General features: G+C 39.6%; 8 protein-coding genes, 2 long non-coding RNA genes and 2 pseudogenes across 86 annotated transcripts in view; 6 read left to right on the forward strand and 6 right to left on the reverse strand.

Annotated features, from left to right (window-relative positions):
- Akr1e2 (aldo-keto reductase family 1, member E2) overlaps window positions 1-2,220 on the forward strand; it is a 14,486-nt gene extending 12,266 nt beyond the window's left edge. For both annotated transcript variants that reach the window (NM_001008342.1, XM_087590766.1), the window contains 2 exon segments: window positions 1,462-1,544; window positions 1,805-2,220. In NM_001008342.1, the coding sequence (NP_001008343.1) occupies window positions 1,462-1,544; window positions 1,805-1,847 (126 nt within the window). In that variant the 3' untranslated portion in view covers window positions 1,848-2,220.
- A 6,979-nt stretch (window positions 2,221-9,199) lies between these two features.
- On the reverse strand, window positions 9,200-9,612 carry LOC148000263 (serine/arginine-rich splicing factor 3 pseudogene; annotated as a pseudogene).
- Window positions 9,613-11,599: 1,987 nt separating this feature from the next.
- Window positions 11,600-59,859, reverse strand: Akr1c2 (aldo-keto reductase family 1, member C2). Of its 10 annotated transcripts, none has more exons than XM_087590210.1 (11): window positions 52,851-52,936; window positions 44,761-44,821; window positions 27,394-27,606; window positions 25,118-25,285; window positions 24,122-24,238; window positions 23,328-23,405; window positions 22,984-23,106; window positions 18,783-18,892; window positions 18,347-18,512; window positions 14,966-15,048; window positions 11,600-11,884 (listed from the first exon to the last, which is right to left on the reverse strand). In XM_087590210.1, the coding sequence occupies exons 3-11, from the start codon at window positions 27,475-27,477 to the stop codon at window positions 11,842-11,844; spliced, it is 972 nt and encodes a 323-aa protein (XP_087446336.1). In that variant the 5' UTR covers window positions 27,478-27,606; window positions 44,761-44,821; window positions 52,851-52,936; the 3' UTR covers window positions 11,600-11,841.
- Window positions 59,860-62,352: 2,493 nt separating this feature from the next.
- Akr1c1 (aldo-keto reductase family 1, member C1) lies at window positions 62,353-81,285 on the reverse strand. Of its 5 annotated transcripts, none has more exons than XR_015640828.1 (10): window positions 81,144-81,277; window positions 78,499-78,666; window positions 75,229-75,345; window positions 73,948-74,025; window positions 73,507-73,629; window positions 71,486-71,595; window positions 71,056-71,221; window positions 65,222-65,304; window positions 63,374-63,451; window positions 62,353-62,596 (listed from the first exon to the last, which is right to left on the reverse strand). XR_015640828.1 is itself a non-coding variant. In XM_087590768.1 (10 exons), exons 1-9 carry the CDS (start codon window positions 81,225-81,227, stop codon window positions 62,738-62,740), a joined length of 948 nt encoding a protein of 315 aa, XP_087446894.1. In that variant the 5' UTR covers window positions 81,228-81,285; the 3' UTR covers window positions 62,353-62,596; window positions 62,698-62,737.
- Window positions 81,286-90,681: 9,396 nt separating this feature from the next.
- On the forward strand, window positions 90,682-124,230 carry Akr1c3l1 (aldo-keto reductase family 1 member C3-like 1). 11 transcript variants are annotated; one of them, XM_087591361.1, is made up of 9 exons: window positions 90,712-90,773; window positions 94,647-94,814; window positions 104,699-104,815; window positions 104,981-105,058; window positions 115,615-115,737; window positions 116,528-116,637; window positions 117,998-118,163; window positions 122,379-122,461; window positions 123,968-124,228. In XM_087591361.1, exons 5-9 carry the CDS (start codon window positions 115,618-115,620, stop codon window positions 124,008-124,010), a joined length of 522 nt encoding a protein of 173 aa, XP_087447487.1. In that variant the 5' UTR covers window positions 90,712-90,773; window positions 94,647-94,814; window positions 104,699-104,815; window positions 104,981-105,058; window positions 115,615-115,617; the 3' UTR covers window positions 124,011-124,228. The 11 variants fall into 11 exon arrangements, with proteins under 11 accessions (XP_087447486.1, XP_087447487.1, XP_087447488.1 ...); NM_001164396.2 differs by lacking the exon at window positions 90,712-90,773 and adding an exon at window positions 91,497-91,606 and having other exon boundaries at window positions 123,968-124,230; XM_087591360.1 differs by lacking the exon at window positions 104,699-104,815 and having other exon boundaries at window positions 90,682-90,773.
- Window positions 124,231-175,617: 51,387 nt separating this feature from the next.
- Window positions 175,618-186,142, forward strand: Akr1c12l1 (aldo-keto reductase family 1, member C12-like 1). The gene is given in 9 exon segments (NM_001135744.1): window positions 175,618-175,728; window positions 177,041-177,208; window positions 177,606-177,722; window positions 178,999-179,076; window positions 179,571-179,693; window positions 180,371-180,480; window positions 181,064-181,229; window positions 183,938-184,020; window positions 185,884-186,142. Coding segments are annotated over 9 exon segments (972 nt in total). The 5' UTR covers window positions 175,618-175,644; the 3' UTR covers window positions 185,927-186,142.
- Window positions 186,143-192,778: 6,636 nt separating this feature from the next.
- Window positions 192,779-202,690, reverse strand: Vdac1-ps6 (voltage-dependent anion channel 1, pseudogene 6; annotated as a pseudogene).
- A 321-nt stretch (window positions 202,691-203,011) lies between these two features.
- On the forward strand, window positions 203,012-235,635 carry Akr1c13 (aldo-keto reductase family 1, member C13). 2 transcript variants are annotated; one of them, XM_087591142.1, is made up of 11 exons: window positions 203,012-203,153; window positions 204,543-204,610; window positions 206,847-206,956; window positions 226,813-226,980; window positions 227,378-227,494; window positions 228,809-228,886; window positions 229,379-229,501; window positions 230,161-230,270; window positions 230,855-231,020; window positions 233,372-233,454; window positions 235,378-235,635. In XM_087591142.1, the coding sequence occupies exons 1-11, from the start codon at window positions 203,104-203,106 to the stop codon at window positions 235,418-235,420; spliced, it is 1,116 nt and encodes a 371-aa protein (XP_087447268.1). In that variant the 5' UTR covers window positions 203,012-203,103; the 3' UTR covers window positions 235,421-235,635. The 2 variants fall into 2 exon arrangements, with proteins under 2 accessions (XP_087447268.1, NP_001163813.1); NM_001170342.1 differs by lacking the exons at window positions 203,012-203,153; window positions 204,543-204,610; window positions 206,847-206,956 and adding an exon at window positions 222,756-222,878.
- LOC134482872 (uncharacterized) lies at window positions 219,738-271,757 on the reverse strand. 50 transcript variants are annotated; one of them, XR_015641766.1, is made up of 8 exons: window positions 271,327-271,630; window positions 270,423-270,972; window positions 236,408-236,527; window positions 233,813-233,837; window positions 232,369-232,463; window positions 230,434-230,526; window positions 229,684-229,759; window positions 219,738-220,195 (listed from the first exon to the last, which is right to left on the reverse strand). It is a non-coding gene; the product is annotated as an uncharacterized LOC134482872 (long non-coding RNA). The 50 variants fall into 50 exon arrangements; XR_015641760.1 differs by lacking the exon at window positions 233,813-233,837 and adding an exon at window positions 235,447-235,564; XR_015641773.1 differs by lacking the exon at window positions 233,813-233,837 and adding an exon at window positions 235,447-235,564 and having other exon boundaries at window positions 270,423-270,564; window positions 271,327-271,624.
- Window positions 242,018-263,095, forward strand: Akr1c19 (aldo-keto reductase family 1, member C19). Of its 2 annotated transcripts, none has more exon segments than NM_001100576.1 (10): window positions 242,018-242,129; window positions 247,376-247,497; window positions 249,627-249,794; window positions 250,570-250,686; window positions 251,947-252,024; window positions 252,700-252,822; window positions 254,154-254,263; window positions 254,517-254,682; window positions 261,685-261,767; window positions 262,820-263,095. In NM_001100576.1, coding segments are annotated over 9 exon segments (972 nt in total). In that variant the 5' UTR covers window positions 242,018-242,129; window positions 247,376-247,413; the 3' UTR covers window positions 262,863-263,095.
- On the forward strand, window positions 270,585-276,460 carry LOC148000264 (uncharacterized). 2 transcript variants are annotated; one of them, XR_015641796.1, is made up of 3 exons: window positions 270,619-270,946; window positions 274,333-274,411; window positions 275,665-276,460. It is a non-coding gene; the product is annotated as an uncharacterized LOC148000264 (long non-coding RNA). The 2 variants fall into 2 exon arrangements; XR_015641795.1 differs by lacking the exon at window positions 274,333-274,411 and having other exon boundaries at window positions 270,585-270,960.
- Window positions 276,461-283,424: 6,964 nt separating this feature from the next.
- Akr1c12 (aldo-keto reductase family 1, member C12) overlaps window positions 283,425-288,358 on the reverse strand; it is a 16,085-nt gene continuing 11,151 nt past the window's right edge. The window contains exons 8-9 of the mRNA NM_001014240.3: window positions 285,651-285,733; window positions 283,425-283,683 (exon numbers count right to left, since the gene is read on the reverse strand). Of these exons, the coding sequence (NP_001014262.3) occupies window positions 283,641-283,683; window positions 285,651-285,733 (126 nt within the window). The 3' untranslated portion in view covers window positions 283,425-283,640. The remainder of the gene's footprint in view (window positions 283,684-285,650; window positions 285,734-288,358) is intronic.

Raw genomic sequence — 288,358 nt, forward strand, 5'->3', positions numbered from 1 at the left:
TCCTGATTAGAACTCTTCAGATCCTGACTTAGTGAGGGCTGGCTAACTTCCTAAGAAACATACAACCCCTACACCTTTATGGCTGGCCTTCATCTGGCGGAGGTGCATTCCTCTGTAAACTGTGCTGGTGGTCAGACTTTCACATAGAGTCAGGACAGGCCCTTACTATTTCGTGTCCCCTCCTCACCCATTCCCCTAGGGGTGGATGTTGCTATGCCATACTGACCCTCAAGAGAAGCTAGATATGCCCAATGTGTGCTCAGGAGGAAGGAATACAGGGTTGGTGAACATCTAGCCAGTCTGGGTCACATGGGGTATGCCCACTGATCTCTTGAGGGGAGAAGCTCTGGGTGTTGTGTTCCTCATTTGCCTAATGGCATTTAAGTTAGTGAATGCACTGAATATCTTACTTAGCTAGAACATGTACAAAATATGAATTGGGAGCAGCCTTTTCAAAGACAGTCTCTTAATACTCAACCAAGAATCACAGCAGAAATGGGGACCTGATACTGGGGACAGAGAATAGGTCCGTGTATGAGAGGCTGGAGAGGGTGCCAGTAAGATTTGGAAGAGCAGGGGATTATGTACATAAGCTTAACCAGAAGAAAAGTCTCAAGGATAGTAAACTGTGAGTTTGTCCTCTGAGTGGGCCAGAGGCTTTCAATGCAAGACCTAGGTCTGTGTTCTCTGTGACAGCTCAGAGTACCCATTCAGTATGTCTACACCACAATGACACCAGCCTTACTTTTACTGTCTGTCTCTTTACTTCTCCCCCTTGATCCAAATGACTGCCTCTGAGGCCACCTTTCTTCAACTCCTAACATACTATGTGTCTGTGGCTGGTATTGAGAATTACCATCTTCCTAGCTTCTGCCACTCGGGGCATGGCAAAGCCACTAGGTATTCTTTGGTTCATACTCCGTGGATATAGACCCTCAGCCACAGTGGGCTGTAGTCACTGTGAGAAACTGTTATTGGAGACTTTGATGTTAGTCCTTAAGTGTGTCAGGAGGCAAAGGAGAGGAGAGTTAAGAATTCTACTTGAAAGTGAAGTTCCTCAAAAAGTTCCCGTGAGATTTTGATGCTGCTAGAGTCAGTACCAGCTGGCTTCCTAGTTTATTGGGTGGGAGAAACAACAGTTTTTCTTTTTAAGAGGAAGACGTAGATCAGTGGAAAAAACACTTTGCTTTTTTTGACTCTTCCCCTGTGTTCCACCTTCCCATAAGATAAAAACAATATATAGCTCATCTTTCCAAGGTTTCTTACAATTAGTTGAGGCTAAGTCAGTGTCGGTCAAGGAATGAAAATCAAAGTGCATTTTGGGAGGTTCGCCTGTGCTTCGGGAGAAGACCTAGGTGTCTAATGCAGAACTTCTTTCACATCTTGGTGTCAAGGAAAGAGGGATGCCAGTTAAGTGGAGTTTATTCTGAATTCCCTATGGTCGCCTGATTTTGTTTCTAGGTATTTGATTTTGAATTAACTGAAAAAGATATGGAGGAACTTCTCAGCCTCGACAAGAACCTCCGCTTGGCCACCTTCCCCTCGTAAGTCTGTCTCCTTCACTTCCTTTTAAAGAGAAAGGGAGCTACACACAAGCAGGATGACTAGATCTTGAATAGGTATTTACTTTTATATTTCAAGCTCAATTAAACTGTATCATGACTCTTCCCCATCTAAGGCTGGGCCAGTGAATAAAGACAACGACATTTATACACTAGATAGGCACAATTCTTCCACTTAAAATGTTTTCTTTAAGAATGCCCATTCTCTGTTTCTCTCTTTGATTTTTGATTCTGTTTTCCAGAACTGAAAATCATAAGGACTATCCTTTCCACATAGAGTACTAAAGACAGCCTCACTCTCCGTCATTTCTGCCCAGTGGAAACAGATCTCCAGGGTCAGCAGCACTGATCCACCTCTGCAGAGGCTGTGTGGTCCCTGCGTGGCCACAGCAACAGACGCAGCCACAGCCAAGAATGACAACAGAGTCGGAACAAGGAAAACTCTGCCTAGAACAGAACCAGTTCGGAGAAAAATAAAGATCTAGGGATGAGAAAGGGAGGTACCACAAGGCGTGTGGCTGCTTCCAAGTTGTTATGGAAAGCCAAGCGCCAAGAATAATGTAATTTATGTCAGTTAGCCCTAGTCCTTGTGGCTTCTATTCTAGGAAGCGAGATGCTGATTGCTCATGAATTAAAGTTACCTTCACATTTTAAAAAAGCCTGCTTGACAGACGTGTTTGTGTAACATGTAAGATGTGATAAGTTAGTATGATTAATATCTATGAGTTGGCTTCAATAACCACCAGCCTGAGGCCAATTTTGTACTCTGCCCTCCCAGAATTTCCTAGATGATTTTAAAGGAAAATCTTTCTTCACTTAAGAGAACAAAAGGCAAGCAAGCTGAGACCCCAGCTCAGACAAAATGTGTTTTTACTGTTCTTACTTAAAAACTTTTGAGAGAAAGAATGAATGTGTGAGCACCTTCACATATTTTTGGAGGTGAGCGTGTGTGTGTAAATGCCTATGGAGGCTCACTTCTAAAAAGAAGGGAAGGAATCTCCTTGTCTGGATCCCAGAAAGAGATTTGCTACAAAAGACATTTGCTTCTAAGGCAAGAACCTCATGTGAAGCTTGCCAGGACAGTGTGGATGGAATTGGAGTTGGATGTCCTGGTAGGCTATCTATAAAGGCCACTAAAAATTAAGCTGACCCTGAGTCCTCCTCAGCCCCACTACAGCAAATGTTTATTCTTCCCATATTCATAACTTCTCATCATTTATTAATTTTGTGACTTTATGAAATTTAGTTAGCTCTTAAACTTTGAATTTTTTGTAAAAATGGTACCATACACATAAAGCACTTGACGTAATTAACAGGTAAATCCTCTATGTGGGCGTGTGTGAGTGTACCGGGAAGTTACATATTGTTGAATCTCCAAGAGTCTAGTCTTGACATTCCCAGCCATAATATTTTGCACAGCTCTGGTTACTTATACAGAAAACACTACCAATTTAGAAAGTTTTTCTTAATCATACTTCACATTGTGTGATGTTGTGGTAAACAAAAAATAGACCCACCAACCCATGCTATTGCTGACACAGGCGGGCCACATGGCACCTGTGGGGTATTCTCAATCAGCAAAATGTCTCTACCCAATGCTGTTTCCAATTTCCATCCCACACTGCCGCAGGCTACTCTCTGGACCCTGCAGCAATCCGGCCACTGGCTAACCCCAGAAGCAACCACTCTTCTAGTTCCCATGTTGTGGGTTGCCTCCACACCAGCCCCATTCAGCCATCCACCCCTCATGGATTATGATGTCACAATTCCCAGTATCCCAGTGGGATCAAAACTCTAGAGCTTGTAATTTATCAATTAGATTCAATTAAATTTATATCAGTAAATTCTCACCTCACAAAACGTCCACACAATAAACTCAGAGCCAAATAATATTTATATAAAATGGCCACCAAGATAAGAAAAATTGTCCTGTAATACTCCATCCCTTATGAATATGAATATGAAGATATTCATAACTACCTGGGGTTATTTAAAGCCTCATCAATCTAAGTCATCCTTCTCCTCTATCTTCGTTCTTTTCTTTTTCTTTCCCATCTATCCTGCCTTACAAAACTCTCTTCCCACATTTGATTTTCACTGCTCAATCACAGGCCTTGCTTTATCTTGTGCCTGCCCTCAGCTGCATATAAACAACAACCATAGTGTGAATCATTACTTGCTACCCTACGGCCATGCAAATGAGGATAGAATTCCACAAGAGTGATGGTCCAGAACTTGTTTCTGTTTGTATTAGGAGAACATAAAGTATCACCATTCTCCCCAAGCCAACTGGTTGGATTAAAGAAAATGTGGGAGCCGCAGGCCTCTGTGTAAAGACACTGACAATCCCTTGAGTACATGCGTTCAAGTTAACTATTTTAACAAGCATACATAAATATTAAATTCAGGCCACAGCCATGTCTACCACAGGAAGGTCTAAAACCCTTCTTTGCTAAGAAAGTATGTGACGTGTCATATCAAATGTTTGTCTTCCTGCTGTTTTCCAAATCGCAGAGAACCTAAAACTTGATGGCTATATAGAAACAATGATTTTCAACTTGACTTCTGAAAGCAAATTTGTAAGTCTTTCCTTCCCTTTCGTGAGAGGAGAAATGGAGGTCGTTATGCTTTAGGAGGGTCAGTCTTCATTCTTAATAGTTTCCCACACTATATGCACCTCAGCTAATCCTCATAAGCCCTGAAAAATGTATTGTTTTTAGAAAGGCACTGGTTTACTTGAACAGAAAAGAGTGATATTGCCCAGAAAACCAATGGGGGAACTAACAAGACTCAGAATAGTGTTCCTGCCACTGGGCTGTAATTGCTCTCAGTAGTAAAACTACCTTCTGTCCAATGCTTCAGAACATTAGATGTTGATTCATGGGATATAAGCGGTCTTATTTATAACTTGTGTCAACTTGACACAAGCTAAAATCATTCATATGTGCACATATCAGTTTGGCCTGTGAGAGATTGTCTTTACTGTTAATTGATGTAGGATGAAATAGCCCACTGTGAGTGTTACCATTCCCTAGGCAGGCATCATGGATACTATATAGAGGAAAAAGCTAGCTGAAAACACACAAGTAAGCAAAGATCCATGTGAAGTGGAAACTTAAGGGTTCTTTGGAAAGTCGGTTGCATCCTCATTTGCTGGGGCAAACAAGTGAAGAAACATTTAGCTAAAGTAGACACAGATAAAAAACTAAGGCAGACTCGTGAAGGAACATTTAGCTGAAGCAGATACAGATCAAAGGATGTTCTCCTAATGCAAGCATGTGAAAAGACATGTGATGAAGGGTTTTTTGCTAACAACATGCTTATATTGTATAGTTGAACTGCATTTGTTAGGACTCTACAGGGAGAAATGCACAAAAAAAAAAAAAAAGAAAAAGAAAAAACAAACAAACAAAAAACAAAAACCTCTCTGGTAGTGTGCTGCAGTTTCTTGCCACTTCTGTGAACTTGAGCTCATTGGCAGAGTGATGTCAGCTGAGACAGATGCAAATGCTGAGGCAAGACACAACAAGGAGGACACATGATGTTTGGAGGGTGTAAATAGGATTGAAGGACAGTGACAGAAGCTGAGGGAGGCTTACTTATAGAGGTAGCTATGGAATGCTTTTGGGTCTCTCATCTCTACTGATCTTCACTTCCCTGAGAGAGGCACAGCTGAGAACATCTCCTGAAATCTGTCCCTCCTGGTCCCTCCTGCTGACTTGAGCCAAGGCTGAGTCCTGGTTGTCTGTCGCGCCCACCTCGGCCGGCAAGGAAGACGCGACATGGTTGGATTCTTCTCAACAGCCTTTACTGCAGGACACCTTCATTCTTGATACGGGGAGGCGGCGGCAGTAGCAGCCAGCCCTAAGTGTTACAGCTCCAAGTGTTACCGCTCCAAGTGTTACAGCTCCAAGTGTTACCGCTCCAAGTGTTACAGCTCCAAGTGTTACAGCTTCAAATATTACGGTGCCGAGTGGCAAAGCCGCTCACCTTATATACACAACAGTATGCTAATTATCTTTCAGGGATTGGTGGGGCACGAGTCACCCCACTACTTGTCCTCCAGGGATTGGTGCGGCATGAACTTTCATTAGCATAGTACCGCCCCAGCCAGGCTGACGTCAGGTGCAAAACCCCACGCATGCGCAGTACTGTTGTTAGGAGGGTGCCAGATTCACCTCATTATCATACAGCTGCCCTGACAGGGGACAAGCCTGCGCAAGTGCGGTAAGTTATTCACAGTCGGATGGGGCTGGCTGTCGGCGCCATCTTTACTTCGCCGTGCCACTCCCTACAGTTGTCTCCACTAGGTAGTGCCATGGCTGCTGGTTCATGGTTGCTATCCCGATTCTGCTATACCATACTGGACTGCTGGTGTATCCATGGAGTGTTTGAGAGTGGATTGAGCTTCCACTGCTAACCTGTGTACTGAACTGCCAATTTCTAGGCAACATAGGAGGGAGTTGGGCTAAAGAACCTTTCTAAACAGGTCCACATCCGCTGTATCTTTTTTTCCCACTACCTCTGGTGGACTAAAAGGGAAGTTAAAGTGAAAGGTAAAATTTTAAAATTGGCCCATAGACAAAAGTTGAAGCCAAAAGAAAGAAAAATAGTCAAGCCCTGGAATTGCCTGTTCCAGGAACTAGCTTTCATCCAGTTTTCTTCCTTGTTACACAGCTCCTATCTGATCCCTGGGGAATTGTGCCATCCATATTGGGATGGGTCTTCTCCCACCAATTACAAATCAAGGCAGTCCCCCAAAGATGGGCTCACAGGCAAATCTGATACAGGTGATCTCTCAACTGAGGCTCTTTTCTCAGGCTAGGTTGTGATGTGGCAAGCACTGGCTATGAGCAAAATTGCCCCCCCCTAGACAAAAGTTGAAGCCAAAAGGAAGCAAAATAGTTGGGCCCTGGAACTGCCTGTTCCAGGAACTAGGTGACCTCAGAAAGAGTAATTGCACAACTGTTTCAGTCACTTCTTCCAGGAACTAGCTAAATTGTACCAGCTGGTTCAGATAATAGCAGGATTAAACAATCATGAGAAACAGGAGCTTCTTCCTTGTGATTCGGTATGGTTTTTCCTTTAAATACCCCTTCTCCCAGCCATTCGAGATCAAACTCCTCTATCCCTGTGTGGGATACAAGTCTTGACCCCAGCGTGCTGGTTTCTTTCATCCCTCTCAATAAACCTCTTGTTAATTGCATCAAGATCAGTCTCTCGTGAGTTCTTGGGGGTCGTGTCATCCTGAGACTTGAGTGAGGGTCTCCCCACTTTGGAGGTCTTTCAAAAGCATTTAAGAACATCATGAAAAATAAGGTTTGAACAAATTAAAGTTACATCCATGTGTTTATTTTCTCTCTGCTCTTGACTGGATATGATATAACTACTTAAATTCCTACTTTGACTTCCCCTCAGTATTGCCCTATAACCTGGAATTGTAAGCCAAATAAACCCTTCTATCCCTATCCCTAAGTTGTTTGTGTCATGGAATTTTGTCATAGTAACAAAAACGAAACTAGGATACATGTTGTAATTTCATATTTTACCCAATGTTAAATGTACTCTTCATATTTTCAGTATTTTCTAAAGTCTCTTTTAACCTTAAATTAGTAAGTGCTAAATTGTTGCTTCTGACAGAATTACCGAGTTAAGTTGCATTTAAGAATGTGCTGTAACAGTTCCATCACTAGCATTGTTTGTGTGTTTCTGTTCAAAAAATATGTTTTTAAAAACACACTAGATTGATTGACATTGAACTCAGCCAATAGGTAAAAACTCCTGTTTATCTAACACACTTGTTTGTCCATACAACATATGGCAGCCTCTTGGCTTTGGAACACAGGTCAACAGGCACTGTTATTTGGCAGTTTTAAACTGGGGATCAACAACAAGAGCCACAAAAATAAGAGAACAACACTAAACAGACCAACAGACTGTGTAAAGGAATTTGCTCATAGCCAGGGTTTGCCACATCACAACCTAGCCTGAGAAAAGAGCCTCAGTTGAGAGATCACCTGTATCAGATTTGCCTGTGAATCCATCTTTGGGGAACTGCCTTGATTTGTAATTGGTGGGAGAAGACCCATCCCAATACGGATGGCACAATTCCCCAGGGATCAGATAGGAGCTGTGTAACAAGGAAGAAAACTGGATGAAAGCTAGACACAGACCTCCAGCTTACACGCACTTGTTTCTCTCTGTTCTTGGTGGGATTTTCTGTGAGGAGCTGTCTGAGATCCTGCACTGCTTGCATCCCAAGTCGGAGCCACTGAAATGAAAAGGAACATAGCTGAGGAGCCAAAACATGATGTCATTGGAACATGGAAAGACAGCAGCTCCATAAAAGTTGTTGTTGTTGTTGTTGTTGTTGTTGTTGTTGTCGTTGTTCTCCTCCTCCTCCTGTCTTCTTCTTCTCCTTCTTCTTCTCCTCCTCCTCCTCCTCCTCCTCCTCCTCCTCCTCCTTCTTCTTCTTCTTCTCCTCCTCCTCCTCCTCCTCCTCCTCCTTCCTCCTCCTCCTCTTCTTCTTCTTCTTCTTCTTCTTCTTCTTCTTCTTCTTCTTCTTCTTCTTCTTCTTCTTCTTCTTCTCCTCCTCCTCCTCCTCCTCCTCCTCCTCCTCCTTCCTCCTCCTCTTCTTCTTCTTCTTCTTCTTCTTCTTCTTCTTCTTCTTCTTCTTCTTCTTCTTCTTCCTCCTCCTCTTCTTCTCCTTCCTCTTCTTCTTCCTCTTCTTCTTCCTCTTCTTCTTCTTCCTCTTCCTCCTCCTCCTCCTCCTCCTTCCTCCTCTTCTTCCTCTTCTTCTTCCTCTTCTTCTTCTTCTTCTTCTTCTTCTTCTTCTTCTTCTTCCTCTTCTTCTTCCTCTTCTTCTTCCTCTTCTTCTTCCTCTTCTTCTTCCTCTTCTTCTTCCTCTTCTTCTTCCTCTTCTTCTTCCTCTTCTTCTTCCTCTTCTTCTTCTTGCTAAAACTTTAATCCCAAGGATTCCCACAAACATATTACAAATGACAGCATGAAAAAGCAAATCTTGCTCAGTAACTGAAAAGGTCAGCTTTACAGTGCACCCTCAAACTGATAGGGCACTGGTAGATACCTAAGTTTTACATTTCCAAATAAAAACATTACAACAGCTCTGCATCTGTATGATGCTACCTTGAAGTGACCACTTTGAAAACCGTTAGAGTGTGGTTCCCACCCTTTATCTTCTGGCTTGTGTTCACAGCAGCTTTACAGACTGATATCCATTTCACTCACAGTGCCACCGTGTCTCAGCTATTAGAGGCACTACAGTTATTTTCAATCCCACCCGTTGCTTGATGTCATTAGTACATCACACTTAAAACTGGGCAGGACCTAGGTTTATTTCAGTCTATGAAAAACTAAAATTCAAAGAAAATTCAATCTTGCTTAAGGGAGCATTGTAAAGTAACAATTCTTGATATCACATACTTCACAGGATCCATTTAAAACCACAGAGAATCACATCGCTTTGTGTGTCACTGTTCCAAGAAACAAAACAAACTTGAACAGCTAAAACATTTTTAAAACGTACCAAGCTTATGAAGTCTCAAACAAAACTTTAATTTCCTATACCTACTCCTGTCAAATGAAGTTATTTCCTGTACACCACTTTTGCAAACTAGTCTTTATTTCTTTTCATTTGACATAGATCGTTGATGTGATCTAAAGAAGTATAGAGATGGCTTGTGATTTCTCTCAGGAGACAGAGACCTTTATCTTATCCTGTCTCTAGAAAGTGGCCTGCTCAGGCTTTGGGAAAAGCATCTCCTAGGGGATCTGTGTGGAAGTGGAGGACTCTTCCTGCAGTAAACATCTCAAGGAGGACAACCCTAAGAGAGAGGTGAGTCACAATTCTGACTTCTCTTTTCACCATTCGACAGTTCCAATTTTATGTGGCAGCTAGATGGTGTTCCTCCACCCACACACTCCAGAGTGGTCCATAATAGCCAAAGACCTGTTCTAATTCAGTCTTGTCACCACTGTTTCCGAGATTACCTAAATAAACCTTACAGTCCAAGGGACAGGAATCACGATGCATTTGGAGATCCTGAATTCAAAAGGCTCAAGTTCAAATCCTAGCAGTCTGACAGACCCACCAGCTTCCCTCTGGCTCTGCTCTCACAGATGTTCTCAGTCCTGCAGCATCCATGAAATGGCCTTTATGAAAGTCCTTTAATGATCACAAAAACACATGCATTTGGATTGCAGGGTTTTTCCAGTATAGAGTCTCTGAATGAGGATGTTAAAGGATTTCCCCAGCCCTGACACCAGGTGCCACATAGAGAACAATTATTTTTTTCAACTTTTTTCCTTCTGGTGAATTTAAAAAATTTTCCATAATATATCCTGATTACAGTTTCCTTTCCCTTTATTCCTCCAAGTTAATCCCATCTAATCCAAATCCACCAGGGATTGAGAGGGATGTACATGGATCTTGCTGGTAAGGGAAAATAGAATAGAATAGAAACCTTGTAGGTGGACTAGGAGTGGGTGGGGATGGGAAGAACAGAGAATCAGATGTGAGCTGGGGAAGCATAATACGGAGAGAGACAATTGGAACTGTGTACATTTGGAGAGCCATATGTGAGCTTGGTGGAATGGAAACTCCCTGGAATCTACAAGGGCGAACCTAGAGAAGAATCCTAGTAAAGTGAGATATGGAGCCTGAACCAGGCATCTTCTCTAACCAGGCGAGTCTTCCAGTGGTGTGATTTGTACATCAACTGAGCTACAAATCCTTTGACCTATAAGATGTCCTGCCTGCAAGACATGCTCAGATGAAGGTGGGGCAGAACTTGTGGGAGTGGCCAACCAATGGCTGGCCTGTCTTGACACCAACTCCACAAGAGAAGGCTTACATTTGACACTGCCTAGATGGCCAGGAACTAGAGGCTGGATAACCCAGAAACCTAAGATAGAACAAACCGTGACTGCTATGGTTTAAAAAAAAAAGCCATGAAATTGTTCCTGATGATATTCTGCTATACTCATAGACCACCATCTAATATAATCATCATCAGAGAGGTTTCATTCAGCAACCGATTGGAGCAGATACAGAGACCCACAGCCAAACATTAAGTGGAGGTTAGGAAACCCTGTGGAAGAGGGGGAGGAAGAATTGTAAAGCCAGAGGAGTTGAGGGCCCTGGAGAACCATACCCACATGATCAACTAAAAAAGGCTCATAGGGGCTCACAGAGACTGAAGCAATAATAGGAAAGCCTGTATGGATCTGAGATAGCTCCTCTGAATATATGTTATGATTGTGTAGCTTGGTGTGCTGGTGAGACTCCTAACAGTGGAGTGGGGTGTGTCTCTGACTCTTTTGAGATCCTTTCCCTCCTACCGAGTTGCCTTGTCCAGACTTGATATGAGAGTCCGTGCCTCGTCTTACTCTAACATGTTATACCATGTTTGGATGATGTCACTGGGAAGCCTGTTCTTTTCTGAAAGGAAATGAAGGATCAGTGGATCTGGGGAAGAGGGAATCTGGGGAAGAGGAGGTATGGGGGCGGGAGTGGAAAGTGTAGAGAGAGGAAAAACTTCAGTGGTGCTGTGGTATATAAGGAAAGAATAAATAAATAAATAAATAAATAAATAAATAAATAAATAAATAAATAAAAGTTATCTCCAGGAATAATGTTTTGCTTCTTATTGGAATCTCATGAACTCTGCCAGCTGATTCATCTCTCACCCAACTCTGACAACCCTTGTGAGTTAAATCTCATTCTATAAATGTTAGAACTTCTATGCCTGAAATGCTTAATGTAGCTCAGGGTTCATTGTTCACTCTCCTCAGTCTTCCTTACTACATGGTACACTTTTTCCAACCTTGAGCTGAAGAAACCTAGACTAATAAATAAAGGCTAACATTCATCCTCAAAGGACCAAAGCTCTACCATTCTTGTGGAAGAGCTGTTTCTAAAGTGACTGTTACCTTCTGCCATACCGTAAACAGGGACTCTAGCCAACTTAATTTGGGGTCATCAAGTGTCAGAGGAAGACAAAGCATTTAAACAATACAGTGCCATTGATAACTACTGAAGAATGTGTCTTTTTTTTTTTAATTTGTTTTCAGAGTGGTATTTTTTATTTTTATTTTTATTTTTATTTATTTATTTTTTTTGTCTTAGCTGAAGAGTAGCTCCAGGAAGTTCTCAACTGCAACAAAGCAGAAGTGACAAGTCTGTAGACAAGTGACAAGTCTCAGCAGCAGCTGAGCAGTGTTCCAACCATAGGTCTTTCGGGAGACATCTTCCCTGAAGATGTTAGTATTCATCCAAAAACGGAAAATTAGGGTGGCCTTCAAATCTGCAACGACAAAGAATGCATACATAATGCAGTGGGTCGTTCCATGTCTACAGGAGTGATTTCTATGAAGCTGATTTTCATGTAAAAGTATAAAAGTTTCTTTCCCTAAGGCATACAATCTTCCTTCCTTCCTTTCAAAAGCATTGCTTTCTACTTGAAAGGAAAACAATAGATAATTGATTCAGATTATTGTTATTCTCCTTTCTCTAGTACTCAACAAATAGAAAATAATCAAATGTTCAAACATGTATCTATCAAAAACAAACAAAAGAACAAACAAACAAACACAAAGAAGAAAAGCTGGAGAAATGTCTCAGTCTTTAAAATCACTGGCTGCTCCTCCAGAGGACCCAGGTGCTATTCATGACACCTACATGGTGGCTCACAACGACCTGCAACTACAGTTATAGGGGATACTATGCCCTCTTCTAACCTATATGGGGCCTGGAATACATGTGGTACACAGACATACATATAGACAAAACCCATACAATTAAAAAGCATTTAAATAATAATTTAAAAATAATGTATTTTAAATACAAAGATTGTCAATCCTTTATGTTAAAAATCCTCAAGGAAAGCAAACATTGTTCTAAACAAGAAACCAAGGACTAATTGAAAATGGTAGGATGGCTCGGTTGGGGAAGGCTCTACCTACCAATTGACAACCTGAGTTTGATTCCTAGGACCTATATATTAGAAGAGAAGCTTCTGTGGCAAGTAGTCATCTGATCTCCATGACATGTGCCCACACACATACATATACACATAGGTACATATAAATAAATGTACCAAATTAAAAATATTAGGAGGAGATATAGTTATTGATATTTAATTTCTTTTGTTTTCAGTTGCATTTGTTTTTATGATCTTAAGTCTTTAATTAATGTTTAATTAATGTTTAATTAACATTTAATTAATGTTTTTATGATCATTGAGTCTAAGGACTGTAGAAAGATCATTAAAGAATCTGGTTCATTTCGGCTTAGAATTTTTGTAAGGATCCTAAGTATATGAGTGAGTGGTTCTCTGACTCTTGTGCCTGCTCTTAGGGTTCTTTTCTTTCTGTTGGGTTTTCTTGTCCCACATCAGTGTGGTGTTTTATTTTTATCTTATTACATTCTATTTTGGAAAGCAAAATAAAGATAACTTACTTTGTCCTATTATAACCTATTTTGAAATGATTGGTTGTTATCTCTTAGAAACCTTTTTTTTTTGTAATAAGAGACAGACAGGTCATGGATCTGGAGAGGAAGGGAACTGATGAAGAACTGGGAGGAATATAGAGAGGGCAAAGTGTAATCAGGATGTAGTGTATGACAAAAGAATACAATAACAAGAAAACAGGTGAAAATATTTTAAAATTAAATGAAAATAATGAAGTCCATTGTCATAGTAATACCATATAATCAGACAAAAATAAATGTGTATGTTATATTTACAATTAAATATCTCTAAATAATTATGAGTCTAAATAAATTCTTCTAAATCAATAAGAGTCAGATGGAATAATACCATATTACATAAATACCAGTATTTTGGAGTATGCACTGCCCAGTTTTTGTGTGTTTAGTGGATTTGTAACTTAACACTTCATTTTCTAAAGTAGTGCTGTAAATATAATGTCTAATATACTGCCATTTAATTTCAATTTCAAAATTATCACTCATTAGCTACTTGCCAAATAAAGTATAGTGGCTTTGATTCAGACATAGAAACAGTATTTGTTCACAACAAAAATCTCACATCCAATGAGTTAATCACCAGGCCAAGTCACACAAATTTTAAGGAGTTAAAAGATTATTTCCTGAGAATAATACAAATAACATCTCTGTCTCTTTGAAATATGTACAACTTTATTGATATTTCTGTATACTGTTAAAAATAAAAACATACTAGAAATTTTTATTAAATGCTATTTTGCATTATGCTTATAATTTTGTATATTATTTTTTATTTTGAATTAATTTTTCCACTGCTTTCCCTCATTCATAATACATCTTGTCTTGAATTCTATTGCCTTATATGTAGAATGAATGATATAGCTTCTTGGGCTTTAAATTCTCTACAGCAGTTTCCATATAGTATCATTTTTTTAAATATGTGTGTGTCCCTGTACATGTGTGAGAAGGTTTATTCATGATTACAGATGCATATGCACATAGACACATATGCCCATGAATGCAGAGGACCTAGGAACATTTAGGTGTAATACTCAAGAATGTATTCACCTCTTTTTTGGGGCAGGGTCCTTCACTGACCTTGTACTCACAGTTAACATAGAAGGGCTGACCTGCAAGCCCAACAGATCCACATGTTTTCACCTTCAGGACACTTGGATTACCAGAGCACACTACTGCACCCAGGTTTTAATCATATTTTCAAGGCAAGTGCTTTACTGGACTGAGCCATCTTTCAACATATCCCTGGGTCTTCAATGTCTTCTCAATAATTTCTTAGTACTCTACATTGACCTCTTAATATTTCAGAAAATCTACCATACCAAATGTACTATTGAACACATCAAGCCAGCAGCTCTCCAACCTCAATATTTAGTTCCCAAACAAAAAACACATCAGGAAAGAAGTCGTTTTTCAAACTATTAAAACCATTGGATTTCCTGACTGCAGTTAAAAATTTCATATGCAGATGATGACATAGACTCCAAAGTTGCGGGTCATATATTTAGGAAGATCAAGTGCTAGAGGAAAATACATGGTGGCACGATATTGAAATTAGAAGTTTTCAATGGGCTCCTTGATATGTCTGCTGTGCATATTCACAGGACATGCAGATTCAGGCCACCACAGGGAAGATGAAAATTCAATAGTGCTGTGGACTTATCCAGCCTGCTCCTCAAAACAGTATCAACCTTCAGGAAACAACAGATAAAGATGACCCTGTGTCTTCTCACCCTGCTTCTATAAGACCAGAACTCAGAACAGACTAGAAAGAATTCCAGAAATTCCTTTTCCTGATCCAGGCTCTGATTTCCTCTACCTGATTTGCATTTATTGTGATAATTTTACAAGCATTCCTCCTGAAAATAAATGGAGTAAACATGTTATTAAAGTCACTTACATTCCACCAGCTATGTACCGCAAATTTCTGTTCAGGTCATCAAGGACTTTCATATCTTCTGGACTCAGCTGGAATTCAAAAACCTACCACACAGATAGAAAATATTTTTACAATTTACATATTTAGACTGCATGTTTGCCAAGCTGCACATTATAAATGCACCAACTGAACTAGGAAGAAGGGTGCATGACAAAATGCTTGAAAATTTCTCAGCTCTCATAAAATACAAAGATTAAGCAAAACACTCAAGTGAGAAATTAAACACCAAGGACAGCATCATTCAAAATTCTTCCACATATTGAATCCATCCACAATAAACAGACAAGGGAGATTTGAATGAAATATGAGGAGGAAAGAAATCTGGCACATTCAGAAAAGAAAAAGATACTTAGAAGATCTAAACCAGAAACAAAATTGTCTAAATGTGTGATACAGTTCAGTAATTATCATGTATATAGTTTTATTTTCATGTCTGATCAAAGAACACTCAAAATAGGAAAATGTTATTTTAAGCATCACTTACACCGACATTCTACTAATATTAATGTTATTCAAAGTAATTAAGAACTGGCTTCCATGGATATTTATTTAATATACTTTAGGAAGTTTGATCAACTGGATAATTTATAATTACTAACACATTGAAATAAATGGGCCCATATGTCACTAGTATTGATCTTAAAATCAATTCAAAGAATAAAAATAGCAATCATATACCAACTTACCCATTTAGTTGACAGACACAGATGCAAAATCACCTGAATATTTGAAAGTTATTAAAACAAAAGTGGGATATCAAGAAAAATTACAGAATTATCCTTTTTATGTATAAATGAGACAGAATAGAAGCAGAATACCTAATATGAAAATTACAAAAGGTAAAGAACTCAGGAAGTTAGATTACAACAAACCAAATAACCCAATTTTAAGATTGGGCACAGAACTAAAGAGAGAATTCTCAACAAAAGAATCTAGAATTATATGAGAATCACTTCAAGAAATGTTCAACATCCCTAGTCATCAGAAAAATGAAAATCAATCTGACCCTGAGATTCTACCTCCCAACCAGAATGGCTAAGATCAAAAACCCAGGTGACAGCACATGCTGGTGAGGAGGTAAAGAAACAGGAGCACTCCCCCATTTCGGGTGGGCTTGTCCAACTACTCTGAAAATCAATCTAGCATTTTCTCAGAAAATTGTAAACAGTCACATAAGACCTGGTGATACCACTCTAGGGCATATACTCAAACGATGTTCTGCCACACCACTGGGACAAGTACTCCACTATGTTTATAGTGGATTTATTTGTAATTTCAAAAAACTACAAACAATCCAGATGTCCCTCAACTAAATAATGTATATAAAATGTGGTTCATTTAAAAAATAGAATATTACTTAGCTATTAAAGACAAAGACATCATGAATTTTGCAGGAAAATGGATACAACTAGAAAGTATCATCCTGAGTCAGATGACTCAGATCCCAAAGAATATGTATGGTATAAACTGACTGATAAGTGGATTTAAGCCATAAAGTACAGAATACTCATGATACACCCCACAGACCCAAAGAAGTTAAAAAATAAGGAAGGTCCAAGAGTGGATGTTTAAATCCCACTTAGAAGGGGCAAAAAAGAAATAGTCATGGGAGGCAGAGGGAAGGGAGAAACCTGGGTGGGAGACGGGAGAGATAGGGAAATAGGGAAGAAGGAAGAGACAGAAGAGAGGGCCAGAGGGGCACAAGAATGAATGAAAATCTGCAGCTGCCAAAGATAAAGGGTAGGGTTATCTTTAGGAAGTCCCTGAGACCTGGGATTGGAGAAACTCCCAGGAGTCAAATGGGGGGAACCTTAACTGAGATGCCTAATAATGGGGACATGGAACCTAAACAGACCACCTTGTATAGCCACGTAAGCTTTCTAGTAGAGGGTTAAGGACAACAACTCGCCCATAAAATTTTGACCTAAAATTTGTTCTGTCCAAAAGAAAGACAAGGACAAAGATAGAGCAGGGATTGAAGAAATGGTCAACCAATAACTGACCCAACTTGAAACCCATCCCATGGGCAAGCACCAATCCCTGACACTGTTTATGATATTCCATTAGACAGGAGCCTAGCATAACTGTTCTCTGAGAGGTTCTACCCAACAGCTGGCTGAAACAGAACCAGATACGCATAGCCAAACACTGGACAGATGTCAGGAACCCGTTAGGGAGTGTTAGAGAAAGGATTGAAGGCCCTGAAGGGAATGGGAACCTCAAAGGAAGACCAACAGTGTCAACTAAACTTGACCCCTGGGAGCTCTCAGAGACTGGGTCACCAACCAAAGAGCATACACAGGATGGATGAAGGCCGCTGGTACATGCGTATATGTAGCAGAGGGCTGCCTTGCCTTAACTCAGCAAGAGAGGGAGCAGCTATCCTACAGAGACTTGATGCATCAAGGTTGGGTGACACTCAGGGGGCCCACCCTTTTCAGAGGTGAAGAAAAGGGAGGATGGGGTGAAGGAGTGTTGGGAGTGATGCCCTTGGAGCCCTCCATTATTATCATTATTATGGTTACAACTAAGTATGACTGGGTTCTTGGAAAATCCCCATCCAGCTGCAGAAGACTAATATAAAACATAATAATATGATAAAGCTGTGACCTTGCTGAGAAATACATCTGACGTCAAGAATGTGATGATCTGTAACCTTTCTGAAAGACCAACATCCTGCTGACTAATAGATATGACAAACCTGTGACTTTTCTGACAACCTGTCAACAACAGCCAACTCCCTGACTATCTGAATATTGTGTCCTTGGTCTGTGTAAATGTTTCTTACATCCCTCCTCCCTCTTTACCCATGTTATGGTATAAATTCAGCCTTGGGGAAAAATAAAGTTTTCGCCTTGATCAGACTCTTGTCTTGGTGTCCTTCTTCGCATCCCTTGTCCCCCATTCTCTTCCAGGCACCCCCAGACCCATCATTTACAAAGGAGTCTGTCAAGCACAGGATGGGGAATCTTTGGGGATATAAATAAATAACTAAATAAATAAATCTAAAAAAGTACAAAATAATTTGTAGACTGAAAATTATCTAGTCCAGTGCCTCATTTCCAAATACAAAGCATTGCTTCACTCACATAGGGTTACTAAGTGCACTGCCAATGCAATGCTGAGACTAAAATCTACGTTCAGTCCAATTCTAATCACCATTGTAGCAAAAACATGGTGCTACCACAGAATAGGACATAAATATTCAGGTGTATATAAAACACGTAAGCATGGGAAAGTAAAGTAGGAGAACTCAGCTCATGCAAGGCTCCTGCTTTGCCAAAGAAGTCCATATGGTGAATTGACATGAACAATTTTGAAGCCCACAGTCTCACTCATCACCTTCATGTTCTCTTTGATCCGCTCTTCTTTGAGACTGGTGTTAAGTACCACAATCCCACGCTGCAACTGATGGCGAAGGGCAATCAAGGCTGGAGTTTGATTGTATTTTTTTGCCATGGAACTAAGAACTGGTTCATTCAAGAGAACAGGGGAGTTCTGGTCTACCCTGAAATGAAATGGAAGGAGGCTAAATTTTTCAAGCTATAGCATAGAAAGAATTTCCACTAAGGTGGAAATAACCACTAAGGTGTCCATAGGGAACAGGGTTCCCCAAGTGTGTACCTGGACATGTGCAACATCATTATCATCTTTTATTTTTTCCAAAATGCAAATTCTCTCGACTTGAAAATCACTTGAATATAGACTTTGAATTGCAAGACTAAAGATATGCTAAAAATGACTATTAATTTGTGATTAATTGTAATAAACTTGTTACCATCCGTTATATCGTTGTGTTCCCAGAACTCCATAGGCAACCAGTATAATGCCATTTGTCTTGCAGAAATCCAGCAGTTTCATTTGGTTGAGATAAAGATGGCATTCTACCTAAAGATGAATGAAGAGAGTATATTATGTGAAATTGCACATTAATATAAAGAACATATTAAAATACAATAAACTGAATTTTAAAAGCCTATGCAACAAAGTGTGAACTAAATATAACAACAGCAAGACTTAAGTACCCCTACTCATTCTAATGAAAAACTTTAATTAATTGCAGTAAATCATTAACAATGAAATGAAAATAGAGGTTCCTGAGCAGTAGAAGGGGGTTGAGGGTGGGTTGGGAAGAATAAAATAAAGGATGAGGGAGGGGCTTTGACTATAGAATATATTTGAACTTTCAAAAAAACACATACAATCTTTAAGTGTTTAAAAGAAAATATTGGATATTTGTCTTAGGGTTGTCATGCTTGAACAAACACCATGACCAAGGCAATTCTTATAAAGACAACATTTCATTGGAGCTGGCTTGTAGGTTCAGTGATTCAGTCCATTATCATGAAAGTGGGAACATAGCAGCATCTAGGCAGGCATGGTGCATGAGAAGATGAGAGTGCTTCATCTTCATCTGAAGGCTGCTAGCTTCAGAAAACCAGCTCCCAGAGAGCTAGGATAAGGGTCTTAAAGCCCACACTCACAGTAACACAGATACTCCAACAAGGCCACACCTTCTAATATTGCCATTCCCTGGGCTGAGCATATAGAAACCATATTGATGGTTGTAATTTCAGAATTTTGGAGGCTGAGTGATATATCCTGTACTTTGAATCTATTCATTCTCACCTATTCCCATTCAATTCTCCAGATTTAAAAAAATAATAATGTCTATGTTCTAGGGAACAGTTTTTTAAAAAAATAATAATTTTGAGATGACCCAGATTTGCATTAAACCTTACATGCAAATAGCCTTTTCCTGTATGAGGAGTCATAACAGGTTCTAGATGTGGAACAGAGAATGAATTTACTAAGTTTTGACTATTAAATAGCATGAACTTGATCAAACACTAATAGAGAAAAATCTATAGACTGAAACAGCCAGATGGGTTGGGACATATTTTTAGCAAGAACTGAAAAGAAAAATATCAATTCAAATAAGTGAAGTAATTCAAAATCAATAATTTTATTATAATATGCACACAAAAGGGATAATTGAACATAGAAAAGGTAAAAGAAATATATATGTCATTATCAATTGTCGTTGCTATAGGAATTCCTTTTTTGAGACATTGACCGCAGGTTATAAACTTTACTTACTATGTAAATTTTATGCGGTATACAATCAAATCAGAAACAACTCAGAAAAAATGGGAGAATTAATAATGTCAAGCTTCATACCTTTCTTGGGAATATTCCCAAAAGATGCCCCAACATATAACAAAGACAGATGATCCACTATGCTCATAGCAGCCTTATTTATAATAGCCAGAAGCTGGAAAGAACCCAGATGCCCTTCAACAGAGGAATGGATATAGAAAATGTGGTACATCTACACAATGGAATATTACCCAGCTATCAAAAACAATGACTTTATGAAATTCATAGGCAAATGTATGGAACTCGAAAATATCACCATGAGTGAGGTAACCCAATCACAGAAAAACACACATGGTATGCACTCACTGATAAGTGGCTATTAGCCCAAATACTCGAATTACCCTAGATGCACAGAACACATGAAACTCAAGAAGGATGACCAAAATGCGAACGCTTCACTCCTTCTTTAAATGGAGAACAAGAATACCCTTGGGAGGGAATAGGGAGGCAAAGTTGAGAACAGAGGCAGAAAGAAAACCCATTCAGAGCCTACCCCCATGTGGCCCATACATATACAGCCACGCAATTAGATAAGATGGATGAAGCAAAGAAGTGCAGGCTGACAAAGAAGTGCAACCGGATGTAGATCTCTCCTGAGAGACAAAGCCAGAATACAGCAAATACATAGGCTAATGCCAGCAACAAACCACTGAACTGAGAACGGGACCCCCGTTGAAGGAATAGAGAAAGGACTGAAAGAGCTTGAAGGGGCTTGAGACCCCATATGAACAACAATGCCAAGCAACCAGAGCTTCCAGGGACTAAGCCACTACCCAGAGACTATACATGGACTGACCCAGCGCTCCACCTCTTTGGTAGCAATGAATATCCTAGTAAGAGCACCAGTGGAAGGGGAAACCCTTGCTCCTGCCAAGACTGAACTCCCAGTGAATGTGATTGTTGGGGGGAGGGCGGTAATGGGTGGAGGATAGATAGGGGAACACCCATAGAGAAGGAGAGGGTAGGGGTTAGAGGGATGTTGGCCTGGAAACCGGGAAGGGGAATAGCAATTGAAATATAAATAAGAAATACCCAAGTTAATAAAGATAAAGAAAAGAAAAAAGAAAGAAGTGACACGTTAAGGTAAAAAAAATATTGTCAAGCGTCAACAAAATGACTAACTCAGTCAAAATTTTTGATAGATCTCAAATATTATGTGAAAGTTAATCATAAAGTATGAATCCCTATTTTGTAAATATGTTGAGCAGAGGTCACCATAATTTCAATGGAGGAAAACATGCTAACAAAACGAAAGCATCTTAGACCAGCATTACTTCACAGTCAAATGGCACATCACTAACAGTTGGACAATATATCAGTATGTGATACTTTATTGATTCCCATGTGAATATCAGAACATGAAAAGAATTTTTTCTGGAAAATGCTTAAAATTGGTGTAATGAGCCATTCAAACTTAACATATAATTATACAAGCTTGGAGTGGTAGAAAATATTTTTTCATTAAAGCATAAATACCTGAATCTGCAGAATTTTAAATGTTCTTCTTAGATGTCTTTTCGAAAAGGGGGGATGAAGATGAAAAGGTAAAGTATGGGAAAATATTTGGAAAAGAAGTGTGAATAACAATTTTACCTCAGCGAGAGAAGAACTACCTCAGATCATTTGGCAGACATGGAAATTTAATTGTGAATTGATTAATTCATAGCAGAAGGTGGGGTGGAGAGATTGCTCAGTAGTTAGAGTAATTACTACACAAGACATAGGCCTGGAGTTCAGACTCCAAGAACCTACATAAATCTATGATCTGAAGTGCAGTCTGCCCATATTTCTATACATTCGTGGAAGAAACACAGGATCCAAGAAGCAACCCAGTAAAACTAACCTTATTCAAAATGGGTTTGAATAAGAGACCATGCTTCTTAGAACAAGTCCCAGAAAGATACATATGACATCAACCTTAGACCTCCACATATACATCTATACACATTATATATACACTATAAGCACATATATAAGATTAAAAACCATATAGAATAGGATGCTATAAATTGTACATTTCCATAGTACAAATACAACCATAAAAGAATATGTATCCTCATCCCTAGGAGAAGTTTTAGCATATACCACCACTTCCCATATCTGACTTTTACTTGTCTACTGAAAGTCATTATAAATACCTAAAAGAATGGAGCCGGAATACAAAGAAATTATTTTAAAACTCATTTGACTCCATGAATCAGGAGAGTGTATTGAAATATGATCAGGAACAAAGTCAACTGAAGTGTTGTTCAATGCTTCTGAGTATTTAATTTTACAAGCTCAAAATAATATCACAACAAAAAAATAAACTTCTTTCCTCTCACCTGGATGAGAATTGTAGTCTGCTTCATTTAATTTTAATGTTGCTTAAGTTGTGGCCCATAATCAACAAAGCAAATGAGCCTTACAGAATCCTGCCACATGTTATTGCCACAGAATCCTTGTTTCCTGGTAATCTCGAACTTTCTCAATCCTTCCTGGGTATTGTTCCTTAATAGCTCCCTCTCCCTGTTAATCATTGCCCAATCTTAATACATTGAGTATAAGTTCACCTTCCCCTTTGGAATGTGATTATAGACTATGGTCTACCTTGATCATTCTTACCTCTCTACAGTCTATCAAGAAAAGGATTAACAAATATTTTCCTCTACGACTATCAATCAACCCACAATCAGATATCATAAAGGCCCTATCAATAACACTCTGCTATTGGATTGTACTTTCCCACAAATCTAAGATGAATGCTAGAAGAATATCTATCAACCAACGCCAAGAAATGATTCATGGCAAATGAAAAAGAAGAGGCTGAGGATCCCCACCTGGTTGCACACAGGCTTGTATTTGAGCCCCGGCTTGTTCAGGATCTTCTCCAGCTGCCTGCGGTTAAAGTTGGACACCCCGATGGACTTGGCCAGTCCTGCATCCTTACACTTCTCCATGGCCTGGGAAGAAAAAATAGTCACAAAATACTTTCTAGATTGAATACTTATTAGATTTTTACTATATTAAAGCCATGAATGTGACTTCAGATCTTACACTAAAGAGTCCTTGGAAATAGCTTCAGTTCTTAGGACAGAAGGTACACTCTACTCTCATAAATAAAATTGGGTCCTGACTTTTCTCTGTATGCACTACCCCTGGCCTATCTAATTCTAGTACTCACCTCCCAGGTAGCACAGAGATCTACTGTGTCAAATAGTAACTTTCCATGTTCATCTACTGGAAAATTTTCATCTCCTGGCTAGAATAGAAGCAAATGTTAAAATAACCTCTCAACAAATGCCTTTTCCAACCAATAGAAATGCTTGTAGGTAAAGGGAGCGCTGAGAGCTAAGCCTCCATATGATAGATGGGTCATATTTAATGTAATAATATTTATAATATATTTGAGTTTTATGAAACAGCCTTCAGTGGTAGGAGTCTATTTTCTTACGTGTATTATATGTTTTTATAAACACTGCATCTCTGGGTCATTATGTAATGTGCTTGTTGACTCTTATGATCGTGTATAGCTGAAAAACTTGGTGGATAACCAATATGAGGTCTCTTCCCTGGGAAGAGTATCTAACTTGCTTTCAGCATTCCTTAATTGCCTATAGAGAGATTTTGTTTGTTTGTTTGTTTGTTTGTTTGTTGTCGAACATTATTCACCATTAGACTTTCCCCCTTCCACCTTAACATGTCTACTGGTCCTTGTTCATATCTTCTCTTATCAGCACATTGGTGAAATTTCATGGGTATAGCTTCTCTGACATCTCTAGAATATGTAATCTCACAGCAAACTTTCTACTCTCCTGGACCATAAATATCATTCTTTCCTCTCCTTTACTGTGATTCCTGAGCCTCAGGAGGATTTGTATTTTAGATGAATAGAAGCTGTAGGTACCACATCACTAAGTTGTCATAATTCCAAACTATACTCTACAGGAAATATTTCTGGAAATTCAAGCAACATACTTTCAAGGCCATCGGAAAATGTATGAGATACAGGTCCACATAGTCCAACTGAAGTTTCTTCAGTGAACATTCCAAGGAAGATCTCACCAGTTCTGGGTGAAGGCTCGTACACCAAAGCTACAGTTGAAGATGAAATCCAGATTGAATTAATGAATTCTAATAATTTAATCATTTGCTTTATCTAATACAAAGACATTTTTTTCTACTGATTTGAAGTTGAAGATATTTATAGGCGGAATACTCTACTTCCACTCAAATGACCTTTAAACTGACCTAGCCATGCAAATCTCTACTGTGAATTAATCTTTGAAATTACTCAATACACAACATTTTAATTGAGTAATAATAATAATCTTCTTTGTCAATTATATTTCCCTGGGTTGAAAATGCAAAGGAAGGGTCTAGTGCTTTTACCCAGGTAACTCACTATGGAAGAGTTAGTTGCATGAGTGTCTGCATATGTGTGTGATGTTTTTCTTATGCAGTATGCACATATGAAGGTCAAATGTCAATCTTGGATTCCTATCTCTGTTACTCTCTGTCTTATGTATTATTTAATTCATGTAACTATGGGAAAATATTTCCAACGTTTTGTTGTATATTACACATAATACAAATAGGATTAGTTGTATCCTACTTAAAATTGAAAGTCTTATTTTATGTTCTCATATTAACAAAGTTATCTAAAATCTTCAGAGTGGTAAGAACTATTAAAAAGCCATCCAGGAGATAAGCAAGACTACTCTTTCCCTTAGTCCAGTTTACAACATATTGCTATGAACTAAGATGTTGAAATGAGAGTCAAAAAATTCATGAATCTAATGACAGCAATAATGAGAAAGCCATTCTCTGTTACTCAACACTATACCGAATGCACAAAGCATATGAGGAAATGATAGATAAGAAAGTACAATTCACTAATAATTAATGATCTAATCATATGAGCATCTCTTCAAATATCATTGTTCATTCAGGGGTAAATTATGTAAGTAGTACCTTTGATGTGTAAAATATATCTTCTCTCCTTGTAGTGCCATTGGCAATCTTCTCTCGGATGGCCTCTCCTACATGATCTTCGGTATTGTAGACAAAAGCAGAATCAAAATGATGGAAACCAGCATCTATAGCTATTTTGGTGACCTCCTTAGCTTTACTCTTGGGTAACTAAAGAGCAACAGAAAGGTAGCATTTATAAATGGGTATTCATGATTCAGAATGTTTTGGGGCACAAAATGTGACCTTTTCTGGTATCATCTTTCTTCTGTCTTTCAAAGTAAAAGTTCCAGCTAACATTAAGATTTTGGTCTATGAGGTAACCAGAGTTAAGGCAATCTGAGAACCTTTCGTTTTTGGCCATTTCGGGTTAGTCATTGTCATAAGAGATGTTCTATAGCACCTAAGATCTGGAGTTGCTATAGGGAATCATAAGAATATTAAACAGAAATTTACACAAGAAAATATGCTCCATTTGACATAAAAATTGAATGCTGTTTAAGGGAATGAGTTTATAATCCAAGACCCTACAATTTAGCTCAAAGTTCCAAGAGGAAAACTCTTTGGTGATTTCCGAATACAAATGGCCATCCCTACCTCTCTATACAACTGGCATTTGTGAAAATCTAATGGACCCTTCAGTTTCAAAACAACTAATTTAAGAAAATAACTTCCCTAATCTGTTAGTCTGTTCCTAATAATCCTCCCTTTCCACTTTCTAGCCTTAGCTATGAATATACAGTTTAAAACACATAACCTGTGTTCACTTGACCATGAATCATTGAGTGGCTGGGCTTATAGCCATTCTCACAGTATGACATAAACATGAGTCGCTATCTCTGGCATCAAGTTATATCTGCACTACCTGGTTGAAGAAGTTTAAATTCTACCTTTTGTTTCTTCCTAAAAAGTTAATTCTTACACATTCTTATACAATGGATCTTCTGTGAGTTTTCCTACAAGAAAGGCAGATAGAGCACACCAAGTTGCCTGAACAGTGAATTCACAAAGTGTTCTATGAGGTTTAAATGAATGCTGTGTAGTTTCTACTGTAAGACCTTTATTCCCAGTTAGTTACATAAAGCACTTGACTTAACCAGTCCACAAATCCTGTCTCCAAATTGAAGTATGTCTATGGGAGTCCTTGTGTTTTTCAAGGCAGTACAGTTGCCATCCACATAGAAAACTAGTGTTCTTTTTACACATATGATACCACATCCTGCTACCTCCTCTGGAGACCATTCTTACCTTCTTTTGGATTCTTTAAGTGCTTCCAATTTTCTCCTGCCCGTCATTTTACTTTTCTTCCACAGTTTAGAGAATTCTTGTCTTTGTTCTTCATTAATGTACTCTGGGCACTTTTAACAACACCCCAGTCCATTGGGAGGACTCAAAAAGTTGAGCACTTATCAAAAATCCTAATGACCCTTTCCAATTCCTGAGATCCATACTAGGGAAGAAAAATGCCCAAAGTCTGTTGAGCTCTGTCCTCTACAATGATACCATAGCAAGAATGCATCATGCATTTGAACACAAAGAGAGGGGGGAAAAGGAAGGAGAAAGGAAGGAGGTGAAAAGGAGGAAGGATGGGAAAATAAGAGAAGAGAGAAAACAAATAAAATTTAAAAGAATAAATTTATAGGCTATAAGAATGAATTCAACATTATAGGAAACAGTCCTTAGACACACACACATCCTCAGTAAGGCTAAGCCCATTACCAGAAAGCTATTCTCATTCCAGGAAAGTGAAACCGACAGTTCCACACTTTCCCTGCAAAGAATTGTTTGCCCCTTTGCCTGTTAAATCCAACATGTTTGAACACAGATCAGTTATGTCTAAATGTCACCGCTAAGTTCCTGGTTTTTGCTAGGCCATTGTCACAGTTTTATTTCTAGCTGTGTCTCTTGCATCAAGAATAGTTAATTAATTTAGTTCTTCCACCAAATTCCATTACAACAGCATTGGAAAGGCAGAGGGAAAGGAAAGGTTAAAGATCCACATGCTTGATAGTGAAACATTAACATCCAGAAAAAGAATACATGAAGACCTTTACTTAGCCCATACACTGCAATTAAAATGAGATAGTCAAACTCAAAGCAGAGCAGCAAAGTAAAGGGCTTGTACGTCTTATTAAAGAAACTGTATTGCAGCAATATCTTTACCAGTTGGCTCTATAAAAGCACCAGAAAGTGAATGACTTTACAAGTCAGGCATACTTACATTAATTCTGATTCTACTTCTTCTGAACCCTCAACAGCAGCATCACTACTGGTCTTACCTCTGAAGGCATAGCAGTTCCAAAACCCAGCACCGGAATGAAATGACCATCGTTCAGTTTCACACAATGACATTTGGAGTTCATGGTTTGCCACTCTTCAAGATAAGCTGAATTGACTTGATGTTTGCCTTCACAGGACACTTAAGTAATGCTTCTGCTTTCCTGGCAGGTGTTGAATCTACATCATGTGTAGGAGTTAATCTGTTCCCACAACTGAGAATGAAATGAAATCCAGTTTACTTATTCATAAGAATGAAAATTCTTTTTGTTCTTTGTATTGAAAATAGGCTTTTTTGTTTTCTTTTTATTTAATTGCTTATGTATTTACATTTCAAAAGTTATCCCCCTTCCCAGTTACCCCCTCTCTCATTTCCTCCTCCCCCTGCTTCTATGAGGATTCTCTCCCTCCCACCCACCCACTCCTGCATCACCTCCCTGGCATTTCCCTACACTGGGGGAATGAGCCTTCACAGGAACAAGGGCTTCTCCCACTGATGCCCAACAATGCCATTCTCATTCCATTTCTGTTTTAGAGAACAGTTCCAGGGATAAAGATGTTAGCTCTGTATTAAATGTTTAGGAGAAGTGGTAACGGATGTGTTCAGTCATTGCTTTTCTTTATTTAGAGATTTCTGTGAGTACATGAATTGGACTGGCTGCTTGGGTTATCTTTCAATGGATCATATGTTCCTTATTTATCTATGGTAGCTCATCTGTGTCTAGGAATTTATCCATATTATTAAGATTTTACAGGTTTCAGATAATAAAACTTGAAGTACCTCCTAATAATTCTATTTCATTGGAATCTGGAGTGAACTCCCACGTTTCATATCAAATTATGACTTTGGGACTTCTGTGTTTTTTATTTTGATGAATATGGCTAAGGCCTTAGCAGTCTTGACTCTTTTGTTTGAGTTGCTCTAGTCCACATTCATTTCTGCCTTTGATTTTTATTATCTCTTGTTACAACTTTTGTTTTTTTCAAGAACTTAATGAGTCTCCCTAGGTTATATATTTGAGAATTTTATGATATTTACTTTTCAAATTGGGATAGGCAGTGCCTCATGTCTGTTTTTAAAATATTTTTTTTAATATTCATACATGCATGTGCTTGGATCAAATCTGCTCTTACAACAATTTAATAAATGTCACTGTGGTGTTCCTTCCTGCCTTAGACAATTGAAGTTCCTAAATGAAAGACACAACATACACAGCCTTATATTTTAATGCGCCTTAAGCAGCACAGTAGCTGGGCAGCTGCTTGCCCTCCATGCAGTTAGAATCTACTTTCTGTTTATAACCCCGTTATTACTATTTCATAGGGGTTCTCCTACTCCAACAGGCCAGTTCAAATGGCCATGTTTTATGGCTCAGCTAACCCATGGTGGATCCCTTCTCTCCGGCACTCTCTTCTAAGGTCTCCACCTCGTGGTCTTTAACCTGGGAACACACAATCCTGGACTGATTCTCTCTCTTCTTCCCAACTATTGGCTGCTGGCATCTTTATTTACCAGTCAGAATTAAGTGGGAACAGTGTCCCTCAGTGTCTTTTGTGTGGACTTTCTCATGGAAACAATTTTTTGAGGGACCCAAATTAATATTGGAATACAAGCTGCAGTAGGCCAAACCTACTACACATCTACTTTTCCATTCACATCCTTCAAATTCCTTCCTTACCTCTCTAACCCTTTTCCACTCAAACTTAACATTCTCTTTCTCCATCCCCCCTCCCTTTCCCTCTATTTCCCTCTCTTTGTGCAATGAATCCATTAGTCCCACTTGTACATGTGTGGGTATATGATAGTCTTAACTATGTAGGAAGCCTCTCAGGACCTCCATCCCTAAAGGAAAATGACTGCATTTCCAGGCAACCATCACTTGACCATAGCTTCTCAGTGAGTATAAGCACTTGTAACTATAAACTTCCCTCTTAAAACTTTCTTGCCTATATGAAAAATATTCAGATCATCTATGCTTTCCTTTTTCTTTAATTCCAGGAACTTTTAACTCCTTCAAGGATCCTCCAGTCATCTGGAAGTGGGTTGTTAAAGAGTCTGTATTTGTTTAGTTTCCATACTTTCTTTCTATTGATTTTTAGTTTTATCTCACTACAATCTGCTAAGATACAAGAGTTGCTGCTTTGTATGTAATAATACTCCACTTGCGGCATTGAATGTAATCTATTTTTGAATAGGTTCCACTTGAGGCCGAGAATATGTATCCTGTAACTGCTGAATGGAATATGTACCTATATGTAATGTTCTTTGATCTGTGGTATAGAATACTTCTTATGTTTCTTTGGTGACTCTTTGTCTAGATGACCTATCTAGATATGCCCATGATACATGGAAACCTTTGCTGAATCAGGACATATCTAATCAATCATCTGTCAACATTTGTTTTGTGAAATTGGATATCATAATAATTGACACATATATTTGTACTTACATAGGGTCATGGGTATATGCCATATGCCATGGCTCAACATAGAGGTTAGAAAAGCAGGGGTCAATTCTCTTCATATAGCATGTGGATTTCAGGGAAAGAGTATATACAGATTTCCTGATTCAGCTTCATGCATCCTTTTCCACTGAACTATATCATCTTCCCATGCTTAATCTCCTTGACAATTTTTTTCCTCTACTATTATAAAATAACATATTTTATATCTTACTCTGACTACATTGAGGTTGAAATAACTATTATCAGCCATCTCCATAGCTATACCACTTGTGTTTACTTATAGACTTTCTTTTCAATGCTATGTCTTTTACTCTGTGAGGATCTGAGTGAGTTTGGTTTCCTGAGACAAAGGTCACGTTCAATCAGTCTATGTATTTTCATTGGTTAGTTGAGGCCATTTTATACTTAGGAATATTGTTGAAATTGTTAAATACCACTGAAAGTTTGTTGTTGGTTTCTCCCCTCTCTCTCTCTCTCTCTCTCTCTCTCTCTCTCTCTCTCTCTCTCTCTCTTTCTCTCTCTTTCTCTCTCTCTCTCTCCTTCCCTCTCCTGCTCAGATCAAGAGTTTGCTAGCTTTAAGTACTAGACATGGTTAATTACTCCCTAGTGTCCTTTGTTTTAGCCGCCCATCTCATAAAACATATGCTTTCCTCTTCTGTCATGGTGGAGACTATCAGCCTTTGTCATTCATATATGCCATCAACTTATGTACCACATGCAGCATCAGCTCCCTTCCTCAATTGTGTATGGCATCTTCTTAAGCATCATAAGCACCAGCTCCTTGGTGCACATGAGCTGCTTCTCTAAAAGTTATTTCTCGGTCAATATAAAGAGATAGCTTTGGCTGGAAAGAGTAATCCTGGCTCGTGGCTGTTTATTTTTTTCCAGAGCTTGAAGCATATATCTCCAAGTATTCTTGGCTTTGATAAGAGAATATGTATTATTATGATGTTTCTGCCAATGTAGGTAAGCTGATGGTTTTCCATCCACATTAGTGTTGAGTGTTGTTCTGCATTGTTGGCACCATGACTTACACAATGTAACTGAGAGTTTTCTCTTCTTATTCTATCTGGTGCTTGGAATAATTCATCTGTTTCAATGTCTACTTATTTCTATAGATTTGGAGAATTTCCAATCACAGTTTCTTTAACTAAACGTTTTATGCATTCTTGTTTAATTCTTTCTTTTATTCTGTGATTTGTTTTTTCATCAAAGAGAGTGTGATTTTGTTTATTTTTCTTTCATATATCTTACAAAATATTTCTTTGAGTTTGTCCTCATATTCTTTCTTCTGCTTGATTGAGTCTGTAAGAGATCGTATCCTCTCTATTATCATCATCTTCATTAATTATTGGTAGAGGTTGCTGCTATATATACCTGGATGCCCTTGAACTCTCTGTGTAGGCCAAAATGGACTTACACTTCTAGAGATCTGCCTGCCTTTTTCTCCAAAGTGCTGAGACTAAAGGTGTGTACTCACATGCCTGGCCCCAAGGTATTATGTTTACCTTTTGAGATGTTTTTTCACTTCCAACATAGTTGGTTTTTTTCTCTATTCCATTGGTGAATTATCTTCCACCTTTTCTGACTTTTTCATACTTATTGATGTGTGACAATGCAATTTTATCAAAATATTTTCTACATTCTAAGAAACTAGGATGTTGAACCTCACAGCCAAAGTTATTAGCACACCTTGAGGTTACTTAAGTACTTAGGGCTACCATATTACTCTGTCCCCAGCATGTTTATTTAACCCGTTTTAAGAAATTAAATATAAAAATCACTGTGACCTGCCTTGGTTTTGCTGTGTAATCAATTTTACAAGCTAAGATTGTACATAGCTGTACTTTTTAGTTATGTACTCTTTTATCACTTGACCTAGATATCGCAGGTGGATCACTTCCTGGATGCAGGATATATGGAAGTTGAATGTAACATTGTGAGATCTACTATAAAATACTGAAAGCAACATTTACAGATATTGCTTGATAAATACTGATGTTTGGTATCTGATTCAAGTGGACTCAGTTGGAGATAGTGACTTAATCCTATATATTAACTATGTTAAATAGTTTTGATATGTATACCATCTTTCCACATTTGATGTTTTCTGGGCTGTTCTGTTGATAAAGAGAATCAAACCCTCCCGTAGGGGTAGAAGAAATAGATAATAACTTACACAGAAATACACAAAAGAGATGTACTCAGTCATACAACAGACATATATAGACAGAATAGATAAAATACAGGGACAGACTCAACCTTCAGACAGGAACCAATTCAGACTCAAGCAACAGGCAGCAGATAGAAGACAAAGGGAGCATGGAATAGAGGTCTCAAATCTGGACTTGCTGTTGTTTAAGTGACTCCAAGAGAACTTCTTTTGCTTCTTCCCTTTATATGATACTGATGCATTATTGGTAACTCAGAGTTAATCTCTAATGTGTATAATCCACAAAGCTATTAGTTCATTCATCTGCAGATTGCTTTTTCTCTATGTATCTTTTCTCTCCATGCCCCAGATTGAATTCACCTGCTCTTTGTCTCCTACTACACAATCATTATTACCAGAACAATTTAAATCCTCTGGCCTTTCACCAATTACAGCATCTGGTTGTTTCATAATTAAGAAGTTGCATTTACAAGGGTCATGCTGTTCTGTCCCTGTTTCTTGCATTGGCATGTTGCAAGGTGTGATTTTGCTTTGACTATATTTTATTGCAGATGCCAGGACAATTCCAAGAAGAGAAAATAAACTGTTGTATTGGTAACAATTATAAATGTGAACAACAGATAAAAAACTGAAGAATTGGAGTCACCACTCACCTCAAGTGCAAAACTATCCATCTCACGTTATTGTCAGTTGCTGAGATGTGTCCCCAGCTACCAAGGAGGAATCTATCTTTGCCTATTCACTTTCCAGCCTAAAGTAAGCCTCCTGGTGCCTCTATCTTTTAGCTTGCTAGCTATTGCCATGGGATCAACCGGAGGTATGTCTGATTCTTCCTTAGTTAAACTGAAGTGTCATGGCATGCAGTTGTTTCATGATCTTAGGCCTCCAACATAGTTTAGTTTTTAATGACATTATTTTTGAGTCATACACTATAAGGAAATAGGGTGTCCCTCAACTGCTAATCCACCTTCATGAGGTCTTGAAGAGGTAGAAGGAACAACCATTCAGAGCCTGCCCCACATGTGGCCCATGTATATATAGCCGCCAAACTAGATAAGATGGATGACGCAAAGAAGTGCAGGCTGACAGGAACCGGATGTAGATCTCTCCTGACAGACACAGCTAGAATACAGCAAATACATAGGCAAATGCCATCATTAAACCACTGAATTCTGAATGGAACCTGCGTTGAAGGAATCAGAGAAAGGACTAAAAGAGCTAGAAGGGTCTTGAGACCTCATATGAACAACAATGCCAACCAACCAGAGCTTCCAGGGACTAAGCCACTACCCAAATACATGGACTGACCCTGGACTCCAACTGCATACTTAGCAATCAATAGCCTAGTAAGAGCACCAGTGAAGGAGAAGTCCTTGGTCCTGCCAAGACTGAACCCCCAGTGAACGTGATTGTTAGGGGGACAGCAGTAATGGAGGGAGGATGGGTAGGGGAACACCCATATAAGAAGGGGAGGGGGTCTTCCTGGTTGCTGCCGCTGCAGAGAGCCCCTGGGCAGCACCCCACGAGCGAACCTGAGCCTCGGGACCACAGGTAAGACCAAAATTTCTGCTGCACGAAAGCTGCCTGGTGAGCTTGGGACACACGGAAGCAGAATTTCTCTAGCACCGGGCACGTTCTGTGTTTAGGGGAAGTCCCACACCCGCGGATCCCGGCCCGCAGCAACTCTCTGCCCCCAGACCCGGTGAGAGAGAGACCCAATCACCTGGTCAGGTGGGCACTCCGGAGGCTGCAGAGCGGAAGAGACCACCAACACTGCTCACCCCTGCCCACATCCCTGGCCCAAGAGGAAACTGTATAAGGCCTCTGGGCTCCCGTGGGGGAGGGCCCAGGAGCGGCAGGACCCCTGCGCCTGAGACACCGCCGGAACCTGAAAGAAACAGACCGGATAAACAGTTCTCTGCACCCAAATCCCGTGGGAGGGAGAGCTAAACCTTCAGAGAGGCAGACAAGCCTGGGAAACCAGAAGAGACTGCTCCCTGCACACACATCTCGGACGCCAGAGGAAAAAGCCAAAGACCATCTGGAACCCTGGTGCACTGAAGCTCCCGGAAGGGGCGGCACAGGTCTTCCTGGTTGCTGCCGCTGCAGAGAGCCCGTGGGCAGCACCCCATGAGCGAACTTGAGACTCAGGACCACAGGTAAGACCAAATTTTCTGCTGCAAGAAAGCTGCCTGGTGAACTCAAGACACAGGCCCACAGGAACAGCTGAAGACCTGTAGAGAGGAAAAACTACACGCCCGAAAGCAGAACACTCTGTCCCCATAACTGACTGAAAGAGAGGAAAACAGGTCTACAGCACTCCTGACACACAGGCTTATAGGACAGTCTAGCCACTGTCAGAAATAGCAGAACAAAGTAACACTAGAGATAATCTGATGGCGAGAGGCAAGCGCAGGAACCCAAGCAACAGAAACCAAGACTACATGGCATCATCGGAGCCCAATTCTCCCACCAAAGCAAACACGGAATATCCAAACACACCAGAAAAGCAAGATCTAGTTTCAAAATCATATTTGATCATGATGCTGGAGGACTTCAAGAAAGACATGAACACACTTAGGGAAGCACAGGAAAACATTAATAAACAAGTAAAAGCCTACAGAGAGGAATCGCAAAAATCCCTGAAAGAATTCCAGGAAAACACAAACAAACAGTTGAAGGAATTAAAAATGGAAATAGAAGCAATCAAGAAAGAACACATGGAAACAACCCTGGATATAGAAAACCAAAAGAAGAGACAAGGAGCTGTAGATACAAGCTTCACCAACAGAATACAAGACATGGAAGAGAGAATCTCGGGAGCAGAAGATTCCATAGAAATCATTGACTCAACTGTCAGAGATAATGTAAAGCGGAAAAAGCTACTGGTCCAAAACATACAGGAAATCCAGGACTCAATGAGAAGATCAAACCTAAGGATAATAGGTATAGAAGAGAGTGAAGACTCCCAGCTCAAAGGACCAGTAAATATCTTCAACAAAAACATAGAAGAAAACTTCCCTAACCTAAAAAAAGAGATACCCATAGGCATACAAGAAGCCTACAGAACTCCAAATAGATTGGACCAGAAAAGAAACACCTCCTGTCACATAATTGTCAAAACACCAAACGCACAAAATAAAGAAAGAATATTAAAAGCAGTAAGGGAAAAAGGTCAAGTAACATATAAAGGGAGACCTATCAGAATCACACCAGACTTCTCGCCAGAAACTATGAAGGCCAGAAGATCCTGGACTGATGTTATACAGACCCTAAGAGAACACAAATGCCAGCCCAGGTTACTATATCCAGCAAAACTCTCAATTAACATTGATGGAGAAACCAAGATATTCCATGACAAAACCAAATTTACACAATATCTTTCTACAAATCCAGCACTACAAAGGATAATAAATGGTAAAGCCCAACATAAGGAGGCAAGCTATACCCTAGAAGAAGCAAGAAACTAATCGTCTTGGCAACAAAACAAAGAGAATGAAAGCACACAAACATAACCTCACATCCAAATATGAATATAAAGGGAAACAATAATCACTATTCCTTAATATCTCTCAATATCAATGGCCTCAACTCCCCAATAAAAAGACATAGATTAACAAACTGGATACGCAACGAGGACCCTGCATTCTGCTGCCTACAGGAAACACACCTCAGAGACAAAGACAGACACTACCTCAGAGTGAAAGGCTGGAAAACAACTTTCCAAGCAAATGGTCAGAAGAAGCAAGCTGGAGTAGCCATTCTAATATCAAATAAAATCAATTTCCAACTAAAAGTCATCAAAAAAGATAAGGAAGGACACTTCATATTCATCAAAGGAAAAATCCACCAAGATGAACTCTCAATCCTCAATATCTATGCCCCAAATACAAGGGCACCTACATACGTAAAAGAAACCTTACTAAAGCTCAAAACACACATTGCACCTCACACAATAATAGTGGGAGATTTCAACACCCCACTCTCATCAATGGACAGATCATGGAAACAGAAATTAAACAGTGATGTAGACAGACTAAGAGAAGTCATGAGCCAAATGGACTTAACGGATATTTATAGAACATTCTATCCTAAAGCAAAAGGATATACCTTCTTCTCAGCTCCTCATGGTACTTTCTCCAAAATTGACCATATAATTGGTCAAAAAACGGGCCTCAACAGGTACAGAAAGATAGAAATAATCCCATGCGTGCTATCGGACCACCACGGCCTAAAACTGGTCTTCAATAACAATAAGGGAAGAATGCCCACATATACGTGGAAATTGAACAATGCTCTACTCAATGATAACCTGGTCAAGGAAGAAATAAAGAAAGAAATTAAAAACTTTTTAGAATTTAATGAAAATGAAGATACAACATACTCAAACTTATGGGACACAATGAAAGCTGTGCTAAGAGGAAAACTCATAGCGCTGAGTGCCTGCAGAAAGAAACAGGAAAGAGCATATGTCAGCAGCTTGACAGCACACCTAAAAGCTCTAGAACAAAAAGAAGCAAATACACCCAGGAGGAGTAGAAGGCAGGAAATAATCAAACTCAGAGCTGAAATCAACCAAGTAGAAACAAAAAGGACCATAGAAAGAATCAACAGAACCAAAAGTTGGTTCTTTGAGAAAATCAACAAGATAGATAAACCCTTAGCCAGACTAACGAGAGGACACAGAGAGTGCGTCCAAATTAACAAAATCAGAAATGAAAAGGGAGACATAACTACAGATTCAGAGGAAATTCAAAAAATCATCAGATCTTACTATAAAAACCTATATTCAACAAAATTTGAAAATCTTCAGGAAATGGACAATTTCCTAGACAGATACCAGGTATCGAAGTTAAATCAGGAACAGATAAACCAGTTAAACAACCCCATAACTCCTAAGGAAATAGAAGCAGTCATTAAAGGTCTCCCAACCAAAAAGAGCCCAGGTCCAGACGGGTTTAGTGCAGAATTCTATCAAACCTTCATGGAAGACCTCATACCAATATTATCCAAACTGTTCCACAAAATTGAAACAGATGGAGCCCTACCGAATTCCTTCTACGAAGCCACAATTACTCTTATACCTAAACCACACAAAGACACAACAAAGAAAGAGAACTTCAGACCAATTTCCCTTATGAATATCGACGCAAAAATACTCAATAAAATTCTGGCAAACCGAATTCAAGAGCACATCAAAACAATCATCCACCATGATCAAGTAGGCTTCATCCCAGGCATGCAGGGATGGTTTAATATACGGAAAACCATCAACGTGATCCATTATATAAACAAACTGAACGAACAGAACCTCATGATCATTTCATTAGATGCTGAGAAAGCATTTGACAAAATTCAACACCCCTTCATGATAAAAGTCCTGGAAAGAATAGGAATTCAAGGCCCATACCTAAACATAGTAAAAGCCATATACAGCAAACCAGTTGCTAACATTAAACTAAATGGAGAGAAACTTGAAGCAATCCCACTAAAATCAGGGACTAGACAAGGCTGCCCACTCTCTCCCTACTTATTCAATATAGTTCTTGAAGTTCTAGCCAGAGCAATCAGACAACAAAAGGAGATCAAGGGGATACAGATCGGAAAAGAAGAGGTCAAAATATCACTATTTGCAGATGACATGATAGTATATTTAAGTGATCCCAAAAGTTCCACCAGAGAACTACTAAAGCTGATAAACAACTTCAGCAAAGTGGCTGGGTATAAAATTAACTCAAATAAATCAGTTGCCTTCCTCTATACAAAAGAGATACAAGCCGAGAGAGAAATTAGGGAAACGACACCCTTCATAATAGACCCAAATAATATAAAGTACCTCGGTGTGACTTTAACCAAGCAAGTAAAAGATCTGTACAATAAGAACTTCAAGACACTGAGGAAAGAAATTGAAGAAGACCTCAGAAGATGGAAAGATCTCCCATGCTCATGGATTGGCAGGATTAATTTAGTAAAAATGGCCATTTTACCAAAAGCAATCTACAGATTCAATGCAATCCCCATCAAAATACCAATCCAATTCTTCAAAGAGTTAGACAGAACAATTTGCAAATTCATCTGGAATAACAAAAAACCCAGGATAGCTAAAGCTATCCTCAACAATAAAAGGACTTCAGGGGGAATCACTATCCCTGAACTCAATCAGTATTACAGAGCAATAGTGATAAAAACTGCATGGTATTGGTACAGAGACAGACAGATAGACCAATGGAATAGAATTGAAGACCCAGAAATGAACCCACACACCTATGGTCACTTGATTTTTGACAAAGGAGCCAAAACCATCCAATGGAAAAAAGATAGCATTTTCAGCAAATGGTGCTGGTTCAACTGGAGGGCAACATGTAGAAGAATGCAGATCGATCCATGCTTATCACCCTGTACAAAGCTTAAGTCCAAGTGGATCAAGGACCTCCACATCAAACCAGACACACTCAAACTAATAGAAGAAAAACTAGGGAAGCATCTGGAACACATGGGCACTGGAAAAAATTTCCTGAACAAAACACCAATGGCTTATGCTCTAAGATCAAGAATTGACAAATGGGATCTCATAAAACTGCAAAGCTTCTGTAAGGCAAAGGACACTGTGGTTAGGACAAAACGGCAACCAACAGATTGGGAAAAGATCTTTACCAATCCTACAACAGATAGAGGCCTTATATCCAAAATATACAAAGAACTCAAGAAGTTAGACCGCAGGGAAACAAATAACCCTATTAAAAAATGGGGTTCAGAGCTAAACAAAGAATTCACAGCTGAGGAATGCCGAATGGCTGAGAAACACCTAAAGAAATGTTCAACATCTTTAGTCATAAGGGAAATGCAAATCAAAACAACCCTGAGATTTCACCTCACACCAGTGAGAATGGCTAAGATCAAAAACTCAGGTGACAGCAGATGCTGGCGAGGATGTGGAGAAAGAGGAACACTCCTCCATTGTTGGTGGGATTGCAGACTGGTAAAACCATTCTGGAAATCAGTCTGGAGGTTCCTCAGAAAATTGGACATTGAACTGCCTGAGGATCCAGCTATACCTCTCTTGGGCATATACCCAAAAGATGCCTCAACATATAAAAGAGACACGTGCTCCACTATGTTCATCGCAGCCTTATTTATAATAGCCAGAAACTGGAAAGAACCCAGATGCCCTTCAACAGAGGAATGGATACAGAAAATGTGGTACATCTACACAATGGAATATTACTCAGCTATCAAAAACAACGAGTTTATGAAATTCATAGGCAAATGGTTGGAACTGGAAAATATCATCCTGAGTGAGCTAACCCAATCACAGAAAGACATACATGGTATGCACTCATTGATAAGTGGCTATTAGCCCAAATGCTTGAATTACCCTAGATCCCTAGAACAAACGAAACTCAAAACGGATGATCAAAATGTGAATGCTTCACTCCTTCTTTAAATGAGGAAAAAGAATACCCTTGGCAGGGAAGGGAGAGGCAAAGATTAAAACAGAGACTGAAGGAACACCCATTCAGAGCCTGCCCCACATGTGGCCCATACATATACAGCCACCCAATTAGACAAGATGGATGAAGCAAAGAAGTGCAGACCGACAGGAGCCGGATGTAGATCTCTCCTGAGAGACACAGCCAGAATACAGCAAATACAGAGGTGAATGCCAGCAGCAAACCACTGAACTGAGAATAAGTCCCCTATTGAAGGAATCAGAGAAAGAACTGGAAGAGCTTGAAGGGGCTCGAGACCCCAAAAGTACAACAATACCAAGCAATCAGAGCTTCCAGGGACTAAGCCACTACCTAAAGACTATACATGGACTGACCCTGGACTCTGACCCCATAGGTAGCAATGAATATCCTAGTAAGAGCACCAGTGGAAGGGGAAGCCCTGGGTCCTGCTAAGACTGAACCCCCAGTGAACTAGTCTATGGGGGGAGGGCGGCAATGGGGGGAGGGTTGGGAGGGGAACACCCATAAGGAAGGGGAGGGGGAAGGGGGATGTCTGCCCGGAAACCGGGAAAGGGAATAACACTCGAAATGTATATAAGAAATACTCAAGTTAATAAAAAAAAAAAAAAAAAAAAAAAAAAAAAAAAGAAAAAAAAAAAAGAAGGGGAGGGGTGGGGACTAGGGGGATGTTGGCCCAGGAATAACAATTGAAATGTAAATAAGAAATACTCAATTTAATAAAGATGGAAAAAAATAAAAGAGGGCTACAACAGAGAATCTTCAATTGGACAGTGTTTCATGGGGATTTGGTATAGTCTGACCTCAGAAGACCAGCAGAAAGTAGTTTTTCCAGACTTTGCAGGGCACACTTGCTGTGTTAATGGGTTCAGGTTACAAAGTCTTTTTCTATTACACTTTGATGTGTTTTGTATTGTCAAAGCTTAGATGTGAAATTACGTTCTCTTTTTCTATTGCCCATTTTTCCCATTAAGAGAGGCATGTTGCCATGTTTGGTTGATATCTCTGAGAGGCCTGCCTTTTGTTGAAGGGAAATGGAGGAGGAAATGAAGCAAAGTGTCAGAAGCAGGGGAGCTGGGAAGAGAACAGGAAGCAGAAACTGCAGTTGGGATATAGTTATGAGGGAATAAAAAATATTTGAAAAATATTTATGTTCACCAAAGGAAGAGAAAATTATGTCGGCCCTATATCTCTCTGCATTGAATTATGAAAGCACACCATTTACTAATTAACATCATAGGCTCTGAAACTATCACCCTTTATATCACTCTTGCTTTGAATTTTCTCTCGCATCATTTGGATTGGAGTGATATTCTGGTCTTTGGATTTGTGAATTGTTTAACTGAAATAAGATATTGGAGTTATTGGAATGGAATGAAGGTGTTGTACACTTGAAGGAGATGGGAATTTTGAAACTCAGGGAAGGATGCCAAAGTATGAAATGTTAATCTGTGGTGCTTAGTCTTGATGTTGATCTTAATTGGATCTAGAATCAGAAAAGAGACATATGTCATGGAAGGGATATAAGGGCACTTCCAAGAAGAATCAGTTGATGGACCCAGACCTGCCTAGACCTATGGCATTGACAGGAGCTGCTCATATACAACAAAACCAAAGAGCTGCCTATCCTGCAGGACCTCAGCCCTTGCTAGTGAGTGCCATTAATTTTTTGTTGTTGCTGCCATTCACTGATCATGGAACCCATATTCTTCAGTCCTCCAACATGGGCTCTCCAGGAATCCTCAAAGCCTTCAGTGCCAGACTGTGATTGGGACTCTTGATCTTTGTGGGCCGATCAATTGCCAGTTTCAACCTCTCCAGTAGGTATCCAGTCAGTTGTACTGCCCTATTGTATAAGTCAGTCTAATAAACTCATTTCCAAAAACGTTAATATTCTGTTGGCTCCATTCACTTGAGTAATATAACATCCTTTACCCCTGAGAAACCATGCAGAGGCTAGTTACTCCCAAATGCAAGTGTTGTGAGTAGTCTATGGAGGCACAGCTAGAACATGAGGGTACTACACTCATGGATAAATTAATGTCAATATTAAAAAGGGTTGAGTTTCTGCATTCCATCTGCAGTTCTGCCTCTCTTCTGAAGGTTGTTTTCCAAATTTTATTCCTTTATAGACACAGCACATCTCCCCATGGCAGAAGCTGTCCCATATATGTGTGCTTTCTCCCCTTCATAACTCTGCGAAACGAATCTTTATCCTTGTAAATTACTGCTCTCTTTTACAACAGCACCACACAAACTGTGATGGCATGTTTTCCAAACCTGAATAGTAAATATAAGAAATATTAAATTATAGTATTATACATCAGAATATATAATTATAATAATAGTAATATATAATGCATAAATATAAATTATAGGTGGTATTATATAATATCATTAAAGGTTTACAATATAAAAAATAAGTTAATTTGTGTGGGTCTGCGTTCTAACCTGCCACTGTGGTGTGGCACATGTTGCTTGGACAAGTGGCATGTGGAGAGCTAGACTGTGTTTACTCTGCTCTACCAGATGCTGGAAACACATCTCGGGGGTAGGAAAACACAGCCTAGGAGGTATGAGGCCAAATCTGGTGTTCCCTGACTCCCAGGAATACCATCACTACGGGGTGCTGCACAGAGGAGTTGGGAATCAAGCTCCAGGTTTCCAGGTCTTTGGTGAGACTGGACCTGGGAGAATGGAAAACTCCTCTTTAGCTCATCTGTGAAAGTCCTCAGTTCAGTGGAAGCTGTCATGGAGCCTTCTACGTGAGGATTAGGCTGTGGCTCTGTAAGCAAGACCTTCTCCATATTCCCCATAGCTGTTCTTAATGAAAGAGACAGTCCTTGGTTCCAAACAGTTTATTGATTATTCATTGTGGAAAATAGGTGCATACCAATTCCTCAGGAAGAACCAGAGACGAAAATACCTTTTTCAGGAAGGAATGTCTGGGAAGGGAAGCTTATTAGCTAAACTTTGTTCCGGGGCTACACGACCATAGGTCAAGTTTCCTTATGTGGGAAGTGTGTCACGTGTTCCAGGCCAGGAGTCTGGTAGGAATGAGGGAGCCACCTACCGTCTCAGGTGGATGCCTGGGTGCTATGGCATCTGAACCTACTCAACCTTCCAAGTTTCCTGCCATTGTCTACTGCCCTACAGATTTGTTTATATTACCCTTTATCTGGGAAGAAATATGCTTCCACTGTAAGAAGAGGGGCTCAACGCTATATCAGTGTAAGTGTGTGAATAATAAGAATCTAGGGAACAAAATATATTTTGACAAGAGGAAGGAAGTGGATTAAGGTGTGGCAGGACAGTTAAAAGGAATGGAGAAACAAATAGTGTGGAGATAAGCACAGGAAACAGACAGCAGCTCCAACCTCAGCTCTTCCCACCCTTAGGATGGTAGAGTGGAGACCACAAAACAAACGTCATTGCACTGACACAATCAGGCTGTTCATCCAAAGCCATGCTGCAAGCTCTCAGTTTCCGTAAGCCCTAAGTATGAGGTGGGAGTTTGCGGTAATGGTCATTAGTGCATAACAAGCAGGCATCGGAGGACACATCTGCTTTGCCATGACCTAGCCTAGTTTGCCTCTGCTTCAGTTACAACCCACGGCACAAAAGCAATTTGTGAAAGAAGGGAAATCCATCAATGAGAGAATAAAAAGCAGCAACCTGGACGCAGAAATTGATACAGGGACCAGTTTGGAGCACTACTATTAACTTGCTCAACTACCTTTCTTAGGCAAGGCAGGCACACATTTTCAGACATGACACTACCCACATTGGGCTGTGCCCATATTCATCAACTACAGATCAAGGAAATATGCTGCATACATGTCCATAAGCCAATCTGATGGAGACAATTCTCTTATCTCAGGCAACTCTTTCTTTCAAGTTGACCAAAACTAACCAACAAAATGATCTTTTATCAGCCTAGTACAGAAGCACACAACTATTCGATCATACCCTTTCCTCTTTTCATTTGTCCCTCATGTTGAGTTCTCATGCTAATATCAGTATATATTTCAGTCCAAACTTAAGATTTCCTTATTTTTGTTAAATTTCCATCAGTTTAATAGCTCAAAGTCTTTTTAAATTGTCTATTACTATAGACGATAGGGTCCCTATAGACTATAGTCAACCCTACTGACTATAATTTTATAGGGTCCTATAAAATTCATAATTAGTCAAATCTTATTTCAAAAGGGGAAAACAATGCATAATTATAATCAGATAAAAGCAAAACTGAAATGTGACAATGTAAATAGCTCAGTATCTGACATACAGAATTCACGACCTTCTGAACATCAAAGACCTTGTGGAGCTACACTTTCCTCAGTCTGCCACATCAACACACACAACTTACCTCACAATCTTGGGATAGCTGCACTCTTAAGCTACCCTGTCTTTGTAATCACTGCACTGTCATGATATCTCTGAAGTGAAAACTTCTGAGATCTTTGGAAAGTCAGTTATGACAAGTGATATGTTACTGGGGGAACACAGGTCAAATGTGGTTTTGCTAAAGCAGACACATGAAGGAATTTATTTTCTGAAAAAGACACAGAAACTCTGCTATAGCAACCATGTTAAAGGACACACAATGTTCAGGAAGAATAAAAGCATGGTGCCATAGACAGTGGGAACTTAAGCATTGGCTTGCTTTGCTCCACCTTTCTATTCTTCAATAGTGATATGCATGCACTGGTTTTACTTTACCCTGTGTTGCTGAGCTCTGCCTGTGGGAACATAGAGAAAAACTAGGCTTAGAACTTTCCCTGAGGTTCCTGAGGCTTCTTGCTTCTTCCTTAGTCTTTGGCCAGATGGCGAGTCTTATGGGTTCTTGTACACTGAGCTGCCCTTGTTGGTTCCTGTGTGGTGACTGCCAAGTGGACTTCCTGTGTGTCCAAATAACCTTTCTTTTCCACCACCTCTGGTGGGTGGTGGGCTAGAGGGGAGGTTGAATGCTTAGTAAAGTAGTTTGGGAAAAATATATGCCTACATATCTCCTTTATTCTGAGGACCTACAATGACCTCCTGGCCTCTTCTCAGGAACTCTGATTTTACCACGTGGTGCCACGCCTTAGCTGCTCCTGATGAATCTTTGAAAACTCAGGATTTATATTGCCAAAACCAGTACCATGTGATAGACTCTTACACATTACCAAGTTCAACTTCCAATTTGAGATAGCCTTAACTACATCCAGATCACACCTTCTGTATATTGACCTCAAGGAAACACTTTTAAGAAAATCTCACCTCTATGATACTTCTGTGAATGGTAGCCAATTCTTCAGGGCTAGCTAATCTGCACCAACTGCTGCAGATAGAAACAAAGAGCAATTTCACTTCCAGAGATGGTTAATTCAAAATAGTTTCTGCTGAGTTTCTCAGGCTTCTAATTATGAAAGTGAGTGTTAAAGAGTTAATATTTACTTAAGACAATGTGTGGGCACTGGAGCTGCAGGTCCCTCATGCTCCAGACACCACCTGGACCTGAAGGGACCAGATCAACAGTTCTCTGCACCCAAATCCCAAGGGAGGGAGAGCTAAACCTTCAGAGGAGCAGACATGCCTGGGAAGTCAGAAGAGACTACACTCTGCCCACATTTCTGACTCCAGAGGAAAACACCTAATGCCATCTGGGAAGCCGGTGCACAGGGGCTCCCGGAAAAGGCGGCGCAGGCCCTCCTGGTTGCCGCCCTCACAGAGAGCTCAAAAGCAACCTCCCATGAGCAAACTTGAGCTGCAGGGCCACAGGTAAGACCAACTTTTCTACTCTAAGCAACCTGCCTGGTGGTCTCAGGACCCACAGAGGCAAAATTCCTCTGGACCAGACACTTATGGTTTTTAGCTGCAGCCCCAACCTCGCTGATCCCGGCCCGCAGCTCACTGCTCCCAAACCCCTAGGGAGAGAGAGCTCACTGCTCAGAGAGGTGGGGACTCCTGAGACTGCAGAGCGGGAGAAACCACCAATATTGCCCACCCCTGCCCACCTCCCTGGCTCAAGAGAAAATTGTATACTACCTCTGGGAACCGGAAGATAGGGGCTCTGGAGCTGCAGGTCCCCTGTGCTCCAGATACCACCTAGACCTGAAGGGACTGGATCAACAGTTCTCTGCACACAAATCCCATGGGAGGGAGAGCTAAACCTTCAGAGGGGCAGACACGCCTGGGAAACCAGAAGAGACTGCCCACATTTCTGACTCCAGAGGAAAACACCTAACACCATCTGGGACCCCAGTGAACGGATGCTACCAGAAAATGCAGCACAGGCCCTCCTGGTTGCAGCCCTCACGGAGATCTAAAAAGCAACTCCCCACAAGCCATGAGACCACAGGTAAGACCAACTTTTCTGCCCCATGCGACCTGCCTGGTAGAATCAGGACACAGGCCCACAGGAATAGCTGAAGACAGGTAGACAGGAAAGACTACACGCCTGAAAGCAGAACACTCTGTTCCCATAACTGGCTGAAAGAAAACAGGAAAACAGGTCTACAGCACTCCTGACACACAGGCCTATAGGATGGTCTCCCCACTGTCAGAAAAAGCAGAACAAAGTAACACCACAGACAACCTGATGGCGAGAGGCAAGCACAGATACCCAAGCAACAGAAACCAAGACGACATGGCATCATCAGAGCCCAATACTCCCACCAAAGCAAACACTGAATATCCAAACATGCCAGAAAAGCAAGATCTATATTTAAAATCGTATTTGATCATGATGCTGGAGGTCTTCAAGAAAGACATGAAGAACTCCCATAGAGAAACGTGGGAAAACATAAATAAACAAGTAGAAGCCTATAGAGAGGAATCACAAAAATCCCTGAAAGAATTCCAGGAAAACACAATCAAACAGTTGAAGGAATTAAAAGTGGAAATAGAAGCAATGAAGAAAGAACACAGGGAAACAGCCCTGGATATAGAAAACCAAAGGAAGAGACAAGGAGCCGTAGATACAAGCATCATCAACAGAATACAAGAGATAGAAGAGAGAATCTCAGGAGCAGATGATTCCATAGAAATCATTGATACAACTGTTAAAGATAATATAAAATGGAAAAAGCTACTGGTCCAAAACATGCAGGAAATCCAGGACTCAATGAAAAGATCAAACCTAAGGAAAATAGGTATAGAAGAGAGTGAACACTCCCACCTCAAAGGACCAGTAAGTATCTTCAAAAAAATCATAGACGAAAACTTCCCTAACCTAAAGAAAGAGATGCCCATAAACGTACAAGAAGCCTACAGAGCTCCAAATAGATTGGACCAGAAAAGAAACTCCTCCTGTCACATAATAGTCAAAACACCAAAGGCACAAAATAAACAAAGAATATTAAAAGCAGTAAGGGAAAAAGGTCAAGTAACATACAAAGGCAGACCTATCAGAATCACAACAGATTTTCGCCAGAGACTATGAAAGCCAGAAGATCCTGGACAGATGTCATACAGACCCTAAGAGAACACAAATGCCAGCCCAGGTTACTGTATCCTGCAAAACTCTCAATTAACATAGATGGAGAAACCAAGATATTCCATGACAAAACCAAATTTACACAATATCTTTCTATAAATCCAGCGCTACAAAGGATAATAAATGGTAAAGCCCAACGTAAGGAGGCGACCTACACCCTAGAAAAAGCAAGAAACTAATCGTCTTGGCAACAAATCATAGAGAAGAAAAGCACACAAACATAATCTCACATCCAAATATGAATATAAGAGGAAGCAATAATCACTATTCCTTAATGTCTCTCAACATCAATGGCCTCAACTCCCCAATAAAAAGATATAGATTAACAAACTGGATACGCAATGAGGACCCTGAATTCTGCTGCCTACAGGAAACTCACCTCAGAGACAAAGACAGACACTACCTCAGAGTGAAAGGCTGGAAAACAACTTTCAAGAAAATAGTCGGAAGAAGCAAGCTGGAGTAGCCATTCTAATAGCGAATGAAATCGATATTCAACTAAAAGTCATCAAAAAAGATAAGGAAGGACACGTCATATGCATCAAAGGAAAAATCCACCAAGATGAACTCTCAAACCTAAATATCTATGCTCCAAATACAAGGGCACCTACATACGTAAAAGAAACCTTACTAAAGCTCAAAACACACATTGAACCTCATACAATAATAGTAGGAGATTTCAACACCACACTCTCATCAATGGACAGATCATGGAAACACAAATTAAACAGAGACATAGACAGACTAAGAGAAGTCATGAACCAAATGGACTTAACAGATATTTATAGAACATTCTATCCTAAAGCAAAAGGATGTACATTCTCTCACCACCTCACGGTATTTTCTCCAAAATTGACCATATCATTGGTCATAAAACAGGCCTCAACAGATACAGAAAGACAGAAATAATCCCATGTGTCCTATCAGACCACCACGGGCTAAAGCTGGTCCTCAATAACAATAAGGGAAGAAAAGCCATATATACATGGAAGTTGAACAATGCTCCACTCAATGATAACCTGGTCAAGGAAGAAGTAAGAAAAAAGTTAAAGACTTCTTAGAATTTAATGAAAATGATAGTACAACATACCCAAACTTATGGGACACAATGAAAGCTGTGCTAAGAGGAAAACTCATAGCTCTGAGTACCTGCAGAAAGAAACAGGAGAGAGCATATGTCACCAGCTTGACAGCACACCTAAAAACTCTAGAACAAAAAGAAGCAAATACACACAGGAGGAGTAGAAGGCAGGAAATAATCAATCTCAGAGCTGAAATCAGCCAAGTAGAAACAAAAAGGAGCAGAGAAAGAATCAACAGATTCAAAAGTAGGTTCTTTGAGAAAATCAACACGATAGATAAACCCTTAGCCAGACTAACGAGAGGACACAGAGAGTGTGTCCAAATTAACAAAATTGGAAATGAAAAGGGAGACATAACTACAGATTCAGAGGAAATTCAAAAAATCATCAGATCTTACTATAAAAACCTATATTCAACAAAACTTGAAAATCTTCAGGAAATGGACAATTTCCTAGACAGATACCAGGTACCGAAGTTAAATCAGGAACAGATAAACCAGTTAAACAACCCCATAACTCCTAAAGAAATAGAAGCAGTCATTAAAGATCTCCCAAACAAAAAGAGCCCAGGTCCAGACGGGTTTAGTGCAGAATTCTATCAAACCTTCATAGAAGACCTCATACCAATATTATCCAAACTATTCCACAAAATTGAAACAGATGGAGCACTACCGAATTCCTTCTACGAAGCCACAATTACTCTTATACCTAAACCACACAAAGACACAACAAAGAAAGAGAACTTCAGACCAATTTCCCTTATGAATATCGACGCAAAAATACTCAATAAAATTCTGGCAAACCGAATTCAAGAGCACATCAAAACAATCATCCACCATGATCAAGTAGGCTTCATCCCAGGCATGCAGGGATGGTTTAATATACGGAAAACCATCAACGTGATCCATTATATAAACAAACTGAAAGAACAGAACCACATGATCATTTCATTAGATGCTGAGAAAGCATTTGACAAAATTCAACACCCCTTCATGATAAAAGTCCTGGAAAGAATAGGAATTCAAGGCCCATACCTAAACATAGTAAAAGCCATATACAGCAAACCAGTTGCTAACATTAAACTAAATGGAGAGAAACTTGAAGCAATCCCACTAAAATCAGGGACTAGACAAGGCTGCCCACTCTCTCCCTACTTATTCAATATAGTTCTTGAAGTTCTAGCCAGAGCAATCAGACAACAAAAGGAGATCAAGGGGATACAGATCGGAAAAGAAGAGGTCAAAATATCACTATTTGCAGATGACATGATAGTATATTTAAGTGATCCCAAAAGTTCCACCAGAGAACTACTAAAGCTGATAAACAACTTCAGCAAAGTGGCTGGGTATAAAATTAACTCAAATAAATCAGTTGCCTTCCTCTATACAAAAGAGAAACAAGCCGAGAAAGAAATTAGGGAAACGACACCCTTCATAATAGACCCAAATAATATAAATTACCTCGGTGTGACTTTAACTAAGCAAGTAAAAGATCTGTACAATAAGAACTTCAAGACACTGAGGAAAGAAATTGAAGAAGACCTCAGAAGATGGAAAGATCTCCCATGCTCATGGATTGGCAGGATTAATATAGTAAAAATGGCCATTATACCAAAAGCAATCTACAGATTCAATGCAATCCCCATCAAAATACCAATCCAATTCTTCAAAGAGTTAGACAGAAAAATTTGCAAATTCATCTGGAATAACAAAAAACCCAGGATAGCTAAAGCTATCCTCAACAATAAAAGGATGTCAGGGGGAATCACTATCCCTGAACTCAAGCAGTATTACAGAGCAATAGTGATAAAAACTGCATGGTATTGGTACAGAGACAGACAGATAGACCAATGGAATAGAATTGAAGACCCAGAAATGAACCCACACACCTATGGTCACTTGATTTTTGACAAAGGAGCCAAAACCATCCAATGGAAAAAAGATAGCATTTTCAGCAAATGGTGCTGGTTCAACTGGAGGGCAACATGTAGAAGAATGCAGATCGATCCATGCTTATCACCCTGTACAAAGCTTAAGTCCAAGTGGATCAAGGACGTCCACATCAAAGCAGACACACTCAAACTAATAGAAGAAAAACTAGGGAAGCATCTGGAAAACATGGGCGCTGGAAAAAATTTCCTGAACAAAACACCAATGGCTTATGCTCTAAGATCAAGAATCGACAAATGGGATCTCATAAAACTGCAAAGCTTCTGTAAGGCAAAGGACACTGTGGTTAGGACAAAACGGCAACCAACAGATTGGGAAAAGATCTTTACCAATCCTACAACAGATAGAGGCCTTATATCCAAAATATACAAAGAACTCAAGAAGTTAGACCGCAGGGAAACAAATAACCCTATTAAAAAATGGGGTTCAGAGCTAAACAAAGAATTCACAGCTGAGGAATGCCGAATGGCCGAGAAACACCTAAAGAAATGTTCAACATCTTTAGTCATAAGGGAAATGCAAATCAAAACAACCCTGAGATTTCACCTCACACCAGTGAGAATGGCTAAGATCAAAAACTCAGGTGACAGCAGATGCTGGCGAGGATGTGGAGAAAGAGGAACACTCCTCCATTGTTGGTGGGATTGCAGACTGGTAAAACCATTCTGGAAATCAGTCTGGAGGTTCCTCAGAAAATTGGACATTGAACTACTTGAGGATCCAGCTATACCTCTCGTGGGCATATACCCAAAAGATGCCTCAACATATAAAAGAGACACGTGCTCCACTATGTTCATCGCAGCCTTATTTATAATAGCCAGAAGCTGGAAAGAACCCAGATGCCCTTCAACAGAGGAATGGATACAGAAAATGTGGTACATCTACACAATGGAATATTACTCAGCTATCAAAAACAACGAGTTTATGAAATTCGTAGGCAAATGGTTGGAACTGGAAAATATCATCCTGAGTGAGCTAACCCAATCACAGAAAGACATACATGGTATGCACTCATTGATAAGTGGCTATTAGCCCAAATGCTTGAATTACCCTAGATCCCTAGAACAAAGGAAACTCAAGACGGATGATCAAAATGTGAATGCTTCACTCCTTCTTTAAATGAGGAAAAAGAATACCCTTGGCAGGGAAGGGAGAGGCAAAGATTAAAACAGAGACTGAAGGAACACCCATTCAGAGCCTGCCCCACATGTGGCCCATACATATACAGCCACCCAATTAGACAAGATGGATGAAGCAAAGAAGTGCAGACCGACAGGAGCCGGATGTAGATCTCTCCTGAGAGACACAGCCAGAATACAGCAAATACAGAGGCGAATGCCAGCAGCAAACCACTGAACTGAGAATAGGTCCCCTATTGAAGGAATCAGAGAAAGAACTGGAAGAGCTTGAAGGGGCTCGAGACCCCAAAAGTACAACAATGCCAAGCAATCAGAGCTTCCAGGGACTAAGCCACTACCTAAAGACTATACATGGACTGACCCTGGACTCTGACCCCATAGGTAGCAATGAATATCCTAGTAAGAGCACCAATGGAAGGGGAAGCCTTGGGTCCTGCTAAGACTGAACCCCCAGTGAACTAGTCTATGGGGGGAGGGCGGCAATGGGGGGAGGGTTGGGAGGGGAACACCCATAAGGAAGGGGAGGGGGGAGGGGGATGTTTGCCCGGAAACCGGGAAAGGGAATAACACTCGAAATGTATATAAGAAATACTCAAGTTAATAAAAAAAATAAAAAAAAATAAACAAAGAAAAAAAAAAAAACAATCATCCTCCATGATCAAGTTGGCTTCATCCCAGGCATGCAGGGACAGTTTAATACATGGAAAACCGTCAATGTGATTCATTATATAAACAAACTGAAAGAACAAAACCACAAGATCATTTCATTAGATGCTAAGAAAGCATTTGACAAAATTCAAAACCCCTTCATGATAAAAGTCCTGGAAAGAAGAGGAATTCAAGGCCAATACCTAAAATTATTAAAAGCTGTATACAGCAAACCAGTAGCGAACATTAAACTAAATGGAGAGAAACTTGAAGCAATCCCACCAAAATCAGGTACTAGAAAAGGCTGACCACCCTCTCCCTACTTATTCAATATAGTTCTTGAAGTTCTAGCCAGAGCAATCAGACAACAAAAGGAGATCAAGAGGATACAGATTGGAAAAGAAGTGAAAATATCACTAATTGCAGATGATGTGATAGTATATTTAAGTGATCCCATAAATTCCACAAGAGAACTACTAAACCTGATAAACACCTTCAGCAAAGTAACTGAGTATAAGATTAACTCAAATAAACCAGTAGCCTTCCTCTACGCAAAAGAGAAACAAGCCGAAAAAGAAATTAAGGAAATGACACCCTTCATAATAGACCCAAACAGTATAAAGTACCTCGGTGTGACTTTAACCAAGCAAGCAAAAGATCTGTATGATAAGAACTTCAAACCTCTGAAGAAAGAAATTGAAAAAGACCTCAGAAGATGGAAAGATCTCCCATGCTCATGGATTGGAAGGATTAGTATAGTAAAAATGGCCATTTTACCAAAAGTGATCTACAGATTCAGTGCAATGTCCATCAAAATACCAAACTAATTCTTCAAAGAGTTAGACAGAACAATTTTCAAACTCTTCTGGAATAACAAAAACCCAGGATAGCTAAAACTATCCTCAACAATACAAGGACTTCTGGAGGGAATTTCTATCCCTGAACTCAAGCAGTATTAAAGAGCAATAGTTATAAAAACTGCAAGGTATTGGTACAGAGACAAAGAGACAGACCAGTGGAAAAGAATTGAAGACCCAGAAATGAACCCACTCACCTATGGTCACTTGATTTTTGACAAAGGAGCCAAAACCATGCAATGGAAAAAAAGAGCATTTTCAGCAAATGGTGCTGGTTCAACATGAGGTCAGTATGTAGAAGAGTGCAGATCGATCCATGCTTATCACCCTGTGCAAAGCTTAAGTCCAAGTGGATCAAGGACGTCCACATCAACCCAGATACACTCAAACTAATAGAAGAAAAAGTGGGGAAGCATCTCGAACACATGGGCACTGGAGAAAATTTCCTGAACAAAACACCAATGGCTTATGTTCTAAGATCAAGAATTGACAAACGGAATATCATAAAACTGCAAAGCTTCTGTAAGGCAAAGGACATTGTGGTTAGGACAAAACGACAACCAACTGATTGGGAAAAGATCTTTACCAATCCTCCAACGGACAGAGGACTTATATCCAAAATATACAAAGAACTCAAGAAGTTAGACCACAGGGAGAAAAATAACCCTATTAAATAATGGGGTTCAGATCTAAATGAAGAATTCACAGCTGAGGAATGCCGAATGGCTGAGAAACACCTAAAGAAATATTCAACATCTTTAGTCATAAGGAAAATGCAAATCCAATCAACCCTGAGATTTCACTTCCCACCAGTGAGAATGGCTAAGATCAAAAACTCAGGTGACAGCAAATGCTGGCGAGGATGTGCAGAAAGAGGAACACTCCTCCATCATTGGTGGGATTTCAGCCTGGTACAACCATTCTGGAAATCAGTCTGGAGGTTCCTCAGAAAATTGGACATTGAACTACCTGAGGACCCAGCTATTCCTCTCTTGGGAATATACCCAAAAGATGCCTCAACATATAACAAAGACACATGCTCCATTATGTTCGTGGCAACCTTATTTATACTAGCCAGAAGCTGGAAAGAACCCAGATCCCCTTCAACAGAGGAATGGATACAGAAAATGTGGTACATCTACACAATGGAATATTACTCAGCTATCAAAAACAATGAGTTTATGAAATTCATAGGCAAATGGATAGAACAGGAAAATATCATCCTGATTGAGGTAACCCAATCACAGAAAAACTCACATGGTATGCACTCATTGATAAGTGGCTATTAGCCCAAATGCTTGAATTACCCTAGATGCACAGAACACATGAAACTCAAGAAGGATGACCAAAATGTGAATGCTTCACTCCTTCTTTAAAAGGGGAACAAGAATACCTTTGGGAGGGAAAAGGGAGGCAAAGTTTAGAACAGAGGCAGAAGGAACACCCATTCAGAGCCTGCCCCACATGTGGCCCATACACATACAGCCACCCAATTAGATAAGATGGATGAAGCAAAGAAGTGCAGACTGACAGGAGCCGGATGTAGATCTCTCCTGAGAGACACAGCCAAAATACAGCAAATACGGAGGCGAATGCCAGCAGCAAAGCACTGAACTGAGAATGGGACCCCCGTTGAAGGAATCAGAGAAAGGGCTGGAAGAGCTTAAAGGGGCTCGAGTCCCCATATTAACAACAATCCCAACCAACCAGAGAATCCAGGGACTAAGCCAGTATCCAAAGACTATACATGGACTGACCCTGGGCTCCAACCTCACAGGGAGCAATGAATAGCCTAGTAAGAGCACCAGTGGAAGGGGAAGCCCTTGGTCCTGCCAAGACTGAACCCCCAGTGAACGTGATTGTTAGTGGGAGGGCGGTAATGGTGGGAGGATGGGGAGGGGAACACCGATACAGAAGGGGAGGGGGAATGGTTAGGGGGATGTTGGCCTGGAAACCGGGAAATGGAATAACAATCGAAATGTAAATAAGAAATACTCAAGCTAATAAAGATTAATAAAAAAGACAATGTGATTGTCAAGCAATTTCTGACAGTTCTATAACTAAATTTTAAACAAGGTTTATTCTTCAATCCTGTTGTTACTCATCTCAATTTTTAACACTGATATATGGTTGCCAAAGACAATGAAGATATATGGGCAAAATAAGTTGTCTAATATATTTTTTCATGACCCCAGACCATGCAGGTTCTATAGGACAACAAGCCACCTGTTAGGCCCCGTACATCTCTGGAAATTCTTCCATGCTCTTAATCCGAGTAGGCTGTGAAATGGTAGATGTTGGACTCTAAGTGGGGTATATTCCCAAAAAAAGCCATTTTATTTTCAAAACACACATAGAAAAATACCCAGAGCCAGATCAAGTCTTTGCCCTCTACAGTTTACTGTGTTTTGAGACCTCATGATCATCTCAGGCTGGTTCATATCTCACTTCCCTGGCAACACACAAACACTAGACTTTCTGTCTCCAGAACTTGGGTTCCCAAGCTGCGGGGCAGCAGCCCTGGGTTTATTGTTCATGTTCTCATTATGTGTAGCTCCTATTTCAGCCAACACTAAGTGTTTTTTCTTTGTGCCTAAGCTGGACAAACACAGATTAAGAAACATCTGATAACTGCAAGACATCAAAGGATGAAAACCCTATCTATTGTGTTATGTAAGAAGTGAAATACTATTAACCACCTACCTTCCATGTACAAACATTCCCTGGCTAATCAGTGTATTGTCATAATGGATCAGAAGGACCAAAACATTCAATTAATATACTGACACTGACAAATACTGGAGAATGTATCTTTTATTGGTTTTTACAATGACAATTTTTTGTTGTTCTCATTTTTCAGAGCCTTGGAGTAATTCCAGGCTTAATTGCTACTGAACTGAAGTAACAAACTCCAATTACTATTATCTGAAATTTCCCCTGCACCACTGTCTGCCCGCCATCCCACATGACTTTGGGCAGAAGTCTGCTCACATTATTATACATCAGAATAGAGGAAGTTATGTGACCAGATAAACTGCAAAGATAAAACGTAATTCATAATGTATATGATTGTTCCTTTTCTAGAAGGAGTAATTCCTATGATGCTGATATTATTTGGGAAGTATACATTATTCTTTTATGATTAAGCATATTCTTTCCTAGTTTTGTAAATATTTTCTAATTGAAAATAAAATAATACATAGATTATTCATTCTCCTCCCCGTGAAACTCAGTACAAAATACATAATCAAACAAATGTGCACCTAGCAACAAAAGAAATAACCTGTACTTTCTATTACACTTTCTCAATGAAAAAAAAAACTACTCTATTTGCCTTGAAATAAAAGAGCTACACTCTGTGCTTACAAACGGTTTGAGAAGATGAAACTCCTATTAGCAATCTCATTTCATTCAATTTTTAAATTAATTAATCATTTGTTAACTGACTACCACACATAATACAAGTGGTTTGTCTCAAAAAAGAGAAACAAAATATCATACGAGATGAAATCTCCTATGTAAGGAGATGTATGCAAAGGATCCCCACTCAGTAACAATCACACAAGGAGAGAAAGAGGCGAATGATTGGAAATAGTAAGAGGAAAATATGAGTTCTGATATAATGTTAGTATATGGTAGGCTAATAATATGATATCAGTTCTAGAGAACAAATTAAAATCTTCAATCTGCAAATCAAATGTTTCTCTATGTTTTTCCGGGTCTCAAATATATTTTCTTTAATGTCTCAATCCTCTGAATTGATCTCTCTTTTAAAAAAATTCAATACCAACTATACAGTTAAACACATAAAGCCAACAGGTCTCAAAATGAGTGTTTAGTTTCTGCATAGAAACTCAGCAGGAAATATGGGAAATCTTAAAAACTATTAAAGTTATTAGATAACCTGAATCCAGGAAATAATTCCATATGCCGGCTTTGTCATGGAAGACGAGGTTGATCGTCATGCATTTAATATGATCAGGAATTAAATAAAGTGAATGTGGCATGAAATTGATACTGGAAATATTCTGACAGGCTCCTTACAATGCCCAGGGTGCATATGCACAGAACACACAGATTCAGATGACTGAACAGAGAGTTAGCTGTGACAGACTGACCCACTGCACTCCATGACATAGTACCAATATTCAAGTACAGAACATCATGGCGGGCCCTGCGTCTTCTTACACTACTGCTGTAAGGTCAGAACTCTGAAGAGACTAGAAAGAATTCCAGGGGTCCTTTTCTAAAAATTTTGGGCTCTGATTGCCTCTGTTATTAACTGCCAAAGTTATTCATTGGGTTAACTTTAAAAGCTAAAAACAAATGGAATACAAAATATGACCAAAAGTTACATCACCCCAGCTATGATGAATGGCAGATTTCCATTCAGGATATCGAGGAATTTCATATCCTCTGAACTCAACTGGAATTCAAAAATCTGCTGTACATATAGGAAACATTTTCGTATTTAGACTGCATGTTTGATAACCCGTGCATTGAAAATACAACAGACTGAACCAACCATAAGAAAAAAATGCTTCAAATATGTTCAGAATCACAAAATCCAAGGAGAGTCAACAAAACACTCAAGGGAGAAGTGAATACCAGGGACAGCATCCCTCGACCTCCCTCCACATAGTGAGTCCATCCACAGTATACAGGCAAGGGAGATTCAAATAGCGTGTGAAGTGGAAAGAACTTCAACATAATTCAAAGAAGAAAAACCGTTGCTTAGAAGCTCTAAACCAGAAGTCTGTTTGTCTAAATGAGTAGTACAACTCACTAATAATCATCTAGACTGTTTTGCTTCCATGTCTGAGCAAAGAACAGTCAACACATGAAAATGTTATTTTGAACATAACTTAAATGGACATTCTGGTAATATCAACAATGTCTTAGAGAAAGTAAAAACCAGTTTTCATCTTTAATGCACTTCTGGCAGTTTAATCAGCTTGATGCTTTATAAGTATTAGCATATTGAGGAAACAGGAACATGAATCAGTAGTATTGATCTAAAAATTAATGCCAAGAAAGAATGGCTACAACAATAAAATGTATACCATTTTCCAACTGAAAAGTTTAAATGAGACGTAGATTGTAAAACTCCCCATATATTTAAAACTTGTGTTTTTAAAAACCTAAAAATATCATAAAAATAAAAAACAGAAGATATATAAAATCACCACTGTGAAAATTATAAAATTTAGTGAGGTATGTAAAAGTTAAGCTAAATATCAGAAAGTTCCTAGGATGATCATGAATTACACATCACACTATTAACGAAAACCCATGATATCCAAAGTGATAAAGAGTTTCAAGCAATATTAAACAAATATGCAAACAGTCTGGGTGGAATCTGACAAACTGATACTTTCTACTGTAGAAAATCCACACATATCAAGATAAGCCATATTTCAAGACCTATGCAATGTATTCCCTGATTCGGAAGATAGATTTGGGAAATTAAATATCCAATGTCATTTTTAACTGCCCAGCAACATGGACACTAGACTGCCTCAGAGACATGAAATAAAACTGCAAGAACCATGAAATAAACCACTTGCCCCAAAGCACAGCAGCAACCACAAAAACAAATAAGCTAAAACTTCAGAAAACGTCTATGACCCACAGCGTACATGAACTTAAAATTAGCCAAGACTTGCGTCATTCACTTTTCTCTCTTTACAGTGATGTCATAAGTCAGCAGAAGTAATTTATGAGTGCCAGCCTCATGGCTGAATGCTATGATATTAAAGATATGTATCTATTTATTAGAAAACACAGCATAAGGCCTCTTATCAAAATATAAAGTTTTAAAATAGCAAGCACACAAAAATATCCCTATTATGAAATACAGTGTGCTGGGAGGGTATCCTTAGTAGCTGGAAATTATAATTACAGATTTGCTGTAAAAAGAGGTTTATTGGAGGAGGGAAGAGGGGTGAGCACCTCAGGAAGGGAGAGGCAGAGGGCTGCCAGGCCTTTGAGAATAGGACGGTGAAATTGCCCGTACACTAACGAGCAGCAAGGTGTGTTTAAGTAAAAGCAGACGTGAGGAGAAATGCCATTAAGAACAGCTAGACTCACTCCCAAATAACTAAAACATCACACAAAATAAGTATATTAAGAGTAAAAGAGAATGAGAACAGACATGATCTTTTAGATTGTGATGTTTATCTTGAGACTGTGGCTACATTGTGCTTCCCTCTTGAAATAAACACAGAACTGGAAAGGGAAGACAATGCGTGATGTTGGCAAAGGCTGTTGGTGTGTTCCACAAAGACAAAAAAGTAATGGCAATTAATAACCAAAGAAAGACAGGGAGCATTCAAGCATGTGGAAAATGAATTCTTTAGCACGGTAATATTTAATAAAAAAGAAGAGAAACAGAGTTTGTAAGAAGATATTTCAGCAAACACATCAAGAAGGTGAGACCACTGAATTCCCTGAGTACAGAAGAGTAATGAAGGGTTTGATAAAGGCATGTAAGAGTGTCCACAGTGTTTCATGAATGTAGGGTTGCCTACATTAGAATGTGAAGAATTAGTTTTCAGGTTTTGATATGTCCTTGGCCAATCTGCCAGACGGATTTTGCAGAATGGGTGGTGTTCCTGATATATGATTAGATATGAAAGCACTTTCCACAACATCAGAAATTGTCTTGAAATTTGCAATGCAGTGTGGTAAGGCTGAAGACGGTAGTCAGGAGAGTTATGGAATTCAGAGGACAGAAAAGACAGTAGTTGTTCAGAAAACAATGTGGTATAGTCCTGTAACAAACGGCTCTTTGTACTGCTCTAATACTTGAGAGATATCACTGATTATATGAGAGGACTAGCCAAGAACAGACTGGGACTGATGTATCAGAGTAAAATTTCTAATAATAGAACATGCATGTGAGTTTTGTGTGAAGTTTGTACAAGGGCCTAGGTTATCTTATTTAACTAAAAACTGTTCACCTATTTCAAATGAAATACAGGGACAAGAATTGAAAAGATAGTAGGCACAAATAATTTGAAGGCTGGGATTAAAAGACCCCTGGAGTGGGGAGACCTTCACTCAAGTCTCAGGGTGACATGACCCACCAAGTACTCACAAGAGACTGCCCTTGCTGCAATCTCATGAGGTTTACTGATAGGGATGACAGAAACCAGTGCACTGGGGTCGAGAAACATATCCCATGCAGGGGTAGAGGAATTCGACCTTGAATGGTTGGGAGAAGGGGTATTTAAAGGAAAAACCATACTGAATCACAAGGAAGAACCTCCTGTTTCTCATGATTGCTTAATCCTGCTATTATCTGAACTAGCTGGTAAAATTTAGCTCGTTCTTGGAAGAAGTGTCTGAAACAGCCGGCGCAATTACTCTTTCTGTAGTCAGCTAGTTCCTGGAACAGGCAGTTCAGGGTCAGACTATTTTGCTTCCTTTTGGCTTCAAGTTTTGTCTATGGGGTAATTTTCAACTTTTACCTTTCAGGATCACTTAGTCTAGATGCCTCATTGTTTACCTGAAGAAAGGGACATGCCATTCAAATGGGCACACTGTTAGTGTTCCTGTTCTGATTTCGTTGCTGCTGCTGTGATCAATACACTGAACAAAAGCAACTGAGGAAGAACAGGAGTTTGTTCTATCTTATAACCCCAGTTATCAGTCCCTCAATTACCAATTCAAAGGGCCAAGAAAATGATGCATACATGCTGACTGCTTTTTCGAGCTTACACACAACTACATTTCTTTTTATTTTTCCATCTTTATTAACTTGGGTATTTCTTATTTATATTTCGATTGTTATTCTATTTCCCGGTTTCCAGGCCAACATCCCTCTAACCCTTCCCCCTCTCCTTCTCTATGGGTGCTCCCCTCCCCATGCTCCCCCCCAATTACCACCCTCCCCCCAACAATCACTTTCACTGGGTGTTTAGTCTTGGCAGGACCCAGGGCTTCCCCTTCCACTGGTGGTTTTACTAGTCTATTCATTGCTACCTATGGGGTTGGAGCCCAGGGTCAGTCCATGTATAATCTTTGGGTAGTGGCTTAATCCCTGGAAGCGCTGGTTAGTTGGCAATGTTGTTCATAGGGGGTCTCGAGCCCCTTCAAGCTCTTCCAGTCCTTCCTCTTATTCCTTCAACTGGGGTCCCGTTCTCAGTTCAGTGGTTTGCTGCTGGCATTCGCCTATGTATTTGCTGTATTCTGGCTGTGTCTCTCAGAAGAGATCTACATCCAGTTCCTATCAGCCTGCACTTCTTTGCTTCATCCATCTCATCTAGTTTGGTGGCTGTATGTGTATGGGCCACATGTGGGGCAGGCTCTGAATGGGTGTTCCTTCTGCCTCTGTTCTAAACTTTGCCTCCCTATTCCCTCCCAAGGGTATTCTTCTTCCCCTTTTAAAGAAGGAGTAAAGCATTTGCATTTTGGTCATCCTTCTTGAGTTTCATGTGTTCTGTGCATCTAAGGTAATTTGAGCATTTGGGCTAATAGCCACTTATCAATGAGTGCATACCATGTGAGTTTTTCTGTGATTGGGTTACCTCAATCAGGATGATATTTTCCAGTTCCATCTATTTGCCTATGAATTTCATAAAGTCATTGTTTTTGATAGCTGAGTAGCATTCCATTGTGTAGATGTACCACATTTTCTGTATCCATTCCTCTGTTGAAGGGCATCTGGCTCCTTTCCAGCTTCTGGCTATTATAAATAAGGCTGCTATGAACATAGTGGGCATGTGTCTTTGTTGTATGTTAGAGCATCTTTTAGGTATATGCCCAAGAGAGGTATAGCTGGATCCTCAGGCAGTTCAATGTCCAATTTTCTGAGGAACCTCCAGACTGAATTCCAGATTGGTTGTACCAGTCTGCAATCCCACCAACAATGGAGGAGTGTTCCTCTTTCTCCACATCCTCACCAGCATTTGCTGTCACCTGAGTTTATGATCTTAGCCATTCTCACTGGTGTGAGGTGAAATCTCAGGGTTGTTTTGATTTCCATTTCCCTTATGACTAAAGATGTTTCTTTTTTTTTTTTTTTTGGTTCTTTTTTTCGGAGCTGGGGACCGAACCCAGGGCCTTGCGCTTCCTAGGCAAGCACTCTACCACTGAGCTAAATCCCCAACCCCTAAAGATGTTTCTTAACAGAAGAATCTCAAATGGCTGAAAAGCTCTTAAAGAAATGTTTAAAGTCCTTAGTCATCAGAGAAACCAAAATCCAAACAGTTCTGAGACTCCATCTTACCCCCATCAGAATCACTGAGATCAAAAACTCAAGTGGTAGCACATGCTGGCAAGGGTGTGGAGCGAGAGGAACACTCCTCCATTGCTGGTGGGAGTGCAAGCTGGTACAACCACTTTAGAAATCAAATTGGTGGTTTCTCTACAAACTGGTCATAGTTCTACTTCAAGACTCAACTAATATGATTCCTGGGCACATACCCAAAAGGTGTTCCACCATCCCACACGGACACTTGCTCAACTATATTCATAGCAGCTTTATTCATAGTAGCCAGAAGCTGGAAACAACCCACTTGCTCACTGCTACTTCCTAGAAGATGAAAATCCTGTTCACCATTATGTCAGATATGTTTGTAAAATGTCTTTTATCGTGGCAATCCCTACACACACATTTCTAAGCAAATCCTTCCAGGATCTAAAAGGGTCAGGATAAGTTAAAATATATGAATAATATGAACTGGCACCGATAAATGCTAAAGAAAATGATTCTTTTATTTTTCAGAAAGGAGAAATAAATAGTTTTTGCTTCCTTGCTTGTAGATTCAGTAGAAGCAGAATTGCTCATAAGCATGGATTAGAGTGATATGTAATCATCCCTTTTTGAGAGGACCCATCCTCTATACTCTTTTCATGCAGTGACTTCTGGCATAAAGCACAACACAGACCTCCATGTTAATATTCATCCAAAAATGGAAAATCAGGGTGGCCCTGGAATCTAGAAAGACAAGTAAATCATATTAGATTTAGTGACTACTATGAAATTGTTATGAGTATGAAAATACACAAAAGTATTTTCTAGCAATTCATAGCATCTACCTTAAGCATTATTTTAGAAATGATTGAACAAAAACTAAATTCATATCATGCTCCTTTTCCTGAGACACAGAAAACAGAGAGTCAAATGCACATCTATCATAAAAAGCACTCAGTTCTCTTAATTACAATTTCTTAATAAAAATAAAGATTGATCGCCTTGTTTTGAAAAGAAGAAACCAAGTTGCACATCCCATACTAAGAAACACTTCAGGGAGGTACAGATGAATGGTATCATTTTCATTTCATTTTCCTAATTGATCAATTACTTGCTAGCTGTCTACTGTATCCACTATCCTAGTTCTGATTCAGAAGTAGAAAAATGCACTGGAGATGTGGTTGAGTGGGAAAAAAAATGCTTTTGGTACAACTATATTATATGCGTTTGGATCCTTAGAACACATATACCAAGCTAGGCATGGTGGCATTCATTCATCAGTAATCGATCTCCACGGTGGGATGGGAAGTGGAGACAGGCATTTTCCTGAAAACCCGCAGGCAGCCTGGAATACACGGTAGAAACAAGATGCTCTTCCTTAAACAAGATGAAAGGCCAAGAAGTCATCCAGCATTGACTTCTGACCACCGGATGCAGGCAATGGAAGACTTGTGTGCTCTCACTCACTCACACAGATATACACTAGGCACATATCATACAAGGCAGCACACAGAACATAACCTGAAGATGACCGTATATGGTAAAATGTTGTATCCAAGAAGATGATAGATGATCACCACTCAGTAATAGTAAAACAAGCTATAAAGAAATACAATATGATTACTTGTTAATTTTTCACATGAATGTTACAATTGATTACAATAATAAAAGTATTCATGATGATAAAATGTACTAAAAATTTTTGTTATATAGCATTATTCATTAAGCTTATCAAGTTTCATAAATTCTCATATTTATGTACTTTTAGAAGTAATTTTCCACTATAGAAGAAATATATATTACATTCTTTCTTTGTTAATTTTACATATATATATATGTGTGTGTGTATAATATTATACAGAAAGTATATGTGTACATTTATATAAACCACTATACATATACTTTTTCTACCTCAAATTTATAAGATATATGTAGAATCAAGGAAGAGTAAAATTTCTTGTTAGTTACAAGTTCTTCATCAGAAGGATCTGTCTTCTACATGCTAGTGTTGGCTATAATCTTATTCTCTATAACTTCTTAATCTTCAACATTGAGATCTTGATATTCTAGAAAACCAATACCAAATGAGCTATAGAATTCATTAAGCCAGACATTGTTAACACAAACACAGTGATGACGTCTCTGAATTGAGAATCTTCAATCCATTGCAAACATTAAATTGCCTGAATTAAATAAACAATTTCACCAGGAGGAAATATCACAGACAACAGGATGATGACCACACATTTTAAAATAATTAGTGACATTATTTAATAATAAACAAGTGATAGGATACATGACATGAATTGGAAATGCTTCAACAGGAGGAGACTCCACACATCCTGCTCAGGTCACAGAGGACAGAATTCACAGCAGGCTAGAAATAATTGCTAAACCTTTTGTCTCTTTTTTGTCTGGTTAATGTTGTCTCTGACTTCTTCTTTAAATTAAGGAAACTACTAACAGTTATATTATATTCATCTGAGGAAAAACGCTGGACTGAAATATATTTACTAAGGGCCAGGAGAATGGGTGGAAATATGCAGCTGCCAGAGGTGGGGGAATGGGGGGACCTCAAGGAAATCCCAGAGACTTGGGATTGGGAAACCTCCAAGGACTCCATGTGGGTGACCTTAGCCTGAAATGCTCAACAATGGGGATATGGAACCTGAATGGTCCCCCTCTAGTATTCAGACAGGACGCCAGTAGAGGGTTAGAGACACCAAACCACCTAAAAAGCTTATGACCCAAAATTGTTCCATCTAAAAGAAATTCAGGGACAAAAACGGAGCAGATACTGAAGAAATGACTAGACCAACTTGGGATCCATCCAATGGACAAGCACTAAACCCTAACATTATTACTGATGCTATGTTGCAGACAGGAGACTAGCATGGCTGTCCTTTGAGAGGCTCTATACAGCAGCTGATGGAGACAGATGTAGATACTCACAGTGAAGTATTGGATGGAGATTGGGATCCCTATGGAAGAGTTATAGGAAGGATTGAAGGAACTGGAGGGTTCGGCAGCCCCATCAGAAGACCAACAGTGTCAACTAACCTGGACCCCTCGAAGTCCTAGGGACTAAGTTACCAACCAAAGAACACACACTGGCTATCCAAAGTCCCCAGCACTATGTAGCAGATGATTGCCTTGTCTGGCCTCAATGGGAAAAGATGCACCTAAGTCTCTTGTAGGGACATGATGGCTCAAGGTGGGAATATACAAGGGCACTTTCTCAGAAGTTAAGAAAGTTGGAAGGTGAGGAAGAACTCTTTGAGGGGGGACCAGGAAGGGGGCAACATTTGGATTGTAAATAAATAAATAATTAATTAATTAATAAAAATTAATTAAAAACAAATTACTTACCTAGAACCACTCATGTAACGGATATTTTTATTTAGGCCATCAAGGACTTTCATGTCTTCTGAAGTCAACTGAAATTCAAAAACCTATCACATAAAAAGGAACTTGATTGTGATATTTATATTGCATGTTTGCCAGTCTGTCTATTACAAATGCATCACACTAAATGTATAAACTATTTAATATATTCAAGGAAGTAAAAACATATTCACCAAAGCATTTAAGTGATGAATACCATATGTGAAAGTAGCCTTCCTCTATACAAAGGATAAATGGGCTGAGAGAGGTATTAGGGAAATACTACCCTTCAGAATAATCACAAATAATATAAAATATTTTGGTGTAACTCTAACCAAGCAAGTGAAAGGTCTGTATGACAAGAACTTCAAGTCTCTGAAGAAAGAAATGGAAGAGGACCTCAGAAATGGGAAAATCGTCCATGCTCATGAATCAGTATGATTAACATAGTGAAAATGGCCGTCTTACCAAAAGCAATCCCCATCAAAATTCCAATTAAATTCTTCAAAGAGATAGCAAGAGCAATTCTCTAATTCATATGGAATAACAAAAAAACTCAGGATAGCGAAAACTACTCTCAACAATAAGAGAACGTCTTGGGGAATCACCATCCCTGACCTCAAGCTGTATTCCAGAGCAATAGTGATAACAGTGCTGCCTTTTGAAGAAAGCAAAGTGATCCATACTTATCTCCTTGTTCAAAGCTCAAGTCCAAGAGGTTCAAGGATGTCAACATAAAACCAGATACACTGAATCTAATAGAAGAGAAAGTGGGAAACAGCCTTGAACACACTGGCACAGGAGAACATTTCCTGAACAAAATACCAATGGCCCAGACTCTAAGATCAAAAATTGACAAATGAGACCTCGTGCAACTGAAAAGCTTTTGTAAATCAAAGGAAACTGTTAATAGGACAAAACGGCAACCTACAGACTGGGAAAAAAGTCTTCACTAACCCTACATCTGAGAGAGGGTTAATATCCAAAATATACAAAGAACTCAGAAAGTTAGTTTCCAGAAAACCAAATAACCCAACTTACAAATGGGTGACAGAGATAAACAGATAATTCTTAACAGAGGAATCTCAAATGGCTGAGAAGCACCTAAAGAAATGTTTAACATCCTTAGTTATCAGGGAAAGGCAAATCAAAACGACCATGAAATTCCACCTCACACCAATCAGAATAGCTCAGATCAAAACCTCAGGTGGCAACAAATGTTGGCAAGGATGTGGAGAAAGAGGAACACTCCATTGCTGGTTAGATTGCAAACTGGCACATCCACTCTGGAAATCAATCCTTGGGTTCCTCAGAAAAATGGAAAATAGTTATACCTAAAGACCCAGCTATCCCATTTTGGGGCATACATCCAAAATATGCTCCAACATATCACAAGGACACATGCTCCACTATGTTCATAGCAGTCTTATTTATAATAGCAGAAGCTGGAAACAACCCAGATATCCCTCAACTGAAGAATGGATACACAAAATCTGGTACATTTATACATTGGACTTTTCAGCTATTAAAAATGAGACTTCATGAATTTTGCAGGCAAATGGATGGAACTAGAAAATATCATCCTGACTGAGGTAACCCATTAGAGAACTACTATAAAGTTCCAGATACCAGGGATGTGACAGGTTACCAGAACCCAATGGGGATAACATTAGCTAAAATACATAGCAGTGGGGAGATTGAAGCTGAAGAGACTACCTCCGGTAGCTAGACATGGGCCCCAGTTGAAGGATGGGACCACCCATCCATCTTAAAATTTCCTGTCTAAGGGAAATTCAGGGGCAAACAGAGGAGCAGAGATTGAAAGAAAGGCCATCCAGAGACTGTCCCACCTTGGGATCCATCCCACCCACAGACACCAAACCCCGACACTATTGCTGATGCCAAGAAGCGCTTGCAGACAGGAGCCTGACATGGCTGTCCTCTGAGAGTCTCTGATAGCTCCTGACTAAGATAGATACAGATACTTACAGTTAACCATTGGACTGAGCCTGGGGACTCCTATTGAAGAGTTAGAGGAAGGACTGAAGAAGTTGAAAGGGAGGGCAACCTCATAGGAAAAACAATAGCATCAACTAATTGGACCCCTCAGAGCTCCCAGGGAATAAGCCACCAACCAAAGAGTATACCTGGGCTAGTTCATGGCCCCAGCCTGCCTTGTCTGGCCTCAGTGGGAGGGGATGCACTTGGTCCTGTGGAGACCTGATGCCCCAGAAAAGGTGATACTAGACAGGTAAGGCAGAAGTGGGTGGATGGGTGGGGAAGCACCCTCTTAGAGGTGAAGAAAGGGGTGAGGGGATGGAGTGGCTCATAGAGGGGGGACAGGAAGAAGAACATTTGAAATGTAAATAAATAAAATAAATAATAAAGTATATGAGAGAGATTTTAGAAATTAATTCCTGAATTGAAATGCACAGCCTCATATATGAAAGTGTTAGCAAGTGAGTTGAAGAAGGAACAAACCCACTGTAATTCCAAGTGTGATCTTAATCATGTTCTTAGTAGGTTCAAAACAAACTCGGCTCTAAGTAGTTTAAATAATTAACATAATTCAGTAGTTGTCATTGATAAAAAAATTCTTTGATTTAAAATTTTTCATGCAATAGTTTGTATCACACTTCCCCTTCCCCAGTATTTTTCAAATTCCTCTCCCCTCCTTACCTACCTAATTTCATCTCTATAAATAAATAAATAAATAAATAAATAAATAAATAATAAAATAGAATTTAATAAGACAAAAAATATCAAAACAGGGCTGGAGAGATGGCTCAGTAGTTAAGAGCACTGACTGTGACTGCTCTTCCAGAGATCCTGAGTTCAAATCCCAGCAACCACATGGTGGCTTACAACCATCTACAATGTGGTCTGATGCCCTCTTCTGGTGTGTCTAAGGATGGCTACTGTGTACTCACATACAATAAATAAATCTTTTTTAAAAAAAAACTTTTAAAAATATCAAGACAAAATATCAGGAAAAAAAACATAGAGTTCATTTTGTGTCAATTATTCCTGGGCTTGGTGTGTAGTTGATATTCCTTGGAGAAAACTGATTCTTTTCCACCGAGTGTCAGTGGCAAAGAGTTTCTAATCGGTTAGGAGTGAGACTTGTAATCTGCTCCCCCATTTTAATTCTGAAGTTTTATTTTTCTGGCCTAAACCTGTGCAGATCTTTTCATGTTTTGATAGTCTCTGTGAATTTATATATACTTCAGTCCTCGTGGCTAAAATATGGCAATCGAATTACTGATAGTGATACATTTCTAGACCCAAAGAACAAAATATTACCCATCCATCATAAGAGAGGCTTCATGAAGTTGATGCTAATTAACATGGTGATCCAGAATTGTTCAGTGTGCACACAGTGAAAGACTTGGGAACACAGTCCTGTTTGAGAGACTTTTCATTAAACTCCTCCCCTAAGGGCTCAGTAATCTATGTGGAAGACAGGCAGAAAGACAGTAAGAGCAGGAAGTGGTGGCTGACCCCAAGTAGAGAGTCTCCTTAACACAGTTTTATTCCATGCCTAAAAGGTGACCAAGCAGGATATAAAAATATCATTTTAATGTAAGTCAAAGTAAGATTTCTGTAAGTATTAACAACTAATCTTCAAAAAACAAAGACGTGCCATCAAGAAAACTTGCCTTTTATAAATGTGATTATAAAATCAACTTAATCAACATTTTGGTCTACTATTGTTAACAAATGGAAACAAATGGGCTCATGGAACCAAAAGTTCTCTGAGTTCCAACACTGAGAAAAAACATGATCAAAATTCCTTAAGATTAATCATAAGTAACGGGCACTTCTTTCAAAATTCCTTTATCTCTTTTGCACATTTGGCAGCTAATGAACAACAGAAAGCTATCAATAAAAAGTGTTTTCTCTGATTCAATAAGAGAAAAGAATAAGTACAAGTTCATTGGTTTGAAACTTATAGAAGTTAGCAATTCATACAGAAAACCACAAGAATAATAGGAAAATTCTATTATTATTATTATTATTATTATAACCTCTGAATACTGTCAAACAACCACAGCCTCCAAAATAATAAACAAGGTCAACGCAATGTCAACCTTGACAAACAAATCCTTAAATCTCCTGAGGGGAAACTGGCAGATTAATTGAAAAATCCTATAACAGAATAATCCATAGAGAATAACCAAGACCTATATAGGTTAGTGTAAAAGTGAGAGTTAGGACATCTGGAAGATGGACTCATTACTAAGAGGAGGCACACTAATCAATGGTAAAAATGAGTTTAGAAATAGGCTCATTGACAATCAACCTTTTATCCATTTCTAAATTGTAGGTGTGTTTTAGTCAAAATGTGCAATGATAAAGAGTAAATCTGGTCAAACTTAAGAATAAGCTGGAATGCACAGAGGGTGGTCTTTTGTGAAGGTAATGGGGAAGAATTTGGGAGTGTTTCATGCAGGGAAGCTTAACACCAGTCAACCACCAGAGAGAGAGAGAGAGAGAGAGAGAGAGAGAGAGAGAGAGAGAGAGAGACAGAGAGAGACAGAGAGAGAGACAGAGACAGAGAGACAGAGAGAGAGACAGAGAGAGAGAGAGAGAGAGAGAGAGAGAGAACAGGGGAGAGGAGGGGAAGGGGGAGGAGAGGAGAGGAGAGGAAAGGAGAGGAGAAGAGAAGAGAGGAGAGGGGGAGGGAGGGGGAGGGAGGGAAGGATAGGGAGGGAGAAGGAAACGAGGTCAGCAGGGCAGCCATGAAGAATCTGAGAAGGAATCCCTATTCATGGTAATATTTAATTTAGAGCAATGGGGAAATGGGACATTTTGGAATGAGGCATTTCAACAAAAGCACAATGTAAGACCAGTGAACTCACTGAATGCAAGAGAAAGAAAAAAGAAAAGAAAAGAAAGGAAAAGAAAAGAAATAGGCTACAAGAACATCTCTTATTTGTGTCTTCCAAGATTCGCTCTATAATTAATGGATGTAGTGCCGTCCACATTAGGATGTGGAAGAATTGTAGCCACACATCTTGAGTCTCAGTTGTATTTTGAGAAGGAATGCTGTACCTAATATAAGGTTAGACATGAAAACATTGTATAGAATTCAGAAACAACTTGGGGATTGTACAATGTGAGGGCACTGACCAGCAGAATAATAACAGTACAGAGAGGAAAGACTAGCTCCAGGAAGGGCAGTGAAGTCTGTACCTTGGAGCAGACATCACATCAAATGTGTGAGCAACTTCACTGCAGAATAAGAGCCTGGCCAAGATGAGAACAGCCTGGCTGTGATCTGACCATCCACACAGATCTCTAACCATAAACTAATAAGCTATATTAGTGACTTTACATAAAGATCCTATAAATAGGTGTGTGTTGATTTTAGCACTACTGGTGTGAATGGAAGACAGGATCCCCTATTTGAAATGAGCAGACAATCATTCTCAAAGAAGCCGCGATGTGGGGAAAAAAGAGTTGGCATAAAACACATTCAAAGTGATTAAAGACCAGAATGTTAAAATATGACTGTATACAGGAAAGTATAAAATAAATCACATATAATTTAAAGAATGAAAGTCACCTAGTCTCAGTGGCTTCATTTCAGAAAATGAAGGAAAAAAAACATGCCACTCACTTAAGGTTAAGTCTCCAATGTAATGCTGAGATAAAATCTTACTGAAGGTCTTACTGTGGTCTTTCTGTGGAAGAGGATTTAGGGCCTTGGAAATGCCCTTAAAGCACAGGTGCACAGGAAATGTTAGAAAGACTGACTAGAGTTATAGGATCATCAACAAAGTCCACAGGACCTAACACCCACAGCAACTCATCACCTGCATATTCTCTTTTATCCTCTTCTCAGTGAAACTCTTAGCCAGGACCACAACCCCACGCTCCAGCTGATAACGAAGGGCAATCAGGGCTGGAGTCCGGTTGTACTTCTTGGCTATGGCACAAAGAACTGGATCAGCCAAAAGAACAGGAAGGCTCTTGTCCACACTGGAAGAGAGGTAGAAATGTTAGATCGCTTTTCCTAACTCTTTGATTTGTTAGAAGATGTCTAATACATAGGAAGATTGATATATAGACCAGGGTTTCTGGTGTATGAAATTATAATGCCATTGTGGCTTTTATTCTCCCCCAAATGAAATTTCTCCATGCTTCCAGTTCATTTCAGGATCAACTTATAAGAAATGATAAGATAAAAAATATTTATTCAACAATAATGTTTTTCTTCAGTTTGACTATCGTGGTCCATATTACCATCTTGTTTCACGGTGGCTTCCCAGAGCACTATAAGCAACCAGAACAATGTCTTTAGACTTGCAGAAATCCAGAAGTTTTCTCTGGTTAAGATAAGGATGACATTCTACCTGTAGATGTATGAAATAGAAATGTGCCAATTTATATAAAATTCTACACCCAATGAAAAAATAAAAAGAAATGTTAAAAATATCGTTCAGCTGAATTAATGAAGTTTGAAATGAATCTATCTCTGTCAGGTCTGGTGTGGTGGCGCATGCCCGTAACCCAGCATTTCAGAATGTTGAAGCAGGAAGATTGCAATGAACTTGAGGCCATTCTAAGCTATCATAAATTTCAGACAAACTTGGGCTACAAATAAAGACTATGCCTCATACATCAAACAAAGGGGGCGGGGGACAAAATATGAAGAAGCAAGAGAAGGAGTACAAAAACATATGAACATCTTCATAGTAAGGTATATTTTGCATTTATTTATGTATTTTTGTGGAGTGGTAGATGTTTGTGTGCATACTATAGTGAACATGTGGTGGTCAGAAGACCACTTGTGGAATCAGTTCTTTTCTTCTACCAAGGGGTTCTAAGAATCAAAGGGCTTGGAGACATGACCCTTTATCCACTGATCCATTTTGGTAGGTCCATTATTAGGTAATTTAGTTATCTTATATTCATTGCACATATTGAGAAATTTCAGATATATTTTTCATAAAATATGTCACATATCTCGAGCCTATTCACCTTCTTCTGTCTCCCATCCATTACTTGCTCCAGATTTACATAGTTAAAATTAGTACTTATGTTAAAGTGGACAATTGAAGAAGTAACACTTCTGGGCTGAGTGAGCTCTAAATCCTCCTAGATGGATACAAATCCCTGTTTTTGCTATGGTGAGTCATGACTGATTTCACATGTGGGGCAGGGAATGGACTCCCTGAGTTTTGATTACTAAATAAAAGAACAAAAAAGAAAAATTGTTAATCATTATAGGGGAAAGCAAAAAAAAAAAAAAAAAAAAAAAAAACAAAACACAGTTCTATGGACAACCCAATAGTGTCATTTATGTATATCTCAATATTAAAAGAAAAAATTAAATCTACCCAAGTACATGCAAAAATAACAACAATGATTTCTTACTCAAATGCAAAAAGAACTACATATAACTAAGTAATTCTGGGTGTAGGAGAAATATTCTTCCCCAGTGAAGGGCATACCAATCAGTTATGTAGTATCAAATAATCAGTCCTTAAAACATATACATATAAGTATATGCAGACTGAGCAGGCTGTGTTCATGAATATATATGTGTGTGTGTGTGTGTGTGTGTGTGTGTGTGTGTGTGTGTGTACAAACATGCATACATATGTGTAGATAACACCAATTAATCAAAATGAACTTACATGCTTAATTTGAATGAGAAAAATGGGCATATGGGAGGATTCGTAGGGAAGAAAGGACATGGAAGAAATAAGAAATAAACACACACAGAGCATTTATAGTCCCCAGTCAGTAGAAATCACTACAGTAGCTTTCTTTCTCAAAACAACAACTGTGAAAAGTATTAAAGTTTACTCTGTCTTACAGAAATAATTTTACCAGACTAAATTTTTGAAAGAATATCTCAGGTAAGAAATGTCAACAAAGTCGTTAAAAATGAAATGTTTTCCAAACCATAAAAATTGACTGAGTTAGGCAAAAATCATTGATGGATTCTCAAATATGACGCAAGACTTGGATATAAAATATATTCCCAGTATATGTATGATTTAGATCACAGTTTGCAATAAAGAACCTTTAACTATTTCCCTTAATGTTGCTAAAAATAGTTCTGGGGACAAGGCACTGACACAGTAAATGTGTTTTGGTGGCAGAAACCAGCAAAATTCAAAGGTGCTAAGGAGTGAATCATCTCAGAGCTTCACTCAGTTTCTAGTGTTATTCCCCCACCCCATCCCCTTTGGTACTTGGCAGAAACAGAGAAAGAAAGTAATGAACAGAAAATATGGGAGGCTGAGGGTCCTCACCTGGTTGCACACAGGCCTGTGCTTGAGCCCCGGCTTATTCAGGATCTTCTCCAGCTGCCTGCGGTTAAAGTTGGACACCCCAATGGACTTGGCCAATCCTGCATCCTTGCACTTCTCCATGGCCTACAGAGAAAATATGCCAAATGAAAGTTAAACCTCTTGGTAATATTCTTAAAGAAAAATAAAACAGTAAGGAAAATGATACTGTCACTTATTAAAAGGGTCCTGTGTTATCCCTAGTCAATTAGATTCTTTATTGTCATTTTAGGTAAACCTCCCCTTCGTTTCTCTTATAGCAGTCACACATGGTTCCCACATCTAAAGTAAACCAGTCCTTGTAAAGAGTATTAGTTTTTATAACAGCACACTCCACTCTCATAAGTTCTGACTCTCCACTTCCTTGATGTACTTCCCGCTGTGCTTTCCAACCCCAGTACTCACTTTCCAGGTGTCACAGATATCCACTACATCAAATAATAATTTTTCATTCTCATCTTTTGCCTTAAGATCCTCTTCCGGCTGGAATAAAGACAAAGGTTACGTTATATCTCAAAGAAATGTATGTCCCCACAATAACAAAGCTGGCCTAAAGAGGGGATTATGACTAGAACTTCCGGCAGATGGGTGATCCTTGTCATGTGTTCGGAATGTAGAGTTGTAAAGAATGTCCTTGAGGGCCACAGTTCTTTTTAATAGAACTTTGTTTTAATAAAGAAATTATTTCTGGGTACTTAGACTATCTTGCTTGACTTATGTTTCTGTTCAATGCTACTGTCACTTAGAAATTTGGCAAGAATGTGGCAGTGATTTCCACCGACAATAAATTCCACTATTGGCCCACTCTAAACAATCAGTCTTTCTCATGCTTAAGGCCTGGTAAGTGAACAAAAGATGAGAAGACAAGGTTAAGTGAACAAAAGATGAGAAGACAAGGTTAAGTGAACAAAAGATGAGAAGACAAGGTTAAGTGAACAAAAGATGAGAAGACAAGGTTGTTGGGTTTTGTTTTGTTGTTTTCTTTCTACGTTTGTTTGTTGGTGTGTGTGTGTGTGTGTGTGTGTGTGTGTGTGTGTGTGTGTGTGTGTATGGAACAAAGTGCTCTTAACCACCACTGACCCATCTCTCCAGCACTAGAGTGGTTTATTTAAAAATGCTTTGATGATGTAAATACAGGGAATCCTACAGATGTCAAAGAACTAGGACTTCAAACTACCTCAAGGCTAAATTTGTCACCAATGGAAATTGCTCGAATAAAAACTAAGCAAATATGGAAGTGGATTGCTCAATGACTAAGAGCACTTGCTGCTCTTCCAGAGGATAGAAGTTCAATTTCTAGCACCCATGAGACATTTCATAACTGTTTATAGCCCACAGGAATTAATACCATCTTTTGGACTCATTGGGTACTAGGTACAGACAAGGCACAAGATAGACATGCACACAAAACACACACATAAAATAAAAACCACTTTAAACTAACTCTAGCAATTTTCTAGTAATACAGGAATTGAGACGCAGAGACATTTTAAAGAGTACTTAGAATGCCAAGCTCTTCATGACTTAGATTCTTCAGCTACATAATCTTATCATCTCTTTGCATAAAAACATTTTGGAATGTTTTCTAAAATTAACTAAACTATGTTTTTAAACTTTATAGGATTCAACCAACCAGAAAACTTCTAAATTAGAGCTGAAAATTTGTCAGTAATCCAAACTGCATACCTTCAGGGCCATTGGGAAATGGATGAGGTACAGATCCACGTACTCCAACTGGAGCTGCTTCAGTGACTGTTCCAAGCAGACCTGCACCCGTTCTGGATGATTAAAAGTACACCAAACCTTCAAAAGTTAAAGAATGGATCTTGACATTGAATTACTGGATTTCCAGAGTTTGCTGAGTTACTTTATCTAACGTACAGACTGGGATGACATGGACAGCCAAGGGAGAAAATATTCATCTTCTTCTTGGATATTTTCCCATCTGAACAGGACACAAAACTCTCTTCAGTGTTAATTCATTATCAGCTAATCTAGAAAATTACTCAACTCCAAAGCTTTCAAGTAATAATAATTTGTCATCAAACTTTTATTTCACTGAATTTATAAGAGACTTTAAGCATCTAATACTCTACAACTCTTCTTACACATACATTATGATGTGCTGTGGTTGGGTAACATATATGAAGGAACTCTGACCTCACCCTTAACTACTGTTTTTAATGTAAATAATCCTTGAATGTCACAAGCTTCCCAAGAACACTATGCCCAGCCACTTTATAGAAGAGCAGGAGAAAGGAAGCAACTGTTCTCTAGAATACCATGCTTTGTGCTCTTCTAGGTCTAAACATCCATTTGACATCCTTGTGAAATAACAGATTGTGTTACCAGTAGTAAAACTGGGTGGGCTGCATTTGCTCTCTCTGAATTGTTAGTTGGGGCTAATTTTGAGTCTCAGGTCTTTTCAGTAAAATGGGTCATGGTGAAATCACTAATTGTCACATGTGCTTTCAAGCATCTCTAACCTTTACCTGAGCAAAAGGCAATGCTGCTCTGTCTGTAGATAGAGAAGCTGAATAAAATTGTGCGAACTCAAAATAACCCATGGAGGGCTAGAGAGAAGTGTTAATGAGAGAGCACTTGCTCCTCTTGTAGACAACCGGATTTAGTTCCCAGCCCCCACATGGTAGTTCACCGTCTTCTTTCACTCTAGTTATAGGGGATCTGATACTCTCTTCCCATCTTAACTCTAGTTATAGGGGATCTGATACTCTCTTCCCATCTTACCTCTAGTTATAGGGGATCTGATGCTCTCTTCCCGTCTTACCTCTAGTTATAGGGGATCTGATACTCTCTTCCCGTCTTACCTCTAGTTATAGGGGATCTGATACTCTCTTCCCGTCTTACCTCTAGTTATAGGGGATCTGATACTCTCTTCCCGTCTTACCTCTAGTTATAGGGGATCTGATACTCTCTTCCCGTCTTACCTCTAGTTATAGGGGATCTGATACTCTCTTCCCGTCTTACCTCTAGTTATAGGGGATCTGATACTCTCTTCCCGTCTTAACTCTAGTTATAGGGGATCTGATACTCTCTTCCCGTCTTAACTCTCATTATAGGGGATCTGATACTCTCTTTCTGTCTTACCTCTAGTTATAGGGGATCTGATACTCTCTTCCCGTCTTACCTCTAGTTATAGGGGATCTGATACTCTCTTCCCGTCTTAACTCTCATTATAGGGGATCTGATGCCCCCTTCTGTTCTCTGGAGACTGCCTCAGTACACAGACAGCCATGCAGTCAAGACTTACAATAAATAAATATTTTTAAAATCACACATGGGGGAAGAAAGATAACCTATAAACTAGATTATTGAATAATTTTACTAGAACATGCATTTAGGAGGATTGTAAAATATTATCTAATACTGAGATGTAGGTATTTCCAGTCTCTATATTTCAATTACTTCTTAATAAGAAGTGGCATAACAAAGTGTTGTCACTAAGGTTTTTTTGACTTAGAGTAAGAAAAATTAAAATGCTGACATGGTCTGACCTTCCACATTGAAATCATCCTTTTCTGTAACAACAAAAAAATTTAAAATGAAGAACATGTTTAACTTTAGTTTATAGAAAATTACTTGGGAAACAAACACTAAAATATAATTCTAGAACACAATAGTTATGTGATCCATAACAAAGTTTTGGTTAACAATGAGCCATACAGATAATAGTGGGCCATTAGACATTTACTGAGCTGAACTATCCCCATTGTTGTGGATTGCCCTGTTTTGACGCTAATTCTGCTTCCTCAAGAAGGGGCTGTTCCAACAAGGAGTCGATCACATACCCGGGTGATTCCATGTGAACCTTCTCCCCATTTTAACTGATCAATAAAGATGGCAGAAGTCAATTGCTGGGCAAGGATGAGGTTGGATTCCTTCTAAGCCCAGGTGCAAGAGGAGGAAAGAGAGAGGGAGAGAGAACTTGGACCAGGCTATGGAGTGGATAGGAAGTGACAGACATGTAGGTCTCTCAGAGTATGTAGCCTCTCCCATAGGCAGAGGCCGAAAAGGTTGGAAAAGGCTACTGTTTGATTAGGATAGGAAATTCTTCACCCAGCAATTGTGTTATCTGGCTGATTTTAAAATATTGAGGCTGTCTGTTGTTTTCCATCCCAGGAGCCTCAGGTGGGCAGGAGAATGGGCCCAGCCCAGCTGCAGGGCACTCATTAGACATTTAGCAAAGTTAGCTGTGGGGGCTGGGTGAGATGGCTTTTGCCGGCACCAGGCAAGGAGCAAGCGTGCATTTTAAAATTACGTGCAACAACGTTATAGCCATCATAACATTGTAACTCAGTATATTGCTCAGTGTTCTGTGGTGATGGTATCAATCTCAGAAAAGTATGACATTCACAACTATATACAGTACATAATAATAATGACTACAGCTGCTAGTAACTTATGAATAGTATACTTTTATATACTTCTTACTTTTTCTAGTGTTTTTGTTCTAATTATAAAGCAAAATTTTTTACTGAAGAAAATAAGAGTCTAAAGGATTAGTTAATCAAAATTGGAAGAATCTATGTCTCATTTATAAGTCTGAATGGAAAATACATTGACCATCCAACTATTCCCTAGGTACAGAAGAAGGAACATTAATTACGTGTATCTCGTTTAACACAGAAAGTGCTTTCTTATACTATTGTATCTTACTGATGAAAGAGGGAAATAGTTTTCGGAGCAATGAGAAATGTTTATATTCGTCCAGGAAATTAAAAAAAGCCAGTTTTCTTGCCCGTTCTAAGTCAGACACTGTCGAAGTGAAACTCAGGCGAGAGGGTTGCTAACATTCCATTGATGAATTTAGATGAGGAAACTGAAGCTCACAAGTTTGTCTATGTTTAGTTCACCAACATTTGCTGGCCTAATCAGCGAAGGATTATTTCAACGCATCATGGTTCATCCGCTTGCACGCTATATTCCCTTCGGTACCTTTGATGTGTAAAATATGTCCTCTCTCTTCACAGTACCGTCTGCAATCTTGCTTCGGATGGCTAGTCCTACTTCCTTTTCATTCTGATACACAGCAGCAGAATCGATATGGCGGAAACCAGCATCTATAGCTATTTTGGTGGCTTCTAGAGCCTTACTCTTAGGTACCTATAAAAGCAACCAAAAGCAGCATTTAGAATTAGATATGACTTAGAATTTTTAGGGCATAAGAACAAAGGAAACATTTTCAGCATCATGTTTCCCTATCTTCAGTGAGGTGACTTTTTGCAGTGAAGAATGCAACCAAGTTTGTCTTGATTTTTCCTACTGAGTCACAAGAGCAAAGCACCCCAGGAACCACTTTAGTTTGATCATTTACAGATTAATCATTGGCATTAGCAGTTCCCACTTGTGCTCTAGGAACTGATATTTGCTAGAAGAATCCTTAGGTATGTAAAGCCATGAAGTTCGTACAGGACAAAAGGACAGGATACCACATAAAGAAGAAACACTGTAGAATCCTCTATGAGCCTTCTCCCAGGGAAGTCACGGAGAATAAATCAAAGCCTCCAACACTGAATTTGCAAAAATGCAAGTGTTTAAATAGAAACAATCTACAGTTTTCATTTCTAAGATGTTCATTTATAACTTGTTACACAGCCACCCTGACTTATGGCATTCTAAATGAAAGCACGGACACATGAACCCTACTGTTTGCACAAGCAGTTCACAGAAAACTGCCATCCTTATGTTATGAAATAAGAAGATGTCAACAACATCATAACATGTCCCACGCGCAACCTCTCGCCTGCAAGAAAACATGCGGGGACATACGAATCCCTGCGGCAGCCAAACTTTTATTAAAATCTTAAGGAGAGCCCCGCGCGCCTGCATGGCGCGGCTTATATACACCCTAGCACGGCGCATCCACACCTGATTGGTCGCTTACCCATGATCTCATAAGGCATACCCCGGAGTGGGCAAAGACCTGGCACGAAGGCACTCTTGCACATGCGCACACAGTTAACTTCCTGAAAGGAAGTCGGCTGGCGCGGCGGAGGCCAGAACCATCTTGTAATGGCGGGAGCTATCCTGGCCTTCCACGTGGGGCGCAGTGGAAGCCAGCGCCATCTTGTGGTGGCGATTGTTAAAGCGGCCCTCTATAATAACAAGGTAACATAAAATTTGAGGATGCCTAGGGATCATGTAAAGTCATTTGTCAAAAGGAACTTGAGATAGTGGTATGGTATAAAGCCTTTTACACCGACATTTTATCTGCATAACAAATATTAAAACTATCAGCAAGCTGTATATTTAAAAAAAGAGATCTTGGGGCTGGAGAGATGACTCAGCAGTTAAGAGCACTGACTGTTCTTCCAGAGGTCCTGAGTTCAAATCCTAGCAACCACATGGTAACTCACAACCATCTGTAATGGGATCTGATGCCCTCTTCTGGTGTGTCTGAAGACAGCTATAGTGCACTCACATATACATAAAATAAATAAATAAATCTTAAAAGAAATAATAGTCAAAATAAATAAGTAGATCTATTTTAATAAAATTACAAAAAAGAGGAGATCTACACCTAGGAAATTAAGAACATCATACAGAAAACATATCCATTCACATGCCCTCTGTTAAGTTTTAATTTCTTATTTTGTAGGAATTGTGATTGGAGTAAAAATTAAGTTTTTTGTCTAGTTGGCTAAATTTGAATTTAAAAATTCAGAACTGCATTAGTTAAACGATGAGAATGAAATGGTAATGTAGTAAGCACATAAGAAAGTTTATTTTATTATATAAAATTGGAGACAATTTAGAAAAAATGGTGGAATTTTTGTCTCCAGTCTTCAAGTTTCTGTTCATGTGATAAAACACCATGATAAAACACCATGACCAAAAGCAAACTATAGAGAAAAGGGTTTATTTCATCTTAAAACTCTTGTGTCACACTCTGTCACTCAGGGAAGTCAAGGCAGAAACTCAAGAAACTCCTCTTTGAGGAAGAAACTATTGCAAAGGCAATGCAGGGGTGTTGCATGCCAGTTCTCCCCTTTGGGCTTGCTCAGCTTGCTTTCTTATGGGACTCGGGACCACCAGCCCAGTGATGGTATCACCCACAAAGGACTGGGCTCTCACATCAATCACAATTTAGAAAATTCTCTACAGCCTGACCTTATGGAGGTATTTTCTTAATTGACCTACCCTCCTCTCAAATGACTTTAGCTTGAGTCAAGTTGATCTAAGACCACCGAGCACATGGAAAGGTACAGTTTTAAAAACAGGGAAATGTATAAGCGTACATCTCAACAAAAAAACAAACTTCAAGTGGCCCAATAAGCACTTTTTCAAAATATCCTCAGTATCAGTGTCTATCAGGCTCTTGCTGGTTTGATTGCATTTTTTTTCTAGCTAATTGGGATGGAGAGAAATGGAAGGAAAAACTAGTACCCACAATATTCTGAGGCTCTGCTCTGGGGTCAATCCCCGATACTGAATGCCATCTGCCCTTTCCTTGCATGAGAAATAACGCTATACTGCTAAAACAGAGAACCAGGTTAGTCATGAAGAATCAAATGCAAATTCAATGGCTGTGTTTACCTAAGCCCACTGTTGCAATCTTCAAGCCCAACTGTTATCATTACCTCTCGAGGTGCATAGGTACCAAACCCCAGTACAGGGATGAAGTGACCATCACTTAGTCGCACTGTCTGCTGCTTAGAATTCATGGCTTCTCGGTCTTCCAACTGAGAAGATACTGCTCTGTCTTCATTCACAGAACAGCAAATAAATGCTTGACCTTGCCACAGTTATCCTTGTAATGAGTAACTAATGAAGTTTGAGGAAAGAAGCAAAAGCAGCTTTGAACACATAAAGAGGAACCTGGAACAAGTTCTGCTTTAAATTTCTGTGATTTCTTTATTGTGATTTTATATTTATAGGTATTTCTTTTCTACATCTTTGTCGTGCACTACATGCATGACTGTCACCCATGGACGTCAGAGCAGTGCATACAGTCCCCTGAGACTGGAGTTACTGATAGCTGTTAGCTGCCATGTGGGTGTTGGTGATCAAACCCAGGACCTCTGGAATGGCCACCAGCACTCGCCATCTCTGAGCCATCTCTAGAGCCCTAACTTTTCATCAGTGAGAAATTCTTAAGATAATTAAAAGGCTGGAATGCAGCTCAGTGGCAAACGCCTTGTCTAGTGTGAGTGTAATGCTAGGTTCATTCCAAACTCCATAGAGAAAAGAAAAGAGAAGGGAAGGGGAGCAGAGAGCGAGGGCAGAGAGAGAAGAGAAGGAAAGAGGCTACTCGATGATTCCAAACCACTATTTTTTTTATAATCCATCCTTATTAGAATCTCCCAAGTATTCTTTTTAATTATTAGAAATGTATGAAATGGATGATCTCTTAGACTATAAAATGCCACATACCTGTTTCCTTATTAGCTTTGTTTTGGTGGTGGTTGATAAAGATTCTTCTTATTAAAGCAATTACCTATCTTATAAAACACACTGCATATGTGTATGTACAGAGAATTTAAATACTACTAAACATTAAAATAAATTATCAAGTGTTAGAACTGAAAAGAAATAGAGAATAGAACATGTCCATTAGTAAAGTACATCCTGTATCTTCCTTCTCTGTATCTCATTAGAATGCCCAGTGACACTAGTGCAGTGCTTACGAATATGCAATGCTAATCATCCCATTACTGAAAGTTGAAGTCTGTGTCTGAAGTACTTTTTACCAAGAACAATTTACAACATACACAAAAGTTATTAATGATATTCTTGAAACTCAGCATATACATCTGAGTGTTCATGGCTTCATTATGATTTACATTGGAGTGATTTCCATCTTGTTAATTTCTGGAGCATATTAGGAGAGAAATCTCCTGTCTTACAGAATACACCTAAGTCTCCTAGTTACCAATCCATTCCTACTGCAAATCGATTGCCCCAAATTGCTTGCCGATCTACCTAATCTACACACCCGGGGCTGTCAGTCCTACTTTTCCTGTTAATGAACTGCTAGACAAGGACATAGACCCTCCCTGGAGATCTTAACATCAAAAGAGGAATGGTGAATAAAAAGAAATTTACAAAGGTTTTCCTACAGTTGACTGAGACTTGGAGAATAAATGATTCACTGTAACTTTGCTAAGGCAAATGCCTGCAGAAGCATTTCCATGGTAAAAAAAAAATTCCCACTCAGTATCCTGAGCTGATCTAATTCTGATGTAAATCTTTCTGGCCCTGATTTTTTTAAACCTAGAAGGATTTTTATTACTATTTTAGTTCTTTCACTTGTTCTATATCTATTTAGGTTGTTGTTTCTTGGTTTAATTTGGTAGTTAAACCTTGAAATTAATCCATTTCTGTTATGTTTTTAGCTTAATTGACTACAGGTTTTTGAAATGCTGTTCTTAAGATGAAAAAAATTAAAAATTTTGTTTTAAAAATAAAGTAAGAAATTTAAACATTTAAAATGTAAAACAATATTTTGGTGTCTGTTGTAATGTTTTCCTCTTCAGTTTTGTATGTTCTACTTTGTGTCCTCTCTTGGTTAGTTGGGCACAAGGTGGTCTGTTAATCACATTTCTTCTTTCACAGAACTATCGTGTGGTGAGAATTTTTTTTTATTTCCTAAAAGACCCAGTTATGTGTGTGATTGTTTTTGTTTTAATCCCAGGTGTGGAATATAGAGATGCTTCAGAGTGACCACACTACTAATAATAATTGTCTTGTGCTCTCAGAGGGGCATGATTTTTTGCCAGATGCAGAAAGTTTACATTTGGAATTCTGAGTTTTCTTGAGAGGGCATAAATGGTAGAGCCCCATGGAGGCTGCTGTTCAGCCTGCATCTCTGCCCTCTGCTGCTGGTTCCTGATGTTGCCTTTGCTGTTTGCTCTTTCCTAGATTGCTGGATAGTTATCCTCCTGATGAAGATTGGAATTGCCCTTAGGACTTTGATGCCCTGAATCAGCAGGATGTAGTCTGAGAACAATGTTGTTTTAAGAATAAATAACAAATTTAAATATTTAAAATACTTAAAAGACAAAACAATATTTTGGTGTCTGTTGTCATGTTTTCCTCTTTAGTTTTGAATGTTCTACTTTGTGTCCTCTCTTGGTTAGTTGGTCCCAGGGTGGTCTGTTGATCACATTTCTTCTTTCACAGAACTAGCCTGTAGTAATAATTTTTTTATTTCCTAAAAGACCCAGTTATGTGATGTGATTGTTTTTGTTTTAAACCCAGGTGTGGAATATAGAGATGCTTCAGAGTGGCCACAGCCACTAATTATAATTGTCTTGTGCTCTTGGAGCGGCATGATTTTTCGCCAGATTCGGATAGTTTACGTTTGGATTTCTGGGTTTTCTCGAGAGGGTATAAATGGTAGAGCCTTGTGGAGGCTGCTGTTCAGCCTGCAGCTGTGTTCTCTGCTGCTGGTTACTGATGTTGCTTTTGCTGGTTTGCTGGTTTGCTGGTTTGCTGGTTTGCTGGTTTGCTGGTTTGCTGGTTTGCTGGTTTGCTGGTTTGCTGGTTTGCTGGTTTGCTGGTTTGCTGGTTTGCTGGTTTGCTGGTTTGCTGGTTTGCTGGATTGCTGGATAGTTATCCTCCTGATGAAGATTGGATTTGCCCCTAGGAATTTGATGACCCTAATCAGCAGGATGTAGTCTGAGATCGATGCCCTTTCCCCTCTAACCTTCTGTCTTGCCTACCTGGATTTGGAGAATTGGAAAGGATTGGGGTGGAGAAGGGAAGTAGAGATTAAAGAACCCAATCAAGTAGCCAGAAAGTAAGTTACCGTAGCCTTCAAATTCATTGATTGCTTTTTTTTACATCATTTTATCTTTTCATTATTACTGACATCTGCCCTTGTTTTTCATTATTTCATATTATCTATTGATTGGTTGTTCCAAATTTTGAGTGTATCACTAAAGCATTTGTTTGTGATCCTTCTGATTTTTTTCTTGTAGGCCCTTAATTGTCTGTTGGAGAAAATAGGACATCCAAATCAGCTACTAATGATCTGATGTAATCCATGTCTTTAAATCTACTCATAGGTTTTCTTTTTAATGATATTGGGCATCCAAAAGTTTGATATTTATATCTATATTTAATCTATATCTACATTTGGGATACTAATGCCCTCTTATTTAACTGTTCCCCTGATTAGAATGAAGAGTACTTTTTATCTCTCCTGTTTATTTTTAGTCTATTTTTTTCAGCTATTAGAATAGTAACACCTGCTTGCTTTCTGTTTCCATTTGACTGCCCAACATTTTATTCTAAGTCAACACATATCTTTAAAAATAAAACGTGTATCTTGTAGACAACAGGTAAATAGGTTTTGTTCCTTGAACCATTTAGCAATCCTGTATCCTTTGATTGGAGAAATGAGGCCATTGGTATTTAAAGTAATTACTGAAATCCGTGTGTTACTTGTGGGCATCACATTCTTGCTCCTTGTTGTTTGTGTTCTCATATTGTTAATGTTACAAAAATAAACATCGTGGTCATATTTTATGCATAACTGTTGCAAATCATTGTTATTCTTCCTGAAACAGCAGATTTGGAAAATGCCATGTATTATTCACATTTCTAGAATGAAATGATATTGCTTCTGATACTGAGGAATATGTTATATATAAAAAGGCAGTGGAACTATTGAGTTAATACTTTGCTTGGGGTTTCCAGGTAGAAACATAACACTTTAAGCTGCCTAATTCTGGAAAGTGCTTTGCTTAGTATAAAATGATGAACTTTGCTCCGTACGGTCTGGGTTGTTAGAAATCAGACATTTCCCAAACCTGCCTTCAGGGGCTCCGTGACTCAGCATCTCCATCATCACTAGCTGCCAGTCCTTTCAATTCCTCTTCCTCCATGGACATCACAGATTGTTCTCTTGGTCTTCTTTCCTGCCTATCTGTCCATCTGTCTTTACCTCTTTCTCATTCTCTTTCTGGCTACTTGATTGGGTTCTTTAATCTCTACTTCTTTCTCCACCCCAATCCCTTCCGATTCCCCAAATCTAGGTAGGCAAGGCAGAAGAGTATTTCCAAAACCTGTAGTCAATTAAGCTGAAAAACATAACATAAATGGATTAATTTCAAGGTATATCTAACAAATTACACTGAGAAATCAACACCCTAAATAGACGTATAATAATTTCTCTATTTGATTAATTTTTCAAAGTCAGCTTCAAGTCTCTGTGTTCTCTGTATCACAAGATCTAACAGACTGAGACAAGGCAGCTTGTCTAGTCTGGGATATAGGCAAGCAATGGTAGATCAGAAATATACCTCCAATACGGCTTTCTAGTTACCATTGTCAGGGCACTCAGCAAGCTCACAGGTCAGCATCATTCTTTGTCCCAGCATCAGCATGTCTCAGCAATCACTCTGGAAGCCACCACACTCCTTCAGCATCCTGCAGAAAAAACACCGACATGCCTTCTTCCCCATATTAAATACCTGATCAGAATCATGCTGTATGCTAGTATGGGGATGCTTCCATTTCACCTAGGTATGAGTATACCTAGCTGTAGCGTGCCATAGACACTCAGCAAAGAGTTCCTTGGCATTCTAATTTTTAAAAAAAAGTACAGCATGACTTAAACAATTGTGTGATGTACAGGAAAATAACTTCCCCCCTTTCTTTCATATATGAAGTTTTTTTAAAGTTCTATAATACCTTGTCCTAGAGGATTATAAGGAATCCCAGTAATATGGGTAATATTAAATTGTCCACAAAACATCTCAAATGCTTGACTGCAATAGTCAGTTCCATTATCTGTTTTAATCTGATTTGGAACACCCAGCATAGAGAAAAAACTTAAGCAATGATTAATTACAATTTTAGTTGTTTCTCCTGTTAAAGCAATTGCAAGTAGAAGGCCTGAGAAGGTCAATGGTCACAAGTAAATATTTTAATTTTCTAAGATCAGAAATATGGGTAACATCCATTTGTTGCAACTTATGAGGTATAAGTCCTCGATGATTAACACCATTACATGGTTCAGGTAGAAACTAAGGACATTGAGGACAAGTTTTTACAATTTGCCATGCACATTCTCAAGAAATACCAAGTTGTTGCCGCAAGTTATTACTATTCTGATGATGTAAAGTTTGAGATTTTTGGCTATTGTTCCTGTGTAAGGCCTATAATCTACCTGGTATGTAAATTTTCGGTGGCATTGCTCTCACTAATGGGTTCAGGCAATCCAGTATGAGCTCTTAAATGTCCTATAAAGTAAGGAACACTACATTTTCTTTAGTTGAGCTGTATTTGCATAAATACATGTAAAATTTGAGAATTAGGACCATCTAAAAAAGGAAACAGTTTCAAGTAATTGTAAACCATGAGCTATATACTGGCTACCATTATACAAATTAAAAGCTTGATTTTTCAGCTTTTCAGCAGCTACAGCATGTATTCCAATTATTTGTGCTGGGTCAGGGGGGAACTCCAGAGAATGATTATGTGATCCAATGACATATTCTGCCTTACCATTAGATGAGCCATCTGTAAATAGAGTAAGTGCATTTTCTATGAGCTGCATCCATAAATTTACAGAAAATATAAAAGCACGCATAGAGGAAAATGTCAACCACTTGTCTTTTGGATAGTGATTATAAATTTTGCCTAAAAATTTGCACATGCAATAGGACAAATATCAGTATTTGGTAATAACCAATTTAATTGCTGTTTGGGATAAGGAATAAATATTTCACCAAGTTCTCTCCCAAAATACTTTCGTGATTCAGTTCTACAATTTTGTATTAACAAAGCAACAGCTTCATGATAGGGTGTTCAAACTTTCTTTGGAAAAGAAAGATGAATTCACATTAATGATCCCTTTTTACCAAAGGACTGCTGTGCATAAGAGGTAGCAAGAATGCAACAGTCAACAATTGATCATAGTCTACATATCTATCATTGACTAATAGTTTCTTCTACCTTCTGCAAAGCAACTAATTCCTCATCAGTTGTTTGTCAAGAGGAATTAGGCTTTATATCCCTCTTAAGAATATCAGAGGTTTAAGTCCTCCTGTGGTGAGCTTAAGGTGAGGTTTTAGTTAACTAACAACTTTTGAAAAATCATTAAAAGTAAATTATCTTTTCTTATTTGAATTTTCTGTGCCACAGTTTGTTTAGGATATAACTGATGCCCCAAATTTTGAAAAGGATATTGTCTTTAAATCTTTTCTGGAGCAACAACTGTTAGACCAGAGCCTCCTCTGCCAGTGGTACTTACTTCAAGATGGCGTGTCTCCCCACCCCCAACCTGCCCCCAAGTGAGACACTGAGATACAAATTGATATAAAAGCAAGAGGTTTATTTTTTGGCGCATCAGGGTGGACCCTCAATCAGTCCCTCAAAGCGAGTGAATAGAAGGTGACCCTGGATGGCTATTACAAGCACCTTTTATGCTTTTAGGGGCACAGGTTACCTCAGCAAAGTTACAGTTCAAACTTATTGGGTAAGCATATTAATTTTTAAATCTGTTGGCTAGCAAACATCATTGAGTACATTCTGAGAATTTTCTACTCAGGAATGTTCCTGAGGGTAGAGAATGGAACTTGGCCTAGGCTCAACCTGAGGTGGCAAGCTGGAACCTGGACTAGCCTTGCCCAGAGGCGGGTGGGTGTTAGGCTGGAGAAAGCCCCGATGGTCCTTCACAACCACTCCCCAATATTTTAAAGCAGAGGCCTGTAATAAAACTCCTTCAGAGGGATCAGCTCATAAAATATCCATATAATGAATAATATGCACTAAAAGATTCAAACTCCTAACTACTTGCATTGAAGCAGTGACAAAATTTTTGATATAATATACAGCTATTAGCCATTCCTTGAGGCAAAACTTTCCAATGACATCTATCGCTTCAAGGGTTCTTTAAAATTATAAGCAGACATGCTAAATGCAAACCTTTTACAATCATGAGGATGCAAAGAAATAGTATAAAAACAATCCTCCAAATCCATAACAATTCAATAAGCATTTCCCAGAATAGCAGCTGGATTAGGCACGTCAGGCTGCAATGCCTCCACAAGTTCCATACCCTCACCGACCCTTCACAAACCCTGCAGCAATCTCTACCTGACCAGTGTTTTCTTAATCACAAATATGTGAGAGTTCAAATCCTAAGCCTGTGCTCAAACTGCAAACTGCAGCCAATGGAACACTGTCAGCTCAACCACAATCTTCCAGTTTCCCTTGCGACATCAGAGCACAACCACAGCTCTGGAAAGCAAAACTCAACCTCCAACCAACAATCCAGTCTGTCCAAAGTCAACACCAAGTGCCCCGCCCACATTCTAAAGTTCAGCTGCCAATTTCTGCACATGAATGCACAACAGAGCAGCCTCCAACACCTCACCCAAGAGACACTGTCCTAAATGCTATCTTTTATAAGTCTTGTTTCTCAGATAAGAATTACATGAAATGTTCCCCAATTTAGAGGTATCTTAAAGACCTGTTTCTCCGGATAGGCTCACGCCAAATGTTGTTCTGAATGACTCCAATCCTGAGTTACCAGTTTTAAGCCAACTTTCTGTTTCCAATGTTATATATTTTTAATCATACCCAATAATTTATAAAGCAATAATCTATAACCAAGACATACAGAGCATATTTATACATTTAAACCAGTCAGAAACAAAAATGAGGTAGCCACACATTTACTTATTTAAACCAGAGAAATTTCTTACTTTCTCTAGTTGTAATTTCAAGAAAGGAACTTCTTGTCATCTGCTGAACCCAATAATAGCAGTCACATAGATTTTTCTAGGAAGGATAGCCATTATCTCTCTTACTGGCCCCTTTAAAATTGACTTGTACAGACAATCAGTACCTAGCAGGGCTTCTCCAGCTGACCTAGGCTCCTAGCTACAGTTTCAGGGCTCCAAAGGCCAATCGAGACTGCTTTTTGTTTTTTTAATTTTTGAAACAAGTTAAAACTAAATCAAGGGGCGAACAACCAGCAGATAAAGTTTTAAGCATTTTTTTTTTATTTTTAACATGAAACACAGAACATTCAAGCAATGAAACAGAAGCACAGACATAAATCGACAGACATGGACAGATTGGTGCACCAAGAACAGAAAAAAGACAAAGAAGGAAGAGAATTAGATGATGTCCCACTGAAAGGATGAGAAATCCTAGCTAAGGGACCCAGAACCAGGACTAAGCATTTCTCCAATAGGAGCCATAGAGGACCTCTGTCCTGGTCTCCTCCTGTCCCTAGGAAAGCTCTGAAACAGCTTGCATTCATTTTCTTCCTCTTTCACCGAACCATCCCTGGATAGTTAGGGAGGACTGCTGTCCTGAAACCCATTCTCTCTCATGTCTGTAGTGTAAACTGTCTGTAGTCAGGGTCTAAAGATTAAAAACATCTATAAGAATTACCTTCACTTCTCTAGATTTTAGCATAACTCTAAACACACCACAAACACTTTACCATTACCTTGCCCTGTTGTTATGGGGTTTGTCCACTAGTGGCCCAAATCTTTTATTTTTCTTTGCATGCAATTCCCACAGTGTCACTGCACCCTGCTTACTTGAGCTCCCTCATTGAGCTGTCATCTTTCCAAGCCAGCTCAGTAGGTCAACAGGTTCTGCAGGGCAGGAGGTAGGATTAAAAAGAAAAAAGAAATTGGACAACATTGTAACAAGACCCTAGCCAGTTCTGAGGCTGAGGTGGGATTAACTTTATCCAATCTGCTTTTATACCCTTTTGATCACATGCAAGTTATAAGACCAGTTCTAGGTTAAGGAACAAGCAAGGCAATAAGCAAAGTCCTGTGATCACTGTTTCTAAGGGTTTCCCAGGATTACACAGATACATGAACCTACTTCCCTGTCCTAAGCCAAAGTCAGATTCTTGCCTGAAGCCTACTTATTTGTTCTAGCCTAAAATCAGATTCCTGCCTGAGCTAACTTCCCTGTCCTGGTCCAAAGTCAAATTCCTGCCAAGCAGCCCCAAAGACTCCCCAGGATAAAGTTAAAGAAGTCTCCAGTTGTATGAAAAAAATTCTTTACTGATGCAAAGCCCAGGAGTTGAATTTTGATTCATTTTACAATTTGTCGGTACATCAGGAATACTCAGTTTTAAGAATCTGTTTGCACTGATAATGATTTCCAGGTATAGTTAATAATTTAACATCTACTGAACATCAGCTGTGCTGTTTGATTCTCTGTGGTGTACTTGAACATTTTTTAGTGAGAAGAAGCAGAAGAAGAGGAGAAGGAGGAGGAGGGAGGTACTGAAAATATTTTATCTAGGACATAGTTTAAAAGTCAGTTGGTTTTGGTTTTGTTCTTAACTTAATTGTAGACTTTAGAGAGTCATAATGTATGAAATTCTCAGCAGGTTTTCTTAATAAAGTTCTGTATATGGTATAAAATAGTTTATGTTTTAGGGAATATGTAATTAATAAACAAACTCATTATAATGCAAATTTTATACCAAGAACAACAACAAAAAAAATCTGGTGCTGGCAACACAGCTTACATTAAGAGAGCTTGTTCTGTGTCAGAGGACCAGAGTTCAGGTTGGCTTCTCTGGCAGGCCACGTCCAAACACTTAAAACTGCAGCTCCAGAGGATGTGAAGTCTCCTTCCCACTGCCATGTTCACTTGCATACACAGAGAAATGGGAGAGGAGAAATAAAATAAATGTTAGGAACAGTTCTGACAGCTTCTGCCTGTTGGGAATTATTCAGTGTTACTGTTATGATAGTAATGTGTAAACCATAACGAGAAAAATTATTTAAAACTAACTGTTTCAGTGTCAGTAGCTGCACCCTAGGGAAAAAACTACAATCATATAAATCATTTAATGGGTTCTGACTGCTCTCCATGGCTGCTTTGCACCAACCTCTCCCCTTCCACATGCTAATGATTAAACACTGAACAGATGCTAGAAGTAGGCACTGCCCTTCCTTTTTAACCATGTATAAAGGAAAGAAAAAATTGTGCACCCTGTGCACAATCAGAAGAGTGAAGAGCAATGAGTTTCAAACAGCAGTGTGTGGAACTCAGTGATGGCCGCCTCATGCCATTACTGGGCTATGGCACTTTTCAAAATCCAGAGGTAACAAAAGACGAAGGGTTAAGGGTGGAGGGTTTCCAGAGAAAACTGACACATGATATGTGGGAGCTGAACTCTCCCTTGTCATCTCTGGTTCAGAGTTTCTGCTAGCTGGGGCTGCTCCATGGTAAGAACAAAAATAGGCAGAACTTATGTAACAGGGTCCAATAAGACTGTTTGTGATCAATTGTTCTGAGCCATTGTTAATCAGTTGTTATGGGTATTGGTGATCGATTATTATGGGCACTGTTTCCCCCCACTTCAGTTCATTCCCCAGCTTCATTCTAAATATGAAAGTCACACTGCACAGAATAGTCTCACAGCTCCCTTGACTTGATACTAGTTAAATTGGGAGTTATTTCTTGGTTTGTTTCTACAGTACAGGACATCTTTCTTCCTTGTTTGCTTGCACTAAGGGAAAACACTAGAGAATAGGTGTATCAGAACTTACTGGACATGAGAAGCATAGAATCATGGGATGCCTCCAGCAATTCCTGGTAAATGTTGAAGTTGAGATAAGTAAAATTTCCCACGTAATACCAAAAACTGGGAGATTTGTATGCATTAAAATATAAAAACTGAGTGAACTTTGACCTTATAGATTCTGTGAATTATTGGGTCCTGTAAAGTGATAAAGGTGACACTACAATGTGAAGTGTGTTATAACCATGAAATAAGTGGAGAACTTATTAGCCTAGAAGCTAGTCTAGAGTCTACAATCTTCCTCAGACTATTCGACAGTGTGACATTGGAGAGGTTAGCTGAACTTTCATTCTTGTGAAACCTTTCATCCTTCTTGCACCGCTGTGAGGATTATAACAGAACTTTATTGTTTCTCAGTAACCAGAGTAGTAGAAAAGGCAAGAGAAAGCAATGTGTCCTTCTCAAGTTCCACCTTGATGAATCCCCTCCCACCTGAGAAAGTCAGGCTGGGGTTGGGAGAGGAAAACCACCATCCTTTTATTATAATTTTTATTAAGGGAAGAAAGTTTTTAAAATTATTAAACTGTGTTGGCATGCATGTATTTGATTTTCTGCTCTACCCTTAAGAAATAAGTTCTAGAGCCATGTTCGAAATGTTAAGAAAAGGTAATAATTTAAAATGCTGCCTTAGATGTCTGCAAAGAATAAACTTCTGCCTTAAGTGATGACAGATACAGGAAAAGAATTTTACATAATGAAAGGGAGTCACATTTCTACATGCAAATTTAACGACTATAAATTTTCCCGCCTTTAATTTGTTTTGTGACACGGAGTAAAGGTCTTTGTTCCAAAGATTTAAAGTATCACAGCAGAATCAGTTCAAGTCCTCTTACCGATCTCACTCTTTATTGACTTTCTATTTTATACACACTGGGAATACTAACTGTGTCTTGATTATATCTGCTAGCAGTGAATATGTGTATCTGATTTCCTTTGGACAAGCAGAAAATGGGGTATGCTTGCATAGGGCTAAAGGTAATGATTGTGAGACATTTTAGGATGTGATTTAAGAGATTTTTCTTGTAGACATTTCTTCTGCCCCTGAGATTCTCTCATTTATTTCTTTTATTCTTTTGGCAATGCTTGCGTCTATGACTCCTGATCTCTTTTCTAGGTTTTCTATCTCCAGGGTTGTCTCACTTTGTGATTTCTTTATTGTTTCTATTTCCATTTTTAGATCCTGGATGGTTTTGTTCAATTCCTTCACCTGTTTGGTTGTGTTTTCCTATAATTCTTTAAGGGATTTTTGTGTTTCCTCTTTAATAGCTTCCATTTCTTTACCTGTGTTGTCTTGTATTTCTTTAAGGGAGTTATTTATGTCCTTCTTAAAGTCCTCTATCATCATGAGATATGATTTTAAATCTAAATCTTTCTTTTACACTGTGTTGGGATATCCAGTATTTGCTGTGGTGGGAGAACTGGGTTTTGATGATGCCAAGTAGTCTTGGTTTCTGTTGCTTAGGGTCTTGTGCTTGCCTCTAGCCATCTGGCTATCTTTGATGTTAGTTTGTCTTGCTGTCTCTGACTGGAGCTTGTCCCTCCAGTGGGCCTGTGAGCCTGTGATCTTAGGAGTGGGAGGGCTCCTGGAATACCAGCTTTCTGAGTGGCTCTCTCATATCAGGTTGTGCGTCCAAAAGCTATGGGACAGCCCCAGCTTTGGGCACAGATGGAGAACGGAAGGGTCCCGTTCTAGGCTGCCCTATGGCTCCCTCACCCCTTGAGCTTCCATCATGTCTTTCCTTGGACAGTCAATGGAGAGAAAGTGGACTTCCACATGTTGGTTGTGGGCTTAGGAAGGAAAGTGCTCCTAGGTAGACCAGCTGTCGGCAAGTATGTTTTGTGTCTGAGGACTGAATAACAGCCCCAGCTCTTGGTGCAGCAAAAAAGATGTTGCAGTTATGCAGATCTTAGGGTCTTTCTTCAGAGATTATTCCTCTTCCATCTGCCAGGGGAAGATGTGATTAGTGACATCAATCTGTAGTCCACCTCCCCAACAATGATCAGCTGTGAATGGGAAATCCAAGGATCTAGTAGTTTCTCAGTCTCACAAGGCTAGTCTTCTATAGAAGTAGCTTCCAACAGATGTGTTGTGGTTTCTTGTGGCCACATGGTTCGTGTCCATCATGCTTCGTCCTCCTGCATCCTCTCTCCTTCCCCTCCTTTCTTCTTTTCCTTGTTCTTCTTAACTGAAGTATGCCAACCGAAGATATGGTTTCTGTGCTTAAAAGCTCACACTGAAGAAGACTCGATGGTACACTAGGGTCCTAAATGCCCAATGTAGTCATAGGCCAGCTAATAAAGACTTTCTATTGGCTTAAACCTTTGTCTGATTAGTCTTCTCTGCTGAATACCCCCAAACAGGTAAAAGTCAACTCTTGAGAAAGTGATTGCTTCTGCCTCTGTTATGCATTCTGCTCAGTGGAAATTTTGCAAAGCCTTATGAAAAAGAAAACTTGGAAATCTGATTCTTGTCATTTGTTTAAGATGCTTGAAGGTGATTTTTACATTCATATCTCTCAGTACATCTTTGTCCAATTCATATCCTTGCTTCCTCCTCTAGATTCCTGCAAGTAAGATTTTGGAGTCTACAAAAATAGCAATAGATATTGGGTTCCGCCATATTGATTCTGCTTATGTATATAAAAATGAAAAGGAAGTAGGAGAGGCTATTCGAAGCAAGATTACAGGTGGTGTTGTGAAAAGAGAAGACATATTTCTCACTACAAAGGTATTGTGTGTATGGTAAGCTTGTGTATGAATTAATGAAGGGTAATATAAAAATATAAAATAATAGTATTGCCTTGGTGAAGTGTGCTTATTGGTATAATATTTATCCACATATCATATGTGAATCTTAGTTTCAGTTACTGAGAAACATATGCTTCTTACTCTCTAGAAATGTATGGTTTTCAAATCCCTTTCTTTCTTGAGCTCAAGCTCAATGAAGCATAATTCAGTTGGATCTGTGAACTCGGAAATAAACTTGATCAATTTTAGGGTTTTTTATGACCTAGGTGGCTTAGAATATCCTGAACATTTAGAATATTAATATTTATCTTTCCTACTGAAAATAACAGGATATCAGAGTTCATAGAATGTTAAATGACTTCTATCCAATTCGTGGAAATTTGTGTCCAATGATTGTTAATTGCTCATACCACATTTTTGATGGTTTATATTAAAAAACAAATGTAACATATATTCAGGGAACTGAAGGCATGTAGATACTTAAAAAAATTAGCTTTTGTATATATTTGGGCCAGGGAGTGGCTCTATTAGGAGGTGTGGCCTTGTTGGAGTAGGTGTGTCACTGTGGATGTGGGATTACATACCATCCTCCTAGCTCCTTGGAATTCAGTCTTCTCTTAAAGGCCTAGAGATGAAGTGTAGCCCTATCAGCATCTCCTGCACCATGCCTGCCTAGATGCTGCCATGTTCCCACCGTACTAAATCTCTGAACCTGTAAGTTAACCCAAATGAAATGTTGTGTTTATAACAGTTGCCTTGATCATAGTGTTTGTTCACACCAGTAAAACCCTAAGACAGAAGTTGGTACCAGAAGTAGGGTATTGCATAGCCTGGCCAGGCTTTTGTCTAGAAGAATGTGGACTTGGGGATTTTGGATTTGGAAAGGAGTGGATTGTTTTAAGTGGGGCTAAATGGACTATCCTAGTAAGAATATGAAAGACTTTGTTGCTCAAATTGATTTTAACTGTGCAGTCCTGGCACAAGGGGACTCATTGGAGATTTTCAGTATGTGGCATGAAATGTTTTGGTGGTATTTTGCTGAAGAATGTGACTGCTTTCTGCCATTGTCTGAGGAGACTACCTGAGGCTAAGGTAAAGAGATTTATATTAATTGCATTGAAAAAGGAAATCTCAACTGCCTGGTCAGGTGGGCACTCCTGAGGCTGCAGAGCGGAAGAGACCACCAACACTGCTCACCCCTGCCCACATCCCTGGCCCAAGAGGAAACTGTATAAGGCCTCTGGGCTCCCGTGGGGGAGGGCCCAGGAGCGGCAGGACCCCTGTGCCTGAGAAACCACCAGAACCAGAAGGAAACAGACCGGATAAACAGTTCTCTGCACCCAAATCCCGTGGGAGGGAGAGCTGAACCCTCAGAGAGGCAGACAAGCCTGGGAAACCAGAAGAGACTGCTCTCTGCACACACATCTCGGACGCCAGAGGAAAAAGCCAAAGACCATCTGGAACCCTGGTGCACTGAAGCTCCTGGAAACGGCGGCACAGGTCTTCCTGGTTGCAGCCGCTGCAGAGAGCCCGTGGGTAGCACCCCACGAGCGAACTTGAGCCTCGGGACCACAGGTAAGACCAACTTTTCTGCTGCAAGAAAGCTGCCTGGTGAACTCAAGACACAGGCCCACAGGAACAGCTGAAGACCTGTAGAGAGGAAAAACCACACGGCGGAAAGCAGAACACTCTGTCCCCATAACTGACTGAAAGAGAGGAAAACAGGTCTACAGCACTCCTGACACACAGGCTTATAGGACAGTCTAGCCACTGTCAGAAATAGCAGAACAAAGTAACACTAGACATAATCTGATGGCGACAGGCAAGCGCAGGAACCCAAGCAACAGAAACCAAGACTACATGGCACCATCGGAGCCCAATTCTCCCATCAAAACAAACATGGAATATCCAAACACACCAGAAAAGCAAGATCTAGTTCCAAAATCATTTTTGATCATGATGCTGGAGGACTTCAAGAAAGACGTGAAGAACTCACTTAGAGAACAAGTAGAAGCCTACAGAGAGGAATCGCAAAAATGCCTGAAAGAATCGCAAAAATCCCTGAAAGAATTCAAGGAAAACATAAATAAACAAGTAGAAGCCCATAGAGAGGAGACACAAAAATCCCTGAAAGAATTCCAGGAAAACATAAATAAACAAGTAGAAGCCCATAGAGAGGAGACACAAAAATCCCTGAAAGAATTCCAGGAAAACACAATCAAACAGTTGAAGGAATTAAAAATGGAAATAGAAGCAATCAAGAAAGAACACATGGAAACAACCCAGGACATAGAAAACCAAAAGAAGAGACAAGGAGCTGTAGATACAAGCTTCACCAACAGACTACAAGAGATGGAAGAGAGAATCTCAGGAGCAGAAGATTCCATAGAAATCATTGACTCAACTGTCAAAGATAATGTAAAGCGGAAAAAGCTACTGGTCCAAAACATACAGGAAATCCAGGACTCAATGAGAAGATCAAACCTAAGGATAATAGGTGTAGAAGAGAGTGAAGACTCCCAGCTCAAAGGACCAGTAAATATCTTCAACAAAATCATAGAAGAAAACTTCCCTAACCTAAAAAAAGAGATACCCATAGACATACAAGAAGCCTACAGAACTCCAAATAGATTGGACCAGAAAAGAAACACCTCCCGTCACATAATTGTCAAAACACCAAACGCACAAAATAAAGAAAGAATATTAAAAGCAGTAAGGGAAAAATGTCAAGTAACATATAAAGGGAGACCTATCAGAATCACACCAGACTTCTCGCCAGAAACTATGAAGGCCAGAAGATCCTGGACTGATGTCATACAGACCCTAAGAGAACACAAATGACAGCCCAGGTTACTGTATCCAGCAAAACTCTCAATTAACATTGATGGAGAAACCAAGATATTCCATGACAAAACCAAATTTACACAATATCTTTCCACAAATCCAGCACTACAAAGGATAATAAATGGTAAAGCCCAACATAAGGAGGCAAGCTATACCCTAGAAGAAGCAAGAAACTAATCGTCTTGGCAACAAAACAAAGAGAATGAAAGCACACAAACATAACCTCACATCCAAATATGAATATAACGGGAAGCAATAATCACTATTCCTTAATATCTCTCAATATCAATGGCCTCAACTCCCCAATAAAAAGACATAGATTAACAAACTGGATACGCAACGAGGACCCTGCATTCTGCTGCCTACAGGAAACACACCTCAGACACAAAGACAGACACTACCTCAGAGTGAAAGGCTGGAAAACAACTTTCCAAGCAAATGGTCAGAAGAAGCAAGCTGGAGTAGCCATTCTAATATCAAATAAAATCAATTTCCAACTAAAAGTCATCAAAAAAGATAAGGAAGGACACTTCATATTCATCAAAGGAAAAATCCACCAAGATGAACTCTCAATCCTAAATATCTATGCCCCAAATACAAGGGCACCTACATACGTAAAAGAAACCTTACTAAAGCTCAAAGCACACATTGCACCCCAAACAATAATAGTGGGAGATTTCAACACACCACTCTCATCAATGGACAGATCATGGAAACAGAAATTAAACAGTGATGTCGACAGACTAAGAGAAGTCATGAGCCAAATGGACTTAACGGATATTTATAGAACATTCTATCCTAAAGCAAAAGGATATACCTTCTTCTCAGCTCCTCATGGTACTTTCTCCAAAATTGACCATATAATTGGTCAAAAAACGGGCCTCAACAGGTACAGAAAGATAGAAATAATCCCATGCGTGCTATCGGACCACCACGGCCTAAAACTGGTCTTCAATAACAATAAGGGAAGAATGCCCACATGTATGTGGAAATTGAACAATGCTCTACTCAATGATAACCTGGTCAAGGAAGAAATAAAGGAAGAAATTAAAAACTTTTTAGAATTTAATGAAAATGAAGATACAACATACCCAAACTTATGGGACACAATGAAAGCTGTGCTAAGAGGAAAACTCATAGCGCTGAGTGCCTGCAGAAAGAAACAGGAAAGAGCATATGTCAGCACCTTGACAGCACACCTAAAAGCTCTAGAACAAAAAGAAGCAAATACACCCAGGAGGAGTAGAAGGCAGGAAATAATCAAACTCAGAGCTGAAATCAACCAAGTAGAAACAAAAAGGACCATAGAAAGAATCAACAGAACCAAAAGTTGGTTCTTTGAGAAAATCAACAAGATAGATAAACCCTTAGCCAGACTAACGAGAGGACACAGAGAGTGCGTCCAAATTAACAAAATCAGAAATGAAAAGGGAGACATAACTACAGATTCAGAGGAAATTCAAAAAATCATCAGATCTTACTATAAAAACCTATATTCAACAAAACTTGAAAATCTTCAGGAAATGGACAATTTCCTAGACAGATACCAGGTATCGAAGTTAAATCAGGAACAGATAAACCAGTTAAACAACCCCATAACTCCTAAGGAAATAAAAGCAGTCATTAAAGGTCTCCCAACCAAAAAGAGCCCAGGTCCAGACGGGTTCAGTGCAGAATTCTATCAGACCTTAATAGAAGACCTCATACCAATATTATCCAAACTATTCCACAAAATTGAAACAGATTGAGCACTACCGAATTCCTTCTACGAAGCCACAATTACTCTTATACCTAAACCACACAAAGACACAACAAAGAAAGAGAACTTCAGACCAATTTCCCTTATGAATATCGATGCAAAAATACTCAATAAAATTCTGGCAAACCGAATTCAAGAGCACATCAAAACAATCATCCAACATGATCAAGTAGGCTTCATCCCAGGCATGCAGGGATGGTTTAATATAAGGACAACCATCAACGTGATCCATTATATAAACAAACTGAAAGAACAGAACCACATGATCATTTCATTAGATGCTGAGAAAGCATTTGACAAAATTCAACACCCCTTCATGATAAAAGTCCTGGAAAGAATAGGAATTCAAGGCCCATACCTAAACATAGTAAAAGCCATATACAGCAAACCAGTTGCTAACATTAAACTAAATGGAGAGAAACTTGAAGCAATCCCACTAAAATCAGGGACTAGACAAGGCTGCCCACTCTCCCCCTACTTATTCAATATAGTTCTTGAAGTTCTAGCCAGAGCAATCAGACAACAAAAGGAGATCAAGGGGATACAGACCGGAAAAGAAGAGGTCAAAATATCACTATTTGCAGATGATATGATAGTATATTTAAGTGATCCCAAAAGTTCCACCAGAGAACTACTAAAGCTGATAAACAACTTCAGCAAAGTGTCTGGGTATAAAATTAACTCAAATAAATCAGTTGCCTTCCTCTATACAAAATAGAAACAAGCCGAGAAAGAAATTAGGGAAACGACACCTTTCATAATAGACCAAAATAATATAAAGTACCTCGGTGTGACTTTAACCAAGCAAGTAAAAGATCTGTACAATAAGAACTTCAAGACACTGTGGAAAGAAATTGAAGAAGACCTCAGAAGATGGAAAGATCTCCCATGCTCATGGATTGGCAGGATTAATTTAGTAAAAATGGCCATTTTACCAAAAGCAATCTACAGATTCAATGCAATCCCCATCAAAATACCAATCCAATTCTTCAAAGAGTTAGACAGAACAATTTGCAAATTCATCTGGAATAACAAAAAACCCAGGATAGCTAAAGCTATCCTCAACAATAAAAGGACTTCAGGGGGAATCACTATCCCTGAACTCAAGCAGTATTACAGAGCAATAGTGATAAAAACTGCATGGTATTGGTACAGAGACAGACAGATAGACCAATGGAATAGAATTGAAGACCCAGAAATGAACCCACACACCTATGGTCACTTGATTTTTGACAAAGGAGCCAAAACCATCCAATGGAAAAAAGATAGCATTTTCAGCAAATGGTGCTGGTTCAACTGGAGGCCAACAAGTAGAAGAATGCAGATCGATCCATGCTTATCACCCTGTACAAAGCTTAAGTCCAAGTGGATCAAGGACCTCCACATCAAAGCAGACACACTCAAACTAATAGAAGAAAAACTAGGGAAGCATCTGGAACACATGGGCACTGGAAAAAATTTCCTGAACAAAACACCAATGGCTTATGCTCTAAGATCAAGAATTGACAAATGGGATCTCATAAAACTGCAAAGCTTCTGTAAGGCAAAGGACACTGTGGTTAGGACAAAACGGTAACCAACAGATTGGGAAAAGATCTTTACCAATCCTACAACAGATAGAGGCCTTATATCCAAAATATACAAAGAACTCAAGAAGTTAGACCGCAGGGAAACAAATAACCCTATTAAAAAATGGGGTTCAGAGCTAAACAAAGAATTCACAGCTGAGGAATGCCGAATGGCTGAGAAACACCTAAAGAAATGTTCAACATCTTTAGTCATAAGGGAAATGCAAATCAAAACAACCCTGAGATTTCACCTCACACCAGTGAGAATGGCTAAGGTCAAAAACTCAGGTGACAGCAGATGCTGGCGAGGATGTGGAGAAAGAGGAACACTCCTCCATTGTTGGTGGGATTGCAGACTGGTAAAACCATTCTGGAAATCAGTCTGGAGGTTCCTCAGAAAATTGGACATTGAACTGCCTGAGGATCCAGCTATAACTCTCTTGGGCATATACCCAAAAGATGCCTCAACATATAAAAATTGGACATTGAACTGCCTGAGGATCCAGCTATACCTCTCTTGGGCATATACCCAAAAGATGCCTCAACATATAAGAGAGACACGTTCTCCACTATGTTCATCGCAGCCTTATTTATAATAGCCAGAAACTGGAAAGAACCCAGATGCCCTTCAACAGAGGAATGGATACAGAAAATGTGGTACATCTACACAATGGAATATTACTCAGCTATCAAAAACAACGAGTCTATGAAATTCGTAGGCAAATGGTTGGAACTGGAAAATATCATCCTGAGTGAGCTAACCCAATCACAGAAAGACATACATGGTATGCACTCATTGATATGTGGCTATTAGCCCAAATGCTTGAATTACCCTAGATCCCTAGAACAAACGAAACTCAAGACGGATGATCAAAATGTGAATGCTTCACTCCTTCTTTAAATGAAGAAAAAGAATACCCTTGGCTGGGAAGGGAGAGGCAAAGATTAAAACAGAGACTGAAGGAACACCCATTCAGAGCCTGCCCCACAGGTGGCCCATACATATACAGCCACCCAATTGGACAAGATGGATGAAGCAAAGAAGTGCAGACCGACAGGAGCCGGATGTAGATCGCTCCTGAGAGACACAGCCAGAATACAGCAAATACAGAGGCGAATGCCAGCAGCAAACCACTGAACTGAGAATAGGTCCCCCGTTGAAGGAATCAGAGAAAGAACTGGAAGAGCTTGAAGGGGCTCGAGACCCCAAAAGTACAACAATGTCAAGCAACCAGAGCTTCCAGGGACTAAGCCACTACCTAAATACTATACATGGACTGACCCTGGAGTCTGACCTCATAGGTAGCAATGAATATCCTAGTAAGAGCACCAGTGGAAGGGGAAGCCCTGGGTCCTGCTAAGACTGAACCCCCAGTGAACTAGACTATGGGGGGAGGGCGGCAATGGGGGGAGGGTTGGGAGGGGGACACCCATAAGGAAGGGGATGGGGGAGGGGGTTGTTTGCCCGGAAACCGGGAAAGGGAATAACACTCGAAATGTATATAAGAAATACTCAAGTTAATAAAAAAAAAAAAAAAGATTAAGGAAATCTCAAAAAATCCCAGCAGAAACTTTGTTCTCTGGTAAGTTTCATGAAAAACATTTTGAACAAGCATAGCATGCTTAGAAAGAAAAAATATAAAAATACATGGTTCAAGTATTAAAGAGATACCAGGCTTACTCCTCTTTTTCTCTCTCTTGCTCTACCTCTTCTCATTGCCTTCTTTGTCCCTGTCCCTTCTCTCCCCATTACCTTCTTCCCTCCATGTGCCTCCATGGCCAGCCTCCTTTGTTCCTCCCTTCTTCTAGTCTTCTTCTCTCATTAAACCTCTCCACATGGAACAAAATAGGAACCAGGAAGAGAAATGGAGCTGAATTCTGTGTTCAAGAATATTAAATTGAGCTGAGTAGTGACCTTAGGGCAAGATCTCATCTGGCTAAGTTTAGAAACAGGCATGTTAGTACACACCTTTAATCCCAGCATTTAGGAGATAAGCATGAAATCAAAATCAATCTACAGAGCAAGTTTCAGGCCAACTAAGCTTAGGTGATGAAGGAGTTGGAAAACAGAAAGCTGGTGATAATGTAATAGGACAAGGGGTCCATGTTCCAGCCACAGGATGCAACAGAACTCAGCAGCTTTGGCCATTTGACTCTGGTTTTATAGTCGAGAGGAGAAGACTGCTGGGACAATTGATGGTGGTTAGACAGAGCTAAGAAATCAGTGGTGTTTAAGAAGAGAGCAGCATCACTGCAGGTGATATTTTCTGGGAAGTGTTTTCTGAGATACAAAGAGGCTGTGTTCCGGAGATAGCCAAGGGTATGCCTCATGCTGCAGCTGAACTTGGTACTTTGTAAGAGTTCCCAGGTGGTACTTGTTTTAAAGGCATGAAGGGGTCATGGAGAGAAGCTGAGGCTTGGCACTGCAAGAGGCTATGGAAGACCATTGGTTAAGGTGAAGCCTCAGTTACAGTTAATACCCCAGAACTGAAAGGGTCATGCAAAGAAGGGCTTGACACCATGAAGAGAGCCTGTAAGAAGCTATTGGTGAAGCATAGTTGCAGCAGAAGACCCCAGTGTATTGGAGATGTCAGTACCATGGGATGGTCACCAAAAGAGCAGTAGCAGCAGTAGCAGAATCAGGGGAATCAACCAGAGCCTAGAACGATACAGGGGTTGGGGGGAGTTGGAGAAGTGACCCAAGAGCTTTGGAGGAGCCCATAAGATAATGGGATCTCAGACATTGGAACAAGAGACTATAACAATGAAGTTGCCTTGGAGACTCCAGGATGTCCAAGATGCCAGAGCCATGGGATACCTACTGAGGAAAGCTGCTAACAGGGAGTAGAACCAGCCAAGGAGAAGGAAGTTTGGTTGATGTCAATGATATAAAAGGAGTTGGAGATCTGAAGATGTCTTTGACATGAGACATGGAGATGCAGAGTTTGGAGTTTTCCCAACTGGTTTCCTGTTTTGCCTTGGGGAGTACAGTTAAGTGATTAAATGAATCTCAAAAGAGACCTTGAACTTTGGACTTCTAACATTGTCAAGACTGCTCTGGGGATTTGAGGAGTTGGACTAAATGTCCTTTGCATTATGCTACATTTAGGTATGACACCCATAGACTCATATGTTTGAAGAAGTCTATGGGGGCCAGGGCGTGGAATGTGATGGTTTGTATATGCTCAACCTAGGGAGTGGCTCGTTTAGGAGGTGTGGCCTTGTTGGAGTATGTGTGTCACTGTGGGTGTGGACTTTAATGGAAGCCAGTCTTCTCTTAGTGGCCTGCAGATAAAGATGTAGACCTCTCAGCTCCTCCTGCACTATGCCTGCCTGGATGCTGTCTGTCATGCATGATACTGTAGTGAATCTCTGAACCAGTAATCCAGCCCCAATTAAATGTTGTCCCTATAAGAGTTGCCTCGGTCATGGTGTCTGTTCACAGTGGTAAAACCCTAACAAGGACAATATAGAGATTTGAACATTATGTCTTGATAAATTTTACATCTTTAGTAGTGCCTTCCCATATTAATTCAAGTGGCTCTTAGTAACCATCAATATTCTGAAGTTCACCTCAAAAGGCCCAACAGAAATGCATAGTATTCCCTGTGGTTATCACTTTCTATTCATGACAGAATTTCTCAATTCTGATTATTTTTAATCTAAGACCACTTCCATTCTTTAACCCTACAGCTTTGGAGTACATTCCATCGACCAGAACTGGTCCGAGTTGGCTTAGAAAGATCACTCAAAAGCTTTCAACTAGATTATGTTGACCTCTATCTTATTCATTACCCAATATCAATTAAGGTATGCCATCTGTATCATGTAGCCTAATTAACTTTGTCTATACTAATGATAGATGATGCTGTGTTCCTGTTATTTCCTGGGTGTTTACTTTCCTGTTTCCAGTAGATTCCTAAGGCAATTGTGATGGGTGGGATGCATTTCTTTAACAATTGCTTTTTATTACAGCCATCAGAGGAGATATATACAAAAGATGAAAATGGAAAAATATTGTTTGAGACAGTAGATCTCTGTGCCATATGGGAGGTAAGTGAGTGCATAAAGGTGAGACCTCAGAGAAACCCAAAAGAGAATGTTAGGCCAGGCTTTTACTTGTGGTTAAAAGTATAAAGTGATCTTTCTTGTCTCCTAAGACTAGTTTTGATTTGAAGTCTTTTGGTTGATATTAAAATAGATATACTGCACCCGGCCCAAAAAAGAAAATAGAGTGTGCTCCCTTGAGCACACTCGTGTGTGTTCACAGTTGTTTCCCTAAAGTAGTGGGACAGAGACCCTGACTAAGTAGAGAGAGAAAAGAAGTGAAGACTGGAATATAATTGAGGGGACTTTGAAATATCCTACATGGGCATGTTTGAATAAAATCTGTACCTATGACCTTCTCTCCAACTCCTCCTTACCCACACTGACCTCTTAACACATGTGCTCTTCTTTAACCTCATCGAGTCCATTTAGTACTGCATATATGTGCATGGCTGCTATCAGAAGCTGCACATGATGAAACTGATTCTCTCTCTTCTGGCTGCCATCAATTGACAATAGTACTTCAGCTAGCAGTGGGAATTTGTAAGACACATCTGATCCACGATGGAATTATGAATGATTTTAAACTTATGAGGACTGTTCATGCAGGTACAGCTGCTGAGTTCCTTTGTATAAACTCCTAACATATTTAAAAAATCTGTTTCTTCCACTACACACTGGCCTCATCATCCTTCTACCTCTATCCCCAAGATGACCCCTGAGCCTTAGAGATTTCTGATTTAGGATTGAGCCATCCACAGTCTCTTGTTCTCTGCAAACTGACCAATAGTGAGTCATCTACTGCAAAAAGAAGTTTTCTGGTTAAATTTGGGAGCTACAGTAGATTGTAGAGGTAAAGATAAATACTTAGCAGGCAGGATTTGAGTATCTCTATTTTGCAGAAGAATAATAGTTTTCCCTGAAGACCTATGACCTAGACGACTATAGACTCTTGGCTTCATTAACAGCACCAGATATGAATTACATCTTTTGGGGTCATCCATAAATCCAGTAAGAAAGTGGTCAATAACTCTAAGAGCAGATGTGTCACTATTGCACCACTGGATATACTTCCCAGGAGGGTCTTCATTGCATTTCGAGATTTTAAAGCTAAATGAAATGGCTGATTATTTTTACCCCTCATTAGTGTACACAGTACCTCCCAGAACTATAAAAGCTAACTGGTGCTGATAATACTTCCAGTTCGCTATCACATTTATTTCTTCCAGTCCTGTGAGTCAACCGGGCAGCAATAATATCATACCATCAAGTTGTGGAGGGTACCCTGAAACAAATCACATTATTTGGGGGTGTCTGTGAGATTTTAAGGACCAACAACTCCTGTTTTTTTTATTTGATAGTCTATGGTATATAGGAAGAGCATTCTGCTATCTTTGGGGGGTGACTTCATTTAAGTTTCCCTTATTTCCATATATATGTACATGGAAGCTTTTACATTAGTAGGCTTTACCAGCTTCTTCATAAGACCTCAGAGTAGGTTACTTCTCCTACACCGTCCCCTCTACCCCAGCATACCATCCCTACACTACTCAACACTTCTTCCTCCATTACTCCCCATTATACCTTCATCCAACCTCTGCTCTACTGCTTTCCCTTGAAAGCTACCCCTCCCTGGCCATTTCCATACGTCTTGGCCTGTACAGGGCTCAAGTAAATTCATATCTAAAGATTCATAGCTAGGATTCACATGGGATTGCAGACTGGTACAACCATTCTGGAAATCAGTCTGGAGGTTCCTCAGAAAATTGGACATTGCACTACCTGAGGACCCAGCTATACCTCTCTTGGGCATATACCCAAAAGATGCCCCTACATGTAACAAAGATACCTGCTCCACGATGTTCATAGCAGCCTTATTTATAATAGCCAGATGCTGGAAAGAACCCAGATGCCCTTCAACAGAGGAATGGATACAGAAATTGTGGTACATCTACACAATGGAATATTACTCAGCTATCAAATACAATGACTTTATGAAATTCATAGGCTAATGGAGAGAACTGGAAAATATCATCCTGAGTGAGGTAACCCAATCACAGAAAAACACACATGGTATGCACTCATTGATAAGTGGCTATTAGCCCAAATGCTTGAATTACCCTAGATGCACAGAACACATGAAACTCAAGACGGATGATCAAAATGTGAATGCTTCACTCCTTCTTTAAAAGGGGAACAAGAATACACTTGGCAGGGAATAGAGAGGCAAAGATTAAAACAGAGAGAGAAGGAACACCCATTCAGAGCCTGCCCCACATGTGGCCCATACATATACAGCCACCCAATTAGACAAGATGGATGAAGCAAAGAAGTGCAGGCCGACAGGAACCAGATGTAGATCTCTCCTGAGAGACACAGCCAGAATACAGCAAATTTATAGGCGAATGCCAACAGCACACCACTGAACTGAGAACGGAACCCCCGTTGAAGGAATCAGAGAAAGGACTGGAAGAGCTTGAAGGGGCTTGAGATACCATATGAACAACAATGCCAAGCAACCAGAGCTTCCAGGGACTAAGCCACTACCCAAAGACTATACACGCACTGACCCTGGACTGTAACCTCATAGGTAGCAATGAATAGCCTAGTAAGAGCACCAGTGGAAGGGGAAGCCCTTGGTCCTGCTAAGACTGAACCCCCAGTGAACGTGATTGTTGGGGGGAGGGCGGTGATGGGGGGAGGATGGGGAGGGGAACACATATATAAAAGGGGAGGGGGAGCGTTTAGGGGGATGTTGGCCCAGAAACCGGGAAAGGGAATAACATTCGAAATGTAAATAATAAATACTCAAGTTAATAAAGAAAAAACAGGGAAAAAAAGAAAAAAGCATGTGGTATTCATTTTCTTTGATTTTGCATTCTTCACTCTAGTAATTATTTCTAGTTCTACCTGTTTACCAATTGCAATACAATTTTAATAGAAGTTGGTAATTTTGGAATTTTATTTGTGTTTATAGCTGAATGAAATTGCATTGTGCATAGGGTCCAAATTTAAATTACCCTTGCGAGCAGCTCTCTGCCACCAGACCCCGGGAGAGAGAGACCCAAAAGCCTGGTCAGGTGGGCACTCCTGAGGCTGCAGAGCGGAAGAGACCACCAACACTGCTCACCCCTGCCCACATCCCTGGCCCAAGAGGAAACTGTATAAGGCCTCTGGGCTCCCGTGGGGGAGGGCCCAGGAGCGGCGGGACCCCTGCCTGAGACACCACCAGAACCTGAAGGAAACAGACCGGATAAACAGTTCTCTGCACCCAAATCCCGTGGGAGGGAGAGCTGAACCTTCAGAGAGGCAGACAAGCCTGGGAAACCAGAAGAGACTGCTCTCTGCACACACATCTCGGACACCAGAGGAAAAAGCCAAAGACCATCTGGAACCCTGGTGCACTGAAGCTCCCGGAAACGGCAGCACAAGTCTTCCTGGTTGCTGCCGCTGCAGAGAGCCCGTGAGCAGCACCCCACGAGCGAACTTGAGCCTCGGGACCACAGGTAAGACCAAATTTTCTGCTGCAAGAAAGCTGCCTGGTGAACTCAAGACACAGGCCCACAGGAACAGCTGAAGACCTGTAGAGAGGAAAAACTACACGCCGGAAAGCAGAACACTCTGTCTCCATAACTGACTGAAAGAGAGGAAAACAGGTCTACAGCACTCCTGACACACAGGCTTATAGGACAGTCTAGCCACTGTCAGAAATAGCAGAACAAAGTAACACTAGACATAATCTGATGGCGAGAGGCAAGCGCAGGAACCCAAGCAACAGAAACCAAGACTACATGGCACCATCGGAGCCCAATTCTCCCATCAAAACAAACATGGAATATCCAAACACACCAGAAAAGCAAGATCTAGTTTCAAAATCATTTTTGATCATGATGCTGGAGGACTTCAAGAAAGACGTGAAGAACTCACTTAGAGAACAAGTAGAAGCCTACAGAGAGGAATCGCAAAAATGCCTGAAAGAATCGCAAAAATGCCTGAAAGAATTCCAGGAAAACATAAATAAACAAGTAGAAGCCCATAGAGAGGAGACACAAAAATCCCTGAAAGAATTCCAGGAAAATATAAATAAACAAGTAGAAGCCCATAGAGAGGAGACACAAAAATCCCTGAAAGAATTCCAGGAAAACACAATCAAACAGTTGAAGGAATTAAAAATGGAAATAGAAGCAATCAAGAAAGAACACATGGAAACAACCCTGGATATAGAAAACCAAAAGAAGACACAAGGAGCTGTAGATAAAAGCTTCACCAACAGAATACAAGAGATGGAAGAGAGAATCTCAGGAGCAGAAGATTCCATAGAAATCATTGACTCAACTGTCAAAGATAATGTAAAGCGGAAAAAGCTACTGGTCCAAAACATACAGGAAATCCAGGACTCAATGAGAAGATCAAACCTAAGGATAATAGGTGTAGAAGAGAGTGAAGACTCCCAGCTCAAAGGACCAGTAAATATCTTCAACAAAATCATAGAAGAAAACTTCCCTAACCTAAAAAAAGAGATACCATAGACATACAAGAAGCCTACAGAACTCCAAATAGATTGGACCAGAAAAGAAACACCTCCCGTCGCATAATTGTCAAAACACCAAACGCACAAAATAAAGAAAGAATATTAAAAGCAGTAAGGGAAAAAGGTCAAGTAACATATAAAGGGAGACCTATCAGAATCACACCAGACTTCTCGCCAGAAACTATGAAGGCCAGAAGATCCTGGACTGATGTCATACAGACCCTAAGAGAACACAAATGACAGCCCAGGTTACTGTATCCAGCAAAACTCTCAATTAACATTGATGGAGAAACCAAGATATTCCATGACAAAACCAAATTTACACAATATCTTTCCACAAATCCAGCACTACAAAGGATAATAAATGGTAAAGCCCAACATAAGGAGGCAAGCTATACCCTAGAAGAAGCAAGAAACTAATCGTCTTGGCAACAAAACAAAGAGAATGAAAGCACACAAACATAACCTCACATCCAAATATGAATATAACGGGAAGCAATAATCACTATTCCTTAATATCTCTCAATATCAATGGCCTCAACTCCCCAATAAAAAGACATAGATTAACAAACTGGATACGCAACGAGGACCCTGCATTCTGCTGCCTACAGGAAACACACCTCAGACACAAAGACAGACACTACCTCAGAGTGAAAGGCTGGAAAACAACTTTCCAAGCAAATGGTCAGAAGAAGCAAGCTGGAGTAGCCATTCTAATATCAAATAAAATCAATTTCCAACTAAAAGTCATCAAAAAAGATAAGGAAGGACACTTCATATTCATCAAAGGAAAAATCCACCAAGATGAACTCTCAATCCTAAATATCTATGCCCCAAATACAAGGGCACCTACATACGTAAAAGAAACCTTACTAAAGCTCAAAACACACATTGCACCTCACACAATAATAGTGGGAGATTTCAACACCCCACTCTCATCAATGGACAGATCATGGAAACAGAAATTAAACAGTGATGTCGACAGACTAAGAGAAGTCATGAGCCAAATGGACTTAACGGATATTTATAGAACAATCTATCCTAAAGCAAAAGGATATACCTTCTTCTCAGCTCCTCATGGTACTGTCTCCAAAACTGACCATATAATTGGTCAAAAAACGGGCCTCAACAGGTACAGAAAGATAGAAATAATCCCATTCGTGCTATCGGACCACCACGGCCTAAAACTGGTCTTCAATAACAATAAGGGAAGAATGCCCACATGTACGTGGAAATTGAACAATGCTCTACTCAACGATAACCTGGTCAAGGAAGAAATAAAGGAAGAAATTAAAAACTTTTTAGAATTTAATGAAAATGAAGATACAACATACTCAAACTTATGGGACACAATGAAAGCTGTGCTAAGAGGAAAACTCATAGCGCTGAGTGCCTGCAGAAAGAAACAGGAAAGAGCATATGTCAGCACCTTGACAGCACACCTAAAAGCTCTAGAACAAAAAGAAGCAAATACACCCAGGAGGAGTAGAAGGCAGGAAATAATCAAACTCAGAGCTGAAATCAACCAAGTAGAAACAAAAAGGACCATAGAAAGAATCAACAGAACCAAAAGTTGGTTCTTTGAGAAAATCAACAAGATAGATAAACCCTTAGCCAGACTAACGAGAGGACACAGAGAGTGCGTCCAAATTAACAAAATCAGAAATGAAAAGGGAGACATAACAACAGATTCAGAGGAAATTCAAAAAATCCTCAGATCTTACTATAAAAACCTATATTCAACAAAACTTGAAAATCTTCAGGAAATGGACAATATCCTAGACAGATACCAGGTATCGAAGTTAAATCAGGAACAGATAAACCAGTTAAACAACCCCATAACTCCTAAGGAAATAGAAGCAGTCATTAAAGGTCTCCCAACTAAAAAGAGCCCAGGTCCAGACGGGTTTAGTGCAGAATTCTATCAAACCTTCATAGAAGACCTCATATCAATATTATCCAAACTATTCCACAAAATTGAAACAGATGGATCACTACCGAATACCTTCTACGAAGCCACAATTACTCTTATACCTAAACCACACAAAGACACAACAAAGAAAGAGAACTTCAGACCAATTTCCCTTATGAATATCGACGCAAAAATACACAACAAAATTCTGGCAAACCGAATCCAAGAGCACATCAAAACAATCATCCACCATGATCAAGTAGGCTTCATCCCAGGCATGCAGGGATGGTTTAATATAAGGAAAACCATCAACGTGATCCATTATATAAACAAACTGAAAGAACAGAACCACATGATCATTTCATTAGATGCTGAGAAAGCATTTGACAAAATTCAACACCCCTTCATGATAAAAGTCCTGGAAAGAATAGGAATTCAAGGCCCATACCTAAACATAGTAAAAGCCATATACAGCAAACCAGTTGCTAACATTAAACTAAATGGAGAGAAACTTGAAGCAATCCCACTAAAATCAGGGACTAGACAAGGCTGCCCACTCTCTCCCTACGTATTCAATATAGTTCTTGAAGTTCTAGCCAGAGCAATCAGACAACAAAAGGATGTCAAGGGGATACAGATCGGAAAAGAAGAAGTCAAAATATCACTATTTGCAGATGATATGATAGTATATTTAAGTGATCCCAAAAGTTCCACCAGTGAACTACTAAAGCTGATAAACAACTTCAGCAAACTGGCTGGGTATAAAATTAACTCAAATAAATCTGTTGCCTTCCTCTATACAAAAGAGAAACAAGCCGAGAAAGAAATTAGGGAAACGACACCTTTCATAATAGACCCAAATAATATAAAGTACCTCGGTGTGACTTTAACCAAGCAAGGAAAAGATCTGTACAATAAGAACTTCAAGCCTCTGAAGAAAGAAATTGAAGAAGACCTCAGAAGATGGAAAGATCTCCCATGTTCATGGATTGGCAGGATTAATATAGTAAAAATGGCCATTTTACCAAAAGCGATCTAAAGATTCAATGCAATCCCCATCAAAATACGAATCCAATTCTTCAAAGAGTTAGACAGAACAATTTGCAAATTCATCTGGAATAACAAAAAACCCAGGTTAGCTAAAGCTATCCTCAACAATAAAAGGACTTCAGGGGGAATCACTATCCCTGAACTCAAGCAGTATTACAGAGCAATAGTGATAAAAACTGCATGGTATTGGTACAGAGACAGACAGATAGACCAATGGAATAGAATTGAAGACCCAGAAATGAACCCACACACCTATGGTCACTTGATTTTTGACAAAGGAGCCAAAACCATCCAATGGAAAAAAGATAGCATTTTCAGCAAATGGTGCTGGTTCAACTGGACGGCAATATGTAGAAGAATGCAGATCGATCCATCCTCGTCACCCTGTACAAAGCTTAAGTCCAAGTGGATCAAGGACCTCCACATCAAACCAGACACACTCAAACTAATAGAAGAAAAACTAGGGAAGCATCTGGAACACATGGGCACTGGAAAAATTTTCCTGAACAAAACACCAATGGCTTATGCTCTAAGATCAAGAATCGACAAAAAAAAAAAAAAAAAAAAAAGATCAAGAATCGACAAATGGGATCTCATAAAACTGCAAAACTTCTGTAAGGCAAAGGACACGGTGGTTAGGACAAAACGGCAACCAACAGGTTGGGAAAAGATCTTTACCAATCCTACAACAGATAGAGGCCTTATATCCAAAATATACAAAGAACTCAAGAAGTTAGACCGCAGGGAAACAAATAACCCTATTAAAAAATGGGGTTCAGAGCTAAACAAAGAATTCACAGCTGAGGAATGCCGAATGGCTGAGAAACACCTAAAGAAATGTTCAACATCTTTAGTCATAAGGGAAATGCAAATCAAAACAACCCTGAGATTTCACCTCACACCAGTGAGAATGGCTAAGATCAAAAACTCAGGTGACAGCAGATGCTGGCGAGGATGTGGAGAAAGAGGAACACTCCTCCATTGTTGGTGCGATTGCAGACTGGTAAAACCATTCTGGAAATCAGTCTGGAGGTTCCTCAGAAAATTGGACATTGAACTGCCTGAGGATCCAGCTATACCTCTCGTGGGCATATACCCAAAAGATGCCTCAACATATAAAAGAGACACGTGCTCCACTATGTTCATCGCAGCCTTATTTATAATAGCCAGAAACTGGAAAGAACCCAGATGCCCTTCAACAGAGGAATGGATACAGAAAATGTGGTACATCTACACAATGGAATATTACTCAGCTATCAAAAACAACGAGTTTATGAAATTCGTAGGCAAATGGTTGGAACTGGAAAATATCATCCTGAGTGTGCTAACCCAATCACAGAAAGACATACATGGTATGCACTCATTGATAAGTGGCTTTTAGCCCAAATGCTTGAATTACCCTAGATCCCTAGAACAAACGAAACTCAAGACGGATGATCAAAATGTGAATGCTTCACTCCTTCTTTAAATGAGGAAAAAGAATACCCTTGGCAGGGAAGGGAGAGGCAAAGATAAAACAGAGACTGAAGGAACACCCATTCAGAGCCTGCCCCACATGTGGCCCATACATATACAGCCACCCAATTAGACAAGATGGATGAAGCAAAGAAGTGTAGATCGCTCCTGAGAGACACAGCCAGAATATAGCAATTACAGAGGCGAATGCCAGCAGCAAACCACTGAACTGAGAATAAGTCCCCCGTTGAAGGAATCAGAGAAAGAACTGGAAGAGCTTGAAGGGGCTCGAGACCCCAAAAGTACAACAATGTCAAGCAGGGACTAAGCCACTACCTAAAGACTATACATGGACTGACCCTGGACTCTGACCCCATAGGTAGCAATGAATATCCTAGTAAGAGCACCAGTGGAAGGGGAAGCCCTGGGTCCTGCTAAGACTGGACCCCCAGTGAACTAGACTATGGTGGGAGGGCGGCAAAGGGGGGAGGGTTGGGAGGGGAACACCCATAAGGAAGGGGAGGGGGGAGGGGGATGTTTGCCCGGAAACCGGGAAAGGGAATAACACTTGAAATGTATATAAGAAATACTCAAGTTAATAAAAAAAATAATAAAAAAAAGTAAAATAAAAAAAAATAAATTACCCTTGCATTCCTTGATGGAGTCTAGGTATTTCCATTTCATGGATATTGTGAGTAGAGCAGACATGGATGAGTCAGTGTCTTGATAGGAGAATATACTCCTAGTAGGATGGCTGTGTCATGTGGTAGACATATTTCTATCTTTATGAGGAACCTCCAAATCAACTTCATTAGTATCTGCACCAACGTTCACCTCTAACAACAATGAATAACTGTTCCATTTTCCCCATGTCTATACTGGTATGCTGCATTTCTTTCCAAGATCCTACACACTTTGACTGAATTAAATCACAAAATTGTTTTAACTTGCATTTCCTTATAGATGCGGATGTTGCATATACTAAAATTCTGTCTTAACCACTCATAATTTTTCATTTGTTGCTCCATTCTTGGTTCCATAACACAGTTTTTAAATTGAACCATTTGTTATCTTTGAATTTATTTTTTAATACACTGTCATACTTATGTTTAGCTTTTTTTTAAATACATTGCCATTTCTAAACAGTTTCGTTTTTCATTTATATTACCATTAGTTCTTGGTTAGGTTTTCTATGGTTGTGATAAAACAAGCCAAAAGTAACTTGAAAGGGGAAAGGATTGTTTTAGCTTACACTTCCCCATCACAGTCAAGCCCTGAGTAAAGACAGGAAAACTCAAACAAGGATGAAACTTAGCAGCAGAAAAGGAAGCAGAGACCATATAAGAGTGCTGCTGTATGCCTAGCTGGCTTTCTTACACCATCCAGAAATACCTGCCAAGGAGTATCACCACCCACAATGGCCTGAGTCCTCCCACATCAATCATTAATTCAGAAAATGCCCTGTATACTTGCCTACCTGCAAATCTTAGGGAGGCATTTTCCCAAATGACAATTCTTCTTCTCAAATGACTCCAGTTTGTGTCAGTGTCAGATAACTTGCCGCCATGTTTTTAAGAATATATACATGATCCTATGCAACCTCTCCTTCCCCAGGCCATGGAAAAGTGTAAGGATGCAGGTTTGGCCAAGTCCATCGGGGTGTCCAACTTTAACCGCAGGCAGCTAGAGATGATCCTGAACAAGCCGGGGCTCAAGCACAGGCCTGTGTGTAACCAGGTGGGGACCCTCAGCCTCTTTTTCTGTTCTTCATGTTCTTTCTGTCACATAGCAGGTAACCATACCTTCCCACTTCTCATTCATCTTAGATTTGTAAAACACAAAATTTTCATAGCAGTTGTCTTTGGCTGGGAGAACATCAGGTATTCTTAAATTTATCTCTTCTCCATGGTGTCTTAGTAACATTAAAAGGCAGGGTAACATTAGTATCAGAAAAAATTGACAATCTGTGGATATGAATGCAACCCCAAAGCCAAAATTATATTCCTGTCTAGAGACTGTATAAAATATATCTAGGTTAGACAGACAATTTACTCCTTACAGGAGTTTCCTAGGTAAATGAAGTCCAATCATAGATCATTAGCTGACCTTGTTCCTGACATCTTAGTCCTCATCTCCTTCAGAGCTTCTGTAATCAAATCAACCATTTAAGCACGTTCGTCTTTTGTTCTACCTTATATCTCAATAACTTTGGATCACTGGTATGAAATCACTAATTGTGTTGTAATGTTGCATCTATTTTCTTATGTTATATTTAACTTTGCATTTATTTTTCATATTAATATTGTCACTTTGGGGGCTAGCAAGATGACACATCAGTTAAGATGCTCTTCTAAAGTTTGATGGATCTGATACCTTCTTTGATCCTTTAAGGGCACACACACACACACACACACACACACACACACACACACAAACAGAGGGAGAGGGAGAAGGAGATAGGCATTAAAAGCTTTTATTAAATGGAATTTCCTATAGTACAATATATTTCTATATTGTTCATCCATAGGTAGAATGTCACCCTTATCTGAACCAGAGCAAGCTGATGGATTTCTGCAAGTCACAAGACATTGTTCTTGTTGCCTATGCAGCCCTGGGGTCTCAGCGACCTACAAATTGGTAATAAACACAAAAACTTTTTTATTTAAACTTGTAATTTAATTATAGCATTTTCTCTTCCACCAAACCCTTCTTTCAAATTCATGGCCCCCTTTTCACTAAGTATTATTTATTTAGAGCTGATCGCTTGACACTGGACAACAAAATAGTGTGCTCTTCCCTGGGGAAGGCCACCTCTACTATTCCTAGTTTTCCTTATATAGGTCTTTATGTAGGTTTGAGGACTCAGGGATTTTCTTCATCCAGTTTGATATAGTCATTGAACTCCATTTAGTTCATAGTTGGCAGTCCTATTGATGAAACTTTATGGATGTAGCTTTTGGTGTTACTAGGTTAAACAGTTTTATAAGTTTCCTGATTCTCTGGCTCATGCAATCCTCTGCCCCTTCTTCTACAAATTCCTTGTGCTTTGTGCTCTGGAGTATTTTGCAGATGGATCCACAGGGACTGGGCTCCACAATTCTTGATTGGTTGTAGTTTTCTATAGTGCTCTCCACATGTTGAAAAGAAAATTTTCTTTGATGAGGAGGAAAGATAACACTTATGTGTCGATACAAAGACAGACGTTTAGATTCTTATTAGAGATCTTGCTATTTTAGTAAAGTAATAGTTGTAAGTTCTCTATTATCCATAACTTTATTAACAATGAGTAATTTGATAGGTTTCATGTACAGGGCAAAGTTTCCCTATTGTTTAGGGGCTTAAGTGTAATTATGGAATTACTTGTTATTGCCAAGGTATGTGTATTAGTTCAGGTTTTACTGCTGTGAACAGACACCATGGCCAAGGCAAATCTTATAAAGGACAACATTTAATTGGGACTGGCTTACAGGTTCAGAGTTTCAGTCCATGATCATCAAGTCGGGAACAGGGCAGCATCCAGGCAGGCATGGTGCAGGAGGGGCTGAAAGGAACCTTTATATGAAGGCTGCTAGCAGAACAGAGGCTTCCAGGCAGCCAGGATGAGGGTCTTAAAGCCCACAACCACAGTGACACACTTATGCCAACAGGGCCACACCTTCTAATAGTGCCACTCCCTGGGCTCAGCATAAGCAAACCATAACAGTATGTGTGCCACAACTACTGTCACAGGGTTATTGTGCCACACTGGACATTGATATGGTAAATAGGTGTCAATTAAGCACAACAACTTTTACGTCTATAATCCTCCTTTTTCAGGAATTCACTCTGAACTGATTCAGATTAACAACCGAAAGTCTTCTGATAATATTGATTCTTCTGATCCAGGGGAAATTTGTGATAATCTCTTGTCCAGAGCAATATCTTGATGTGTTTGGAAGTCCCATGTGAAACCAAACACTCAGTTTCTGGAGTTCAGTATTTCTGCCTTTTTTCCTAGGGTGGACAAGAATGCCCCATTTCTTTTGAATGACCCAGTTCTTGGTGGCATGGCCAAAAAACACAATCGAAGTCCAGCTCAGATTGCCCTTCGCTACCAGGTACAGCGTGGGGTTGTTGCCCTGGCCCAAACTTATGAACAGAAGGAGATGAAAGAGAACATTCAGGTAAAATGAAGCTCTGGGTATCTAGGACCCTGGGTATTCTCCCTTACCTATGAATTCCTTTGGAAAGCTTCTAAGTAATTTTTTTCAGTCAATTGTCAAATCATTTTCTCTAAGCTCTCCTATGCAGGTTAGGTTTCAAGTGTTATGATTTACAAGCATTGATTGCTAACACACTGTAAAACTAAATGCTTACATCTGTAGTCATTTCCAGAAATGTCAATAAATATTAGAACAACCCCATAAGTTATGTATCTAGGTGTGAGGCACTCGTTGCGTTGAACTTTGTGTTTTATTCTACATTTGAACCTTTCTGTCATTTTCAATAACATTCTTTATTATTTTTCAAAATTATTTTTATTTAAACTCTTCTCCCAGGTTCTCCAAGATAATAAATGAAGCATCAGCTGAAAGAAAACAGAGATTTATATCTATCACTAAATCAGACTTGTACATATATCTGCTCTGTTTTCAAAAACTGGGATCTCTACTGAATGATTTTATTTTACAAATTATTATTCTTATCTTTGAATTCCCCTAAATTTTCACACAGTTTAGGACTCATGCATTTATTCGTTTTGAATGAATGTTAGTTAATGCTTTCTCAGTTTAATTGATTGATGACCTTTGAATTTTCTACATAAGACTTTTTGTTGTTTTGTTTTGTTTTGTTTCCTTCTTGAAAGTCATTTTGAGGTTAAAACTGCTATGTATTTAGAGAATGAGTTGTTTGACAAGCCAGTTCTTTTGAACAAAAACAGATGATTTGTCTTTGGACATCTCCTTGCCTAAAGTTTATTTAAAAGGACATTGTTCAAATATAACTATATTCAGTAAAATTAGTAGATTCACTTCTATATTTAAAAACATTGCTCAGGATTCCTCAGAATTTTTAAGAGCACTGCAATGTAGTCATTGAGTGGGACCATTTTAGTTTTTTTTCTACAGCCAGATTTGAGTCTCTTCATGAATTATAGTTTCATTGTATCTTACCCCAAGGCTCAGAAAGGGAGGTAGGAAGATTATACAGGGTAAAGGTTAGGGGGTTTATGTGGTGATAACATGTAGGAAACAGTGTTTTCCAGACAAGGCAAGTGTGCATTTAAAATCACAGGGATTTGTAAGAGCACACACAAGACATTTACCAGCTCCGGCTAGGCAAAATTTTAGAAAGGATAAGGTGTACAGGTAACAAAATTACAAACTGGTCAGCTATTAGTATATTTATTGGCTGCTGAAAGGAGAGCTACTTTCCTTTAATAATGTAACAACTGATAGCTGACAGCAGTCTCCCTATTGGATGAGAATGAATGAGAGACTGATTAACACAGCAAGGGGAGGGGCTGGGGAATAAATCTGCTAAAATACATTGTGTGAAACTCTGAAAGTATTTTGCTAACATTAAACTAAATGGAGAGAAACTTGAAGCAATCCCACTAAAATCAGGGACTAGACAAGGCTGCCCACTCTCTCCCTACTTATTCAATATAGTTCTTGAAGTTCTAGCCAGAGCAATCAGACAACAAAAGGTCAAGGGGATACAGATCGGAAAAGAAGAAGTCAAAATATCACTATTTGCAGATGATATGATAGTATATTTAAGTGATCCCAAAAGTTCCACCAGAGAACTACTAAAGCTGATAAACAACTTCAGCAAAGTGGCTGGGTATAAAATAAACTCAAATAAATCAGTAGCCTTCCTCTACACAAAAGAGAAACAAGCCGAGAAAGAAATTAGGGAAACGACACCTTTCATAATAGACCCAAATAATATAAAGTACCTCGGTGTGACTTTAACCAAGCAAGGAAAAGATCTGTACAATAAGAACTTCAAGCCTCTGAAGAAAGAAATTGAAGAAGACCTCAGAAGATGGAAATATCTCCCATGTTCATGGATTGGCAGGATTAATATAGTAAAAATGGCCATTTTACCAAAAGCGAAATAAAGATTCAATGCAATCCCCATCAAAATACCAATCCAATTCTTCAAAGAGATAGACAGAACAATTTCAAATTCATCTGGAATAACAAAAAACCCACAATAGCTAAAGCTATCCTCAACAATAAAAGGACTTCAGGGGGAATCACTATCCCTGAACTCAAGCAGTATTACAGAGCAACAGTGATAAAAACTGCATGGTATTGGTACAGAGACAGACAGATAGACCAATGGAACAGAACTGAAGACCCAGAAATGAACCCACACACCTATGGGCACTTGAATTTTGACAAAGGAGCCAAAACCATCCAATGGAAAAAAGATAGCATTTTCAGCAAATGGTGCTGGTTCAACTGGAGGTCAACATGTAGAAGAATGCAGATCGATCCATGCTTATCACCCTGTACAAAGCTTAAGTCCAAGTGGATCAAGGACCTCCACATCAAACCAGATACACTCAAACTAATAGAAGAAAAACTAGGGAAGCGTCTGGAACACATGGGCACTGGAAAAAATTTCCTAAACAAAACACCAATGGCTTATGCTCTAAGATCAAGGATCGACAAATGGGATCTCATAAAACTGCAAAGCTTCTGTAAGGCAAAGGACACTGTGGTTAGGACAAAACGGCAACCAACAGATTGGGAAAAGATCTTTACCAATCCTACAACAGATAGAGGCCTTATACCCAAAATATACAAAGAACTCAAGAAGTTAGACCGCAGGGAGACAAATAACCCTATTAAAAAATGGGGTTCAGAGCTAAACAAAGAATTCACAGCTGAGGAATGCCGAATGGCTGAGAAACACCTAAGAAATGTTCAACATCTTTCGTCATAAGGGAAATGCAAATCAAAACAACCCTGAGATTTCACCTCACACCAGTGAGAATGAGATCAAAAACTCAGGTGACAGCAGATGCTGGGGAGGATGTGGAAAAAGAGGAACACTCCTTTATTGTTGGTGGGGTTGCAGACTGGTACAACCATTCTGGAAATCCGTCTGCAGGTTCCTCAAAAAATTGGACATTGAACTGCCTGAGGATCCAGCTATACCTCTCTTGGGCATATACCCAAAAGATGCCCCAACATATAAAAAAGACACGTGCTCCACTATGTTCATAGAAGCCTTATTTATAATAGCCAGAAGCTGGAAAGAACCCAGATGCCCTTCAACAGAGGAATGGATACAGAAAATGTGGTACATCTACACAATGGAATATTACTCAGCTATCAAATACAATGACTTTATGAAATTCATAGGCTGATGGAGAGAACTGGAAAATATCATCCTGAGTGAGGTAACCCAATCACAGAAAAACACACATGGTATGCACTCATAGATAAGTGGCTCTTAGCCCAAATGCTTGAATTACCCTAGATGCCTAGAACACATGAAACTCAAGATGGATGATCAAAATGTGAATGCTTCACTCCTTCTTTAAAGGGGAACAAGAATACCCTTGGCAGGGAATAGAGAGGCAAAGATTAAAACAGGGACAGAAGGAACACCCATTCAGAGCCTGCCCCACATGTAGCCCATACATATACAGCCACCCAATTAGACAAGATGGATGAAACAAAGAAGTGCAGACCGACAGGAGCCGGATGTAGATCGCTCCTGAGAGACACAGCCAGAATACAACAAATACAGAGGCAAATGCCGGCAGCAAACCACTGAACTGAGAATAGGTCCCCCGTTAAAGAAATCAGAGAAAGAACTGGAAGAGCTTGAAGGGGCTCGAGACCCCATATGTACAACAATGCCAAGCAACCAGAGTTTCCAGGGACTAAGCCACTACCTAAAGACTATACATGGACTGACCCTGGATTCTGACCTCATAGGTAGCAATGAATATGCTAGTAAGAGCACCAGTGGAATGGGAAGCCCTGGGTCCTGCTAAGACTGCACCCCTAGTGAACTAGATTGTTGGGGGGAGGGTGGCAATGTGGGGAGGATGGGGAGGGGAACACCATCAAGAAGGGGAGGGGGAGGGATTAGGAGGATATTTGCCCGGAAACCGGGAAACGGAATAACACTCGAAATGTAAATAAGAAATATTCAAGTTAATAGAAAAAAAGAGAACACAAAAGAAAAAATGTTTTTATTCTGCCTGATAGTCCCTGATAACCTGTGTATTTCGTTCTATGTCTTTTGTACTTTTACAAATTTATCAGATATTTTGAATATTGTGTCTGTACCAATGGTAATAGTGTAGTTTTCACGATTGGCAAGTTAGCCGGGTAAATTTGTGAAAACATTTTCTCCTTCTATTGTAGGTATTTGAATTTCAGTTGCCTTCCGAGGATATGGAAGTCCTAGATGGCCTGAACAGAAACTTCAGGTATTTTCCTGTGAACATGTAAGTAACTTCAATAAAGGACAGAAAGTTATGAAACAAACACGTTGTGTCAATTTGCCTAAGGTTGAATCCCTCCTTTCCATTGAAGCACGTTAGCTCAGAAGCCCAGAGTGGGTCTTTTGGTTCTTAGTTTTGGAGTTACAAGGGTTTCCATGAAGAAGCTCAAGGAAGTTTTGATGACGTATTCAAAGGCAAAGCAAGAAAGGGTATTTATCTGGAAGTTCAAGCACTGAAGAGAGTTTTTTTTGTTCTTTTTTCATTCTCTACTTTAGAACACGATGTTACAAATGAGAGAAAGCAGGGCATTCAGGAGCATTGTTTTAAATGTACTGTAACTAAAATATAAATACATTATTCCTCCCCTTCCTTTTCCTCTTTTCAGCCTTTCTCATGTCCCCTCCCACTAACCCCTCCTATGCTTCTTCTCACCCCTCTCAATTTGATGGCTGATTTTTCTTTATTATCACTACATAGGTGTATGTCAATACATATACAAATATAATCTGGTAAGGCAATGTGGTAATAGCTTATGATCCCAGGGCTGACACTTTGTATTGGGTAACCAATTAAGGACCTCATCCTTGGAAGATAATAACTCTCCCTAGTCAATCACTGCCTGTAGTACTCTGCCTAAAGGTATTGTCTGTGTGGGAGGGGCAACTTCTTTCTCCCTTTGTTTGTGGTAAGTAATATCATAGAAGAAATAAATGTGATATGCTTGAAGGGGTATTATGTAATACACAAATATGTGGGCTCAAAGATTGGCAGATTTATTGTTAGTTTTTTTTAGCACAGAGCAAATTATGGGTAAAGTATGGGAATAACAGAAAGAGAAAGAAAGAATCAAATGATTATTAATATTACTTTATACATTATATTAGTATTGATATAAACAGATCAGCAAATACATGAGACATTTCATGGACATCAAAGAGTTTGAAAAGACATTGTATCTGTGAGTTTCAACAAGACACTGTATGAGGTTCAGATGATAAAATATTAAGTGGGTATTAAGCAGAATTGAACTTAGAATTCATAAGATAGGATGCCTTAATTTGTGTGTGTGTGTGTGTGTGTGTGTGTGTGTGTGTGTGTGTTAGCAAATATCTGGACTTGCCTTCATACTAAACATGCATAGTCAGGATCTATTTTCCTTAGGGGACTGGAATATGGAAATTCTGGGATTTCCTCTGCATTGTTTAGTTAATGAGATATATTAAGTCAGATATATATTCATGAAAACATGTTTCTTTGTTTTTCAGTTCTAGGCAAGGGAATATAATTGGCAATACCTTAGTTATGATATTTAAAAATATTTTTATGAAACTGTGTTCATGAAAGTGAGAAAGGTAGATTCTGAAACCAGAAAGTAAAGCAATTCAAATTCATTCTAGTGCTAGATGCAGTAAGAAATGATAACAAAGCATAAGAACAAAAATTACACATTTTATGTGTTTAAACCAGACCCATTGAGTCCACATCGGGTATTTTTCTTTTTTCTTTTAGAGCTGCTGAACACCCTAATTATCCATATTCTGATGACTATTAGTATGAGAGTCTTTGTCGCGGCGTCTACCTGAAGCTCCTAAATGAGGACAATGACCTTGCTGCTACTGCTGGAGGTGATGCTAATGCGACACGGCCCTTCTGGTTGATCCATACTTCATCTAACAAATGACAGGCAATTAGAGCCACATTTACTAACCTACAGAAATGCCATTAAGTTTTGAACCACTTATTGAAATAAAAATAACATTTTTTCCTCTATAGAATATTTCCCAGTACCTTCTCTGTTACTTTGATCTGTTTATTTTGATTAATTATCACCAAAACCAATTTGGATTGAAGTCAGTGGACAAGAAGGGAAGACAGTAATGGACATTGAGGAAATTGATGGACGAAAGTAGAAACTTCAGACTCCAGAGAATCGGCCCTTACGCTAGCTAAACAACAAAACAGATCACACACAATAAATGTTTTCTCAGATCGAAGATGCATATCTAAGAAGAGTAACCAACAATGCCCAGGTTCCTCCTATCAGGAGGGTGAGCCCTAAAAATGGGGAGTGGAACAATTAGGTCTGTAAATACTTGTAACAATTATGGGATCATGACTGAGTAGAATCTGTGCATCCACATTAAACTGAGGTTACACAATGACATTGACAAATGCTGACTTATGAAATTACAAATTCAGTCTCAGGCTCTTTAAAGCAGCTATGTCCACAGCAATGAAAGGAAAATAAATAGAATTTTGCAACACCCCAGCAGTTCACTGCGCTCTAAGCCTTTGTGAACTCAAACCAGCTCTGAGTGAGGTCAGAGACCTGTAATCCCAACCCCAGTCCATTCTCAGTCTTTCCCCACAACCTTGACTATCTCTCAACACACACTTGGACTTTCACATCAAGTCTGAGACTTTCTAGTACAGTTCTTTCATAATGCATACCAAATTAGACAGGTCAATGGGAGGTCAGAGAACTGCAACTCCAGCACACCATCCCTTCCCAGCCTCTAGGAATTCATCTACTATGAGAATTCTTATGCAAATCCACTTGCCAAGTTGAGATCACCTGACCTATTCTACCAGGAAAATCTCCATGTATCTTCTTTGGACACCTAGCCTTACAGAGGCCAGAATGAACTCTAGACCAAGCCAAGTATTCACACAGCCCAATGTGACATGCTACCACAAAATGGAGAATTCACTTGTCTAGCTGTTTCCAGACTTCAAGCTCTAGAGCCCAAACCACAGCCTGCTCTGGAGCCAGAGCCAAAGCAATGCTTCCATCTAAAGCCAGAGCCCCACACAGGTATGAAACAGTTGTCAGAAATAGCAGTGACACAAAGTGACTGCCCATCACAGAGGAAACTTTCAGCAGTAAAGCAACCTTGGAGCTAGGATAAGAAGGTAAGAATCAACAAAAGAAGACCAGTAATCAGGAGCAGACAGCTGGAGAGTGCCTAATGCTACAGTTGACATTTTTATTCCCAGGTGAGATATGGGGTCAACGCTTGAGAGTCATAACCCCGACCTAACAGAACAAAATGATATTAACTTAATACAGTTTAGTCTTGCCATCATACTTTAAACATTCTCACTGAAAGAAGGTATTTTCCTCTCATTGTGTGCCAATACTTTTTCTCATACAATAAATCCTAACCACGGTTTTCCCTTGCCCCACTCCTCTCAGTTAGGACCATTTCCCTCTTCTTCAAATCCACTTCCTTTTATTTCCTCACCACAAAAGAGAAGGCCTCCGAAGACAACAGCCAACAGAACAAAGCAAGATACAATGAGAAAAGGCAGAAGTCTGCATATCGAGGCTGGACTAGGCAACCCAATAGGAAGAAAAGTATCCCAAGAGCAGGCAGTAGTCAGATATAACACTGACTTCCACTGCTGAGTCCTACAAAAAAAAAAAAAAAACAAATCAAAACAAACAAACAAACGAACAAAAGCCAAGCTAAAATCCATACCATATATACAGAGGACCTGGTGCACACCCTGGAAGGCCCTGTGCTTGCCATGTCTGTCTCGGTAAGTCCATGGTCAGTTGGGGACCATGTTCCCCATCCCTTCTGATTCCTACAATCTTTCCTTCCCCTCTTCCACTGGGATCCACTACCAACAAGGAGAGGGACTATATGGGGACCTCTAATATAGACTCTCTCTTCATGTGTCTGGCTATGGGTCTCTATAGCCACTCCCCCCTGCTGCTGCAGGAAGCCTGTCAGAGGATGATTGCTCAAACTGACTTATGATTGTAGCAGGATATTATTAAGAATCAGTTCATGAAGACCCTGTGAGAGAGAGACCCAACCGCCTGGTCAGGTGGGCACTCCTGAGGCTGCAGAGCGGAAGAGACCACCAACACTGCTCACCCCTGCCCACATCCCTGGCCCAAGAGGAAACTGTATAAGGCCTCTGGGCTCCCGTGGGGGAGGGCCCAGGAGCGGCAGGACCCCTGCCTGAGACACCGCCGGAACCTGAGGGAAACAGACCGGATAAACAGTTCTCTGCACCCAAATCCCGTGGGAGGGAGAGCTGAACCTTCAGAGAGGCAGACAAGCCTGGGAAACCAGAAGAGACTGCTCTCTGCACACACATCTCGGACGCCAGAGGAAAAAGCCAAAGACCATCTGGAACCCTGGTGCACTGAAGCTCCTGGAAGGGGTGGCACAGGTCTTCCTGGTTGCTGCCGCTGCAGAGAGCCCATGGGCAGCACCCCACGAACGAACTTGAGCCCCGGGACCACAGCTAAGACCAACTTTTCTGCTGCAAGAAAGCTGCCTGGTGAGCTTGGGACACACGGAAGCAGAATTCCTCTAGGACCGGGCACGTTCTGTGTTTACTGGAAGTCCCACACCCGCGGATCCCGGCCCACAGCAGCTCTCTGCCCCCAGACCCTGTGAGAGAGAGACCCAACCGCCTGGTCAGGTGGGCAAGAACACAGGTGAACTCAAGACACAGGCCCACAGGAACAGCTGAAGACCTGTAGAGAGGAAAAACTACACGCCGGAAAGCAGAACACTCTGTCCCCATAACTGACTGAAAGAGAGGAAAACAGGTCTACAGCACTCCTGACACACAGGCTTATAGGACAGTCTAGCCACTGTCAGAAATAGCAGAACAAAGTAACACTAGACATAATCTGATGGCGAGAGGCAAGCGCAGGAACCCAAGCAACAGAAACCAAGACTACATGGCACCATCGGAGCCCAATTCTCCCATCAAAACAAACATGAAATATCCAAACACACCAGAAAAGCAAGATCTAGTTTCAAAATCATATTTGATCATGATGCTGGAGGACTTCAAGAAAGACATGAAGAACTCCCTTAGAGAACAAGTAGAAGCCTACAGAGAGGAATCGCAAAAATGCCTGAAAGAATCGCAAAAATCCCTGAAAGAATTCAAGGAAAACATAAATAAACAAGTAGAAGCCCATAGAGAGGAGACACAAAAATCCCTGAAAGAATTCCAGGAAAACATAAATAAACAAGTAGAAGCCCATAGAGAGGAGACACAAAAATCCCAGAAAGAATTCCAGGAAAACACAATCAAACAGTTGAAGGAATTAAAAATGGAAATAGAAGCAATCAAGAAAGAACACATGGAAACAACCCTGGATATAGAAAACCAAAAGAAGAGACAAGGAGCTGTAGATACAAGCTTCACCAACAGAATACAAGAGATGGAAGAGAGAATCTCAGGAGCAGAAGATTCCATAGAAATCATTGACTCAACTGTCAAAGATAATGTAAAGCGGAAAAAGCTACTGGTCCAAAACATACAGGAAATCCAGGACTCAATGAGAAGATCAAACCTAAGGATAATAGGTATAGAAGAGAGTGAAGACTCCCAGCTCAAAGGACCAGTAAATATCTTCAACAAAATCATAGAAGAAAACTTCCCTAACCTAAAAAAAGAGATACCCATAGACATACAAGAAGCCTACAGAACTCCAAATAGATTGGACCAGAAAAGAAACACCTCCCGTCACATAATTGTCAAAACACCAAACGCACAAAATAAAGAAAGAATATTAAAAGCAGTAAGGGAAAAAGGTCAAGTAACATATAAAGGGAGACCTATCAGAATCACACCAGACTTCTCGCCAGAAACTATGAAGGCCAGAAGATCCTGGACTGATGTCATACAGACCCTAAGAGAACACAAATGCCAGCCCAGATTACTGTATCCAGCAAAACTCTCAATTAACATTGATGGAGAAACCAAGATATTCCATGACAAAACCAAATTTACACAATATCTTTCTACAAATCCAGCACTACAAAGGATAATAAATGGTAAAGCCCAACATAAGGAGGCAAGCTATACCCTAGAAGAAGCAAGAAACTAATCGTCTTGGCAACAAAACAAAGAGAATGAAAGCACACAAACATAACCTCACATCCAAATATGAATATAACGGGAAGCAATAATCACTATTCCTTAATATCTCTCAATAGCAATGGCCTCAACTCCCCAATAAAAAGACATAGATTAACAAACTGGATACGCAACGAGGACCCTGCATTCTGCTGCCTACAGGAAACACACCTCAGAGACAAAGACAGACACTACCTCAGAGTGAAAGGCTGGAAAACAACTTTCCAAGCAAATGGTCAGAAGAAGCAAGCTGGAGTAGCCATTCTAATATCAAATAAAATCAATTTCCAGCTAAAAGTCATCAAAAAAGATAAGGAAGGACACTTCATATTCATCAAAGGAAAAATTCTCCAAGATGAACTCTCAATCCTAAATATCTATGCCCCAAATACAAGGGCACCTACATACGTAGAAGAAACCTTACTAAAGCTCAAAACACACATTGCACCTCACACAATAATAGTGGGAGATTTCAACACCCCACTCTCATCAATGAACAGATCATGGAAACAGAAATTAAACAGTGATGTCGACAGACTAAGAGAAGTCATGAGCCAAATGGACTTAACGGATATTTATAGAACATTCTATCCTAAAGCAAAAGGATATACCTTCTTCTCAGCTCCTCATGGTACTTTCTCCAAAATTGACCATATAATTGGTCAAAAAACGGGCCTCAACAGGTACAGAAAGATAGAAATGATCCCATGCGTGCTATCGGACCACCACGGCCTAAAACTGGACTTCAAAAACAATAAGGGAAGAATGCCCACATATACGTGGAAATTGAACAATGCTCTACTCAATGATAACCTGGTCAAGGAAGAAATAAAGAAAGAAATTAAAAACTTTTTAGAATTTAATGAAAATGAAGATACAACATACCCAAACTTATGGGACACAATGAAAGCTGTGCTAAGAGGAAAACTCATAGCGCTCAGTGCCTGCAGAAAGAAACAGGAAAGAGGATATGTCAGCAGCTTGACAGCACACCTAAAAGCTCTAGAACAAAAAGAAGCAAATACAACCAGGAGGAGTAGAAGGCAGGAAATAATCAAACTCAGAGCTGAAATCAACCAAGTAGAAACAAAAAGGACCATAGAAAGAATCAACAGAACCAAAAGTTGGTTCTTTGAGAAAATCAACAAGATAGATAAACCCTTAGCCAGACTAACGAGAGGACACAGAGAGTGCGTCCAAATTAACAAAATCAGAAATGAAAAGGGAGACATAACTACAGATTCAGAGGAAATTCAAAAAATCATCAGATCTTACTATAAAAACCTATATTCAACAAAACTTGAAAATCTTCAGGAAATGGACAATTTCCTAGACAGATACCAGGTATCGAAGTTAAATCAGGAACAGATAAACCAGTTAAACAACCCCATAACTCCTAAGGAAATAGAAGCAGTCATTAAAGGTCTCCCAACCAAAAAGAGCCCAGGTCCAGACGGGTTTAGTGCAGAATTCTATCAAACCTTCATAGAAGACCTCATACCAATATTATCCAAACTATTCCACAAAATTGAAACAGATGGAGCACTACCGAATTCCTTCTACGAAGCCACAATTACTCTTATACCTAAACCACACAAAGACACAACAAAGAAACAGAACTTCAGACCAATTTCCCTTATGAATATCGACGCAAAAATACTCAATAAAATTCTGGCAAACCGAATTCAAGAGCACATCAAAACAATCATCCAACATGATCAAGTAGGCTTCATCCCAGGCATGCAGGGATGGTTTAATATATGGAAAACCATCAACGTGATCCATTATATAATCAAACTGAAATAACAGAACCACATGATTATTTCATTAGATGCTGAGAAAGCATTTGACAAAATTCAACACCCCTTCATGATAAAAGTCCTGGAAAGAATAGGAATTCAAGGCCCATACCTAAACATAGTAAAAGCCATATACAGCAAACCAGTTGCTAACATTAAACTAAATGGAGAGAAACTTGAAGCAATCCCACTAAAATCAGGGACTAGACAAGGCTGCCCACTCTCTCCCTACTTATTCAATATAGTTCTTGAAGTTCTAGCCAGAGCAATCAGACAACAAAAGGAGATCAAGGGGATACAGATCGGAAAAGAAGAGGTCAAAATATAACTATTTGCAGATGATATGATAGTATATTTAAGTCATCCCAAAAGTTCCACCAGTGAACTACTAAAGCTGATAAACAACTTCAGCAAAGTGGCTGGGTATAAAATTAACTCAAATAAATCAGTAGCCTTCCTCTACACAAAAGAGAAACAAGCCGAGAAAGAAATTAGGGAAACGACACCTTTCATAATAGACCCAAATAATATAAAGTACCTCGGTGTGACTTTAACCAAGTAAGTAAAAGATCTGTACAATAAGAACTTCAAGACACTGAGGAAAGAAATTGAAGAAGACCTCAGAAGATGGAAAGATATCCCATGCTCATGGATTGGCAGGATTAATATAGTAAAAATGGCCATTTTACCAAAAGCAATCTACAGATTCAATGCAATCCCCATCAAAATACCAATCCAATTCTTCAAAGAGTTAGACAGAACAATTTGCAAATTCATCTGGAATAACAAAAAACCCAGGATAGCTAAAGCTATCCTCAACAATAAAAGGACTTCAGGGGCAATCACTATCCCTGAACTCAAGCAGTATTACAGAGCAATAGTGATAAAAACTGCATGGTATTGGTACAGAGACAGACAGATAGACCAATGGAATAGAATTGAAGACCCAGAAATGAACCCACACACCTATGGTCACTTGATTTTTGACAAAGGAGCCAAAACCATCCAATGGAAAAAAGATAGCATTTTCAGCAAATGGTGCTGGTTCAACTGGAGGGCAACATGTAGAAGGATGCAGATCGATCCATCCTTATCACCCTGTACAAAGCTTAAGTCCAAGTGGATCAAGGACCTCCACATCAAACCAGACACACTCAAACTAATAGAAGAAAAACTAGGGAAGCATCTGGAACACATGGGCACTGGAAAAAATTTCCTGAACAAAACACCAATGGCTTATGCTCTAAGATCAAGAATCGACAAATGGGATCTCATAAAACTGCAAAGCTTCTGTAAGGCAAAGGACACTGTGGTTAGGACAAAACGGCAACCAACAGATTGGGAAAAGATCTTTACCAATCCTACAACAGATAGAGGCCTTATATCCAAAATATACAAAGAACTCAAGAAGTTAGACCGCAGGGAAACAAATAACCCTATTAAAAAATGGGGTTCAGAGCTAAACAAAGAATTCACAGCTGAGGAATGCCGAATGGCTGCGAAACACCTAAAGAAATTTCAACATCTTTCGTCATAAGGGAAATGCAAATCAAAACAACCCTGAGATTTCACCTCACACCAGTGAGAATGGCTAAGATCAAAAACTCAGGTGACAGCAGATGCTGGCGAGGATGTGGAGAAAGAGGAACACTCCTCCATTGTTGGTGCGATTGCAGACTGGTAAAACCATTCTGGAAATCAGTCTGGAGGTTCCTCAGAAAATTGGACATTGAACTGCCTGAGGATCCAGCTATACCTCTCTTGGGCATATACCCAAAAGATGCCTCAACATATAAAAGAGACACGTGCTCCACTATGTTCATCGCAGCCTTATTTATAATAGCCAGAAACTGGAAAGAACCCAGATGCCCTTCAACAGAGGAATGGATACAGAAAATGTGGTACATCTACACAATGGAATATTACTCAGCTATCAAAAACAACGAGTTTATGAAATTCGTAGGCAAATGGTTGGAACTGGAAAATATCATCCTGAGTGAGCTAACCCAATCACAGAAAGACATACATGGTATGCACTCATTGATAAGTGGCTATTAGCCCAAATGCTTGAATTACCCTAGATCCCTAGAACAAACGAAACTCAAGACGGATGATCAAAATGTGAATGCTTCACTCCTTCTTTAAATGAGGAAAAAGAATACCCTTGGCAGGGAAGGGAGAGGCAAAGATAAAACAGAGACTGAAGGAACACCCATTCAGAGCCTGCCCCACATGTGGCCCATACATATACAGCCACCCAATTAGACAAGATGGATGAAGCAAAGAAGTGCAGACCGACAGGAGCCGGATGTAGATCGCTCCTGAGAGACACAGCCACAATACAGCAAATACAGAGGCGAATGCCAGCAGCAAACCACTGAACTGAGAATAGGTCCCCCGTTGAAGGAATCAGAGAAAGAACTGGAAGAGCTTGAAGGGGCTCGAGACCCCAAAAGTACAACAATGTCAAGCAACCAGAGCTTCCAGGGACTAAGCCACTACCTAAAGACTATACATGGACTGACCCTGGACTCTGACCCCATAGGTAGCAATGAATATCCTAGTAAGAGCACCACTGGAAGGGGAAGCCCTGGGTCCTGCTAAGACTGAACCCCCAGTGAACTAGACTATGGGGGGAGGGCGGCAATGGGGGGAGGGTTGGGAGGGGAACACCCATAAGGAAGGGGAGGGGGGAGGGGTATGTTTGTCCGGAAACCGGGAAAGGGAATAACACTTGAAATGTATATAAGAAATACTCAAGTTAATAAAAAAAAATAAAAAAGAATAAAAAAGAATCAGTTCATGAACATTTTAGGAGGGACAGTAGTATTTGGTTATACCCTCAGTCTGTAGGCATCTAGTCTCCATTTTCTGGCCATCCAAGCACGGTAGGATAATGTCTGCTTTATCTGGAGGACCATGACATTAGTTGGCCATTTCCACAGCTTCTGTGCCAACAGTGCCCTAGCATGCCTTTTCAGGCAGGACAGAGTGTAGGTCATGGGATTTGTAAGTGGATTGGTATACAAATTTCCAGTAGACTGCAGCATACTTTCTTGCTTCAAATAGACTAGAACCTCTGTATGAAGCTCCATGCACAGACCAGATGGATATTTCTGTTCAATGAAATATATAGATATTGTCTCCTACATGGGGCCCCATTGTCAAGGAAGACATTTTTAAATACCGGAAAAGATAAACCAAAGATTGAATTCCTAATATTACAAGTCCTAGTACAAAACACAGGTTACATGGAAATCCAAGATGACCTGTCATCTCCAAAATTAGCCATTCCAGAACAATGACCACCAAGTGAAAAAGGTGTTTATGAAATTCTAGTCAAAGAATTAAAAACAATTTAATCCAACACAAAGCTCAGTGGAAAGCTTCACAAATAGAATGTAACATAGGGAGGACAAATGACCAGGGTGACAACAAGGTACATGAATTGTTCATTAAATTAAGGAAAAAAAATATATATGAATGGATTTTGTAAGATGTCTGAGATATGATTTTTAAAGGGATTGTTTTATTTATATTTGGCCTATAAAAGTCCCAGCAATAGATGGGGTTCATTATTGAACTGGAAAGTTCTTCCTGAGTCACCTTTGGTACTGTGGTACTATACAGTTACTGTGAAGGGAAGCTTACCAATGCCATTTGCTGCAGCCAGAGAGATACCATCAGTATGAAGCACCCACATATTTACAGTACTTTCTCGTCCCTTTTTTTATTAGTTTTATTTAATTTGTTTTATTTTTACAATCCAGTCGTTATCCCCCTCCTGATCCCTCATCCCACAGTTCTTCATCACATTTCTCCTCCCCCCCAATGTCCAAGAGGATGCCCCTCCCCTGCCAGACATCCCCACTCCCTGGGGCCTCAAGCCTCTCCAGGGTTAGATGCTTCAGCTCCCCCTATGGCCAGACCAAGCAGTCCTCTGATGTATTTGTGTCAGCAGCCTCAGACAAGATCCTGTATGCTGCCTGTTTGGTGGCTCAGTGTCTAAGAAATCTCAGAAGTTTGAGTTAGTTGAGAATGCTGGTCTTCCTATGGGGTCACTCTCCTCAGCTTTGTGCAGCCTTTCCCTAATTCAACCACAGAGGTCCCTGACTTCAGTCCAAAGGTTGGGTATAAATGTCTACATCTGTCTCAGTCAGATGCTTGTTGGCCCTCTCAGAAGACAGCCATGCTAGGCTCCTGTCTATAAGTACACCATAGCATCAGTAATAGTGTCAGGCCTTGCAGCCTCCCCTTCAGATGGATACCAAGTTGGGCTGGTCACTGGACTGCCTTTTCCCCAGTCTCTTTTCCATTTCTCTCCCTGAAGTTCTTTTAGACAGGAACAATTCTGGGTCAGAGTTTTTGACTGTTGGATAGCAACCCTATCCCTCGACTTGATGCTCTATCTTTCTACTGGAGGTAGGTGGACTCTCCAAGTTTCTACTGTTGGGCAATTCATCTAAAGTCCCTCCCTTTGAGCCCTGAGAGGTTTCAGGTACTTTCTAGAAGATCTCTTTCCCTCCTACCCCCGCCCCAAGGTTGCATATTTTCTTTCATCCTGCTGGCCCTCAGGGCTGCTCTCCTGTCTCCACTACCCCCATACCTGATCATGTTCCCTTTCCCCTCCCACTCCCCTCTCCCACCCAGATACCTCCTTCCCTCTGCCTTATGTGATTTCTTTCATCTACCTCCCAAGTGGAATTGAAGCATCCTTACTTGGGGCCTTCTGCTTTCTTACCTTCTTGAGTTCTGTGGATTGTATCCTAGGTATTCTGTATATTTATGGCTAATAGCCACTTATTGGTGAGTTCATACCATGTATGTCTTTTTGGGTCTGAGTTATCTTACTCAGGACATTTTCTAGTTCCATCCATTTGCCTGCAAAACTCTTGATGTCCTCATTCTTAAATAGCTGAATGGCATTCCACTGTGTAAATGGACCACATTTTCTGTATCCATTCTTCCATTGTGGGGTATCAGGCTTATTTCCAGCTTCTGGCTATCACAGATAAGGCCACTATGAACATAGTGGAGCACATGCCCCTATGGTATGGTGGGGCATCTTTTGGGTATATGCTCAAGAGTGGTATGACTGGGTCTTCAAGGTAGATTTATTTCCAATTTGCTTATGAACCTCCAGATTGATTTCCAGAGTGGTTGTGCCAGTTTGCAATCCCACCAACAATGGAGGCCTGCTCCTCTTTCTGGTGCATAGTAGGTGGAAACTTCATACCAAAGACAGAATACATTTTCAATATAATCATAAGAGGATGTTTTCCAAATCAGCGAAAAGAGGCCAAACCAGGTTCAAAATCTAATAGAACATTAAACAGACAAGACCAGGAACACACACCTCATGGTTAATCAAAATGGAAACATTAAATATACAGAAAACAAAATTAAAAGGTGCTAGAGTGAAACACCAAGTAATGTATAAAATCAGTACTATAAAGACAATGGGTAATTATTTAACAAAAACTTTAAAAGCAACCATGTCTTGTTGCCTTTGAAAGATATGTACTTCAAATTCTGAAGGAACAGAGCTTTAAACCTAGACTAATTTTCCTAGCAAAACTACTCATCAAGGATAAGGAAGAAAAGAAAATATTTCATGACAAAAAAAGACTGAAGGAATTCATGGTAGCTATGCCACTCCTACAAGGATTATTAGAAGTTATTCTTGCACTGAAAGTATTGAGAGCCAATCTGATCCAAGAGTCTCTCTGAGGACCCACTTCATGGAGAAGAAACAAAACTCCTTGTCTAAATCAAGAAGCAAGCTTGGCAAAGCCAGTAATAATCTGATGCCAGGTTATGAGAAATTCAACTTTTCCCACCCAAAGAATATCATGGCCATGACAGAAACTGGGAGACTATGGGGAAGGAAGAGAATGAAAGACTAATAAAGCACACCAAGTACAAGTTCTTGTAGGAAAGGTACTCTAATGTGCTGTTGTGTAGTAGTAGGGTGAGTATAGTTTTAAAATATAGTTTTAAAATCTCTTAAAAAGAGTTTGCATTTTTTCTATAAAAAAAGAAATCAGTTTTTGAACAGAGAGACTGTATTATACACATTTGTTTATATATATATACCACTGAATATCAACTTTTTCTAGATGTAAATATTATCAAAAGATCCGATGATACCCCACTGATATGTAAAATTTTATGCTTATGTAGAGTTTAAAAATGAGTCACATTTAAAAGGCTGTCTTTGAAATAAAGAACATGTATGAGTTTAAGAACCCAGAAATGAATATCCACATATGTTACCCACTGATATTTGGCAAGATGTCAAAGCCTTTCATTGAGACCAAGACAGATTTTAACTGATAGAATTGAGTAAAGCAGAACTCTAAAAGGCAAAACAAATTATTCAGATCTTTATCTCACAAAATATATAAAAACCATCTTAAAATAGAGGCAAGATTTCAATTTAGATGGTAAGAAAGTAAAAGCAAGAGCTTTGATGCTAGATTAGACTGTGGTATCTGGAAGTTATGGGAAACAAAAGGAAAAATGCTGAGAAATCACCAGAGTTTAAAACTTTTGTGCAGCAAAAGATATAATCAAGAGAATAATGGATAACTCACAGGACGGACCTTTTCTTTTCTTTTTCTTTTTCTTTTTTTCTTTTTTACTGGATCTTTTTTTATTTACATTTGCAATGTTATTACCTTTCCTAAGAGGAGTGTATGGGAATGTGGCTTTCCTTTCCTCACTACATAATTTCCTGTTTACTGCATTCTGCTTTGCCAGCCACAGTATGATCTCAGCATACAAGTGAAAGAAGGGCCAGGAAACAATGGAGGAAGATTTGGACTTTCAGAGAACAATACTTAGAACTGACTCTTTCTCTGATTCTTGTTATGGAATTAATATTTCTGAAAGGATTAAGCCAATATTATACAGGGTTATGGCCTTGTTGAAGCTAAAGAAGTAAATAAATTTCTGTTACCCACTCCTCAGTTCAGCAGAATATCCATATTTACCAATGCATTCAAAATAGTTGAAGATTCTGAACTCCTCTTCATGCACATAAACCTCTGTTAATCTAAATGCATGTACTTAAGCATAATAAAAGCCAACACAGAAAAGAAAATCCATTCATCACATAATGATCAAAACACTAAGTGCGCAGAACAAAGAAAGAATAGTAAAAGTGGTAAGGAAAAAGGTCAAGTAACATAAAGGCAGACCTATCAAAATTATATCAAACTTCTCAACAGAGACACTAAAAGTCAGAGAAGCCTGGATAGAATCTAAGAGAACACAGATGTTAGCACAGGCTACTATACCCTGCAAAACTCTCAATCATAATAGATGAAAAAAATAATCTCAAACAAATCTGAATTTAAACAATATATATATCTACCAATCCAGCCCTACAGAGGGGTCTAGAAGGAAAACTCCAACACAAGAGGAGGGTGGGTGCATATACAAAAGAAAAAATAAAAAAAAAAAAAACAAGAAACCAATCATCTCACAACAAAACCGAAGGAGAGAATTAAAAACACATAATGTCAACTACAACAACAAACATAGCAGGAATCAACAACCTTCTGTCTTTAATAACTCTCGATATCAACAGACTCAATTCTCCAATAAAAAGATGTAGACTAACAGACTGGATACCCAAGCAGGATCCAGCATTTTGCTGCATACAAGAAGCATACCTAAATAACAATGACAGATACTACCTCAGAACAAAAGGCTGGAAAAAAACCTTCCAAGCAAATGGTTCAAAGAAATAAGCAGAACTTGCTGTTCTAATATCTAATAAAATAGACTTTCAACCAGAAGTTATCAAGTAAGATGAGGAATTCATATTCATCAAAGGAAGAATCCACCAAGAGAAAGTCTCAATTCTGAACATCTATGCTCCAAATGCAAGTATAACACATTCATAAAAGAAATGTTACTTAAGCTCAAATCACATATTGAGCCACACACAATAATTTTGAAAGACTTCCATACCCCACTGTCACCAATAGACAGGTTATTGAAACTGAAACGATAGATAGATAGATAGATAGATAGATAGATAGAGAACATTTCATTATAAAACAAAGAATATACCTTCTTCTTAGCGCCTCATGGGACCTCCTCCAAAATTGAGCATATATTTGGTCACAAAGCAAGCCTCCACAGATATAAGAAGATTGAAATAATCCCATGCATCCGATCAGATCACCATGGACTAAGGTGAGACTTCAATAACACTGAAAAGAACAGAAAACGCACATACCTATGGAAATAAACAACTCTCTACTGAATGATAACTTGGTCAGGGAAGAAATAAAGAAAGAAATTAAATACTTCCTGTAGTTCAATGGAAATGATGACACAGCATACCCAAACTTATGGGGCACAATGAAAGCAGTGCTAACTGGAAAATTTATACTACTAACTAACCTCAGAAAGAAATTAGAAGAGACACCGCCCAGACCTGAAGGGACCCGGCCAACAATTCTCTGCACCCAAATCCCGTGGGAGGGAGAGCTAAACCTTCAGAGGGGCAGACACGCCTGGGAAGCCAGAAGAGACTATACTCTGCCCACATTTCTGATTCCAGAGAAAAACACCTAACACCATCTGGGACCGTGGTGCACGGGGGCCCCGAGAAAAGGCAGGGCAGGCCATCCTGGCTGCCACCCTCACTGAGAGCTCAAAAGCAGCCCCCAAAAAGCAACTTGAGCTGCGGGACCACAGGTAAGACCAACTTTTCTGCTCCAAGAAAACTGCATGGTGGACTCAGGACACAGGCTCACAGGAATAGCTAAAGACTAGTAGACAGGAAAGACTACACACCTGAAAGCAGAACACTCTGTTTCCATAACTGGCTGAAAGAAAACAGGAAAACAGGTCTATAGCACTCCTAACACACAGGCCTATAGGACGGTCTAACCACTGTCAGAAATAGCAGAACAAGGTAACACCGGAGACAACCTGATGGCAAGAGGCAATCGCATGACCCCAAGCAACAGAAACCAAAACTACAGAGCATCATCGGAGCCCAATTCTCCCACCAAAGCAAACACTGAATATCCAAACACGCCAGAAAAGCAAGATCTAGATTAAAATCACATTTGATCATGATCATGGAGGACTTCAAGAAAGACATAAAGAACTCCCTTGGAGAAACGGAGGAAAACATAAATAAACAAGTAGGAGCCTACAGAAAGGAATCACAAAAATCCCTGAAAGAATCCCAGGAAAACACAATCAAACAGGTGAAGTAATTAAAAATGGAAATAGAAGCAATAAAGAAAGCACAAAGGGAAACAACCCTGGATATAGAAAACCAAAGGAAGAGACAAAGAGCAGTAGATACAAGCATCACCAAGAGAATACAATAGATAGAACAGAGAATCTCAGGAGCAGAATATTCTGTAGAAATCATAGACACAACGGTCAAAGATAATGTAAAACGGAAAAAGATACTGGACCAAAACATACAGGAAATACAGGACTCAATGAGAAGATCAAACCTAAGGATAATAGGTATAGAAGAGAGTGAAGACTCCCAGCTCAAACGACCAGTAAATATCTTCAACAAAATCATAGAAGAAAACTTCCCACACCGAAAAAAAGACATGCCCATAAACATACAAGAAGCCTACAGAACTCCAAATAGATTAGGCCAGAAAAGAAAATCCTCGTGTCACATAATAGTCAAAACACCAAATGCACAAAACAAAGAACAAATATCAAAAGCAGTTAGGGAAAAAGGTCAAGTAACATATAAAGGCAGACCTATCAGAACCACACCAGACTTCTCACCAGAGACTATGAAAGCCAGAAGATCTTGGACAGATGTCATACAGACCCTAAGAGAACACAAATGGAAGCCCAGGTTAGTATATCCAGCAAAACTCTCAATTAACATAGATGGAGAAACCAAGATATTCCATGACAAAATCAAATTTACACAATATCTTTCTACAAATCCAGCGCTATAAGGTTGATGAATAGTAAAGCCCAACATAAGGAGGCAGGCTACACCCTAGAAAACGAAAGAAACTAATCGTCTTGGCAACAAAACAAAGAGAAGAAAAGTACACAAACATAATCTAACATCCACATATGAATATAGCAGGAAGCATTCATCACTATTCCTTAATATCTCTCAACATCAATGGTCTCAACTCCCCAATAAAAATATATAGATTAACAAACTGGATACACAGTGAGGAACCTGCATTCTGCTGCCTACAGGAAACACACCTCAGAGACAAAGACAGACTCTACCTCACAGTGAAAGGCTAGAAAACAACTTTCCAAGCAAATGGTCTGAAGAAGCAAGCTGGAGTAGCCATTCTAATATCGAATAAAATCAATTTTCAACTAAAAGTCATCAAAAAAGATAAGGAAGGACACTTCATATTCATCAAAGGAAAAATCCACCAAGATGAATTCTCAATCCTAAATATCTATGCTCCAAATACAAGGGCACCTACATACATAAAAGAAACTTTACTAAAGCTCAAAACACACATTGCACCTCACACAATAATAGGAGATTTCAACACCCCACTCTCAGCAATGAACAGATCATGGAAACAGAAATTAAACAGAGACATAGAAGGACTAAGACAAATCATGAACCAAGTGGACTTAACAGATATTTTTTGAACATTCTACCCTAAAATAAAAGAATATACCTTCTTCTCTCCACCTCATGGTACTTTCTCCAAAATTGACCATATAATTGGTCATAAAACGGGCCTCAAGAGATACAGAAAGATAGAAATAATCCCATGCGTGCTATCAGACCACCACGGCCTAAAACTGGTCTTCAATAACAATAAGGGAAGAATGCCCACACACACATGGAAGTTGAACAATGCTCTACTCAATGATAACCTGGTCAAGGAAGAAATAAAGAAAGAAATTAAAGACTTCTTAGAATTTAATGAAAATGAAGGTACAACATACCCAAACTTTTGGGACACAATGAAAGCTGTGCTAAGAGGAAAACTCAAAGCTCTGAGTGCCTGCAGAAAGGAACAGGAGAGAGCATATATCAGCAGCTTGACAACACACCTAATAACTCTAGAACAAAAAGAAGCAAATACACCCAGGAGGAGTAGAAGGCAGGAAATAATCAAACTCAGAGCTGAAATCAACCAAGTAGAAACAAACAGGACAATAGAAAGAATCAACACATCCAAAAGTTGGTTCTTTGAGAAAATCAACAAGATACATAAACCCTTAGCCAGATTAAGGAGAAGACATAGAGAGTGTGTCCAAATTAACAAAATAAAAAATGAAAAGGGAGCCATAACTACAGAATGAGAAGAAATTCAAAAAATCATCAGATCCTACTACAAAAGCCTATATTCAACAAAACTTGAAAATCTGCAGGAAATGGATAATTTCCTAGACAGATACCAGGTACCGAAGTTAAATAAGGAAAAGATAAACCATTTAAACAACCCCATAACTCCTAAAGAAATAGAAGCAGTCATTAAAGGTCTCCCAACCAAAAGGCCCCAGGTCCAGATGGGTTCAGTGCACACCTCTATCAGACCTTCATAGAGGACCTCATACCAATACTATCCAAACTGTTCCACAAAATTGAAAGAGATGGAGCACTACTGAATTCCTTTTATGAAGCCACAATTACTCTTTTACCTAAACCACACAAAGACCCAACAAAGAAAGAGAACTTCAGACCAATTTCCATTATGAATATCGATGCAAAAATACTCAATAAAATTCTGACAAACTGAATCCAAGAGCACATCAAAACAATCATCCACCGTGATCAAGTAGGCTTCATCCCAGGCATGCAGGGATGGTTTAATATATGGAAAACCATCAACATAATCCATTATATAAACAAACTGAAAGAACAAAACAACATGATCATTTCATTAGATGCTAAGAAAGCATTTGACAAAATTCAACACATCTTCATGACAAAAGTACTGGGAAGAATAGGAATTCAAGGCCCATACCTAAACATAGTAAAAGCCATATACAGCAAACCAGTTGCTAACATTAAACTAAATGGAGAGAAACTTGAAGCAATCCCACTAAAATCAGGGACTAGACAAGGCTGCCCACTCTCTCCCTACTTATTCAATATAGTTCTTGAAGTTATAGTCAGAGCAATCAGACAACAAAAGGAGATCAAGGGGATACAGATTGGAAAAGAAGAAGTCAAGATATCACTATTTGTAGATGATATGATAGTATATTTAAGCGATCCCAAAAGTTCTGTCAGAGAACTACTAAAGCTGATAAACAACTTCAGCAAAGTGGCTGGGTATAAAATTAACTCAAATAAATCAGTAGCCTTCCTCTACACAAAAGAGAAACAAGCCAAGAAAGAAATTAGGAAAACAATCCCCTTCATAATAGTCCCAAATAATATAAAATACCTCGGTGTGACTTTATCCAAGCAAGCAAAATATCTGTATAAGAACTTCAAGCCTCTAAAGAAAGAAATTGAAGAAGACCTCAGAAGATGGAAAGATCTCCCATGCTCATGGATTGGCAGGATTAATATAGTAAAAATGGCCATTTTACCAAAAGTGATCTAAAGATTCAATGCAATCCCCATCAAAATACCAATCCAATTCTTCACAGAGTTAGACAAAACAATTTGCAAATTCATCTGGAATAACAAAAAACCCAGGATAGCTCAAACTATCCTCAACAATAAACTGGAGGTCACCATGTAGAAGAATGCAGATCGATCCATGCTTATCACCCAGTACAAAGCTTAAGTCCAAGTGGATCAAGGACCTCCATATCAAGCCAGATACACTCAAACTAATAGAAGAAAAAGTGGGGAAGCATCTTGAACACATGAGCACTGGAGAAAATTTTCTGAACAAAACACCAATGGCTTATGCTCTAAGCTCAAGAATTGACAAATGGGATCTCATAAAACTGCAAAGCTTCTGTAAGGCAAAGGACACTGTTGTTAGGACAAAACAGCAACCAACAGATTGGGAAAAGATCTTTACCAATCCTACATAACATAGGGGGCTAATATTTAATATATACAAAGAACTCAAGAAGTTAGACCACAGGGAGACAAATGACCCTATTAAAAAATGGGGTTCAGAGCTAAAAAAGAATTCACAACTGAGGAATGCCGAATGGCTGAGAAACTCCTAAAGAAATGTTCAACATCTTTAGTCATAAGGGAAATGCAAATCAAAACAACCCTGAGATTAGTCAGAATGGCTAAGATCAAAAACTCAGGTAACTGCAAATGTTGGTGAAGATATGGAGAAAGAGGAACACTACTCCATTGTTGGTGGGATTGCAGACTGGAACAACCATCCTGGAAATCAGTCTGGAGGTTCCTCAGAAAATTGGACATTGAGCTACCTGAGGACCCTGCTATACCTCTCTTGGGCATATACCCAAAAGATGCCCCAACATATAACAAAGACACATGCTCCACTATGTTCATAGCAGCCTTATTTATAATAGCCATAAGTTGGAAAGAACCCAGATGCCCTTCAACAGAGGAATGGCTACAGAAAATGTGGTACATCTACACAATGGAATATTACTCAGCTATCAAAAACAATGACTTTATGAAATTCATAGGCAAATGAATGGAACTGGAAAATATCATCCTGAGTGAAGTAACCCAAAACACACAGGGTATGCACTCATTGATAAGTGGCTATTAGCCCAAATGCTTGAATTACCCTACATGCACAGAACACATGAAACTCAAGAAGGATGGACTGACCCTGGGCTCCAACCTCATAGGTAGCAATGAATAGCCTAGTAAGGGCACCAATGGAAGGGGAAACCCTTGGTCATGCCAAGGCTAGATTCCCAATGAACATGATTTTGGGGGGGAGGGCAGTATTGGGGGGAAGATGGGGAGGGGAACACAGAGTAACTGACAGGCCACATGATCTTCTGGAACACGTGGCCTGCAGTTGAGCCTGGAATGTCCACAGAGCTGGCAGCTGAGACACAGTGGTCAGTTGTGGGTGGGGGTCAGGAAGGGATCATTTTCAGGATCCACAGGAGATTTAAGCAGGGGGAAGGGGTGATCTGCAGGATCCATAGGAGACATAGGCAGGGGAAGGGCTCATCTGCAGGATCCATAGGAGATGTAGACAGAGGAAGAGAGAATGCAGTTTGTCTGCTGTTATAGTGTCAGAGACAAATTTTAGGGTATGGTCTTACCAGGGAAACAGAGAGTGTCTCCACATATGTGTATGAAACGCATACATACATACATACATACATACATACATACATACATACATACATACATACACACATACATACATAGAGCTTTTTGTAATTTGTAACAGTCTTACCACTCTACATTTCTTCACTAACGTTTTATTGATTCCCTGTGAATTTCATATTAGCACTTTGACTCCACTCATGTTCCCATCCCTTAATACCTGCCCTCTGCCCTTGCAACCTTCTCCCAGAAAGGAAAAGAAGAAATTTTCTTGCTGTGGAAGGTGTATTATGTCAGAGTGCGTTCCATAGTCTACATTCTCTCCTACCTATTGTTGGAGGATTGGAAGGGATTCAGGTGGTATGAGAGTTTGAAGGGTGATAGAGGTATAAGAATCCAAGAAATGAAACAAAAATCCCACAATACCCCCTTCTCCACCCTTCTTTACTTGCAAATGTCCATGGGGCCCTGTGTTAGTTGTGCTTCTCCATATTTTTCTCTTTTCCATTGCATCTTCCTATTTAATCTTCCTATTCTAATTTTTCTGTTATTTTTTCATAACACTATATTCTATTTTCGCTTTCTTGGGAGATCTTCTTCTCCCCCAAATCCCTTACAAGCTAGCTAGTTACTGTGGTTGTTTGTTTTAAGACACATATTTTAAGCTTAAAAGAGAGCATCCATGTATTATGGAAACTTACCATGTATGTCTTCTTGGGTCTGTGTTACTTCACTCAGGATAAGTGCTTCTATTTCAATCCATTGGTCTGAAAATTTGATCACTTCATTTTAACATTTGAATAATATTCTATTGTGTGAATGTATTACATTCTTGCTATCTGTCTATAGTAGACAGACAGCTAGAATGATTTTAATTTTTAGCTACTATGTGTAGAAAAGTAAAACACATGGTTGCTTTTCTATGAATCTATGTAGTAGCTATGTAGTAACAAGTAGTGCATGTATATATCTATGTAGTACCATGTAGAGTTCTTTTAGTATATATCCAAGACTGGTATAGCTGTATCATGAGTTATATCAATTTTCAGCCCTTTCCAAAACTGTCAAACTAATTTCCATAGGGACTATACAAGTTTGAAGTCCTACCCACAACGAAGAAGAGAACTCTCTATTTAGTTGCATATTCCATGTTAAATTGGGTTATTCGTTTTCTTGGTGTTCAGGGTTTTCCCTGTTGCTGTTTCCTCATGTGGTAAATTGCAATCCTCTATTAGACGTCTCATTGTTAAAGATGGTTTTTGAAGGGAAAATAAAATAAAATAAAATAAATGAATATATTTGAATTGAGTTTACACCAAAAACCGAAACTCACCAAAAACTGCAGATCTAATACTATAGTTTTTATCTTGGTGAAATCATGTTTTACACATCTGTACATAAACACACACTGTATACCGACATTTGAAGTACAGAATGTGTCTTCACTTTTTCCCACATTATCTGCCATTTTGTGCCAATGGCCCAACCAATCTATTCTTCATTTTATTTTATGCATGAGCAGGATCATTGTGTCAGAAGTCAATACAAGTAGCTAACTTATTAACATCTCAGCTACTCTTGGGATCCAATGTAGATGGAATCAAAATATGTTTTTACCCACTGAACTGGGTGATTCATGCCACATGCAATGACCTTCCCAGTATCTTTGCTTTCTTTGAGTATTTCTATACTGGTGAATGACCTAAATCCCTGTTCACAGGGACATTTGGGAGAGTTAATCATGAGTTTTCCATTCTTGGAAGTCCTTCAGTCTCAAAGGACCACTAGTTGATGATCAACTCAAGACATCCACATAGACGAACAATCAATTATTTACTATAAGTATCTGTTACCAAGGCTCAAAAGTGTTGATATAAAGGTTTTCAATGAAAGAACACTATAAAGTCTAAGAAATAAAAAGATACGGATATGAACACTGAACAGGTGAGACACTAAGAGTTCTTTTCTGAGGACATCAAAAACAATCTGCTTTATCCTTCACAGTCAGCATTTGAGAATGCTAAATGTCCACAGAGAAAAGTCAGTAGGGTCTCAGGTGTCTTTGTTTGAAACTAGGTATGTGAGCACTGTGTGCCTAACTTCTGCCAAAATTTCAGACTCTGTGCAGCAAGCAAGTGTACTGTGTAAAAGTCTGGCCTTTTATATTTTTTAAAAAATATTTTAAAATGTTTTCATGCAGTATGTATTGATCATATTCTTCTCTGTCCTCTATTCCCTGCCAAGGGTATTCTTGTTCCCCTTTTAAAGAAGGAGTGAAGCATTCACATTTTGATCATCCGTCCTGAGTTTCATGTGTTCTAGGCATCTAGGGTAATTCAAGCATTTGGGCTAATAGCCACTTATCAATGAGTGCATACCAGGTGTGTTTCTCTGTGATTGGGTTACCTCACTCAGGATGATATTTTCCAGTTCCAACCATTTGCCTACGAATTTCATAAAGTCATTGTTTTTGATAGCTGAGTAATATTCCATTGTGTAGATGTACCACATTTTCTGTATCCATTCCTCTGTTGAAGGGCATCTGGGTTCTTTAGAGCTTAATAAGCAATCCTAATTGTTTATGTGTTAAAATACAACTCATTTTTCTCTCTCATTTTAAAACTGTATTTCCTAGAAGGCAATTTATTTGAAGCCTTTCCACTTTAAAATTTGTTAGCAAATGTTATCAGTGAGTCTTCTGTCTTGCAGATACAGAGGCAGTCCCCAAAGTTATCCTTATATGCATTCTTTGTTTCCAGCTAGGATTTTATTTCAAAATGCTTTACTATATTCCTAACCAGTAAGTAAATGAATGGGGCCCAGCATTATTTTCTACAAGTGTATTAGGGATGTATCCAAGAATAACTGTTAGAAGAAAAGGGGCTGCCACATGAGAACTCCTTTCTCAGTCTTCACAGCATTGGAACTTTTCCCATATGTAGTACTGAAAATTTCACATCATGAATCACAACTTTGGTCTTCATAGAAGCAAATCAAGGATTATTGCTTACATGTACTAAAACTTAGCACAAGTTGTCCTGATCATGACATGCTGAAATATGCTTCAAAACTACAGTTTATTATATCTACCTTAAATATTTTAATTTTTCTGCTAAAAAACAACCAACGCTTAACCAAACCAAACTGTGGATGAATTATGTGTCTTGACAGTCTCTTCTTTCAGGTTTAGTATTTTACTTTACTTTGAGTTATTGGCAATCGAATTACTGTTATGTTGTAGAGTATCTTTAGTCACATATCATCAGAGGTATAAATATCCCTTGTTTATGTTTAAGTCTTTCTCAGGATTTGAGAGTGGTTTTTGCTGTTTCTTCATAGAATATATTTTCTATGATCACAGCTTGTTATTTCTGTCCCTCAGATATAGTAATGGACTAAATATATGAGTGTGTCTTTCTGTGTGTGTGTGTGTGTGTGTGTGTGTGAGAGAGAGAGAGAGAGAGAGAGAGAGAGAGAGAGAGAGAAAGAGAGAGAGAGAGACAGAGAGAGAGAAACAGGCAGACAGAGACAGAGAAAGAGACAGACAGACAGAGACAGAGAAACAGAGAGACAGAGAGACAGAAAAGGACAGAGAAAGGAGCATGTAGAAGCAAGATGTCAAGGTGTTTGTCATTTTTTAGAGCTCTATCCACCATTCTTTGATCCTTTCTCATTGACTTGGAGTCTCCAAATGGGGCCAGGCTGACTGGCAATCAGTTCCACCTATCCTCCTATGTCTGCCCCTAGCGTACTGTGATTACATGTAGGTGCCTTCACCTAAATCTTTTTTTTTGGCACAGCCATTACTCACAACAGAATAGCACTTAACTAATGTGCTTAACTTAATGTGTCTTAACTCTGAGGTGAAGAATGCCAGTAAAGGTATACAAACATATATCTTCTTGTTATTCAGTAAGAAACTACAGACACATGCCTCACTGTGGCCAGGTGACAGGGCAGAGCAAAGATCATACTGTGGTCTGCAAGTTTCCTCTGAACTCCAGTTGATCTCACTCTTCCCAAAGACTTTCCATGTTAGCTTGGAAAAGTTGTACTGCTAGGCAGGTATTTGAAACATCTGCATTAAAAAAATGTTTATGCCACAAACTACAGGACTCCATTCCATCAATAGGCTCATTCTCTTTGCTCTTTGAGAAGGCATAGGGAAGAGACAGAATCCTTAAGATTCCTAAGTAAAGGAATCAGCAAAACCTCAAATGGTTGAGATTAGCTAGGAGTCACCAAGCAGTGGAAGTGGAAAAGCCAGATCCTTCAGGAGCTTCAACTCAGATCCTAACTGTAGTAATCTCCTTTCTCACCCTGGAGGCACATGGAGGAGAGGCTGTGAATCAGACATGATACATGCTCCCACATAAGAGAACTGAAGTCTTGTCTCCCCTGGACAGTTCGGCTCCAGTTTTCACTACTTGATTCTTTATCATTGAAGCTCTTCCCATTCACCACGTTGTAATTGGTAGCACAGAATCATGTGGTCTGGAGTGTGTGGCTTTTGCTAATGACATTTAAGATTGGCCTCTCTAGGAGATATGGAATATCCACATCAACTTCCACAGAAAACTATATTCCATCTGACTATCTATCTCTCCCAAGATAATCAAAAGGTATATTGTGATACAATTAAAAAGAATTTTCATGTGTGCAGAAAGTAGATTAGCTTAAGTTTCCCTCAGCAGGGGGAGGTTCAAATAATATGTGACATACTTGTAAACAAATGCAACATTACTAAGCAAACAACAGAATGACCTGCAGGTGTATTAAATCACATTAATTGATCTTACAGATATGCTACACAGCAGCAACTAGGCACAAATGAAATATAATTGATGCATTTTAATGGTTCTTTAAAATACTATAGTTTATTTATTAATGTTCATTAGTTTTTCACTTTACACACTGATTGCAACCTGTACCCTTCTCCCAGTCTACCCACATGTAGCCAGTACCTCTACCTCCTCCCCTTCTCCCATAAGAAAAGGGCAGCCCACTCCTGTGTATTAACCTGCCCTGACACATGAAAGCACTTTATGTGTCCTCTCCCACTGAGGCCAGTCTAGGTGGCCCAATTAGGGAAACAGGATATACAGGCAGGCAACAGTCAGGGACAGCCCCTGGTACACTTCTTAGGGACCCTGCATGAAGACCAAGTTGCACATCTGCTATGCGGTGGGTTGTAGGAACCAAGTTCCCAGCCAGGCTTGCTCTTTGATTGGTGGTTCAGTCTCTGAGAGCCCCCAAGTGTTTAGTTTAGTTGACTCTATTGGTTTTATTACGTAGTTCCTATTCTCTTTGGGTCTCTCATCTTCCCCTCAACTCTTCCAGAAGACACCTGAGCTCCAAGATGGATGGAGCCTCTGAGAGGACAGCCATACTAGGCTCCTGTCTGCAAGCATAACAAAGTATCTTATACAGTGTCAGGGATTGGTGCTTGCCAATGGGATGGGTGCTTGCCAATCATTGGTTGGCTATTCCCTCGGTCTCTGCTCCATCTCTGTTCCTGCACTTTTTGTAGGCAAGACATTTTTTGGGTCGATGTTTTTTGGGTGGGTATTTTTATGTGAAATTTTATGTGAAGAGATATTTTGACTCCTTGTCTGTCAATCACATGCATGTAGTGCTCATGGAAGCCAGAAGAGGGCATTAGGTCCCTGTATAACAGAACTTTGTAAGCCACCAAGAAGTTTCTGGAAGCAAACTTGGTCCACTGGAAAAGAATATGATGCTCTTAAGAGTCAAGCAATTTCTCTTGTCCTTATGTACTTCTTAGTAAACACCTTCTTCAGATCCAAATCGATAGACATTAATTCTGGAATATTGGAAAGCATACAGAAAAGTTATTAATATCAGTAACTGTTTCTTTGAAAAAAATGTTTTATAAAATTCAGGCTGCCTTGTATGTAATGCACAGGAAATGGCAACTCGATATTAAAAATTATCATGTATTCTATTCCCATATGTGTTGCTTTAGAGGAAATCTATGTATTCTAGGTTTAATTGAATAAAAATATGTATTTCATCAATACTTTAAATTTATTCTCCCACTCTAAATTTCACACTAATTTGATTATTTTCTATTTATTTTATGAATGTAGAATGAGGACATAAACTATAAAATATTGATCTACCATTTAACATCTTATTATAGTTATCTAAAATCAGGTACTGGAGAAATGGCCCAGTGTTTAAAAGTGAAGTACTGGGATCAGTATTTTTATCCCAGAATCCACATAAAAAACTAGGTTTCACATGAATGCTGGTCATTACATCATCAAGTAATTAGACACATTCTTCTGGTAGACCCAGCATATATACACACAAGGATTTAATATTTGAAGCAAATATTTTAAACTGACCTAAGAAACGAATGCGTTAGTAATGTTTAAGTCATGTTTCATGTTGCAGGAAAAACTTCAGTAGGGGTCAATTGTTTATGAAACACTAAGCACTATTCTGTGCTGTCCCCTTTACTATGTCTCTCAGGACTACACTTCTGACAATGACAATAGAAAAATTCAGGAAAAAAATTGCAGGGAGAATTTTAACCGTGTCAAGTTTAATTATTGATCTCTTTTTTTTTTATAAAATTCTGAGAAGACTAAATTTAGTTCATGAGCTATTGTTTCTAGTAATTAATCTATTTATTCACTTCACATTTTGATTGCTGTCCCTGCCACCTAATTCACATAAGCTCACCCCAATCCTTTACGAAGTCCCTTTACCCTCCCCTTCTCTTCTGAGAGGGTGAAGGTATGCTGGGTATCCCCCAACCCTGACACATCAAGTTGATGCAAGGCTAGGTGCATGCTCTCCCACTGATGCCAGACAAGGTAACCCAGTTATAGGAACAGATTCCAGAGAAAGGTAAAAACTTTAGGGGCAGCCATGTTCCAGTTATTGGGGAAACCACATGAGGATTGAGCTGCACCTACTACATATAAGGGGAAAGGGGACTAGGACCAGCCTGAAACCCCCAAGGGATTATTGGCTTTCTTCACCTTAATATAGGGTTTATATCCCATCCAGGATGTCAGTCCTCCATTCTAACTCTTTCACAAGAGTGTCTGAGCTCAATCTAAAGCTTAGCAGTGGGTCACTGAATCGGTCTCACTCATATGATACATTAAGCCTCTCAGACAAGAGTTATGCTAGCTTCCTGTCTGCAAGCACAACAGATTATCTTTAATAGTACCATAGATTTTTTTGTGATTTAATATATATATATATATATATTATGAACTTGAGTATTTCTTATTTACATTTCGAGTGTTATTCCCTTTCCCGATTTCCAGGCCAACATCCCCCTAACCCCTCCCCCTCCACTTCTTTATCAGTGTTCCCCTCCCCGTCCTCCCCCCATTGCTGCCCTCCCCCAACAATCATGTTCACTAGGGGTTCAGTCTCAGCAGGACCCAGGTCTTCCCCTTACACTGGATATTCAATGCTACCTATGAGGTCAGAGTCCAGGGTCAGTCCATGTATAGTCTTTAGGTAGTGGCTTAGTCCCTGGAAGCTCTGGTTGCTTGGCATTGTTGTACATATGGGGTCTCGAGCCCCTTCAAGCTCTTCCAGTTCTTTCTCTGATTCCTTCAACAGCGGTCCTATTCTCAGTTCAGTGGTTTGCTGCTGGCATTCGCCTCTGTATTTGCTGTATTCTGGCTGTGTCTCTCAGGAGAGATCTACATCCGGCTCCTGTCTGCCTGCACTTCTTTGCTTCATCCATCTTGTCTAATTGGGTGGCTGTATATGTATGGGCCACATGTGGGGCAGGCTCTGAATGGGTGTTCCTTCTGTCTCTGTTTTAATTTTTGCCTCTCTCTTCCCTGCCAAGGGTATTCTTGTTCCCCTTTTAAAGAAGGAGTGAAACATTCACATTTTGATCATCCGTCTTGAGTTTCATTTGTTCTAGACATCTAGGGTAATTCAAGCATTTGGGCTAAGAGCCACTTATCAATGAGTGCATACCAAGTATGTCTTTCTGTGATTGGGTTAGCTCACTCAGGATATTTTCCAGTTCCAACCATTTGCCTACGAATTTCATAAAGTCATTGTTTTTGATAGCTGAGTAACATTCCATTGTGTAGATGTACCACACTTTCTGTATCCATTCCTCTGTTGAAGGGCATCTGGGTTCTTCCCAGCTTCTGGCTATTATAAATAAGGCTGCAATGAACATAGTGGAGCACGTGTCTTTTTTATATGTTGGGGCATCTTTTGGGTATATGCCCAAGAGAGGTATAGCTGGATCCTCAGGCAGTTCAATGTCCAATTTTCTGAGGAACATCCAGACTGATTTCCAGAATGGTTGTACCAGTCTGCAATCCCACCAACAATGGAGGAGTGTTCCTCTTTCTCCGCATCCTCCCCAGCATTTGTTGTCACCTGAGTTTTTGATCTTAGCCATTCTCACTGGTGTGAGGTGAAACCTCAGGGTTGTTTTGATGTGCATTTCCCTTATGACTAAAGATGTTGAACATTTCTTAGGTGTTTCTCAGCCATTCGGCATTCCTCAGATGTGAATTGTTTGTTTAGCTCTGAACCGCATTTTTGAATAAGGTTATTTGTCTCCCTGCGGTCTAATTTCTTGAGTTCTTTGTATATTTTGGGTATAAGGCCTCTATCTGTTGTAGGATTGGTAAAGATCTTTTCCCAATCTCTTGGTTGCCGTTTTGTCTAACCACAGTGTCCTTTGCCTTACAGAAGCTTTGCAGTTTTATGAGATCCCATTTTTCGATTCTTGATCTTAGAGCATAAGCCATTGGTGTTTTGTTTAGGAAATTTTTTCCAGTGCCCATGTGTTCCAGATGCTGCCCTAGTTTTTCTTCTATTAGTTTGAGTGTGTCTGGTTTGATGTGGAGGTCCTTGATCCACTTGGACTTAACCTTTGTACAGGGTTCTAATCATGGATCGATCTGCATTCTTCTACATGTTGACCTCCAATTGAACCAGCACCATTTGCTGAAAATGCTATCTTTTTTCCATTGGATGGTTTTGGCTCCTTTGTCAAAAATCAAGTGACCATAGGTGTGTGGGTTCATTTCTGGGTCTTCAATTCTATTCCATTGGTCTATCTGTCTGTCTCTGTACCAATACCATGCAGTTTTTATCACTATTGCTCTGTAATACTGCTTGAGTTCAGGGATAGTGATTGCCCCTGAAGTCCTTTTATTGTTGAGGATAGTTTTAGCTTTCCTGGGTTTTTTGTTATTCCAGATGAATTTGCAAAATGTTCTGTCTAACTCTTTGAAGAATTGGATTGGTATTTTGATGGGGATTGCATTGAATCTGTAGATCGCTTTTGGTAAAATGGCCATTTTTACTATATTAATCCTGCCAATCCATGAGCATGGGAGATCTTTCCATCTTCTGAGGTCTTCTTCAATTTCTTTCTTCAGAGTCTTGAAGTCCTTACTGTACAAATCTTTTACTTGCTTGGTTAAAGTCACACTGAGGTACTTTATATTATTTGGGTCTATTATGAAGGGTGTCGTTTCCCTAATTTCTTTCTCGGCTTGTTTCTCTTTTGTGTAGAGGAAGGCTACTGATTTATTTGAGTTAATTTTATACCCAGCCACTTTGCTGAAGTTGTTTATCAGCTTTAGTACTTCTCTGGTGGAACGTTTGGGATCACTTAAATATACTATCATATCATCTGCAAATAGTGATATTTTGACTTCTTCTTTTCCGATCTGTATCCCCTTGACCTCCTTTTGTTGTCTGATTGCTCTGGCTAGAACTTCAAGAACTATATTGAATAAGTAGGGAGAGAGTGGGCAGCCTTGTCTAGTCCCTGATTTTAGTGGGATTGCTTCAAGTTTCTCTCCATTTAGTTTAATGTTAGCAACTGGTTTGCTGTATATGGCTTTTACTATGTTCAGGTATGGGCCTTGAATTCCTATTCTTTCCAGGACTTTTATCATGAAGGGGTGTTGAATTTTGTCAAATGCTTTCTCAGCATCTAATGAAATGATCATGTGGTTTTGTTCTTTCAGTTTGTTTAAATAATGGATCACGTTGATGGTTTTCCATATATTAAACCATCCCTGCATGCCTGGGATGAAGCCTACTTGATCATGGTGGATGATTGTTTTGATGTGCTCTTGAATTCGGTTTGCCAGAATTTTATTGAGTATTTTTGCGTCAATATTCATAAGGGAAATTGGTCTGAAGTTCTCTTTCTTCGTTGGGTCTTTGTGTGGTTTATGTAAAAGAGTAATTGTGGCTTCATAGAAGGAATTCTGTAGTGCTCCATCTGTTTCAATTTTGTGGAATTATTTGGGTAATATTGGTATGAGGTCTTCTATGAAGGTCTGATAGAATTCTGAACTAAACCCGTCTGGACCTGGGCTCTTTTTGGTTGGGAGACCTTTAATGACTGCTTCTATTTCCTTAGGATTTATGGGGTTGTTTAACTGGTTTATCTGTTCCTGATTTAACTTCGGTACCTGGAATCTGTCTAGGAAATTGTCCATTTCCTGCAGATTTTCAAGTTTTGTTGAATATAGGCTTTTATACTAAGAACTGATGATTTTTTGAATTTCCTTTGAATCTGTAGTTATGTCTCCCTTTTCATTTCTGATTTTGTTAATTTGGACACACTCTCTGTGTCTTCTCGTTAGTCTGGCTAAGGGTTTATCTGTCTTGTTGATTTTCTCAAAGAACCAACTTTTGGTTCTGTTAATACTTTCTATGATCCTTTTTGTTTCTACATGGTTGATTTCACCTCTGAGTTTGATTATTTCCTGTCTTCTACTCCTCCTGGGTGTATTTGCTTCTTTTTGTTCTAGAGCTTTTAGGTATGCTGTCAAGCTGCTGACATATGCTCTTTCCTGTTTCTTTCAGCAGGCACTCAGTGCTATGAGTTTTCCTCTTGGCACAGCTTTCATTGTGTCCCATAAGTTTGGGTATGTTGTACCTTCATTTTCATTAAATTCTATAAAGTTTTTAATTTCTTTCTTATTTCTTCCTTGACCAGGTTATCATTGAGTAGAGCATTGTTCAATTTCCACGTATATGTGAGCATTCTTCCCTTATTGTTTTTGAAGACCAGTTTTAGGTCGCGGTGGTCCGATAGCATGCATGGGATTATTTCTATCTTACTGTACCTGTTGAGGCTCATTTTTTGACCAATTATATGGTGAATTTTGGAGAAAGTACCATGAGGAGCTGAGAAGAAGGTATATCCTTTTGCTTTAGGACAGAATGTTCTATAAATATCTGTTAAGTCCATTTGGCCCATGACTTCTCTTAGTCTGTCTACGTCTCTGTTTAATTTCTGTTTCCATGATCTGTCCATTGATGAGAGTGGGGTGTTGAAATCTCCCACTATTATTGTGTGAGGTGCAATGTGTGTTTTGAGCTTTAGTAAGGTTTCTTTTACATATGTTGGTGCCCTTGTATTTGGGGCATAGATATTTAGGATTGAGAGTTCATCTTGGTGGATTTTTCCTTTGATGAATATGAAATGTCCTTCCTTATCTTTTTTGATGACTTTTAGTTGGAAATTGATTTTATTTGATATTAGAATGGCTATTCCAGCTTGCTTCTTCCGACCATTTGCTTGGAAAGTTGTTTTCCAGCCTTTCACTGTGAGGTAGTGTCTGTCTTTGTGTCTGAGGTGTGTTTCCTGTAGGCAGCAGAATGCAGGGTCCTCGTTGCGTATCCAGTTTGTTAATCTATGTCTTTTTATTGGGGAGTTGAGGCCATTGATGTTGAGAGATATTAAGGAATAGTGATTATTGCTTCCTCTTATATTCATATTGGGATGTGAGGTTATGTTTGTGTGCTTTTCTTCTCTTTGTTTTGTTGCCAAGATGATTAGTTTCTTGCTTCTTTTAGGGTATAGCTTGCCTCCTTATGTTGGGCTTTATCATTTATTATCCTTTGTAGTGCTGGATTTGTAGAAAGATATTGTGTAAATTTGGTTTTGTCATGGAATATCTTGGTTTCTCCATCTATGTTAATTGAGAGTTTTGCAGGATACAGTAACCTGGGGTGGCATTTGTGTTCTCTTAGGGTCTGTATGACATCAGTCCAGGATCTTCTGGCCTTCATAGTTTCTGGCAAAAAGTCTGGTGTGATTCTGATAGGTCTGCCTTTATGTGTTGCTTGACCTTTTTCCCTTACTGCTTTAATATTCTTCCTTTATTTTGTTCGTTAGGTGTTTTGACTATTATGTGATTGGAGGTGTTTCTTTTCTGGTCCAATCTATTTGGAGTTCTGTAGGCTTCTTGTATGCCTATGGGAATCTCTTTTTTTAGGTTAGGGAAGTTTTCTTCTATGATTTTGTTGAAGATATTTAGTGGTCCTTTGAGCTGGGAGTCTTCACTCTCTTCTATACCTATTATCCTTAGGTTTGATCTTCTCATTGAGTCCTGGATTTCCTGTATGTTTTGGACCAGTAGCTTTTTCCGCTTTACATTATCTTTCACCATTGTGTCTATGTTTTCTACGGAATATTCTGCCCCTGAGATTCTCTGTTCTATCTCTTGTATTCTGTTGGTGAAGCTTGTATCTACAGCTCCTTGTCTCTTCTTTTGGCTTTATATCCAGGGTTGTTTCCATATGTTCTTTCTTGATTGCTTCTATTTCTGTTTCTAATTCCTTCAACTGTTTGATTGTGCATTCCTGGAATTCTTTCAGCGATTTTTGTGTCTCCTCTCTATGGGCTTCTACTTGTTTATTTATGTATTCCTGGAATTCTTTCAGGGATTTTTGTGTCTCCTCTCTATGGGCTTCTACTTGTTTATTTATGTTTTCCTGGAATTCTTTCAGGGATTTTTGCGATTCTTTCAGGCTTTTTTGCGATTCCTCTCTGTAGGCTTCTACTGGTTCTCTAAGGGAGTTCTTCACGTCTTTCTTGAAGTCCTCCAGCATCATGATCAAATATGATTTTGAAACTAGATCTTGCTTTTCTGGTGTGTTTGGATATTCCATGTTTGTTTTGATGGGAGAATTGGGCTCCGATGGTGCCATGTAGTCTTGGTTTCTGTTGTTTGGATTCCTGCGCTTGCCTCTCGCCATCAGATTATCTCTAGTGTTACTTTGTTCTGCTATTTCTGACAGTGGCTAGACTGTCCTATAAGCCTGTGTGTCAGGAGTGCTGTAGACCTTTTTTCCTGTTTTCTTTCAGCCAGTTATGGGGACAGAGTGTTCTGCTTTCGGGTGTGTAGTTTTTCCTCTCTACAGGTCTTCAGCTGTTCCTGTGGGCCTGTGTCTTCAGTTCACCAGGCAAGTCACTTGCAGCAGAAAAGTTGGTCTTACCTGTGGTCCCGAGGCTCAAGTTCACTCGTGGGGTGCTGCCCATGAGCTCTCTGCAGCGGCAACAACCAGGAAGATCTGCTCCACCGTTTCCGGGAGCTTCAGTGCACCAGGGTTCCAGATGGCGTTTATTGTTTTCCTCTGGCATCCGAGATGTGTGCAGAGTGCAGTCTCTTCTGGTTTCCCAGGCGTGTCTGCATCTCTGAAGTTTTAGCTCTCCCTCCCAAGGGATTTGGGTGCAGAGAACTGTTTATCAGGTCTGTTCCTTCAGGTTCCGGCGGTGTCTCAGGCGCAAGGGTCCTGCCGCTACTGGGCTCTCCCCTACCAGAACCCAGAGGCCTTATACAGTTTCCTCTTGGGCCAGGGATGTGGGCAGGGGTGGGCAGTGTTGGTGGTCTCTTCTGCTCTGCAGCCTCAGGAGTGCCCACCTGACCAGGCCGTGAGGTCTCTCTCCCATGGGGTCTGGGAGCAGAGAGCTGCTGCGGGCCAGGATCCGCGGGTGTGGGACTCCCAGTAAACACAGGAAGTGCCCAGTCCTAGAGGAATTCTGCCTCTGTGTGTCCCGAGTTCACCAGGCAGGTCTCTTGCAGCAGAAAAGTTGGTCTTACCTGTGGTCCCAAGGCTCAAGTTTGCTCTCGGGGTGCTGCCCACGAGCTCTCTGCGGAGGCAGCAACCAGGAAGATATGCGCCGCCGTTTCCGGGAGCTTAAGTGCACCAGGTGAACCCCATTTTTTAATGGGGTTATTTGTCTCCCTGCGGTCTAACTTCTTGAGTTCTTTGTATATTTTGGATATAAGGCCTCTATCTGTTGTAGGATTGGTAACGATCTTTTCCCAATCTGTTTGTTGCTGTTTTGTCCTAACCTCAGTGTCCTTTGCCTTACAGAAGCTTTGCAGTTTTATGAGATCCCATTTTTCGATTCTTGATCTTAGAGCATAAGCCATTGGTGTTTTGTTCAGGAAATTTTTTCCAGTGCCCATGTGTTTGAGATGCTGCCCTAGTTTTTCTTCTATTAGTTTGAGTGTATCTGGTTTGATGTGGAGGTCCTTGATCCACTTGGACTTAACCTTTGTACAGGGTGATAAGCATGGATCGATCTGCATTCTTCTACATGTTGACCTCCGGTTGAGCCAGCACCATTTGCTGAAAATGCTATCTTTTTTCCATTTGATGGTTTTGGCTACTTTGTCAAAAATCAAGTGCCCATAGGTGTGTGGGTTCATTTCTGGGTCTTCAATTCTATTCCATTGGTCTATCTGTCTGTCTCTGTACCAATACCATGCAGTTGTTATCACTATTGCTCTGTAATACTGCTCGAGTTCAGGGATAGTGATTCCCCCTGAAGTCCTTTTATTGTTGAGGATAGTTTTAGCTATCCTGGGTTTTTTGTTATTCCAGATGAATTTGCAAATTGTTCTGTATAACTCTTTGAAGAAATGGATTGGTATTTTGATGGGGATTGCATTGAATCTGTAGATCGCTTTTGGTAGAATGGCCATTTTTACTATATTAATCCTGCCAATCCATGAGCATGAGAGATCTTTCCATCTTCTGAGGTCTTCTTCAATTTCTTTCTTCAGAGGCTTGAAGTTCTTACTGTACAGATCTTTTACTTGTTTGGTTACAGTCACACCAAGGTACTATATATTATTTGGGTCTATTATGAAGGGTGTCGTTTCCCTAATTTCTTTCTCGGCTTGTTTCTCTTTTGTGTAGAGGAAGGCTACTGATTTATTTGAGTTAATTTTATACCCAGCCACTTTGCTGAAGTTGTTTATCAGCTTTAGTACTTCTCTGGTGGAACTTTTGGGATCACTTAAATATACTATCATATCATCTGCAAATAGTGATATTTTGACTTCTTCTTTTCCGATCTGTATCCCCTTGACCTCCTTTTGTTGTCTGATTGCTCTGGCTAGAACTTCAAGAACTATATTGAATAAGTAGGGAGAGAGTGGGCAGCCTTGTCTAGTCCCTGATTTTAGTGGGATTGCTTCAAGTTTCTCTCCATTTAGTTTAATGTTAGCAACTGGTTTGCTGTATATGGCTTTTACTATGTTCAGGTATGGGCCTTGAATTCCTATTCTTTCCAGGACTTTTATCATGAAGGGGTGTTGAATTTTGTCAAATGCTTTCTCAGCATCTAATGAAATGATCATGTGGTTTTGTTCTTTCAGTTTGTTTAAATAATGGATCACGTTGATGGTTTTCCATATATTAAACCATCCCTGCATGCCTGGGATGAAGCCTACTTGATCATGGTGGATGATTGTTTTGATGTGCTCTTGAATTCGGTTTGCCAGAATTTTATTGAGTATTTTTGCGTCAATATTCATAAGGGAAATTGGTCTGAAGTTCTCTTTCTTCGTTGGGTCTTTGTGTGGTTTATGTAAAAGAGTAATTGTGGCTTCATAGAAGGAATTCTGTAGTGCTCCATCTGTTTCAATTTTGTGGAATTATTTGGATAATATTGGTATGAGGTCTTCTATGAAGGTCTGATAGAATTCTGAACTAAACCCGTCTGGACCTGGGCTCTTTTTGGTTGGGAGACCTTTAATGACTGCTTCTATTTCCTTAGGATTTATGGGGTTGTTTAACTGGTTTATCTGTTCCTGATTTAACTTCGGTACCTGGAATCTGTCTAGGAAATTGTCCATTTCCTGCAGATTTTCAAGTTTTGTTGAATATAGGCTTTTATACTAAGAACTGATGATTTTTTGAATTTCCTTTGAATCTGTAGTTATGTCTCCCTTTTCATTTCTGATTTTGTTAATTTGGACACACTCTCTGTGTCCTCTCGTTAGTCTGGCTAAGGGTTTATCTGTCTTGTTGATTTTCTCAAAGAACCAACTTTTGGTTCTGTTAATACTTTCTATGATCCTTTTTGTTTCTACATGGTTGATTTCACCTCTGAGTTTGATTATTTCCTGTCTTCTACTCCTCCTGGGTGTATTTGCTTCTTTTTGTTCTAGAGCTTTTAGGTATGCTGTCAAGCTGCTGACATATGCTCTTTCCTGTTTCTTTCAGCAGGCACTCAGTGCTATGAGTTTTCCTCTTGGCACAGCTTTCATTGTGTCCCATAAGTTTGGGTATGTTGTACCTTCATTTTCATTAAATTCTATAAAGTTTTTAATTTCTTTCTTATTTCTTCCTTGACCAGGTTATCATTGAGTAGAGCATTGTTCAATTTCCACGTATATGTGAGCATTCTTCCCTTATTGTTTTTGAAGACCAGTTTTAGGTCGCGGTGGTCCGATAGCATGCATGGGATTATTTCTATCTTACTGTACCTGTTGAGGCTCATTTTTTGACCAATTATATGGTGAATTTTGGAGAAAGTACCATGAGGAGCTGAGAAGAAGGTATATCCTTTTGCTTTAGGACAGAATGTTCTATAAATATCTGTTAAGTCCATTTGGCCCATGACTTCTCTTAGTCTGTCTACGTCTCTGTTTAATTTCTGTTTCCATGATCTGTCCATTGATGAGAGTGGGGTGTTGAAATCTCCCACTATTATTGTGTGAGGTGCAATGTGTGTTTTGAGCTTTAGTAAGGTTTCTTTTACATATGTTGGTGCCCTTGTATTTGGGGCATAGATATTTAGGATTGAGAGTTCATCTTGGTGGATTTTTCCTTTGATGAATATGAAATGTCCTTCCTTATCTTTTTTGATGACTTTTAGTTGGAAATTGATTTTATTTGATATTAGAATGGCTATTCCAGCTTGCTTCTTCCGACCATTTGCTTGGAAAGTTGTTTTCCAGCCTTTCACTGTGAGGTAGTGTCTGTCTTTGTGTCTGAGGTGTGTTTCCTGTAGGCAGCAGAATGCAGGGTCCTCGTTGCGTATCCAGTTTGTTAATCTATGTCTTTTTATTGGGGAGTTGAGGCCATTGATGTTGAGAGATATTAAGGAATAGTGATTATTGCTTCCTCTTATATTCATATTGGGATGTGAGGTTATGTTTGTGTGCTTTTCTTCTCTTTGTTTTGTTGCCAAGATGATTAGTTTCTTGCTTCTTTTAGGGTATAGCTTGCCTCCTTATGTTGGGCTTTATCATTTATTATCCTTTGTAGTGCTGGATTTGTAGAAAGATATTGTGTAAATTTGGTTTTGTCATGGAATATCTTGGTTTCTCCATCTATGTTAATTGAGAGTTTTGCAGGATACAGTAACCTGGGGTGGCATTTGTGTTCTCTTAGGGTCTGTATGACATCAGTCCAGGATCTTCTGGCCTTCATAGTTTCTGGCAAAAAGTCTGGTGTGATTCTGATAGGTCTGCCTTTATGTGTTGCTTGACCTTTTTCCCTTACTGCTTTAATATTCTTCCTTTATTTTGTTCGTTAGGTGTTTTGACTATTATGTGATTGGAGGTGTTTCTTTTCTGGTCCAATCTATTTGGAGTTCTGTAGGCTTCTTGTATGCCTATGGGAATCTCTTTTTTTAGGTTAGGGAAGTTTTCTTCTATGATTTTGTTGAAGATATTTAGTGGTCCTTTGAGCTGGGAGTCTTCACTCTCTTCTATACCTATTATCCTTAGGTTTGATCTTCTCATTGAGTCCTGGATTTCCTGTATGTTTTGGACCAGTAGCTTTTTCCGCTTTACATTATCTTTCACCATTGTGTCTATGTTTTCTACGGAATATTCTGCCCCTGAGATTCTCTGTTCTATCTCTTGTATTCTGTTGGTGAAGCTTGTATCTACAGCTCCTTGTCTCTTCTTTTGGCTTTATATCCAGGGTTGTTTCCATATGTTCTTTCTTGATTGCTTCTATTTCTGTTTCTAATTCCTTCAACTGTTTGATTGTGCATTCCTGGAATTCTTTCAGCGATTTTTGTGTCTCCTCTCTATGGGCTTCTACTTGTTTATTTATGTATTCCTGGAATTCTTTCAGGGATTTTTGTGTCTCCTCTCTATGGGCTTCTACTTGTTTATTTATGTTTTCCTGGAATTCTTTCAGGGATTTTTGCGATTCTTTCAGGCTTTTTTGCGATTCCTCTCTGTAGGCTTCTACTGGTTCTCTAAGGGAGTTCTTCACGTCTTTCTTGAAGTCCTCCAGCATCATGATCAAATATGATTTTGAAACTAGATCTTGCTTTTCTGGTGTGTTTGGATATTCCATGTTTGTTTTGATGGGAGAATTGGGCTCCGATGGTGCCATGTAGTCTTGGTTTCTGTTGTTTGGATTCCTGCGCTTGCCTCTCGCCATCAGATTATCTCTAGTGTTACTTTGTTCTGCTATTTCTGACAGTGGCTAGACTGTCCTATAAGCCTGTGTGTCAGGAGTGCTGTAGACCTTTTTTCCTGTTTTCTTTCAGCCAGTTATGGGGACAGAGTGTTCTGCTTTCGGGTGTGTAGTTTTTCCTCTCTACAGGTCTTCAGCTGTTCCTGTGGGCCTCTGTCTTCAGTTCACCAGGCAAGTCACTTGCAGCAGAAAAGTTGGTCTTACCTGTGGTCCCGAGGCTCAAGTTCACTCGTGGGGTGCTGCCCATGAGCTCTCTGCAGCGGCAACAACCAGGAAGATCTGCTCCACCGTTTCCGGGAGCTTCAGTGCACCAGGGTTCCAGATGGCGTTTATTGTTTTCCTCTGGCATCCGAGATGTGTGCAGAGTGCAGTCTCTTCTGGTTTCCCAGGCGTGTCTGCATCTCTGAAGTTTTAGCTCTCCCTCCCAAGGGATTTGGGTGCAGAGAACTGTTTATCAGGTCTGTTCCTTCAGGTTCCGGCGGTGTCTCAGGCGCAAGGGTCCTGCCGCTACTGGGCTCTCCCCTACCAGAACCCAGAGGCCTTATACAGTTTCCTCTTGGGCCAGGGATGTGGGCAGGGGTGGGCAGTGTTGGTGGTCTCTTCTGCTCTGCAGCCTCAGGAGTGCCCACCTGACCAGGCCGTGAGGTCTCTCTCCCATGGGGTCTGGGAGCAGAGAGCTGCTGCGGGCCAGGATCCGCGGGTGTGGGACTCCCAGTAAACACAGGAAGTGCCCAGTCCTAGAGGAATTCTGCCTCTGTGTGTCCCGAGTTCACCAGGCAGGTCTCTTGCAGCAGAAAAGTTGGTCTTACCTGTGGTCCCAAGGCTCAAGTTTGCTCTCGGGGTGCTGCCCACGAGCTCTCTGCGGAGGCAGCAACCAGGAAGATATGCGCCGCCGTTTCCGGGAGCTTAAGTGCACCAGGTGAACCCCATTTTTTAATGGGGTTATTTGTCTCCCTGCGGTCTAACTTCTTGAGTTCTTTGTATATTTTGGATATAAGGCCTCTATCTGTTGTAGGATTGGTAACGATCTTTTCCCAATCTGTTTGTTGCTGTTTTGTCCTAACCTCAGTGTCCTTTGCCTTACAGAAGCTTTGCAGTTTTATGAGATCCCATTTTTCGATTCTTGATCTTAGAGCATAAGCCATTGGTGTTTTGTTCAGGAAATTTTTTCCAGTGCCCATGTGTTTGAGATGCTGCCCTAGTTTTTCTTCTATTAGTTTGAGTGTATCTGGTTTGATGTGGAGGTCCTTGATCCACTTGGACTTAACCTTTGTACAGGGTGATAAGCATGGATCGATCTGCATTCTTCTACATGTTGACCTCCGGTTGAGCCAGCACCATTTGCTGAAAATGCTATCTTTTTTCCATTTGATGGTTTTGGCTACTTTGTCAAAAATCAAGTGCCCATAGGTGTGTGGGTTCATTTCTGGGTCTTCAATTCTATTCCATTGGTCTATCTGTCTGTCTCTGTACCAATACCATGCAGTTGTTATCACTATTGCTCTGTAATACTGCTCGAGTTCAGGGATAGTGATTCCCCCTGAAGTCCTTTTATTGTTGAGGATAGTTTTAGCTATCCTGGGTTTTTTGTTATTCCAGATGAATTTGCAAATTGTTCTGTATAACTCTTTGAAGAAATGGATTGGTATTTTGATGGGGATTGCATTGAATCTGTAGATCGCTTTTGGTAGAATGGCCATTTTTACTATATTAATCCTGCCAATCCATGAGCATGAGAGATCTTTCCATCTTCTGAGGTCTTCTTCAATTTCTTTCTTCAGAGGCTTGAAGTTCTTACTGTACAGATCTTTTACTTGTTTGGTTACAGTCACACCAAGGTACTATATATTATTTGGGTCTATTATGAAGGGTGTCGTTTCCCTAATTTCTTTCTCGGCTTGTTTCTCTTTTGTGTAGAGGAAGGCTACTGATTTATTTGAGTTAATTTTATACCCAGCCACTTTGCTGAAGTTGTTTATCAGCTTTAGTACTTCTCTGGTGGAACGTTTGGGATCACTTAAATATACTATCATATCATCTGCAAATAGTGATATTTTGACTTCTTCTTTTCCGATCTGTATCCCCTTGACCTCCTTTTGTTGTCTGATTGCTCCGGATAGAACTTCAAGAACTATATTGAATAAGTAGGGAGAGAGTGGGCAGCCTTGTTTAGTCCCTGATTTTAGTGGGATTGCTTCAAGTTTCTCTCCATTTAGTTTAATGTTAGCAACTGGTTTGCTGTATATGGCTTTTATTATGTTTAGGTATGGGCCTTGAATTCCTATTCTTTCCAGGACCTTTATCATGAAGGGGTGTTGAATTTTGTCAAATGCTTTCTGGGCGTCTAATGAAATGATCATGTGGTTTTGTTCTTTCAGTTTGTTTATATAATGGATCACGTTGATGGTTTTCCATTTATTAAACCATCCCTCCATGCCTGGGATGAAGCCTACTTGATCATGCTGGATGATTGTTTTGATGTGCTCTTGGATTCGGTTTGCCTGAATTTTATTGAGTATTTTTGCATCGATATTCATAAGGGAATTTGGTCTGAAGTTCTCTTTCTTTGTTGGGTCTTTGTGTGGTTTAGGCATAATAGTAATTGTGGCTTCATAGAAGGAATTCTGTAGTGCTCCATCTGTTTCAATTTTGTGGAATAGTTTGGATGGTATTGGTATGAGGTCTTCTATGAAGGTCTGATAGAATTCTGAACTAAACCCGTCTGGACCTGGGCTCTTTTTGGTTGGGAGACCTTTAATGTCTACTTCTATTTCCTTAGGAGTTATGGGGTTGTTTAACTGGTTTATCTGTTCCTGATTTAACTTCGCTACCTGGAATCTGTCTAGGAAATTGTCCATTACCTGCAGATTTTCAAGTTTTGTTGAATATAGGCTTTTATAGTAAGATCTGATGATTTTTTTTAATTTCCTCTGATTCTGTAGTTATGTCTCCCTTTTCCCTCATGATTTTGTTAATTTGGACACACTCTCCATGTCCTCTCGTTAGTCTGGCTAAGGGTTTATGTATCTTGTTGATTTTCTCAAAGAACCAACTTTTGGATCTGTTGATTCTTTCTATGGTCCTTTTTGTTTCTACTTGGTTGATTTCAGCTCTGAGTTTGATTATTTCCTGCCTTCTAGTCCTTCTGGGTGTATTTGCTTCTTTTTGTTCCAGAGCTTTTAGGTGTGCTGTCAAGCTGCTGACATATGTTCTTTCCTGTTTCTTTCTGCAGGCACTCAGAGCTTTGAGTTTTCCTCTTAGCACAGCTGTCATTGTGTCCCATAAGTTTGGGTATGTTGTACCTTCATTTTCATTAAATTCTAAAAAGTCTTTATTTTCTTTCTTTGTTTCTTTCTTGACCAGGTTATCATTGAGTAGAGCATTGTTCAACTTCCATGTATATGTGGACATTCCTCCCTTATTGTTATTGAAGACCAGCTTTAGCCCGTGGTGGTCTGATAGGACACATGGGATTATTTCTATCTTTTTGTATCTGGTAAGGCCTGTTTTATGACCAATGATATGGGCAATTTTGGAGAAAGTTACAAGAGGAGCTGAGAAGAAGGTATATCCTTTTGCTTTAGGACAAAATGTTCTATAAATATCTGTTAAGTCCATTTGGCTCATGACTTCTCTTAGTCTGTCTACATTTCTGTTTAATTTCTGTTTCCATGATCTGTCCATTGATGAGAGTGGGGTGTTGAAATCTCCTACTATTATTGTATGAGGTGCAATGTGTGTTTTGAGCTTTAGTAAGGTTTCTTTTACGTATGTAGGTGCCCTTGTATTTGGGGCATAGGTATTTAGGATTGAGAGTTCATCTTGGTGGATTTTTCCTTTGATGAATATGAAGTGTCCTTCCTTATCTTTTTTGAAGAGTTTTTTTTTTCTTTTTTTTTTTTTGCAATCAGCAAGAGGTTTATTGGAAAACACAGGTACCTGCGGGCACACAGTCTCTTCGGAGGACTTGCACGCCCAGCAGCTCCAGCATGGGGCTTTTATAGGGATTGGGGAAGCAGAAGCGGGCGTACAGAAGCAGATGCATAGTTACGGGGATTGGTGGATTCAAATGAGGCACATAGACATGTTCACATATGATTGGCTATTTCACATGATGAGGTAATAAGGTATAGCTACACACATTGGCAGGTTTGGGGCGTCCTGGATGTCGGGGGCTGGGGGCTTATCTCTTCCTGCCAGGTGGCCTGTGAGTCAGGTCCGGTACTCCTGGTCTGTTCTGCATTCCTTTCCTTTTATGGTCTGTTAGTTCTAGCGGCAGGGCGGGGCTGCCTGGACTTGCTTTTCACAGTGTTTAGTCCTGAGTTGAAACATACTCTTTTAACTTCATATTTTTAAACCTTAAATCTGTATAATTTTCCTTTCATTCCCCTCTTCTTCTACTAAGTAATTCTAATCTTAGAATTTTGATATCAAGTCTCGTATTTGGTCTCACCAGTTGTCCTAACTGACTGGTACTGTTGTCTCAGAACCAACCACACAGCACTCACTCGATTTGTAACAAAAGCAATTAACCTGTTTGTCACGCAGGGTCCAAAAACTAAAACCAAGAAAATTATTAGTAATGGCCCAGCCATATAGCACAGAGTAGGGTAGTCATCCAGGGAGACCGAGTGAACCAAGACTCAAACCAACCTTGTTGAGCGTCTCTATCTTTTTGTAAAAGTCAAACCTATTAACTAGTTTCTCTAACACACATGGACCTATAATCAGAAGCAGAAGCAAAACTAAGAAGGGTCCCATAAGGGAAAATACCAGAGTAGTCATCCAAGGAGATCTACTAAACCAGCTCTCAAACCATCCCTGATGCGCTTCTCTGTCTGCCTTTTGTCTAACCTTTCTCTAAGTTTATTCATGGAGTCTTTAATTACTCCTGAATGGCAGTTCTGAATTCTCTATAAGCCTTGCATTGCAACAGCAGATGTCCTTGTGCTGCCCTTGCAGCACCTAGATAGCCTTAGCCCTAAGTAATTCTCAACTCCTTTTTTTGTGTCTTACTAAGTCTTTAGCATCAGGATTCCAATCTGGACACTATCTAAACCTACACACCAAGGTCATGACTAGCTTTTAGAACTTCAAAACTTATACAGATTTTGATCGCTGAGGCACAGTCCCAAGAAGTGTTAGGAGTACTAACATATGCAATGTTACATCATTTGTAATAGAAATCAAGCCTATCCCCACACCTATCTTGATAAAACCCGGGGCAAACATGAAATTAAGACTAGGGAGCTTTTTGAAGATCTGAGTTTCCCTCTAGGTCCCAGCTCTCAGCCCCAACAGCTAGTACACAGCTGGTGAGGGCTGAGAGTTGATGGCTGTCAGGGTGGTCAGCAGCACCAGGTATGGTCCTTTCCAGTGAGTATCTGGGTTCGGTGCCATCGTATGTAGCTGAGTCTCTGACCTGGAACTGGTGAGATGTCTCAGGGGTCCCCAGGGCATAGGCTGCTGCCAGCTCTGAGCAGATTTCTTTCTGTATCACCTGTAGGTCTTTTAGCCTGGCATACAAATCATTATTACTATGGCACTATGACATGTTGGTTCAGTAACATCATCTAATACAGTCAGGGGGGCTGAGGCCCCATTTAAGATCTCAAAGGGGGTAAGGCTGAATCTGGAAGGGGTATTTCTTGCTCTGAAGAGAGCAAGAGGGAAGGAGTGTCACCCAGTCTGCGCCAGTCTCCATGGCTAATTTGGTCAGGGTCTCTTTTAGAGTTCTATTTATTTACTCTACCTGTCCTGAACTTTGAGGTCTGTAAACACAATGTAATTTCCAATCGACCTCTAAATACTTGGCCACACCCTGGCTTACCTTGGCAACGAAAGTAGGGCCATTGTCTGACCAGATTACCTTGGGCATTCCAAATCGGGGGAAGATTTCTTCCAGTATCTTCTTGATGATTGCAGAGGCTGTCTCTCGTTTGGTGAGGAAAGCTTCTATCTATTCCTGAAAAAGTATCTACAAGCACTAGGAGATACTTGTGATTATATTTTTCTGGTTTTATCTCAGTGAAGTTCACTTCGACTTTTCACCAAACTCTCTAGGTCTCTTTGCCCTGTTTGCTTGCTAAGCATTCACTTATTGACATACCTTATACTTTCTACTGCCTCTCTGGTTAAAAATCTTAAAGTCTATTACATACACTTAACTACTTGGACAAACTTTTTATCTCCTAAATGAGTCCATTTCTGTATTTGGCAAAGTGAGTCTTTTCTTTGTTCTCTGGGGGAGTATAGCTTTCCCCTCAAGTGTGCCATTGTCCTTTATCTTTTAAGCAATTTGGGCCTTTTCTAAGTGAGGCCATCCCTTAGTCCGATCCTAGTTCTCAGTGGCTGTCTCTTGCAGGCCTGCAACCAGGATAGGCTCCTGCATAGCCATTTCCCGAGCCACTTTATCTGCTTTGTTACTGCCCAATGCCACTGAATCTCTTCCCTCCTGATATCCTGAGCAATGAATAGTACTCACAGTTGTTGGCTTCACCAGGGCATCCAAGAGATGGCAAAGGCATCTGCGGCACTGATGTACTGGGGGGTTGAGGTTCAGCCATCCTAGATGACATTGTGTTGTTCACCATGGCAGCACCCACTTATCTCTGACCTTCATGAAGAGAACTGTTCCCGTCTGTGGACAAGGTAGCCTCGGCTTTCAGCAGGGGTCAATCAGCCAGTCGCAGAGGTCTTTCCTCCACCCATGGGCTTCTGCCAGTGCTTGACACTCGTGCTGTGGTGGCTCCAGGTCAGATTGGGCAGCAAGGTGACCATATTGCCCCCAACAGGTGGAGAATCTAGTCCATGGCAGCTGACCAGTGGTCCCATCTTTTGGGACACTCTATTCAAAGGCAAACATCAGCCACTCTATCACAGTTTAAGTCCTGGATTGGGTGATAATTGTTAGTGCCCGGCTGGCAGGAGTGATATGTTCCAAGTAGAACAGCGCTAAGCCATTCATCTCCCAGCATCAGGTACTGGTGCACTGAGACAGGTCTTAAGCTCCGCATACACAGTCTGTAGATATGCATACACATGGCCTCACCCAGCCATTTCAGCCCACGCAAGCCATTTTGGGGAGCAATTTTCTCATGAGCAAGGGATGGGGGCAGTCAGGGATGACTATGAACTAGTGGGTTACCCGGCCCACGCCAAGGTCCACTGTTCTTCGGGCAGTCCATAAGTATTGTTTGTTGCCAGTAGGCCCCTGTACCCAAGGTCTTTGGATACTGGCCCACTGGAGCATAGGAGCACAGGGCATTGGGTCCCTGTATCCATAAAACAACTGGGCAGGCTTCCCTCCTATCTCTGCACATAGCCAGCACTCCAGGACCGAGAGGCTCTCCAGTGTCCCCTCTTGTTCTTTCTGTGGCAGTCCCTGACCCAGTGTCTTTTTTTCCTTTGCATTAGGCACACTGATCTTTAGCCAGGAATTCTCTTCTGTTGCCAGGTACTGTCTTCCTAGGTTCCCTAACTACTGTGGCCAGTATATGTTCCTCTCTTGTCTTTTATCTCTCTTTAGCTCTCTAGCTTCCTCTTCTTTTTGTCTCTTTTCTTCCCTAGCTTTCTGTTCTTTTTACCTTCTTTTCTCTTTCTCTTTGTTTAACCTTACTTTCTCTGTAACTTATACTAACTCTCAGCAACTTAGTTTAACCCTTCACATTTCTGTAACTTTCTCTTCATACCCTTTCCTTATCTTAGCCAGATTGGTGGGGCATTTTCCAGCCCCTAGGAGACCCACCCTTGGAGCCTGGGGGCAGACCTGGAGCACTCCCTACCTTCAGGCGTATTGAAGTCAACAGTCAGGAGTCTTCCATCCATGTCTGGAACATTCTTTCTGGCCTCTAGCAGGATTCTGTCTTTCCTCGGTGGTAAAGAAGATCTGTAACAGTTACTAACAAGCATCTCACATGGGATGGTGAGAAAACAAGAAGGGAATCAAGAGGAGAGAGGTCCACTGAAGAGGACACATAGCATTTAGTCACACAGCTAAACCAGGAGGCCTTTTTTTGGACAAAAAGGCCACTGTAAATATAAGCACAAGCTTTGTCTATGAAACAGAAAGGCGAGCAGAGAGGCAGCCTAGCTGTTACCAGCTGTCTCTCTGGGCTTAGATTTTCCCTTAAGGAGTACCTACCTCCCTTCAGTGTCAGCTTGGTGGCTTTGCCTCTCAAGAGAACCAGCCTCCAAATGACACTAGGCTTCTAGTAACAACTAATAACAAAAGGATGGAGAGATGGTTAGAACCTGGGTGCTAGATACTAAGCAGCTGACAAAAGAATTGTAACCAGTTCACCTGGGGCTTTCAGGACTTTAGTAACAGCCCTTTACCAAACTGTCTCAGTGGGCTATAGGCCCATGGAAAAGAAAACATTAATCCTGACTGGCAAAACAAAGTTCTTCACAGTTGTAGATTCTTTGAAACTATTTTAGGGGCTCTTTTTGTCCCCCAACCTGGGGCATTTTAACCATAGGGGCAGGAACTGGCTGCTGTGGGGATAGGACCAAAGGCACTCTCCATGTTAATGATGATCAGCAAGAAAAGTAATTTAATGTTGGAGACTGACTCCTCCCTTGGAATAAGGACAGGAGATAAGGCAGGCTTCCTTAAAGAACTTCTCTTAATGAGCGCTCTCCTTCTGTGAGCAAATGTCAGAAATTCCTTTCTTGTTTTCCTTATAGTCCTCTCCCACCTCGCTCTCAGCCTTTTTAGATAGTTCTTCCCTTAGCATTTCTAACACCGCCTGTCCCTTTTTTTATAGCCTGTTGACAGCATTTCTGATCTTTTAGGCAGCTACGCACTAAGTGCCATACCGGCTGAAACTCCGCCTTTAAGATTCCTTACTCCCAAGGAAAATTTAAATCTTTCCCAGTTCATCACAGCTGGCTGCGAGCATAAGCACAGATAAAACACTATGTTTTTGTTTTGTTTTTCTTTCCTTTTTTCAGAGCTGGGGACCGAACCCAGGGCCTTGCGCTTGCTAGGCAAGAGCTCTACCACTGAGCTAAATCCCCAACCCCCAAAACACTATGTTTTAAAAATTAACTTTGGCTATCAACCAACACACTGCCACTAGAGCGGGGTCTACAAAATTAAGTTTCTTACTCACTAAGCATTAAGGGGACCAAGTAAAACTCTTCGACGAACAAAGCAAACAGTTTCATGATTTCAAACACAGTCGTCAGTCCAAGATTTTAAACACAGTCGTCAGTCCAAATTCAAACACGAAACAAAAGTCAAAAAGACACTAACAGACACAACACGTCCAGAAAACCACAGTCAGGTCACAAAGAAGACAAACAATTCCAACAATCAAACAAGTAACAAGCAGACACACCGTGCGGCTTCAGTACCAAACTGAAACCAAAAATTCAGACGGAGTCAGCGAGGGTCTTGGATCCGCTACTCCAATAAAATTCAGACAGAGTCATCAAGGGTGCGGATCCCTCCGAAAACGGACGGAGGTGCCACGGATCCGGATCTCCCTCTCCTCCAACCACCCTTGGAACGTCTTCCAGGGCTGCGGGGGAGAAGTCCGAGCTCGTCAGCTCCTTCTCTGGCCCGCCCAGATAGTCCCCAGATCTGAGCCTATTGATCGATCGTTCACAGGACAAGACACAACAGACAAGACAAACGCCAGCCTGCTTACCTCCCGGTGGGTGGTCGGTGATCTCTGGGCGGAGGGTCTCCAAATCCCGGGGCGAGCCCCCATAAAGAAAGACCCCCAGAGAGGACCTTTCCCTCAGGAGGAGTCCCAAGCACCCAATGACCGATCTGAGTCCACTCGGATGCAGTCAGCAAGAGGGTTTATTGGAAAACACAGGTACCTGCGGGCACACAGTCTCTTCGGAGGACTTGCGCCTTGATGAGTTTTAATGATGAAAATTGATTTTATTTGATATTAGAATGGCTACTCCAGGTTGCTTCTTCCAACCATTTGCTTGGAAAGTTGTTTTCCAGCCTTTCACTATGATGTAGTGTCTGTCTTTGTCTCTGAGGTGTGTTTCCTGTAGGCAGCAGAATGCAGGGTCCTCGATGCATATCCAGTTTGTTAATCTATGTCTTTTTATTGGGGAGTTGAGGCCATTGATGTTGAGAGATATTAAGGAATAGTGATTATTCCTTCCTCTTATATTCATATTTGGATATGAGGTTATGTTTGTGTGGTTTTCTTCTCTTTGTTTTGTTGCCAAGACGATTAGTTTCTTGCTTCTTCTAGGGTATAGCTTGCCTCCTTATGTTGGGCTTTACCATTTATTATTCTTTGTAGTGCTGGATTTGTAGAAAGATATTGTGTAAATTTGGTTTTGTCATGGGATATCTTGGTTTCGCCATCTATGTTAATTGAGAGTTTTGCAGGATACAGTAACCTGGGCTGGCATTTGTGTTCTCTTAGGGTCTATATGATATCTGTCCAGGATCTTCTAGCTTTCATAGTCTCTGGCGAAATGTCTGGTGTGATTCTGATAGGTCTGCCTTTATATGTTACTTGACCTTTTTCCCTTACTGCTTTTAATATTCTTTCTTTATTTTGTGCGTTTGATATTTTGACTATTATGTGATGGGAGGTGTTTCTTTTCTGGTCCAATCTATTTGGAGTTCTGTAGGCTTCTTGTATGTCTATGGGTATCTCTTTTTTTAGGTTAGGGAAGTTTTCTTCTATGATTTTGTTGAAGGTATTTACTGGTCCTTTGAGCTGGGAGTCTTCACTCTCTTCTATACCTATTATCCTTAGGTTTGATCTTCTCATTGTGTCCTGGATTTCCTGTATGTTTTGGAGCAGTAGCTTTTTCCGCTTTACATTATCTTTGACAGTTGAGTCGATGATTTCTATGGAATCTTCTGCTCCTGAGATTCTCTCTTCTATCTCTTGTATTCTCTTGGTGAAGATTGTATCTACGGCTCCTTGTCTCTTCTTTGGATTTCTATATCCAGGGTTGTTTCCATGCGTTCTTTCTTGATTGCTTCTATTTCCATTTTTAATTCCTTCAACTGTTTGATTGTGTTTTCCTGGAATTCTTTCAGGGATTTTTGTGATTCAGCTCTGTAGGCTTCTACATGTTTATGTTTTCCTGTGTTTCTCTAAGGGAGTTCTTCACGTCTTTCTTGAAGTCCTCCAGCATCATGATCAAATATGATTTTGAAACTAGATCTTGCTTTTCTGGTGTGTTTGGATATTCCGTGTTTGCTTTGGTGGGAGAATTGGGCTCCGATGATGCCATGTAGTCTTGGTTTCTGTTGCTTGGATTCCTGCGTTTGCCTCTTGCCATCAGATTATCTCTAGTGTTACTTTGTTCTGCTATTTCTGACAGTGGCTAGACTGTCCTATAAGCCTGTGTGTCAGGAGTGCTGTAGAACTATTTTCCTGTTTTCTTTCAGCCAGTTATGGGGACAGAGTGTTCTGCTTTCGGGTGTGTAGTTTTTCCTCTCTACAGGTCTTCAGCTGTTCCTGTGGTCCTGTGTCCTGAGTTCACCAGGCAGGTGGCTTGGAGCAGGAAGGTTTGTCTTACCTGTGGTCCAGAGGCTCAAGTTTGCTCGTGGGGTGCTACCTATGAGCTCTCCGCGGGGAAGCCACCAGGAAGATCTGTGCCGCCCCTTCCGGGAGCTTCCGTGCACCAGATTTCCAGATGGCATTTGGTGTTTTCCTCTGGAATCAGTAATGTGGGCAGAGTGCAGTGTCTTCTGGCTTCCCAGGCATGTCTGCCTCTCAGTAGCTTTAGCTCTCCCTCCCATGGGATTTGGGTGCAGAGAACTGTTTATCTAGTCAGTCCCTTCAGGTTCCGGCAGTGTCTCGGGCACAGGGGACCTGCTGCTCCAGTGCCCTTATCTATGGGATCCCAGAAGCCATATACAGTTTCCTCTTGGGCCAGGGATGTGGGCAGGGGTGGGCAGTGTTGGTGGTCTCTTCTGCTCTGCAGTCACAGGAGTGCCCACCTGTCCAGGCAGTAAGGTCTCTCTCCCAAGGGGTTTGGGAGCAGCGAGGTGCTGCGGGCAGGGATCCGCATGTATGGGACTCCCGCTAGAAACCGGAAGTGTGATAGTACCATGGATTAACGCTTGCCCATGGTATAGCTCTCAAGTTGTGCAGGGTATTCTTTGGCCATTCTCTCAGTCTTTGTTCCACCTTTGTCCCTGCATTTCTTGTAGACTGGACAAATTTTGGTTCAAAATATATGTGGGTGATTTGTGTCCCTGTCACTTTAAGTTATCAATTGAAGAGTCTCTGTTCTTTATGTTTATATAGCATGCAGTAGCTCATTATTTTCAGTGATGCATGATCAAGTAGAGGCTTCATCATAGCCAAATGAAAATAAGTGTCTTCAGTATTACAATTATTCAACCAATCTCTTCTCTAATAATATATAATATGTGAGATGAAGAAGAGAAAACCACAGAAAACAAATGCTTTATAATTATACAGTATGTTATTTGAAGTTCATCTTTCATATGAAAATGAAGGACCTCTCTTCTTATATGTGGAATACTGCTTATAATTTCTGATTCCTCCCTTCTGTTGGCTGTCCAGTAGACAGACAATCATAGTATTTAAAAAGTAGGCACACACCGGTGCTGTGAACCATTAGCCAGACAATAGCACTGATTAATCATTAGCTGGAAGAAAAGATGGTTAATATTAGCCAATGAGTAGTGATGGCTAACTTTTAGAAATGGAATGTTACTCATTAAGCATTAGACTGGAAGTTGATATATGACATTTACTCACTTCCCCTTCATGGAAACAGAAGACTCAGTACACGCTTAGGCAGGGGAGGGAGAGACAATGAGTTCCAAACATCACTGTGTCAAACTAAACGATGGCCACTTCATTCCTGCCCTGGGCTTTGGCACCAGTAAACCCAACGAGGTAAGAATACTGGATTCTCAGTATCTCCATATTAGAGCTGGGCCACGTACAAGAGAGCAGATACTGAGGTTTGCCCTGATCAGGGTCTGATTGTGTCCTGCTTGTTGATTATTCTTGTTAAGTAGAAGATATAACAGCAGCTACAAATGGTGGACAGGAGACTGAGCTGTATCCCTAGGTAGGGAGTATCAGGATTCAGGCAGAAGAACAGGGTCTACATTCATGTCTGCTCTTCTCTAAGGAAAGATTCCTTCAGCTCCTTCAGTCCTTCCCATAGCACTTCCATTCAAGTCCTTGGGCTCAAACCCATAGTTGTGAGTCCATGCATCTATATTGCTCAGGTGCTGGTACAACATCTCAGAGAGTCAATTAACTCCCAATTATGGGAGTTAGTTGTGAGTATCTGCATCTATATTGCTCAGGTGCTGGTAGATCCTCTCAGGGAACAGTCATATCAGGCTCCTGTCAGCAAGTACTTCTTGGCATCAGCAATAGCATGGTGGTTTGGTGTCTGGGACTGTAGAGATGATAATCATGTCTTTTTAAGACAGGTAATCTTTGGTTTAAGATGCTGGCACTGCAAATGAAGAATGTCCAGCATGAAGTACACAAGTTAATTTGAATACGGATATATTCTTTGGAGAGGTTTTTTTTATGCCTGGATTTATGTCTGTCTGACAAACCGAAGGGATATATAGAAACACTGACATAGGACATTTTTTTCTGTCCAAGTCCCTCTTATTAACCTGGCCTTCTTGGAATCTGTGATCTTTGCTTTCTCATCCCTTTGTAACAGAGTCTTAGCTGGGAGCAAGAAGGAGTGTCTGGGTAATTGTGTCCTGCCCCAAGCAGGCTTCCTTGTGTTCAGTTTGCTGAGTCATCCTGCTACATACATTTAGTGTGACTTTCTAGCAGGCCACTGAACTCAGGGTGAGCATCCATCCGTTCGAGTAAGTAGACAGGATTGCACAGGTATAAGGAGGTTCTTGGATGCAAAAGTCTTGCATTAATTAAGAAAGACCCCATGAAAGCAATTTTGCCTCATTAGCTTGAACATGGGACAAATTATGGGTAAACATTGGTTCTGTAAAGATACTTTTCTGTGACAATTACAATATCTCTGGAGATTTCATTGTTGTTTTATAGAATAGGATGTGGGAATGAAAGATTGGGGTACTAGGCTCTTCCTAGTCATCTTAGGAAGACTTTAAAAGACAAAGTTCTTTCTAGTATAACAAGCTCCCATCTTGGCTCGCTTTGAACTATCTCTCAGAACATGCATCTCTAAATACATGCTCCGGTTCCTCCCTAGGTTCCCAAGAGTAAGTCACTGGAGGCTGTACACCTGGCTATAGATGCTGGGTACCACCATATTGATACGGCCTCTGCATACCAAATAGAAGAGGAGATAGGACAGGCCATTCAAAGCAAGATTAAAGCTGGGGTTGTAAAGAGAGAAGATATGTTCATCACTACAAAGGTATAGTATGCAAGTATGCAGATGATTAAAACATAGTAAAACAGAGGAAATTATATTACCAAATCAGAAGTTGGTTAAAGATGTCAATTCCATACATGGGTAAAGGAAAGAGAAGGCAGATTTAACTCTATATAAAATTAATTTGGTTATTTGATATTATTTTATTAGTATAGATTTTATTTCTTAAGTAATTTTTACATTGTTTAATAAATAAACAAACATTAACCCTAAAATTGTAGCTGAGTTCTCATTGCTATGGAAGAGTCAACACTGAGTTTACAGGAATGCTTATAAATTTCATTCAAATACAGAAAATATTTCAGCATTAGGATAAATGACTATGCATATTCAGGTGATCTATTAATCTAGTACAACTTCCATTCTTCCACATCTGTAGCTTTGGTGTACTTGCTTTCGACCAGAGCTGGTCAAGCCTGCTTTGGAAAAATCACTGAAAAATCTTCAACTGGATTATGCCGATCTTTACATTATGCATTACCCAGTGCCAATGAAGGTAGGTGATTGCAATTGTCAAATGTACACATCTTTTCAGAAGGACAGGAATATCATCTTTATGAATGATTGAGATAAATTTCTTTTATAATTTTATACAAAGTTAACTTATGGGCTACTAAACTATACAGTAAGTTCCGCAGTCTATATTGGATAATGAAATGAGGTGCACAAGCAATGTCCAGAATCACAGATTAGAAGTAACTTCCAGGAAAACTTATATTACACATCATTTGCGTTTGCATTACTAGATGTTTGCTTAGATCCTGTCCCTGTTTTCCCTCTTGGTGGTGAAAGTGGCTTCAAGACAGTTTCAGCTTCAAGGTCATTAACACTTAGTAGCTTTTTGGCATCTGCTCTTACTAAAATCTATCTTGTGTAAGGTCCCAATTGGCCATCCTTGGCTCACAATGCCTCTCTCTCAAAACATGTGTACTCGTGATTATTATTAATTCTGGGTCAGAAGTGACATAAATCCTTGCTGTATTTCAATGCTCTGCAATGACTGGGTTTCCCAGGGAACATGAAGTCTTTTCTTTTTCTAAAGGAAAGAAGAGACAAACCAAATAGGAGGTGTCATTCAGGTGTTCAAAAATATTATTTATGTGTAGACATAATATGTGTCTGTGTGTGTGTGTGTGTGTGTGCGTGTGTGTGTGTGTGTGTGTGTGTGTGTGTGTAAAACAATTAAAGAAAGAGAGGTCCTGGGTTTGATAGACAATAAGGACATGCATGGAAGGGATTGGAGGGCAGAAAGGGAAGAAGAGAAATGATTAACTATATTATAATTTCAAAAATAAAATTCTTATAAGAAAGAAAACATTTCATTATTGATTCAATTAATAGAAGTGAATGCAGCAGACCAGGCTTCCAAAGATAATGCAACTCTACGTGCATATCAGTGTTTAACACAGTGTACAGACTGGTGCCTCACTCACTTATGGCTGCTTACTGTCTTATTTCCAAGATATTCTTTAAAATTTTTTAAAAATATATTTTAATTTATTGTGAATGGGTGTTTTACTTGTATGTATTTCTGTTTGCTATGTGCATGCCTGGTATGTGAAAGCCAGAAGAGGGCACTAGGTCCCATGGGAGTGGAATGATAGATGGTTGTGACCAACTATGTAGGTTCTGGAAATAAAACCCAGGTCCTCTGAAAGAGTAGCCAGTGGTCACTGGACTATCTCTCCAGCTGCTCCAAGAGAGTCTCGAACACATTACTGTAGACAAGATACATGTTTTGTGAGATTGTTTTAAGGTTGCTTCTCTTTCAGTCAGGGGATAAATATCTTCCAGTAGATGACAAAGGAAAATGGCTATTGGACACTGTGGATTTCTGTGACACATGGGAGGTGAGTACTTTTTGAAACAACAGTAAAACAAGTAGACGTAGGGAGAATCAGCTCATTTTTCCCTTGGGAGTATTAATTCATTTTTACTCATAGATATTTTGTGGAGTAGAAGTAGGGGAATGCATTCCTAAAATGTAAGGGGGTGAAATGAAGAAGGGCAAAGGACAAGAGACATATGGGTATTTTGCCACCTTATATGCTAATAACCATGAAGTCTAGAGATATTGTAGAAACTCCTCTTTCGATGACACCTTCTGCTTCATTATCACCCTATCTTGACCTCTTTGGATTTAAATCCACTGATCACCTGGGCAATACCCTCCTCCCAGCATTAGTGCCTGTGATCAACTTAGGGTCTTTTCTCACTGGCAAGTGTTCTACCACTGAATCTTATGTCTAAGTCTGGATAATTTTTCCTGTATCTGGTCAACATTCTCTTTATATCCACATGGTCAATCATAGGGATGACCATTTATGCCCCTTCTCCTCACCAGATGTTGGAGAAGTGTAAGGATGCAGGGTTGGTCAAGTCCATTGGGGTGTCCAACTTTAACCACAAGCAGCTGGAGCGACTCCTAAACAAGCCAGGACTGAAGTACAAACCTGTCTGCAACCAGGTGAAGATCCACATCCCCTCTCCATCCCGCAGGCTTTTCCTCACTTCTGTACTACTGAAGCCCACTTAGTTGCCTTCTGTCCAAGGGTCCATCTTGTGCAAAAAGACTTCTAAGAGCAGCCTCGTTGTTTTGAAGCCATGGGGAATTCTGACTTTAACCTTGGACTCTTAGAGTATTGGTGAGAAGTAAGACTTACAATGATGCCCAACTAATGTGGAGATTTAGTCTTGGTCCATCAGGCAGAAGTCGAGCGTGGGGAAAGTGAACTTCTCCCTGAAATAAGAATAACGAGTAGACGCTGGATAATTTATTGAAAAAAATGGGGAAAACAAAAATTAGTTAGTGGCCAGGACTCGCATAGAATTTATGCTTCTTGCCATCTTATTATGGTCCATCCTCAGGATTTAATAGGCTTGTATCTTTACACAATGATCTTTCTTGCTATCCACTAACTGTTGCTTTTGACACAAAAACTTGCCCACTCAAATGTTATCAGAAGAATGCTCCCAAATTAGTTCTGTCCTTCAAGAAAATTTTGTACTAGTTTGACCTGTTTAATTCCTGTGTTAAATTACATAAAATTTTCCTTATTTTACTTTACTAACTTTGGCATTTTTATTCATCATAATATGAGCATTTGATAAAGTCCGATGTCTTTTCATCACATTCTATCATAGGTTGAATGTCATCTTTATATGAACCAGAGTAAGCTACTGGACTACTGCAAGTCAAAAGACATTGTTCTCGTTGCTTATGGTGCTCTGGGAACCCAACGATATAAAGAATGGTAATCAGTTTCAAACAGGAAATCTGAAGGAAGACTGTTAATTAGTACCCCAACACTCAGTTCCCAGGGAGATGGGGATCTTTCTTTAGAAAAACCTGGTGAAGCAGTTTCTTAGTTTCTTTTCCTGTTGCTGTAATAAAATACTCTGACAAAGCTACTTAAGGGAGAAAGAACTTATTATGATTCACAATTCAAGGGCACAAACCACAAAGCTTGGAAGTCAAGGGGTCAGGAGCTTGAAACAGGTGACCACTTCTCCTTAATATCAAGAAGCAAGGAATAATGAACACCAAGACTCACTATCACTTTCTCCCTTTATACAGTCTGGGATCCCCTGCTCAGGGAAACAGTCCCAGGCAAAATTAATATGAGTCTTCCCATATCAGTTTTTCATAACTCTCACACAGGAATTCTAGAGGCTAATCTTCTAGGTGATTCTAGATTTTCTCCAGTTGACAAAGATAGACATAACCATATGTATAACCATCATTCCCAGGCTATAATGGGCCATCTACTGTGGTTTGAAGTACTCTAACATAACCAAATGCTTGGCCTCATGAGATCATTCCTACTTTCCTTCTAGGGTGGACCAGAATTCCCCAGTTCTCTTGGATGATCCAGTTCTTTGTGATGTGGCTAAAAAGAACAAGCGAAGCCCTGCCCTGATTGCCCTTCGATACCTGGTTCAGCGTGGGGTGGTGCCCCTTGCCCAGAGTTTCAAAGAGAATGAGATGAGAGAGAATTTGCAGGTGATGAGCTCTGTTCCTTAGGGTTCTTAAACAGGATCTTCTATATTCTTGCTTCCTTCAAATCTATCAATTTCTGATGTCAAGCCTGTATTCCTAGCATTTCCTAGGCATGTGAGTTCTCAAGTGCATTGAGAAATCTTTTGTTATGAGAAATCTGATGTCTGTGACATAAAGTCACCATGCCTTGACAGATTTTGTGTTGGAAATAATATAGATTTTGGTTTGCATTATCAAACAAGTAATGTCTAACCCTTCCACATGGACTTCTTTATTTTCTGACAAAACAGACTTTGACTCGGTAATTTTCATTCCAGGAATTTCTATGGTGTTTATATTATTTCCCTCCATAGTCAAATAATCTAATATTCATACACATGCATATATACATGCATGTATACATGCATGCATACATATATGCTGATCAATTGTGTATTCCTGTCAAACTCATTTACCTAGGTTATTCTTTTAAAATGTCAAAGAAGTATATTTTATTATAACATATTAGCAGTTACTATAAAAATTATTTTACCTAGAAATTTAATTTATAGAACTTTTATTTACTTTAATATTCATTAATTTAATAGTTTGCCTTACTTTAGCCTGAACTAGTGAAAATTATCTGTCTACACTAAGTCCCTTCACATATCTTTGAGGAACGATTATACATGTTTCTGGTATGATGAGTCCTCTCAAACTCAGATGACTGACTGAGCTCTTCCTTGGTTTCATATAGGCTTCATGTGACTGACATGTTTCCAAGAGTTTACTCCTGCACTTACCTCTAAACCAAGGCAATGAGAAACCGTTTATGACAAATACAGTGTTGATCCATCATGAGGTCTGTAAAGTTCAAATGTCCAGTGCAAGTCACACAGCAGACAGGAAGGATTCAAGGGGTAGGAATAGACACCATGTCTGTTGCTGAAGGAGATAGAATACTTCAATGGTGTGCTGACCACAACTGTGGATTATAATCAGTCTGCTGCATTTGTAGTCTCAATGGTATTTATTATGTAATTCAGAAGTGGTGGCTGGATTATCTTCTTCCAAGTTTTTATTATTTTTGATTTCTTCTCATGAACAAAGAGGACTTACTAAAGCCTTCATACATTTACTTCCTGTTTGAGATCACATCCTTTCTCTTGTTAGACAAATGAGTCTACTTCAGTATTTTACCAAGGGTTTGTTAATTCCCCCAAAACTATTCTCTAGAACGCAGTTGTGATGAGTTGTGAAATATAAACTCATATATAAATGTAATTTTTAAAGAACTCATGTAGAGTAATTACATGAGTGAGTTCTTTTCTCTGTTCAATTATTTTATTTACTCTCACCCAGTACCCACATTGTGCTTGTAGTAGATTTATCAGTTCTTAAACTGTTGACAAATTTCCTTGTACCGATCTGCAGTTTCTCTGCCTCCATATTGTTAAAATACCAAAAGACTTAACATTGTGTGTGTTTTAAGATGTGAGTATATGTTGAATATCACTTTAAAGTTAAAACATCTCATCTTTTTTCATTATTTTTGACTATTTAATTTATTTACATTTCAAATGGTATGCCCTTTTCTGGTTTCCCCTCCACAAACACCCTATTCCCTCCTACCTTCTCCATGCCTCTATGACAGTGCTCCCCCACCTACCAACACACTCCTGCCTCAGTGCCCTAGCATTACCATGGGTCATGTAGTCTCCACAGGACAAAGAGGCTCCTCTCCCAGTGATACCCAATAGGCAATCCTCCACTACATATCCAACTGGAGCCATAAATATCTCAAATATATCTGAGATAACAAAACACCGAGGATAGCAAAAACCATTCTCAAAAATAAAAGAACTTCTGTGGGAATCACCATCCCTGACCTCATGCTATGCTGCTGCAGAGCAAGAGTGATAAAAACTGCAAGGTATTGGTACAGACACAGGCAGGTAGATCAATGGAATAGATTTGAAGATCCAGAAACAAACCCACACACCTTTGGTCATTTGATCTTTGACAAAGGAGCCAAAACCATCTAGTGGAAAAAAGACACCATTTACAACAAATGGTGCTGGTTCAACTGGTGGTCCCAATGTAGAAGAATGCAAATCAATCCAATCTTATCTCCTTGTACAAAGCTCAAGTCCACACGATTTAAGGACCTCCACATAAATCCAGATGCAATGAATCTAATAGAGGAGACCTTGGGAAAGAACCTCAAACATATTGATGTGTTGGGGGTGGGGGATGGAGTAATTTCCTGAACAGAACACCAATGGTTTATGCTGTAATATCAACAGTAACGTTTTTAAAAGCCTGCTTATTCATTCATTTTGATGTCTTAACTTGCATAATATGGAAAAAGCATTGTTTACATTTTAATTATTTATTGATGAATTACAGAAATCTAACTCCCCATTCAAGACACTGATTTGTATGTGGAATTTCAAAAATTTGCTCTAAATATGTTGGAAACTATGTATAATAGTCTTTTTATGTTATCTACTTTTCTTTCCAAGCTACTCTCGAGATCATCTCTTGTCTGTGGTGTTATGCAAGTTTAATATCTCTGAAAAGCAATTTCTTTCATTTTTACTTGGTATTGATTAACCATGAATGTTTTGGTAAACCATGTTCATCTTTTTTAGGAATGTACTAATTACATTGCCCTTGAGACATAATATGTGTATCATTCAAGTGCTAAAATATTTGTACTTTTCTGGCAGGTTTTTGAATTTCAGTTGTCTCCTGAGGACATGAAAACACTAGATGGCCTGAACAAAAATTTTCGATATCTTTCAGCAGAGTTGTAAGTAATGTTGAGGAACACCTCAGCTCAATGTGTTTCACTTCAAGTAGTTTCTTCCCTCTTCCATTCATCCCGGTGCAGAAACTAAATGCCCTATTTTCAGCACATTTCCCATGGAGATAGTTAATAAAATATTTGTTTCTGGGTTTCTGAAATGCAGACATGACAGCACAAAACACAGAGAAGGTTTTGAAAGTCATATTCAAAAGTAAGAAGAGAACCTTCCAGAAAAACTTTAAGAGCTTAAAAAGCCACATGAAGATCTTAACAAGATTTTATACAGGATGCAGGCTTGTTGCAGAGTACTGGATCATGCTTTGAACCCCAAGTTTGTGTTGTTTACTGAAAAATCACCCACCTTTAATCCGAGAACTTTCTACTCACTGTAAACCAAATTAAATAAAGTCAACCATAGGTCAAGTGGTAGAGCCAGCAACTAGTTGACAGGGAGTCAATCTGAGAGTTCAGGGTTCAATCCCCATGTGGGGCACCCAAATACTGTTTTTTAACAAAATCTCCATCTTTCAGTTTACCAATGAAGACTTGGGAGCTGTAAGCTGGAGTGAAATTCTGCTAACTCAGAGAAGCAGAGCAAGCATCCAGCTGACCTTCCTCCTCAGCTGATGCCTCAAAAGGAAGATTTCCTTGATGCTGTATCAAAAGTCACTCAAACTGAATGTCCTTTCGCTTCCACTTCCTGTGTATCTCTCTATCTATCCTCTTGATTTCCTCTTACTCTCTATGGTTTTTTCTATGTTCACTTCCTTTCAGCAAGTTGTTTGCTCAACCTTCTGACCTATGGTTGGTTTTATTTAATTCTCTTTAAAATAAGCAGAAAGTTCTTGGTTTAATGTAGTGCTAGAGTTGAGCCTCATCGGAACTAAAAAACTGTATTTCCAGTGAACAACAAAATTGCGGGATTCACAGTATGATAAAGTAATCTGCAACATAGATTATGAATGATGACAAACATAGAATGCACATACATGTATATACATGTGCATATGTGCATATTTATCTCAACCTGTTATCTATCATCTATGTAGCATTGTTTATCTACTTATCTGTATATCTATATTCTACCTATCTTCTGCTTATGAACATTTATTCTCAGTAGAAATAACTATGATATTTTTTATATCTACAATATAAAATTGGTGTATATGTTTATTATCATTAGTAATGTATATGTTACTATAGAGCAGAATAGAGGCACAGGAGAGATGTAACTCAGTGATTGAATCAATGTTATTCATAATAAATGTGTGTTCTCAAATTTCACAAAATAATAATTTTTACCACTGCATTTTTTGTATTGTTAGTCACATGTATAGCAGTTTACCCATTTTGCTGATAGTTCCTTGGACTTGCGAGCCCATTGTTTTTACAGACATTCTTTTTCTAACTCAATCTAATACAATACATTGTAGATGATGGACGTGAGTGAATCATTCATGGATTAATGAGAGTTAGATGGAAGTGAAAACGGTAGGCTTCAATGTGTTCGTTAGGATATTTTTGTATTGAACTAAAGATGACATAATGCTTTTCTCCTAAAGTTGAAAAAATTTTGGCAGTTCTTTGATTGATACATAAAGGAAACTAAGGGAGATGAGTATTTATGGACACTGGTCTTTGTGTTTTCTGTTCTACGTGAAGGGACATAATTTAAAAATATATAGATAGATAGTATTTTGAAACATTTTTGGTGAAACATTGTAAATGACTTGAGACTCTCTTATTCTACATCTAATCAGAGAATGAAATGATTAGCTCTCACCTTGATTGTGGCTGCCCAGCTGTCACATTGTTACACTGCAGATACAAACCATGGGGCTCATGTTTGTCTTCTTTCCTATTTAGTCTTGCTGGCCACCCAGAATATCCATTTTCAGAAGAATATTAACATGGGGAGCTAATTATGATTTCTGCCTGACATCCCTGTATATGGACAGTGATGCTGATGATGTAGCCTAGATGCTGCTGGATGGACATATTGCTTCAGATCAACCTGGACGGCTCAGCAACTCACATTCAACTGAAGCTCCAGCTAATGGACTCAAAGAAAAGGAAAATAATTTTGATGATGCCTTGAAATATAAAATTTTCTCTTCAAAAATTATTTTCCTTGTTTTTTTTTTTGTTTTTGTTTTAGTTATGTTTCTCAGGTCATATGACACAAAAGTTGGTGGTGTTTGTATAACGATTCCCATTTTATAAACATTTCAGTATTGGGATAGGTGGTGTTTTCATTTCAGTGAATGGCTGAATAACATTTTATGAGTCAGCAGTCCTCAATGATTCAATGAGAACACACTGCACATAGTCCAAGACTCTCAAAGTCCAAGACTCCCAGTCTGGAAGGTCAGGTACACTTGGCAAGGTTAACCAACTGTAGCTGCTTAGCATTAGGGTCTTAGAGCTGAACAGAGAAATTCATGAGATAATTTAGGCTAAAGAGAGGGCATGAGAAATAGCCCAGTAGGATCAATAAACCTCAAAATGGGAGACTTCATGAGGAGAGAGTTGATCATAGTTCTACCTAGAAATGACATCAAGGTACAGATACATTTAGGTATATAAAATAGTTATGATTTTTTTATCTCTTGGAACTAAAGTAATAGAACAGTAACTTATTACTGGGGACATGGTGAAATTGTTCTTGATGAAGGCATCATTGGACACAGACACAGTTTTAGGGACAGAAGAAGACTTAAGAGTTTACCATATAAGATTATGAGAATTTTAATAATTTATACAAACTACACAATAAAGATCCTTACTTATGGGATACACTTTTCCATTTGTAATCACATTTACATTTTTTGAACATTTGTTTTCAAATTCTCACCATATCCTCAAAGCTTCTACAAAGAAGATAACTTAACAGTATAGATTGTGGGCAGGATAGAGCAACTTTGAAGTTGTTGGACATGGAGCAAAATGTTCTTTTCTTGGGTCCAGGACATTCAAATGGAGATACTGGTATATAGTATAATGCCTAAGTAGATGAAAGGGTACCAGGATTAAAAAAGAAAATATTCAGATCTCCACAGATGTGGACATTGGTTGGAATGTCCTGGAGGTCAGGCAAAAGGAACTCAGGAGTTATCAAAATCCATATTTCCATTTTTGAGAGCAGATTGGAGGAGTGTAACAAAGAACAGAGAAGTGATGGAGGAGGCAGAGGGACACTGAGCTTGTGGTATTGAGTAAACACAGTTGACGTAGAGTTAAGAATGCCATTTTCTGTTTGGGAAATTCCATTCATTCCAATAATTAAAGGAAATTTCTTTAACATTTTTTTGAGAGGCCGCCAATAGCTGCAGGCCAGCAGAAGACTGTGAGAGGCATATTCAGTGCCTCTATGATGATCAAGTATGTGGTAGAGATGAGAGAGAAGTGAAGTGTTTTGTGTGATATGAAGAGAGGCACTACTGGAGAGATCACAGTAGTGAGAAACAGCCTTATGTGAATAGCCTGCTCTGCCCCCTGAGGCCATGGTGGTGTCCAGGCCCATGCTGCTGCTGAAGGCCATGTCTGGATCCATGGCCTGCAGCATCAGGGATCTGTGGAGGAGAGCTGACTCTGGTTGTAGAGACACTAGAGAGCAGGCAGGCTAAGCAGCCCAGCTACTACCCAGGCCCAGATTCAGGACTTTAAGTTGACCCACCCCAACATCTACTCTACAAGCTGCTGGAGCTTGTGAAGGGGCCAGTTCTGCAGACCTAAACTGGCAGGATCTTCATGACTCGGTACAACAGGAGGATAACAGAGATGAGTCTTGGTGAGGGTCCAGTATTGATAATATAGCAAAAGCCAGAGGCCTTGGAACAGAGCAATGACTCATTGTAATGAACATTTGCAAGAAATGCTGGTTGGGCAAAAGTGTATACTCTGTGACTAAGTGAAATTTACCACAACTTCCATGGTAAGAGTTTTCTAATTTAATATTTTATTTTTTATTTTCTATAGTGTGGGATGTTACAAGGGCAGAGGGAAGATATGGAAGGACTAGGAGATGAGTGTGATTAGGTTGCATGTTTGAAATTCACAAAGAATCAATAAAAATTATATTAGTATTCTTCCATTCATTTTTAAAAGATTTTAATATAATTAGTATCATCTCCTTTCTTTTCTATAAGCAATCCCATATACCATATATGCCTCCTCTCCTCTCTTTCAATTAATTGTTTTTAATATTGTTGTATACATATATTAATATGTACATTTATTTCCAAACACAGAAATACACTTTTCTGAGTCTATATAATCTTACTTGTATACACTTTTTTGAGACTTACCATTTGGTATAGTATAACCTATTAGTATAGTCTTCCCTGGGAAAGACCATTTCTCCTTCTCTCAAACTTACCTAGTTGTTTGTAAAGAAACCATCCTTAGAATTGGCCATGATAAAATGTGCTTATAGTTCCTGGGAAAGCGAATAGGACATAAAGCAACCATGTACACTTCAAGACTTCAGAAATAATGACTAGGTAAAACTTCAAGTGTTCTTGTTTTTATCACACATACCATATAACCATGTGACAGTGGATGGTAACATGTTCCCTGCTCTTTGAAAAAAATCATTAAAAGCTTTATTCATGTATTTAAACATTCTTCATTAATGTAAAACCTATATGCCCCATTTATGATTATTTCACATTATGACAACAATTCAAATACTATACAAATGCTCTAACATTCACAGCCATGCAATGCTTCTCAATTCTTCTATGAATTATTTTTAATAAGACGACATTACATAGTCTTCTGTGATTTGACCACACCGATAGATTCTGATAGTTGTAGAACAGGTAAAAGTCATAATTGGTGCTAAGGTTCAGTTTGGCACGCAGTTTACAACAGTAGTTAATCATTCTACATCTAATCATGACTCTACTGCTCTTTTACTGCAATGTTCTCACTACACTGTCATGACTAAGCACAATAATTTCAAAGCAAAAATGTACTTGCCAAGTAAGGGAGGTTGAAAAGCTTATTTTTCTTTTTAATTTTCAACTTAGATTCTTGGGAGTCAAAAATCAGAAACACTCAAGTTATTTTAATGCCCTCCCTCTGTGTATTATTGTGAGCATGTCGTGTAAGATATCTGACTGCTTCAGTGCATGCCTGATTAGGAGGAGGCTTTGTAGGCTGAGGAGATGGCTGGGTGGATAAAATACTGTTAGATTACTTTTAAATTATTTTATTGGGTTCATATACCTCTACCTCCCTTCCGATCTTTAATCCACCCTAATCCCTCCCAATCCTTCAACACTAGGTAGGAGAGAAAGAAGGTTACAGGGGAAAGAGGGAGTAGACCTCTATAGGCTACTTACTACTGATTAAGGACTTGGACCTCTGGAGCCTAGTCTAATCATTGTCCATCGGGATATCCCCAGCTTCTCATCAAACTGCAACAACAACTAGGAGCAGCCAGCAGAGCAGTAGCTGGAGTAGTAGAATCAGCAGCAGCTGCATACTCCTGCTGCTCCTCCTCCTCCTCCTCCTCTTCATCCTCCTCCTCCTCCTTCTGCCTTCTCTTCCTTCTCCTTCTCCTTTTCCTTCTTCCTCCTCCTCCTCTTCATCCTCCTCTTCAACCTTCCTCCTTCTCTTCCTTCTCCTTCTCCTTTTCCTTCTTCCTCCTCCTCCTCTTCATCCTCCTCCTCCTCCTTCTGCCTTCTCTTCCTTCTCCTTCTCCTTTTCCTTCTTCCTCCTCCTCCTCTTCATCCTCCTCTTCAACCTTCCTCCTTCTCTTCCTTCTTCTCTTTATCCTTCTCCTTTTCCTTCTTCCTCCTCCTCCTCTTCATCCTCCTCTTCCTCCTTCTGCCTTCTCTTCCTTCTCCTTCTCCTTTTCCTTCTTCCTCCTCCTCCTCTTCATCCTCCTCTTCAACCTTCCTCCTTCTCTTCCTTCTTCTCTTTATCCTTCTCCTTTTCCTTCTTCTTCCTCCTCCTCTTCTTTTTCCCTCCACCTCCGCCACCCTCTCCTCCTCCTTTTCTCATTTTCCTCTTGTTTCTTTTCTTACTCCTCTCATTCCTTCTCCTCCGTCCTCTTTTCTTCTTCCATTTTTTTCTTCCTCCCCATTTTCTTTCTCCTCTTCTCCTTTTCTCTTCTTCCCCTTTTCTTCTTTGCCTCCTTTTCTTTCATTTCCTTCTTCCTCTTCCTCCTCTTCCTCATCTTCACTTCTTCATCTTTCTTTTTCCTCCTCCTCTTCCTTGTCTCCTCCTCCTCTTCTTCTGAACACCTATTGATCCTTTCCACTTTACGGCATTAATTCCTTCTCCAATGTATCCAGAATTCAACTATTTGCAGCTGGCAAAAATTGTGCCCCTCCTAGAGCACTAGACAATCATAGTTAATGTCTGTTAACAAACTGAAGAAAACCTACAGTCCACACCTGGGATTAAAACAAAAAATATAATCATATAACATAACTGTGTTTTAAAAGAAGACAAAATTCTCCCTACAGTGCTTCATGTGGAAGTATAAGGATCTGGATTCATATCCCTAGAATCCAGGTAAAAAAACCTGTGGGGTCGCCTGAGTCTTTAATTCCAGTGTCTCTATAGTGGGGTGGGAGACAGAGATGGGAGAATCCCTGGATGCTTACGGATAAGCTAGTCCGGCACACTCAGTAGTGAGCATGAAGAGCAGTGTTTGAAAGAACATGGCAGTTAAGGAGCAAGGACTGGCTCCTGAGGTTGTCCTAGGATCTCCATGCTGAGGCATGTGAATACCCACACTCACACATGTGTTCACGCACAACTCATGTCCACCCTACATCTACAAACAAAGATAAAACAAAGGGATCATGATGACCCCCCCCAAAAAAACCTACGAAAATAGTAGATCAATGCATGGTAGTCTAACAAAAGTTAATTTATTATCCAATAAATACATTGCCTAATTTACTATGATTGGAAGAAAAATAAAAGAAAATTTAGAAAAATTACATTTATCATGATATAGTACTATATTTAGGAATTCTAATTCATATAAAGTAAATAAATCAGTTCAAACTCTGGTACATATGGACTACTGTTTTAAGTTCAGCTCCTGTCATGGCGTTGCTTGAAATGGAACAAGTTTTAGATGTAATGATTTCAGTTATTCTTGTGTCTCGGGGAAAAAGTTAAAGAACCAGGATCTGTTCAGCCAGCTGTGTGACATGAAATGAATTACACACATTGGTTTGTGGCACTTCATGAACCAACAGTAATAATGTTGCTGTTGCAGGATCAATGGAAAAATAGATGGAGCCTGGGTGGGGTCCCAACTAGTTTGCCAGGTCACCTGATTCTGGTTCTGTTTCTTCAAGCTAGGACCCTACAGGAACAGGAGACGAGTTGGGTAGATTTTGCTCCACCTCAAGGTCTGATCACCTGTTGGTTATTCTGAGGACTCTGTTTCCCTAATAAAGTTGATTTTTCATCTTGGCAGAAAAATGAAAATCAACAGTCTAGAGCACAGGCTGCGGGCTTTCTGGATTCGATATGGATTGAAATGTGTTAGGGGTGGATACAGTATTCACATGGGTTCAGGAAATATTTCTTGAGAGTTGACCACTACTCATCCTTTACCAGTTTGTGCAGTGAAATGTAAAATGTTATGATTATGTTTTCACACCTTCTATAACATCTGTGTGACAAATTTTCCACTGTAATGAGAATAAAGCTTTCTTCTGATGGTGACTGTTCTTCATCAAAGTCACAGAGAGAAATCCATTCTTGTTTCAAACAAACTACGATAAATCCCACCTGTAATTTAATTTTTATGTATATCTCAAACTAGAATTTGAACTCTGAAGGATAGGAACAGTCTCTATTAGACAGTGCACTATCTGGTCCCCGAGGTCCTTCCAGACTCTTAAGACAGGGTGGTAATATTTCACCTTGATTTCTCATTCAGAGCTCACTTCTCTATGCATATTTGGAGGTTTCAGTATTTATTAAAGTTTTTATTTTAAGTGATGTTAATTACACCATTTGAAGGGGAGGAGTTAAGTACACACAGAATGGAAGACTCTATAATGTCCCCATTAAACTGTTAAAAAATAATGATGGAGCTACTAGAGGAATCAGTTAAGATTATTGTTGTCATGGTTTGACCACAATCACCTCACTAGCTCAGAGCTGGAGAACCCGAAGCTATTTGAAACTCTGGTGCAATGGCAAAAATGGGAATTAAAAAAGAAATGGAAGAAACCCACACCACAAGGAAGAATTAATTCCTGAATGACTGGCTCCATCATTGCCCACACTCTCCATGGTAAATGGCACAAAAGAAATAGCTAAGCACACCGTAAAGACTACTTTTGGTGTAAAACAGGTAACTGATGGGCTAGGATGGGAACAGGGGGTGACCATCTGTCTAAAAATGTCCCTTTCACATATACATGTACATGTTTCTGAGCAGACAGGATCAGGACACTGGGGTTCGATGTGTGGGAAGTCACAATTTCATCTGGGGACTGGATACAGATTTACAACGGGTCCACATGTTCCCAGCTTCCACTTGCAGCCTGGCATCTCTAGAGGCAATTCTCCCAAACCCACGACTACAGCTTAAAAGGACCCTTCCTGGAATGAGGGTTATGCTGTACCTGTGAAATGGTAAACACCTTAAAGACAAGTCATCCTTAGCCTGAGGTCTAACGTGGTATTTATCAATCTTGCATCCCTAACATATTGAAAGGAACACTAAATTCTATGCTGCAAAATAGTTTAAAAGTAACGATTGTACAATATTCATTTATGCTTGAAATTCCAGTCCTAAACCAAGTTTGTGGTCGGCGGCATTGACGTTCTTGCCATCCAGCAGGGCGGACAGTGTCAGTTTGATGATTTAATTTAGGGTCGGAGTGCACCCTAAGCCAATCAGGTTATAGTTATTCACCTTGGCCAAAAAGCAGGCATGAGGATCGACCTGATACCGGGCTGCTATTCCAAAGCAAGTGTTACTGTTTCCTTCAGTCCAGACGAGACTGACAACAGTCTCCAACTTCTTGTTCATCTTCAGGTAAATGGAGCCACCAAACTCTGTCCCGTCATTCACATTAGTAGGAAACTGGGATTCGTCCACCTTGTAAGCAACTGTGAAGTTGCTCTGGGTCACCCTGGACTGCGAGGTCTCAAATTCATCTGGTAGCCAGACAACACTCATAGCCAAGCACCAGAGTGCCCCGGATTGAGGGCCCAGCGATGTCAAAGTCCACTTCACAGCCCAGGTTGACATGCTCCCTCTTGTACCCTGTCTTGATTTTAGCATTTTTCCCCAGTGGTATGCAAGAAACAATAATTAAAGATCAGTCTCGGTCCATGAGCATGAGTCCTGAGTCCATGATCTGTGCCCAGGGTGTCGTCTGTGTTCCACTTCTCAGTAAACGTCAGCCCATTCTCGGTCCATCCTACTTTGGTTTCCAGACTGCCATTCACTGTGGTGGTCTCCATGTTGGCAGAGCCTGAGCTAGTAAATTCCAATGCATTCTCTAACTACATATTCAAATCAAGTTTCACTATGCCAAAGCTGTAGGCCTTTATTAAGACATCACTGGTGGACTTACCAAGATCAGTGTATGTGGGAGACACAGTCCTGTTCTCAGAGGCAATGACAGTGGCAGGAGCAATGGCAGCTAAGGTTGGGGTTGCAGCAGGGAACCTGGGAGTGCAGCCAGTGGGCTCTCTTTACATTGTCTGAAGAAAACAAGTGCTAAATGTAAGATGATGTTGGGTCTTTTCTCCCTTGCCATTTAAGCTACAGTAAAGACCCATCTTATTCTCTGTGTTTTACTCAACTTGATAGAAAAAATATTACCTTTCTAGATCTGAATTGATTAATGCAGTTGCTATTCTGTAATCAAATATTCAATTGGTGATAAAAATAATCACATTTAATAACTTGATATTTAGTTATAAAACTTAAGGAAATTTTATTAAGCATTTAAAATTCTTCAATCACACTTCTAGTTCATTGGTATTTGCTGTTTATAAATATGCCAATAGTCAATAAAACTGTTTTTATTGAAAAGTCATAAATGTGCTATTTGGAACTTAATTGAATGTAATTTTTTTCATGTACATGGCCAGAAACTGTAAATGGCAAACGTATGAACCCACAGAACAAGGCTCTGTTCTTGGTCTTTGAGACGCTGTACTCCTCTTTTAACATTTGCCAAAACAGATTAACTTTCACATTTTTAACTGGCTAATCACAACAAAATAGGTAAAAGTGCTCACATTTTACAAACTTGAGTTTATGGAGAGAGGAGAAGACCAAAGCCTAAGTCCAAGGCATCCCTAAGACTTAGAGAGGACTGAGTGAAAAGACACAAGAAGGTAGTCACCTCACAGTTCAAGGTCCAGGGCTAAAGGCCAGAAAAGACAAATGTCTGGAGCCAGATCTTTCAAACAAACAAGGCAAAAACCATTCTCAAAAAGAAAGGAAATTCACCAAGGGAAATAGTCATGGTGGGTGCCTCCACCAGAGACTCAGAGAAGCCCTTACACCATTGGCTGGGGATGAGGAAGGCCAAGGGATCAGTGGACTGTAAGGTGGATTTGCTGCAGGTGGAGTGGGCACATAGGGTCATAGTGTGGTTCAAAAGCCCATGGGAAGAGCACTAGGCACCAGTAGAGTAGAGGCAACCAAGTCATTGGGGCAATGTTATGATTAAGCAGCAGAAGTACCTATCAGGCCCTTGCCAAGGTATGCCATAAAGAAATCACACTAACATACTCATGTAAGAGCTTCGTACAGGTTGGGGGGAACATGAGAAAGAGACACAAAGACAGATAGACAGAGAAGGAGACAGAGAATGAAAGAGACAGGCAAGTCAACAGAGAGACCAGGAGACAGAGAAAATGGCAAAGACAGGCACACAGACTGACTGAGAACAAAAACAAGAAAGAGAATGAGAAAGAGGTAAAGACAGATGGACAGATAGGCAGGAAAGAAGACCAAGAGAACAATCTGTGATGTCCATGGAGGAAGAGGAATTGAAAGGACTGGCAGCTAGTGATGATGGAGATGCTGAGTCACGGAGCCCCTGAAGGCAGGTTTGGGAAATGTCTGATTTCTAACAACCCAGACCGTACGGAGCAAACTTCATCATTTTATACTAAGCAAAGCACTTTCAGAATTAGGCAGCTTAAAGTGTTACGTTTCTACCTGGAAACCCCAAGCAAAGTATTAACTCAATAGTTCCACTGCCTTTTTATATATAACATATTCCTCAGTATCAGAAGCAATATCATTTCATTCTAGAAATGTGAATAATACATGGCATTTTCCAAATCTGCTGTTTCAGGAAGAATAACAATGATTTGCAACAGTAATGCATAAAATATGACCACAATGTTTATTTTTGTAACATTAACAATATGAGAACACAAACAACAAGGAGCAAGAATGTGATGCCCACAAGTAACACACGGATTTCAGTAATTACTTTAAATACCAATGGCCTCATTTCTCCAATCAAAGGATACAGGATTGCTAAATGGTTCAAGGAACAAAACCTACCTACCTGTTGTCTACAAGATACACGTTTTATTTTTAAAGATATGTGTTGACTTAGAATAAAATGTTGGGCAATCAAATGGAAACAGAAAGCAAGCAGGTGTTACTATTCTAATAGCTGAAAAAATAGACTAAAAATAAACAGGAGAGATAAAAAAGTACTCTTCATTCTAATCAGGGGAACAGTTAAATAAGAGGGCATTAGTATCCCAAATGTAGATATAGATTAAATATAGATATAAATATCAAACTTTTGGATGCCCAATATCATTAAAAAGAAAACCTATGATTAGATTTAAAGACATGGATTACATCAGATCATTAGTAGCTGATTTGAATGTCCTATTTTCTCCAATAGACAATTAAGGGCCTACAAGAAAAAAATCAGAAGGATCACAAACAAATGCTTTAGTGATACACTCAAAATTTGGAACAACCAATCAATAGATAATATGAAATAATGAAAAACCAGGGCAAATGTCAGTAATAATGAAAAGATAAAATGATGTAAAAAAAAAGCAATCAATGAATTTGAAGGCTACGGTAACTTACTTTCTGGCTACTTGATTGGGTTCTTTAATCTCTACTTCCCTTCTCCACCCCAATCCTTTCCAATTCTCCAAATCCAGGTAGGCAAGACAGAAGGTTAGAGGGGAAAGGGCATCGATCTCAGACTACATCCTGCTGATTAGGGTCATCAAATTCCTAGGGGCAAATCCAATCTTCATCAGGAGGATAACTATCCAGCAATCCAGCAATCCAGCAAACCAGCAAACCAGCAAACCAGCAAACCAGCAAAGCAAACCAGCAAACCAGCAAAGCAAACCAGCAAACCAGCAAACCAGCAAACCAGCAAACCAGCAAACCAGCAAACCAGCAAACCAGCAAAGCAAACCAGCAAACCAGCAAAGCAAACCAGCAAACCAGCAAACCAGCAAAGCAGCAAAGCAGCACACCAGCAAACCAGCAAACCAGCAAACCAGCAAACCAGCAAACCAGCAAACCAGCAAACCAGCAAACCAGCAAACCAGCAAACCAGCAAACCAGCAAACAACCAGCAAACAGCAAACCAGCAAACAGCAAAAGCAACATCAGTAACCAGCAACAGAGGACACAGCTGCAGGCTGAACAGCAGCCTCCACAAGGCTCTACCATTTATACCCTCTCGAGAAAACCCAGAAATCCAAACGTAAACTATCCGCATCTGGCAAAAAATCATGCCCCTCCAAGAGCACAAGACAATTATAATTAGTGGCTGTGGCCACTCTGAAGCATCTCTATATCCCACACCTGGGTTTAAAACAAAAACAATCACATCACATAACTGGGTCTTTTAGAAAATAAAAAAATTATTACTACAGGCTAGTTCTGTGAAAGAAGAAATGTGATCAACAGACCACCCTGGGACCAACTAACCAAGAGAGGACACAAAGTAGAACATTCAAAACTAAAGAGGAAAACATGACAACAGACACCAAAATATTGTTTTGTCTTTTAAGTATTTTAAATATTTAAATTTGTTATTTATTCTTAAAACAACATTTTTGATATTTTTATTATAAAAAGAGTATTTCCAAAACCTGTAGTCAATTAAGCTGAAAAACATAACATAAATGGATTAATTTCAAGGTATATCTAACAAATTAAACTGAGAAATCAACACCCTAAATAGACGTATAATAATTTCTCTATTTGATTAATTTTTCAAAGTCAGCTTCAAGTCTCTGTGTTCTCTGTATCACAAGATCTAACAGACTGAGACAAGGCAGCTTGTCTAGTCTGGGATATAGGCAAGCAATGGTAGATCAGAAATACACGTCCAATACGGCTTTCTAGTTACCATTGTCAGGGCACTCAGCAAGCTCACAGGTCAGCATCATTCTTTGTCCCAGCATCAGCATGTCTCACCAATCACTCTGGAAGCCACCACACTCCTTCAGCATCCTGCAGAAAAAAAACACCGACATGCCTTCTTCCCCATATTAAATACCTGATCAGAATCATGCTGTATGCTAGTATGGGGATGCTTCCATTTCACCTAGGCATGAGTATACCTAGCTGTAGCGTGCCATAGACACTCAGCAAAGAGTTCCTTGGCATTCTAATTTTTAAAAAAAGTACAGCATGACTTAAACAATTGTGTGATGTACAGGAAAATAACTTCCCCCCTTTTTTTCATATATGAAGTTTTTTAAAGTTCTATAATACCTTGTCCTAGAGGATTATAAGGAATCCCAGTAATATGGGTAATATTAAATTGTCCACAAAACATCTCAAATGCTTGACTGCAATAGTCAGTTCCATTATCTGTTTTAATCTGATTTGGAACACCCAGCATAGAGAAACGACTTAAGCAATGATTAATTACAATTTTAGTTGTTTCTCCTGTTAAAGCAATTGCAAGTAGAAGGCCTGAGAAGGTCAATGGTCACAAGTAAATATTTTAATTTTCTAAGATCAGAAATATGGGTAACATCCATTTGTTGCAACTTATGAGGTATAAGTCCTCGACGATTAACACCATTACGTGGTTCAGGTAGAAATTAAGGACATTGAGGACAAGTTTTTACAATTTGCCATGCACATTCTCAAGAAATACCAAGTTGTTGTCGCAAGTTATTACTATTCTGATGATGTAAAGTTTGAGATTTTTGGCTATTGTTCCTGTGTAAGGCCTATAATCTACCTGGTATGTAAATTTTTGGTGGCATTGCTCTCACTAATGGGTTCAGGCAATCCAGTATGAGCTCTTAAATGTCCTATAAAGTAAGGAACACTACATTTTCTTTAGTTGAGCTGTATTTGCATAAATACATGTAAAATTTGAGAATTAGGACCATCTAAAAAAGGAAACAGTTTCAAGTAATTGTAAACCATGAGCTATATACTGGCTATCATTATACAAATTAAAAGCTTGATTTTTCAGCTTTTCAGCAGCTACAGCATGTATTTCAATTATTTCTGCTGGAGCAGGGGGGAACTCCAGAGAATGATCATGTGATCCAATGACATATTCTGCCTTACCATTAGATGAGCCATCTGTAAATAGAGTAAGTGCATTTTCTATGGGCTGCATCCATAAATTTACAGAAAATATAAAAGCACGCATAGAGGAAAATGTCAACCACTTGTCTTTTGGATAGTGATTATAAATTTTGCCTAAAAATTTGCACATGCAATAGGACAAATATCAGGATTTGGTAATAACCAATTTAATTGCTGTTTGGGATAAGGAATAAATATTTCACCAAGTTCTCTCCCAAAATACTTTCGTGATTCAGTTCTACAATTTTGTATTAACAAAGCAACAGCTTCATGATAGGGTGTTCAAACTTTCTTTGGAAAAGAAAGATGAATCCACATTAATGATCCCTTTTTACCAAAGGACTGCTGTGCATAAGAGGTAGCAAGAATGCAACGGCCGACAATTGATCATAGTCTACATATCTATCATTGACTAATAGTTTCTTCTACCTTCTGCAAAGCAACTAATGCTCATCAGTTGTTTGTCAAGAGGAATTAGGCTTTATATCCCTCTTAAGAATATCAGAGGTTTAAGTCCTCCTGTGGTGAGCTTAAGGTGAGGTTTTAGTTAACTAACAACTTTTGAAAAATCATTAAAAGTAAATTATCTTTTCTTATTTGAATTTTCTGTGCCACAGTTTGTTTAGGATATAACTGATGCCCCAAATTTTGAAAAGGATATTGTCTTTAAATCTTTTCTAGAGCAACAACTGTTAGACCCAGAGCCTCCTCTGCCAGTGGTACTTACTTCAAGATGGCGTGTCTCCCCACCCCCAACCTGCCCCCAAGTGAGACACTGAGATACAAATTGATATAAAAGCAAGAGGTTTATTTTTTGGCGCATCAGGGTGGACCCTCAATCAGTCCCTCAAAGCGAGTGAATAGAAGGTGACCCTGGATGGCTATTACAAGCACCTTTTATGCTTTTAGGGGCACAGGTTACCTCAGCAAATCACAGTTCAAACTTATTGGGTAAGCATATTAATTTTTAAATCTGTTGGCTAGCAAACATCATTGAGTACATTCTGAGAATTTTCTACTCAGGAATGTTCCTGAGGGTAGAGAATGGAACTTGGCCTAGGCTCAACCTGAGGTGGCAAGCTGGAACCTGGACTAGCCTTGCCCAGAGGCGGGTGGGTGTTAGGCTGGAGAAAGCCTCGATGGTCCTTCACAACCACTCCCCAATATTTTAAAGCAGAGGCCTGTAATAAAACACCTTCAGAGGGATCAGCTCATAAAATATCCATATAATGAATAATATGCACTAAAAGATTCAAACTCCTAACTACTTGCATTGAAGCAGTGACAAAATTTTTGACATAATATACAGCTATTAGCCATTCCTTGAGGCAAAACTTTCCAATGACATCTATCGCTTCAAGGGTTCTTTAAAATTATAAGCAGACATGCTAAATGCAAACCTTTTACAATCATGAGGATGCAAAGAAATAGTATAAAAACAATCCTCCAAATCCATAACAATTCAATAAGCATTTCCCGGAATAGCAGCTGGATTAGGCACGTCAGGCTGCAATGCCTCCACAAGTTCCATACCCTCACCGACCCTTCACAAACCCTGCAGCAATCTCTACCTGACCAGTGTTTTCTTAATCACAAATATGTGAGAGTTCAAATCCTAAGCCTGTGCTCAAACTGCAAACTGCAGCCAATGGAACACTGTCAGCTCAACCACAATCTTCCAGTTTCCCTTGCGACATCAGAGCACAACCACAGCTCTGGAAAGCAAAACTCAACCTCCAACCAACAATCCAGTCTGTCCAAAGTCAACACCAAGTGCCCCGCCCACATTCTAAAGTTCAGCTGCCAATTTCTGCACATGAATGCACAAGAGGGCAGCCTCCAACACCTCACCCAAGAGACACTGTCCTAAATGCTAACTTTTATAAGTCTGGTTTCTCAGATAAGAATTACATGAAATTTTCCCCAATTTAGAGGTATCTTAAAGACCTGTTTCTCCAGATAGGTTCACGCCAAATGTTGTTCTGAATGACTCCAATCCTGAGTTACCAGTTTTAAGCCAACTTTCTGTTTCCAATGTTATATATTTTTAATCATACCCAATAATTTATAAAGCAATAATCTATAACCAAGACATACAGAGCATATTTATACATTTAAACCAGTCAGAAACAAAAATGAGGTAGCCACACATTTACTTATTTAAACCAGAGAAATTTCTTACTTTCTCTAGTTGTAATTTCAAGAAAGGAACTTCTTGTCATCTGCTGAACCCAATAATAGCAGTCACATAGATTTTTCTAGGAAGGATAGCCATTATCTCTCTTACTGGCCCCTTTAAAATTGACTTGTACAGACAATCAGTACCTAGCAGGGCTTCTCCGGCTGACCTAGACTCCTAGCTACAGTTTCAGGGCTCCAAAGGCCAATCGAGACTGCTTTTTGTTTTTTAATTTTTGAAACAAGTTAAAACTAAATCAAGGGGCGAACAACCAGCAGATAAAGTTTTAAGCATTTTTTTTATTTTTAATATGAAACACAGAACATTCAAGCAATGAGACAGAGGCACAGACATAAATCGACAGACATGGACAGATTGGTGCACCAAGAACAGAAAAAAGAAAGAGAAGGAAGAGAATTAGATGATGTCCCACTGAAAGGATGAGAAATCCTGGCTAAGGGACCCAGAACCAGGACTAAGCATTTCTCCAATAGGAGCCATAGAGGACCTCTGTCCTGGTCTCCTCCTGTCCCTAGGAAAGCTCTGAAACAGCTTGCATTCATTTTCTTCCTCTTTCACCGAACCATCCCTGGATAGTTAGGGAGGACTGCTGTCCTGAAACCCATTCTCTCTCATGTCTGGAGTGTAAACTGTTTGTAGTCAGGGTCTAAAGATTAAAAACATCTATAAGAATTACCTTCACTTCTCTAGATTTTAGCATAACTCTAAACACACCACAAACACTTTACCATTACCTTGCCCTGTTGTTATGGGGTTTGTCCACTAGTGGCCCAAATCTTTTATTTTTCTTTGCATGCAATTCCCACAGTGTCACTGCACCCTGCTTACTTGAGCTCCCTCATTGAGCTGTCATCTTTCCAAGCCAGCTCAGTAGGTCAACAGGTTCTGCAGGGCAGGAGGTAGGATTAAAAAGAAAAAAGAAATTGGACAACATTTTAACAAGACCCTAGCCAGTTCTGAGGCTGAGGTGGGATTAACTTTATCCAATCTGCTTTTATATCCTTTTGATCACATGCAAGTTATAAGACCAGTTCTAGGTTAAGGAACAAGCAAGGCAATAAGCAAAGTCATGTGATCACTGTTTCTAAGGGTTTCCCAGGATTACACAGATACATGAACCTACTTCCCTGTCCTAAGCCAAAGTCAGATTCTTGCCTGAAGCCTACTTATTTGTTCTAGCCTAAAATCAGATTCCTGCCTGAGCTAACTTCCCTGTCCTGGTCCAAAGTCAAATTCCTGCCAAGCAGCCCCAAAGACTCCCCAGGATAAAGTTAAAGAAGTCTCCAGTTGTATGAAAAAAAATTCTTTACTGATGCAAAGCCCAGGAGTTGAATTTTGATTCATTTTACAATTTGTCGGTACATCAGGAATACTCAGTTTTAAGAATCTGTTTGAACTGATAATGATTTCCAGGTATAGTTAATAATTTAACATCTACTGAACATCAGCTGTGCTGTTTGATTCTCTGTGGTGTACTTGAACATTTTTTAGTGAGAAGAAGCAGAAGAAGAGGAGAAGGAGGAGGAGGAAGGTACTGAAAATATTTTATCTAGGACATAGTTTAAAACTCAGTTGGTTTTGGTTTTGTTCTTAACTTAATTGTAGACTCTAGAGAGTCATAATGTATGAAATTCTCAGCAGGTTTTCTTAATAAAGTTCTGTATATGGTATAAAATAGTTTATGTTTTAGGGAATATGTAATTAATAAACAAACTCATTATAATGCAAATTTTATACCAAGAACAACAACAAAAAAAATCTGGTGCTGGCAACACAGCTTACATTAAGAGAGCTTGTTCTGTGTCAGAGGACCAGAGTTCAGGTTGGCTTCTCTGGCAGGCCACGTCCAAACACTTAAAACTGCAGCTCCAGAGGATGTGAAGTCTCCTTCCCACTGCCATGTTCACTTGCATACACAGAGAAATGGGAGAGGAGAAATAAAATAAATGTTAGGAACAGTTCTGACAGCTTCTGCCTGTTGGGAATTATTCAGTGTTACTGTTATGATAGTAATGTGTAAACCATAACGAGAAAAATTATTTAAAACTAACTGTTTCAGTGTCAGTAGCTGCACCCTAGGGAAAAAACTACAATCATATAAATCATTTAATGGGTTCTGACTGCTCTCCATGGCTGCTTTGCACCAACCTCTCCCCTTCCACATGCTAATGATTAAACACTGAACAGATGCTAGAAGTAGGCACTGCCCTTCCTTTTTAACCATGTATAAAGGAAAGAAAAAATTGTGCACCCTGTGCACAATCAGAAGAGTGAAGAGCAATGAGTTTCAAACAGCAGTGTGTGGGACTCAGTGATGGCCGCCTCATGCCATTACTGGGCTATGGCACTTTTCAAAATCCAGAGGTAACAAAAGACGAAGGGTTAAGGGTGGAGGGTTTCCAGAGAAAACTGACACATGATATGTGGGAGCTGAACTCTCCCTTTTCATCTCTGGTTCAGAGTTTCTGCTAGCTGGGGCTACTCCATGGTAAGAACAAAAATAGGCAGAACTTATGTAACAGGGTCCAATAAGACTGTTTGTGATCAATTGTTCTGAGCCATTGTTAATCAGTTGTTATGGGTATTGGTGATCGATTATTATGGGCACTGTTTCCCCCCACTTCAGTTCATTCCCCAGCTTCATTCTAAATATGAAAGTCACACTGCACAGAATAGTCTCACAGCTCCCTTGACTTGATACTAGTTAAATTGGGAGTTATTTCTTGGTTTGTTTCTACAGTACAGGACATCTTTCTTCCTTGTTTGCTTGCACTAAGGGAAAACACTAGAGAATAGGTGTATCAGAACTTACTGGACATGAGAAGCATAGAATCATGGGATGCCTCCAGCAATTCCTGGTAAATGTTGAAATTGAGATAAGTAAAATTTCCCATGTAATACCAAAAACTGGGAGATTTGTATGCATTAAAATATAAAAACTGGGTGAACTTTGACCTTATAGATTCTGTGAATTATTGGGTCCTGTAAAGTGATAAAGGTGACACTACAATGTGAAGTGTGTTATAACCATGAAATAAGTGGAGAACTTATTAGCCTAGAAGCTAGTCTAGAGTCTACAATCTTCCTCAGACTATTCGACAGTGTGACATTGGAGAGGTTAGCTGAACTTTCATTCTTGTGAAAGCTTTCATCCTTCTTGCACCGCTGTGAGGATTATAACAGAACTTTATTGTTTCTCAGTAACCAGAGTAGTAGAAAAGGCAAGAGAAAGCAATGTGTCCTTCTCAAGTTCCACCTTGATGAATCCCCTCCCACCTAAGAAAGTCAGGCTGGGGTTGGGAGAGGAAAACCACCATCCTTTTATTGTAATTTATTAAGAAAATAAAGTTTCTAAAATTATTAAACTGTATGGGCATGCATGTATTTGATTTTCTGCTCTACCCTTAAGAAATAAACTCTAGAGCCATGACCCAAATGTTAAGAAATGACAATAATTTAAAATGCTACCTTAGACAGATGTCTGCAAAGAATAAACTTGTGCTTTAAGTGATGACAGATACAGCAAAAGTCTCTTACATAATGACAGGGAGTCACATTTCTACATGCAAATTTAACGACTATAAATTTTCCCACCTGTAATTTGTTTTGTGACACGGAGTAAAGGTCTGTGTTCCAAAGATTTAAAGTATCACAGCAGAATCAGTTCAAGTCCTCTTACTGATCTCACTCTTTATTGACTTTCTATTTTATACATACTGGGAATACTAACTGTGTCTTGATTATCTCTCCTAGCAGTGAATATGTGAATCAGATTTCCTTTGGACAAGCAGAATATGTGGCATACTTACAGAGGGCTGAAGGTAATGATAGTGAGACATTTTAGTATGTGATGTAAGAGATTTTATTGCCCCTGGGGAAGAGAGCTGAACACCCAGAAGTGCAGACATCCTGAGACCTCAGGACAGACTGCCATTTCTGCACACTTCTGCCCACATTCCTTTTGACTCTGGACACAGGAACAGAGGAACAGTCAGCCTCTGGTACCTGCGGTTCTAGTCTGCGTGCCGGACTGAATGGAACCGGCCAAACAGCTCCCTGTACCCAAATCCCACGGGGGAGATTTCAGAAGGGTTCTGATTGCTCCTAGGTCGTTGCACCCAGAAGGCCCAGTTGGCACTAGGCGATTCCCTCTTGGGTCTGAATGTGGCCAGCGAGTAGTCTCTTCTGATTTCTCAAGAGTGTCCTCACTTCTGAGGGTCTGGCACCTATAGCTGAAAGACAGTCACCAGGAGCACCTACACACCTGTGATCAGAGCACCTTGTCTCAGAAAAGGCTGAAAGAAAACAGTTCTACAGGAGTGCTGACACAGAGGCCTAAAGGAGGGTCAAGTCACTCTCAGAAACAGCAAGACAAGCAAACACCAGAGACCACCCAATGGCTAGAGGCAAGCGCAAGAACCTAAACAACAGACACCAAGACCACTTGGCATCATCAGAGCCCAGTTCTTCTACCAAAGAAAATACTGAATATCCAAACACAACAGAAAAGCAAGATTTAGATTTAAAACCACTTTTTATGATAATGATGGAGGACTTGAAGAAAGACCTAAATAACCCCCGTAAAGAAATGCAGAACAACACAAGTAAACAAGTAGAAGCCCTTAAAGAGGAAACACAAAAATCCCTGAAAGAATTGCAGGAACACACAACCAAACAGATGAAGGAATTGAACAAAACCATCCAGGATTTAAAAATGGAAATAGAAGCAACAAAGAAAGCAAAAAGGGAGACAACCCTGGAGATAGAAAACCAAAGGAAGAGCAAGGAGTCATAGATACAAGCATCACCAACAGAATACAGAATACAAGAGATAGAAGAGACACTATAATGTGAAGATACCATGGAAAACATCGACACAACTATCAAAGATAATGTGAAACACAAAAAGCTCCTTTCCCAAAACATCCAGGAAATCCAGGTCACAATGAGAAGATCAAACCAAAGGATAATAAGTATCGAAGAGAGTGAAGACTCTCAACTTAAAGGGCCAGTAAATATATTCAACAAAATTATAGAAGAAAACTTCCCTAACCTAAAGAAAGTTATGGCCTACAGAACTCCAAATAGATTGGACCAGAAGAGAAATTCCTCCTGTCACATAATAGTTGAAACACCAAATGCACAAAACAAAAAAGGATAGTAAAAGCAGTAAGGGAAAAGGGTCAAATGATATATAAAGGCAGACCTATAAGAATTACACCAGACTTCTCACCAGAGGTAATGAAAGTCAGAAGATCCTGATGTCATACAGACCCTAAGAGAACACAAATGCCAGCCCAGGATACTAGATCCAGCAAAACTTTCAATTAACATAGATGGAGAAACCAAGATATTCCTTGACAAAACCGAATTTATACAATATCTTTCTACAAATCCAGCCCTACAAAGGATAATAGATTGAAAACTCCAACATGAGGTGCCTTAGTAAAAAAAAAAGACAGGGTGACATTAGTGTCCAAACAATGCAACAGTCTGTGGATATGAATGTGAGCCAAAGGCAAAAGCATATTCCTGTGTGGAGACTGTATAAAAAGTATGTATGTCAGACAAGCAAGTTACCTACTTACAAGATTTTCAACGGTAGATGAAGCCCACTCATAGATCATTAGCTGACCTTGTTCCTCACCACATCTTAGTCCTCATCTCTTTCAGAGCTTCTGTAATCAAATCACCCATTGAAGTATGTTTGTCTTTTATTCTAACTTATTTCTCAATAACTTTCAATCACTGGTTTAATCACTAATTGTGTTGTAATGTTGCATATATTTTCTTAAGTTGTATTTATTTTTCATATTACTATTGACACTTGGGGGGCTAGCGAGATAACAAATCAGTTAAGGTGCTCTTCTAAAGCTTTGATGGATCTAATACCTTCTTTAATCCTTAAAGAGCACACACACACACACACACACACACACACACAGAGAGAGAGAGAGAGAGAGAGAGAGAGAGAAGAGAGGGAGAGAGAGAGAGAATAAAAATGTATTAAATGGAGTTTCTTATACTACAATATATTTCTATATTGCTCATCCATAGGTAGAATGTCACCCTTATCTGAACCGGAGCAAGCTGCTGGATTTCTGCAAGTCATGAGACATTGTTCTTGTTGCCTATGCAGTCCTGGGGTCTCAGCGTCCTATAAATTGGTAATAAGCACAAAAATATTATTTAAAATTGTAACTTAATTATAACATTTTCCCTTTCCTTTCACCAAACTCTTCAATATGCTCTTCCCTTCTTTCCTTCAAATTCATGGCCCCCTTTTCACTAATTATGATTTATTTAGAGCTGATCACTTGACACTGGACAACAAAATAGTGTGCTTTTCCCTGGGGAAGGCCACCTCTACTATTCCCAGTTTTCCTTATATAGGTCTTTATGTAGGTTTGAGGACTCAGGGATTTTCTTCATCCAGTTTGATATAGGCATTGAACTCCATTTAGTTCATAGTTGGCAGTCCTATTGATGAAACTTTATGGATGTAGTTTTGGTGTTACTAGGTTAAACAGTTTTATGAGTTCCCTGATTCTCTGACTCATGCAATCCTCTGCCCCTTCTTCTGCAATGTTCCTTGTGCTTTGTGCTCTGGAGTATTTTGCAGATGGATCACAGGGACCGGGCTCCACAATTCTTAATTGGTTGTAGTTTTCTATAGTGGTCTCCACCTGTGGCAAAGAAAATTTTCTTTGATGAGGAGGGAAGATAACACTTATGTGTGGGTACAAAGAAAGATGTTTAGATTCTTAATAGAGGTTTTGCTATTTTAGTAAAGTAATAGTTGTAAATTCTCTAATATCCATGACTTTATTAGCAATAACTAATTTGCTAGGTTTCATGTACAGGACAAGATTTCCTTATCGTTTGATGGGTCTTAAGTCTAATTATGGAATTACTGGTTATTGCCAAGGCATTTGTATTAGTTCAGGATTTACTGCTGTGAACAGACACCATGGCCAAGGCAAATCTTATAAAGGACAACATTTAATTGGGGATGGCTTACAGGTTCAGAGCCTCAGTCCATGATCATCAAGTCAGGAACAAGGCAGCATCCAGGCAGGCATGGTGCAGGAGGAGCTGAAAGGAACCTTCATATGAAGGCTGCTAGCAGAACACTGTCTTCCAGGCAGCCAGGATGAGGGTCTTAAAGCCCACACTCACAGTGACACACCTACACCAACAGGGCCACAACTTCTTTTTTTTTACGCTCCAGAGATTTATTTCTCTTCTCTCTCTCTCTCTCTCTCTCTCTCTCTCTCTCTCTCTCTCTCTCTCAACTTGAGTATTTCTTACATACATTTCGAGTGTTATTCCCTGGCAAACATCCCCCAATCCCTCTCCCTCCCCTTCTTTATGGTTGTTTCCCCTCCCCACCCTCCCCCCATTGCCGCCCTCCCCACAACAATCACATTCACTGGGGGTTCAGTCTTAGCAGGTCCAAGGGCTTCCCCTTACACTGGTGATCTTACTAGGATATTCGTTGCTACCTATGAGGTCAGAGGCCAGGGTCAGTCCATGTATAGCCTTAGGTAGTGGCTTAGTCCCTGGAAGCTCTGGTTGGTTGGCATTGTTGTTCATAAGGGGTCTCGAGCCCCTTCAAGCTCTTCCAGTTCTTTCTCTGTTTCCTTCAACGGGGGTCCTATTCTCAGTTCAGTGCTTTGCTGCTGGCATTCGCCTCTGTGTTTGCTGTATTCTGGCTGTGTCTCTCAGAAGAGATCTACATCCGGCTCCTGTCGGTCTGCACTTCTTTGCTTCATCCATCTTGTCTAATTGGGTGGCTGTATATGTATGGGCCATATGTGGGGCAGGCTCTGAATGGGTGTTCCTTCTGTCTCTTTTTTAATCTTTGCTTCTCTATTCCCTGCCAAGAGTATTCTTGTTCCCCTTTTAAAGAAGGCGTGAAACATTCACATTTTGATCATCCGTCTTAAGTTTCATGTGTTCTATGCATCTAGGGTAATTCAAGCATTTGGGCTAATAGCCACTTATCAATGAGTGCATACCATGTGTGTTTTTCTGTGATTGGGTTACCTAACTCAGGATTATATTTTCCAGTTCCAACCATTTGCCTATGAATTTCATAAAGTCATTGTTTTTGATAGCTGAGTAATATTCCATTGTGTAGGTGAAACACATTTTCTGTATCCATTCCTCTGTTGAAGGGCATCTGGGTTCTTTCCAGCTTCTGGCTATTATAAATAAGGCTGCTATGAACATAATGGCATCTTTGTTATATCTTGAGGCATCTTTTGGGTATATGCCCAAAAGAGGTATAGCTGCATCCTCAGGTAGTTCAATGTCCAGTTTTCTGAGGAACCTCCAGACTGATTTCCAGAATGGTTTTACCAGTCTGCAATCCCACCAACAGTGGAGGAGTGTTCCTCTTTCTCCACATCCTCCCCAGCATTTGTTGTCACCTGAGTTTTTGATCTTAGCCATTCTCACTGGTGTGAGGTGAAATCTCAGGGTTGTTTTGATGTGCATTTCCCTTATGACTAAAGATGTTGAACATTTCTTTAGGTGTTTCTCAGCCATTCGGCATTCCTCAGCTGTGAATTCTTTGTTTAGTTTTGAACCCCATTTTTAATAGGGTTATTTGACTCCCTGCTGTTTAACTTCTTGAGTTCTTTGTATATTTTGGATATAAGGCCTCTAACTGTTGTAGGATTGGTAACGATCTTTTCCCAATCTGTTGGTTGCTGTTTTGTCCTAACCACAGTGTCCTTTGCCTTACAGAAGCTTTGCAGTTTTATGAGATCCCATTTGTCGATTCTTGATCTTAGAGCATAAGCCATTGGTGTTTTGTTTAGGAAATTTTTTCCAGTGCCCATGTGTTCCAGACGCTTCCCTAGTTTTTCTTCTATTAGTTTGAGTGTATCTGGTTTGATGTGGAGGTCCTTGATCCACTTGGACTTAAGCTTTGTACAGGGTGATGAGGATGGATCGATTTGCATTCTTCTACATGTTGACCTCCAGTTAAACCAGCACCATTTGCTGAAAATGCTATCTTTTTTCCATTGAATGGTTTTGGTTCCTTTGTCAAAAATCAGGTGCCCATAGGTGTGTGGGTTCATTTCTGGGTCTTCGATTCTGTTCCATTGGTCTATCTGTCTGTCTCTGTACCATGCAGTCCAATACCATGCAGTTTTTTATCACTATTGCTCTGTAATAATGCTTGAGTTCAGGGATAGTGATTCCCCCTGAAGTCCTTTTATTGTTGAGGATAGTTTTAGCTATCCTGGGTTTTTTGTTATTCCAGATGAATTTGCAAATTGTTCTGTCTAACCCTTTGAAGAATTGGATTGGTATTTTGATGGGAATTGCATTGAATCTGTAGATTGCTTTTGGTAAAATGGCCATTTTTACTATATTAATCCTGCCAATCCATGAGCATGGGAGATCTTTCCATCTTCTGAGGTCTTCTTCAATTTCTTTCTTCAGAGTCTTGAAGTTCTTATTGTACAGATCTTTTCCTTGCTTGGTTAAAGTGACACCGAGGTACTTTATATTGTTTGGATCTATTATGAAGGGTGGCGTTTCCCTAATTTCTTTCTCGGCTTGTTTCTCTTTTGTGTAGAGGAAGGCTAATGATTTATTTGAGTTTATTTTATACCCAGCCACTTTGCTGAAGTTCTTTTTCAGCTTTAGTAGTTCTCTGGTGGAACTTTTGGGATCACTTAAATATACTATCATATCATCTGCAAATAGTGATATTTTGACTTCTTCTTTACCAATCTGTATCCCCTTGATTTCCTTTTGTTGTCTGATTGCTCTGGCTAGAACTTCAAGAACTATATTGAATAAGTAGGGAGAGAGTGGGCAGCCTTGTCTAGTCCCTGATTTTAGTGGGATTGCTTCAAGTCTCTTTCCATTTAGTTTAATGTTAGCAACTGGTATGCTGTATATGGCTTTTACTATGTCTAGTTATGGACCTTGAATTCCTATTCTTTCCAGGACTTTTATCATGAAGGGATGTTGAATTTTGTCAAATGCTTTCTCAGCATCTAATGAAATGATCATGTGGTTTTGTTCTTTCAGTTTGTTTATATAATGGATCACGTTGATGGTTTTCCGTATATTAAACCATCCGTGCATGCCTGGGATGAAGCCTACTTGATCATGGAGGATGATTGTTTTGATATGCTCTTGATTCGGTTTGCCAGAATTTTATTGAGTATTTTTGCGTTGATATTCATAAGGGAAATTGATCTGAAGTTCTCTTTCTTTGGTGGGTCTTTGTGTGGTTTAGGTGTAAGAGTAATTGTGGCTTCATAGAAGGAATTCGGTAGGGCTCCATCTGTTTCAATTTTGTGGAATAGTTTGGATAGTATTGGTATGAGGTCTTCTATGAAGGTCTGATAGAATTCTGCACTAAACCCGTCTGGACCTGGGCTCTTTTTGGTTGGGAGACCTTTAATGATTGCTTCTATTTCCTTAGGAGTTATGGGGTTGTTTAATTGGTTTATCTGTTCCTGATTTAACTTCGGTAACTGGTAACTCTAGGAAGTTGTCCATTTCCTGCAGATTTTCAAGTTTTGTTGAATATAGGCTTTTATAGTATGATCTGATGATTTTTTGAATTTCCTCTGAATCTGTAGTTATGTCTCCCTTTTCATTTCTGATTTTGTTAATTTGGAAACACTCTCTGTGTTCTCTCATTAGTCTGGCTAAGGGTTTATCTATCTTGTTGATTTTCTCAAAGAACCAACTTTTGGTTCTGTTGATTCTTTCTATGGTCCTTTTTGTTTCTACCTGGCTGATTTCAGCTCTGAGTTTGATTATTTCCTGTCTTCTACTCCTCCTGGGTGTATTTACTTCTTTTTGTTCTAGAGCTTTTAGGTATGCTGTCAAGCTGCTGACATATGCTCTCTCTGTTTCTTTCTGCAGGCACTCAGCGCTATGAGTTTTCCTCTTAGCACAGCTGTCATTGTGTCCCATAAGTTTGGGTATGTTGTACCTTCATTTTCATTAAATTCTAAGAAGTCTTTAATTTCTTTCTTTATTTCTTCCTTGACCAGGTTATCGTTGAGTAGAGCATTATTCAACTTCCACATATATGTGGGCGTTCTTCCCTTATTGTCATTGAAGACCAGCTTTAGGCCGTAGTGGTCTGATAGCATGCCTGGGATTATTTGTATCTTTCTGTACCTGTTGAGGCTCATTTTTTGACCAATTATATGGTCAATTTTGGAGAAAGTACTATAAGGAGCTGAGAAGAATGTATATCCTTTTGCTTTAGGACAGAATATTCTATAAATATCTGTTAAGTCCATTTGGTTCATGACTTCTCTTAGTCTGTCTATATCTCTGTTTAATTTCTGTTTCCATGAACTGTCCATTGATGAGAGTGGGGTGTTGAAATCTCCTACTATTATTGTGTGAGGTGTAATGTGTATTTTGAGCTTTAGTAAGGTTTCTTTTACGTATGTAGGTGCCTTTGTATTTGGGGCATAGATATTTAGGATTGAGAGTTCATCTTGGTGGATTTTTCTTTTGATGAATATGAAGTGTCCTTCCTTATCTTTTTTGATGACTTTTAGTTGAAAATTGATTTTATTTGATATTAGAATGGCTACTCCAGCTTGCTTCTTCTGACCATTTGCTTGGAAAGTTGTTTTCCAGCCTTTCACTCTGAGGTAGTGTCTGTCTTTGTGTCTGAGGTGTGTTTCCTGTAGGCAGCAGAATGCAGGGTCCTCGTTGCGTATCCAGTTTGTTAATCTATGTCTTTTTATTGGGGAGTTGAGGCCATTGATGTTGGGAGATATTAAGGAATAGTGATTATTGCTTCCTGTTATATTCATATTTGGATGTGAGGTTATGTTTGTGTGCTTTTCTTCTCTTTGTTTTGTTGCCAAGACGATTAGTTTCTTGCTTCTTCTAGGGTATAGCTTGCCTCCTTATGTTGGGCTTTACCATTTATTATCCTTTGTAGTGCTGGATTTGTAGAAAGATATTGTGTAAATTTGGTTTTGTCATGGAATATCTTGATTTCTCCATCTATGTTAATTGAGAGTTTTGCAGGATACAATAACCTGGGCTGGCATTTTTGTTCTCTTAGGATCTGTATGACATCTGTCCAGGATCTTCTGGCTTTCATAGTTTCTGGCGAGAAGTCTGGTGTGATTCTGATAGGTCTGCCTTTATATGTTACTTGACCTTTTTCCCTTACTGTTTTTAATATTCTTTCTTTATTTTGTGCGTTTGGTGTTTTGACTATTATGTGACGGGAGGTGTTTCTTTTCTGGTCCAATCTATTTGGAGTTCTGTAGGCTTCTTGTGTGCCTATGGGTATCTCTTTTTTTAGGTTAGGGAAGTTTTCTTCTATGATTTTGTTGAAGATATTTACTGGTCCTTTGAGCTGGGAGTCTTCACTCTCTTCTATACCTATTATCCTTAGGTTTGATCTTCTCATTGTGTCCTGGATTTCCTGTATGTTTTGGACCAGTAGCTTTTTCTGCTTTACATTATCTTTGACTGTTGAGTCGATGATTTCTATGGAATCTTCTGCTCCTGAGATTCTCTCTTCCATCTCTTGTATTCTGTTGGTTATGCTTGTATCTACGGCTCCTTGTCTCTTCCTTCGGTTTTCTATATCCAGGGTTGTTTCCATGTGTTCTTTCTTGATTGCTTCTATTTCCATTTTTAATTCCTTCACCTGTTTGATTGTGTTTTCCTGGAATTCTTTCAGGGATTTTTGTGATTCCTCTCTATAGGCTTCTACTTGTTTATTTATGTTTTCCTGGAATTCTTTCAGGGATTTTTGTGATTCCTCTCTGTAGGCTTCTACTTGTTTATTAATGTTTTCCTGTGTTTCTCTAAGGGAGTTCTTCATGTCTTTCTTGAAGTCCTCCAGCATCATGATCAAATATGATTTTGAAACTAGATCTTGCTTTTCTGGTGTGTTTGGATATTCCGTGTTTGCTTTGGTGGGAGAATTGGGTTCCGATGATGCCATGTGGTCTTGGTTTCTGTTGCTTGGGTTCCTGCGCTTGCCTCTTGCCATCAGATTATCTCTAGTGTTACTTTGTTCTGCTATTTCTGACAGTGGCTAGACTGTCTTATAAGCCTGTGTGTCAGGAGTGCTGTAGACCTGTTTTCCTGTTTTCTTTCAGCCAGTTGTGGGGACAGAGTGTTCTGCATTCGGGCGTGTAGTTTTTCCTATCTACAGGTCTTCAGCTGTTCCTGTGGTTCTGTGTCTTGAGTTCACCAGGCAGGTCACTTGGAGCTGGAAGGTTTGTATTACCTGCGGTCCCAAGGCTCAAGTTTGCTCGTGGGGTGTTGCTTATGAGCTCTCCCTGGCAGCAGCAACCAGGAATATCTGCGATGCCCTTTCCGGGAGCTTCTGTGCACCAGGGTTCCAGATGGCATTTGGTGTTTTCCTCTGGAGTCAGAGATGTGGGCCGAGTGTAGACTCTTCTGATTTCCCAGGCGTGTCTGCCTCTCTGAAGGTTTAGCTCTCCCTCCCACGGGATTTGGGTGCAGAGAACTGTTTATCTGGTCGGTCCCTTCAGGTTTCGGTGGTGTCTCAGATGCAGCGGATTTCCTGCTCCTGTGCCCTTATCCAAGGGAACCCAGAGGCCGTATACAGTTTCCTCTTGGGCCAGGGATGTGGCTAGGGGTGGCCAGTGTTGGTGGTCACTTCCGCTCTGCAGTCTCAGGAGTGCCCACCTGTCTGGGCGGTGAGCTCTCTCTCCCACTGGGTTTGGGAGCAGTGAGCTGGAGGCAGGGAGCACGAGATTGGGACTCCCGCTAAAAACCGGAAGTGTGCAGTCCTAGAGGAATTTTGCCTCTGTGTGTCCCAAGGCCACCAATCAGGTCACTTGCAGCAGAAAAGTTGGTCTTACCTGTGGTTCCAAGGCTCAAGTTTGCTCGTGGGGTGTTGCTTATGAGCTCTCCCCGGTGGCAGCAACCAGGAAGATCTGCGCCACCCTTTCTGGGAGCTTCCGTGCACCAGGGTTCCAGATGGCATTTGGTGTTTTCCTCTGGAGTCAGAGATGTGGGCCGAGTGTAGACTCTTCTGGTTTCCCAGGCGTGTCTGCCTCTCTGAAGGTTTAGCTCTCCCTCCTACAGGATTTGGGTGCAGAGAACTGTTTATCCGGTCAGTTTCTTCAGGTTTCGGTGGTATCTCAGATGCAGCGGATTTCCTGCTCCTGTGCCCTTATCCAAGGGAACCCAGAGGCCGTATACAGTTTCCTCTTGGGCCAGGGATGTGGGCAGGGGTGGGCAGTGTTGGTGGTCACTTCCGCTCTGCAGTCTCAGGAGTGTCCACCTGTCTCAGCGGTGAACTCTCTCTCCCATGGGGTTTGGGAGCAGTCAGGGCCACAATTTCTAATAGTGCCACTCCCTGGGCTAAGCATAAGCAAGCCATAACAGTATGTGTGCCACAACTGGTTATTGAGCCATACTGGTCATTGATATGGTAAATAGGTGTCAGTTAAGCACAACTTTTATTTCTATAATCCTCCCTTTTCAGGACTTCACTCTGAACTGATTCAGAGAAACAACAGAAAGTCTTCTCATAATATTGATTCTTCTGATTCAGGGGAAATTTGTGGCAATCTCTGGTCCAGAGAAATATCTTGATGTGTTTGGAAGTCCCCTGGGAAACCAAACACTCAGCTTCTGGAGTTCAGTATTTCTGCCTTTTCTTCTAGGGTGGACAAGAATGCCCCATTTCTTTTGAATGACCTAGTTCTTTGTGCTATGGCCAAAAAACACAATCAAAGTCCAGCTCAGATTGCCCTTCGCTACCAGGTGCAGCATGGAGAGGTTGCCTGACCCCTACTTATGAACAATAGGAGATAAAAGAGAACATTCAGGTAACATGGAGCTCCCATTCTGCTTACCCTTTGCTTTTAGTTTCACCAGATACCACATATTAATTTTTCTTAATGCCTGTGCCAATAGTGTCATCTAGAAAGTTCTTTCCTGTGCCAGCGAGTTCAAACTAACTTCTCAATTTATCTTATATCTGGTAAAGGGAATCTGGTTTTACATTGAGGTCATTGGTTCACAACGTAGAGAGATTAAAGGACCTTGCAGCATTAAGGCTCAGATAGGATGTCCTTATCAACCCCCTCCCTTCAGGTGTGGAGATCTATGAGGAAGAGGAGGAAGAAAGATCGTAAGAGCCGGAGAGGAGCATGACTTTAAGGAATCTATCTTCCAGACACAAGACTGGTACACGTGTGAACACACAGAGACTGACTGCATATAGAAGACTTGAATAAGTTAAAACAAGACAAAATCCCAGCACTGAGGAGAGGAAATAGACACAAAGTCCTACCCAGAACCAAAAAGCTATCTTCAATCGATACTTGCTGGGAAAGGGGAAATCTATATTCTCCAGTTGAATATCACCTGACTAACCACACTCCAAAGTAGTCCCCATGCCTAGGTAGTGTTGGCCAAAACAAAATGGCATCCATAATGGATGCCATGTTTTGTTGTTGAGTGTGTGTGTGTGTGTGTGTGTGTGTGTGTGTGTGTGTCTACATGCACACATGTATATATTTTTTCTGATAGTTTTGTATTGTTAATTTTTGTAAAAGTTTGTTTGTCCCTTTTTTTCCCCACTCTGGACTTTTTTTTTTAATTTTTAATTTCGATGAGAGAGAAAGAAAATGAAAGAACATTAATTTGGGTAGGTTGGTAGTGGTGATGTTCCCTAAGGAATTAGAAGACAGAGAAGAATATGATCAAAACACTGCATGAAAACATTTTAAAATATTTTTTAAAAATATAAAAGACCAGACTTTTACACAGTACACTTGCTTTCCACACAGAGTCTGAGATTTTGGCAGAAGTTAGGCACACAGTGCTCACATGCCTAGTTTCAAACAAAAGACACGTGAGACCCTACTGACTTTTCTCTGTGGACATTTAGCATTCTCAAATGGTGACTATGGAGGATAAAGCAGATTGTTTTTTATGTCCTCAGAAAAGAACTGAGTGCTAGTGTCTCACCTGTTCAGTGTTCATATCCATATCTCTTTATTTCTTAGACTTTATAGTGTTCTTTCATTGAAAACCTTTATATCAAAAATTTTAAGCCTTGGTAACAGATACTTACAGTAAATACTTGAATGTATGTCTATGTGGATGTCTTGAAGTTGATCATCAACTAGTGGTCCTTTAGACTGAAGGACTTCTAAGAATGGAAAACTCATGATTAACTCTCCCAAATGTCCCTCTGAACTAGGATTTGGGTCATTTGCCAGTATAGAAAAACTCAAAGAAAGCAAAGATACTGGGAAGGTCATTGCATGTGGCATGAATCACCCAGTTCAGTGGGTAAAAGCACATTTTGATTCCATCCCAAGAGTACAATTGGATCCCAAGAGTAGCTGAGATGTTAATAAGTTAGCTACTTGTATTGACTTCTGACGCAATGATCCTGCTCATGCATTAAATGAAGAATAGATTGGTTGGGCCATTGGCGCAAAGTGGCAGATAATGGGAGAAAAAGTGAAGACACATTCTGTACTTCGAATGTTGGTATACACTGTGTGTTTATGTACCCATGTATAAAACATGATTTCGCCAAGAAAAAAATTATAGTATTAGATCTATAGTTTTTGGTGAGTTTCGGTTTTTGGTGTAAACTTAATTCAAATATATTCATTTATTTTAAATGTAGAGTTTAATAAGGAATCCTAATAACTGTTTATGTGTTAAAATACAACTCATTTAAGTTCTCTCTCATTTTAAAACTGTATTTCCTAGAAGGCAATTTATTTGAAGACTTTCCACTTTAAAATTTGTTAGCAAATGTTATCAGTGAGTCTTCTGTCTTGCAGACACAGAGGCAGTCCCCAAAGTTATCCTAATAGGCATTCTTTGTTTCCAGCTAGGAATTTATTGTCAAAATGCTTTAGTATATTGCTAACCAGTAAGTAAATGAGTAGGGCCCAGCATCATTTTCTACAAGTGCATTAGGGATGTATCCAAGAATAACTGTTAGAAGGAAAGGGGCTGCCATATGAGATCTCCTTTCTCAGTCTTCATTGCATGGGAACTTTTCCCATATGTAGTACTGAAAATTTCACATCATGAATAACTTTGTCCTTCACAGAAGCAAATCAAGGATTACTGCTTACATGTACTGAAAGTTGTCCTGTTTGTGACATGTTAAAGTATGCCTCACAACAATTTATTATATCTAGCTTAAATACTTTAATTTTCTGCTAAAAAAAACAACTAAAACTTAACCAAACCAAATTGTTGATGAATTATGTGACTTGACACTCTCTTCTTTCAGGTTTAGTATTTTACTTTACTTTGAGTTATTGGCAATCAAATTGCTGTTATGTTGTAGAGTCCTTTTAGTCACATATCATCAGTTATAAATATCTCTTGCTTATGTTTAGGTCTTTCTCAGGATTTGAGAGACTTTTTGCTGTTTCTTCATAGAATATATTTTCTATGATCACAACTTGTTATTTGTGTCCCTCAGAGATATAGTAATGGACAATACATATGACCGTGTGTGTGTGTGTGTGTGTGTGTGTGTGTCTGTGTGTGTGTGTCTGTGTGTCTGTGTGTGTCTGTGTGTGTCTGTGTCTGTGTCTGTGTCTGTGTGTCTGTGTCTGTGTCTGTGTCTGTGTCTCTGTGTGTGTGTGTGAGAGACAGAGACAGAGACAGAGAGAGACAGAGGCAGAGAAACAGAGAGACAGAGGGACAGAAAGAGACAGACAAAGATGAATGTAGAAGCAAGATGTCAAGGTGTTTGTCATTTTTAAAGCTCTACCACCTTTCTTTCATCCTTTCTTATTGGCCTGGAATCTCCAAATGAGACCAGGCTGATTGGAAAACCAGTTTTCAGGTGTCCTTCTATATCTGCCTCTAGAGTACTGTGATTATATGTAGATGCTTTCACCTAACTCTTTTTTTGTCACAGTCATTACTCAAAACAGAATAGCACTTAACTAATGTGCTTAACTTAATGTGTCTTAACTCTGAGGTGAAGAATGCCAGTAAAGGTATACAAACATATATCTTCTTGTTATTCAATAAGAAACTACAGACACATGCCTCACTGTGGTCAGGTCACAGGGCAGAGCAAAGATCATACTGTGGTCTGCAAGTTTCCTCTGAACTCCAGTTGATTTCACTCTTCCCAAAGACTTTCCATGTTAGCTTGGAAAAGTTGTACTGCTAGGCAGGTATTTGAAACATCTGCCTTAAAAAATAATGTTCATGCCACAAACAATAGGATTCAGTCCATTAATAGGCTCATTCTCTTTGCTGTTTGAGAAGGGATAGGGAAGAATCAGAATGTTTCCTAAGTAAAGGAATCACCAAAAGGTTGAGATTAGCTAGGAGTCACCAAGCAGTGGAAGTGGAAAAGCCAGATCCTGCAGGAGCTTCAACTGAGATCCTAACTGTAGTACTCTCCTTTCTCACCCTGGAGGCACATGGAGGAGAGGGCTGTGAATGAGAAATGATACATGCTCCCATATGAGAAAAGTGAAGTCTTGTCTCGCCTGGACAGATATGATCGTTTTCACTATCTTATTCATTGAAGCTCTTCCCATTCACCATGTTGTAATTAGTAGCACAAAATCATGTGGAGTGTGAGCCTTTTGGTAGTGACATTTAAGATTGGCCTCTCTAGGAGATATGGAATATCCACATTCACTTCCAAAGGAAACTATACTCTGTCTATCTATCTCTCCCAAGACAACCAAAAAGTATATCATGGTACAATTAAAAAGAATTTTCACGTGTGCAGAAAGTGGATTAGCTTAAGTTTCCCTCAGTAGGGGCAGGTCCAAATAATATGTGGCATACATGTAAACAAATGCAACATTACTAAGCAACAACAGAATGAACTGCAGGTACTTTAAGTCACATTAATGGATCTTACAAATATGCTGCACAGCAGAAACTAGGCACAAATGAAATATAACTGATACTTTTAATGGTTCTTTAAAATACCATAGTTTATTTATTAATGTTCATTAGTTTTTCACTTTACACACTGATTGAAACCTGCACCCTTCTCCCAGTCTACCCACATGTAGCCACTTCATGTGTCCTCTTCCACTGAGGCCAGACTAGGTGGCCCAGTTAGGGGAACAGGATGCACAGGCAAGCAACAGTTAGGGACAGCCCCTGGTACAGTTGTTGGGGAACCTGCATGAAGACCAAGTTGCACATCTGCTATGTGGTGGGTGGTGGGAACAAGTTCCCAGGCAGGCTTGCTCTTTGACCGGTAGTTCAGTCTCTGGGATTCCCCAGTGTTAAGGTTAGTTGACTCTTTTGGTCTTCTTATGTAGTTTCTATCCTCGCTGGGTCTCTCAATCCTCCCTTCAACTCTTCCAGAAGACACCCTGAGCTCCAATATGGACGGAGCCTCTCAGAGGACAGCCATACTAGGCTCATATCTGCAAGCATAACAGAGTATATTATACAGTGTCAGGGATTGGTGCTTGCCGATGAGATGGGTCTCAAGCTAGTCCAGTCATTGCTTGGCTAGTCCCTCGGTCTCTGCTCCATCTCTGTTCCTGCATGTTTCGTAGGCAAGACAAATTTTGGGTTGACGTTTTTTAGGTGGGTATTTTTATGTGAATTTTTATGTGAATAGATACTTTGCCTCCTGTGTCTGTCAACCACATGCATGTAGTGCTCATGAAGGCCAGAAGAGGGCAATAGGTCCCTGTATAAAAGAACTTTGTAAGCCACCAAGAAGTTTCTGGAAACAAAGTTGGTCCACTGGAAAAGAATATGATGTTCTTAAGAGTCAAGCAATCTCTTTTGTCCTTATGTACTTCTTAGTAAACACCTTCTTCAGATTCCAAATTGATAGACATTAATTCTAGAATATTGGATAGCCTACAGAAAAGTTATTAATAACAGTAATTGTTTCTTTGAAAAATGTTTTATAAATTTCAGGCTGCCTTGTATGTAATGCACATGAGATGGCAACTTGATATTAAAAATTATCATGTATTCTAGTCCCATATGTGTTGTTTTAGTGGAAATCTATGCATTCTAGGTTTAATTGAATAAAAAACCTTTAACATCAATACTTTCTTTATATTTATTCTCCCACTCTAAATTTCATAGTAATTTGATTATTTTCAAGTTCGCTCTTTTGTAATTAATTGTAGGATGAGGACATAAATTATAAAATATTGATCTACCATTTAACATCTTATCATAGTTATCTAAAATCAGGGACTGGAGAAATGGCCCAGTGGTTAAAAGCAAAGTCCTGGGACCAATGTTTGTATCCCAGCACCCACATAAAAAGCTAGGTTTCACATGAATACTGGTTATTACATCATCAAGTAATTAAACACGTTCTTCTGGTATACCCAGCATATATAAACACAAGTATTTAATATTTGAAGCAAATATTTTAAATTGGTCTAAGAAATGAATGCAATAGTAATGTTTAAGCCGTGTTTCATTTTGTAGGAAAAAAATTCAGTAGCTGCCAACTGTTTATGAACCAGTAAGCACTATTCTGTGCTGTCCCCTTTACTATGTCTTTCAGGATTACACTTCTGAAAATGACAATAGAAAAATTCAGGAAAAAAATTGCAGGGAGAAGAATAAGGATTTCAAATTTAATTGTTGATCTCTTTTTTATTTTTATAAAATTCTGAGAAGACTAAATTTACTTCATGAGGTATTGTTTCCTGTAATTAATTTATTTATTCACTTCACATTTTGATTGCTGTCCCTGCACCCTAATCCACATAACCCCACGCCAATCCTTCACAAAGTCCCTTTTCCCTCCTCTTCTCTTCTGAGAGGGTGAAGGTACCCTGGTATCCCCCAACCCTGGCACATCAAGTTTATACAAGGCTAGGTGCATGCTCTCCCACTGAGGCTAGACAAGGTAACAGTTACAGGGACAGATTCCACAGAAAGATCACAACTTTAGGGGCATTCGTCGTGTTCCAGTTATTGGGGGAACCACATGAAGATTGAGTTGCACCTACTACATATGTAGGGGGGAGGGGCTAGGTCCAGCCAGAGTATGCTCTTTGGTTGGTAGTTCAGTCTCTGAAATCCCCAAGGGTCCGGGTTTGTTTGTTTTCTTGGTCTTAATATAGAGTTTTTATTCCCTCCAGGATGCTTAGTCCTCCCTTCCAACTCTTTCACAAGAGTGCCTGAGCTCCATACAATGCTTGGCAGTGGGTCTCTGAATCTGTCTCACTCACATGCTGGGGTAAGCCTCAAAGACATCAGTTATGGTGGCTTCCTGTCTGCAAGTGTAACAAATTATCTTTAACAGTGTCATAGATTAATGCTTGCCCCTGGGATAGCTCTCAAGTTGTGCTGGATATTCCTTGGCCATTCCCTCAGTCTTAGTTCCACCTTTGTCCCTGCATTTCTTGCAGACTGGACAAATTTTGGGTTGAAATATATGTGGGTGGTTTATGTCCCTGTCACTTTAAGTGCTCAGTGTGGCTTCTCTGTTCTTTATGTTTATATAGCATGCAGTAGCTCATTATTTTCAGTGATTCATGATTATGTAGAGGCTTCATCATGGCCAAATGAAAATAAGTGTATTCAGTATTAAAATTATTCATCCAATCTCTTCTCTAATAATATATAGTATATGAGATAAAAAGGAGAAAAACTGCAGAAAACAAAGGCTTTATCATTATATAGTACGTTATTTTAAGTTAATCCTTCATATGAGAATGAGTAACTTTTTACATGTGGAATACTGCTTTAAATTTCTGACTCCTCCTTTCTGTTGGCTGTCCATTAGACAGACAATCGTAGTATTCAAACAGTTGGCACACAACAGTACTGTTAACCATTAGCCAGACAGTAGCACTGATTAATCATTAGCTAGGGAATAAAGATGGTTAAACATTAGCCAGTGAGAAGGCATGGCTAACTTCCAGAAAGGGAGTGTCACTTGTTAAGCATTAGACAGGAAGTTGATATATGACGTTTATCCACTTCCCCTTCAGGGCACCAGAAGACTTAGGACGTGCTTAGCCAGGGGAGGGAGAGACAATGAGCTCCAAACAGCACTGTGTCAAACTAAATGATGGCCACTTCATTCCTGCCCTGGGCTTTGGCACCTATAAACCCAAGGAGGTAAGAATACAGGCCTCTCAGTATCTCCAGGTTAAAGCTAAGCCATTTACAAGAGAGCAGATACTTAGATTTGCTCTGCATCAGGGTCCAGTTGTGTCCCGACTTGTTGATTATTCTTGTTAAATAGAGCTTACAGCAAGAGCTGCGATTGGTGGCTGTGGGTAGGAGACTGAGCTGGCTCCCTAGGTAGGGTGCATCAGGATTCAGGCAGAAGAACAGGATCTATATTCATGCCTGCTCTTCTCTAAGGAAAGATCCCTGCTCCTGGTGAGTCAGTAGGGAGACTAGCTTAATGGGCAACAAAGGGAAGGCCAAACTCTTAAAACATTTTCTCTGATGGTGCGTTCTAGTTCAGCATATAGTGGAGGTACAGGGTACATGCCTCAGTGGCATTGGGACATTAGCTCTAATTCAGTCAGCAACTTCAGGGACACGGAGAAAGTTTGTTTACCGTCCCTGCTATTTTGGCTGTGAGTGGGGAATCTGGGTTTCTCACGATGTGGCTGTGTTCTTTTCCTTGGATTTACTTGTCTGGCTTAGGCCTGCCTGTGAGTTTACTGTTCTCATTTGGGACCTGCCATCTGTAAGAGTGAACTTGGCTGTGAGCTCTGGGCTTAAAGGGACAGACCCGTGACCTAGCAATTCCAGACACTATGCTTTTCCTATGGCCATGTTTCACAGCTTCATAGAGAAGAAAGTCACCAGATTGCCTATCAGCATTCTTGGCTGCAGTATCAGAGGGGAGTCTCTGTGTCCACAACCTATGACACCGTTTTTCATTGCAAAAAGGCAAGATGCAGGGAAAGGAACATCATAACTCTGGGTGGCATCCTGTAGATCAGTGGTTCTCAAGTGTGGGTTGCAAACCCTTTGGACTTTCACAGAATTTGCCTATAAGATATCCTCGTTATCAGATATTTACCTTATATTACATAATAGTAGCACAATTACAGTCATGAAGTAGAAACAAAATTATTGTATGGCCAGCGATCACCGTGAAATGAGGACTGTATTATAGGGTCTTAGCATTGGAAATTGGGAACCTCTTCTGTAGAGTAATGCATGAAGCAAATATTTGAGAAATACTTCGGTTTGTTTCAGTGTAGCCATCAGCATCTCACAGTGCAGGTTCTACCAGAACTAAGTGAGGTCTGCCATGTCTAACTCTCAACTGTGGAATACTTATTGGTATTTATAATGCATCATTTTGATGGGGAGAAGGAGGACCCAGTAAAGATAATTATGAATTATTTGTATTCATTAGTGTATGTTGGATTTAGAGCATGGTTGTCCTCAGTACGAAAAACATCATGATGGAATGTTTGCTAACCTGGAAGGACCTTCTTACTTTCTAGTCCTCATAAGACCATTTTATTGTGTGCTAAAGGACTTTCCCCTTGACTTCAAATTTATCCATCTCCTTCCTGTTTGACTCCAGAGTAATCTGGAGATATGAATAGGATTTGTTAATTTTGCAAAGTTGTAAAAAAAAAAAAAACAGGTCAAGGCCACTACTGGAGCCTCAGGTTGATCACTCACAGGATGGCCTTATTCTTGGATAAGTCCAGGCCGCTTTCCAGAACTGGTGGTAGAAACCAGAATTTTAGTCACTGTTTTTATTGTGAAAAGATAACTGTAGAGATTCTTTAAAAGATCACAAAAGTTACCTTGATTGACTTTTCAAACCCCTGTAAGCATTGTATGATTGTACATGCATTTGTGTGCTTATAAACAACGTATGAGGAGCTTGACATCAAAGCGATCCTCCACTGCTCTCACTTTTGTTTCTTCCTTCTTTTTATTGGATAAAATTTTTATTTATTTGCATTTCAATTGTTATCACCTTTCCTGGTTTCCCATCCATAATCCCCCTTTACCATCCCCCCTTCTTCCATGTGCGTACTATTCCACCCATCTACCCACCCCTACCTGCCTCCCCACCCTGACATTCCCCTACACTGGGGGTTCCAGCTTTGGCAGGACCAAGGGCCTCCCATTGGTGCCCAACAAGGCCATCCTCTGCTACATATGCAGCTGGAGCCATGGGTCTGTCCATGTGTACTCTTGGGTAGTGGTTTAGTCCCTGAGAGCTCTGGTTGTCTGAACGGATGTGCAAGCCCATAAAAAAAGAAAAAGAATACCGACCAACATTGCTCTCGCTTTATTCTTGTGAGGTCGGGTCTCTCACTGAGTGTGTAAATCAGTGAGTCAGCTCTCCTGGCAGGCCAGTGAGCTCCAGGGCTCACCCTGATGCTTCCCCCTCAAGCACTAGGACTGCATGCCTTACTCTGCTTTACCAGAGTCCTGAGAGTCTCAACTAAGATTCCCATAGTTGTTTGCAAGAGTGTGGCTGAGTGAGACATCTCCCCAGCTCACACCCTAAACCTTTAACAAAAGCCCAGTCATATCATTAGCCAAATATGGCAGCCAAGGAAATAATTTTAGATTTAATTCTAATCATGTCTTTATTTTTCATTTTTTTAATCATTTCATTCATTTACATTTCAAATGATATCTCCCTTCTCAGTTACCCCCCCACATACCCCCCACCCCATCCTCCCTCTTCTCCCAACCTTTTGTCTCTATGAGGGTGCTCCCCCACCTAATCACCCACTACTACCTCACTGTTGTAGCATCCACCTTCAAGAGCATCAAGCCTTTAAAAGACCAAAGGTTTCCCCTCTCATTGATGTCAGATGAGGCCATCCTCTGCTACATATATATCTGGAGTCATGGCTTCCCTTCCATATATATTCTTTGGCTAAGGGTTTAGTCCCTAGGATCTCTGGATGGTCCAGTTATTTGATATTGTTCTTCCTATGGAGTTACAATTCCCTTCAGCTTCTTCAGTCCTTCCCCTAACTCTTCTATTGGAGTCCTTGGGCTCAATCCAATGGTTGGCTGTGAATATCTGGATCTATACTGTTCAGGTGCTGGTAGAACCTCTCAGGGAACAGCCTTATCAGTCTCCTGTCAGCAAGTACTTCTTAGCATCAGCAACAGTGTGGTGGTTTGGTGTCTGTGGCTGGAAAGATGGTAATCATGTTCCTTTAAGACAAGTAATCTTTGGTTAAAGAGGCTGACATTGCAAATGAAGAATGTCCAATATGATGTATGCAAGTTAATTTGAATAAGGATATATTCATAGGGGAGGATTTTGTATGCCTGAATTTATGTCTGTCTGACAAAGCGAAGGGATATATAGAAACACTAACATAAGACATTTTTTCTGTCCAAGTCCCTCTTATTAACCTGGCCTTGCTTGGAATCCGTGATCTTTGCTTTCTCATCCTTTTGTAACAGAGTCTTAGCTGGGAGCAAGAAGGAGTGTCTGTGTAATTGTGTCCTGCCCCAAGCAGGCTTCCTTGTGCTCAGTTTGCTGAGTCATCCTGCTACATACGTTTAGTGTGACTTTCTAGCAGGCCACTGAACTCAGGGTGAGCATCCATCCGTTCCAGTAAGTAGCCAGGATTGCACAGGTATAAGGAGGTTCTTGGATGCAAAAGTCTTGCATTAATTAAAAAAGATCCCATGAAAGCAATTTTGTCTAATTAGCTTGAACATGGGACAAATTATGGGTAAACATTGGTTCTGTAAAGATACTTTTCTGTGACAATTACAATATCTCTGGAGATTTCATTGTGTTTTATAGAATAGGATGTGGGGTTGGGGATTTAGCTCAGTGGTAGAGCGCTTGCCTAGCAAGCGCAAGGCCCTGTGTTCGGTCCCCAGCTCCAAAAAAAAAAAAAAAAGAAAGAAAAGAAAAAGAATAGGATGTGGGAATGAAAGATTGGGGTATTAGACTCTTCCTAGTCATCTTAGGAAGACTTTAAAAGACAAAGTTCGTTCTAGTATAACAAGCTCCCATCTAGGCTCTCTTCGAGCTATCTCTCAGAATATGCATCTCTAAATACATCCTTCGGTTCCTCCCTAGGTTCCCAAGAGTAAGTCACTGGAGGCTGCACACCTGGCTATAGATGCTGGGTACCGCCATATTGATACTGCTTATGCATACCAAATAGAAGAGGAGATAGGACAGGCCATTCAAAGCAAGATTAAAGCTGGGGTTGTAAAGAGAGAGGACATGTTCATCACTACAAAGGTATAGTATACAAGTATGCAAATGATTAAAACATAGTAAAACAGAGGAAATTATATTACCGAATCAGAAGTTGGTTAAAGGTGTCAATTGTATACATGAATAAAGGAAAGTGAAGGCAGATTTAACTCTATATAAAATTAATTTAGTTATTGAACATTATTTTATTAGTATGGATTTTATTTCTTAAGTAATTTTTACATTGTTTAATAAATGAACAAACATTAACCCTAAAATTGTAGCTGAGTTCTCATTGCTATGGAAGAGTCAACACTGAGTTTACAGGAATGCTTATAAATTTCATTCAAATACAGAAAATATTTCAGCATCAGGATAAATGACTATGCATATTCAGGTGATTTATTAATCTAGTACAACTTCCATTCTTCCACATCTGTAGCTTTGGTGTACTTGCTTTCGACCAGAGCTGGTCAAGCCTGCTTTGGAAAAATCACTGAAAAATCTTCAACTGGATTATGCCGATCTTTACATTATGCATTACCCAGTGCCAATGAAGGTAGGTGATTGCAATTGTCAAATGTACACATCTTTTCAGAAGGACAGGAATATCATCTTTATGAATGATTGAGATAAATTTCTTTTATAATTTTATACAAAGTTAACTTATGGGCTACTAAACTATACAGTAAGTTCCGCAGTCTATATTGGATAATGAAATGAGGTGCACAAGCAATGTCCAGAATCACAGATTAGAAGTAACTTCCAGGAAAACTTGTATTACACATCTTTTGCATTTGCATTACTAGATGTTTTCATAGGTCCTGTTCTTGTCTCCCTTCTTGGTGATGAAAGTGGATTCAAGACGGTTTCAGCTTCAAGGTCATTAACACTTTGTAGCTTTTTGGCATCTGCTCTTACAGAAATCTATCCTGTGTAAGGTCCCAATTGGCCATCCTTGGCTCACATGCCTGTCTCTCAACACATATGTATTCATGTTTATTACTAATCCTGGGTCGGGAGTGATATAAATTCTTGCTGTACTTAAATGCTCTGCAATGACCGGATTTCCCAGGAAACATGGAGCCTTTTCTTTTTCTAAAGGAAAGAAGAGACAAGAGAATAGAAGCCAAATAGGAGGTCTCATTCAGTTATTCAAAAATATTATTTAGGTGTAGACCTTATATGCACATATGTGTGTGTGTCTATGTGTGTGTGTGTGTCTGTGTGTGTGTGTGTGTGTGTGTGTGTGTGTGTGTGTGTGTGTGTGTATGTAACAGTTAAAGAAAGAGAGGCCATGGGTTTGAGAGACAGTAAGGACATGCATGGAAGGGATTGGAGGGAGGAAAAGGAAGAAGAGAAATGATTAACTATGTTATAATTTCAAAATTAAAATTATTACAAGAAAGAAAACATTTAATTATTGATCCAATTAATAGAGGTGAATGCACCAGACCAGGCTTCCAAAGATAATGCAAGTCTACATGCATATCAGTGTTTAACACAGTATACAGACTGATGCCTCACTCACTTATGGCTGCTTACTGTCTTATTTCAAAGATATTCCTTAAAAATTTTTAAAGAGCATATTTTAGTTTCTCGTGAATGGGAGTTGTTCTTGCTTGGATGTCTATTCCTTATGTGCATGCCTGGTGCATGCGAAAGCCAGAAGAGGGCATTGGATCCCATGGGACTGGAATGACAGATGGTTGTGACCAACTATGTAGGTTCTGGAAATTGAATCCATGTCCTCTAAAAGAGCAGCCAGTGGTCACTGGACTATCTCTCCAGCTGCTCCAAGAGAGTCTCAAACACATTGCTGTAGACAAGATACATGTTTTGTGAGATTGTTTTAAGGTTGCTTCTCTTTCAGTCAGGGGATAATGATTTTCCAGTAGATGAAAAGGGGAAAAGTCTATTGGACACTGTGGATTTCTGTGACACATGGGAGGTGAGTACTTCTTAAAACAACAGTAAAACAAGTGGATATAGGGAGAATCAGCTCATTTTTTCCTTGGGCAAAGAAATTCACTTTTACTCATAAATATTTTCTGGAGAAGAGGGGGAATTCATTCCTAAAATGTAAGGGGGTGAAATGAAGAAGGGTACAGGGCAAGAGGCATCTGGGTACTTTGCCACCTTATATACTAATATCCATGAAGTCTAGTGATATTGCAGAAACTCCTCTTTGGATGACACCTTCTGCTTCATTATCGCCTTATCTTGACCTCTTTGGATTTAAATCCACTGATCACCTGGGCAATACCCTCCTCCCAGCATTAGTGCCTATGATCAACTTAGGGTCTTTTCACACTGGCAAGTGTTCTACCACCGAATCATATGTCTAAGTCTGGATAATTTTTCCTGTAACTGGTCAACATTCTCTTTATATCCACGCGGTCAATCATAGGGATGATCATTTATTGCCCCTTCTCCTCACCAGATGTTGGAGAAGTGTAAGGATGCAGGGTTGGTCAAGTCCATTGGTGTGTCCAACTTTAACCACAAGCAGCTGGAGCGACTCCTAAACAAGCCAGGACTGAAGTACAAACCTGTCTGCAACCAGGTGAGGATCCACATCCCCTCTCCATCCTCACTTCTGTACTACTGATGCCCATTTAGTTCCCCTATGTCCAAGTGTCCTCTTGTGGAAAAAGACTTCTAAGAGCAGCCTCGTTGTTTCGAAGCCATGGGGAATTCTGACTTTAACCTTGGACCCTTAGAGTATTGATGAGAAGTAAGACTTACAATGATGCCCAACTGATGTGGAGATCTAGTGTTGGTCCATCAGGCAGAAGTCGAGCGTGGGGAAAGTGAACTTCTCCTTGAAATAAGAATAATGAGTAGATGTCAGATAATTTATTGAAAAAAATGGTGAAAACAAAAAATAGTCAGTGGCCAGGACTTGCATAGAATTTATGCTTCTTGACATTTTATTATGGTCCATCCTCACTCAGGATTTTAATAGACTGAGGAGCTGGTGTCTTTACACAATGATCTTTCTTGCTATCCACTAACTATTGTTTTTGAGACAAAAACTTACCCAATCAAATGTTATCAGAAGAATGCTCCCAAATTAGTTCTGTCCTTCAAGAAAATTTTGTACCAGTTTGATCTGTTTAATTCATGTGTTCAATTACATATAATTCCTTTATTTTACTTTACTGACTTTGGCATATGAGCATTTGATGAAATCCGATATCTTTTCATCACATTCTATCATAGGTTGAATGTCATCTTTATTTGAACCAGAGTAAGCTACTGGACTACTGCAAGTCAAAAGACATTGTTCTCGTTGCTTATGGTGCTCTGGGAACCCAGCGATATAAAGAATGGTAATCAGTTACAAACAGTAAATTGGAAGGAAGACTGTTAATTAGTACCCCAACACTCAGTTCCCAGAGAGATGGGGATCTTTCTTTAGAAAAACCTGGTGAAGCAGTATCTTAGTTTCTTTTTCTGTTACTCTGATAAAATACTCTAGTGAAAGCTACTTACGGGAGAAAGGACTTATGGTTCACAATTGAAGGGCACAGACCATAAAGCCAGGAAGTCAAGGTGTCAGGAGCTTGAAACAGGTGACCACTTCTCCTTAACATCAAGAAACAAGGAATGATGAACACCAAGACTCACATCACTTTCTCCCTTTATACAGTCCAGGATCCCTTGCTCAGGGAAATGAGCCAAGGCAAAATTAATATGGGTCTTTCCATATCAGTTTTTCATAAGATAGTCTCACACAGGAATCCCAGAGGCTCATCTTCTAGGTGATTCTAGATTTTGTCCAGTTGACAAAGATAGACATAACCATATGTATAGCCATCACACCCAGGCTAGAATGGGCCCTCTACTGTGGTTTGAAATACTGTAACATAACCAAAACCTTGGCCTTGTGAGCTCATTCCTCCTTTGCTTCTAGGGTGGACCAGAACTCCCCAGTTCTCTTGAATGATCCAGTTCTTTGTGATGTGGCTAAAAAGAACAAGCGAAGCCCTGCCCTGATTGCCCTTCGATACCTGGTTCAGCGTGGGGTGGTGCCCCTCGCCCAGAGTTTCAAAGAAAATGAGATGAGAGAGAATTTGCAGGTGATAAACTCTGCTCCTTAGTGTTCTTATACAATATTTTCTATATGCTTGCTTCCTTCAAATCTATCGAAGTTTTTCTGATATCAAGCCCATATTCTTAGCATTTCCTAGGCATGTGACTTTTCAAGTACATTGAGATATGTTTTGATATGAGAAATGTTATGTCTGTGACATAAAGTCACCATGGCTTGACAGATTTAGTGTTGGAAAAAATGTAGATATTGGTTTGCATTGTCAAACAAGTACTGTCTACCCTTTTCCCATGGACTTCTTTATTTTCTGAAATAACGGATTTTGCCTCAGAAATCTTCATTCTTATAATTTCTATGGTTGTTATATTATTTCACTGCATGATCAAATATTCTAATATTCATACACATGCATGCCTACATATATACTTACAGAAATACAGGCATATGCAGGTGCATACAGACAGACATAGTACGTTCGTACATACATACATATGTGCATATATGCTGGTCAATTGTAAGTTCCTGTTACATACATTTACTTGGGTTATTCTTTTAAAATGTCAAGTAAATATATATTTTTTTTCAGAGCTGGGAACCAAACCCAGGGCCTTGCGCTTGCTAGGCAAGCGCTCTACCACTGAGCTAAATCCCCAACCCAAGTAAATATATTTTATTATTACATATTAGCAGTTACTATAGAAACTACTTTTACATAGAAATTTAATATATAGAATTCTTATTTACTTTAGTGTTCATTAATTTAAAAATTTGCCTTAGTTTAGCCTGAAGTTAGTGAAAATTATCTGTCTGCACTGAGTCCCTTCACATATCTTTGAGGAACAATTATACATGTTTTTGGGATGATGAGGCCTCTCAAGCTCAGATGACTGACTGAGCTCTTCCTTGGTTTCATATAGGCTTCATGTGACTGACATGTTTCCCAGAGTTTACTCCTGCAATTACCTATAAACCAAGGCAATGAGAAACCGTTTATGACAAACACAGAGTTGATCCATCATGGGGTCTGTAAAGTTCAAATGTCCAGTGCAAGTTACACAGCAGCCAGGATTCAAGGGGTAGGAATAGACACCACATCCGTGGGTGAAGGAGATAGAATACTTCAATGGCGTGCAGACCAAGAACTGTGGATTATAATCAGTCTGCTGCATTTGTAGTCTCAATGGCATTTACTATGTAATTCAGAAGTGGTTGCTGAAATATCTTCTTCCCAAGTTTTTATTAGTTTTGATTTCTTCTCATGAACAAAGAGGATTTACTACAGCCTTCACACTTTTACTTCCTGTTTGAGATCACATCCTTTTGCTTGTTAGACAAATGATTCTACTTCAGTATTTTATCAAGAGTTTGTTATTTACCCATAAACTGTTCTCAAGAATGCTCCCCTCCAAGTGATTCCCAATAGGCAATCCTCTATTGCATATCCAGTTGGAGCCATAACTCTCAAATGTATCTAGGATAACAAAAAAAAAACAGGATAGCAAAAACCATTCTCAATAATAAACGAACCTCTGTGGGAAGCACCATCTCCGACCTTAAGCTATGTTACAGAGCAAGAGTGATTAAAAACTGCACAGTATTATTATAGCCACAGGCAGGCAGATCAATGGAATAGATTTGAAGGTCAAGAAATGAACCCAAATACCTTTGGTCACTTGATCTTTGACAAAGGAGCCAAAAACATCTAATGGAAAAAAGTCAGCATTTACAACAAATGGTGCTGGATCAACTGGTGGTCCGCATGTAGTAGAATGCAAATCTATCCATTCTCATCTCCTTGTACAAAGCTCAAGTTCATGCGATTCAAGGACCGCCACATAGATCCAGATACAATGAATCTAATAGAGGAAAACTTGGGAAAGATCCTAAAACACATTGGCAGGGTGGGGGTATATTTCCTGAACAGAACAACAATGGTTTATGCTGTAATATCAACAATAATATTTTTAAAAGCCTGCTCATTCATTCATTTGGATAAGTCTTAACTTGCACAATATTGAAAAAGCATTGTTTAGATTTTAATTATTTATTGATGAATTTCAGAAATCTAACTCCCCATTGAAGACACTGATTTGTATGAGGTATTTCAAAAATTTGCTCTAAATATGTTGGAAACTATGTATAATAGTCTTTTTAGTGATCTACTTTTCTTTCCAAGCTACTCTTGAGATTATCTCGTCTGTGGTGTTATGCAAATTTAATATCTCTCAAAAGCAATTTCTTTAATTTACTTGGTATTGACTAACCATGAATGTTTTGGTAAACAATGTTCTTCATTTTTAGGAATGTACTACTTCCATTGCCCTTGATTCATAATATGTGAGTCATTCAAATGCAAAAATATTTGTACTTTTCTGGCAGGTTTTTGACTTTCAGTTGTCTCCTGAGGACATGAAAACACTAGATGGCCTGAACAAAAATTTTCGATATCTTTCAGCAGAGTTGTAAGTAATGTTGAGGAACACCTCAGCTCAATGTGTTTCACTTCAAGTAGTTTCTTCCCTCTTCCATTCATGCGGGTTCAGAAACTAAATGCCCTATTTGTCAGCACATTTCCCATGGAGATAGTTAATAAAATATTTGTTTCTGGGTTTCTGAAATGCAGACATGACAGCACAAAGCACAGAGAAGGTTTTGAAAGTCGTATTCAAAAGTAAGAAGAGAACCTTCCAGTAAAGGTTTAAGAACTTAAATAGCCACACGAAGATCTTAACAAGATTTGATACAGGCTGCAGGCTTGTTGCAGGGTACTGGATCATGCTGTGACCCCCAAGATTGTGTTGTTTACTGGAAATCACCCACCTTTAATCCGAGAGCTTTCTGCTCACTGTAAACAGAATTAAATAAAGTCAACCATAGGTCAAGTGGCAGAGCAAATAACCAGTTGACAGGGAGACAATCTGAGAGTTCAGGGTTCAATCCCCATTTGGGCCACCAAATATTGTTTTTTTAACAAAATCTCCATCTTTCAATTTACCAATGAAGACTTGGGAGCTATATGCTGGGGTGAAATCCTACAAGCTCAGAGAAGCAGAACAAGCATCCAGCTGACCTTCCTCTTCAGCTGATGCCTCAAAAGGAAGCTTTCCTTGATGCTATCTCAAAAAGTCCTTCAAACTGAATGTCCTTTCACTTCCACTTCCTGTGTATCTCTCTATCTATCCTCTTGATTTCCTCTTGCTCTATATGTTTTTTTTCTATGTTCACTTCCTTTCAGCTAGTTGCTTGCTCAGCCTTCTGACCTATGGTTGGCTTTATTTAATTCTCTTTACAGTAAGCAGAAGGCACTTGGATTAATGGAGTGCTAGAGCTGAGCCTCATCAGAACTAGAAAATGTTTTTTCCAGTAAACGACAAAATCATGAGTTTCATAGTTTGATCAAGTATCCTGAATCATAGATTAATAATGATGACAAACATAGAATGCACATATATGTACATATGTGTACATATATGTGCATATATGTACATATATGTGCATATTTATCTCAACCTGTCATCTATAATCTATCGAGCATTGTTTATCTACTTATCTATCTATCTACATTCTACCTATCTTCTGCTGGTGAGAAGTTTTTGTTCTCAGTAGAAATAAATATGATAATGCTTGAAGGAGGATTTGAATATCTACACTATAAAATGGGTTATATGTTAATTATCATTATTAATGTATTTGTGACTATAGAGAACAATAAAGGCACAGGGAAATTGTAACTCAGTGATTGAATCAATGTTATACATAATGAGTGTGTGTTCTCAAATTTTACAAGTTAATAATATTTATCACTGCATATTTTGGATTGTTAGTCATATATAGCAGTTTACCCATTTTGCTGATAGTTCCTTGGACTTGTGAGCCCATTGTTTTTACACACATTCTTTTTCTAACTCAGTCTAATACAATACATTGTAGATGATAGACGTGAGTGAATCATTCATGGATTATTGAGAGTTAAATGGAAGTGGAAGTGGTAGGCTTCAATGTATGTGTTATGATGTTTTTGTATTGCACTAAAGATAACATAATGCTTTTCCCTCTAAAGATGAAAAATATTTTGGGAATTCTTTCTTTGATTGATACAGAAAGGAAACTAAGGGAGATGAATATTTATGAACACTGGTCTTTGTGTTTTCTGTTCTAGGTGAAGGGACATAACTTAAGAATAGATAAATAGATATAGATATAGATATAGAAAATATTTAAAATTTTTGATGGAACATTGCAAATGACTTGAGACTCTCTTATTCTACACCTAATCAGAGAATGAAATGATTAGCTCTCACCTTGATTGCGGCTGTCTAGGTGTCACATTGTTACATTGCAGATACAGACCATGGGGCTCATGTTTGTCTTTGTTTCCTATTTAGTCTTGCTGGTCACCCAGAATATCCATTTTCAGAGGAATATTAACATGGGGAGCTAGTTATGATTTCTACCTGCCATCCCTGTGTGTGGACAGTGATGCTGATGATGTAGCCTAGATGCTGCTGGATGGACATATTGTTTCAGATCAATCTGGACGGCTCAGCAACTCACATTCAGCTGAAGCTCCAGCTAATGGATGCAAAGAAAAGGAAAATAATTTTGATGATACTCTGAAATATAAAATTTTCTCTTCAAAAATATTTTCCTTGTCCTTTTGTTTTTGTTTTTGTTGTTTCTTGGATCATATGACAAAAAAATAGGTGGCGTTTGGATAACAATTCCGATTTATAAACATTTCACTATAGGGAAAGGTGGTGTTTTCATTTCAGTGAATGGCTGATAGTCATTTATGAGTCAGCAGGCCTCAAGGATTCAATTAGAACACACTTCACAGAGTCCAGGAGTCTCATAGTCCAAGACTCCCAGTACAGAAGGTCAGGCAAACTTGGCAAGGTTAACCAACAGTATAAGGGCTCTTTACCTGCTTAGCATTAGGATCTTAGAACTGAACACAGAAATTCATGAGATAATTTGTGCTAAAGAGAGGGGATGAGAAATAGCCCAGTAGGATCAATAAACCTCAAAATGGGGGACTTCAGGAGGAGAGAGTTGATCATAGCTCTACCTAGAAATGACGCCAAGGTATATATACTTTTAGGTATATAACATAGTGATGTTTTTTTTTAATCTCTTGGAACTAAAGTAATAGGACAGCAACTTATTGCTGTGTACATGGTAAAATTGTTCTTGATGAAGGCACCATTGGATACAGCCACAGTTTTAGGGACAGAAGAAGACCTAAGCGTTTATCATATAAGATTATAAGAATTTTAATAATTTATATAAATTACATAATAAAGATCCTTACTTATGGGATACAGTTTTCCATTTGTAATCACATTTAAATTTTTTAAACATTTGCTTTCAATTTCTCACCATATCCTCAAAGCTTCTACAAAGAAGAGAACTTACCAGTGCAGACTGTGGGCAGGATAGAGCAACTTTGAAGTTGCTGTACACGGAGCAAAATGTTCCAGTTCTTTTCTTGGGTCCAGGACATTCAAATGGAGATACTGGTATATAGTATAATGTCTAAGTAGATGAAAGGGTACCAGGATTAAAAAAGAAAATATTCAGATCTCCTCCAATGTGGACAATGGTGGGAATGTGCTGGAGTTCAGGAAAAAGGATTATGAGTTATCAAAATCCACATTTGCCTTTATGAGAGCAAGTAGGAGGAGTGTAATAATGAACACGGTAGTGACAGAGGAGGCAGAGGGAAACTGAGTTTGTGGAGTAAACACAGTTGACATAGAGTTAAAAATGCCATTTTCTGATTGGGAAATTCCATTCATTCTCATAATTAAAGGATAAGCTCTTTAGCTTAATTTTTTGAGAGGCTACCTATAGGTGCAGACTACTACAAGACTGCCAGGGGCACATTCAGTGTCTCTGTGATGATCAAGTATGTGGTAGAGGTGGAGTGTTTTGTGTGATATGAAGAGAGGCACAACTGGAGAGATGACAGTAGTGAGAAACAGCCTTATGTGAATAGCCTGCTCTGCCCCCTGAGGCCATGGTAATGTCCAGGCCCATGCTACTGCTGAAGGCCATGTCTGGATATATGGCCTGCAGCATCAGGTTCAGTGGGGGAGAGATGACTCTGGTGGTAGAGGCACTAGAAATCAGACAGGCTAAGCAACCTAGCTTAGCCCAGATCCAGGCCCAGATCCAGGCCCAGATCCAGGACTTTAAGTTGACCCACCCCAACATCTACTCTGTCTATGAGCTGCTGGAGCTTCTGAAGGGGCCAGTTCTGCAGACCTAAACTGGCAGGATCTTCATGAATCAGTACAACAGGAGGATAACAGAGATGAGTCTTAGTGAGGGTCCAGTATTGATAGTATAGCAAAAACCAGAGGCCTTGGACCAGAGCAATGGCTCACTGTAATGAACATTTGCAAGAAATGCTGGTTGGGCAAAAGTGTATACTGTGTGACTAAGTGTAACTTACCACAGCTTCCATGGTAAGAAGTTTTTATTTAATCTTTTATTTTTTATTTTCTATAGTGGGGGATGTTACAAGGACAGAGAGAAGATATGGAAGGACTAGGAGATGAGTGTGTTAGGTTGCATGTTTAAAATTCACAAAGAATCAATAAAAATAAATTAATATTCTCTCATTCATGTTTTAAAGATTTTAATATAATTAGTAACATCTCCTTTCCTTCCTCTAAGCCTTTTCATATACCATATATGCCGCCTTCTCTCCTCGCTTTCAAATTCATACTTTTTTAAAATTGTTGTTGTATACCTATATTAATATATACATATATTTATTAATACATAAATACCTTTTTCTGAGTCTATATAATGTTGCTTGTATACACTTTTTTTGAGACTTACCATTTGGTATACTATAACCAATTAGTATAGTCTTCCCTGGGAAAGACTGTTTCTCCTGCTCTCAGACTTACCTAGTTGTTTGTAAAGAAACCATTTTTAGAATTGGACATGATAAAATGTGTTTATAATTCCTGAGAAAGCAAATAGTACATAAAGCAACCATGTACCCTTCAAAACTTCAGAAATAATGACTGCTTAAAACTTCAAGTCTTCTTGTTTTTATCACACATACAATATAACCATGTGACAGTGGATGATAACATGTTCCCCGCTCTTTGAAAACATTCATTAAAAGCCTTATTCATGTATTTAAACATTCTTCATTGATGTAAAATCTATATGCTCCACTTACAATTATTTCACATTATTGCAACTTTTCAAATCCTATACAGATGCTCTAACATTCACAGCCATGCAATGCTTCCCAACTCTTCTATGAATTACTTTTATGAGCTCTAACATTACATAGTCGTCTGTGATTTGACCACAGTGATAGATCCTGATAGCTGTAGAAGAGGTGAAAGTCATAATTGGTGCTAAGGTTCAGTTTGGCACGCAGTTTACAACAGTAGTTAATCATTCTACATCTAATCATGACTCTACTGCTCTTTTACTGCAATGTTCTCACTACACTGTCATGACTAAGCACAATAATTACTAAGCAAAAATGTACTTGCCAAGTAAGGGAGGTTGAAAAGCTTATTTTTCTTTTCAATTTTCAACTTAGATTCTTGAGAGTCAAAAAGTCAGAAACACTCAATTGTCATTTTAATGCCCTCTCTGTGTGTACTACTGTGAGCATGTCCTGTAAGATATCTGACTGTTTCAGTGCATGTCTGATTAGGAAGAGGCTTTGTGGGCTGAGGAGATGGCTCTGTGGATAAAATGTTTTGTTGGCTTACTTTAAATTATTTTACTGTGTTCTTATACCTCTACCTCCTTTCTGATCTTTTCTCCACCCTAATCCCTCCCAATTCCTTAAAAGTAGATAGGAGAGAAAGAAGGTTAGAAATGAAAGGGGGAGTTGACCTCTATAGGCTGCTCTCTGCTGATTAGGGACTTTGTCTCTTGGGCCTACTCTAATCATTGTCCATCAGGATATCCCCAACTTCTTGTCAAACTGCAACAGCAAGCAGAAGCAGCCAGCAGAGCAGTAGCAGGAGTAGTAGAATCAGCAGTGGCTGCTTTCTTCTTCTTCTTCTTCTTCTTCTTCTTCTTCTTCTTCTTCTTCTTCTTCTTCTTCTTCTTCTTCTTCTTCTTCTTCTTCTTCTTCTTCTTCTCCTTCTTCTCCTTCTTCTCCTTCTTCTCCTTCTCCTTCTCCTTCTCCTCCTCCTCCTCCTTCTTCTTCTTCCTCCTCCTCCTACTCCTCCCCCACCTTTTCCTCCTTTCCTCATTTCCCTCTTCTTCCTTTTCTTCCTCTTCTCATTCCTTCTCCTCCTTGCTCTTCTCTTCTTCCACTTTGTTTTTCTTCCTCCCCATCTTCTTTCTCCTCCTCTCCTCCTCCTTTTCTCTCCTCCCCTTTTTATTCTTTTCCTCCTCTTCCTTCCATTTTCTCCTTTCTCTTCCTCCTCTTCCTCCTCTTCCTCCTCACCTTTCCTTTTCTTCCTCCTCCTCCTCTTCTTCTGAGTACCTATTACTCCTTTCCAATTTGTGACATTAATTCCTTCTCCAATGTCCCTAGAATTCAACTATTTGCAACTGGCAAAAATTATGCACCTCCTAGAGCACTAGAAAATCATAGTTAATGGCTGTGGACAAACTGAAGAAAACCTACATTCCACACCTGGGATTAAAACAAAAAAATATATTCATATAATGTAACTGTGTTTTAAAAGAAAACAAGGGGTTGGGGATTTAGCTCAGTGGTAGAGCGCTTGCCTAGCAAGCGCAAGGCCCTGGGTTCAGTCCCCAGCTCCGAAAAAAAGAAAAATAATTCTCATTACAGTGGTACATGTGTAAGTATAAGGATCTGAATTCAGATTCCTAGAATCCAGGTTAAAAGCCTGTGTGTAGCCTGAGTCTTTAATCCCAGTGTCTCTATAGCTGGGTAGGAGACAGAGATGGGAGAATCTTTACATCCCATCTCTGTTGGCCCAGGTGAAATAACTACTAACATTGTGTAGAGCATGTAAAACTATTTACTGTGGTTCAAGATATGGTCTTACTCTCCTGAAAGATGTTCTAAATATATCATAAATCTTTCTCCTGGGGACAAGGTTTGTCACCTGGCTAATCCTATAATCTTAGCCCCTCCTTCTCCAAGTGTAAGGTTGCTGGGAGGAATTCTAACTTCTTGTAGTCCATTGTTTTTAATATTCTTATAGCTGCAGAGGGACAAAGTAACTCTGTAGAATATCATAGCTTCTGTGAGACCTATAGTTGTGGCTCATTGTTTCTTGTATTGTGTAATCAAGTGTGGAGAGTTTTTGGGGGCCACTTTTAGAAACATGGCAGAGATTTGACATCAGGCCAAGACAAAAGAAGTGGGAATCTGACTTTTGTCCAGGACTCAAGAAATAGGCTCAGATTAAGAACATGTACATTTGCATTAATGCAAAGCTCAGAGTATGCTCTAGTGAGGTCTGTGTGGCAGTCCTTTTGCCTTGGTCATCCTGACTAGCTTCTAGAAAGTTGTTTAAAGGATTTTGTTTATTGCCTTGCTTGTTCCTTGACCCAGAAATGATCTTATTATTTTGCATGTACTTAAAGGTGGTATAAACACGACTGGACAAAATCAACTGTCTTGAGCCTCAGAATTGGCTGGGGTCACACTACAGTGTTGTCTAATTGTCACTTTTCTTGCTCCTGCCCTGGAGAACCTGTTGATTGACTGAGCAGGCTTAGTCAAATGGCACCTCAATGTTGGAGCTCCAGTAAGGAGGACACAGTGAAGAACACTGCAGGAGGAAGTGCACAAAGTAAAGTAAAGATTTGGGACAGTGGTAATTGTAAGAAGGGACAAGGTAGTGGTAAAATGGTGTGTGTGTGTGTGTGTGTGTGTGTGTGTGTGTGTGTGTGTGTGTGTTTAGAGGAGCCAAGATAATTCTCATAGATGCTTTAAGTCTTTGTACCCCAATTAGAGATAGTTAAGTCTCTAGACTTGAAAGAGAGAGAGAGAATGAGTTTGAGAAGAGCACTCCTTCCCACCTATCCAAGGATACTTTGGTGAAAGAGAAGGAAAATGAATGTAAGCTGTTTCAGAGCTCTCCTCTGGACAGGAGGAGGTTGGGAGACATCCTGCTTCCTCTCTGGCTCCTACTGGAGGAATGCTTAGTTCTGGTTCTTGGTCCCTTAGGTAAGATATCTGGGTCCCTTTGGTGGGACATCTAGTTCTCTTCCTTCTGTCTATTGTCTGTCCTTGGTGCACCAATCTGTCCATGTCTCTGTTTTTGTTTCATTGTTTGATTGTTTGTTTTGTGCTTCATGTTCCAAAGGAAAAATGGTTGGTCAATCAACTGTTAATTTAGTTTTAACTCATTTTCAAAACAAAAGAGCAGCAGCAGTCTCAATTGGCCTTTGGCCTTTGGCCTTTGGAGTCCTGGAGTCCAGCACAGCTGCAGAAGCCCTGGTAGGGACTGATTGTCTGCACAAGGCACTCTTAAAGGGACCAGAAGCTTCTTGGCTTCTATGGTAAGAGAGCTAATGGATGTTTTGCACCTAGAAAAATCTCTGTGACTGTGATTATTGGGTTCACATAACAAGATGCTCCTCCCTTGAAATTACAGCTAGAAAAAGTAAGAAAATTGTGTTTGGTCTAAATATATAGCCACTTCTTCATGGCAAAAAGATTTGAAATTTAAACAAACATAAAATTTAGGCAGGAGGGACAAGTCCATGCCTATACCCATGAACAGGACATAAATAAAAATAGTTGGTAGTTGTTGGGTCAGCCTAAACAGGCATGCCCAGGGAAGCATGCACAGTGAATTTATTTAATTTTATGTGTAATTAAAATCCTATACATATTCTTGAACTTCCAACAACTCTTTATACAGAGGAAAAAATGGGCTTCTAAACAAAGCCTCTTTTCTAGAAGTGCCCTCCCTGGAAGAGAGGCAGAAAAAGTGTTAGAGGAGAAATAGAAGTCCCTGCCTGCAAGGCTCCAGGCATTGCTGCTGGGTTCAGCCTGCTCTTATTCTGAAGAGAAGTCTTGCTTCCTTGTTTTCTAATATGAAACTCTTGGCTGCTCTCTCTGTTGTGCATTCCATCTACATTATTCACATTGGAATTCAGAAGAACCAAGAGTAAAGCTGGAGACCTCCCCCAGGACATCTGGTGCTCAATACAGGTTCAGTATCTTTAGCTGAAGGGGACCTTTCTCCCCTCCCTAGCCCACCCATCCTAAGGACTCTGCTTCTCTTTGCTACTTGTCTCTTCTTACTTCTTTCATGTTTCCTACGTGTACTGAATAACTTCTTCTTGTTGCTTTTTCTGATATGAGACTCCTTTAGCTTTAGTGCTTTTCTCTCTCTGCTTCCTCTTCTGTCACTACTTATAATCCTTTTTTAATTGCCTCTGCCACCCAGTCTGTGGGTTTCTTTCTCTCTTTCTACTCCTTCTGCTATGGCTGCTGCTTCTGCTTCTGCTTCTGCTTCTGCTGCTGCTGCTTCTTCTTTTTCTTCTTCTTCTTCTTCTTCTTCTTCTTCTTCTTCTTCTTCTTCTTCTTCTTCTTCTTCTTCTTCTTCTTCTTCTTCTTCCTCTTCCTCTTCCTCTTCTTCTTCTTCCTCTTCCTCTTCTCTTCCTCCTCCTTCTTCCTCTTCCTCTTCTTCCTCCTCCTCTTCTTTTTATTTTTTTCTGTCATTTTTTTTGAAACAACAACCTAAGGACAGCTGCCTTTGGTTTGTTCTTAATGTGATACTTACTGATAATTTGGAATAAACAAGGACATCAACTTGTTCCTTTTCCTACAGCCTTTGCCCAAATGAAACCCTTTTACTTCCTCTCTCATGTCAAAAGTCTCCAGAGCTGGTTTTTCTGATGCTGCAATCTGCTACCTGGGAAAGATACAAGTCTTTAAGTATAAGGATGAGGTCTGGAGGATCTTTGTTCTCAGAGCTGCAGAATGCAATGTCTTTTTAACCAAGCAACCTCCCTTTCTTATGAAACCCTGGCATAGCCTTAGGAAACTTGAAGGTTGTTGACCCTTAACTGCCTTCATCCCTTACAGGGGGATTCTTACTCCTACTGCTCAGATACTTGTGGTTTTCTTTGAAATTACTTTATTATTCTTAATTATTATTATGTTCATTACTTTTGTGTCTGAACGTGCATGGTGGTTATGCCTCATGTATGCCATGGCATGCATGGAGAGGTCAAAGAATGGTTTTGGAGGTTGGTTTTGTGTTTCCATCTTTATGTGAGCTCTGGGGGATCAATCTCAGGTTTCCAGTTTTCCACAGAAGTTGTCTTTACCAACCAAGCTACCTCAGGAGTTCAAATAATGGGAATTGAGCCCAGAGCCCTGTACACACTAGCCACAGACTATGCCACTGAGCCATGCTCCCAGCTCGTGTGTATTCTATAAAAAGTCTATTAAATCCTCACCCCTAAACAAAGTAGGGACCCCATTGTTTGATGACAGGGTACCAGCTAAGTTGTGAGGAAACTGGCAAGCTAAAACACTAGGTCTAATCACTTGTAAAGGGAGACCATTATTTTGAAGGAGAAACTCGGATCATCGAGCTTATGTTTGAATGGGCTGGTCGATGATAGGAAGGATAGGCCAAGCATGATGGGAGAGAGTTGAGGATCAAGAGAGTGGTCACTGTTCAGTCTCAAGAGGAAGTTCCCTGGTGACACCTAAAGAGATCCAGAACTGCCCCCTGGAGGCTAGAGCAGGCATAGCAAATATGTGACCCCAACCACAGTTGGAGGATTGCTGAGTGGACAGGGTCACTTCACTTGAGGTGGTGCCTCTACCTTTCTGATTCATTTTTCCTCTATTTGTAAGACGGGGAATCAGGCCTATCCTATCCCATTGGATACCCCCTAGGCTCCACCCTGAAGAACTGGGGCAAGGCAACCTGTTTCCTTTTGCAATAAAGCCTGACTCTACTATGAACTGGGGGTAAAAGACTTGTCTTTAAATGGAAGCCAAAATAAATACCATACTACAATTATTGACATGTTTTTCAGGCATTGAAAAAAATAGCAACTTATAAAAATAAAGGCTTATGTTTAAGTCTCTTATGTTAAATACATTACCATCATCCTGCTTGATCTTCTTTGCAAGGGAAAAAGAAAGAAAAAGGTTTTCTTTGTTCTAATTTGTATCCTTAAAGGAAATTCCAACTTCTGCAAAAGCTGCAGATTGGATCACAATATGAAGTTTTTATTCATGTGAGCTAGTCTCTTCTTTTTTTAGCACTTACAAATGATATTAATTAAAAAGTTCTGTGGGGAATGAAATTCAGTACAATCTGGTCTTATTGCAACATGGAGGTCATTAAACTATTTGAAATTTGAAAGGGTGGTAGCCCTTCAATATTAAGTGTACCCTCTGAAAGTCTTATTTATGAATGAGAGCAGTGATCACTCTGAGCTGAGAAAGAACTGGTTTCTGTTGCTCATTGATACCCATTTTAATGTCTGGGAAATGCTTTGCATGTTGGTGGTAGCACAAGGGTCCTGGGTACAGCCTGCTATCACTCATCAGCAAGTCTGTCCAGCAGGCACCAGTAGTTTCTCTGTCCTTGCTTGACCCTCCATGCAAAAGTAACCATTTGCAATCATCTCTCAAAGTCCTTCACTGGGACAGACATTTCGTGTCCCAATCTGCAATTAAAAGATTAGCAGACAAGTAGGTTTTGTTCTCTCTCTCTCTCTCTCTCTCTCTCTCTCTCTCTCTCTCTCTCTCTCTCTCTCTCTCTCTCAATCTCTCTGTGTGTGTTAATGTGTTCTCTTGTGTGATAATTCATTGTTCAAGGTCTTTGGGAGCTCTTATAATGGCCACACCCATCTGGAATATAAGATTCAGTAACACTCAGAATCGTATGAAACCAATAATCAATATGAAAAACAGAACCAGGTGATTCCTAGAGTCACATGGGAAGTAGGTAACTTGACAGCTTCATCTCCTCCACCCACTCTAACCTCTGGCCTCACCAGATAAATCCTTTCTTGATTCCCATAAAATATTTTCAGATGTTCTTCTAACATTATTTACACAGGGATGGCCCTGGATAGCCTCTCATTTCTTATGTTGTTGTCCATATTCAGTCCCTGCCCCTCTTTTGATGGGCAATCAAATTGGTTTGTTCCAGAATTCAACAGATTACTTTTTAAATAGTTATTCAAAAGGTATTATTGAACTGGCTGCTATTCCAGAGGACCTGGGTTCAATTCTCAGCACCCACATGGGAGCTCACAACTGTCGGTAACTCCAGTTCCAGAGGATATGGCATTCTCACAGAAACACGCATGCATGCAAAAAAGCATCAATGCACCTTCAAAGATTCAAGGCAAATCTTTGTGCTGGAGAGACGGCTCAGGATTTAATACCGTCTGCTCTTCCAGAGTCCCTAGTTCAACTCCCAGCAACCGCATGGTGGCTTAAAACCATGTATGCTGGATCCGATACCCTCTTCTGGCATTCAACTGTACACCTCTCCTGGACCACATCAGACACATCATAGCCTACACTGGATTAAATGAAACAAGTCTTTTTTAAGTTAAAAAATAAATTACGTGTTACGTATACTAACCGGCTCGCACGATCTTTCTCATGTTTGATTTTTGTCTTGTGTCTTTGATCCTTGTTTTATTTAGTATTCTGCTACAACTGGTGTCTTCAACACCTCCCATCCCCAAAATGTGACTGCTGGTAACTGAGTGATGCTAACCATGACCATCACAATCACCTTCTTTGGAGAAGTCTATGCTTCCTCATCTGGATGTTCTTTGTGACTGTGCCCTCACCCTGCAAGGAATAGGAAGTGAACCACTGACCCTATTCCCTAAAATTTTCAAGAGCCTAATGTTGAAAGTAGGCTAGCTGACCAATAGTGTCTTCAAATCAGGATATAAGGAGTCTTAGGTAACCCCTGAGGCTTAGGTACCAGAGTTATGTTGTAAATATGTTAGTTTGGACTGGGCTCCACAGATTGTGTGTGTGTGTGTGTGTGTGTGTGTGTGTGTGTGTGTGTGAATGTGTGTGTGAATGTATCTATATGTGTATGTGTTTGAATATGTGTGTGTATGTGTTTGAATATGTGTGTGTGAGTGTATGTATGTGTGTGTATGTGTTTGAATATGTGTGTGTGAATGTGTATATGTGTGTGTGTGTGTGTGTGTGTGTGTGTGTGTGTTGGTTACTTGTGATTTTCTCTCTATAATGGCCTAAATCTGCTTCATAGAGAAGTTTTCTTGATCAGGAATACAGATTAAATTTAACTCTGAGAATAAGAACAAGTATTTAGAATGTAGTTATGGGTTATAATGGTTTAATCAAGTGGTGGTTATAGGTTCGGCTCAAAGGTCTATGATTTCACTGTTCCTAGGTAGTTGGCTAGGCTTTGAACACCAGGACTGTTTCCCCCATTGTTGAGTGTGCCTTAAGTCCAATTAGACAGCTGGTGGTTATCACCAAAGTATGAGTGCTCCTACTGTGCACTCAGGGTTATTGAACCACGGTAGTGGTCACTTTAATTGAAATAACTCTGAGCCCTCAGTAGGTTCTGTAGATGCTGGTGGTGGATGAAATAGGTTTTAACATTTGTTCACTCTCACCGGGTCAGTGCTAGGCTTCCCAAACAGGACAGAAAGAACAAGGATGGTTGGCTTTACCTGGATAAGGTCAAACTGCCTTCAGGAATGTCGTCGTATGAGAGTGTATGCCTAGTGGTGTTACACTTTTTCTTAGTGAGCTTTTCAACTTTATGGTTATCTAAATTCTATCCCTTATTTATTACACTGAGTTTTGGGTAAAATAGACTTTCAAAGGATAAAGACCCCTTTTCTAAAAGTGGCCACACATAGGAAAGAGACAACAGAGAGAGAAAGCTGTGCCCGTCAGAATCAAGACCACTGTTGTCCAGCTTGGTGTGCTTTTATTCTGAAGTCTGTCCTTGCTTTCTTGTTTGCTAAACTTCAATGCTAGACTGCTGGCTCAATCGTTGTGCATAAGAACTTAGAGTGCTGTTGAGCTTGAAACAAGGGGAGACTTGAGACACTCCCATCCCTGCAAGATTTCCATCTTGAAAACAATTAGCGATTGTCCCTTAACCTGACAGTAATTCATACATCAAAAAGAAAAGTTTAATTAAAACAAATCATGGATATTAATGATTCACCACAAAATTCTCTTTTATCTTGGTACCATGATCTGTACGGTACCAAGTCACAGGTGAAGTAGTTCTAAATTTCCTATCTTCCCTTTTATATTGGTTAACCATTAACCTGTCACTAGTTAACCATTAGACAGCCATAAGTATTGTTTAATCATTAATCATAGAATAACAAAGATTATTGTCATTAGAGGAGGTGTGCCTCTGGTTATCCATTAGCCAAGAAGTTGATTGTTTCACAAATGTTCAGGAGCTGCAGAACCTGCTTAGAAAGAAGAGTGGTAAGCAATGAGTTCCAAACAGCAACTTGTAAAACTGAACGATGGCCACTTCATTCCTGCATTGGGCTTTGGCACCTATAAACCGGAAGAGGTAAGAATAGTAGTATTGTGGTGGATAGGTCAACAGACAATTGTCTGAGGGTGGGTAGAATCGATGAAGCTGTCAAGTCACTTACTTCCTATGTGACTCTGTGGGAATCAACTGGTTCTGTTTTACTGTGCAAGGTAGAAGATAGTTTGACTTTGCTCTGTATCAAGGTCTTACCAATAATTTCAATAATTGGTCTTGGCTTCTTAGAAGAATCAGTTACCAGTCCAGAACACCATCACCTTCCTTGATTCTCTGCTAATAGCGGAGGAGGGAGGAGGGTCTTCCTCTGTTTATATATTTTCCCCTATTAAATAATATAAGACTGAGGGAAATCAGCATGTTGAATGTTTATAAAATGTTCAAGGACTATTGCAGATCTATGTTGGGGAGCTGTCAGTAAAATTCACAGGTAATGCTGCACTTGGGTTAAGTAAATCCTCCATTTATGACTTTCAACTGTGGGGACTGAGGGGACACTGCAAAGGGATGATGGTGGAAATGGTAAGGGTGACATGCTGGCTGGTTTTTGCTACTGTGCCTTCAGTGTAGAATTCAGTAGTCCAGAAAGTTCTCTGAAATGAAGTGACCAAAGAGGAGAGTCTGCACACCTGGAAGGAATTTCATATTTTCAAATCTTCCTTAGATCCCGGAATTTTAAAATAAGTGAATTATTCCTTTAACTTTGAATTCGTACGTTTCTTATCTCTAAGATTGACAAAGATATGTAGGGAGGACCAATGGCCAAACTGCCCTGAATGCAATTTACCATGTCTGAAATATTCAAAGAGCAAGAGTGAAGAAATATGATGAGACTTAATTACTTTATAGGATAAAAGTAGACTACACAAAGGGAAAGAGGCAAGGCTGGAGAGCTGGCTCAATGGTGAAGAGCATTGGCTGCTCTTGCAGAGACCAGGGTTCGATTCCCAGCAGCCATATGGTGGTTTACAACCATCCATAATTCTAGTAATCCAACATGGGCCTCCAAGGGCACAGACTGCATGTAATTCGCAGACATAATGTAAGGCAAACAATCACACATAAAATTAATCCAAAATATAGTTTAGAAAAAGAAAGAGAAGACAAGTGTCACGAGGTCTCAGCCTGAGTAGGTTTGCAGCAAGACAACCTGAGGAGGCTTCAGGGCTGTGCACTGAGAGTCACCATTTAACTTACTATAACTTCATGGAGAGAAGAACTTATAGACCAGGTGGACCTTGTACTCACAGAGATCGACTTTCCTCTGCTTTGTGAGCATTGGTATTCAAGGTAGTGTACCATGCTCTTCTCTGAAGTTTTTAATATAATTGCAAAAGAGGTTTGACTCTATTCTTTAACATATGACTGTTTGCAGCATTACTCAAATCTGGCAGAGTAGGCAATAATTTTAAATTTAAGTCAGGTTATATCTTCACTAAATAAAGTAACTTTTGTTTTAAGGACCAACAACCCAACATGGATAATCATTTACAAAATGAGGAACAACCAGCTCTCTCTAAACAGATGAGATTTCCCATATATTGTTACAATTGGATGCAGAAAATAACTCAGTATTTCCTAGGAGTTTTCACTAAGGGAAGACAGATAATCTAGCACTAAACTTGTATTTCTTCTCTGTTTTGTTCCAAGCACCCTTCCTCTGTGGTGTTGTATCTGTGACCCACTGCATAAATTGTAACAGGACTATTCCTATATACTCAGTCCCGTAAACCTTTCTAGAATAATCACTGAGTGTGAGGTCTATTTGAGGTGATCTGATGTCACTGATGGACAATTGCTATGTGGGTATACAAAGGTCATGAATGTGAACTTCTGGTGATTACCCAGGAAAGACCCAGTGAAATTAACACTACCTCAAAAGCTCACCTAACCTGAGATATGAGGAAAAGATGATTCTCCTGAATCACTCTTGTGTATTTGATCTCCACAATTCCTGTTGTAGATTCTGTTATTTTACAGGCAGTGGACAGGGATTTCAGTGGACAGGAGCAAGACTCTTATTAAGCACTAAGGCAGTATGAAAATGCCCTCAGAATGTATAATTCCTTCTACCTTAGAGAACTGACCGTTGGATCTACTTGTGCCACTCTCCTTTGTGTCTTTAAATACTTCCTTTGTTCTTCCTTCAGGTTCCTGAAAATAAACCACTGGAGGCTATCCATTTAGCTGTAGAGGCTGGGTTCCGCCATATTGATACTGCCTATGTGTACCAAACTGAAAACCATGTAGGGCAGGCTATTAAAAGCAAGATTGCAGCTGGCATTGTGAAAAGAGAAGACATATTCATCACTACAAAGGTATTGTGTGTGCAGTGCTTAGGTGTACAGATTAGTTACAATGTAATATAAGCAAGCAAACACTTACTTGATTGGATTATTAATTTGGAAAATATACATTCTTGTTCAACTCTTAATTGCATATAATTCATAGGTGAGTTCCAATAGGAAAAGCAAAAAAGAAGATTATGGCTTCCTACTATCTATGAATGCATAGTTCAAAGTCCTTTGTTTTTCCAAGCCTTGATTATATTTTATCATGGGCTATGGATTCAATAAACCATGACATTGTGACTTTTAGATCTCCTAGATAGCTTTACAATATGTTGTTTTCCAAAAACTATCTTTTACCTATAAACATCAAATAGCAATAAAAAGCAACTTTCATATTAATGATTAAAGTGAATGTACTTGTATCCATCACAGATTAGAACATTCACATGGTGCTTCTGTTCAATGGTATAGGCTGCCAATTCCTTAATGGAAGAAAAGATTGAATAATTAGATAAATAATCGGTTTCTTATCTCCGTAGGATACAATCCAGAGGCTGAAGATTATTATTAGTTGATGGGAGTTTGATCTGTTGAGAAAATGTCTTTCATTTTTGAAAGATTGAAAGCATCTTATAATGATGATGATATGGATAAATCACATTAATGGAAGCCACAGAACAAAAAAATGTATTTATTAGTACTTTCTGTATAGTGCAAAATGTATCACTATTATGTAACACAAAACCTCCACATGTGAAGAATTTACTAATCCAGGATTACTTTCACTCTTTTATGCAAGTAGCTTTGGTGCACTTTCCATAGACCAGAGATGGTTCTATCTAGCTTGGAAAAATCATTGAAAAACCTCCAGCTGGATTATGTTGACCTCTATATTATACATTATCCAATGCAAATGAAGGTAAGCAATTTAAATGACCAGACTTGATCAACTTTGGCAAGGGCGGGGCTACTATTTTTCCCAATGATCAAGAAAGGTTTCTATTATATTTTCCTGTAATCTCAGTTGCTGTGTTATGTAGTCTATTTGATGTAGATTAGACAAAAGATCATAACATGGGAAGCCCAAACAATTTCTAGAATTATAGATTTAGAACTGATCTTCAAAAATGCCACTGTTGAAGCATTTCTTATATTGCATTAGTAGATATTTGGATTTATTCAGTGTTTCCTTGTGACATTGAGATAGTTCAAGTTTCTGGGTTATTACCTTCTTATAGCATCTGTGAATTTTCTACCCTCAAAATTAGTATTGAATATCACCCTGATTTACATCCTTAGTGAATCTAGTTGCCTTTTGCCCAGATAGAGAAAGACCACTGATGGCCAGGGTCAGGACTCAAATTCATTATTGCTGGAAATAATAGGAAGTTTGTATGACTACTGAATTTCTCAAAGATAGAGAAATATCTCAGCAGATACTGTGTACTGGTCCTGCCAGTACAAAGTTGAACAGTCCTCTGAGGCGGGAGTGAGGATTATAGAAAAGACAGAAAAGAAGACTCCGAGACAAAGGTTAGAAATGGGAGGACTGTCCAGTCGGTACTGCAGCAGATTTGAGTTTAGCTCTCTTAGGCTTTATATACTTTACAGCATCGTGGTTTACAATGTCACCACCCACAGAGACAATGGCTGGTGTATATTCGATATCTGTACGCATCCCAAGGCCTCCCTATTCCTCCCTGTTCCTTCCTCCAAGATTAACAGAACATTCAGCCCCTTTCCTTGAGCTTCAAGTGTATCCTCTCTTATTGTTTTATGTATCAGCAGGCCAGGAAATCTGCTAGCAGACCCTGACCTGACTTGACTCTGCCAGACAGGCTGTCACAGAACTAGGCAAAATGGCTCCCGACACAGAAGTATCAATGAGAAGTGACAAAATAATAGATATCAGCTAGGAGACCACAGGCAGATCTGTGAGAATACTGTATAATAATAATAATAATAGTAATAATAATAATAGATATTTAAAAATGCATGATTTATTCAAGAGACTAAATCATGCACCTAAAAATACTCCTTATAATTCCATATGCAAATCATTCTGTAAATATAAATATGTAGAATGATGCTCTGCTTAATATTTAGTGTTCCAGTTCTAGCTATTCCTATGAGACACCCATGTTTACTCAGATCAACATGCAGACTGCTTCTATTCCAGTCGGGGGAAGATATGTTTCCAGAAGATGAGAATGGGAAAACATTATTTGACACAGTGGATCTCTGTGCCACATGGGAGGTGAGTAGTTGGAAGAGGAACAACGGAGGTGAGGAAGGGACCGCGGGGTATAGGAGAATATTGGAATGTGCCTATGGGTGTAGGCTTTCTTCAGATTTACAGTTTGTGTTATTGGAGTTCGTACGACATTATAGTGGGAAGTGGAGTATTCAGGACAACAGGAATGACTAGATTCTACCATGATACTCAGTGTGATCATCACTGCTTCTTAGGAGGGACCCAGGGATTCTGTATGGTTGACACTTCCTTCCTCTGTTATCTTCAGGGATCATTCAGTCAGTGTCTCCCCAGGTCGACTTTTTCAGCATTAGTGTGATGATCAAATTCAGAGTCTTTCACACTCTGGCAAGGGCTCTGCCAATGAGCTATATGTGAAGAGTTGGATACTGTTCTTTTAACTATCTTGATAAAAATACAACTCTTAACAACTTCTTCCGGGCTGGGACGATGGCTCGGTGGTTAAGAGCACTGACTGCTCTTCCAGAGGTCCTGAGTTCAATTCCCAGCAACCACATAGTGACTCACAACCATCTGCAATGGGATCTGGTGACCCCTTCTGGTGTGTCTGAAGACAGCGACAGTGTACTCACATAAATAAAATAAAGAATTTATCTAAAAAAAACAAAAAAACAAAAACAAACAAACAAACAAACAAAACAACTCTTTCATTCCTAGGCCATGGAAAAGTGTAAGGATGCGGGATTGGCCAAGTCCATTGGGGTGTCCAACTTTAACCGCAGGCAGCTGGAGAAAATTCTGAATAAGCCAGGCCTCAAATACAAGCCTGTGTGCAACCAGGTGAGAACTCTTTACCTCACATTTCCTATTTCTATTCTGATGCCTCCAGTCTGGTTGCCGCTTTTTAATTCATCTTATTTTCATAGAAAAGAAGATTCTAAGATCAGTGATACTTAGAGATTTTAAAATATAGTCTTGGATTATTAAAATTTTGTGAAAATGAGGGCATACATTGTGCCCAAGAGGTACAGAATGTGAAGATTTTAAGTGTTCCTGGAAGCAGTTGTCAGTAGGCGTATTTAAGGATAAAAGTAGATTCATCCTGATCTGGAAAATATATCTCCATATATACATATATATGTATATGTACATACATTTCTTACTACTTTTTAATTAAATAAAATGAATATACATTTATTTTTGTAATATATATTAAATATACATTTATATATATTTATATTATTTGAATTATAGTTATGATATAAAATATTTAATTATAGTTATATAAATATTTCATATCCGATTTAAAAAAACAAAGAGAAAAGATATAATACACAAGAGTTTAAATGTTTGTACCACAGAGAAGCAATAAATGTTTAAGATTACCAAAAAAATAATTATAAAAATATAATATATACACCATGTAAAATATGTAATAATATAGTAAATACAAATTAAATGTAAAACAGAAATATAAGTATTTTCTTTAATTTTTAAAATTGCATTTGTGTGTATGTGTTTATGCTTGTATGTGTGTGTGTTTATGTTTGTGTGTGTGTGTGTGTGTGTGTGTGTGTGTGTGTGTGTGTGTGTGTATGTCTGTTATGGTAGATATGTGGAGGACAGAAGATAATATGTGGGTTTCACGGAGCAAGCTCAGTTCTGGCTTGGCAGCAAAGATCTTAACCCACTGCACCATGTCACTGGCCCTATTACTGCAACATTCTTATGAACTTGCTCAAAGCAGATCCTCTGATTTTCACGTTCAGAGAGCTTAGAAAACATCTCCCAAGAGTGAAGATGTTATCAGACACTGTTAAATTTCTGTTTAGAGACATTAACAATAGTTCTCTTACATAATTTGAATATGCCTATATTTAAATTTCTCAGTGATTTCTAGAGGCATCTTCAAGCCAGCACTATGCTTTCTGTTTGTAATGCAAGATAGAATTAAACTCCAAGATATGATTCATAGAATTGGATTGTCACAGGAAAATTATTTTGTGTCATATCGATCATATAGAAATGAAATTAAGTGTTAAAGACACAGAGGAAATTATATTGATAAACTAAACACAATACATTTTCTTATTAAGCTACTTACCTTTAATGTTTCTCTGTTACATTAACGTTAGCATCTCATATAATCATATATCTTTGTCCGTCTACAGGTGGAATGCCATCTCTACCTGAACCAGAGCAAGCTGTTGAACTACTGTAAGTCAAGGGACATTGTTCTAGTTGCCTACTGTGCTCTTGGATCTCAACGACCTAAACGATGGTAAGACATTTATTTCAAACACCAGTTGGGGAAGTCTTCCCAGTACTATAAACTCAATTTTCAGAAGCTCAGTTTGAACTTGCTCAGAGAGAGGGTAGAATTTGCATTTTGTGGGAGATCTCAATGGTGGAAATATAGCTGGTCCAAGGAGTCCTCTGAAGACCCCCTGGATTTGAGAAGGTACCCTATGAGTTCCAAAGCCTCCTAAAGACTCTCAACTTTTGAAACTAAAGATTTCTGCCTCTTCTTCCAGGGTAGACCCAAGCTCCCCAGTTCTCTTGAATGATCCAGTTCTTTGTGATGTGGCAAAAAAGCACCAGCGAAGCTCTGCTCAGATTGCCCTTCGCTACCAACTTCAACGTGGAATTGTCGTTCTTGCCCAGAGTTACAAAGAGAATGAGATAAAAGAGAACATACAGGTGAATAGGGAGTCCGTGGACATCTGGGACTCTATACACTGTCTCACTATCTCGCTACTATTTTCTTCTTTGAAATCTCTCAAGGCATTTTTGTTTTTTGAGTCAATCTCCTTCGCATTTCCTAAACATGTGAAATTTCATTTGCATTCAGAAGTGCTCTGAACTAAGCTCAAATGTCAAGCTAACCTTGATAGACTTAGATTTAGAGAGAGCACAAAGATTTAGGATCCAGCATTAAGTCAGACTTGCACTGTGAACAGCACCTTTGCAGTGGATCTCTGCACTTTGCTGAAATGAGACTGTAAGTGTGGATAGCTATTTTGATATGATTATTGTTGCTTTATTTTGTACTCTGCCTGCATAGTCACATATTTTATTTTTTATTTTATTTTTGTTATTCATTTTTAAGTTTATGTATATAGATGTTTTGGCTGCATATATATCTATATAGCTGTGCATGCCTGGTGCTTGCTGGCAGAAGGCAGAAAATGGTATCATACATACTAGAACTACAGTTGTGGATGGTGGTGGGCTGCCCTGTGGGCACTGGAAATCGAACTTGCCCAGAAAGAGTAGCTGGTGCTCTAAACCACTGAGCCCTCGCTCCAGGCCTGTACTCATACATTGTAATGTGGATGTATTTATTTCTTGTGAACTTGCTTCACTGACTAAGTGAATATTCTTTTCTTGAAGATTTGCCTATGCAGATGATCTTTAATTTTCTTTTTATTGGATATTTTATATATTTACATACTGAGTAGATTAAGCAGGGTGTATTTGTGTGTGCGTGTGTGTATTTGTATATGTGTAGTGATAGAACAAGAGAACATGAATATGGGAGAGACTAACAGGGATACATGTGAGACTCCTAGAGAGGAAGAGAAAAGTGGTAGTGAAAGTATGTAATTATATTTTAATTAAGAGTTAAAAATATGGGCTGAGCCAATCCCACAGCTTTCTGTACCCAAATCCCATGGGGGAGAGAACTGGACTCTCAGAAGTACAGACAACCTGAGAGCTCAGAGGAGACAACTACTTTTGCTCATATCCCTGGCCCAAGAGGAACCCACCTAGTGCCCTCTGTGCCCTCTGTGCACAGAAACCTAGGAGCAGTTAGGGGCCGGACTCTTCCAGTTTTTGCCACTCCCAGAGCTGAAAACCAGTCATCAGAAGTGCTGACACGCCTGAAAGCAGAGGTAAGACCAGTTCTTCTGTTCCAAGCAACCTGCCTAGAAGCCTCAGGACTTATAGGAGCAGTCTCAAACAGGACCCTTCCAGTTTCTGCTGTGCCCAGAGCTGACCCAGCCCCACAGCGATCTGTACTGAGAACTGGCTGAGAGAAAACAAGAACATAGGCATGCTAACACACAGGCTTACAGGTGGGTCAAGTCACTGACAGAGACAGCAAGACAAGCTAATACCAGAGATAACCTGATAGTGAAAGACAAGCACAGGAACCTAAGCAACAGAAACAAAGATTACTTGGCATCATCAGGGCCCAGTTCTACTACCAAAGCAAATAATGGATATCCAAATACACCAGAAAAGCAAGATTTGGATTTAAAATCACATCTTATGATGATGATAGAGGATGTTAAGAAGGACAAAAATAACTCCCTTAAAGAAATGCAAGACAACACAGGTAAACAAATAGAACCCTTAAAAAGGAAACACAAAAAAATCCCTTAAAGAATTACAGGAAAACACAAGCAAATAGGTGAAGGAATTGAACAAAACCATCCAGGATTTAAAAATGGAAATAGAAGCAATAAAGAAAGCAAAAAGGAAGACAACCCTGGAGATAGAAAACTTTGGAAAGAGATCAGGAGTCATAGACACAAACAACACCAACAGAATACACGAGATAGAAGAGAGAATCTCAGGAGCAGAAGATACCATAGAAAACATTGACACAACTGTCAAAGATAATGTAAGATGCAAACAGCTCCTAACCAAAAACATCCAGGAAATCCAGGACACAATGAGAAGATCAAACCTAAGGAAAATAGGTATAGAAGAGAGCAAAGGGAACTTAAAGGGAAAGTAAAAATCTTCATTAAAACTATAGAAGAAAACTTCCCTAACCTAAAGAAAGAGATGCCCATAAATATAGAAGAAGCCTACAGAACTCCAGATGGATTGGACCAGAAAGGAAATTCCCCCCATCACATAATAGTCAAAACACCAAATGCACAAAACAAAGAAAGAATATTAAAAGCAGTAAGGAGAAAAGGCCAATTAACATAAAAGGGAGAACTATCAGAATTGCACCAGAATTCTCAACAGAGACTGTAAAAGCCAGAAGACCCTGGGCACATGTCATACAGACACTAAAAGAACACAAATGCCAGCCCAGGATACTATATCCAGCAAAACTCTCCATTAACAGATGAAGAGAACAAGATATTCCATGACAAAACCAAATTTACACAGTATCTTTCCACGAATCCAGTCCTACAAAGGATAATAGATAGAAAACTCCAACCCAAGGAGGGAAACTACACCCTAGAAAAAGCAAAAAAGTAATCTCCTTGTAAAGAAACCAAAAGAAGAGAGCCACACAAACATAATTACACTTCTAATGCCAAAAGTAACAGGAAACAACAATCACTATTCCTTAACATCAATAGACTCAATTCCCCAATAAAAAAGAAAACATAGACTATCAGACTGGATATGTAAAGAGGATCCAGCATTTTGCTGCATGCAGGTATCACACCTCAATGACAAAGACAGACACTAGCTCAGAATAAAAGGCTGGAGACAATTTTCCAAGAAATTGGTACCAAGAAACAAACTGGAGTAGCCATTCTAATATTGAATAAAATCAACTTTCAACCAAAAGTTATCAAAAAAGGTAAGGAAGGACACTTCATATTCATCAAAGGAAAAATCCACCAAGACAAACTCTCAATCCTGAACATTAATGCTCCAAATGCAAGTGCACTTATATTCATAAAAGAAACCTTACTAAAGCTCAAAGCACACATTGAACCTCACACAGTAATAGTGGGAGACTTCAACACCCCACTCTCAGCAGTGGACAGATCATGGAAACAAACTAAACAGAGACACAGTGAAACTAACAGAAGTTATGAACCAAATGGATTTAACAGATATTTATAAAAAATTTCACCTTAAAACAAAAGGATGCACCTTCTCAGAACCTCATGGTACCTTCTCCAAAATTGACCATATAATCTCAACAGATACAAAAAGATGGAAATAATCCCACGTACCCTATCAGGTCACCACAGACTAAGTCTGGTCTTCAATAACAACAAAAACAAAAGAAAGCCCATATATACATGAAAATTGAACAATGCTCTACTCAATGATAATTTAGTCAAAAAAGAAATAAAGAAATTAAAGTCTTTTTAGAATTTAATGAAAATGAAGGCACAACATACCCAAACTTATGGGATACGATGAAAGCAGTGCTAAGAGGAAAACTCAGCTCTGAGTGCCTGCAAAAAGAAACTGGAGAAAGCATACATTACCAGCTTGACAGCACACCTAAAAGCTCTAGAACAAAAGGAGAGAAATATATCCAAGAGGTGCAGATGGCAGGAAATAGTCCAACTCAGAGCTGAAATCAACGAAGTAGAAACAAAAAACGTATACAAAGAATCAACAAAACCAGGAGCTGGTTCTTTGAAAATATCGACAAGGTAGATAAACCCTTAGCCAGACTAACCAGAGGGCACAGAGAGTATATACAAATTAAGAAAAATCAGAAATGAAAAGGGAGACATAACAACAGAATCTGAGGAAATTCAAAAGATCATCAGATCCTACTAAAAAAGACTATATTTGACAAAAAATGGAAAACTGGAAGAAATGGACAATTTTCTAGGCAGATACCAGGTACCAAAGTTCTATCAGGATCATGTAAACCATCTAAACAGTCCCATAACTCCTAAGGAAATATAAGTAGTTTTTAAAAGTCTCCCAACTGAGAAAACCCCAGGACCAGATGGGTTTAGTGTAGAATTCAATCAGACATTCATAGAAGACCTCATACAATATTGTCCAAATTATTCCACAAAATAGAAACAGACAGAGCACTAGCTAATTTCTTCTATGAAACCACAATTATGCTTATACTTAACAACACAAAGACCCAACAAAGAAAGAGAACTTCAGACTAATTTCCCTTATCAATATGAAAACAAAAATACTCAATAAAATTCTTGCAAACAGAATCCAAAAACACATCAAAACCATCATCCATCATAATCAAGTAGGCTTCATCTCAGGAATGCAGGGATGGTTCAATATATGCAAATACATGAACATAATACACTACGTAAATAAATTCAAAGAACAAAACCACATGATCATCTCATTAGATGCTGAGAAAGCATTTGACAAAATTCACACCCCTTAAGGTCTTAATGTTAAAAGTCTTAGAAAGATCAGGAATTCAAGGTTTATACCTAAACATAATAAAAGCAATATACAGCAAACCAGTAGTCAACTTCAAACTAAATGGACAGAAACTTGAAGCAATAGCACTAAATCAGGGACTTGACAAGGCTACCCACTCTCTCCCTACTTATTTAATTTAGAACTCAAAGTCCTAGCCAGAGCATTCAAAAACAAATGGAGGTCAAAGGGATATAAGTTGGAAAGGAAGAAATCAAAATATCACTATTTGCAGATAATATGATAGTATACTTAATTGACCACAAAAGGTTCACCAGAGAACTACTAAGCCTGGTAAGTTTCAGCAAAGTGGATGGGTGTAAAATTAACTCAAACAAATCAGTAACCTTCTTCTACTCAAAGAATAAACAGGCTAAGAAAGAAATTAGAGAAATAACAACCTTCACAATCATCACAAATAATCTAAAAACCTCTGTGTGACTCTAATCAAGCAACTGAAAGATTTGTATGACAAGAACTTCAAGTCTTTGAAGAAAGAAATTGAAGATTTCCAAAGATGGATAGACCTCCCATGCACGTGGATTGGCAGGATAAATATAGTAAAAATGGCCATTTTGCTGAAAGCAATTAAATGCAATTGCTATCAAAATTCCAACTCAATTCTTCATAGAGTTGGAAAGAGCAATTTGTAAATTCATTTGGAATAACAAAAGACCCAGGATAGTGTAAACTATCCAAAACAATAAAAGAACTTCAGGGGGAATCACCATCCCTGACCTCAAGCTGTATTACAGAGCAATAGAGATTAAAAAAACTGTGTGGTATTTGTACAGAGACAGGCAGGTAGATCAGGGGAATACAATTGAAGACCCAGACATGGCCCCACACACCTATGGTCACTTGATCTTTGACAAAGAAGCTAAAACCATCCAGTGGAAAAAAACATTTTCAACAAATGATGCTGGTTCAACTGGAGGTCAGCATGTAGAAGAATACAAAATGACCCATTTTTTCTCCTTGTACAAAGCTCAAGTCCAAGTGGATCAAGGACCTCCACATAAAACCAGATACACTGGGACTAATAGAAGAAAAAGTGGGAAGAGCCTCCAACACATGGGCACGGGAAAATTTCCTGAACAAAACACCAATGGCTTATGCTTTAAGATCAAGAATTGACAAGTTGAACCTCATAAAACTGCAAAGCTTCTGCAAGGCAAAAGACATTGTCGTTAGGACAAAACAGTAACCAACAGATTGGGAAAAGATCTTTACCAATCCTACATCTGATAGAGGGCTAATATCCAATATATACAAAGAATTCAAGAAGTTAAACTCCAGAGAGCCAAATAACCCTATTAAAAATGAGGTACAGAGCTAGACAAAGGATTCTCAACTGAGGAATATCAAATGGCTGAGAAGTACCTAAAGAAATGTTCAACATTCTTGTCATCAGGGCAATGCAATCAAAACAACCCTAAGATTCCACCTCACACCAGTGAGAATGGCTAAGATTAAAAACTCAGGTGACACCAGATGCTGCCGAGCATGTGGATAAAGAGAAACACTACTCCATTGTTGGTAGATTTGCAAGCTGGTACAAGTACTCCAGAAATCCGTCTGGAAGTTCCTCAGATAATTAGACATCGCACTTCCTAAGGACCCAGCTATACCACTCCTGGGCATATACCTAAATGATGCTCCAACATATAACATAGACACATGCTCCACTCTGTTCATAGCAGCCTTATTTATAATAGCCAGAAGCTGGAAAGAACCCAGATGCCCTTCAACAGAGGAATACAAAAATACAAAAAATGGATACAAAAAATATTGTACATCTACTCATCTATCAAAAACAATGACTTAATGTATTCTCAGTTCTTTAGTTCTTTAAAATCTAAAGAAAAGTTCACTCACTGCTTTTTACTAGGTGGATCCACTGTTAGAGTGTTGACATTTTCAGCTTGCTTTCTTCCCTTCTTCCCTTCTTTCTTCCCTCTTTTTTCCCTCCCTCCCTTCATCCCTTCTCATTTCCCCTTCTGTTTTCCTTATCTCTCCCTACCTTCCTCTGTTGTATTTATTTATCACTAATTTTTAGAGAAAGAAAAGGATTAGTTTTAAAAAAATTAGTAAAAATTATTTTATATTCATGGAGGATATCCTCTACAAGTCAAACCCTTTGTTCCTTGGAAATTATAAAATTAATACTTGTCTAATTCTTGGATGAAGTTGTGTTGTAAAGAACATTGTTAATATTTTGACAGTTCATCATGTGGATTATAGAAAGCTGATTGCACTCACATAAATATTCAAATTTTATGGTTCAGAAAATTGCTTTAGTGTCCTTGGAAACCATCTCTGTGGTCTTTGAATAGCATCAAATTTGCATCAGCTGAAGCTCCCTTTGTCTATATTGTGCTGCTTCATCATGTGAGAAAAATGATTTCTTTAATCTGCTATCTGACACGCTTTGAATACTCGACATCTTTAATACATTTTAGAACATGTTTTGTATATTTTTAAAAAATCGCCTTCCAGAATGAAATGTGATTCACTTGGGTTTTGAGAATCGCAAATGTGGAGTGTCCTAAAGTGTTGCTAATTCTTCAACAGGTGTTTGAATTTGAGCTGCCTTCAGAAGATATGAAAATCCTAGATAGCCTGGACAGAAATTTAAGATATGCACCTGCTCCATTGTAAGTCACTCTGATTAATATGCCACAATTTATTTTACTTTGTGTCTTTTCCTTTCCAGTGAATGCTTGTTCAGAAAACCAAAAACTTCATTAGTGTTTTGAAAGCTGCCATTAATACAGTTATTTTAACAATTGTTACTTTTCATTTTTGACTTAAAAATGTTAATACTGAAGATAAAAGTTATGCAGAAAGAGATGTAAAACCAAGGGAAAAATAATTGGGGCAGGGGCAACCCCTCATTGATTAAAGACAGTCACTAAAAATGTTTCTCGCCAGGTTTTGACACATATTGTCCCATGGAGGCCATGGTATTAAAGGGGTAAATGGTTTGCAAAGACAAACATGTGTACTATCATTGCTAAATGTGTTGTTTATTAATAGACCAAAATGAAGGATAACATGGGACATTGGGTGGAAAGTCAGAGAGTGGCAAACACTCAGGAATTCCGACCACCTATTAAATAGTTTAGTAAGTAATGATTTTTGTCAGTTTATGGTTTTTAAGGTTGCTAAGGCATAAAGATCTACAAATTATCTGATAACCTTGCTCATTAGACAGAGAAATCTATCTTATCAATGACATTCTTTATCCGAATGAAACAAAATGTGTTGCATTTGATGGGTAGTGCATAAAAATGAATGAATTAAAAGCTGCATTATCCACATTACTGTGTAATGGCTAATGTTCAGACTCAATATAACAGGATATTCCCTTTACGCCTTTACTGGCTGAATGAAATGTGGCCCGATCTTGCCTCTGTGCTTTGGCAGACTGACTGTAGAAGCCAAAAGAAAGGAGCGTTTTGTGAATGTCTGTCTCCCTATATCATTCTGATCTTGGCAAGGACATTTAATTTGAAATTTTCAGTTATAATATTTTTAAAACATTTCCTTCATAGTCAAGTTTATGAAAATAAAAAAATAGCATATTCCACAATCGGGCAGGAAAACAACGTGGTCAACTCGAGTGATAACGTCATAGATTTCTGCTTTTGCCACCATAGAAATAAATCCAAGTGTTAATGTTTTACACTTTTCTTTTCTTTTTTAGTGGCCAGGGACACCCGGAATATCCCTTTTCTGATGAATTTTAATGTGGAGACCTGTGACCTGATTTCTCCACACAGTCTCAATGTCCCCAGTGCGAATGCTGATAGGCATTACATCCCAGATGCTGCTGAGTTGACATATTCTGTCACTTCTACTCAGACTGAGCTGCCTGACCAGACTCTTTCATCCAGAACTGGGTCCACCAGTCCAGAATATAAATCATTACATTTTCAACATTCTTTGAAAGAACGCTTGTTATAAAGTTCTTTGGTCAGGATTGTCAGTGTTTCTTGTGTGGTTTGTTTCTTTTTGAATCATTGATACCAAAGATTAACTTCTGTGGAAGCCTGGGGATAGAGTTTAGGAAGGGATAACCTATGGGGAAGTGGTGGATGGAGACATTTGGGTCTAGGGAAATTGCACTTAGCAGGTATTTAGGAAAGGGCTCATCTGGCCTGTGACACATTGCATGTAGTTCATTGTTCTCAGTATGGAAGGTGAGAAATTCTTAGAAAGACAGACCAGAAATGCCTGGCTTTCCCTCACAGCATCTAAATAATAGAGTTCTGGATTGGTGGGTGAGACACAACAGAAATAGTATGGACCCATGAGGTGACAGGAAAGTTGAACAAGGGCCTGATCTTTGGGTATAGCAATATTTCATTCAGAGTCATTCTGATGCTATGTTGCTTTAGCAGGGTAAGAGTTCTAAGTTCCCCCTGGTTCCCAGGACCTATCTAGTCCCAGGTTCTAGGCCTCACAAACAGTGTCAGGTATGGGTAGAACTTGTAGAGTAGGCCTTAATTCTAACAAAGCATAGTTGGCTCCTTCCATAACAATTGTACCACTGTTCCACAACTATGTCTTGCAGGCAAGTTACTGTTGCAGGTTTCAGGGTTGTAGCTGAGTGATATTTATTGACGATCACTTTTCTCCTCTGAGAGCATAAAAGGTACTCTCTAGCACCGTTAATGCTATTCAGTAGGTTGAAACTCATAGTTGGGCCCCAGATTTATTCCTCCATGTTACCTGACATAAGTATCCTCTTATTTAGTTTCATTTTCATAATAATAAAGTACAACTTCAAGTAAATGCAACTTCCATAAAAACACCAAAAAAATAATAATAAAAGTGTGGCAGTATGAAGTTTCACATTCACTTATGGAAACATCAATGATCTACTTGATGTTGGCTAAGTAACATTATCCAGACTCTTGAAAACAGCCAAAAGTCTACAGCAATAAAATAAATTGCCAAACAAGAAATGAGATTTCACTTGGTAGACAATATGACTGTGTTATACCCAGCCTTACAAAACATGCCCAGTGAGATCTTCACCCTGGGTCCCATCCACAGCTGCATTAGTCAGGGCTCTCTAGAGTCACAGACCTCATAGAATGAATCTCTCTATAGGAAGGGAATGTATTGGAATGACTTACTGGGCACAGTCCACTTAACCCAATAATGGCCAGCTGTGAATAGGAAGTCCAAGAATCAAGTAGTTACTCCGTCCCAGGAGGCTGAGTGGTTCAGTTGGTCTTCTGTATAAGCTGGAATCCTGAAGAAGTAGGTGCCAACAGATGTGTTGGCAAAGTAAGTGCAAGCAGGCAAAGAAGAACAAAGCCTTGCTTCTTCCATTGTTCTTATGTAGGTCTCCAGCAGAAGGCATGGCCCAGATTAAAGGTGTGCCTCAAGATCTAGATTAAATGAGTGCAATTTCCAGCCTCAAGATGTGGGTTGTGCCTTCCATTTCTAGACTGTGGTTTATTCCAGATACAGTCAAGTTGTCAGCTAGAAGGTAGTCATCACAATGGTTAACTAATTGCCCTGGAAGTTGCAATAATTATCTTTTTGGTCCCAGGCTTTGAACATGCATCAGAGCAAAGTTTATCATCTGTAAGATGATATATCTTCTTCTCTCAGCCCTGGAATCATTCATAGAAAACTGATGAAACCAGGAATAATGTCTTTGGCTTATGATGTTTTATTTATTTATCTTGGAAATAATTTACCATAGAATCTTCATAAACTACAGAAAGTAGATGCAAATAAACTTGGACTGTATTTACCCCTGAGAAAATTATTGACCAATATCTGTTATTAAAATATGAAAAATAGAATCAAGAAGGAGACAACAGAGTAGGATGGTCTAGGTCCAGGTGGATTGGGTGGATTTTGTCTTATCTTGGAGGGCAGTTTAAATCTTTATTAATTGGCAGTGAATTTGTTGTATGTATGTATTGTGGAACGGGAATTCAACGTATAAATCTAATTGCTAAATTACAAGTTTCTGGAACCAGGCTAAAGAGGACAGCATGTGAAAGAAATGACTGAGAGACAGTTAAGCATCTGGTTCTGTTGCCTGCAAGGGCCTGCAGAATGATGTGTGTGTGTGTGTGTGTGTGTGTGTGTGTGTGTGTGTGTGTGTGTGTGTGTGTGTGTGTGTGGTGTGTAGTGGTGGGAACCACATGGAAAGAGCGGCTAAAGGGAGACAGCCAGAAGAGGGCAGTTTGTGGACCTTGTGGTAGGGTAGCACCTGGGGTGAGTGGATCCAGCTCACAAGAACTGATAGAAAATGTTCCTTTTTAATCTTACCACAACATTCTCCATTTTGCATCTCCACCTGAAGTCCTTATTTTCTCTTGTTTTGGGTTTTAATTTATCTTGGCCCCTCTTCCTCCCCTCTCACATTTTACAGCTCCCACCCCACCTCTTACTTTGTGATAAACAGCTGCCCTCTCTCTCTTCAGCTCAGGCAGCAGTAACATAATAACACAGACAGGAGGCAGAAACAGTCACTGAAGTCCACTGCTGGCAAGTCTAGAAAGGCCAAACTCACGCCTAGTTGAAGCCCAGTGTGGTGATGCATGCCTCTGATCCCAGCACTGGGAGGCAGAGGTACGAGGATGTCTGAGTTCGAAGCCAGCCTGGTCTACAAAGCAAGTTCTAGGACAACTATGGCTCCACAGAGAAACCATGCTTGAAAAACCAAAAATAAAACAAATGAGTAAGCAAAACCCCCACAAAATGAAATGTGTTGAGTTGGCTCCTTGTGGGTTACCCAGTTTGGATGGCTGCCATCTTGCTGCTGTGTGGTATCCCTTACGTGGTAGAAAGACAGATTAGCTTTTCTTCCTTCAGGTAGTCTTCCCCTGAGTTACATCTCCTATCCCTTCCTCTTCCTACAAGGGCTCTAAACAATCCTAGGGTGTGCTCCCGTGATCTTTTCTTCACCAAACTGCTCCCCAAAAGCCGCACCCCTGAGTGTCATCATATCAGGCTATAATGTTATAGTTTCAACATGTGCTTGTTTGTTTGTTTGTTGGTATTGAGACAGGGTCTCATCTAACCCAGACTGGTCTTGAACTTAATATATAGTCAAGATCGACTTTTAACTTTGAATCCTCCTGTGTCTAACCCCTGAGCACTACCTTCTCCAATTTATACAGTGCTGCAGACCAAATTCAGAGAGCCAAGCATGCTAGGCAAACCCTTCCTCAACCAGCTACACCTCTAGCCTCATGTATGGATCTTAGAGGAGGTCACTTCCCTAATACAGAGGCTTATTACAAAAAAAATAATTTAAACAACCTTGGCCTGGTGGCTCACATACATACATACAATCCTAGTATGTGAGAGGCCAGGGTGGAGGGAGTCTCAAAAGTTAGGAGCCAGCCTGGAGTACAGGGTGACTTTCTAGCAAACCTGGGAGACCAAAGTAAACATGGAGAGTTGGGTTTGGGTTGACAGCTCAGGGGTTAGTGGCATTTGCTGCTCTTGCAGGAGACCTGAGTTCTGTTCCCAGCACCCACAATGGGCAGCTCTCAACTCTCTATGGTTCCAGTTCCACGAGTTCTGATGCCCACTTCTGGACCTGCCTGACCTTTCACATACATGGTGCACATACAGACAAGTGGGCACACACATGTGCAAATAAAGAAAAAGTATATTAAAGTAAAATAGAATACTGTAGGGAATCTGGGCTTAGCGGCACAGGCCTGTAGCACCTCAGCTACTTGGGAGCCTGAGGCAGAAGGATTCGTGGTTCAAGCCAAGCCTGGTCCAATTATGGGGTGGCTGGAGATGTGTCCAGAGATAAAAGATCCTGCCTAACATGTATAAGGCCTCTAGGTTAAATCTCCAGGTCTGCACCCCATTCCCAAAAATATTCCGTGTGGTGGGGGGGTGTTGTGTGTGTGTTATGTGTGTGTGTGTGTTATCTTTTATATACCCATGTAGATACTGCAGCTTCTAATTACTCCCTTAAAGAAGAGTCCCCAGACTGGTAAAACCATTCTGGAAATCAGTCTGGAGGTTCCTCAGAAAATTGGACATTGAACTGCCTGAGGATCCAGCTATACCTCTCTTGGGCATATACCCACAAGATGCCCCAACATATAAAAAAGACACGTGCTCCACTATGTTCATAGCAGCCTTATTTATAATAGCCAGAAGCTGGAAAGAACCCAGATGCCCTTCAACAGAGGAATGGATACAGAAAATGTGGTACATCTACACAATGGAATATTACTCAGCTATCAAAAACAATGTCTTTATGAAATTCATAGACAAATGGTCGGAACTGGAAAATATCATCCTGAGTGAGGTAACCCAATCACAGAAAAACACACATAGTATGCACTCCTTGATAGGTGGCTATTAGCCCAAATGCTAGAATTACCCTAGATGTCTAGAACACATGAAACTCAAGACAGATGATCAAAATGTGAATGCCTCACTCCTTCTTTAAAAGGGGGAACAAGAATACCCTTGGCAGGGAATAGAGAGGCAAAGATTAAAACAGAGACAGAAGGAACACCCATTCAGAGCCTGCCCCACATGTGGCCCATACATATACAGCCACCCAATTAGACAAGATGGATGAAGCAAAGAAGTGCAGACCGACAGGAGCCGGATGTAGATCGCTCCTGAGAGACACAGCCAGAATACAGCAAATACAGAAGCGAATGCCACCAGCAAACCACTGAACTGAGAACGGGACCCCCGTTGAAGGAATCAGAGAAAGAACTGGAAGAGCTTGAAGGAGCTCGAGACCCCTTATGAACAACAATGCCAAGCAACCAGAGCTTCCAGGGACTAAGCCACTACCTAAAGACTACACATGGACTGACCCTGGACTCTGACCTCATAGGTAGCAATGAGTATCCTAGTAAGAGCACCAGTGTAAAGGGAAGCTCTTGGTCCTGCTAAGACTGAACCCCCAGTGAATGTGATTGTTGGGGGAAGGGCAGCAATGGGGGGAGGGTGGGGAGGGGAATATCCATAAAGAAGGGGAGGGGAAGGGATTAGGGGGATGTTTGCCCTGCAACCAGGAAAGGGAATAACATTCAAAATGTAAATAAGAAATACTCAAGTTAATAAAAAAAATTAAAAGAAAAAAAGAAAAAAGAAAAAAATAAAGGAATCAAAAAAAAAAGAGTCCCCAGATATTTCAAAGGAATTTAATAAGAAATGAAATCTCAGTCTCAGCATATTAGAATTTACTGGCTACCTCCCAAGAAGGCTCAGAGGCATAAACAAATTGATCCCTAGGGGTGAAAAGAAGAGGGTTTGGCCACACCCCCTAGATTATCCTACAGAGCCAGAATGCTAGTTTACTAAAAAATGGGTCAGTAGCATGAAGACCAGAAAGAAGGCCTGCCCCCAGCCAGAGCATCCTCTGCTCTTCAGCGGAGGAGCTGTGGAGAGATTGACTGGGGATCTGGAGCAAGGGTTTAAGTAGCCTTAAGTTGCATACATCTATGGGGCCAATGGGACTGGGGATGTAGCTCAAGTCAGAGCACTCACCTGGATGAATGGCTGCAGCAGTGGGCTTGATGCTCAATGCAGAGAAAAGGGAAAATGACATCAGGGGCTGGGGAGATGGCTCATTGAGAAAAGCGCTTTTATGCAAGATGAGTTCCAACCCACCCCTCCCCCATGCCCTATGTCCCCTATAAAAAAGCTGGGGGTGGTGGCAGATGTTTGCTTGTAATCCAAGCATGGAGATGGAGACAGGACCCCTGGCCAGTTAACCTAGCCTGCTTGGCAAACTTCTGGCTAGTGCAATGGCCGCCATCTCAAAACACACATCCAAAGTTGACCTCTGACCTCCAGAGACTCATGACAATGTGTACACATGCATATGTACACACACCAACATGCATACATATAAACACGCACAAAAAGAAAAGAGGAAGACATCAGCCAAAGACTCTACTGAATATGTTCATGGTAGTACGAAGCCATTGCTGCCAGGGACAAATGCAGGGGCTTAGGGGTCAGGGTACCACTCCCTCTGCAGTGCTTGAAAGGGCCATCCTATATTGGTCTGTTTCTATTTATGGGATTCAGTGGTTTGCTGACTCCTGTCCATAAACACATTGTTCCTTCAGGCATGTGAATATTTGGCAGTAAAGCTATTTATCCTGTCTCCTAGCACTTGTACCCAAATCCCGGTTCAGTAGGTTCCTAAAGACTATTCACTAACTGCAGACAAAACAGGTCCTGGTCAAATGTGTATTTTCGGGGGAGTTTATAGTGTTTACCAGAGTTTTAAGAAGAGATTTCTATTCGATAGTGGGGAGTGTTTGCCACTCTCTCACTCCATCCCCCACCATGCCAGTCTTTGACAGGAATTGGGCTTTTCTGGATGTGATCCCATCTAATCCCCACTGAGCGCAAGCCTGAGCAAGCTGAGGAAACATCTCCCTAAAGTGACTTAGAAAATATCTTACCTGGACTAGTCAGTGTTTGTGCTGTGGGTGAGCCTTCCTTATCCTTTGGTATTTCTGCATGAAGGGGCAGAAGAAACACAGGCAACATATGCCACATGGCACTGTGGATTTGTTCTAACCAGAGGCTGGGCCAGGAACAAACTCCTGTCACTTGTTTTCTTTTCTTGTTCACTTGGATCTGTCCATGCTGAAGTTACCTTGTGAAAGAGCACCTCCTGGCCCATCTCATGTACTGTGTTCTGGATGCCACCTTCTGCAGACACCCTTCCTTCCCAAGGCGCCCTGCTCTGTTCTTCCTTCTATCCCTGCAGTGTCTAGAGTCTCTAGGCTCTCTAGACCTTGTTGGGTTGTTATTTATCAAAAGTGGCAAGCACCAGTGATCCCCATTGTCTTAGCCACTGTTCTATTGCTATGAAAAGACAGGCTCTTTGGAGGCTTGCTTACAGTTTTAGAGGTTTAGCCCATTGTCATGCTGGAAAGCATGGTGTCACACAGGCAGACACGGTACTGGAGAAGTAGCTTAGAGTTCTACATCCAGATCCACAAGCAGCAGAAAGAGAGAGACACTGGACCTTCCTTGAGCTTCTTTCTGAAGCATCAAAGTCCACACCCCCCCGCCATGGCACACTTCCTTGAAGTAGAAACTTAAGGGTTCATTGGAAAGTCAGTTGGATGGTGCTTTGCTGGGGCAAACACATGAAGGAGTGTTTTCCTGAAGAGGACACAGGTGAAAGGCTAAGGCAGACTTGTGAAGGAACGTTTCACTGAAGCAGATACAGGAGAGAGGATGTTGTGCTAAAGCAAGCATATGAAAGGACACATGATGAAGAATTCTATGCTAACGACATGCATGATGGTCCAACTTACATTGTGTAGCTGAGATGCACTTGTCAAGGTGTCGTAGACAGAAATGGACCAAAAAACTTCTGGGGGTGTGCTGCAGTTTCTTGCTGCTTCCTCGGACTCAGGCTGATTGGCAGAGTGATGTCAGCTGAGATAGATGCATGTGCTGAGGCAAGTCCCATGGAGGACAAATGATGTTTGGAGAGTATAAATAGGACTTGCCGGACAGCTACTGAAACAGAGCTTGGCTTGCTATATAGCTGGCTATGCAAAAGTTGTGGGTCTCGAGTCTTCACTGATCTTCACTCAAGAGAGGCACAGCTGAGAACTTCTCCTGCTGTCCCTCTTGGTCCCTCCTGCCAAGGCCTGGCTATCCCTGCTAGGTCATGCCACCACTTCTGATTTATGTTTGCTATTCTGGCTCTAACCAAACTGGACTGCTAGTATATCCGTAAAGTGTTTGCGAGTGGATTGAGCAGCCGCTGCTAATCTGTGAACTGAACTGCTGATTTCCAGACAACAGAGATGGGACTTGCTCCAAAGAACCTGTATCCTTTCTTCGGTGGGTGGTGGGCTACAAGGGAGGTTAAAGCATTTAAGAACCATCATGAAAAATAGGTTTAGAAAAGATTACAGTTATACTTCCTCCTAAAAAAATATGGAAAATAGATCATGATTCTACATTTGAAGAGAAAATTTGATAGCCTTTTGGATATCAAACTGTCCCCTCCTCATTCTTTTTTCTTCCTCTTTTAAGAATGTTTCCTCTTTTATTTAAGACATTCTTTTCTCAAACAATATGTCCTGATTACAGTTTCACCTCCTTATACTCCTCCAAGTTCCTCCCAGCCTACCCTCCCCTCCCATCCACTCTCCAGCTGTCTGCTCCTGATTACTGGGTTTCTTTCATTGACTCTTATCTTCTTACCTTAGCTCTGAGGTTGTTTTACTGCTGAGAGTTTCCTCTGGGATGGGCAGTCACTTTGTGTCACTGCTATTTCTGACAACTGTTTCATACCTGTGTGGGGCTCCGGCTTTAGATGGAAGCATTGCTTTGGCTCTGGCTCCAGAGCAGGCTGTGGTTTGGGCTCTAGAGCTTGAAGACTGGAAGCAGGTAGACAAGTAGATTCTACAGTTTACAGTAAGCATGTGACACTGAGCTGTGTGAGTTCTTGGCTTAGTCTAGAGGGCATTCTGGCCTCTGTAAGGCTAGATGTCCTAAGAAGACACATGGAGATTTTGCTGGTCAGGTGATCTCAATTTGGCAAGTGGATTTGCATAAGACTTCCCATAGTAGATGATTTCCTAGAGGCTGGGGAGGGATAGTGTGCTGGAGTTGCAGTTCTCCAACCTCACATTGATCTGTCTGATATGGACATTATGAAAGAACTGTACTTGAAGGTCTCAGACTTTAGGTGAAAGTCCAAGTTTGTGTTGAGAGAAAACCAAGGTTGTGGTGAAAGACTGAGAATGGGCTGGGGTTGGGATTACAGGCCTTTGACCTTACACAGAGCTGGTTGAGTTCACACAGGCTCAGGCTTTAGTGAACTGCTAAGCTGTTGCAAAATTCTATTTATTTTCTGAGCTGTTTCTTTCATTTCTGTGGACATAACTGCTTAAAGGAGCCTGAATACTGTTAATTAGCAAAAATCAATTGGTGGGTTTTTGGTGTTTCTGAGATTGAATTTGTAATTTCATAAGTCAGAATTTGTTAACATCATTGTACAGTAGATACGCAAGATTCTACTGAGTCATGACCACAAGCTACAAGTATTTTCAAACCTAAATGTTTCACTCCTCACTTTTAGGAAAGGTAAGGGGAAGAATAGTATATTTATATTTTAATTAACGTAATTTTAAATCAAGGCTTATGAATAACTTGCTTGCTCTTGTTTGTAACAATTGAGTCTGTTTCACATTCTAAAGTAGAGAGTGAAAGGTGAAAAACATTTTGATGATTATAAACTCCTTTTAGTGACTGAACTTCTGGATAAATATGCTTTCCTCTCTTTGAATCTCTCATCAAAATTTCCTTTAGCCTCTTCATGGAAACCTTTGTATCTACAAAACTCAAAACCAAAAGATCCACTGTGGGCTTCTGAACAGTCAGGCACCAGTGGAAAAGAGAGGCTCAACATTAGGCAAGTTGATATAACATGTTTGGTGCATAACCTTCTGTCTTTTATTGAAGTGACTTACATGTCCAGTTGAAAAATATGTGAAGTTTCTGTTCAGGCCATCTAGGACTTCCATATTTTCTGGAGGCAACTGGTTTTCAAATACGAATTTCACAAGGAGAAAATGTTTTCACAAATTTAACTTATAAACATGCCAATTTTGAAAACATAAACTAATTGGATTGGTACAGATGCAATTTTCAAAATATCTGATAAATCTGTAAAAGTAATGAAAGGCATGGAACAAAATAAACAGGTTATCAGGAACTATTAGTCAGAATTTTTAAAATTAGTTTTTTTGTGCATCTTTTAGTTAATACTTTCAGAAGTTCACATGATCAACGGATTATTCCCCAGCTACCACCCCTCCCACTTGCTACTTTACTCACTCTCTCTTCTAACTGAGAGTTTACTTTTTCTTTATCATCTTTTGTCATTAAACCCATTTTGTACTGTCTACTTATTTTTGGTATTGAGATAGCCATACTGTGTGGTCAACTATCAGTGGTTACATCATTAAGGCAATCAAATACACCAATAACTGCCCAATTGGTAACTTAATTACATGTGCACCTTACCCCTTCTTGCTAGAATTTTGTCTAGCTGGAGCTTGTAAATGTCTTGTGTATTCTGTTACAATCCCTGTGAGTTTAAGTGCACATCTGCCCTGTTGTGTCTGAAAAACACTATTTCCTTCATGTTATCAGCACATCCATTTTTTTTTATAATCTTGCTGCCTCTTCTTCTTCAAAGATCCCCGAGCCTTTGGGTGAAATATATTGAAAGTATTCTCCCTGAGGAGACTCAAACCTAGCTGTAGAATAAACAAAAATGATGTCATTCAATGACCACAGTGCTGTGTAACCTAAAAGTTCTGAAGAACCATGAACAAAATTTTTAAATATAGAAGTTCATCTACTAATTTGCCTAAATAGAGTTATATTTGAACAATGTGCTTTCAAGTAAACTTTAGGACAGGAGATGTCCAGATACAAATTATATGTCAGGATACAATAACTGACTTGAAGAACACCTCATTCTCTAAATATGTGGCATTTTAAACCTCAAAATGACTTTCAAGAAAAAACCCAAAAAGGTCTTAGGGAGAAAAGTCAAGGATCATCAATCAATTAGACTGAAAAAGCATGAACTGACATTCATTCAAGACAAATAAATGCATGAGCCCTGAAGTGTGTGAAAAGTTAGGGGAATTCAAAGATATGAATAATAATTTATAAAATATAATCACTCAGTAGAAATCCCCGTTTCTGAAAACAGAGCTGATATTTGTACAAATCTGACTTAGTGATAGATATAAATCTCTATGTTTTCTTTCAGATGATGCTTCCTCTATTATTTGGTATAATCTGGGAGAAGAGTTTAAATAAAAATAATTAATTTTTAAAATTTTATTTAATCTTTTTTTACACTCTAAATTTTATCCTCCTCCTAGTCCATCTGACCCCACCCCCCTCTCCACGAGGATGTCCCCACCTCCCCATCCCATTCTCCCTATCCCCTATCCCTGGGACCTCCCTTCTCTTGAGGGTTAGATACATCTTCTCTGACTGAACCCAGACCCAGAAGTCCTCAACTATATATGTGTTGGGTGCCTCATCTCAGCTGGTATATGCTGCCTGGTTAGTGGTCCAGTGACTGGGAGATCCCAGGGATCCAGGTTAACTGAGATGGCTGGTCCTCCTACAGGGTGGTCCTCCTCCTCATCTTCTTCCAGCTTTTCCCTAATTCAACCACAGAGGTCAGCAGCTTCTGTCCATTGGTTGGGTATAAATGTCTGCATCCAACTCTTTCAGCTGCTCATTGGATCTTTTGGAGGTCAGTCATGATAGGTCTCTCTTTGTGAGCACCCCAAACCTATCTGGGCATGTCACTGTACCTCTTTTTCCTCAGGCTCTTCTCCACTTTTCCCTGCAGTTCTTTCAGACAGGAACTATTATGTGTCAGAGTTTTTGACTGTGAGTTGGCAATCCCATCTCTCACTTGATGCTCTGTCTTTCTGCTGGAAGTGAGCTCTACAAGTTCTCTCCCCATGATAGAGCACTTCATCCAAGGTCTCTCCTTTTGAGTCCTGAGGATCTCTTACCTCCCAGGTCTCTGGTACATTCTGGAAGGTCCCCCTACCTCCTACCTCCCTTTTTTTTTTTCGGAGCTGGGGACCGAACCCAGGGCCTTGCGCTTCCTAGGTAAGCGCTCTACCACTGAGCTAAATCCCCAGCCTCCTACCTCCCAAGGTTGTCTATTTCCATTCTTTCGGCTGGCCCTAAGGACTTCAGTCATTTCTCCCCCACCTAATACCTGATCATGTCCACCTCTTCCCCTCCCTATCCCTCTTTTCACCCAGATCCATCCCTCCACCATCCCATGATTGCTTTCTTCTCCCTCCCAAGTGGGATTGAGGCATCCTCACTTGAGCCCTATGGCTTGTTAAGCTTCCTGAGTTCTGTGAACTGTGTCTTGGATATTCTGTACATTTTTGACTCATATCCACTTATAAGTGAGTACATACTATGCATATCCTTTGGGGTCTGATTTACGTCACTCAGGACGATATTTTCTAGTTCCATCCATTTAGGATGTCCTCATTCTTCATTTTGAAAAACAAGGACAAATAAGTTATTTAAACTACAGAAAAGTTCTATTGAGAAGAATTTTATTCTACCAAGCTGAAATTCATCTGAAATAGCAAAACAGAGTTCCATAATAACCAACAGGTGATGATGTGATATGACCCTGAGGTGGAGTAAACTCTACCCATCTTGTCTCCTATTCCAGCATGGTACTAGCCTGAAGAGACAGAACTGGAATCAGGTGACTGGGCAAACTAGTTGGGTCCCCACTCCACCTACATCCATTTTCCATTGATCCTGCAACAACAACATCATTAATGTTGCTTCATGAAGTTCCACAACCTGATGTGTTAGATTTATTTCCTCTCATTGATCTGACTGAACAGATACTGTTTCTTTTTCTCTTTCCAAGACACGAGAATAACTGAAATCATAACATCTAAACTTGTTCCAATTTCAAGCAACAGAATGAACCCTTTTGTTTTATCTTTGTATTTGCAGGTTTGGGAATGTGCATGAACATGTATGAGAGTGCAGGTATACACATGCCTCAGCATGGAGATCAGAGGACAACCTCAGGAGCCAGTCCTTGCTACTTAACTGCCACGTTTTTTTTCAAACACTTCTCTTCATGTTCACTGCTGAGTGTGCCAGACTAGCTTAGCCACAAGAATCCATGGATTCTCCCATCTGTTTCTCCTACCCCACTATAGAAACTAGGATTAAAGACTCGGGCTACTACATAGGCTTTTAACCTGACTCTAGGGATTGGAATCCAGATCCTTACGCATGAAGCACTGTAGTGGGAATTTTGTTTACTTTAAAAACCCAATTATGTTATGTATGTTTTCTTTGCTTTAATGCAAGGTCTGGGATGTGGGTTTTCTTCAGTTTGTTCGCAGCCATTAACTATGATTGTCTAGTGCTCTCAGAGGGGCATAATTTTTGTCAGCTGCAAATAGTTTAATTCTGGGGACAATGGAGAAGGAATTGATGCCATAAACTGGAAAGGATCAGTAGATGCTCAGAAGAAGAGGAGGAGGAGGAAGAAAAAGAAATCCAGCCCTACAAAGGATAATAGATGGAAAACTCCAACACAAGGAGGGAAACAACACCCTAGAATAAGCAAGAAAGTAATCTCCAGCCATTTGCCTACGAATTTCATAAAGTCGTTGTTTTTGATAGCTGAGTAATATTCCATTGTGTAGATGTACCACATTTTCTGTATCCATTCCTCTGTTGAAGGGCATCTGGGTTCTTTCCAGCTTCTGGCTATTATAAATAAGGCTGCAATGAACATAGTGGAGCACGTGTCTTTTTTATATGTTGGGGCATCTTTTGGGTATATGCCCAAGAGAGGTATAGCTGGATCCTCAGGCAGTTCAATGTCCAATTTTCTGAGAATCCTGAGTGAGCTAACCCAAACACAGAAAGACATACATGGTATGCACTCACTGATAAGTGGCTATTAGCCCAAATGCTTGAATTACCCTAAATGCCTAGAACAAATGAAACTCAAGACAGATGATCAAAATGTGAATGGTTCACTCCTTCTTTAAAAGGGGAACAAGAATACCCTTGGCAGGGAAGAGAGAGGCAAAGATTAAAACAGAGACTGAAGGAACACCCATTCAGAGCCTGCCCCACATGTGGCCCATACATATGCAGCCACCCAATTAGACAAGATGGATGAAGCAAAGAAGTGCAGACCGACAGGAGCCGGATGTAGATCGCTCCTGAGAGACACAGCCAGAATACAGCAAATACAGAGGCGAATACCAGCAGCAAACCACTGAACTGAGAATAGGACCCCCGTTGAAGGAATCAGAGAAAGAACTGGAAGAGCTTGAAGGGGCTCGAGACCCCATATGTACAACAATGCCAAGCAACCAGAGCTTCCAGGGACTAAGCCACTACCTAAAGACTATACATGAACTGACCCTGGACTCTGACCTCATAGGTAGCAATGAATATCCTAGTAAGAGCACCAGTGGAAGGGGAAGCCCTGGGTCCTGCTAAGACTGAACCCCCAGTGAACTAGACTGTTGGGGGGAGGGGGACAATGGGGGGAGGGTGGGGAGGGGAACACCGATAAGAAAGGGGAGGGGGGAGGGGGATGTTTGCCCGGAAACTGGGAAAGGGAATAACACTCGAAATGTATATAAGAAATACTCAAGTTAATAATAAAAAAAAAAAGAAAAAAGAAAAAAAAATTAACGAAAAAAAAAAAAGAAAGTAATCTCCTTGAAACAAAACCAAAAGAAGAGAGAGAAACAAACATAATTCCACCTCTAACAACAAAAATAGCAGGAAACAACAATCACTATTGCTTACTATCTCTTAACATCAATGAACTCAATTCCCCAATTAAAGAAAATAGAATAACAGACTACATATGTAAAGAGGACTCAGCATTTTACTGCATACAGGAAACAAACCTCAGAAACAAATAAAGACACTACCTCAGTGTAAAAGTCTGGAAAACAACTTGCCAAGCAAATGGTCCCAAGAAACAAGCTGGAGTAGCTATTCTAATATCAAATAAAATTGACTTTCAACCAAAGGTTATCAAAAAAGATAAGGAAGGACCCTTCTTATTCATCAAAGGAAAAGTCCACCAAGATAAACTTTCAATCATGAATATTAATGCTCCAAATGCAAGGGCACCTACACTCATAAAAGAAATCTTACTAAAGCTCAAAGCACACATTGCACCTCACAAAATAATAGTAGGAGATTTCAACACCCACTTTATCAATGGACAGATCGTGGAAACAGAAATTAAACAGAGACATGGAGAAACTATTAGAAGTTATGAACCAAATGGACTTAACAGATTTTTATAGAACATTTCATCCTAAAACAAATGAATAAACCTTATTCTCAGCACCTCATGGTACCTTCTCCAAAACTGATCATATTATGAGTCACAAGACAGGCCTCAACAGATACAAGAAGATTGAAATAATCCCATGTATCCCATCAGATCACCACAGTCTAATGCTAGTCTTCAATAACAACAAAAAGGACAGAGAGGCCACATATACAAGGAAGTGGAACAGTGCTCTACTCAATGATAACTTGGTCAAGGAAAAAATAATTGAAGACTTTTTAGAATTTACTGAAAATATAGGAACAAAATACCCAAACTCATCAGATACAATGAAAGCACTGCTAACAGGAAAACACATAGCTCTGAGTGCCTCTACAAAGAAATAGGAGAGAGCATACATCAGTAGCTTGACAGTAAACCTAAAAGTTCTAGAACAAAAAAAAATACACCAAAGAGGAGTAGAAGGCAGGAAATAATCAAACTCAGGGCTGAAATCAACCAAGTAAAAATGCAAAGGACTATACAAAGAATCAACAAAACCAGGAGCTTGTTCTTTGAGAAAATCAACAAGATATATAAACCCTCAGCCAGACTAACCAGAGGGCACAGAGAAGGTATCCAAATTAATAAAATCAGAAATCAAGAGGGAGACATAACAACAGAATCTGAGGAAATTAAAAAAATCATCAGATCCTACTACAAAAGCCTGTATTCAACAAAACTGGAAAATCTGGAGGAAATGGACAACTTTCTAGAAAAAAACCAGGTATCAAAGTTAAATCAAGATCAGATAAACCATCTAAACAATTCCATACTGCCTAAAGAAATAGAAGTAGTTTTTAAAAGTCTCCCAACCAAAAGAGCCCAAGACCAGATGGGTTTAGTGCAAAATTCTTTCAGACCTTCATAGATGACTTCATACCAATACTGTCCAAACTATTCCACAAAATAAAAACAGACAGAGCACCTACCAAAGTCATTCTATGAAGCCACAATTATGTGTTTACCCAAACCACACAAAGACCTCACAAAGAAAGAGGACTGGAGACAAGTATCCCTTATGAATATCAACACAAAAGTACTCAATAAAGTTCTTGCAAACTGAATCCAAAACACATGATCAAGAAGTCTTCATCCCGGGTTGGGGATTTAGCTCAGTGGTAGAGCACTTGCCTAGCAAGCGCAAGGCCCTGGGTTCGGTCCCCAGCTCCGAAGAAAAAAGAAAAAAGAAAGAAAAAAGAAGTTTTAATCCCAGGGATGCAGAGATGGTTCAATATTTGCAAATCTATCAATGGAATCCACTATATAAACAAACTCAAAGAATAAACGACATAATCATTTCATCAGATGCTGAGAGAGCACTAAACAAAATTATACACCTCTTCATGATAAAAGTCCTGGAAAGATCAGGAATTCAAGGGCCATGTCTAAGCATAGTAAAAGCCATATACAGCAAACCAGTAGCTAACATTAATCTAAATAGAGGGAAAGTTGAAATAATCCCAAAAAATTGGGGATTAGACAAGGCTGCCCACTCTCTCCCTAATTATTCAATATAGTACTCGAAGTCCTAGCCAGAGCAATCAGAAAACAAAAGGAGACCAAAGGGATATAAATTGGAAAGGAAGAAGACAAAATATCCCTATTTGTAGATGATATGATAGTATAATTCAATGACCCCAAAATTTCCACCAGAGAACTACTAAACCTGATAAACAACTTTAGCAAAGTGCCTGGGTATAAAATAAACTCAAACAAATCATTAGCTTTCCTCTACTCAAAGCATAAACAGGCTGAGAAAGAAATTAGGGAGACAACAACCTTCACAGTAGTCACAAATGTCGTAAAATACCTTTGTGTGACTCTAATCAAACAAGTGAAAAATCTGTATGACAAGAACTTCAGGTCTCTGAAGAAAGAAATTGAAGAAGATCTCAGAAGTTAGAAAGATCTCCCATGCTCATGGATTGGCAGGATTAATATAGTAAAGATGACCATTTTGCCAAAAGAAATCTACAGATTCAAAGCAGCCCCATCAAAATTCCAACTCAAATTCATAGAGTTAGAAACACCAGTTTTCAAATTTATTTAAAATTACAAAAAACCCAGGATAGTGAAAACTATCCTCAACAATAAAAGAACTTCTGGGGGGATCATCATCACTGACCTCAAGCTGTATTACAGAGCAGTAGTGATAAAACTGTATGGTATTGCTACAGAGATATGCAGGTAGATCACTGGAACAGAATTGAAGACCCCGAAATGAACCCACACACCTATGGTCACTTGATCTTTGACAAAGGTGCTAAAACCATCCAGTGGAAAAAAGATAGCATTTTCAACATATGGTGCTGGTTCATCTGGAAGTCAGCATGTAGAAGAATGCAAATTGAACCATTCTTATTCCCCTGTACAAAGCTTAAGTCCAAGGGGTTCAAGGACCACATAAAACCAGATACAAACTAATAGAAAAACAAGTGGGGAAGAGTCTCAAACACAAGGGCACTGGGGAAAATTTCCTGAAAAGATCACCAATGACTTATGCTCTAAGATCAAGAATATACAAATGGGATCTCATAAAACTGCAAGGCTTCTGTAAGGCAAAGGAAACTGTCATTAGGACAAAATGGCAACCAACAGATTGGGAAAAGATCTTTACCAATCCTACATTTGATAGAGGGCTAATGTCCAATATATACAAAGAACACAAGAAGTTAGATTCCAGAGAGCCAAAATACCCTATTAAAAATGAGGTACAGAGCTAAACAAAGAAATCTCTGCTAAGGAATATTGAATGGTTGAGAAGCACCTAAAGAAATGTTCAACATCGTTAGTCATCAGAGAAATGCAAATCAAAACAACCCTAAGATTCCCCCTCACTCCAATGAGGATGGCTAAGATCAAAATTCAGGTGACAACAGATGCTAGCGAGGATGTGTAGAAAGAGGAACATCCTTCCATTCTTGGTGGATTTGTAAGCTGATACAACCACTCTGGAAATCAGTCTGGAGGTTCCTCAGAAAATTGGACATTGCACTAAGTCAGGACCCAGCTATACCTCTCCTGGGCATATACCCAAAAGATAATCCAACATACAACAAAGACACATGTTTCACTATGTTCATCGCAGCCTTATTTATAATAGCCAGAAACTAGAAAGAACCCAGATGCCCTTCAACACAGGAAAGGATACAGAAAATATGGTACATCTACACAATAGATTACTACTCAGCTATCAAAAAAATGACTTCATGAAATTCATAGGCAAATAGATGGAAGTAGAAAATATCCTGAGTGAGGTAACCCAATCACAGAAAAACACACATTTTATGCACTCACCGATAAGTGGATATTAGCCCAAAAACTCGAATTACCCAAGATACAATCCAAAGACCACATGAAGCTCAAGTGAAGGACACACAAAGTGCAGATGCTTCAGTCCTTCTTAAATGGGGGAACAAAAATATTCATAGGAGGAGATATGAAGGCAAAGTTTGGAGTAGAGACTGAAGGAATGGCCAATCATGCCTGCCTTACCTGGGGATCCAGCCTATATATACACAGCCACCAAAACTAGACAATATTGATAAAGCCAAGAAGTGCATGCTGAAAGGAGCCTGATATAGCTGTCTCCTGAGAGGCTCAGCCAGAACATGACAAATGCACAGGCGAATGGTAGCAGTAAACCATTGAATTGAGAACAGAGTCGCCATTGGAGGAGTTAGAGAAAGGATTGAAGGAACTGAAGGGGCTTGCAACCCCATAAGAACAGTAATGCCCACCAACCAGAGCTCCCAGGAACTAAACCACTACCCAAAAACTATACATGGACAGACCCATGGCTCTAGCTGAATATGTAGCAGAGGATGGCCTTGTTGGGCACCAATGGAAGGAAAAGCCCTTGGTCCTGCCAAGCTGGACACCCCAGTGTGGGAGAATGTTGGAGGGGCATGAAGGTGGGGTGGTTGGGGAGGGGGAACACCCTTAAAGATGGAGGGGAGAGGAATGGGATGGGGGCTTCTGTCTGGGAAACTGTGAAAGGGAATTTACATTTGAAATGTAAATAAAAAACCAATAAAAGAAAAATAATTATTACAAGAAAGTTTATGGTGTATAAAGGGTAGCTATTGCTCTCCTAAAATAATAAAATTTGGTCAATTTTATAAGAATTGAGAAAGACTGTTGGTCATCATTTTAGTCATTCTAAACTGTTGGTCATCATTTTAGTCATTCTTTCTAATGCAAAAAAATAAAATTTATTTTCATATATTTTCTATGGTACGTAAAGATTCTGTAGGAAATAATTTGTAAAATTTCTAAATAAAGCATCATAACCTAGACTTGCTATCTAATGCTAACTGATATTTATGAGGTTAGCCTGTATGTAGAAAGTATTTAGAAAATTGTTCTGAAATTATAAGCATAGGTTTGGTATGATGGGTCTGTCAAATATTGTGACCTATAACATCAGTTGCAGTAACTGCTTTGAGGAAAAAAATAAACAAATAGTAACTTTTGATGCCACCTACATGTCAAGACTACTAAGGCAGTTTTCAATGTAGGATATAAAACACAGTAAAACTACCTACTTTGGGGATCCTATTGTAACTAAGTATTGGTTCTTTACTTGCTTTGTGTAGACAGCTGACAGATTACCAGAATCTGGATGATGTCAGTTAGCCAGGGCCACGTGGTTTTCTGATGTTTCCATAGGGAAAATCTTGAAGCTTCCTAGTCTAACATTTCATGAACATCTTTACACATCAAATCTCAGGAACTCTTAAATACCATTCCATCACAATTTTCGTAAGTATTTTTAAAATTTTATAATTAATGTTGGTTCTGTTCTTTTCTTTTAAAAAACAATGCTGAGAATAACTCTCCCATGCAATTGGATTATATATGTAACATTGATCTTGTATGGTAAAATGTAAATACATTACATGATTATAATATTTATAATATTATATAACTACAACCTTGGCAACATAAGTATACGTGTGATCAACTCTCTCCTCCTGAAGTCCCCCATCCTGACTTTTAATGATCCTACTAAGCTAGTTCTCATGTCCCTTCTTTAGCCTAACCTATCTCAGGAATGCCTGACTCTTCAGTTCCAAGACTGTAATGCTAAGCAGCTAGAGAGAGTCCTTACACTGTTGGAGAACCTTGTCAAGTGTACCTGATCTTCCAGACTTAGATGCCGTGTATTCTTATTGAATCATTAAAGATCAATGACTGATAAATAATCACTATCAGCCATTTCCTGGACCAAAAATGCCATCTACTCCAAATCTGAAATGTCTATAACATGGGAATCATTATCTGAAAACACCACCCACAGTCTACCAACAAAACAAGTCTTGTACCATCATAACTCAAAAAAAAAAACAAAACAATAACAAAACAACAAAACCAGAGAAATGTATTTTAAAGGAAAATTTTATATTTATTTCAAAGAATCGTGAAAACGATGTTCCTGTTCTTTGAGCTGATTAACTAAATCTTCAGTTGAATATGAGTTACTAAGCAACCCAGATTGATCAGAAATGACATTTCCATCCACCAGCATCTGAGTCTCATCACCAGCATCATGGTCAACACACAGGGATGTCAGGCAGAAGTTATGATTCAGTCCCCATGCTTAATATTCCTCTGAAAATGGATATTCTGGGTGGTCAGCAAGACTAAATAGGAAAGAAGACAAACATGAACCCCATGGTTTGTATCTGCAATGTAACAATGTGACACCCAGGCAGCCGCAATCAAGGTGAAAGCTAATTATTTCATTCTCTGATTAGGTGTAGAATAAGAGAGTCTCAAGACATTTACAATGTTTCACCAAAAATGTTTTCAAATAACATATATATATATATATATATATTAAACTATGTCCCTTCACCTGGAACAGAAAATGCAAAGACCAGTGTTCATAAATATTCATCTCCCTTAGTTCCCTTTATGTATCAATCAAAGAAAGAAATGCCAGAAAATCTTTCTAACTTTAGGAGAAAAGGATTATGTCATCTTACTGGTTGCTTACTCTGCCTCTTGACCTATAGTTCACTTTATTAATTCCTTTATTTAGTTCAACACTAAAGCATCCTAACACATACATTGATGCCCACCACTTTCACTTCTATTCAACTCTCAGCAATCCATGAACGACTCACTCACTTCCATCACCTACAATGTATTGTATTAGATTGAGTTAGAAAAAGAATGTCAGGAAAAAAATGGTTCCCATGTCCAAGGGACAAACAGTAAAATTTGTAAACCTCTCTATATGAATAACAATTCAAAATATGCAGAGATGAAAATTTGTAATTAATAAAATTTGGCAAGAAACACTTATAAGTGACTCAATAACAGATATATCTCTTCCTATGCCTTCATTCTGCTCTATACTAACAAAAATAATAATGGCGATAATATATACACCAATTTTATACTGTAGATCTTCTAATTCTCCTTCAAACATTATCACATGTATTGCTGCTGAGAATGAAAATTTTCAAAGCCATTAGATAGAAGACAGGTAGGTAGGCAGTAGCTAGATGATACATAGACAGAGACAGATGATAGATCGGTAGATGATAGATAGATAGATAGATAGATAGATAGATAGATAGATAGATAGATAGATAGATAGATAGGGTAAATATTTACATATTCACATATACATACATATGTGCATTCCTTGCTGATCATCATTTATAACCTATATTGCAGGATATTTGATCACGTTATGTACCTGGGAAAAACTATTTCTAGCACAGCCCTAAAACACACCTTTAATCCAAGAGCTTTCTGCTTATTGAAACCAGGATTAGATGAAGTCAACCATATGTTAAGAGGCAGAGCAAGCAACCAGTTGACAGAGAATGAACATGAAAAAAAACATTAAGAGTGAATCTGGAGAACAGAGAGTAAGATACACAGGAAGTAGAAGGGAAGAGAAGGACATTCAGATTGAAGGGGGTTTTCTGAGACAACATGGAGGAGTACTTCCTTTTGAGACAACAGTTGAGGAGGAAGGTCAGCTGGATGCTTCCTCTGACTCTTTGAGCTAGCAGGATTTCACCTTACCATCTGCCTCCTGAGTCTTCACTGGTAAAATTGAATGATTGGGATATTGTTTAAAAAAAATTTGATGCCTAATGTAGGAATTGAACCCGGTACCCTCAGACTAACTCCCTCTCAACTGGTTGCTTACTCTGCCACTTGACCTATGCTTGACTTTATTAATTCCAATCAGCAGAAAGCTCTTGAATTAAAGGTAAGTATTTTCCAGTAAACAACACAACCTTGGAGTTCACAGCCTGATCAAATATTCTGCAATAAACCTTCGAGTATCAAATCATATAATCATAGAAGGGAAACTAAAGATCTTTGGGTAGCTATTAAAGCTTTTAAATTTTTTCCAGAAGGTTCGCTTCCTATTTTTAAATCTGACTTTCAAAACCTTCTTTGTGTTTTGTGCTGACATTTCCACTTTCAGAAACTTTGAAACAAATATTATATTAACTAACTCCATGAGAAACATGCAGCAGAAAAAAATAGTCATTTAGTTTCTGAACAGACATAATGGAAGAGGGAAGAAACTACTTGAAGTGAAACACATTGAGCTGAGGTGTTCCTCAACATTACTTACAACTCTGCTGAAAGATATCGAAAATTTTTGTTCAGGCCATCTAGTGTTTTCATGTCCTCAGGAGACAACTGAAATTCAAAAACCTGTCAGAAAAGTACAAAGGTTTTAGCATTTGAATGACACACATATTATGTCTCAAGGGCAATGTAATTAGTATGTTCCAGAAAATGAAGAACATTGTTTACCAAAACACTCATGGTTAAGCAATACCAAGTAAAAATGAAAGAAATTGCTTTTGAGATAATTTAAAGTTTCATAACACCACAGACAAGAGGAAATCTAAAGGGTAGTTTATGAAGGAAAAAAAGCTGATATCATAAATAGGCTATGGTACATAGTTACCAAGAAATCAAGAACAAATTTAGGAAATACCTCACAAAAATCAGTGTCTGGAATGGGGAGTTAGATTTCTGTAATCCATCTGTAAATTATTAAAATGTAAACAATGCTTTTTCGATGTTCTGTAAGTTAAGACTTATCCAAAATCATATAGAACAAGAGAGCTGGCTTTTAAAGATGTTATTTAAATTTGGAACATTTTTATCGTTAAAATGATTTTCAATATATGCTCACATCTTAAAACATACACGTTGTTAAGTCCTTTAGTATTTTAAAAATATGGAGACAGAAAAAGATGGAGATCGGGACAAGGAAATTTGTCAACAGTTTAAAAACTAATAAATCTACAACAAAGCACAATGTGGGTACTGGGTGAGAGTAAATAAAATAATTGAATAGAGAAAAGAACTCACTCATGTAATTACTCTACATGAGTTATTTAAAATTTACATTTATATATTGGTTTATATTTCACAACTCATCACAACTGTATTCTAGAGAACCGTTTAGGGGGAATTAACAAACCCTTGGTAAAATACTGAAGTAGACTCATTTGTCTAACAAGTGAAAGGATGTGATCTCAAACAGGAAGTAAAAGTATGAAAGCTGTAGTAAGTCCTCTTTGTTCATGAGATATCAAAAATAAACTTGGAAGAAGATAATCCAGCAACCACTTCTGAATTACATAATACATGCCATTGAGACTACAAATGCAGCAAACTGATTATAATCCACAGTTCTTGGTCTGCATGCCATTGAAGTATTCTATCTCCTTCACCCACGGATGTGGTGTCTATTCCTACCCCTTGAATCCTGGCTGCTGTGTAACTTGCACTGGACATTTGAACTTTACAGACCCCATGATGGATCAACTCTGTGTCATAAACGGTTTCTCATTGCCTTGGTTTAGAGGTAAGTGCAGGAGTAAACTCTGGGAAACATGTCAGTTGTATGAAGTCTATATGAAACCAAGGAAAAGCTCAGTCAGTCATCTGAGCTTGAGAGGCCTCATCATCCTGAAAATCTGCACAATAGTTCCTCGAAGCTATGTGAAGGGACTCAGTGTAGACAGATAATTTTCATTAAGTTCAGGCTAAAGTAAGGCAAGTTTTTAAATCAATAGACACTAAGGTAAATAAGAGTTCTATATGTTAAACTTCTCCAGAAAAACTTCCTTTAGGACTATACATGGACTGACCCTGGGCTCCAACCACATAGATAGCAATAAATAGCCAAGTAAGAGCACCAGTGGAAGGGGAAGCCCTTGGTCCTGCCAAGACTGAACCCCCCAGTGAACTAGATTGCTGGGGGGAGGGCGGTAATGGGGGGAGGATGGGGAGGGGAAGCCCATATAGAAGGAGAGGAGTAGGGGTTAGGGGGATGTTGTACCAGAAACTGGAAAGGGGAATAATAAGCGAAATGTAAATAAGAAATACTCAAGTTAATAAAGATAAAAAAACCTTCCTTTAGTAACTGCTAATATCTTATACTGTAAAAAAGATACTTCCTTAACATTTTTAAAAAAGTAAAACTAGGTAAGTGAGTATGACAGTAACATGCAATTAACCGGTATATGTGTGTGTGCATGTATGAATATGCATGTGTATATATGCATGTGTGCATATGTGTTATACATGTATGTATATGAATATTAGAATATTTGAGCATGCATGGAAATAAGAGTAAACAAAAAGAAATTTCTAGAATCAAAATTAATGAGTCCAGATCCCTCATTTCAGAAAATAAAGAAGTCCATGGAAAGGGCTAGACGGTACTTGGTTGACAATGCAAACCCCTTTCTACATCATCGCCAACACTAAATCTGTCAAGTCATGCTGGAGTTTTATTGGATATTTTATGTATTTACATTTCAAATGTTATCCCCCTTTCATCCCTCTCCCATACCCCTCCCCCCCCTGCTTCTATGAAGATGCTCCCACACCTATCACAACAACCTGGCATTCTGCCACACTGGGTAAATGAACCTTCAAAGGATCAAGGATTTCTTCTCCTATTGATGCCAGATAATGCAATCCTCTGCTATACATTCGGCTAGAGCCACGGGTCCCTACATGTATACTCTTTGGGTGGTGGTTTAGTCCCTGAGAGCTCCAGGGGGTCTGGTCAGTTGAAATTCCTATGGGGATGCAAACCCCTTCAGCTCCTTCAGTCCTTTCTCTAACTCCTCCACTGGGCTCCCTGTGCTCAGTCCAATGCTTAGCTGCAATAATCCTCATCTGTATCATTAAGGCTCTGGCAGAGCCTCTCAGGAGACAGCCATATCAGGCTCCTGACAGCAAGCACTTCTTGGCATCAGCAATAGTGACTGGTTTTCGTGGCTACATAGGGCATCCCCAGATGGGGCAGTC

Source organism: Rattus norvegicus, chromosome 17 (genome assembly GCF_021556685.1).
Source record: "Rattus norvegicus strain SHRSP/BbbUtx chromosome 17, alternate assembly SHRSP_T2T, whole genome shotgun sequence".
NCBI lineage: Eukaryota > Metazoa > Chordata > Mammalia > Rodentia > Muridae > Rattus > Rattus norvegicus.

Excerpts from the sequence above, each read along its gene's own strand:
- Akr1c2 (XM_087590212.1), bottom strand. The coding sequence starts at position 27,477 with ATGAACTCCAAATGTCATTGTGTGAAACTGAACGATGGTCATTTCATT. Across the intron at positions 23,107-23,327 it reads ATCTCTGTGCTACCTGGGAG|GCCATGGAGAAGTGTAAGGA; the intron begins GTGAGTACTAGA and ends TTTTCTTCCCAG. Across the intron at positions 11,885-14,965 it reads CGGTACATAGCTGGTGGAAT|ATTTGAAGGCCACCCTAATT; the intron begins GTAAGTGACTTT and ends TTGTCGTTGCAG.
- Akr1c1 (XM_087590768.1), bottom strand. The coding sequence starts at position 81,227 with ATGAATTCTAAGCAGCAGACAGTGCGACTAAGTGATGGTCACTTCATC. Across the intron at positions 71,596-73,506 it reads ACAGGCCTGTGTGCAACCAG|GTAGAATGTCATCCTTATCT; the intron begins GTGAGGACCCTC and ends ATACATCTACAG. Across the intron at positions 71,222-71,485 it reads AGCCACCGTGAAACAAGATG|TGTGGACAAGAGCCTTCCTG; the intron begins GTAATATGGACC and ends CCTCTCTTCCAG.
- Akr1c3l1 (NM_001164396.2), top strand. The coding sequence starts at position 91,523 with ATGAGTTTCAAACAGCAGTGTGTGGAACTCAGTGATGGCCGCCTCATG. Across the intron at positions 104,816-104,980 it reads ATTACCCAATATCAATTAAG|CCATCAGAGGAGATATATAC; the intron begins GTATGCCATCTG and ends TTTTTATTACAG. Across the intron at positions 105,059-115,614 it reads ATCTCTGTGCCATATGGGAG|GCCATGGAAAAGTGTAAGGA; the intron begins GTAAGTGAGTGC and ends CTCCTTCCCCAG.
- Akr1c13 (XM_087591142.1), top strand. The coding sequence starts at position 203,104 with ATGGCCGCCTCATGCCATTACTGGGCTATGGCACTTTTCAAAATCCAG. Across the intron at positions 204,611-206,846 it reads ATACTTACAGAGGGCTGAAG|GTAGAATGTCACCCTTATCT; the intron begins GTAATGATAGTG and ends GCTCATCCATAG. Across the intron at positions 231,021-233,371 it reads AGATGAGAGAGAATTTGCAG|GTTTTTGACTTTCAGTTGTC; the intron begins GTGATAAACTCT and ends CTTTTCTGGCAG.
- Akr1c19 (XM_087590769.1), top strand. The coding sequence starts at position 247,414 with ATGAGTTCCAAACAGCAACTTGTAAAACTGAACGATGGCCACTTCATT. Across the intron at positions 254,264-254,516 it reads TCTCAACGACCTAAACGATG|GGTAGACCCAAGCTCCCCAG; the intron begins GTAAGACATTTA and ends CTCTTCTTCCAG. Across the intron at positions 261,768-262,819 it reads AGATATGCACCTGCTCCATT|TGGCCAGGGACACCCGGAAT; the intron begins GTAAGTCACTCT and ends TTTCTTTTTTAG.